The 245,368-nt window shown below is 55.6% G+C and overlaps 7 protein-coding genes across 28 annotated transcripts; 5 read left to right on the top strand and 2 right to left on the bottom strand.

The window, feature by feature from the left end:
* Positions 1 to 11,153: 11,153 nt before the first annotated feature.
* LOC101101321 (casein kinase I) lies at positions 11,154 to 35,325 on the top strand. Of its 11 annotated transcripts, none has more exons than XM_023257700.2 (12): positions 11,159 to 11,283; positions 14,685 to 14,772; positions 22,902 to 23,012; positions 23,132 to 23,280; positions 24,750 to 24,978; positions 25,943 to 26,113; positions 27,582 to 27,730; positions 30,983 to 31,043; positions 31,851 to 32,043; positions 32,143 to 32,282; positions 33,021 to 33,086; positions 34,265 to 35,325. In XM_023257700.2, the coding sequence occupies exons 2-11, from the start codon at positions 14,697 to 14,699 to the stop codon at positions 33,035 to 33,037; spliced, it is 1,296 nt and encodes a 431-aa protein (XP_023113468.1). In that variant the 5' UTR covers positions 11,159 to 11,283; positions 14,685 to 14,696; the 3' UTR covers positions 33,038 to 33,086; positions 34,265 to 35,325. The 11 variants fall into 11 exon arrangements, 10 of the variants coding, with proteins under 10 accessions (XP_023113471.1, XP_023113470.1, XP_044918293.1 ...); XM_023257699.2 differs by having other exon boundaries at positions 34,075 to 35,325; XM_023257701.2 differs by lacking the exon at positions 34,265 to 35,325 and adding an exon at positions 33,782 to 34,124.
* A 12,708-nt stretch (positions 35,326 to 48,033) lies between these two features.
* Positions 48,034 to 96,702, top strand: TMEM184B (transmembrane protein 184B). 2 transcript variants are annotated; one of them, XM_023257710.2, is made up of 10 exons: positions 48,034 to 48,183; positions 72,148 to 72,396; positions 73,841 to 74,006; positions 85,965 to 86,055; positions 86,532 to 86,607; positions 89,648 to 89,739; positions 90,710 to 90,879; positions 91,324 to 91,518; positions 93,296 to 93,316; positions 94,169 to 96,702. In XM_023257710.2, exons 2-10 carry the CDS (start codon positions 72,205 to 72,207, stop codon positions 94,408 to 94,410), a joined length of 1,245 nt encoding a protein of 414 aa, XP_023113478.1. In that variant the 5' UTR covers positions 48,034 to 48,183; positions 72,148 to 72,204; the 3' UTR covers positions 94,411 to 96,702. The 2 variants fall into 2 exon arrangements, with proteins under 2 accessions (XP_023113478.1, XP_023113479.1); XM_023257711.2 differs by lacking the exon at positions 93,296 to 93,316.
* Positions 96,703 to 98,248: 1,546 nt separating this feature from the next.
* MAFF (MAF bZIP transcription factor F) lies at positions 98,249 to 109,517 on the bottom strand. 4 transcript variants are annotated; one of them, XM_045062356.1, is made up of 4 exons: positions 108,523 to 108,787; positions 103,168 to 103,409; positions 100,258 to 100,323; positions 98,249 to 99,996 (listed from the first exon to the last, which is right to left on the bottom strand). In XM_045062356.1, exons 3-4 carry the CDS (start codon positions 100,291 to 100,293, stop codon positions 99,544 to 99,546), a joined length of 489 nt encoding a protein of 162 aa, XP_044918291.1. In that variant the 5' UTR covers positions 100,294 to 100,323; positions 103,168 to 103,409; positions 108,523 to 108,787; the 3' UTR covers positions 98,249 to 99,543. The 4 variants fall into 4 exon arrangements, with proteins under 4 accessions (XP_044918291.1, XP_023113495.1, XP_023113493.1 ...); XM_023257727.2 differs by lacking the exons at positions 103,168 to 103,409; positions 108,523 to 108,787 and adding an exon at positions 109,392 to 109,517; XM_023257725.2 differs by lacking the exon at positions 103,168 to 103,409 and having other exon boundaries at positions 108,523 to 108,778.
* A 9,876-nt stretch (positions 109,518 to 119,393) lies between these two features.
* On the top strand, positions 119,394 to 177,341 carry PLA2G6 (phospholipase A2 group VI). Of its 6 annotated transcripts, none has more exons than XM_019835555.3 (17): positions 119,394 to 119,497; positions 130,767 to 131,020; positions 146,507 to 146,722; positions 147,649 to 147,832; positions 148,695 to 148,882; positions 151,104 to 151,200; positions 152,389 to 152,571; positions 156,816 to 156,924; positions 158,137 to 158,301; positions 160,189 to 160,267; positions 162,709 to 162,872; positions 164,438 to 164,588; positions 173,853 to 173,989; positions 174,380 to 174,534; positions 175,673 to 175,840; positions 176,284 to 176,357; positions 176,562 to 177,341. In XM_019835555.3, the coding sequence occupies exons 2-17, from the start codon at positions 130,812 to 130,814 to the stop codon at positions 176,704 to 176,706; spliced, it is 2,424 nt and encodes an 807-aa protein (XP_019691114.2). In that variant the 5' UTR covers positions 119,394 to 119,497; positions 130,767 to 130,811; the 3' UTR covers positions 176,707 to 177,341. The 6 variants fall into 6 exon arrangements, with proteins under 6 accessions (XP_019691114.2, XP_011282512.2, XP_019691119.3 ...); XM_011284207.4 differs by lacking the exon at positions 119,394 to 119,497 and adding an exon at positions 126,648 to 126,943; XM_019835556.3 differs by lacking the exon at positions 119,394 to 119,497 and adding an exon at positions 130,642 to 130,666.
* Positions 177,342 to 177,495: 154 nt separating this feature from the next.
* On the top strand, positions 177,496 to 205,279 carry BAIAP2L2 (BAR/IMD domain containing adaptor protein 2 like 2). The gene is made up of 14 exons (XM_023257731.2): positions 177,496 to 178,367; positions 179,570 to 179,645; positions 180,395 to 180,481; positions 180,937 to 180,998; positions 190,573 to 190,644; positions 190,801 to 190,917; positions 191,944 to 192,090; positions 200,648 to 200,800; positions 201,102 to 201,249; positions 201,374 to 201,608; positions 203,287 to 203,409; positions 203,754 to 203,961; positions 204,539 to 204,582; positions 204,815 to 205,279. The coding sequence occupies exons 1-14, from the start codon at positions 178,317 to 178,319 to the stop codon at positions 204,888 to 204,890; spliced, it is 1,599 nt and encodes a 532-aa protein (XP_023113499.2). The 5' UTR covers positions 177,496 to 178,316; the 3' UTR covers positions 204,891 to 205,279.
* A 283-nt stretch (positions 205,280 to 205,562) lies between these two features.
* On the top strand, positions 205,563 to 212,368 carry SLC16A8 (solute carrier family 16 member 8). The gene is made up of 6 exons (XM_019835547.3): positions 205,563 to 206,397; positions 207,352 to 207,403; positions 207,621 to 207,848; positions 208,613 to 208,756; positions 209,019 to 209,846; positions 211,799 to 212,368. The coding sequence occupies exons 3-6, from the start codon at positions 207,635 to 207,637 to the stop codon at positions 212,113 to 212,115; spliced, it is 1,503 nt and encodes a 500-aa protein (XP_019691106.3). The 5' UTR covers positions 205,563 to 206,397; positions 207,352 to 207,403; positions 207,621 to 207,634; the 3' UTR covers positions 212,116 to 212,368.
* Positions 212,369 to 213,941: 1,573 nt separating this feature from the next.
* On the bottom strand, positions 213,942 to 235,330 carry PICK1 (protein interacting with PRKCA 1). 3 transcript variants are annotated; one of them, XM_023257708.2, is made up of 13 exons: positions 235,195 to 235,330; positions 234,787 to 234,884; positions 233,979 to 234,090; positions 223,763 to 223,891; positions 222,212 to 222,278; positions 220,991 to 221,080; positions 219,044 to 219,097; positions 218,477 to 218,539; positions 217,563 to 217,696; positions 217,098 to 217,190; positions 216,213 to 216,263; positions 215,237 to 215,381; positions 213,942 to 214,772 (listed from the first exon to the last, which is right to left on the bottom strand). In XM_023257708.2, the coding sequence occupies exons 2-13, from the start codon at positions 234,825 to 234,827 to the stop codon at positions 214,498 to 214,500; spliced, it is 1,254 nt and encodes a 417-aa protein (XP_023113476.1). In that variant the 5' UTR covers positions 234,828 to 234,884; positions 235,195 to 235,330; the 3' UTR covers positions 213,942 to 214,497. The 3 variants fall into 3 exon arrangements, with proteins under 3 accessions (XP_023113476.1, XP_023113474.1, XP_023113475.1); XM_023257706.2 differs by having other exon boundaries at positions 235,142 to 235,281; XM_023257707.2 differs by lacking the exon at positions 235,195 to 235,330 and adding an exon at positions 235,044 to 235,189.
* Between the last annotated feature and the right edge of the window lie 10,038 nt (positions 235,331 to 245,368).

The raw sequence follows: 245,368 nt of genomic DNA, 5'->3' as shown, positions 1-245,368 counted from the left end.
TGGAGGGACAGGTGTGCTCGTCTCGCGTCTCGGGAGGCCGGCCAGCGAGTGTCAGGTGAGCGTTAGCAGGAGCCCCGGCTGGGGGCTGGGAGGAGGGTCCGGGGCGGGGGGTCCTCACCGGACGCAGAGGAGAGCCTGGTCAAAGCAGGCTGGTCAGAGAGAGGGAGCTGTGCGTGGGTCTGGGGAGGCGCCGGTTGCCCCCAAACTCCTGCGATGCCTCTTGGCTAGAGTCACGTTGTACTGAACATGTAGGCTTTGGAGGGATTGGAAGGAGAGGAAGTTGAAGTGGAAAACAGCAGGTTTCCAAGTATTTCAGCCACAAAGCTATCATTTTTTTGGACCTGGTATCTTTTCTTCGTTTGAAAAGTAATGCGCATGGATTGACTGTTGGGCAAATGGAGCAAAGTAGGAAAGAAATCAGCCGTGGTCCTAAGACACGCACGACACGACTGTGGATATTGCGGTGTATTTTCCTCCAGCGTCTTGTTGGTGTGCACGATCGTGTGACTATAATTTTATCATACTGTATTTACAATTTTTGTGTCTTGCTTTTCTCCTCTTTACATTGTGTCATGAGCATTTTCTCGTGTTGTTATTAGTCATCTGTGTGTGTGTAATCATTATTTTTAATGGCTGCATAATGTTACATTTTGAGGGAGGGGCCGTGGCTGGGTGCTCCTCTGAACCCTTGCAGGAAGGATTTGAGGGGGAGACGGGGAAGTGTCAGAGGAAAACACGGGCTCTGGCTCAGGCCAACCTCCACCTCCAACACTGGGATCTCGAGAATGATCTTTGCATCAGTTTCCACATCAGGGAACTGGATCCATAAAGCTACTTCCCCAGAATGTTGTAAGGATTAAGTGAGCTAATTTATGTAGAAAGCCTCCCACATCATCCCCATGGTTCTGGAAGAAAAAGGGTCCACATGTTTGTGAGTTTGGAGGAGGGATTTGGGCCAGCCAGAGCTGCTGAGGGAGTAGACGAAGAGCTGAGGACAGGCTCCCCAGAAGGGAGATGTCTCTGGGTCTGGGGCCGATGGGCTCATATCCGCTGTGTGGGGGCCAGGCACAGACAGGACCCTAAGGCAGGGCTGTGACCTCCAGGCTCCTAGAAGGGTTCAACCCCTTGGGATAAGCTTCCGGAAGGCCTTTGAAGTGAGAGGACTGGAAGAAAAGTAGGAGGGGAGGGTGAAGGTGGAGCTTAGGAATCAACCCCTTGTACAGATAAAGAAACTGAGGTTCAGAGAACAGGGGATCTGTTCAGGATGCACACAGGAAGCAGTAACGGAGTAGGTGTAGACCCAGGGCTCCTAACCCCCACCCTCACCCCCCCCCCCCCCCCCGCCCCAGGGATCTCTGCAACAGAGACTACGGGATGCTGGGGGAAGGAGGAGGTCAGGGTTGAGTCATCACTGCCCTTGGACTAGGCTAAGGTATGCCTAGAGAAAACAGAAGTCTGTTCTTTGGCCTCGGTTTCCTCATCTGTGAAATGGGATAATAACTCCCCCCCCACCCCCACCCCCCCTTCCTAGTACCCACTGCCAAGCTTGTCCATTGACGGGTAGCCAGGGCCTCCTTCCATTTTTAGGGCCTGTTCGATCTCTGGTCATACACCCCCCCCCCATGACCCCCTCATCTTCATGGCCCCCTGGCCAATCTTCAGAGAGGGATCTGGGTACCTGTCAGCTGAATCTGGTGAGTACCTGTGGCCCCATCTTGGTTAGGATGAGACATTCCGTACCTCATCTGTTTCTAGGCCCGAGAGATTTTGCTCTGTGTTTCTAATTTGGCCTTCGTGGAATGTCCCCCTACAGCATGCGACTGCATGGTGGGAGTTTCCCAAGTGCTAAAAAAATCTTGTAGTGAGGGTCCCCGACCCTCTGAAGCCACGTCTTTCTGCCCAGCCTGTCACTCTAGGACAGTAATAAGGCTGTCAGCCTCCCCTAGCAATTTTAGCAGTCTCCGTCTTAACCCTGGTCACACTGATTTCTAATGACTTCTTTTGGGTTCTGGGTCTCCTACAATAGATGCACTTCCCTAGGGCACAGCCCACCCCAAGGCCCAGGCCAGTCCCAGCTCTGCTCCCTGTGACTGCATCAGTAATAACTGTATCTGTCATTCAGGTGCCAGACTCCGGGCTGCAGGCTTTATGTGCATCAACTCTCGTAATCCAATGGACCTTCCATGTCTTTCTTTCCTTTCTTTTTTTTTTTTTTAAGTTTATTTATTTATTTATTTATTATTATTTTTTTTTTTAATTTTATTTTTTCAACGTTTATTTATTTTGGGGACAGAGAGAGACAGAGCATGTACGGGGGAGGGGCAGAGAGAGAGGGAGACACAGAATCGGAAACAGGCTCCAGGCTCCGAGCCATCAGCCCAGAGCCCGACACGGGGCTCGAACTCCCGGACCGCGAGATCGTGACCTGGCTGAAGTCGGACGCTTAACCTACTGCGCCACTGCGCCACCCAGGCGCCCCTTAAGTTTATTTATTTTTGAGACACCGACGGAGCAAGTGGGGGAGGGGCAGAGAGAGAGGGAGACACAGAATCCGAAGCAGAATCCAGGCTCCGAGCCGTCGGCACGGAGCCCAAGGCGGGCCGAGCTCAAGAACCGTGAGATCAGGACCTGAGCCGAAGTCAGCCGCTTAACCGACTGAGCCACTCAGGTGCCCCTCATGTGCTCATTGTAAACCATACATGGAAATAGAATATTTGGAAAGCTAAGATTGGAAACTTAAATAAGAATACAAATTCTGATCTTTCTTCCCACACCCCAGTAGATTGCCTAGGGAACTTCCTGGTCGCTGGCATCTACTTTGGAGACAGCTCCGTTAGTGGTCACCAGAATCCCCTGGATGCTTTTCAGCGTAGGTGAGCAGACTCACCGTGTCCTGAAGAGGAAGGGGACCCGTTCATCGGGGCCTCAGATCCATGCACGTTCCTGTTGGCGTGCCCCGTGGGAAACGAAGGCTGAGTGGGGGGTACAGTCCCTAAGGCAGGGTGAGGCCCCGGGGTGGGTCCGAAGGGTAAATTGGAGTCCTTCCTAACCTTTGTGAATATTAAATCACGTTCTGGGGGGGCCTGGGTGGCTCAGTCGGTTGAGTGTCTGACTTCGGCTCAGGTCGTGATCTCACAGTCTGTGGGTTCGAGCCCCGCATCGGGCTCCGTGCTGACAGCCCAGAGCCTGGAGCCTGTTTTGGATTCTGTGTCTCCCTCTCTCTCTGACCCTCCCTCGTTCATGCTCTGTCTCTCTCTGTCTCAAAATAAATAAACGTTAATTAAAAACATTTTTTTTAATCATGTTCTGGTACACTCAGTCTCAGGTTTCTATCTGTAAAACAGGTGGGGTGATCTCCCGCTCATAGGCTGGCTGTAGAATTAAGCACGAGCCAATGAAAAGTGCCTATTGTGGTGCCTCATGGTCCAGCAAATTCGAGTTCCCTCACTCTCTCCCTCTTCTTCCTTTCTGTGTGCAGAACTCCAAGCTGTTCTGAGCAAAACCAGTGGATAAATCCCATATTTAGCTGCTTGCGATTAAAGACCCTTCGTGCCTCCGTCTCCCTCATCAGCCTTCTCCCCCCAGGGAGGGGGATCCTGGGTGCCATTTGACTGGTCTCCCTACGGTGGGCCCCCCCCAGTTTCAAATGTCTGAGATTCCTACCGTAGCGTTGGGTTGGCTCGGGCTGTTCCTCTCCACCCTCCAAATCTCCCCACCTTCGAGCCCCTCCTCCTTCTCCCTTCCCCAGGGGCAACTCCCCAGTTTCTCCAGGGAAGGGGCTTGGTGGGCAATCTGGTTAGAAGAGGCCTCAGGGACTTCTCTGGATGCTCATCCATGTAGCAGTTCGCATAAAGTTAGAAACTCCCCCGTTGTGCATTTCGCAGGATGCCCTCCCCGGGTGCAGGGTGAGAGGGGCGGCCGGCCACCCCGTGGTGCCACTCCCCCCCACTGACCCCAGGCCACGGGGACGTGACCTGTGGCGCTCACTATTTAGCGGGTCCTCTCCGGGATCCTTCATCCATCTTTCTTCCTGTGTATACCCAGCTGCCCCAGGATTGTTAATCGGAGGCGAGCAGGACTCGGTGTGGATCTCTCAGGCCCCGTGAGGAGTAGGCATCAGGAAATGTTTGTGGACAGACGTGTGACATGGTGAGATGATGAGTCGCCCCAGCTATGCTGAGTCGAGAAGTGTTGCTGTGGGAATTGGGATCATTAGCCGTGGCAATCATCGTAATTCCCGCGGCCCAGTTAATGAGTGGTTGTGCGTCCCAGAGATGAGATTCCTTGGATTCCCAGAGGATGGAGGGAGCACGGTTTGGAGAGAACTGGCCGCAGTGCGAACGGGGAGGTCGTGTTGAGCCGAGGGGCAGCGAGGTGACAGGCCGAGTTGAAGGAAGGATATAGACAGAGGCGGGAGAGTGGGGGTGGGGAGAGGTGAAGCCGGTGGCCCTTTGGTGATGCTGGGGTGACTGTGCCTATAGCGACCGGCGTTCCCAGCTCCTCTGGGAGTTGATTCCCCCAACAAAGACCAGCAGCACAGGGAACACTGAGAGAGGCTTTGCCCCGGCGGAGGGGGGCGGGAACAAGAGCCCACCCCAAGAAGGGGTGGACGGGGTGGGGAGGAACCACAGGATAAGTAAGGCCCGTCCCTAAGGGAAGGCTGTCGGGCGTCGGCTGGCCCAGGGATGGAAAGTGCCAGGCCCTCGCCTCCACTCCTACAACCACACACCCACAGCAGAATTTGCTCATTGTACGGGCATTTATTTATGGGGCACCCATTACCAATTGGACACCCACAGGAGCATGTAAGAGGATTTCTCTCTCCTGGAGCTTATGGGTAAGGGCATTCAAAATAAACAAGTTAATGTTTTCAGCCTGTGGTAAGCACCATAAAGAAAATAAGATGGGGATGCCTGGGTGGCTCAGGCGGTTGAGAGCACGACTTGGGCTCAGGTCATGATCTCGCAGTTAATGAGTTCGAGGCCCGCGTCGGGCTCCGAGCTGACAGCTCGGAGCCCTGGAGCCCGCTTCGGCTTCTGTGTCTCCCTCTCTCCCTGCCCTCCCCCGCTCACACTCTGTGTCTGTCTCTCAAAAGAAATAAATAAATAAACGTAAAAAATTAATAAACAAAAAAAAGAAAAGGAAAGGAAAAGAAAAGAAAAGAAAAGAAAAGAAAAGAAAAGAAAAGAGAAAAGAAAAGAAAAGAAAGCAAGATGATCCAGTAGGAAGAGGCAGAGGGGACGGAGGCCTGCTTAAGATTGTGTGGTCGGGGCACCTGGCTGGCTCACCCGGTAGAGCACGTGAGTCTTGATCTCGGGTTGTGAGTTCAAGCCCCTTGTTGGGTGTGGAACCTACTAAAAGACGGTGTAGTCCAAGAAGGCCTCTCCGAGGAGGTAACTTTTGAGTTGTGACCTGAACACCAGTCATTGTGGTCAAGCCATTGAAGATCTGGGGGGAGATAATTCTAGGCAGGAGGAATGGCAAATGCAAAGGCCTTGAGGCCTTTGAAATGCAAGAAGAAATGAAAAAAGATAGTTTGAGATGAGGTCCGAGAGGCAGGCCGGGGCCAGATCATAGCAGGCCTGGGAAAGAACATTGGGTCGCACGCTAAGGACAGAAAATACTAGTGTATTTTCGGTAGCCGAGGGGTGTGATCTCCCAGGTAACAGACCACTGTAGTATCCGAGTGAAGGATGTAGACAGTGAGAGGTGACTGGGTTCAGAGTACAGTTGGGAGGTGTTGCTGATGGGATGTGTACAATGCTTTAAATATGGGAGTGGTGGGGGGAGAAAACCCTTTCCCTCTGAGCCCACATGTGTGTGACCTCGGGATCTTTCTCAACAGAGTGCCCCAGATGTGGAATGTGTAGACCTTCCCCATCCAGTCCAGCCCTTAGTTTATAGATGGGGAGACTGAAGAAAGGGCCTTAGAGCTCTCCTTGTCCAGCCCCTCAGAGAGGGGCTGCGAATTCTCCAAATTCCTGCTGAAATCCGGTGGCTGAGCTGGGACTCAAATGTGGGCTTCCTGGCCCCGGGTCCAGGCCTCTTGCTACCCTACCCGGCTGCCTCAGCACTGAAGCTGGAGGAGGAGGAGGAGGAGGAGGAGGAGGAGGAGGAGGAGGGAGGAACCACTGCCGGAGAAAGACCAGGCATGGCGATGTGGTGAGATCACCAGGAGAAGCATCTAGAGCCAGTGGAGTCTGGAGAGGCCCGGGCCAAGTCCCTTGCAGCTGCCCTGAGAGCAGTCAGAGGTGGGTGGAACATCATGGAAGGGTCTGGGGGCAAGCTGCCAAGGCCTCCCTGGGCGAGAAGAATGCACCAGGGCAGCATTTTCGGGCTGGCAAGCCGGAGGAGGACCCCTTGGAGCCTGTGGTGGGTCATCGACCCTCGGGGGGGTCTTGGGAGAGGCACAAGTAGCAGCTAAGAAGAGGAAGACTCAGAAAACGCCCTGCAGGGGCATCCGAGAACCAAGGCCATAGGTGAAGACGCAGGGTGGGCAAGGCCAGTGGCTCACCTGGGCCCCCCCCTGCATGTGCATACCTCCGGCCCACCTCCACTCAAGGGGACGGGGAGGGCAAGGGAAGAAGAAGCCGGAGGTGATGCAGCCTGTGTGCTAGAAGTCCGAGTCAGGTGGCCTGGATTTCCCTCCCTGCCCGCTCTTCACAACATTATCAACATCTTCCTCTCCCTCAGGGCCTCTTCTGGGCTAACTTGCCTGTGCATCATCATCTGTATTACCCCCATTTTACAAACGAGACTCAGAGGTTAAGGAACTTTCCTAGGGTCACACGGTTCAAAAGGAGCGAAGTCAGCATTCGAGGCCAGCTTCTTAACCACCGTGGGCTTCCGTCTTGGGCTACCTTTGTGACTTTGAGTGAGGCTCCCTGGGGCTCATTTTCCGCCTGTAGAATGATCGAGCTGGAATCAAGGAGCCCCCTCGGGCCCCTGCGGCTCTTGGTGGGGCCCAGAATTGCTTTTCTAGGAGAGGGGCTCAAGAGTCTGATGGAGGGGCCGGGGACTCGTCTCCGCCCTGTGTTCTCCACCAGCTTGGGAGAAGTGGTTAGGGGCGCAGATTCTACCGGTCTACTTCCTCTGCTGAGGATGGACGTGTAGGTCGGATGACTCAATGCGGGTAATGTGTCCTATAGAGTGCCTGGCACACAGTAGGTGCTCAATATGTGTAGCTCTTGTTTTGTCAGAGAGACCGAAGGCTGTCTCTTCACGGACTATTCATTCGCTCATTCAGCAAATATTCATTCACACCTCCTGTGTGCCAGACGCTATTCTTTTTTTTTTTTTTTTTAATTTTTTTTTAACGTTTTATTTTATTTTTGAAAGAGACAGAGCGTGAGCCGGGGAGGGGCAGAGAGCGAGGGAGACACAGAATCGGAAGCAAGCTCCAGGCTCTGAACTGTCAGCATAGAGCCTGATGCGGGGCTTGAACTCACAAACTATCAGATCATGACCTGAGCTGAAGTCGGCCGCTTAACCGACTGAGCCACCCAGGCGCCCCGCCAGAGACACTATTCTTGATACTGGTGACCAGTGGTGTCCCCAAAATAGCAATAATGCCCTGCCTTCATGTAGCTTTTATTCTAGAAGGAGACTCAGACCAAAAAAAAAAAAAAAATTCAAGTATCATGTAGAATACGTTATAGAGAGATATGTTTTTTTTTTTTAATTTTTTTTTTCAACGTTTATTTATTTTTGGGACAGAGAGAGACAGAGCATGAACAGGGGAGGGGCAGAGAGAGAGGGAGACACAGAATCGGAAACAGGCTCCAGGCTCTGAGCCATCAGCCCAGAGCCTGATGCGGGGCTCGAACTCACGGACCGCGAGATCGTGACCTGGCTGAAGTCGGACGCTTAACCGACTGCGCCACCCAGACGCCCCTAGAGAGATATGTTTTATAGAGAATATGTTAGAGAGAGAAATGATACATAGAGAATATATTATAGAGAGATAAGTACCAGGAAAAAATGAAGCAGAGAAAGGGGGAAGCAGTGCCCTAGTGGGGTCAGGATCTTCAGTTAGGAGGACTGGAAGATCTCTCTGTGAAGGGGGTGAAAGCCAAGACCTCAGGGAGGTGAGGGAATGAGCCGTGTGGGTGTCTGAGGGAAAAGCATCCCAGGCAGCAGGAACAGCCAGGGCTAAGGCCTCGGCACAGATTGCATAGGGCCATTTGAAGGACCTTCCCTGATGTTTAGTAAACCCCAGGGTGCCCACAGTCAAGACTCAGATTACAGATCCCTTTGGGAGGACTGAAAACTTCCCCCCCCCCCATCCCTGGTTTCTTCTGCAATATTGTTTTGTGGTCTGGCAGTTCCAGGGCATTCCTTGAGATCCCCAGCCCGGTGCTCCGGGGTGCCAAGGAAACAGTAGGGTCAGATTGGGAGAGTGCTGGGGCGTCTCTCCTCCTGACCCCAGTGCAGAGCAGCCAGACTCCAGGGTGGGGCCCATGTGAGCTGGGACCTATTGTTCAAGGTTGATTGCATCTTCTGGGTGAGTGAGTGGGTGTGCAGGGAGCGGACTGGGGTGAACTCAAGCGGGCCACACCTTGGGTGTTGCGTCCCAGGAGGAATCATTGAGAACCTAGTATGAAGACAGAAGTCAGGCCCAGAGGCTGCTAGAACTCCGTAAGCTTTCTCCCCCCCTTGGAACTGCCTCCATTCCTCCACTCAGTTTTGTGTCACATCTCAGTTTCTCCTTAGAGCTGAGCTGCAAAGCTCTTTAGAAGGACCCTGGGGGGCTAGTCTTCTAGGAGTTTAGGAAAGAGGAGAACTGGGGCCCACACATAGGTAATCAGAGTCTGGGTGTGGGCGGTGGGTGGAGACAGCAGGAGAAAGCCTTGGAGCAGGCCTTAGGGGACAAGTAGATCTCAAGACTGGGTGGCCCAGGAAACTGACCAGGATCCTTCCGTGGGGGGTGGGGGTGTGACAAGATTGGACAGGGAAACTGGGACTTTGTGGTTAATGCATGCCCTTAGGCAAGCACTGTTAAGAGCCTGAGATGCGGGCTCTGTGCTCTGTGCTGTGTAAACTCAGGGAAAGAATAGAGTAGGATTTAATCTGTTGTTGTCTGAGAGGTTAACCACCTCCCCCAGGGCCAGGTGCTTCACCGATGCTAAAGCCGGAGAGGAAGCCTGGAGAGGAAGGCCATAATTGGGAAGCAGAGCCCAGGTCGGAGGGGGGGGCGGTGACACAGGGGTGCATTCCACCCTTGCTCAGTACTTCCAAGGGCCCTCTGCCTGGGGCCCCAGGCCTGGGCACCTTGTGTCACTTTAGGAGAACCTGCAGCCCCCTGGAGGGCTGGCATCCTTGGACACTGGAAACAGAGCCTCTGGATTCAGGGTTGGCGAGATTGAGATGAGAACAGATGACAAAGGGCATTGGTATGTATCACAGGGTGGTGGCTGGCCTCTAGGACAGGGTCACACTTGGGGACTTCTAGGGGATGAAGGAAGTCATAAAAATGGATACAACAGACTCACGTGAGGAAACGAGATGGGGGGCTGCTGCCTCGGGCCAGCTGAGTGTGGTCACAGCCCGGTGTGAGTTGGGACCCAGAGTTGCCCGTTTTCCCAGGGCTTCAAGAGAAATAGGGAATATGGATCTGTAACATGAAATCGGCCTATTTACAATACTGGTTATCAATGAACAAAACAGTATAAATAACAAAGAAACGCCCACCACCTTCCCTGGTGACCCCTGCTCTGGCAAAGGCTGCGCTGAGGTCAGGTCCCCAGCTGACTGCTGATCTCCCCTGGGAGAAGGTTTGTTGTCACTTTCCTGCTCTTGGAAATGACCGCATGATAGACTCAGTCTTCCAGGGACATCGGGAGAACAGAGCGATCTCTTTGGCTGTGCTGTGTGGTCCTGAGCGAACCCCTCCCCTCTCTGGGTCCCATTTCCTGCTGTGTGATAGAGAAGAACCTGGTCTGCCGGGCTCCCACCAGTTTGGACAGTGTGTGACTAAGTCCCTCAGGCTTGAGGGAAGATGCAGTTATTATAGAAGTGACTCTTCCCGGGAACCATGCTTCCGGGATTGGATACAGTGCACTCTGGCATTTTGTGTGTCCGCAATCACAGTTGTGCCTGTGAATGGATGTGTGTCATAATTTGGAGCTGTGCATGGCGCAGTGTCAATATCGTCTTAATAACTTTGCCCTAGAACCTTTCATTGGCTACCCTGGAAGCTGGTGAGAAGCCTTAATTAATTCTCCCAGTGACCTGGGGAGCAGGGTCTTCTTCCTGATTTGCAGATATGGAACCCCAAGCCCAGAGTTGGGAGGTGCCTTAGCTAACCTTGCACCACTGGCGCCCCTGACTCGGGTGTTAGTTCCGCGGCAGTGTGTGGGGTTCCTCATGAAACCAGTGAGACCAGGATTAGGGTTTGGGGGTCTGTTTTGTACCCATCACAGTTTGAGCTGCTGGAAGAGCAGGGAGACGGAAAAGGTCTTTGCCTTTGATCTTTCCATGGGTGGTGGTGGTGGTGGTGAGGATAGCTGAGCCCTGGCTACCTCCCTGGGTCTTTTGTCAACATCCCTATCTCTTGCTGTCCTGCCAAATCATTGACCCCTGAATTAACCTGGACTGTGTCCTCTGCAGTCCTCAGAGCCCCCGAAACATTCTCCTCTGGTTTGAGAGGAGAGAGAACCGAGCAGGTGGAAGAGGAGGCTCTGGGTCTAGAAAACCCCAGCTTTTCGTGCGCCCGCCTCCTCCCCACCCCCACCCAGCGTTTTCCACCTGTGCCCCAGACTGGATCAGGGTGTCGGTGTCTGTGTGTTCCCCGGCCCCACACGTAAGACCGCCTTCCCGCAACGCGCTACTCGCCAGGCTGGGGGACTGTGTTTCCCTGCCGCGCCCCCCCCCCCCCCCAGCGTCCCAGGGAGCCGAGGGCGCGGGCCCTTTAAATCCTCCGGGGCGGCGGCGGCGGGCCGGGGATGACATCAGCGGTCGGGCCCGGGGCTCAATGGGAGCCGGCGGGCGCGCGCCGGGCGGGAGCGCGCGAGCCGGCGGCGGGGGCGGGCGGGCAGGAGGGCCCGGAGGAGGGAGGTGGCGGCGGCGGCGGCGGCGGCGGCGAGAACCTAGAGCCAGAGCCCGGCCGGGGCCGAGCGGAGCGGAGCGGAGCGCGGCGGCGGCGGCGGCGGCGGCGGCGGCTGGGCCGGGAGAGGCTGGCGCGCCGGGCGGCTCCGCGAATCCTCCGGCATCCGCCCCGGCGGGCCGCCCCCGCCCGCGGCAGCCCCCAGAGCAGCGGCCCGGTACCGGCGCCTTCCCGGCGGGGTAAATATTGGGGGGCCGCGGGCCCGCGGAGGGGCGCAAACCCGGGGGGAAACGGGGCTCCCTCCGCCTCTTTGTTTTTGCGCGAGAGGGAGGGGAGGGGAGGGCGGACACACGCGCGTTCGCACTCGGGTACGGGGAGGGGGGGCAGCCCGGGCGCCGCCCGCTCGGCCCGGCGAGGACAAAGGCGCGGCTGGGGACGAGGAGGAGGAGGAGGGTGACTATTATTTTGCAGGCTTAACCGGGGGAGGCCCCCCCAGTCTGGCCCGCCTCCCCCTCCCCCAGCTGGACCCTTCAAGGCCCCAGCCGGCCGAGAGGCCACTCCGGGCTGGGATTGGGGGGACGCTGCGGGGGGGAGGGGGAGGTCCGGGACTAGGGTGCTGGGGCCACCCTAGACTGTTGATACTGTTGATTCGGGCTTCTCGGCCAAACCCTGGGCTTCTGTGTGTTTCACTGGACAATCAGCAGCGCCTCCCCCCTTCTCTCCCGGCTCGGGGCTCCGGACCTGGGGGTCAGCGAGGCTGCTCCCGTGTGTTGGATGGGGGTGCTCGGGGGGCGCCTGGGGGCCCTGAGGTGATGGGGTGTGTGGTCACTCAGCCACAGATTCTGTTTTCCTTTGTGGAGAGAAAGAAAGGGGTGGGGGTTATTTATCAGATCGCATTCTCCCGTTTCTGCTGGGAGAAATCCATGTTTTGCGAGTCTCCGTGGACACAAACTATGTTTTGTCCGGGTCTCTCTCGAGAGAGGATTCCCAAGCTCCTCTTCACGCCCAAACTCAAAGTGGGGTGAGCCCCCTCCCCAACTTTTCCCTTAGTTCTCTTGCTTGTGTTCTCAGCACAACCTTCCTGGGCACAGCCTTCCTCAGGGAGAAGGATTTGGGGAGAAGGGGATCCAGAGTGTCTGAAGTTACGCCCAGGGAATGCCTGTTTGGGGGCTCCTTTGCCTTACTGTCTAGAGCGTCCCTCCAATTTTTATTTTAATGGTCCAGTGATAAGGGCTCTGGCTGGGGGTGAGGGGGTATCAGAGAGTAAGAAAACTGCCCATGTGCTCTGCTGCTTGGTAGTTTGTGTAATTTTTTTTTTAACCGGCTGAAACTCCGGATTTGCGTCTGCCTTTTTTTTTTTTTTTCCTTTTTCACTTCGTTTTTTCCACCCCCCCCCCCCCCCATGGGAGAATCGGCAAAGACCTGGCAAGCTTCTCCTTTTCCCGACTCTATCCTTTCTCCTTTCCTCTGGGCGGCTTTTTAGGGGACAGTGCTGGGACAGTCTAGGCTCTCTCTGGGGCCCTGCCCCCCCGCCCCGGGTCTGGGTGGCTAGCGCCCAGCCGTGGTTTCCTGCAGGGCTGTTGTTTGCACCCTCTCTTCTTCCCTTCTCTGCCCACAGCCCGGTGAGTGGGGAGGGGCTGGGGGGGTCATGTGCAGTGTATTTATGTAATTTATGTAAGACACCCAGACGGAGGGCGCGGGTATTTATATAACCTGGCGTGGGTATTTATGTAATATAGGATGCGGGTATATTTATGTTTCTCTCCTAACCTGCGGCTTTCCTGGTTGCCATGTGTGGTCTCTGAATTGGCGTTGGCAGAAAACGGACTGGGGGGGGCAGTGTTTGTGTATGTACACACCCGTGACCCCCCCCCCCGTCCCCTCCCCCTCTGTGCGGCTCACGGTGTGCGCCTGCTTTTCTTTCTTCCTTTGGTGGGTACACACAGGTCGGTGTGTATGTGAAATGTGAGTTTTCTGCAAATGTGGAGAGTGTTCCGCTGGCGGCCGCGGCACCTCAGCCGGGACTGGCCAGGCGTGTGGGCAGAGGCCCTTGGTTGAGAGCCCAGAGTTTGGCTGGCATGGGGTGGAGGCTACTTCCTTGTGGCCACCGGGGGAAGGGCCAGTGGCGGCTCCCCGGGCGTTAGGTGCCAGGGCTGGATGTGTGTCCTGGGCAGGAGCTGTTGGCTTCTGGCCTCTGCGGGGCCAGAGAGCTCCAGCCTGGCCATCTGTGAACTAGATCTCGCCCATCTCCCCTCCCAGGTGGGTCTGGCTTTGGGGATAGCGTTTGGCATAGGAAGGAGGCAGGGCTGCTGTGCCTGGTACAGCTGCTTTTCCGCCTTCCTGCTTTGCTTCCCAGGCCTGGCAGGAAATCAGTCCTGATTGTGTCAGGTGGGGCAGCGGGAACCCCGTCTGGGTCCGAGGTGAGGAGACTGCCACCAAGTTGCTGCTGGGGAGTGTGGGGCAGGTGATGTGGCCTCCCTAGTTCCCTGTCTGCAAAGGGAGACCCCCCCCCATATGAACACTCTGAGACGTTAGGGATCCCCCGTCTTTCTCCCCATTTGATAGTTCACCATCCCCTCTCCCCTAACTGTAGAAACCATCTCCTGGCCTTTGAGTTTCTTCTTCTGCAGGCCAGGATCCTGGAGGGCACAGGGATCCCCACCAGGGTGGCCCCTGATGTCTCATGGGCTTGGGCACAGGATGGGGCACGGGAAGGAGGGGAGCTGCTCACATCAGCATCCTTCCCTCAGACGTCTCCTCCCACCCCAGAGGCCAGTGGCTAAAAACCTGGCTTTGGTTGCCTCAGTTGCTCTGTGGGGCCCTCTGGGGAGACCCTCCTTCTAGTCTTGAAGGAAGCCAACCCCAAACTGTCCGTCCCCAAAAATACGTGCAGCGAGACCTGTGTGAGGTGCTTGGTGTTGTGGGAGAGGGAGGTGACTGGGTGTTCTGGCGGCCCCCTTTCCTGGCTGCCCCCTGAGTTGGGGAGGAGGCCCCTCTCCAGCAGGGCACACTGCACACTGGCAAGTTCTGGCCTCTGGAAAGACCAGGCCAGGCCGTGGAGGCCTCGTGTCCGGTTCCTGGCACTAGAAGCAGAGAAGGTTAGGGGTGGGGGCCGGGGTTAGGGTTCACCTTGTCCTTCCGTCCCTGGAGGTTGGAACTTGCCAGTGGTTGCCATGGTAGCACCCCCAGAAGGAGCAGCTCCTGTGTCCCCCCTCCCCCATCACCCCCTTTGTCTTTGATTTTCCTTTCAGGGTCTTGGCCCTTTGTGACTGGCCCGCACCTGAGAGGCTCTTATTGGAGGGTCCCCAGATGCGTGTCCCCCGAGGAGATGCTTGCTTGGCTCTTTCCTCCCGGGCCTTATCTCCAATTCCGCCTTCTGCCTGGCCACCCTGACATGTGTTCTCGGCCCGCCTCCGCTATTGCTCACACGTGGAGGCCATCAGGCCACCTGACACCTGGATGCCCTCGGGCAAAGCCAGGCCAAATCTCTTCCTGTGCAGTGGGAGGGAGAATGTTGGTCTCCCGAGTTCCTTGGGTCTTTCCCTGGCCTTTGGTGGGGGATCTGGTGGGGTCTAGCGGTCTAGGCTCCCTTCCCGGCTCCCTGCTTCCCTGACCCGGGTGTCTCTGCTTCCCTCCGCAGCGAGAGTGAGTCATGGAGCTGCGTGTGGGGAACAAGTACCGCCTGGGACGGAAGATCGGGAGTGGGTCCTTTGGAGACATCTACCTGGGTAAGTGTCTCTGGTTCCGGCCTGGTGGTTTTGGGGCCCTGGGGACAGCGCCGGGGACAAGCAGGAGGGAATGTGGCAGGTCTTCAGGCTCTGAAGCCAGAACTTGGCCTCAGGCCTCCCGTGGCATGTTTGGGCCATTTTGTCCCCAGGGCCATCCCAGGTAAGGAGGGAAGCAGCAGGTTGTGGGGGAGGCAGGCCAGGGGGCTCCTCACGCAGTCAGGGTGGGGTGGGGTGCCCACCTGCTGCAGGCTGGGCAGAAGAGGGTATTTTTAGCTCTGGTTTCCAGCTGCAGGTGACCTGGGTCTCCAGCCGGGCGTGGGAAAGGCCAGGCTGGGGTAGCACCCCTGTTTCTTGCCTCCTGGGAGAAGGATACTAATAGGCAGAGGAGGCCTGGGCCCCCTCCCTCTGCTTGGGGGCCCCCCTGGAATTCAGCCCAGGCGGGCTTCGGAATGACAATGACGCAGGCTCTCCCAGTAACCTCTGGGTGGGGGTGGGGGGTAGGGGTCTGGCCATAGCGTTCTGGATCTTTCTCTCCGGATGTGCTTCCTGTTGAAAGTCTGAGTTTGTTCCCGTGTTGTCATTTGAAACGAATCGCTCACCCCGTTCCCTGACCTGGCAGAAAAGGGTCTGGAGGGGAGATACTGTGTGGGTAACCTTGAATGGGAGTTGTTAGAGCAGGGTGGCCAGCCCCTGGGGTTTATCCTCATTCCTGTCCCTCTTTTCCTCCTTGGAAAAGCAAGGTAAATAATTTCTGTCCTGGGCGGAGAAAAGAAAGCATCAAGGCAGTGTGCTGTGCTCATTGGTTCTGAACTTGGGGAGGAGGGGGTTTCTCTCACCCAGTGGTCTGGGTCTCTGCCCTCTTGGGGTACGGACTCCTTCTTGGTGAGCTGCTGCCTCCCCCATCGGAGGGGACAGGGAGGGGACGTTCTCTGAGCATGTAGTTGGTTCTGGGCAGGGTCCTAGTTGAATGTGGTCGCCCCGCACAGCAGCAGCCTCTAGAGCCGTGCTGTCCCTTCCGCACACATCAAGAAGCAGGTGCAGTACCATTGATGGCAGTACCTGGCCATCAAATTGGCCACCCAGGGTTTCTCTTGAACACTAGAAAAGGCAGTCTTTATACCCCACATGAGCGAGAGGGTGTGACAGAACATGAGGGGAAGACGTCAGACAGACCCGAGTTCCAGACCTGGCTTTGTGCAGCTGCAGGAAAGTCGTGTGGCTGCTCTGTGCCTCAGTGTCCCCATACGGGAAGTTTGTGTGATGTTGAGGCCTGGCTGACCAAGAGCAAAAGGCACGGGGAGTAGTTTTTGGCACACGTGCACATCTGCTTCTAGGAAGCATCCAATCCAGGGCCTTCTCTTTGCAGAAGGGAACAGAATGGGGAGAGGCAGGCCAAGGTCATTTCAGAAAGCTAGTGTCCCTGGTCCATGTGGTGGGACCTCCCTGGGGGCAGGACTTCCTGTTTATCTAGTTTATTTTAAAAACCAGACCCAGCTTTGCTTCTCTTTGGACAGGCCCTGATGTAAATTCTACCAGGGTGCTTCTCGTATGCCCTTGAACAGGTGATGACCTCTGCCAGCCTTGGCTCCCCTGTCAGTAAAACGGGGTCATGAGGCCCGCAGGGTGGTGAGAAGTCACGAGATCAGAGTGTGCACAACGCCCGCACGTGTTGGCCCAGCGGTAGTGTTTTTATGTTGCCCCCCACCCCCCGCCCCCCTGCCAGCCCTCCGTCTTTTTTGGGATTTGCTACTGTCCAAAGGATTTGGGTCCCCTTCGGCCTGAGTGGAGGTGAGGAGTCTGTTCTGCCCTGAGCAGCTGCCCTGTCCAGCCTTTGCTGGGTGCTCAGGCCGAGGGGGTCCTGGCATGACGCCGCGTCCTGCTCATTCCTGGGCTCCTGCTAGCGTGGGGACAGTGGCGATTGTAGGGCCTCCCCGGCTGGCCTCGCTGGCCTCGCTGGCTCCCTTTGTTCAGAGCTCTGGCTGCATTCTTGTCGCTGGTGCCTGTGCCAGGGCCTGACTCCAGATGGCCTCTGCAGGTGGGGTTGGGTGCGGCCTCCAGGCCCTGCTTTCCAGGATCACCCGAAGGCGAGTGCTTTGTGGATATGGCTTCGAGGTCTGCAGCTTCTCTTCCGGTCCCGCCTCCAAGTGTCATAAGGGGACAACCAGGAGAGTGGGACCAGCTTTGTCAGGGCCTCAGGTCAGCTACACGGGGTCCAGAAGTGGCCGAGACTGTGCCCACTCTACCACCACTGGCTGTGCGCCCTTGAGAACTCCCTATGCCTCTCAGTCTCTGCTCCTCGGTTCTCAATGGCGAGGGGACGGTGCTCCCCAACAGGTGCTTGTGGGGGTGCTTTCTTCTGCACTTCCAGTCCAGCCAGGTCCCTGATTATACATGTGAGTCTGTGCTGGGGAGAGTGAGCCCCCACGTGAGGTTGGTCACCCCCTCTCCCCACCCAGGACTTCCCCAGGCCCCAGATCCTAGGGCTGGCCGGCTCTAAGCCCTTCTCCGGGTCCCAAGTTTGTTTTCCAGACTGGCCCATCCCCCGACAGGGCCACTCTATCCAACTGCTGGGTCACCTCCACCACCCCTGCTCTGGCACTCTTCACTTAGAATTCTCCTCCATTGCCTCCACAGAAGGTGAGCGGTGTTCATCCAGGGCAGGGCTGCCTCACTGGTCCAGGGCTCACTGTGTATGTGTCTGTCGATTGAACGACTGAGCTGCTAGACAGTTGGAGTAGAGAAAAAAAAAAGAGTCTTTGGGGACTAACATTTAAATCCTGGCTCTGCCCCCAGCTAGACCTATGACCTCGGGCCAGTTACGTCACCTTACTGAGCCTCAGTAGCCGAACGCAGGGAGCTCAGAGACAAGGCTTGCAGCTTCCTGATAGAACCCAGAGGCAGGGGCGCCTGGGTGGCGCAGTCGGTTAAGCGTCCGACTTCAGCCAGGTCACGATCTCGCGGTCCGTGAGTTCGAGCCCTGCGTCGGGCTCTGGGCTGACGGCTCAGAGCCTGGAGCCTGTTTCTGATCCTGTGTCTCCCTCTCTCTCTGCCCCTCTCCCGTTCATGCTCTGTCTCTCTCTGTCCCAAAAATAAATAAACGTTGAAAAAAAAAAAATTAAAAAAAAAACAAAAAAAACCCAGAGGCAGCAAAAGGGGCCTTGTGGTGGTGGGAGCCTTTGGGGGCAGGCAGCTGTGGTGGCTTTCCAGCACTCTGCAGGGACACGAAGCCTTGGCCTAGGAGCGAGGTCCGTGTCCTGGGGAAGCGAGCGTGGCATTTAGTCTTTGACCTTTGGTGTTTTAGTTTCTGTGGGTGTCAAGGAGAGATACAAACAGTAGTCCTTGCGGGACTGCAGGAGAGTTCAAAGGAATAAAGGGCTCCTTCCCCTCTCCCCCTCTCCCTCCCTCCCTCCCTCCTGCACACATCTGCTGAATCATAAGAGGCCCCACTTCCAAAGTGTCAAGGTCTCTGCCTCCTGTCTGGCTGGGACCACAGTCAGCTCTTGCCTGGACAGTTAGTTGGAGCGGCTCCTTCTGGGGCTCCCTCGCCCCTCACGTGCCCTTCCAGTCCTTTCTAATATGACGGTGGGTCCGAACGAGGCCGGGGGGGGTACAGATTTATTTGTCCCACCGGAGACATTTGGCAAGATCTGGGGACATTCTTGATCGTTTCAACTCGGGGAAGAGGAGGGTACTGCTGGCAGCTGGTGGGTGGAGGTCAGAGATGCTGCTGACGGCGCAGCAATGCACAGGACAGTCCCCACAGCAAAGAACTGCTGGGCCTCAGGTGTCAGTGGGAAAGCCGAGAAAGCCTGTAATAAAGGCATTCATACCTGGCCTGCAGAGTCTCAGGTTCATGGCCAGGATCTTAGCCTGGCATTTGAGACCCTTCTGATCTCTCCCTTGCTCACCTCTTCCCGTGTCTTCCTCAGCTACCTCAAGCTCTGGCTGCACCAAACGACTCAGAGTTTGCTGCACCCCACTCCCGTCTGGCCTTCGCAGGTGCTGTGACCTCCCTGTGGCACAGTCCCGCCCATGCATCGGGAGACTTGCGGCCTTTCCTCCCACCGGCCTGCGCGTGGTTAGGACCTATGTGGGCTCACCTCTGAAGCCCGGGGGCCGGTACTTACCAAACCCAACTTTTGTTGGGCACTTACTGCGTGCCAGGCACTCAAAACACCCTCTCCCGTGCCACATCCTTACTGTCCCCCAGACACGTGTGTGGCTGTCCCCAGCGATGACTGGTTGCTATGCCTGAAGCGCTTTACAGTTTGCAAAGTACTTTTTCTCCCATGGCTCCCTGGATTTGGTCCTCTGTGTTCTTTTTCATTTTAATTTCATTTTACGGGGTTCAAAAATGAAACGACACAAAACCAAAAACCAAAACACAAAAGCATGCGAAGTGAAAGAAGCCAGTCACAAAAGATCGCACGTCGTGTGATTTCAACACACGAAACGTCCAGAATAGGCACATCCATAGACACAAAGGAGTTGAGTGGTTTTGCCCAGAGCTGGGGTTTGGGGGAGATGTGGAGCGAGTACTGAGGGGTACTGGTGTTCGGGGTGAACTTGTGAATATGCTAAAAAACCACCGCATTGTATACTTCAGAAGTGAGTGAATACTTCAGAAGTGTGTGAATTCTGTTCCAACACAGGTGTTGGGAAAAAGTGACCACGAGGAACCTGGTGTCCAGTGCGGTGTCCTTCACCCTTCCGGGGCTAGGGGTCGGCGTAGCCCTGTAGCCCTCCCGGGTCCTTACTGGTTTCTCACGCTTCTTTGCAGTGTCTTCTTACGTAGATACAACCAAACACAGATAGGAACGATTTCCCCACCTTTCTTTGTTTGTTTGTTTTTAAACTGGAAAGAGCAGAGAATACATACTACTCTGTACTTTGCTTTTCCACTTCCTGTATCTTTGAGATCTGTCGGCTTGGGCACAGAGAGAGCTTCCTCATTCTTTTTCCATTGTATTCTGGGTTATTGGTGGGCCCTTCTTTCTTTAACCCGTGGCCAGAATGATGGCCACCTGGGCTGTGTCCACGTTTTGTTGTTGGAAACAGCTCACCACGGACAGCCTCGTCCCGGGCCTCTTCTGCACTCGCCAGGGTGTGGAGTGCACCCCCGGAGCGGGAGCGGGGATGCGCCTGGGGCACAGTGCCCACCGCCCCACAGCTCTGCCGGGACAGCGCACGCGTCTTACTGTTGTGGCATTGCCACCAGTCAGAGGTGGGAGTGCTTTTTCAGGACCATGTGCGTTTCTCTTACAAGGGGGCTGAGCATCTTTTCATAAGAGGACGCCATTTTTATATGAAAGGTTTCCTCCTCTCCAAGTGTGTGTTCAGATTCTTTACACTATTTCCTTTGAGCCTTGAGTCTTTTTCCTACTGATACGCAGGAGCTTGTTAACGTAGTAGGGCCACCAGCTCTTTGCCGCTGCGAAGAGTTACAAGTATGTATTTCTTAGGACTTTGTTGCTGGTATTTTTGCCACAGAGAAGGGATTCCCTTTCTGGATGGGACGGAGCCCCCCCCCCCCTTTTTTTTAATGGCCTTCGGATTTTAAATCAGGGATTAAAAGGCTTGCCTACCCCAAAGTTAGAAGGCAGTTCTCTCTTCTATTCCTCTAACGTCTCATTGTTTTCTTTTTTTTTTTAACTTTTTAAGATTTTTTTTTTGTTTTTAAGTAATCTCTACACCCGAAGTGGGGCTTGAACTTACAACCCCGAGATCAAGAGTCACATGCTCCACTGACTGAGCCAGCCAGGCGCCCCTCGATGTTTTCTTTTTATTAAGCGTCGAGTAGGCACAAAGGAATACGTACAACAGATATGCATGGTATCGGGCACCCTTCCCCTCGGGGGAGGACGCGCCTGTCATCTTGCAGGCCCCTGGCAGCCCACTGTATCCCCTCCTGTGCTTTCCCCTCGCAGAGCGAACCACTGACAATTGAAATCGTTCCCTCTTGCGAAAGAGTTTTATCACGTTTGTATCCCGAGACCTGACAGTGCTCAGCACCGCACGTTTTGAACTGTGCCTGCCTTGTTCTGCCTTCCTCTTTTTTCAGTTGAGGTGAAATGCACATAAGAAAATTAACCGTTTTTAAAGTACGCAGTTAAGTGGCCGGTGGGACGTTCCCAGTGTCGTGCCGCAACCACCATTCCTGCCTAGTCCCGAAACATTTTCATCACCCCAAAAGAAAACCCTGTACCCATTGAGTAGGTACTCCCTCTTTCCCCCTCCCCCGACCCCTGGCAGGCACCAATCCACTTCCTGTCTCTGCAGATTGACCTATTCTGGACATTTCCGATAACGGAATCATGCAATATTTACGCTTTTGCGTCCGGCCTCTTCACGTAGCGTGTTTGTAAGGTTCATTAGCGTTGCAGCATGAGTCGGCCTTCGTCCCCTTTTGGGCGGGATAACATCCCACCGCGTGGAGAGACGCATTCAGTGTGTCCACGGGTTCGGTGCTGGGCACTGGGCTGTGTTCACGTTGGGTTCCTGTGAATGGTGCCGCCCCTTGTTCTCTTGTACTGAGTGTGAAGATGCCGGGAGCCGCCCGCCAGCCTTTCCTCTGCACTGCCCTGCGGCATTCCTCTCTCTGAGACTGCGTCCTGACTTGGCCGTTCTGAGGCTGGACCTTTGGCTGGTTTGGTGGTGTGCACATTCTTGTCCTCCTGGGGGCTCACATGTTTCTGGAGGGCACACACTCAGGGGTGGGCTTGCTTGGGCGAGGGTTTGTGTGTGTTCAGCTTTACTAGATGAAGAAACGTCAACCTGGTTTTCAAAGTGGCGATGCTTGGGTGCCTGGCTGGTTGAGTCGGTAGAGCATACAGCTCTCGATCTCAGGGTCGTGAGTTCAAGCCCCACATTGGGTATAGAGATTACTTTAAAAAAAAATGGGGGGGGGCGCCTAGGTGGCTCAGTTGGTTAAGCGTCCGACTTCAGCTCAGGTCATGATCTCACGGTCTGTGAGTTCGAGCCCCGCGTCGGGCTCTGTGCTGACAGCTCAGAGCCTGGAGCCTGCTTTGGATTCTGTGTTTCCCTCTCTCTCTGCCCCTCCCCTGCTCATGCTCTGTCTCTCTCTCTCAAAAATAAATTAAAATGTTTTTAAAAATTAAAAAAAAAAAAAAGGCTGGGGCGCCCTGGTGGCTCAGTCACTTGAGCATCTGGCTCTTGATTTCAGTTCAGATGGTGATCTCATGATTTGTGAGTTCAAGCCCCACCTCAGGCTCTACGCTGACAGCCAGGAGCCTGCTTGGGATTCTCTCGTTCCTCCCCTCTCAAAATAAACTTGAAAACAAAGTGGGGGGGGGGGCAAAGTGGCTATGCTCACCTACACCCCCCACCTTTTTCTTTTTTCTACACACTTTTGCTTCACTTGGGCTTTCTCCTGGTGTGCGGTGTGAACTATGGTGACTTTTCTCAGACGGCCAGCCAGCTGTTCCAAGGACCCTTATTACAGAGCCTCCTCCTTTCCCCTGACTTGAGACTCAGACCTTCCCTCACCCTAAATTCTTCTCGTGGTAGTGTTCTTTCTGCTCTGTTTGTGTGTTAAGACTACACTGTTTCAGTGGTTGCAGCTACAGTTATAGCTGGCCCATCTCTCAAGTCTAGCCCCCAGACCTCTAGCTCAGTCCACTCAGTATTGGAGCTGGGGAAACTGAGGCAAGGCACAATTTGGATTTGGGTCTTTGCTGAGACAGAGCCTTGCCCTGCCCCCTTCTCTCCTTCCCACACTGACATCCCACTGACCTCACTCCTCTCCGGCTCAGTGGCTCCCATTCACCAGGATAAAATTCCTTTTACGTGACACGTCTCCCTTTACATCTGGCCTTCCCGCTGCGCCGGCCTGTGGCTCTGTGACATGTCTGTAGTTCTTCCCATCCCTCCCCTCCCACATGCTGCCTTTCTTGCTCTCTGCAGTCGCCTAAGCTGGGCTGGTTCCTGCCCCTGTGCCCGCAGCCCCTCCACTTCCCTTGGATGCGGTGCTGGGCCCTTTGCCACCATTCCGGCCTCCCCCGAGGGGTGCTGAACTGCTCCGGGGCGAACACGAGTTAGCCCTGGCCCGGGGCCACCTGCCTGGCCCAGCGTGACCCAGGTCCCTTGTGCTCCTCCCCCGCCCCTGGCAGGTGCCAACATCGCCTCTGGTGAAGAAGTTGCCATCAAGCTAGAGTGTGTGAAAACGAAGCACCCGCAGCTGCACATCGAGAGCAAGTTCTACAAGATGATGCAGGGGGGAGGTGAGAGCTGTCAGGGCCGGGGGGGGGGGGGCAGAGCGTGAGGAACTGTGCATGAATATGCGCGTGCATTCACAGGAGGGCCTACCCTGACCCCCCCCCCCCCCTTCTCTGGCCCTCAGTGGGAATCCCGTCCATCAAGTGGTGCGGAGCCGAAGGTGACTACAACGTGATGGTCATGGAGCTGCTGGGGCCCAGCCTGGAGGACCTCTTCAACTTCTGCTCCCGCAAGTTCAGCCTCAAGACGGTGCTGCTCCTGGCCGACCAGATGGTGAGCCCCCACCTCCCCTCCCAAGCCAGGGACCGTGGGCTCTGCAGCTGCCCTCCCAACCGCTGCGTCCCCACTGTGCCACTGGGCACAGGGTGCCAGCTCTGCCTGCTGCCTCTGGAGGCTGCCACAGCGGGAGGCAGTGACAGGGCCATAGGACAGGCTTGGTTCCTGGACCGGGACCAGGGGTCCTTGGCCATTGGCTATAGAATGGAGGAAGGGGTTAAATGCAGATTCCCGGTCCCACTCCAGAAATCCTGGGTTGGGCTCTTGGGGTAGGACTCTGCTCTCGGGTGATTCTAAAACTAGTGATCATACAGACCTGGGTCCCGCCCCGCTGTGGTGACTGTAGGAGACCGCTAAGCCTCTCGGAGCCTCAGTCGTCTCAGATGAGAGTCTCCCCTTGGCTGGGTTGTTCGTTGTGGGGTCACATGGGACTCCACACAGTGCCTGGACCAGAGCAGATGCCTACTGATGAGCTCTCCTTGGGGCCTGACGCCCTGTTAAACTCAGGGGAGGAAAACTCTTTAAAAATATAAAAGCACAGAATTTTGGACTCTTATTTTATTTTTAAATTAGCTCTGCGCCCAACGTGGGGCTCAAACTCATGACGCTGAGATCAAGAGTCGCACACTCTGCTGAGTAAGCCAGCCAGGTGCCTCAAAAGCGTAGAATGTTGGACCCGGAATGATACACAGACCGCAGGGGTCAGGGTCTGCGGCTGACCTACAGAAAGTCTGCAGGCACCTGCAATTTTGGTCTAAATGTGTGTGTGCAGAGGAGAGTCGTCAGGTTCTCACGGGATGTGACACTCAACAAAGGCTTAGGAAATACTCAGCCATGCCAAGGGAAGCTGTGGATTTTCAGAAGCCTGAGGTCCAGAAAGGGGACTGACTAGCCAGAGGGTGTATCGTACGCATATAAGTCAACTTACTTTTCTGACCTGATGTTTAAAGGAAGAGAAGAGTCTGTGTGTCTGCCTGACTTGGGTGTCCTTTGCAAGCTGGGGGACAAATCCTGTCTTTTAGACTCCATCTCTGTCACCATTGTCGAGGCTTCATTGGCTCTTCTCCCTCTCCCCCCTTCCCCCGTCATTTGGTTGCCAGAACACCCTTCGCAATGCTTCTCTGACTCTGGCTTCAGGCAGCAAAGGCTTCCATGGGGGCCCAGATGCCTTTCCAGGTTTCATTTCCTATCTTGCTGTCTTTCCCCATCTCACAACAACCTCGGTGAACTCCTCTTTCAGAATTTCTGTATCACTTCCTCCAGGAAGCCTTCTCTGACTTGCCCCTGGAAATCGTCTTACATAGTTGCAGACAGATCTTTCTCCCCTACCCGGGGCAGGGACCATGGATGTGTTTTCTGTCCCGGCCACCCCAGTCCTCCGCCCCCAATCCGGGGCCTGGCGCAGAGTGCTTGGTGAAGGCCCTTCCGTGGACCGCTTGCTGAATGATTTGCTGTCCCCTCCCCAGATCAGCCGCATCGAGTACATCCACTCCAAGAACTTCATACACCGCGACGTCAAGCCCGACAACTTCCTCATGGGGTTGGGGAAGAAGGGCAACCTGGTGTACATCATCGACTTCGGCCTGGCCAAGAAATACCGGGACGCCCGCACCCACCAGCATATCCCCTACCGGGAAAACAAGAACTTGACTGGCACTGCCCGCTATGCCTCCATCAACACCCATCTGGGCATCGGTGAGTGTCCGAGGCCCAAGAGCAGTGTGCACCCATGGGCTGCTGGCCGGGACCCTGGCTTTCTGTGGCCTGGATTTACCCCTCCCCACCATCCCCCTCCCCATCCCCCTGGCCTTTTTTTAAGTTTATTTATTTTGAGAGAGAGATTGAATCCCAACTAGGCTCCGTGCCATCAGCGCAGAGCCAGATGCAGGGCTCGAACTCACAGACTGCGGGATCATGACCTGAGCCGAAATAAGAGTTGGACGCTTAACCAACTGAGCCACCCAGGCACCCAGTTCCCCCAATTTTTGCCCCAAAGTCAGATTTTCCCCTTAAGAAGAAGAACTGTGGCGTAGCGAGCGCCTGAACGTGCCTTTTTCATCCCCACGGCAGCCTTGGAGAACGGGTGGGGACGGTCCCCTTTTACAGTGTGGCGAACGCGGGCTCACAGGTGCAGCACAGGTTGCTTTAGGCTGTGCAGCTTGTTACGAAAGCTGGATTTGACCTCAGCCCTGGGTGATGCCACGCTTGTGCCCTGCCCGCAGAGTGGGCTGGCGGGGAGGTACCAGGGTACCCGTTATACATAGTTACTGATTGAATAAGTACCTGGGCTGGAGAAACTGCCCTTTTCTTTCCTTTTTCTTTTTTTAATGTTTATTTGGGTTGGGGGGCAGTGTGTGTGAGTTGGGGAGGGACAGAGAGAGAGAGAGGGAGACAAAGGATCTGAAGGAGGCTGCGTGCCAACAGCAGAGAGCTCAGGCCATGAACCGCGAGATCATGGCCCGAGCCGGAGCCAGATGCGCCCCCAAACTGCCCTTTTCTGCAGAAGCGTTAATAACCTGCACCTGTTTGTGTTGGGGTGGCAGCAAGTGAGCGTGAGGGGGTGCAGGGGCGGTGCCCCCCCGTTGAGGAGGGTGTCCTGGAGGAGGGGATCCCGGCCCAGGCGGACCCTGCCCCTCACCCCGTCCCCGATTCCGTGCAGAGCAAAGCCGTCGAGACGACCTGGAGAGTCTGGGCTACGTGCTCATGTACTTCAACCTGGGCTCCCTGCCCTGGCAGGGCCTCAAAGCGGCCACCAAGCGCCAGAAGTACGAGCGCATCAGCGAGAAGAAGATGTCGACGCCCATCGAGGTCCTCTGCAAAGGCTACCCCTGTGAGTAGCCCAGGTGGGGAGGCGGCCAGCCCGGGGACCCCCGAAGGCCTCTCGGAGGGGAAGACAAGGCCACGCAGCCCACACCGGGCCGCTGCCCCCCCCCCCCCCCCGCGCCAGAACCGTTAATCGCACGCGCTCTGTCGCTGCTCGGGCCTCCTCGCCGGCCTCTTCTCACAAGGGCTGCGTGTTAGGAAAAGCTAGTTCGGCCTTACCCCGGGAGCCTCCTTGGCTACCCGCATAGAACATGTCCCTTCTGACGCTTCTCCCCAAACGTGTGGGGTGTTACCCGCCCCTCGAGCAGTTCTGTGCGACACCAGCTGGGTGTCCTCTAGTGTGGCTCCGTTCGGCCGCTGTCCGCCTGGAGGTTCAGGGCTTGATCCCACGGGCTGTCCTCCTCCTCCCACCTCAGATGCCACTGACAAGTCCAGGTTGCCGCCTGCGCCGTGCGTCTGAGGTTCCCACGCCCTGCTCTTCGGCTGGGATTAATTTGCTAGGGCGGCTCGTAGGAGCCCGGGAAACTTACCTCGTCCACCACTTTATTAAAGGCTGTGCTGAAGGGTGTGGACGAACAGCCAGAGGAAGGGGTTCATAGGACGAGGTGTGGGAGGGGCCCGAGCACAGGGGCTTCTGTCCCCAGGGAGTCAACGTGTGTCACCCTCCTGTATGTGGATGCGTCCAACTGGAAGCTGCCCAGACCCCACACCGTTGGGGTTTTTACGGAGGCTTCCTCACGTAGGCATAAACAGTCACTGACTCCGTTTCCAGCCCCCTCCCTTCTAGAGAAGCGTTTGGGGAGATGGGGCGTGAAAATTCTAAGCTTTCTAATCGTGGCTTGGTCTTCCTGGTGACCAGCTCCCATCCATCCAGGAGCCCGGGAACCCGCCCAGAGTCGCCTCATCCGGAACAAAAGATTCTCCTAGTGCTCTTAGCGTTTAGGGCTTCCCCGGGGTTTTAGGAATTCTGTGCCAGGAACCGGGGGCAGAGCCCAGTGTCCGTTATGTTTTCTGTTCTCTCACGAGGGGCTCTCCCCACCCCTGCTGTGGGCAGGAGGAGATGGAAGTTTTCCCCCTGTGGCTTAGCGCACGTTGGGAGTTCCCATTGATTGGGCTCTTGGCTGTCCGTTGGGCTTGACAGCTCTTGATCTGCTATCTGCAAGGCTCCCAGAATGGTCGGCGGGAGCAGGTAGAGCGGCGACCTAAGGCGCTGTGGGGCCTGCTCACCGCGGGGGGACGCTCGCCCCTAACCCACGCCTCCTCGGTCTTCAGAGGCTCTGCCCGCGGGCAGGGACGGGTCTTAGTGCCACCCGGACGCCCGGAGTTCTGCTCTGGTGCCATCTTGTCCCCCCCCCCCCCCCCCCGCCTTAGGTTGAAAGTATTTGTGGGGACGGTGGGTGGGTGGGACGACGCAGGCTGCTGGGCCGCCCGGGAGCCCGGGCCTCACCGTTTCTGTGCCTTGTGACCCCCGCCAGCCGAGTTCTCAACATACCTCAACTTCTGCCGCTCGCTGCGGTTCGACGACAAGCCCGACTACTCCTACCTGCGCCAGCTCTTCCGCAACCTCTTCCACAGGCAGGGCTTCTCCTACGACTACGTCTTCGACTGGAACATGCTCAAATTCGTGAGTCACGTGGAGGCCAAGGCGGGCTTGGGGGACTGGACGGGGAAGGCCCTGACTCACGAGGCCAAAGTGACCCGGTGGCGGGCGGGGCTCCCGAAAAACGGGAGCTATGAGCTGGACAGCGCAAGCGACCTCGCCGGGGTCCTGGAGTCCCCGCGGCCCCCCCGCTCCGGCCTCATCTGTGCTGACAGCACGTGCTGCTGTGGTCAGCAGGGCCCGGGCAGGGCTCCACCTCCCACCAGACCCAAGAGGACCCGGCTGGGCCTCGAGTCCCTCCTGGGTGCTCTCGGTGGGGCGTGGGTGGCGCTGGCGGGCCCCCCCGCTGTCCTCATTGTCGCCTACACCACCCTGCTCTTGTTCTGCACGTCCCAGGCGGCTGCCTTCACCGTGGCCCCTCTGGCCAGCCTGGACCCATTCATTGTGGTTTCTTTCTTCCTGGTCATGGGACCCTGGGTGTTGCTAGGCGGTTGCTCTGTCTCCCTCTCTTAAGGGTCTTGGGGGGAGGGTGGGGACAAGCGTGCGCCAGCCATGCCCCGGAGCTCCGGAATCTGTGAAATTGTGTGTCTTGTTTCACATCTCTTCTGGAAAAGGGGGCTTCCTCGAGCCAGGCTCAGCCCCGTGACAGCGAAGCTATTGCACTGCCCTGCCCCCGCCCCTGTCCCTGTGCCGGGCCCACGTACCCACCCTCTTACTGGTAAGGACCCTCTGAGGCCTGGCCTTTCCAAGATTTGCCGCTTGGCTGGGCAAGCACAAGAGGCTGAGCCTCTGCTGTGCTCTCTGTCCCTTCCAGGTGCCCGGCGCCCCTGGGCACCCAGGGCCCTCCAGATAGGCCCGTGGAGGAGGTGGAGGAGCTGCCCCCCCAAAACTACTGGCCCGTGGTCTGGACTCCAGGGCCCCAGTTCTGACGTCACCAGGTGTGTCTGAGCCCATCGGGGCCAGGCCTGAGGAGGTGTCCCTTGGCGTGGTGGGGTGCGGTGGAGAGGGGGTGGTGGAGAAGGCCCTGCCGGGAGCTTCTTGGGGATGAATCAGCAGCTGCCTGACGAACAGAGCCTGAAGGAGGGATGATGTTCGTTCACCCGCCCCGGAGGGCCTGGTGGGAACGGGCGCCGGGAGCGGCTTCAGCAAGACCCTGACGGTGGCCTCTGTATCGAACCTGAACTCATTAAACGCCCCCCACCTGTACTGCGCTCCATCCTGGTGTGCCTGTCCTTTCGTGGCGGATCCCCTCGGCTCGCTCTGCCAGACGCTCAGGACGCGAGGCCTTATTCTCTTGGACGCTGGGGTCGGCGCTGGGTCTCACGCCCCCTCTTCTCTCTGGGTCTCAGGCAGTGGCCTGGTACCCCGTTCCCTGAGGAGTTCGACAGAGGTCGGGCAGAGAACAGCGGTCTCACAGGCCAAGGGACCCGAGGGGTAGGGGTGGGAGATGGGCAGTGGGGCACCTTACAACCCAGACCTTGCAGCCGGGAGTGTGGCCGAGGGCCGGCTCTTCTCGCCGGAGGGCGTTGCTCAAGGCATCTGGCCGCTGGGCACTCACTCATCTTTGTGGAAAGTCATTCCTGGGTCTGGTTCGGGGATGGGCTTGGCCCTTCCTCTCCGTGCAGCTCCAAGAACGGGTTTTACATTGTCTAGGCTTGTGCCAGGCAGTATGGTAGCCCCTGGCTCCGTGTGGCTGATTTTTAATGAATTAAAACGAAAGCTGAAAATGTAGTCCCTCAGTTGCATTTGCTACATTTCAAGCTCTCAGGAGCCACAAGCGGCTGGTTAGTGGCTACCATATCCAGCAAGGTAGACGTGAACCTTTCCGTCATCACAGAAAGCTCTACTCTAGATGGCTCCTCACAGAACCTCTCGTGGGACCATCTGGCTGGCCACATCTCACGTCGAGCCAGGCCAAGAGCACCCTCCCCGCTCACTGCTGCCACTCGGAGCCCTTCCTGGGGTCCCTTTAGAGGCAAGCTCTCGAGTCGGAAGCTGAGCAGAGGTGCCAGCAGCCTTATTCTGCACCGATCTCTGACTTGGCCTGGGCTGGATCGGCGGGCGCCTTTGACGCCGTCACCGTGGTGAGCTCGACCGTCTTCACCTGCCCTTTGGCGGAAGCATCTGCAGACCTGTGACGGGGACCTTCCATGCCTTCACCTCAAGGCCAGGCCCCCCGGTGCCGTTACCAGCACCTACCTGCAGACCGGACACCGTGCTGGGCACAGAGGGCCACGGGAAGGATCTTACCCTTGACTGAGAGCTTCTCTCCCTGAAGTGGCCGCCCCGTTCAGCATCAGGGCCCTGGAATCCCTGGATACCTGGAGCCTGGGACATTGCTCTCAGCACACAGAGCCGCTGTGTTCCAAGGTCCAACCAGCAGGCCAGGAGGATACTCCATATAGCCAAGGACAGGGGTCCACACGACAGGGCTGGATGCTTGTGTGACTTTGATGTTGACCTTTTGTGTTTTCTGTGGGCAAATAAAAGCCAAGAAACCTCCCCGGTGTGCATTTCTTGAGGCATCACTGGTTAGGTGGAAACGTGGAGAATAGCTCCTCCTGCTTCGGGCCTGGCCTTGACCCGAGACTGCTGGGGTCACAAAGGGCAGGGTCTCCAGCCCTCGGCTCAGTCGGTCGCCCCAAGGCTGTGCCCCTCTGAAGGCACCACTTGACTTCATCAGCCTCAGTTCCCCCAGGCAGGGGATGAACACATCCCTGGCCTGCCCTCAGGAGGTTTCCTGAGCGGTGCTGCGGCTCTTCTCACAGGCTTGCTCTTGTTCTGGCTGAGTTGCTCTCAGCCAGCTTGTCACTGAGTGGGCAGGAGCCCGGGAGTGGAGAGGGGGTGGAGACTGGGAGTCAGGGGGTTGAACCCTGGTGGTTCCAGGCCTGCCTGCGCAGGCCTGTGGGCGGGCGGGCTGGGCATGCGCATCCCTAAAATGTCCTACAGAGTCCTCTGGGGTGCAGAGCGCAGAGCAGAGCCGGGTGGCGGAGGCCTGGATTCAGATCCCGGCTCTACCCTGAGCTGTGACCCCACGTAGGTCATGAGGACTCCTTGGGCCTCAGTTCCTCACTAGGATTCAGGGATCATTCTGATCCCTAGTCCCTACCTCTTGGAGTTGCTTCAAGGCCACGGCCGTCCCCAGCCGTCATTTCCCAAGGACAGCAGGGCCTTCTCGGCCATTTCCCTGGGAGAGACACAGGGTTGCAGGAGCCTGCACCCCGTGGCCTGTGAGCAGGCCCCCCCCAACTCAGCCTGCAGCTCTCTTCTCCACAGATGCGGCCCCCCTCCTGCCAGCCCCCTGCCCTTCCCTGTGGACGACCCCAGGACCAACTAGGTAACGCGGCCGGGTGCCGCTCCCACGCCGGGCTCCTTTCTCTGGGCCTTTCTCCTTTCCTCCTGCACTGGGCGGGGGCAGCAGCTGGAGGGCAGGCCCTGGGGGCTCATGTTCCCCCTTCTGCCCCAGCCTGCCTGTTGGGCCTCTATTTCTTCTATGGGGCATCTAGCCCGTTCTTTCTCGAGCTCCCCCTGAGCTCTCGTCTTGTCCCAGGGCCGGCAGCATCTGTGTGAGTCCCTGGGCCTCCCCCACAGCACCTGCCAAAAGTCACTGCCAGGTCCAGGGACAGGGGAAGAAGAGCCTTTGACAAGATCCCCTGGCTGGCGCCCTGGTCCAAGTGCTGGCCCTGCCTTTAGCTAGCCTGTTACTCCTTCTCTGGGTCTCTGAACACCTGCTCTGCTCTGTTTGGAAACCTGGAGGGGCCAAGGGCTTCTGAACACAGTAGGGGCCCAGGTTGGGAGGGCCAAGGAGTGCCCTTGGTCTTTGTGGGGCATTAGCCCTCTCGGCTCTGCTTCGGCCCCATGAGACCAGGGCAGAGTGACCTCCCTCTGCTTCTCAGACCCAGCTTCCTCCTCCTTCCGGGCGGTCGTGTGGCTTTGTTTCTCTGTACTGTGTGATCGCGGGTCATTCCCAGGCTTCTCGGGCTTCCTGCCTGGTGGGGAGGAGGTTGGACCAGAGGGTTTCTGAGCTGCGTCTCCCCCAGGTGCCCACCTGGCCTCCTTTCCCGTGCTCTGCCCTGCGTGAGTGCCGGATCTCAGAGCACCCTGAGCTCACAGGGGCTGACCAAGTCTCATCTCCTCCCCACAGGGCGCAGCCCGGAACCCCGAGGACGTGGACCGGGAGCGGCGAGAACACGAGCGCGAGGAGAGGATGGGGCAGCTCCGGGGGTCCGCCACCCGGGCCCTGCCCCCTGGCCCGCCCACGGGGGCCACCGCCAACCGGCTCCGCCCTGCTGCCGAGCCTGTGGCTTCCACCCCAGCCTCCCGCATCCAGCAAGCTGGTGAGCGGGGACCTTGTGTGGTGGGCCAGACCCGGGGGGTGCCGGGGGCACCCAGGGACCCGGACGCTGAGGGTGGCTTCCCCTCGCCTCACCCTCTAGGCAATACTTCTCCCAGAGCGATCTCACGAGTCGACCGAGAGAGGAAGGTGAGCATGAGGCTACACAGGGGTGCGCCCGCCAACGTCTCCTCCTCCGACCTCACTGGGCGGCAAGAGGTCTCCCGGATTTCAGCCTCACAGGTGAGCCGCCCTCTCTGCAGTCCTCCTGCACCTCACCACTGCGCCACAGGGCCTTGGCCTGGAGGGAGTCCGGGCTCGGGCTTCTGTTCTCCCCCCTCCGATAACCTTGGAGCAGCCCCTTTTGTTGAGCAGGGACTTGGCTTCCTTTAATCACTCTGAGGTCAGCTTAGCCCCACTGACCAAAGTAGACTGAGGCTCAGAGAAGTAGGTCGCCCCAGCAGGTGGTGGAGCTGGGATCCTGCCTTCACTACCGGGGCCCGGCCTGGGTGGGCAGCAGGGGGAGCTCACAGAGCAGGGGCTCATGGTCCCTGCCATCAGGAAGCCTCCCTCAGGTCAGGGTCAGCACAGGAGTGAGAGATGGGCAGATCCCGTCTGGTGGCCTCACTCAGGACCATGTTTGGACTGGGAAGGTTAGGAAGGGGCAGCCCGCGGTGGCCCAGGGAAGGTGTCTTGGCAGAGTGGGGCAGGATACCTGCCCTGGTCCTTTTGTCTGCTGTGGGAGGGGCTCGGTGCGCCACGAGCTGGGAGTCTGGTGCCTTGCCTCTCTAGGCAATGTTCTTGGCTACAAAGCAGCTACATCCTAAGGTTGTTGAGATCACACAGCCCTGCCCTTGGCTCCAGGGGCAGGGGCCGGGGCCGGGGCCGGGGGTGTGTGGAACTCCACAATGGGAAGAGATTTGCCAGGTTACCATTACTAGCAGCTGATCTCCTCCCCCCGCTGTGCCTCTCCTCCCAAAGACAAGCGTGCCATTTGACCATCTCGGGAAGTGAGGAGGAACCGCCATCCGACCAGTATTTGCTTAGGTGAGTCCATATCTGCTGTGGATGCAGCCCAGCCAGGTCTAGAAACGCCCCTGGCCCCAGGAGGAGACGAGTCTATGTTGTGGGGTACGGCGGGGAGTGGCAGAGACCCCTAAAACCAAGAGCTCTCAAGAGAATTTAAAACCTCGAAGCCACTTGATTCAGGCTTTCAGTAGGCCCGGCCCACACCAGCTAATTTCTGCCAGAAAACTCTTTGCCGTTAGGCCGGTCATCCATCTGCCCACCCCGCCTCCCCTGCCCGCCTCTTTGCCCTAAAGTTGTCCGGAAAGTTAATTCCTAGCAGAGTGAGTCTCCGGACCCAAACCCTGACCTCCCCTGGGGCTCTAGTCCTGCCTGTCCCAGCCCTCGGGCTGTTTTTAAACACTTCTTTCACACAAAACACTAGAATAGGGACTTAGGAGTACTTGGGAGTCTACGTGCTGGAATAGAAGGCGCTTGGTGGCCTCCACAAGCCCTCTGGCCAGTGTGAACCTCGATGGGAGTTTATGACCATGTGTGGTCTTCAGGTGGTGGACAGCAGGCCTCTGCTCTGGGGCCTGGCTCGGGGAAGGGGAGGTGGAGATTCTTTGGGGGCATGTGAGGGGAAGGTCCCAGCTCCCCAGGGAGTATGTACTTTTCAGGGGGCTCCGCCAGCTTGGCCTCACACCAGGATGCCCTGGGCACGATTTGCTTTGCAGAAATTCGTTCCAGAGACCAAGCTGGGACCTAAAACAGGGCTTACCTTCGTCGGATCTCAGGTCCAGGGACCAGTCCTTCCGTGGCAGGGTGGGGCAGATGTGTGGCCACTCAGCAAGAGAACAGAGGAGGGAGAGAGACTGTGTTCTTCCTGTGAAAATGGAGCACCCGCTGTGTGCCCCAAAGAGGGTCCCGTTCAAAGCCTCAGGTCAAGAGCACAGGAACTGCAGGTGGTCTGGCGGATGGGTGGCCAGAGGCAGACATGCGCCTGATCTGTCTTTTCTCCTCCTTCCAGTGTCTTCACTGTATTTTCTTTTAAAAAACAACAACAACAAAAAGATGGGGGAAAAAACCACTCAAAAGAACAAAAAGGAAAAAAAAAACTCAGCATAAAACCGACGATGGATTTTGTTCCTTTGATTTTCTTTTCTTTTCTTTTCTTTCTTTTTTTTTTTTTTTTTTTTTTTCCTGCCAACGGCAAGAAGATGGGAAACCTTCAGCACAGCGGATTCTTGTCCCTCCGCATTTGCCACTGTCCACAACCTTCAGGCTCCCAAATGCTCCCCCAGACACTGGGCTCCACGTGCCAGACGCCAAGGCCCCACCCCAGCCAACACAGACACCAGCCGGGAGGGGAGATCTCTGTGTTGGAGATGCAGACGGTCCTCCGGTGCCATCAAGAGATGGCCTGAGGAGCTGGGGGAACGGTTTGGCTGGTCGGAGGCAGATCCCACTGGGTGCTCTTGAACCTCAGGACCCCAGGCGACATGCACAGCCCCTCCCGCCCTGCAATGACCGTGGCCGAGTTTCTGCGTTGGGCTTTTACCAGCGTCCCCTGAGCGTTTGGGTCCCTTCTTTGCCTCTCCAAGAAGACTTTGAGGAATGGGTCTCAAGGTGGTGGGGGCCGAGATTCCTTGTGTGCGTGTGTGTCTGTGTCTATAGCTCCCAGGACAGCAGGTGCCCCGCCCCACCTGCCGGGCCAACGTTTTGTTCTCCTCCTAACAAGGACACAGCGACCTCCACGTCCCCCAAGAAGGCCAGCGGGTCCTCGCCACCGCCGACCCCTGAGACTGTCATCAGCCTGGGGCAGCCCCCTCCCACTTTCCTGGTCTTAGGGCAGAATCCGTGGAGACTGCTTCCAGAAAGCATCTGGCTCCTGGGTTATAAATGAATTCTCCGGTCCTGACACCCACTGGGGTCCCACCGTCCCTGGGTCCTGCCTCTCTTGAGGAGGAGCCTGGGGTCAGGGCTGGGCGCTGGATTTATCCACTCCTGGTTAACACCTGTTTTTACTTTCTTTTTGTTTGTTTTCTCCATGTGTGTATTTCCTAATTTATTTACCTCTTTTTCCCCTTTTTTCTTTTTCTTTTTTTTTTTAATTAAAGAGCAAAGCTTTTTATTACTTTGTAATTTAAAAAACTGAAAAAAAAAATACTGAAGAACTTTGGGGGGAATTTTGTACTTTTTTCCTGTGTAAATATTGGACTTTTTTGAGCTTTATTGTGGTTGTTAATTTGAAGTAATAAAGTAGAAAAGGATAAAGTGACATGGGCAGCCCTCGGTCCACCTCTTTGCTGGGGCGGGGCGAAGGGGAGTCCCCCCCCCCCCCCGCCCTTTGGCAGCAGACCTGGGAGCAGTTGTGGCTGGCAGTCATAGGTGCCTCCCTGGGGATCTTTTAAATCAATCTGAAAAAACGCAGACACCCGCCAGCCTGCCAGCCTGCCCGGGGCCTCATTCAAGTGCAGATTCTGACTCCAGAGGGTTGGTGTGTGGGGACTGAGTGTCTGCCCCCTCACAAGGTCCAGATGATGCCTCTGGCCCAGGACCACAACTGCAGAGGAAGGTTGAAAGCTCTCTTCACAACCTGATCTTAACCTACACTAGAATTCTGAGTGAGGTCCTATTAATCTCCCTGCCTTCAGATGGAAAAACAGAGCACAAGTAAAATAACTTGCCCAAGATCACACAGCTAGCTCTCCAGCAGCAGAGGCAGGATTTGAACTCCACCATCCATCCACCAGGGAGCCCTGGCAGTGGGGATCCTGGGGTCGGGTTCCAGGGCCAACGGTCGCCAGTGACCGTGGGAGGCCTGCCTGGGAGAGTCAGTGGCCCCCCAGCTCTCTGTGCGCTCCCCTCAGGACCTCTCAGGCTGCATATCTGACCTCAAACAGTAAGTGTAGGGTTCCCAACTACAGGCCCTGAGGGGAAATCTGAGCAGCTAATATTTTTTGATAAAAAATCTGTATCCTGGGGCGCCTGGGTGGCTCAGTCGGTTGAGCGTCTGACTTCGGCTCAGGTCATGATCTCGCGGTTCGTGGGTTCAAACCCCACATCGGCCTCTGTGCTGACGGCTCGGAGCCTAGAGCCTGCTCTGGATTCTATGTCTCCCTCTCTCTGCCCCTTCCCTGGCTCACAATCTCAAAAAAAAAAAAAAAAAAAAAAAGTTAAAAAAAAAAAATATGTATCTTTTGCCGCAAAAATCCTAATACTTAGTAACACTAATGTGTTGTTGTATCCTACAATATACGTGAGTTTCAAAATTACAATGAAAATTCTTTTAGGTTTACTTATTTAGAGAGAGGGTGAGAGTGTGCACGGCAGGCAGATGGGGGGTGGGCAGAGAGAGAGGGAGAGAGAGAGAATCTAAGCAGTCCGCTCTGCCAGCACAGAGCCCAACATGGGACTTGAACCCATGAACCGCGAGATCATGACCAGAGCCGAAATCAAGAGTCGAACACTTAACCATCTGAGCCACCCAGGCGCCCCTCAAAATTACAATTTTAATATTACTATTAAATATATACCTGTGGAGTAAAGAGGTGTGTTTACAGTTTTCGGGGGGATTTTATTGTCCTTGGAATGTATTTCACTAAGGATGTATTTTAAGAGCACAGTGCCCAGAAGTAACTTGAAATTATCCTTTTCTCTGTGGTTATTGTATTGATTTAGAAAAAAAAAAATTTTATTTTTTTAAATTTGCATCCAAATTAGCATCTAGTGCAACAATGATTTCAGGAGTGGATTCCTTAGTGCCCCTTCCCCATGTAGCCCCTCCCCCCTCCCACAACCCCTCCAGGACCCCTCAGTTTGTTCTCCATATTTATGCGTCTCTTCTGTTTGGTCCCGCTCCCTGTTATTATATATTTTTTGTTTCCCTTCCCTTATGTTCATCTGTTTTGCCTCTTAAAGTCCTCTTATGAGTGAAGTCATATGATATTTGTCTTTCTCTGACTAATTTCACTTAGCATAATATTCTCCATTTCCATCCACGTAGTTGCAAATGGCAAGATTTCATTCCTCTTGATTGCCGAGTAATACTCCATTGTGTGTGTGTATATATATATATATGTATATATATATATATATATATATATATATACATACCACATCTTCTTTATCCATTAATCCATCGATGGACATTTGGGCTCTTTCCATACTTTGGCTATTGTCGATAGTGCTGCTAGAAACATGGGGGTGCATGTGTCCCTTCGAAACAGCACCCCTGTATCCCGTGGATAAATGCCTAGTCGTGCGATTGCTGGGTCATAGGGTAGTTCTATTTTTAGTTTTTTGGGGAACCTCCATACTGTTTTCCAGAGCGGCTGCACCAGCTTGCATTCCCATAGAAAAAAAAATTTGATGTTTACTTTTGAGAGAGAGAGGGAGAGGGAGACACAGAATCCAAAGCAGACTCCAGGCTCTGAGCTGTCAGCACAGAGCCCAACGCGGGGCTTGAACCCACAAACCGCGAGATCATGACCTGAGCCAAAGTCGGATGCTCAGCCAACTGAGCCACCCAGGCACCCCTGTATTGATTTTAACAATGAGTTAGCGCTCTTCCCCCATCCTCGTGTTTTCATTTTATTTTGGAGTTGTTACATAGATGAAAGTCAAGCTATATAAAAAGTGAGAATCGCTCCTGTTCCTGTCCCCTCACCCTGTTCCTACCCATGATCCTCGCTGGTTTCTGGCTCATCCTTCCAGTTTCCTATTCTGTGAGCTAATGTAAAAGGGAGCAGGTGGTGCCTGACAGTCTCTGAGGAACTGACATTTAACTGAGACCAGAGGTGACCAGGATGCGTCAACCATGCACACGGTTTATTTTTATTAAGTTCGCCAGATAATCACCCGGAAATTTTGCCCAGACTGGAGGGGGCAAACATGCCACTTGGTGAATCATTTTCATTCATGCAACAAACAAACATTGACTGGGCTTGTGTGGGAGGGAGCCAGGGAAGCCAGGTGCTGAGCTGAAGCAGAGTAGAGTGCTGGGGTGAGGGGTAGGGAGCACAGGGCTGGAGTCCCGAAGGCCAGCTTGGCCCCTCTGTGACCTTGGGCATTGTCTGGGTCCTGGTTTTTCTGTAAAATGGGGGTGATGATACCTGCTTCAGAGGGTGATAGGATTAGGTGAGATGACAGAACAACGTACGGGTTCTCCATGCCACGCCATGTTCCCAACTCTTTGCTCCTAACTATCCTATGAGGTTGGTGGGTAAGGATGCCCGTTTTGTAGATGAGAACATTGAGGCTCAGAGAAACCTGCCTGGCTCCGTAGCCCATGTCTTTAGCCTTCACTACAGCCAGGCACTTTATATGTGCTCAGTAATGGTGACTATACATCTCAAACGTGAGGTGTGACCTTGGCTTCCAGGGACTCACAGCTTAGGGGAAAGACTCAGACAGACCTAGCAAATGGTTCATCCCAATCCAGAATCCGGTGTGAGATGTTCAGTGTGAACAAGAGACAAAGGAGGGAGGGGAATGTGTCTGGTGTCCTCAAGGAAGGTGTTTCAAAGATACTTGACCTGAGCCTTGAAATGTAACAGTTTGTTGAGGGCAAGTCATTCCTGGCCGAAGAAATAGCATGTGCAAAGGCCCAGAGGTATGAACTAGCTTGATATTCTAATCCCAAGCACAGGGAGGGGCGCCTGGGTGGCTCAGTCGGTTAAGCATCCAACTCTTGTTTTAGCTCAGGTGGTGATCTCACCTTTCATGGGATCGGGTCCCGAGTTGAGCTCTGCACTGACAGTGTAGAGCTTGCTTGGGTTTCTCTCTCTCTCTCTCTCTCTCTCTCTCTCTCTCTCTCTCTCTCTCCCTCGCTCTCTGCCCCTCCCCCACTCATGCTCTGCCTCTCAGTCGCTCAAAAATAAGTAAATGTTAAAAAATTAAAAAAAAAAAAAATTCCAAGCCCAGAGAGGAAGGAGAAGATCCAAAGGTCCACTCCACAGCAGCTGATGCTGGAGGACACAGAGGTGATTCTGTAAAAACTTGGGGTGCAGAAAGCTGTTCTTACTTGCAAGCAACTCATTATTCTTGAGCCTTGGTTTTCTTATCTGTAAAATGGGAACGACCATGCCGTCCAGAAGCTGTAATTCCCCACAGGCCCGACCAATCCAGTGCCTACTCTCCTGCCTGACTTTATCTGCCAGCACCTACAATGTGAGACACGCCTGATTAGGGGAGAGGATCCCCATGGATGTGAACTTGAGGGATGTGACTCTGGCAACAGTAGACAGGGAGGAGGGTTAGGGAGCCATGCCAACAACCCAGGCAGGAGGCATCCAGAAGGCAAGGATGACTGAACCGTTTCAGAACACGGTCTGTTTTTAGCTCGCTGAGAGAGAGAGAGGAGTCAGGAGGCTGTGAGGTTGCCTGCTTGGACGCCTGAGAGCACAGCAGGAACACCGACAGAAAGCTTGAAAGCAGGTGGAGCTGGAGACGTGCGTCTGAGAGTTCCAAACCCGGGGCCAGCGAGGTGGGGGGGGGGGGGGGGGGGAAGCAGAGCTGGGGGCGGGGCATCAGAAAGGAGGGCGTGGCCAGCAGCCAGCCGCGAAAGAGCAGTTGCATGGGTGAGGCTGCCGAAAAAGAGAACTTCTGGCTGACCATTTTGAGTTCCTTAAAAAAGGAATATAATTTAGAAAAAAAATGCACGTATCTTAAGTTTACAGCTCCATTGTTCTTCACCTGTCTCTACACACCTGTGAGATCACCACCTGATGAATTGTAGGCGACTGTCAGTACTGCAGCGGGCTCCCTCCAGTCCCTTCCCATTCAGTGTCCCCCACCCCCGTACAGACCCAGGACGCCACCCTTCCGGATTCCATCAACAGGTGATCTTCTGACTCCAGGAGGTGGGAGGAGGCAGTGCGCGCGCAGGAGCCCCCACGGGAGGAGGAAGGCCTGGGCCCGGCACCTCCTCGGGTGGGTTTTGAGGGTCAGAGACTTGTGCACCTGTTTGGAGGCCGAAGAACCCTTGGGCGGGGGGCGGGGGGAGGCAGTGACGGGCTGCGGAAGGTTTAGAGGAGCGGGGAGAGGAGGGGACAGAGGGAGAACCTGGTCTGGGACAAAAGGACGGGCAGGGCCTCTAGGGGACTCGGTTCGGTCACTTCCCCTGTGTGGCTGGTCACCCGCAAAAAGCACAAGCCCCTGGTGTCACTGCGCTGCTCCCTCCTAGACGGTGGCCTCCCGTCTGCATTCCTACCTACAACCCAGGGCCTCCCACGGGGAGTGGACCTGGCGGACCCCTGTGGCCAGCTCCAGGGGCGAGGCCACTCCGGCAGGGCTTTAGCGACGGGAAGAGCCTTCTACTCCAAGATCCTCTCGCCCTCTGCCGCTCCCCCAGCCATGCCCTAGTTGAGAAACAGATGTGGGCAGGGTTGGAGCTAAGAACGCCGAGCCCTGCGTCACATCCTCCCTCCCAGAGCGCACCACACAAGCGCCCGCAGAAACGCGCCAGTCAGTCCGAGGGATGGACACCTTCCGAGCTCCCGCCTCGCCCGGCCCGATCCCCAGCCTGTACGACTCTCTTACTCACGCCACACTTCTCTGGGGCCGTGACCCTGCCGTGGGGGAGAAGGGGTCTGGTGCGCACGATCGATGTTGCCGTGGTGACACCTGTCCCCTCCCCTCCTCCTCTCCCTCCGGCCCCTCCCCGCCTCCTCTTCTTTCAGCCTCCCTCCAGCAGCTTCTGTGCCCTCCCAACTGCGTGAGGCCGCAGCCCCCACAGCGTCCTGAGGTTCAGGAAGCTGCCCTTCGGGGCCTGGCTTCACCCAGGCTGTGCTGCCCCTACAGGAGAGGCTGTCGGGACAGGGGAGCAGCCCAGCCAGCTTCCCCGGGGTGAGCAGAGTGGAGGGCCCAGCCCTGGGGCACAAGGAGGCTCCCCAGGGACCCCTAGGGGCTGTAACCTGGCCTCCTGCAGGTCCCGGGGGAGAATAGCACCGGAGGTAATTTACACCTCCCAGCTTTTCATCTCAGCATCTTCAAAGCACCCATGATGAAGGGGCGGCCCCTTTGAAGTTGCACCCAGTCACTGTAGCTCCGAGGCTGGCACAGCCCAGCCTCTTGCTTTCTCCTCTCCTCCCTCTCATTAAAGCCTCTCTGAGGAAACCCTGGACCCTGCCTCCCTAGCTCCCCACCTGCAGTGAACCTCTCTTTCCCAACGGCAGCCCTCCAGGGTAGCTGGCCGCAGCCTGGGATTTGGTAGAGAATCTGACCCATGTTCCTAGGAACTCCAAGGAAACTGGCAGTAAATCCTTCTCTCTGGCCTGCTTTCATTTGCTTGTTTGTTCGTTCCAGCTAGGTAAATTAGAAGTGGGACTCGGCCTCACCTACATGGGAGGGACAGGGGTGTGTGTGTGTGTGTGTGTGTGTGTGTGTGCACGTATGTGTCTCCACTCAGGCTCTTTTCGCAGCAACGTGTAAATCATCACCAGCCACATCCCTGATTTATACACACACACCCCACTTGGCATCTGAGAAACGGCCTTGCTGATGGCCACCGATGCCCTGAATGTCACCACCCCTCCAAGAGAGGCTGTGCGAAGTCGGAAGCATTTTCTCTTGCTGCCCGATTTTCCTAGTCCCCTTTGGGCTGGCATGGGTCCCGGGTTCATGTCACAAACGTCCTGTGTGCCAGGCTGCTCTGGTGTGACCTTGGCCTCTCTGTGCCTCAGTTTCCTCATGGCAGTCACTGCTGCTTGCTGAGATGACAAAGAGGTTAGTGCATCGCTGGCTCCCAGTAAATGCTCAATAAATAGTAGTTGTGATAAAGGTGATGGAGAGCACACCCCCGTGTGTCAGGTGCTGGGAATGCAAAGATGGTTACGATCCGGTCCTTTTTTGCCCTCCATTTATGGGAGCACTATTCTCCTGACTTCCAGAAATTTTCTGTGCATTTTAAATCATACACACACGCACGCATACGCCCCCCCAATACATATGCCCATATGTATTTGCATTAAATGTGGCATCCAGTACTCACTGTCCTTTGTGATATTTTCTTTTTTCCACTTGATGACATAGCCAGGGGAACTGATATTTTATCAAGGACCCGAGAGGAGGGGCAGAAGGAAACGGGGCGGAGATAGGAGTCAGGAACATGTTCCCGGTGATGACAACAGCAGCCTCAAGGCCCTGACGCTGCTAGAAATAGAATCACTGATGGCAGATCAGAATCAGCCCCGTAGAGCCTGTTTTTGTTTTCAGTTCCAGACAGGAGTTTCAGGAAGGGCCTTCTTACTGTTTCTATTTGTAGCTACTAAAAACAGCACACACTGAGTGCCCGTGACATGCCAGGTCCTGTGCCAACAGCCTGACTTGTGTTATCTCATTTAATCCTCACATCAGCCCTGCAGGGATGGATGGTACTGTTAGTCGACCCATTTTACAGAGGAAGAAACTGAGGCTCGAAGAAGCTAAGTGATTTGCTCAAAGTCTCGCAACCTATCAGCGGTGGAGCTGGGATTTGAACCCAGTAGTTTGGCCACTGCACAGACCAAAGGCCTCAGAAAGAGCCACCCGCTCCCGATGGCTCTGTCCTAGTTCCCTCCTGATGGCTCTGTCCTAGTGCCTTCGGTGTCTGCTGTTGAAGTCACACGGCAGCCCTTGTCCTTTCTGGGTGACGCTGGGAGAGCCACTTAAACGTTCTGAGCTGCTGAACATCTGAGGGTTTTCCTCCCCAGACATCCCCTTTTCCTTAACAGACCCTCCCTTCCCTCTCAGTACTTTGGGTTCCTTAGCGGCTGACTCCACCCCCTGGCTCTGGGGGAGGGCCATGATCTAGGCCTGGCCAATTGGAGCACTGCATCTCCTGGCTACAATCATTGGCTCAGAGAATGGAACATGACTCAAGATGGACCAATCAGAGGCAGTCCTGGGATAAAACTTTTTGAGACTTCTTGAGAAAGAGGTACTCTGCCATCGTCGCTGTGGGGGGTAAGAATGCCCGAGAACGAGGTCAGCGCGTGCGCGCGAACGTACACACACAGAGACGCACACGCGACAGAGAAATAGTGTCCTAATGACCCTGCGGGAAGCCTCCGGTCCGGCTCTGCCTTCCACTTCCTAATTGAGCCCATAAATTCACTTTCTTTGTGTAACTTGAACTGGGTTTCTTTTTTTTTTTTTAACATTTTTTTTTAATTTTTTTTTTTAACGTTTATTTATTTTTGAGACAGAGAGAGACAGAGCATGAACGCGGGAGGGTCAGAGAGAGGGAGACACAGAATCTGAAACAGGCTCCAGGCTCTGAGCTGTCAGCACAGAGCCCGACGCGGGGCTCGAACTCACGGACTGCGAGATCATGACCTGAGCCGAAGTCGGCCGCTTAGCCGACTGAGCCACCCAGGCGCCCCTTGAACTGGGTTTCAATCTCTTGGCAAACAAAAGGGTCTGATTCAGGTAAAAAGTTAGCTGGGTCTTCAGTGTGGACGGCAGCGCGACCATCAGCGGTGTGCACAGTACTGGGCTGACATTTTCACATAGATTTATCAGGACAGTTCTGCCAGATGGGCTGTTCTTACATTCCACCTACTTACTGATGGGGAAACTGAGGCTCCAAGAGGCAAAGCCACATGCCTAAGGTGCTTTGCCTGCCACAGCATGCTGCCTTTCCAGGGCACCAGGCCAGGTCCCCCACAGCATCCTTGGGGACAAGTTGGAGACACAGAGGCTGCAGGTAGCCTGAGTGCTCTGGGCTGTGGGCCGCTCATCAGCTTGCCCTGCTGAGGCCTTCGCTCTTCCCGAATCTGCACTCCCCTGCCAAATGCTAGGAGTGGGTTTTGGATGTGGAGATAATCCAACCAGGTCCCTACCATTGAGAGGTTCTCAGATGCACAGTGAGAAGAAAACAGAAGGAAACAGTGTATCATTTATGTAAATAACCTTTGTTCTTATTTCGGAAATATTACGTGCTTTTGCCAACAAATTTTGGCAAATACAGGGAAACAAGGTGGCTGGGGAGGGGGAAGGTAACCAAACCGATATTTATAACCCTGCCACTTAGAAGGACCCACTGTTGCCCTGCATCCAGCTCTCTGCTGTCAGCATAGAGCCTGCCTCAGATTTCAGATCATCTGTCTCCCCCCCCCCCACTCTCTCTGCACCTCCCTGCCTCACGTTCTCTCTCTCTCAAAAATAAATATTTAAAAAAAGGACCCACTGTTGACATTTCGTCATATTTCCTTCCAATCTTTCTTCTAATCTTTTTTTTTTTTTTTTTTTTTTACAGAGTTCAGACCAGGTTGTCATGCAAATGTATTACTTCCTTTTTACTCATTATGATTCCTAATCATTCCCCCACGTTACTAGAAATGTGTAAAGAGGCTATTTTAGTACCTACACAATACGCCATTGTATGGATAGGCCGGAATTTACTTCACAATTCTTTGATGACTTTCAGGTTGTTTCCAAACTTTCTGTGGTGGAGAGACGAATTCAGACATGGGGGAAATAGGGGAGGAATCGAGAAGGAACCAAAAGATGACCTCTGGTACGGTCTTTGAGGGAAGAGTAGCTGTTTGCTGGAGGTGGAAAAAGGCATTCTGCCTTCAGTACCCACTGGGCAGGTATAAAGATGACTGGTGGGCGGGGAACTGTTATAATTGTCCAGAGATAAGGGGGCCGGAACCAGGGCAGTGACCCCATGCGTGGAGGGGAGAAGAGACCGACATGAGCAGCATCTTTGAGCCTCCGTGGATGGGCAATTGCATGGACTGGGGAGGAGGCAGAGGGGGTGAACACTGATCTTCATTTTGGAAAGCCTGGGAGAGAGAACGAGGAAAAGTAGAGAGCAAACAACCAGGGTGCCCACTTCCTCCTGCGAACCTGCCGTGTCACCCAGGCCAGGTGACTTTCTGTCTTCAAGCCTAAAAATACCCACGACTTGTCTCTGACCCCACCAGCCGAGGGCCTCCGTAAGTTGAGACCCAAAAGTTAAGTAAGTACCCTTGACGAGCAGGGGCTGAGAACCCGAATTTGGGTGCGGTTTGGCCCAAACACTCTGAAGGGGTTGGCGGAGGTCGGAATGTGTCTGCTTTGTAAGGTTTCTACGCTAAGCATGAGAAATAGTGAAACCGGGACCAGAACTTTGCCCTGGAGAGCTGGAAAGTCATACACAGATGATTATAACGCAACCAATAAGGCTTGTTCTGTGTTGGGATAGCCGCGAGGAACTTCTTACCTGAGGCTGGGGAAGAATTTTTTTATAGGACTCTTTCTAGAAGGTATCATTAGTGCTACAGATACCTTTTGAGCGTGTTCTCTATGCCAACCCCAGTATGAAGTACTGGGATTAGATCAGGAAACAAAAAGAATGTACATCTTTGTCCTCATGGGGCTTTTGTGCTACTGACGGAAGACAGAAAAACAGGCGAACTATCTATTAAGATTGAAATTAAGTGATAAGGGGAAAAATAGAGCATAGTAAGAGGGAAATCAGGAGTGCATGTGAGGGACTTGGCAATTTTATTGGTGTGGTCAGGGAAGGCCTCAATGAGTGAGGAACATTTGAACAAATCCTTGAAGAAGATGAGGGAGGGACCATTTGGATATCTGAGGGAACAGTGATCCTAGCAACTGGAACAGCCAGTGCAAAGGATTTGAGGCAGAGTGTGCTTGGCTTGTCCTAGGAACAGAAAGTGGTCAGTGTGGAGAGAAAGAAGAGGTGGCAACGAGGTCGGACAAACCTTGGTGGATAGAATGTCAAATCAAGCAAGGCTTTGTGAGGATTTGTAAGGACTTTTGCTTTTACTCAGAGTAAAATGGGGGAACAACGGGGGTTTTTTGAGCAAAGAACTCCCATGTTCTGACTTAGGTTTTAAAAGAATCCCTCTAGGGGTGCCTGGCTGGCTCAGTCAGTGAAAAGTGTGACTTTTTGAGTTTATTTATTTATTTTGAGAGAGAGAGTGTGTGTGCAAGACCACGTGTGTGGGGGAAGGGCAGAGAGAGGAAGAGAGAGAATCCCAAGCAGGTTCTGCTCTGTCAGCAAAGAGCCCCATTTGGGGCTTGATCCCATGCCCCATGAGATCATGACCTGAGCCAAAATCAAGAGTCCGACGCTGAAATGACTGAGCCACCCAAGCATCCCTAAAAATAAAATCTTAAAAAATAATAATAAAACAAAAGAATCCATCTTGCTCCTATACTGATAGAGACAGGGATGAGGTTGGAATAAGAAAACAGGTTAGGAGAACATTGTGATAATCTTGGTCAGTTTGGGCTGCTGTAACAAATTACCATAGGGGCGCCTGGGTGGCTCAGTCGGTTAAGCGGCCAACTTCGGCTCAGGTCACGATCTCACGGTCCGTGAGTTCGAGCCCCGCGTCAGGCTCTGTGCTGACCGCTCAGAGCCTGGAGCCTGTTTCAGATTCTGTGTCTCCCTCTCTCTCTGACCCTCCCCCGTTCATGCTCTGTCTCTCTCTGTCTCAAAAATAAATAAACGTTAAAAAAAAAAATTAAAAAAAAAAAACAAATTACCATAGACTGGGTGGCTTATCAACAACAGAAATTTATTCCTCATAGTTCTGGAGGCTGTAAGTCTGAGATCAGGGTGCCTGCCAGCACGATTGGGTTCTGATGAGAATCCTCTTCTGGGTTATAGATTGCCAACCTTTCTATTCTCACATGGCAGAAAGGCTAGAGGACTCCCTGGGATCCTTTTTATAAGGGCACTAATCCGACTCATTAGGGCTCCACCCTCGTGACCTAATGACTTCCCAAAATCCCCACCTCCAATACCATCATACTGGGATTTAGGATTTCAGCATATGAATTTGCGGGAGACACATTCAGTCTATCACAAGAATATTGCTGTGATCCTTGGCAGAAACTGGATGAGGGTGTTAGCAGTGGAGATGGGGTGGAAGAGATTAGAGTCTAGATATATTTTGCAGGTAGAGCCAAGAGGATTTCCGGCTCCAATGGGTAACGGAGTGGAAGGAGGGATTCGGGGATGACTCCAGGAGTTCTGCCCTGAGCACTGGAAAGACAGAGTTGCCAACAGAGGCTGCGAGGGTATGGGTTTGTATGTGTTTGGAAGGCACGCTTTGAGATGTCTACTGGACCTCAAGTATGAGTTTTTTTGTTTACTTATTTATTTATTTATTTTGAGAGAGAGAGAGAGAGAGAGAGAGAGAGAGAGAGGCAGTGTGAGTAGGGGAGGAACAGAATGGGGGGAGGGAGAGGAGGGGGAGGAGAGAGAGAATCCCAAGCAGTCTCCTCACTGCCAGGGGAAAGCCTGCGGGGGTGGGGGTTGGTGAAACTGAGCCACCCAGGCGCCCCATCAAGCATGGAAGTGTTGAGTAGACAGCTCAGGAGAGGAGTCTGGGCAGGGGATATAAATACATTTGGGGATCTGAGCACACCAACGCCAGAACTTGGATTTTTTTCAGTTAAGTGGGTAAGGTGTAGACCCGGCAAACAGCAATGGGATAGGCGGCTTGAATGACCTCTGAAAAATTTTGCTGGTTAGGCTGCCTAGAGACAGGCGGGGCAAGAATGAAGCGCCTCTGTGAATTGGCACGGGAAGAAAAAGTCTCGTTCTCTGCTCTGCAATTTCATCTCGCGTGATTGCATATAGGACTTCAGTACACGTTAATTCCGCATTTCCACAAGCATCCTCCCTCGACAAATAGCCATTATATATTGTTCCATCTTCAAAACAGGCCCAAATGGAGGTAATTAGGGTTAAGAAAAGTGAAGCGCCAGACAGCCTGCGAGGGTCGGGGACCGACCTCGGAGCCCACGACTCTGTCTGTGCACCCTAAGAAGCTCTGTGGTGGGCAGGGTTGGGGGATCGAATTGAGGTGGGGGAGACGACTCTTGAGGGTTTGTTTGGGAGCGCCGGGAGAACCTAGGTCTGCCGCACCACCCCGCGGAGAGCTGGGGATTCCGGGCGCGGCCCCTTTAAGGCCGGGCGGGTGATCTCAGCGGCGAGTTCGCCGCCCCGCCCTCCCCGGAGGCGTGCTCAGCGCGCAGGCGCGCCGCGGCAGCACTCCGCTGGGCCCGGGACCCGCCGGCGGCGGCGAGACACCGGGGCTGCGGCGCCGCCCGCCCGTCCCGCCCCGAGAGTCCGGCTGCCGCGCGCCGTCCGCACACGCCACCGCCACCGCAGCCATGGGCTCCTGAGGTACCCAGCCTGGCCGGCCTCGCGCCGAGGCCCCGAGGGGGGGTGGCTGCGGACTCCCGGGGGCGGGGGCTGCTCGGTCTTGGAGAGGCCCGCGCGGGGAGCGCCCCACGGGTCGCGTTGGTCGCAGGTCCCGGGGGGGCGGGGAAGGCACGAAGGTGGCCGGCCCGGCCGACGAGGGAGGGGGCGTCCGCCGCCCAGCCCGTCCCGCCCTGCGCCCCCTCCCCGCCCTGCAGGGTCGCCGGGCTGCCCGTGGGTGTGCCTTGGCCCCCTCCTCGCCAACGTGGCAGGCCCTCGCCTGGAGTGTAATCGGACCTGCCTGTGGGGGTGGCGGGGGGAGAGGGAAGGCCGACGGACAGGCCCTTTGCAAGTGGGGTTTGTGTGTGCCCGGTGGGTGTGCTGGCGCCTGGCACCACCGAGCGGGGGAGGCATCCGTGCCCTGTGAGGGTGGCTGTGATCTGGGAGTATGGTTGGCCTGGCCAGGCCTTCGGGGATGCTTGCATGGAGGGTGTACACGCCTTGCATAGGAGCCAGCTGCTTGGAGGGGCACCGAGGCTAACCTAGGGCTCAAAGGATATTTGTGTGGAAAGGGACCGTAGAGGCTGCTTTAGGGTGTATGTATCCATCCCATGGGTTGTACATTTCCTCTCTGGGCACACTGCTCAGGTCTAGTGCTAATTGACTCCAGGCCATGGCAAGGCAAGAGGGTTGAGGGAGGGGCATGGGTATCTGTTCCCAATTCACGTTCTCCCTGGGGTTGTGCCAGGCCAGATAGCATATACACGTATGCATGGGTGTGCCCGCACGCCCAGGGCACCATGGCGCAAAGCAGGCGTTTGCACGCCTGATACCTGTGTGTGAGGTGAAGCCCATGTATTATTTATCTGACTGCCGGGTGTTTCGTGTAAGGAAAGAAGCAGCAATCTGTGCCCTGGAGGCCTGTGCGCTGCGGGGCCAGCCAGGCAAACAAGTTCACTTGCACCTGCAGAGGAGATGCAGGTCTCAGAGGTGGGACTTCCTTCACGGGAACCATGGGGTGGGAGGGTCCCAGCAGCCCGAGCCGGGTGCCCATCTGGGCGGCCCTTGGACCCAAACTATTGATGCCCTGGGCTTCCGGGAGCTCTCAGGTTGGTGGAGGGAATCAAACTTCGAAACGAGTAATCACAATGAAGTGAAAAATATAAAACAGTAGAGGGAGTGCAGTGTGGGTTCACTGCTGGAAGGGGGGGAACATGGCCCGCAGCAAAGATCCAGCACATGCGGACGGCTGAGCTGAAGCTTGAAGGATGACGAGCATGTGTCTGATGCTTTGGTGTTTACCACATATGTTTTCCCAGTTAATTTTCTCCGTGGCTGTGTGAGCCCAGAGCCGTCGTCATCCCTGTGTGCACTTGAGGAAACTGAGACCCAGGGACAGCACATGACTCACTTGTCTGTGGTGCGTGGCAGACCTGTGTGGAGTTGTCCTTGAGCCAAGGCCTCTCTTGCAGCCAGAATTGGCTGCCTGGTAGCTGATTGAACATCTACGTGCTGGGCACCGTGCTAGGGGCGCAGGTGTCTGAACATGAATGGGGCCTGGGGCCTGGCCTCAGTCCTCCCGGTCTGCTGGGGAGGTGGGCAGAGACAGTGACCCCCATTCAGACACCAGGGCCCAGTAGCCCATTCGGGTGGAGAAGGCACCGAATTCCCACCCCACCGAGGACCACAGACAACCCGGGGTGCCTTCGTGCACCCTTTGGGGTTCTGGGTGTGTTGTAAGTTGCTCCCACATGGTGGTGGGCTATACAGAGCGCCCCTTCTAAAGCTCTCCAAGTGGGCGGGAAGGAGACCTTGAAGGCCGAATGGGTGCGAGTGAGCTCCTTGTCCCACTTCACTCGTGTCGGCCGACTCCTGTGGCGTTTGCTCCCCGTCTGCCTTTGAGGTTTTGCTCCTGGTTTCTGGCGGGCCAGCCCAGCTCTCGCCCCAAGAGGGGCTCAGTGCTATTTCCAGTCCCTGCCGTGCTCCTTTCTCCCCGTACGATTTCCAGTCCCTGCCGTGCTCCTTTCTCCCCGTACGTTCCCTGGAGTGGAAACAGCCTCAGTCGGGCAGAGTACAGCCCTTCATTGTTTTTGAAACTGAGTTACCAGCGAATGCCCTTCTCGCTCCGTGGGGCATTTAGGCTGGGAAATTGGTGCGCGAGTTGTGGAAGGCCCGCAGCCGGGCCCTGGGAGAGCTCTGTGTGAGGCCTGCCGTGGGCCTTCACCGTGGCGGTGGTGGTCAGCACTTGCTGAAGTCCTACTGTGTGCGGGGCTCCTTGCTAGGCCTCAGGGGACAGAGGCCTGAATGGGGCCTTCTGAGAGGCTGTGGTTGGCTGAGGGAGTCCAATGTGTAACAAATACGCAAGACAGTGCTCTACTTGTGGTTGAAACAGAGGCCCTAAAGGGGTGCAGAGGACAATAGGAACAACAGCTTGTTTATTAAGCACTTACTGTGTGCCAGGCACAGTTCAGAGTGCTTTGATGAATTACTGTGTTTCATCCCCCCACCACCTGGTGAGGTGGGATCAGTTACCTTCCCGCTCTGCAGAGTCGGCCTAGCGGGTTCAAGCGGTGGTAACCCCACGGTGTGGGTGTGCCAGAAGTCTTCTAGAAGCCAGAAGGTTGAGGAGCCCCTGGGCAGAGTGTGGAGGCCTGGGATACCTCGCCTCCCAGACCACAGTGGCCACAGTGGGCCTGGGCATGAAGGTCTTTGAAGGCCCCCCGCTAAGGAGTTTGAACTTGACCCCCCCCCCCCACCCCGGTGTGGTCAGCAGGAAGCCCCCGGAGGTTGCAAAAATGAATTGAGGTCCCCAGCCGTGGGTTGCACACGTGAGGGACAGTGTTACCATCTTTTCTCCTTCCCTTATTCCTGCAGAGAACTCCGAGAACACCTGACCTCCCTGTCTCCTTTTTTGCTTTTCCTCAGGACGCTTTTCCCACAGGGATCCTTTTTATTTCAGGCCCAGCTGCCTTCTCCTTTTCTTCCGGCACCTTCTGGTTTTGACGACCCCGTGTGACCCCAGACAGGCTCTGGAGCCCACTGTCGTCTTGGTGTCTGCCCTCCAGCCGGCTTCTGGGACCGGCTGTGAAGTGGCTCCACTGGACCAGAACCCGAGTTCTCCCTGGCTGTCCCGGGTCTTGTGGGTCCCCACTGACTTCTCAAGCCGTAGATCTGGAATGGGCGTGGGCAGCTCCCTTTCCCTGTGGAGAGCTGTGGTGGGTGTGCCTCCTCCACAGGCCCCCACGCTCAGCAGCGCCATAAATACAAGCGGAGGGGAGTGGGGACGGAGCAGGAGCCGGAAAGCTGGGCTTAACTACGGGTCCCATGCGTGAGTTCACTGGGGAGATGCCTGCTCTCCCTGCCTGCTGTGCAGGATGTCCAGGGGCCAGCATTCACGCAGTTTCTCTAGACCCCGGGCCCCGGGGCCGAAAGATGAGGACCCATGGCGCCAGGCACCCGCATCGCATCGGGAGTGGGAGCTTGGGGTATATAGGACATGAAGGGAGGAGTCAGAAGATTTCTGAAGTGGGTGCCTTGGGAGAGGAGGCTGAGAATTCAGTAAGGGGACGAATGGGCACTGACAGCTCAGGGGAAAGAAATGCCCCTTTGGGCACAGGGGTGGGGGGTGGGGCGCGGCTGAGCAGTCCTCGTGGCCTGGGAGACCTTCAAATCGGGAGACGTTCAAATCCTCACTCTCCTGTTAGCCCTGCGGGGCCTTGGGCAAGTCGTTTACCAGGTTCTAATTTCTGTCCTTTAAAAGTGGGGGGAAATGACGCAGTTTCCTACATCTGTAACGCGGGAGTAAAAATAGTGCAGCCGTCACGCAGCTGTCGTGACCTCATGTCTGCACGGAGCTCAGCACGGCATGTGGCACATAGTACATGCTCAATGAACACTGGCTTTTATTGTTACGCTACAGGCTGCTCAATTTATTTACACAAGAAGTGTTGCTGGGGCGCCTGGCTGGTTCAGCGAGGAGGGTGTACGCCTCTTGATCTCAAGGTCCTGAGTTCAAGCCCCACCTTTGGTGTGGAGCCTATTTAAGAAAAAAAAAAAACGTATCTAAAAAAACCAAAGAACTGTGTGTCAGTGTGTCAGCGCAGGGAGCTGAGTCCTGCTGGGGAGAGAGACGGCAAACAGGAGCCATGACAGTTGTCGTGGGCACTCTGAGGGAACATCAGGGCATACCTGCCTGGGCAGGCACTTTTCTGATGAGGTGCCATTTAAGCTGCTGTCTCAGGTAAGGAGAGGAGGCGGGTTCCAGGCAGAGGGAACAGCATGTGCAAAGCAGAGGTCTGAGTTCCTGTCTGTAAAGTTATTTGGCATCAGGTCTTAGCACCTGGTGGACCTTCAATCAATGATCATCGAATGTGATCTTCTCAGCCTCAAAGAGGACCGGAAGGAGAAGAAGTAAAGCGGGAGGGCGCTGCAGAGAGAATTGGATGGTCTTGAAGTTTTGGGGTTACTCCCGTTCCCTCCCCTCTGCTTCCACCGGTACCTGAATGCAGTGCCACTAAGCTACCAGCACCCTCTACAGGGACCCGTTCTCGGACCCTGCTTTGTCTCAGGACTGGGCAGGGGAGGGTGGCGGGGAAGACCTCAGGCAGAGGGAGTTGAGATGCCAGAATTAGGTTGCACACCCAGGCAGGGTTTGTTCACATTTCTGTTGCTCCTGTGCTCGGGCAGAACTTGGAAGGATGATGTGTGGCTTCGGTTGGTCGTTTCCAGTCTCGGGGGAACGGTGGCTCAGTGTCTGCACAACGCCTTGCACAGAGTAGGTGCTGAATAAGTTTTCGGCCGCCCAAATGAACGACTGCGTGGGTTAATGTCACTGCCACTTAGGATAAAGCTGGAATTATTCTCGAGAGGTGACGGACATTGAGGCCAGGATTAGTCAGAACAGGATTGTTGATTAGAGCCAAGCTTCCATCAGGAGCCGATGGGGCACATGGGAGGTCTCGGATCCGGGAGGTCTGGGGCCTGTGCTGAGAGGCAGGAAGCCCCGCAGTCACCTCCTTTTCCTTCTTCGCTGGGGCGGAAACAAGAGCGGGAAGATCCCACCCAGAAAACCTTTGTGCCTAACCTGCCTCACTTCCGCCTCTCCTGTGTTATACAAAGTCACACGCGAGTCGTTGAGTGTTTAACGGAAAGTTTGCAGGGGTGATCTCTGTCTTTCAGCCTTTGAAAACAATAGGCTTCTCTTGGTTTGGACAACAGTATACTTGTTGATTGTAGTGAACTTGGAACACAGAAGATTAGTGGGTAAGAATAAACATCACTGCCAGTTTCATAACCAAGAAATAGTCACTGTTGACATGGGGGCATATTTTCTTTCTAGGTATAATCCGGAATTATCTCGTTGTTCGCATAATGCCAGCTCATAAGCATTTACCCATGAAATTAATAAGTTAGCCATAGATATAAAAAAAAGTTAGAGAAGTTAAAAAACAGAACCCCTGGGGCGCCTGGGTGACTCAGTCAGGTAAGTGTCCAACTTCGGCTCAGGTCATGATCTCAAGGTTTCGTGGGTTCAAGCCCCGCGTCGGGCTCTGTGCTGACGGCTCGGAGCCTGGAGCCTGCTTTGGAGTCTGTGTCTTCCCCTCTCTCTGCCCCTCCCCCGCTCATGCTCTGTGTCTTTGTCTCTCAAAGGTAAATAAATGTTAAAAGAAAACAAAACAGAACCCCTGCTGCTGTATCTAGTATCTGTGGGAAAGATGATGTCCCCACCCTTTTTGCACTAGGATGGCACTATGACTCTAAGTGGAAGGAGAAAACTGCATGGAAGTCAGAGAACTGTTGACCTTGGGCAAGTCCCTTGCCCTCTGTGGGGGCTATTTGTACCCGCTCTACTCACCTGCCGCCGTGTGCCGCAAGGCTCAGGTGAGGTCTGTGGTTATAAAGCCTTGAGCTCTCCAAGGGGAGGGCCTGATTTAGAGTAAGAGCAGGTCACGTGAAGACGGGTGTGTGTGTGTGTGGCTTCTTTCCCGGCCTGCAGTTTGCTTGGTGATCCTTCTGAAGACTTCGGTCCCCTCGCTGGTGACCTGTGATCTGTGCAGTCTTGTGCCTGCGTCCGTGGGCGGTCCCTGGATAGGAGGGACAGCCACCCCCACCTCAGGGTGGGTGGGGTGAAACCTCTACAAGTTACTGCATCTGTCACCGCGAAGGGATTTTCAGATCAGACAGCCTCCCTGCTCTGGAGGTCATGGCGGAGTTTGGTACTTTGGTACTTGGTATTTTTCTCCTGCTACAGCTTCTGTGGACGGCCTGCCCCCGGGGAGGCCCTGCCCCGCTGGCAGGTGGCCAAGAACCTGCACTCTGCTGGGCCGTGCTGTTCCCCAAAGCCCTCTGGGTCACCATTTACAGGAAGGCTCTGAGGGAAAAACAGCTAACTCCATGGCTGCTGCTGCTATAGCCACTGGCAGAGCCTCCTGGTCTTTGCCTGTAGCGCTTGGGTTTTTCATTCTAGAACAAACAGAATCTGGGATCCCATCAACAGTCATTTTGGGAGCCTGCGAAGCCCAACAGTGGGTATTGGTGAAGGGATGTGTGTGAGGGTATTAAGATTAATCAATATTAACCTCCTTTAGAAAGGTTTCCTTATTTCTGAGAGCGAGAAAGAGAGAGCGTGAGCTGGGGAGGGGCAGAGAGGGAGGGAGACAGAGAATCGGAAGCCGGCTCTGTCTGGGCTGTCAGTGCAGAGCCCGACGTGGGGCTCAGACTCCCGAACCGTGAGATCACGACCCGAGCTGAAGTGGGACGCTTAACCAACTCAGAGCTACCCGGGAGCCCCAGCATCTTAACACCAATGTTACTAATCCTCACCAGAATTTGCGTAGGGCTTTGCAGTTTGCAAATCACATTCCACATAAATTATTTCTTTTAATCCTCCCGGTGGTCCTGGAGCCTTGGAATTATTGTGCCTATTTTGGAACTGGGTAGACTGAGGCCCAGAAGGGTGAATTTGCCTGAGATCCTGTGGAGGGAAGCTCACAGGTTTTCGATCTTAATCCTGCGCCCTTGCCGCTCTGAGTGGCCCCCCAGCACAGCTGTGCTGTGAGACCCTAGATTTACCAAAACAGTACGGGTTGGCTCTACAAAGAAAGGTTGATGCGCTGTGCATTTGTTAGAAGAATTTCAGTGGCAGTAACCTCAGTGCGTTTGATTTATAGGAGTTCCTGGCCCTCCGGTCCACTGGAGCGGAGCACGGGCCAGAAACAGGAAGGTTGGTGAGGGTTCTTCCTCTCGAATGCTGTCTTTGGTTTGCCAAGAGGTATCCCCTCCCGTGTTGGGGGTAAGAGACCATTTCCTTCCCACTTCTCCGTAGCTGAGCTGGATTTGTGCAGGGGGGAGGAAACCCTGCCCTGCCCGCTGTGTTTACCCAGCTGTCCTCACAGGGAGGGCACTAGGCATCCAGAGGCCCGCCTCCATCCTCCGCCGGCTGCCCCCTTGAAAAGGAGGGTTTAGGCGGCCATTTTGGTCAGACACATGTCATGTCACAGGCCCGTGGTAGACACAGCAGTGAATGTCGTCGTAGAGCATGAGCGTGTCTTGTGTGGCTGTGCCGTCCCTGCGGCCTGAACAAGGGAAGCACCAGGCGCTCGTCACTCGTTTGGGATGGCCGGGCTGGAGACGCTTGATCCTCTCGGGCTCTCCACTCCCACCCCTTCCCGCCGGGCCTGCTCTGTGGCCTGCTCCTCCCCTGGGCCCTGGCACCTATGCCCAGGCGGACCACTTAAGTCTGGGTGTTCGTGGTGACTCCGGTCACCGTCCACCCTTCCACCCGCCCTGGGGCCAGGGCATCCGAGCCTGTCTGCGCTGGGAAGGGCCGAGGGGCTGAGCAGCTCTGGCCCTTCACCCACAGGTGAAGAAATACACGGGGAGGAGGGCGCTGGGCGAGCAGAGGCTGATGCGCTCTGTCTGCCAAACGGGGCTTTGCTCTACCGTTTCTTCGTCTGGGCACTCTCAACAACTACACGTCGTCAGTGTTTTTCCTAACAATTAGGCTTATTTCTTGATGAGGATTTAAACGGATTCCATCTCCCTGGCAACATTTTCAAAGTCACTTGTACGCGTTCACCCAGCCGTTTGGACTTCCAGGAATTCACCCTACAGGTGTTCTAACATGGGGGCGAAGTGATCTATTGGAAGATTAGTCATTGCTGCCTATTTGCACTAGCAAAAGACTCGAAGGAGCCTAGCGTCCGTCCACCGAGGGCCGGGAAGAAGTTATGCTGCGTCTAAACCATGGAATACTGCGCGGCTGTGGAAGATAAGGTTGAGACTCCATGCGTGGGTACGGAACCGTGGCCGGCATAGTCTCCTGTGAAAGAAACGGGTGCAGGGCAGCATGTCTGGTGTGCCTCTATCTGTGTAAGTAAAGTGCACTTGCTTATGTGCGTACATGAGGTCTCGGGGGCTCTGCACCGAGTCGGTGGTTATGGTGCCTCTGGGTTCGGGCTGGTGCTGGGAGGCTGTTCGCTAGAGACCCTTTGAAGCATTTGCATGCCGAGTCATGGCGACAGACGATTTTTTTTTTCAAAAAATAAATTAAGGAAACAAGAACCGCAAGAAACGTATCCTTACATCTCGCCCGGTGCGGGAGGGTCAAGGGTCTGGCCACTCCCTCAAGGACCTGCCAGCCTCACTCAGGCTCCTACCACCATCTCATCCAAAATGCACGCTTGGAGCCCCGGGGCTGGCTCGGTCTGTAGAGCATGCGACTCTTGATCTCAGGGTCATGAGTTCGAGCCCCGTGTTCGACACAGAGTTTACTTGAAAAACAGACAGGGGCGCCTGGGTGGCTCAGTCGGTTAAGCATCCGACTTCGGCTCGGGTCATGATCTCGCGGTTGGTGAGTTCAAGCCCCATGTCGGGCTCTGTGCGGACAGCTCAGAGCCTGGAACCTGCTTCGGATTCTGTGTCTCCCTCTCTCTCTGACCCTCCCTCACTCACGCTCCGTCTCTCTCTCTCAAGAATAAATAAACATTAAACAAACAACAACAAAACAGACAAACAAAAATGTATGCTTGGGTCTCACAGAGGGGACCAGCTGTGAAGGTTTGGATGTTTCTTGGTAAATACGACCCCAGCCCCAGCCCTGGAGAAACTAGTCACCCCTTCCTCTGAAACACTGCTATTGGCTGGCTTCTCATTTTATTATTATTATTTTTTTATTTTTAATTTTTTTTAAATGTTTATTTACTTTGGGGGGTGAGGAGCAGAGAGAGAGAGAGAGAGAGAGAGAGAGAGAGAGAGAATCCCAAGCAGGCTTCACGCTATCAGTGCGGAGCCCAACGTGGGGCTCGATCTCACAAACCACGAGATCACGACCTGAGCTGAAATCCAGAGTCAGGTGCTTAACTAAGCCACTGGGGCACCCCTGTCTTGTCAGTTTAAATCCTTGCTCCGATACGCTCGCTTCTTAACCTCTGAAACTGGCAGGGGCTTCCCCACCGACAGCAAAATAAAGTTGAACCCAGCCCTGGGCCTTCTAGGCCCTCTTTCCTGGGCCCCTTCTTGAGCCACACTTGACTAGTTACTTTTTCCCCTGTGCGCCTCCCTGACTTCCCACCTCCACGCCTCTGCCCATGGAGGTCCCTCTCCCTTCCTGCCCTTCCCTCCCTAGCAGTCTCCCGTGTGCCCGAATCCTGTCTGCCTTTCAAGGCCTGGCTGCATTTCCACCCCCGTGGGGCCCTCTGACCCCTGTGGCTTCTTTATCTGTTCCTCTCGGCTGGCAGGTAAGCCTCTTGACATTGTGTCCTAGGTATCTGATTCCCTGCCCGGCTGTGGGCTCCTTTAAGGCGAAATCCAGGTGAGATTGGAAGCTGTTTGGGGCAGGGCCTGGTTCACCCCCGCGAACCTCAGCGCAGCCAGGCTGAGCAAAGCAGGGACGTCGGTCTCGTCTCGGGCCGGAGTGCCTGCATGCGAGCTTTCCTTGCGTCCTCACGAGAACCCCTGGGGTACAGCTGCCATCATGCCCCCCTTACAGATGAGGAAGCAGGGCAGGCGGCAAGAAGCTGGATTTGGGCACCCATCTGGCCGCCTCCAAGTCCTACATTGCGTCAATTTTTTCTGTCTCCTCCCCCAAATCACGAGTAATACTGATACCCTGGGCTGACTCACAACCTGTCGCCCTGGCCACAGACAGCCTCGTATTATTTGACTCTATTTTCTTCCCCACCAGACTATGAACTCTTAAAGGACTAGAGTCTCGTCCGAGATACCCTTTGGACTTAGCACACAGAAGGTGCTCAAAGATAAATATTTTTGTACTTAAAAAAATTTTTTTAATGTTTTTATTTATTTTTGAGAAAGCACACGCAGGAGAGGGGCAGAGAGAGGGGGAGAAGGAGGATCTGAAGCGGGCTCTGCGCTGACAGCAGTGAGCCCCATGTGGGGCTTGAACTCACGAACTGTGAGATCATGACCTGAGTTGAAGTCAGATGCCCAACCGACTGAGCCACCCAGGTGCCCCAATATTTTTCTACTTTTAAAGTTTTTAAGGAGGTTAACTTACTACATATAGTGAAATACATTAGTCTGGGCACCTGGGTGGCTCAGTCCGTTAAGCGACTGACTTTGTGGCTCAGGTCATGATCTCATGGTTTGTGAGTTCGAGCCCCATATCGGGCTCTGTGCTGACAGCATGGAGCCTGCTTTGGATCCTCTGTCCCCCTCTCTCTGCCCTTCCCCATCCCCTCTCTCAAAAATAAATAAACATTTAAAATAAAGAAAATACACTAGTCTTAGACCTGTAGCACAGTGAGTTTTTACATCTGTAAGTACCCATATAAACCATGTGCAGATCAAAGTTGCAGAACATTCCCAGAGCCCAGGAGCCTCCCAGGGCTTCCTCCCAAGGTAACCACTACTCACACCTCATCGCTAGTGACTCGCTTTGCCTGGCTTTGACCTTTCCAGAAATGGAATCTCATAGAAATACTCTGAGATTCGTCCAGATTGTGACCAGCAGTCCTTTGTTCTTTTTGCCTGCTGTGTGGGGGCCCACCGTTTGAAATTATCACCATTTAGTTATCCACTCCCCTGAGGATGGGCACTGGGCTTGTGTCCCACCTCTTGCTGTGTGCACAGGGCTGCAGTGAAGGTTCTTGTTCTTGTCTGCGGGACACGTGCACTGGTCGGGTGAACCCCCGGGAGGAACGCTGGCTCCCCCAACTTGGCACGAATTTGCAGGAGTGAAATTCAGGTTGGGATTTCTCATGGAGACACCTGGGTCAGGAGCCGAGTTCCTTGCTCAAGGCACCTCCTGGGTCGGGGCAGGTTCAGGGGTCTTGCTTGGACAGGCCTGCTCACACGGGGCAGTAGGACAGTTTAGGTTCGTGTGTGTGTATGTGTGTGTGTGTGCGCGCGCGCGCACGGTGCTGAATGGGGTTTAGCTGGCTGGAAAGGTGGTCACACTTAAGGGGACATAGAGTCAGGCTAAAGAGGCAGAGCTCCGGCCCATCTGTTCGCTGTTTGGGAGTGAACCAGAGTGATCCAGATCTGACCTGGTATGTATTAAGCAACAATAACAACAACTTTAATTAGAAGGCTGGATGGAGTCAGCCCTTGCTGACGAATTTTGGATGGCCCTGTTCGCTTATATTTCTGCTCCACATGAAGGATAGCTACAGGATTGGAGGATTTTTCTCTCGTGGTTGGGGGGGTTCGTGGGAGCTTGGCCCCGGGAGAAGGGGGAGAGACGAGGAGCCGTTGGAGTGGCCTGGCTTGTGGGTGTTGATGAAAGGGAGTGGGGCTGAGAGGGGACCCTGCCCCCTCGTGAGGGCACGTGACCCTCTTCCCAAAGGCTGCCCAGACAGAATTGGCCAGCTCCGGCGCTCCGTTCCTCTAATCCCCTCTGGTGAAGGGCCAGGCTGTGGGCTGCTGGCCTGCTCTGATGTGGGTCAGCCTCCCCCCCCCAGAAGGCAGCCTCCCCAACCCCCAGGAAGTTCACAGAGCCAAACAGCCCCAGGAGGCAGGAGGGCTGTTGTCACTGGCAGGTGTTAGAGTGGGGGCAGAGTGGCCAGTTCAGATTAGCAATTCCTAAGTTCTACTAGTGAGCAATGCTAAGATGGAATGTTTCATATATATATATATATCGTATATATATATACGATATATATATATGATTATATATACATATGATTATATATACGTTTGTAAATATATAGGGGCGCCTGGGTGGCTCAGTCGGTTGAGCGTCCGACTTCGGCTCAGGTCATGATCTCACACTCCGTGAGTTCGAGCCCCACGTCGGGCTCTGTGCTGACAGCTCAGAGCCTGGAGCCTGCTTCAGATTCTGTGTCTCCCCCCTCTCTCTGCTCCTCCCCTGCTCATGCTCTGTCTCTGTCTCAAAAATAAATAAAAATATTAAAAAAATTAAAAAATATATATGTATTTTGTTTTTTTGTTTTTAATTTGAGAGAGGGAGAGGGGCAGATGGAGAGAGAGAATCTTAAGCAGGCTCCATGCTGAGCTTCCAACATGGGGCTCAACCCCACAACCCTGGGATCGTGACCTGAGCCTAAATCAAGAGTCAGACTGAGCAATGCAGGTTCCCCTACATACATACATATGTGTGTGTGTGTGTGTGTGTGTGTGTGTATAATATGTAAACATAATATATATAAACTTTATATATATATATATATATATATATGTATATAAAGTTTATTCTGAGCGAGAGCACGTGTGTGCAAGGAGTGGGGAAGGAGGGACAGGGAGAGAGAGAGAGAGAGAGAGAGAGAGAGAGAGAGAGAAAATCCCAAGCAGGCTCCTTGCTGACAGCAGAGAGCCCGATGTGGGGCTCCACCTCATGAACCACGAGATCATGACCTGAGCCGAGCCAGATGCGTTAACTGACTGACCCACCCAGGTGCCCCTCCATATATATTTTTTTATTTTGTTTATTAAAAGAATTTCTTTAATGTTTATTTTTGAGGGAGAGAGAGCGAGACAATGTGAACAGGGGAGGGGCAGAGAGAGAGGGAGACGTGAATCCAAAGCAGGCTCTAGGCTCTGAGTTGTCAGTGCAGAGGCCCACACGTGGGGGCTCGAACCCACGAACCGTGAGATCACGGTGTGAACCGAGGGCGGACGCTTAACCGACTGAGCCAGCCAGGAGCCCCACCCCTGTATATTTTTAAAAATGAAATATATTCGGCAAAAATCCCTCTCCCAGGCTTGTGTTAACATCCTGGGGACGAGCGTGTGGACAGGTTGCCAGCTTGGCTTGGCCTGTGGGTGTGTGTGGCAACTGCCCGGATGAGCGCTTCACGGCTGCAGCTCAGAAGGGCTTGGGTCTGAGCCTAACAAACGAAAATGCGATCTCAGGAGGTTTAAAACAGAGCAAACAATCAGAGACAGGAGGACAAGCCTGGGCGTCAGAGACTGCCCGGCATGTGAACCCCCAGCCTGACCGCAGGAGAAAGCGGCTCTAAAACAGGAGAGTCCTTGTAAGAGACAACACGATACAGGGCCAGACCCAGCGCTGAGGGCTTTCCTGTATTAACCTGTTTGCTCCTCACGGCTCTCTCTGAGGCGGGGGTGACTGCAAGCCCATTTCACAGCTGAGGAAGCTGAAGCAAGGACGCAGAGCTAGTAAGTGGCAGGGCTGGGGCTCAAGTCCAAGTGGCCTGAGTGCAGAGCCCGCAGCTCACTGATGGCACTTGGAAATCTGTGGATCCGATGGTGCGGCAAGGGCAGTGTCTGCGGCCCTTTAGCCGGAAGCTGTGGGCAAACCGCCTTGCCCCACTCCCCCCACCCCACCCCGAGCCTTTGTTTCCTCATCTGTAAACCGGGTGCATTACTTTCCTAAGGCTTCTGCAAGAGAATGCCAGAAACTTAGTGACTTAAGATACGAATTTATCATCCTGCAGTTTTGAGGTCAGAAGTCCAAAATGTATTTCACTGAGCCCACATCAAGGTGCCGGCACAGCCACGTTCCTTCGGGAGACTCTGTTTCCTTGCCTCCTCAAGCTTCTAGAGGTCACTTGCGTTCTTTGGCTCATGGCCCCTTCCTCCATCCTCAAAGCCAGTAGCCTGGCACCTCCCAGTCTGTCTGCTCTGCGTCCACTGTCACAGCCTCAGCCTCCTACCTCCTTCTTGTAAGGGCCCTCGTGATTATATCCCGCCTCCGCAGATAATCTAGGAGAATCTCAGGGTCCTTAATTCAGTCACACCTGCTGAGTCCCTTTTGCTGCGTGAGGCAACATATCCCCAGGCTCAGGGGTTTGAGATGTGACATCTCGGGGCGGGGGGGCATTATTCGGTCTTCGGCACAGGAAGTCTGGGGGTGGGGGAGTAACAGCAAGGTGTCCCCTTCAACATGAAGTGAAATACTCTGAGATGGTGAGGTCTTCTCTGAAATCCCTAACTCCCAGGGCAGGTGACTGATCTCACACACAGCTTTGTAGCTTTTCTGGAAGAGGTGGGTATCTTCAGGAGGGAGTTAGCCAGAAGATGTCTTGCTCAGAGAAGGGTGGGGGTAGGGGCTGTATCAGGGGAAGTGAGCATCTGTAGCACTCTGGGTGGTTTCCTAAGCAGGCTCCACGCTCAGCTCTGGGGTGGGGGTGGGGGGCTCGATCCCATGACACTGGGATCATGACCTGAGTTGAAATCAAGAGTCGGGGGGCTCGGGGCACCTGGGTGGCTCAGTCGGTTAAGCGTCCGACTTCGGCTCGGGTCACGATCTCACGGTTTGTGAGTTCGAGCCCCACGTCGGGCTCTGTGCTGACAGCTCGGAGCCTGGAGCCTGCTTCAGATTCTGTGTCTCCCTCTCTCTCTGCCCTTCCCCTGCTCACGCTCTGTCTCTCTCTGTCTCTCAATAAATAAACGTTAAAAAAAATAAAAAGAAAAGAGGGGGCTCGATCTCATGACCCTGGGGTCACGACCTGAGTCGAAATCAAGAGTCGGACGCTTAACTGACTGGTGCCCCAAAGCCTGGCTTTCTGACCCACAAGGTGAGTTCCGTCCAGCCCTGTGGCTTGGTGACCTCCCCCCCCCCCCCCCGCGGGGCTCTGCTTTCTAGAGCCCCCTGTGGCCTCCCGGGGAACTGTACCCCCACCTGGATGCCCCAACTACACCTCACGCAGCTGTCAGGAAGGCCTTGTCAATCTGGAGAGCCACAAGTGGTCAGTCAGGCACTGCCTGTCCCCGACCTCGCCCCCCCTCCCATCTGTAACAGGGGCTGGATGCAGAGATTCTGCCCCGGGCGTGTTCCTGACCGAGTGCCTGCCCACAAACTGTCCCATGCCTCTGTTCATGTTGTTTCCTCTGCCCCCTAAGCAATCGGTCAGTAAGTACTCTGCCAGCATGGCACGCGGTCCCTGCCCTCATGGAGCCCAACTCACAGGATGTTAAGGGAACAGATTAGAGCAAACTCTAATAGGTTATAGAAGGCGATACCTGTCGAGGCTGGCGGGGACAAAGATCCGTGGGTGGGAGCAAGAGAATGCTCCACGCCCCAGGGCTGGGCATGGTGGTGATGGAGGGCATCACAGAGGTTCGGAGCTGGCACGAGCTGCGAAGGGCAAACACCCATTCAGCTGTTCCCTTATCCATCCCAAGCGTGGGAAGTGTGAACTACGTCCAGGCCCTGAGGCCGGTGCCAGGTCACGATTACACGTAAGACATGACCTCTGAGCTCCTGGAGGTTGCAGGCCAGCTGGGGAGAAGACAGGTAAGAGTGAACCACCCAACGGAGGCTCCTCGGTCAGTATTCCTGCCCCAGGGGACTTCTAGCCTCATTTGATTGGGAGCTTCCTTTTTCTAGAAGCAACCGGAACATCGCTAGATTGTTCCAGTTGTAAAAACATCTCCATCTCAGCAGACCCATCTTTTGCTGCTGCCACCAGGTGGACTGGGGGTGTCTCCTGTTGGACCTCATCGAACACGTCCCTTTGCCCTGGTTGGCGGGGCCTCTCCACTCTGGAAGATGGGTGTGGGACAGCGTGAGGTAGCCTTCATCCTCTGCCCTCACCCGGCCCCGTTCCTCTCTCCAGCCAAAGGTCCAGGTCCTTCAGCCGATGTCTGGAGAGTGTCCAAGGTGGGGAGGGGACCAAGTGATGGAAAGCCTGTGTGGTGTGCAGCAGTCAGCTGATTCATGGATTCTTGTCTTCCACATCCCTACGATGGTGTCTGACACAATGCCAGGCTAGAGACGGATGACCCAGGCGTGGGGAGACAAGAAGTGTCCCCGCTGACCTCTTAGTGCCACGGAGCGAGGGCAGTGTGGCTCGGCAGGCATGGGCTGGCCCTCGGGTGAGGCCGTGATGCTTAGGATGGCTTGTGAGTGAAGAGGCAGCTCTTCTTAAGAGGACCAGGGCAGAGTGGAAGGCAAGTGGGCACAGAGGCTCAGGCCATGTGTGTGTGGGGACCCTAAGGGAGGAGGCGGGGGGGTGGGGGGCGAGGCTGGGACTCGGCTGCCAGGGGCCCCGGGCTTCTCTGCAAAGGAGTCGGAGCTGCAGCCCGCCCACGTCACATCCCGACTCGTTCTCAAAGGACCTCAGGTCAGGAGGAGGGACACGGTCACGTTTGAAAATAAGGGAAGAAGTAGACCACGCTGATTCCTGCTTCGTCGAACGTCAGCCTCCCTGCAGCTCTGGAGGGCAGCCCAGGCCCCCACCTTTCTGGAATCCAGAACACTCAAAATCCCAAAGGTTCTTCCAAGTCTGCAGCAAACTAATTTTGTGGCAAAAATCTGACCTGAATTGATGTGAGACTAATTATGGTCTTTAAAAATATCTCCTGTTTCTCTATGGAAATACTATGTGTTTGATTTTTTGGGTGCTGCCCACACCCCTCTGGGGTGCCATTCTATGCACACCATATCCAGCACTGTAATCCTTTCTAAATCTGAAAAAACTCTGAATTCCTAAACTCTTGGGGCCCAGGGGCCCCGGCCACAGCATGGTGCACCCAGGAGACAGGTTCAGAGACACCCAGGCACTTGCCCAGTCACAGCTGGGTGGTGGCTCCGGGATTCCAGCTGTTTCCCTGACTCAGAGCCTAGGACAAAGTACAGACCGTGGCCTGGCTGCTTCACAGCCTGGGGGTTGCGTGTCGGTGCGAGGACACAGGCGTGGAGCGACCTGGCCGGCAGGTGGCTGCTGGCAGAAAGGCGGGCCCGAGCCTCGACTTTGCTTTGTGTCCGACTCAGCCTGGGCTGGAGGGAACAGGTGCGACCCCAGGAGGGGCCTGAGGACAGAGAAGCAGAGGCATCGGGGAGGAGAGGGAGCCCTGTCCTGTCGGCGACTGGCTGCGCTTTTCAGATTCACGCCTCCCTGTCGGTAGAAAACTTCCTGGTTCTGGATATGCACCCCCAGCGTATGCATATCGCTACGTACGTGTATTGCTTCGCTGTGAGACCATGTACATCCTAAGGCCTCCACCAAAAAACAGGAACCAAAGCAGGAGCTAAAGATGGGATACTTAAAAAAAAAAAAAAAAAAAAATTTTTTTTTTTTTTTTTTGGTGGTACAAAAACCTTCTGGCTTCATGTGCTTGATTATTTCTGGAAAGTGTGCTTTAATGCTACAGTTGGAAGGTCTGGCTCTGTGTTCAGTTTGTTTAGATGTTTGGTTTTAATGGCTGCCCTCTCTGAAAAAGATCCCTGCCTGAGACATGTAGCTGTGCACAGAGGAAACGCATCACTGGCTCTCTTTCTAAATTGGGTTACTCATTTTTCCACCCTGTCCACTGCGTATGCGGAGGATTTGTTGAGATTTGGCTGGTACATTTCCATCCTTCCTGATGCCAATCAGATGTTTTTGTAAACTAAATGGAAGGTATTTTATTTTAAAGTTCTTCACACATGAGTCCAAAACCCACTCCAGTGCTTTGGAAATTTTTAAACAGATTAGAAAATTCTGTTACGTAGGTTTTTAGGAGTTCAGGTCTGAGAGTTTTCTAAGTTACAGACTTGCATTGTTTTCAGTAACAAATCTCTATGGCAGTGGGAACATTCCCAACATTTCCGAATATCCTTTTCCAGAAGGCTCCGCCAGCCTAGGTTGCTTCCGAAAGAGTAGTTCTTCTCCCATTTGTTGTGATAACACGCCTTTCCCACAAAGGGACGTGTTAACCATGCTTAAAGATGGTTCAGAAACTTAACTGGGAAGCATATTCCTGATAGTCCGTGGTCACAGAGAAAGAAGGACAAATATGGAAATTTTTTTGTGAACGAAAGAGGTGTTGAAGTAGGCGGTTAGGTCTTTTTGATTGCTTTTCTGCAAGATAACCAGTAAATCTCTGAAACAGATGATTTCCTGAGTCACTGCCCATCTCATTACAAATTTTGTGGAAAATTCTGTTCTACTGTCTAAAGCGTTTTATTGTGGAAAATTTCAAACACACGGAAGTAGAGCAAATGATAGAATGAATTTCTGCCTGTCAGTCCCTGCACTTCAACAGTAAGGAATGTCCTGCTGTCTTGCTGCCTCTATCCCTCTCCCCCTTAAAAAAAATTGTTTTTAACGTTTACTTATTTTTTAGAGATAGAGACAGAGCATGAGCAGGGGAGGAGCAGAGAGAGAGAGGGAGAGAGAGAGAGAGAGACACACAGAATCTGAAGCAGCCTCCAGGCTCTGAGATGTCAGCACAGAGCCTGACGTGGGGCTCGAACTCACGAACCGCGAGATCATGACTGGAGCCGAAGTCAGAGGCTTAACCGACCGAGCCACCCAGATGCCTCTATCCCTCTCCTCCATTTACAGAGCGAATCCCAGAAGTCCTGTCATTTTTTACCCTTTAATAATTCAGTATGTCTGTCTTCTTGATAAAGACTTTTTAAAAAGCTTGTTTTATTTGGAAATAATTATAGGCTCACAGGAAGTTGCAAAAAATAGTATTCAGAGTACCCTGTGTCCTTCTTCTCTCAGTGGTGACATCTTGAATTGCTGTAGGACGGTGTCAAAACTAGAAGTGGACATCATTACGGTACTATTAACTATACCACAGATCTCAGTCAGTTTTCACTGTTCGTGTGTGTGTGTGTGTGTGTGTGTGTGTGTGTGTGTGTAGCTCTGTACAGTTTTATCACCTGCAGACTCGTGTAGCCACCACCACTGTCAAGGTAGAAGGGATCTCGTCACCCGCAGGGAGGTTCCTGTGCTGCCCTCTATTTGTGCACACACCTTCCCGATCTGTTCTGCATCTTTATAGATTTGCCATTTTGAGAGTGTTCTGTATAACGGATCTAGACAGGATGTGACCTTTTGCGGTTGGCTGTTTTCACGAAACAGAATGCCCTTGAGCTCCATCCAGATCTCTGCCTGTATCAGTAGTTTGTTGCTTTGTATTGCTGAGTAGTATTCCATGGTCTGGACGTACTGGAGTTTAACCTTTTGCCTGTTGAGGGGTATTTTGATTGTTTCCAGGTTTTGGCAATTACAGACCCAGCTGCTGCAAACCTAAGTGTGTAGGGTTTTGTGCGAGCATATGGTTTCAGTTCTGTAGGAGAAACATCTAAGGGTGATCACTGGGTTGTCTGGTAAATTGCGTGTTAGTTTTATAAGAAACTAACTGGTTTCCAGAGTGGCTCTACCATTTTATGTTCCTAACAGGAACGTATGTAAGAACGAGTTTCTTCCTCATCCTTGCCAGTGTTTGGTTGTCTCCCTTTTGTATTAATGTGTGTATAGTGATGTCTTGTGGTTTCAGTTTGCATTTCCCTAATTGCTAACAATGTTGAACAGCTGTTTATGTGTTTATTGTCCATGTATCCTTTTTTAAAAAGTTTATTTATTCTGAGAGAGACAAAGACAGCACAAGTGGGGAATGGGCAGAGAGGGAGATGGGGGGGGGAGAGAGAGAGAGAGAGAGAGAGAGAGAGAGAGAGAGAGAGAGAATCCCAAGCAGTCTCCTTGCTCCCAGCACAAAGCCCACAAAGCTGCAAGATCATGACCTGAGCCAAAACCAAGAGTTGGATGCTCAACCGACTGAACCACCTGGGCGCCCCTCCATGTATCCTTCTTGAGTGAAATGTCCATTCATACCTTTCGCCCACTTCCTGATTTCTGTTTGTTTGTTTGTTTGTTTGTTTGTTTTACTGTTGAGCTTGAACATTCTTGCTGTATTCTAGATGCTTGCCATTTGCTAGATATGTATCTTCTAAAAATTTATAGCCTTGCATTTTAGATTTAAATCTGTGATCTATTTTGAATTAATTTTTGTATATGGTATAAAGGCTTAGGTTAGGGTTCATTCTTTTTTTTTTTTTTTTTTTTTTTTTTTTTTGCCTCTGTTCCAGTTCTGTTTATTGAAAAGATGATTCTTCTCCCAGTGATAAGGACGTTTTTGTACCCCCCCTCCACAATCTCACCTAAGAATTCCTGTGTGTTACCTATTTCAAAGATATCTTTTCTTCATTGGCTTGTTAGCCTCAGGACCTAACGAAGCCCACACGTTGTATTTAATTGTATCTTGAGTCTCTATTCTGTAATAGCCCCTCAAGCACCTTTGATTATAAGCCACCGATTTGTTGGCGAAACCAAATCATCTGACCTATAGACTGTCCTGTAGTCTGGATTTGCCTGCTGCTTCCTCGTGATATCATTTAGTCTGTCCCACTACCCTCTGTATTTCCTAGATACTGGTCGTAGTTCTAGAGGCTTGTGTCAATCCCATTTCACTTTTGGGTAAGGGTCCTTCTTGGGTGGTGCTCTGTGCTCCCTGTGCATCCCATCAGGAAGCTGGAAACTTCTCGCTGCCCCATTTTGGGGATGCTGATCTTGACTGTGGGTTCAGAGTTGGACTTCTCCAGCTGCCTGGTGCATCCCTTATCAAGTTCTCCATCAGCCTGTTAGCCAGGGGCTTTATCATCCATTGATGACCCATGTCTACATCTAGTATTTGTTTTCGGAGTTGCAAAACGGTCCTTTTCGTTCTGTTATTCTGTCTCTCTTTATTAATGGGCCTGCTCTAGAGTAGGACACACCCTTAGCATTCATGTAGTTACCCTGAAGTATTGTGCATAGGGAAACTGAGGTTCTTAGAGATGAAGTCACTTGTCCGCACTAGCCGATGGTGGAGTCCGGCAGGAATCCTGTCGGGTGACCTCAAAGCTGAAGCTTGGCTGTGCTCCTTAAACACTCTGCCCCACAGTCCCTGCCACTTTGAAGCCTTTCCTGACCCTCTCCCCCCAGCCTTGGCCGAGGCAGGTGACGCTGCCCGAGTGTTTACTTCAAAGCTGCTGTGAGAAAAAACACGAGGCGATGCTTGGGAAGATGATTTGTAAACCACGAGCGCTGCCTGGCGTCAAGGAGGTGGCTGGGAAACCCAGAAGCGCGGCGAGCACGGCCGGGCCGGAGAGCCCTGCCAGCAACGGCTGCCCCTTCCTGCCAGGAGGGTCTCGGGTGTCCCGGAAGGAGGCTCTGGAGCCGAGGGGGCTGCTCACGCGGAGCCCCACCTCCGAAGGCGCGGGGGCCACAACGTATACATAGGACCTGGGTTTGAGTCCTGGCCCTGACGTTGGGGCGAGTCCCCCACCCTGCTGAGCGGATCTCCTCCTGTGAACTGGCTGACAGACACGGGGAGCGTGAAAGAACTCAGCATGCCGTTGTCTCTCCGGGGTCGGAGAGGGGGGCGCTCGAGCGGCCCTGAGCAAAGCCCCGGGAAGAAGCTGGGCCTGGGGCCTTCGCCCGGCTGGCTCCCGTAGCTGAGGAGCCGTCCTGGGGCGTGTCCCCACCCCGTGAGCAGGGTCAGCTCAGCGGTGCCCCTATGCAGGGCCTCTCAACGCTGCCTTTGGTGGTGAACAAAACAGCCTTTGACCCACCCGCCCGCCCTTGCTTGGAAGCCGCAGGTTTAAGAGTATTTGTACTCCCTCCAGGCGCCTCCCCCCACCCAATTCCCCGTGTTTATTCATTTCATTTGGGATGACAGACAAAGATGATGATTTACAACCCAAATCTTCTTTTTTAAAGAAGTATTTCTGGCACCGGTTTCCAATTTTGCAGCCATACTTACAGGAGCTATTCTTAGACTTGTCGCTGTTTCCTTTTCAGAGCTCGCCACTGCCACCGGTCTTTATATAGACACCTTCTCCAGTTTGGGGTTTCTTTATATAGACGCCTTCTCCACTTTTGATTTTTAATCTGGATTCATCTCTTGGTCAGTGTGTTAGAGATCACTTATTTGCGCAGGAAAACAGAAATGCAAAGGGCTCTCGTAGGGTAAAAACTCACAGCTAAGAGCAGAGGTGGCGCGTATGGGGGGGGGGGGGGGGGTTCTGGAGACGTGGGAGAGGGGCCGGGGGCAGAGCCCGGAGCGTCCGGACACAGTAGGCAAAGAGCCTCTTCGTGCAGGGTCAGGCTGAGGGTGCACCCAGGGCGCCTCTGCTGCGGGGAGATGGCAGCTCCAGGGTGGCTCTGACCAGCCCGTCAGCAGCCGGCAGAACCGAAAGGGACGCCGGTCAGGGCCGCGGGGCTCCGATGCCCTCGGCCACTGCTGTGGCCAGCCTCTCGAGAGTGGCTTTACTCTTTGACAGCAGCTTTTCCTTGGGGGCACCCGGGTTAACTTTTTAATGGCGAAATCGTTCATTTGTTACCAGGGGTCTTAGAGTTGCCGCTGGGAAGGGCAGCGGACGGAGAGCCTGCGTGGGGTAACCGGATGGGACCCTAGAACACCAGCCTGTGTCCCATCCGCTCCCGTCTTTATTGTCCCACCCAGAAGCTCCCGTTATGTCAATCTCCTCAGCTGTTTGCTTCTCCGTGAAAGCCTCAAAAATGTGTTTTGTTTTTTTTTTTTGTAATAAGGACTGCAAATCAACAGGCAATTAAGTAAATGGCTTTGGTGCTGAGCTTGGTGCTGGGGACTGAATGATGGAAATGTGGCCTTGCCTCGAAGCGTGGGCAGCCCCAGGAGGAGAAGCACACGAGCAAGTGACAGGGCTGCATGTTACACAGAAGGCCCAGAGGCATGGAAAAGGGATCGACGTCCCTGATGGGGGGAGGAGGGCGGGCAGGCATTTAGGAAGAGTGATCCAGAAAACTGGATTAAAAGAGCAGTTCGAAGGCCCACAAGGTGGGCCACAGAGTTTCTCAAGCAGCACACACGGATGATGAACGGGCGTCAGCCATTAGGGAAGTTGGGGAGAAATGGCAGAGAAAAGGCACAGCCCTTTGAAGAGATAAAGAAACAAAGTGATCTTGCTAGACTGGGGAGCGTGCAGGTGTGTTTATCCAGCGCCTGCTGTATGACAGATGCTGGAGCACAAAGAGCAGAACGCAGGCCCTGCCCTCGGGGCGCTTATGTTCTGGGGAAGGAGGCAGAAAGTTAGCAAGTACATGAGCAAATGTACACTTTGTCAGAGGGCGTCAGGGGGGAGGGAGTGCTCTGGAGAGAGATCAAGCAAAGAGGTGAGGAGCGCCGGGGGTCGGGGAGGCGTCACCACGTGTGAGCGGGTGGCCAGGGCAGAGACCTACAGGCAGTGCAGAAGCGAGCAGTGTGGCTGAGCAGAGACAGCCGGTGCAAAGGCCCTGCGGCAGGAGCAGGCTCGGCACAGCGGAGGAGCAGCAGGAGGCCCGTGTGGTTGGAGTGGAGGGTCAGGGTGAGAATTGTAAGGAGGGGAGATGAGAGCCTTGGGGAGCCGTCGGCAGTCTTGTGGGCCATTGGACAGATGGCAGCTTCCGCTTTGAAGGAGATGGGATCTACCGGGGAGTCTTGAGCAGGGGGGGCCCAGTCTGGCTAACGGCTGAGAAGCCTCATGTGGCCGCCGTGTGTGGGGACTGGACAGTAGGGGCAAAGGCAGAAGCAGAGAGACGGCTCAGGAGTCTGTTTCATGAATCCAGGGAGACACGGTAGGGGCTGGGACCATCGTAGTGGCCGGGTCAGGGAGACACGTGGTCAGAGTCCGGTTACATTTTGAAGGTGGACAGAAGAGACCCGGAAGATTGTTTGCGACGCTGCCACTCACCCGGGAAGGAGGCTAACAGTGCGATTTCCTCTCTTTAGGCCAGCTCCTCGCTTCCTGCAAGAGTTTCTCTCAGGGACCCCCTGCTGCCAGGCACCATGACGGTGAGGGGGGCCGCACTGGCCCCGGATCCAGTGTCGCCCACGACCGTGGCAGCCTCGCCCAGTGTCTCTGTGACCCCCGAGGGCAGCCCCACGGCCATGGAGCAGCCTGTGTTCCTGATGACAACTGCCGCGCAGGCCATCTCTGGCTTCTTCGTCTGGACGGCCCTGCTCATCACCTGCCACCAGGTACCCAGGCCGGTCAGGAGCCTTTGAGCCAGAGAGCCTCTGAAGGCTCTACAGAGCCTTTCATCGAGAGCCTTTCTAGCCCAACAGAGTATGAGGCCGAGCTCTGCTGCAGTAATAAATAAGCTGAATCTGGGGGTTCCACCAGGTAGAAGTTGATTCTCGTTCATGTCCCGATCGGTGCGGCTCAGGCCCCACTGTATGGCTCCCCTGTCCTGTAGCTTCACGGTGTCATCTGACAACTGGTTGTGGCTCTTCAACTGTCTCAGTCCAGAAAGGACACGCGTCACTTCTGCTCACCTTGCGTGGGGCAGAACGTGTGCAGGTTCCATGTGCAGCCTGAGCTGTGGGGGGCCCTGCGCGGACACATGGACGTCAGCGGCCCCTTTGCAGATGAAAAACTTGAGACCTCGAGATGGGAGGGGGTGCTGGCCTACTCCCGCACAAGTTGGTGGCAGCACCGGGAGAGAAGCCAGGTCTCCTGTCCCCCCATACGCGCAATCCCCACAGGAGGCTGGTGTGGGCCGAGACCTGGCTCGGCCGTCCGAGGAAGGAGAAGGTTTGAAGAGGGGAGGCTGAGCCCATTCGGTCCCCGTCCGCTCCTTACCTACTGTCCTGGGTCCCTGTCCCTCCTCGAATGCGTTGGCTTCCAAGGCAGTTGGCTCGTAGCAGATGGGGAATGTTTTGTTCTCTTCCTCCCGAGCCCAGGACTCGGCGGGGCCAAGTGTGAAGTCACGAGAGTTGGGACGGGACTCTGGCTGCTGGGACTGAGGAGGGTGGCCAGAGCAGTTGTTGGCATTTGTGTGTGGCTTCTATTTTCCCCCGCTTTCTAAAAACTGCGCTTCATTCTCCCAGCTTCCCAGTGAGGCAGGCAGCGCTGCCTCTGTGTAACAGATGGGAAAGTGAGACGCAGGATGACGTCACTGCAGCCGCTCAGCCAGAAAGCGCTTCCACCTTCCATGGAAGTGAGGGTCCCGTCTGTCCCACACACGGGGTGGACGCTGCTGCCCTGAAACCCCTGGGACCAGGCGTCAGGGAGGCCGGGGTGGAGGCGAGGAGATGTAAATATCTCCTCTGTGCCACTCGCCTGAGGTTCCCAGCCCGGCTGTGCACACGGGTCCCCAGGGAGCTTATTATGACTCTAGACTCCCCGGCCATCCTTGACTCTGATCAGTGCAGCCTTGGGCATGCTCTCACGGTCCCCGTGTCTGTGAGTCTGGCCTGGGCACCGCTGAATGCGCCCCCGCAAGCTTTATGCGCCCCCTGGTTTGATGTTCAGGACAGCCCTATGGGGAGTTTCATCATCGAGGAGGGCGCTGAGGCTCGGGGTTCAGCAATGTTCATAGAGCTGGCGAGCCGGAGGGCAGAGAGGAGGAGGAGGGTGGCGGCGGTGCTGCCGTGACGGTGGGGGGGGGGGCCGACTGAGCCCGCCCCCTTCCGCCCCCAGATCTACATGCACCTGCGCTGCTACAGCTGCCCCAACGAGCAGCGCTACATCGTCCGCATCCTGTTCATCGTGCCCATCTACGCCTTCGACTCCTGGCTCAGCCTTCTCTTCTTCACCAACGACCAGTACTACGTGTACTTCGGCACCGTGCGGGACTGCTACGAGGGTGAGGAGGGCGTGCGGGGCGGGGCGGGGCGGGGCGGGCCGCACACCCCTCCCCCCCCCCGGGCTCCCGGAAGCCCCCCTCCCCGGGTTCCTCCGGGGCCTGCCCCTCGCTTCTCTACCCACTTCAGGGCTTCCAGCCAGGCCCCAGTTGACAGGGGACAGCACACGTCGTAGCACTCTGCCACGTGGCTCCCACAGCCCCTTTACAGGTTACCTGCAAGCAGGGACCCCGCCCCTGGGTCTCCTTTCTCAGTCCCGCGTCTCTGATAGGGGTGAGCGGTCAACAAGTTGTCCGTTCGTAGATAGAAACCCCAGGTACGGATGGGTCAGGGGTTTAGCCAGGGGCCCATGGCATGGCAGGGCAGTGGCAGGGGCGAGCCTCCCTCCCCCACGTGCCTTAATTCTGAGGGCTTTGTCCCGGGAGCAGGCTCTGCTGTGCCACCCAAGAAAGCGACCCGCTGCCTTTCACGGGCCTCGGGTGTCGTGTGTGGTATGGAAGCTCTGGTGCTGAGCTCCAAGCACCGGCCAGGCCCCCCTGCTGGCTGCTAGGCCGAGAGGAGGAAAGCCGGCCCCCTCGGTGCCTGCCTGACCGGCCACCGGACGGGGCAGCTCTCTGCGAGGGCCTGGCCACAGGCACAGGGAGCAGAGACTCAGAGCATCCTGGGCAGACAGGAGAGCTCATGCACAGGGCAAGGAGGGAATCCCTACTCTGCGGGCCGGGAGGTGCGGGGAGCCGGGCTGGGGGCTGGCCACGGCCAGAAGAGATTAGATTAGATTAGATTCTCTTTTTTACTGTGGATGCACAAAACTATGACGCAACTGGAAATTGCAGGTTAGAGAATCTCTCTGTGGAGGATGGGTGAAGGAGGGAGAGGCCAGAGGCCCTGAGACAGGTCACAGGCCCATGATCCCTGGGCCGGCATAGGCCGGCAGGGGTGGCAGGAGGGGGTCCTTGAATTCAGGATCCCCCACTCTGATGCCCCCTGCCCCTCCTGTCAGGGTCGTGCATTTTTCTCTTTCCTCCCGTATCTGCGCTGTCGGTCTCAGGCAGAGTGACCAGATGTCAGGGTTCCTCATGTTGAGGCGGGGCAGCGCCGACCACGACCAGTTGTTCACGTCCCTGACTGCGCGAGGGCTTTGCCTCGGGCCCTGGGCTCCGTGGATATTGGAGTGCAGCGTGCTCACCCCCACGGAAGCGGAGTCTCCCTTCCTGTCCCGCTTTGAACCTGTGTATCCCTGAGGTCTCGTGGGCCTCAGGAAATGCCTTCGGACTTGGCAAAGAAGTGCGGGCGCCTGACAGGAGCGCTCTGGGCCCCTCCTGCCCCTCCAGCCACAGACCTCGCCCTCACCTGCCCCTCCAGCCCCACCCTCGTGGCCTGACCATGCGTGCCTGCTTTGCCCTCTTCTCCCTGAGCAGACTCAGCTCCTGCGAGAGCAGGAACGGGCAGAGAGCCCAGGTGGTAGGGCCAGGCCAGGTGCTCACTCAGTCTGTGTGTTTTGAGTGAATAAGGGACTTTATCAAACACCTGCTGTGTGCCTTGCATTCGCGTGGGGTCTCACCGAATTCCCGGGTTGCCTGGCTCTTGCAGCTGAGAATACTGAGGCCGGGTGGGGACCCGCTCCGGGCATAACTGGGGCTCTAATGTCCTATGTCCCTGGAAGCAGCAGAGTCCAGGGAATCCTCTGGGTCCCCGGGGAGCTGCCAAGGCTGGTGTTGAGAATCCTTCTCTGATCACAAATGTGTGCCCGGGGGCAGCCTCTGCCCGCTGGTCCCCTCAGAAGCAAGAGGGTGTTCCCTGCCGCGGGGTCCTCCCCTGTGTGGTCAGGGGGCCGTGTAGTCTCCCTCCTCTATGGGGCCCAGAAGACTAGGCTCCTGGCAGAAGAGGAGCCTCAGTACCATCCTCAGAGACGGCGGCAGATGGTTGGCTGGGTCCCCCCACTCCAGAAGCCTCTTTGTTCAGGCCGCTCCTGTCCCAGCCTTCCTCCTGGTCCACTTAAAGGTCCTGGTAAGAAGTCTGCCTCCCTGCTAAGCATGTCTCCTAGCAACGCTATTATCCCCTCGCCTCTCCGCCTCTCCCAGGGAGTTTACAAACAGTGAGGCAGCTGCGGGGAAGTCCAGGCTGCCCCAGGGTTCACCAGCTTTAGTGTCTGAGTTGGTGGGCTTGGCCTTTTCTGCACCTCTGCTCAGCGTCTGGGACCCCCTCCTCTTGTCCTTTCATCTGCAAGATCCCCTGCAGAGTTGGCGATAAGAGTAGGTCCCTTAAAATTCAAAAAGAGGCCCCCCCCCATTCATTCCCCTCCCACCCTTCCTTCTCAGTACCCCTCCGAACCCGGGAAGGGACAGAAGGGAACAGGAGTAGGGCTCTGCCGGGCGACCCCTATTTTGGAGCCAGGCAGCCCGCACCTCACTGGGCACTGCACAGATATTGGCTTGTCTTTTCTTTTTACTTTTGTTCTTAAGTTTTTTTTTATGTTTATTTTTTGAGAGAGAGAGAGACAGAGTGCAAGCAGGGGAGGGGCAGAGAGAGAGAGAGAGAGAGAGAGAGAGAGAGAGAGGGAGACACAGCATCCGAAGCAGGCTCCAGGCTCCGAGCTGTCAGCACAGAGCCCGATGCGGGGCTCAAACCCACGAACCGTGAGATCATGGCCTGAGCCGAAGTCGGACGCTTAACCAACTGAGCCACCCAGACACCCCGATTGTCTTTTTAACAAAATTAAAACAACTAAAATTTTAACTCTCATAGTGCACACAGTTGAAAGATAAAATGACCCTGACTCCTCCTCACTCCCAAGTTCGCTGCATTTTCAACTCTGTAGACTGTTGTTTTTTTTTTCCTAGAATAACCTAAAAATATGCTTATACTATTGTTTCTTGATCTTTCGGTTTTAGATAGTGCTACATGGCGACCTCCTATTGTACAAGGCTTTGATTTAGGCACCTTATCCCCCGCGCCATCCACATGCACACACACGCAGTGCTCTTTTCTTCACTGTGACTAGATCACCGTTTTTTTCTAAGTCTCCATTCAGCATTTGCTTTATTACCTGTCTGTCAATATTGATCACAGCTGAGCCTGAGTTCTGAGGCTACATATCCCTGTATAACTTGTTATTTTCCTCTGGTTACTGCTTGCCTTGCTTTCTGGTTTGCTCTGCTGTGTATCTATCATTAATCCGTTCCCAAATGCTTCGGCTGAATAACGGAGAGAAACCTCTCCTCCGTGCAGACTCAGCAGCGAATCTGTTAGCTCTGGGTTTCCCTTGCTGGCACTCCCCCGGGCCTTGCTTTTCTTGCTCTGGTCTGGACTGGCTCCTGTCTGGCCTCTTACCACTCAGCGTCTGTCCTGGGTCTCTCCATCACCATCATTCTCGAATCCTGCTTGTCTCCTCTGCTGAATCGCCTGTTCCCTGGATGCCATTTTTTTCCCTTATTTGTGGTCTACTCCCCCTTTTTTGGTCAGTACCTACCTTCCCAGAGCTTCCTGGCAAAAAAAAAAAAAAAAAAAAAAAGTGCCTGAAAAGCCTAAAATCTGAAAATTATCTGTAACTATTTTTACTGTATTGTCCTATTTGGAGTTTGACAGGAATCCAGTTCTAAGTTGGAAATCATCCTCCCTCTGAATTTTGAAGACGTGTTTCCCCCTGTGTTTTAGCTTTCAGTGTTGTCTGGGGAAAGTCTGCTGGATGCTGACCCTTAATGCCTGTATGTGACTTACTTTTTTAAGGCTTGCTTTTGGGACCGTGCCTTTATCCCCCGTGTTTGAGAATCTCCCAGGTAATGGGACGTTCCTCGTGCGGGGCATCTCGTGGGCCCTCTCCGTGTGGAAAACCCCTGTCCTGAGGTTCTGGGCAATTTTCTTGTATGTTTCTTGGTAACTTTCCCCCACCACTTTATCCTCCCTTTCTGGAATTCCTGTTTGTAGGATGTTGTGCTTCTGGATTGAAGCTCAGAATTTCTTTATAATTTTCGAGCTTTTTTTTTTTGTTCTGTTTTCAAGGAGCTGTTGTTTTGTTTTGTTTTGTTTTAATCTTCACCCTTGAGCTTTTCGATCAAAGGCTTTATTTATTTGTTTATTATTTTCTTTAATGTTTATTCATTTTTGAGAGAAAGAGAGAGAGTGCTGAGTGTGGAACCTGCTTGAGATTCTCTCCCTCTCTCGCCTTCTCTCCCCCTGCCTCTGCCCCTCTTCCCTGCTTATGCGCACTATCTCTCTCTCTGTCTTTTAAAAAAAAGAAAATGGGGCTTAAAACTGCTGGGCCTCCCAGTTGGGTAACGTGATGTGCCCTCTGCCATTTTTATGCAGGGGAGCAGCGCAGGGGGCAGGCACCAAATGAAGACTTTTTGATTCTGGGCCTGTTTCCCCAGAGAACAGTGTTCTTGCTTCCAGCCTGGGAGGCAAAAGCTGGGCAGGCTGAGTTGAGGGCGCAGATGGGGCAAGGGACCTGGCATCTCGCCCGTCGCATTCAGGCGTTGCCCACTTTCTGGCCATCTCGTTGCCCTCCGCTGAGCCTTGCTCTCCGAGGACAGAACCGCCTCCACCTGCTCTGAAAGTACAAACCCAGTAGCTCCGTGTGGAGACTTGTAGCTGAGTTTCCCGTTTGCACCCTCACCCACAGCCATCAGAACTGCCCAGCGTGTCCAGTTTTAGGGCTTCTCCGGGGTTCTCGTTGGCCTCCCCCCATCTCCGGGTCGGTGACCACACTGTATCTTTCAGAGCTGTGGGCAGCATCTCTGGTCGGCTGTCTCCTTGTGCGTGAAGGTTTGTACTCTCCCCTCCCCCACCCCCCGACCTGTTCTCACTTCAGTGGCATTTCACTGGGGGGGGGGGGGACAGCAAGTAGAACTGAACCCCGCAAATTGATGGCAGTATTGCTGTCTTCCAAAGTGGGGGTTGCATCTCAAAGAAGTAAATGGCTCACCCAGGGTCACATTTCTCCCATCTGGCAAGGGCTGTGATTCACGTGGCGCTAGGTTGTGCCATCGGGGCAGGGAGACAGAGGAGGGCAGAACGAGCCCCCTGCATGTATGTAGTGCTCGTGCTCAGGGCGAGGGTAGCCCCTAATGATGACTCTGAGACCGCCCTGGGGAGCTCTGTGATCAGGGGTGCAGAGGGGCCAGAGCTCAGAGGAGGGAGACCTGACTTCTCCCATCGCTTTATGCAAGCACTGTTTTCTTTCTTTTTTTTTTTCCTTTACTTTTTTGTATGTTTATTTATTTTTGAGAGACAGAGAGACACAGCACAAGCAGGGGAGGAGCAGAGAGAAGGGGGACGCAAAATCTGAAGCAGGCTCCAGGCTGTCCGCACAGAGTCCGACGCGGGGCTCGGACTCATGAACCATGAGTTTGTGACCTGAGCCGAAGCCGGCTGCTCAACCTAAGGAGTCACCCAGGCGCCCCAAGCACTGTTTTCTTAAACCTGTTTGTGTAGCATTGCAGTTTTACCACCTGTTTTTCGGTACTGTTAGCTCATTCTCCCCTCCCAGTTACCTGGTGGATATCCGATCATCCCCACTTTACACGTGCGGAGAAAAGAATTTGAGTCAGTGAAGAAACTTACGATCACCTGGAGAGTAATTGCCAGAGGCCAGACTCACCCAGGGGGACTTTGGTCCCCAGAATTGCCCTGCGTGTCAGCCTGGGTGGAGGAGTGCAAGATGGGTTTCTCGGGTGGAAAATCATGAGCTCTGGTTAGGAGAGGAGATTTTACGTGCCTGGAGAGAAACAGTTCAAGAACGACGCTTCATCCACCCTGTTTCATATTGTGGACAAACGTTGCTTCCTGGAATCCGGCCCAAAGGGAAGTGTCTTCCTAGGCAGAGAGAGTACAGCAGGGTCACCCGAAGCCAGCCGAGGGCCACACACGCAGGTGTCACAAGAGACTCACCGGCCAGGGTGCTGCCAGGCACTCGCTGGCCGTGGTGGACCAGGGGTGGCTGTCCAGGGTGCTGCCAGAGCCAGCAATGACAGGAGCTGTCGATCAGAATGAAGAAAGGTATTGAGAGGAAACCAGTCAGAAGAGGCGTCAGAAACAGTGATGTGGATGGCAGGAAGCAGCACTAAGCAGAATTGAAAGGACGGAAAAGCCACAAGGGAGTTGGAGAGAGCTGCTGTTGGAGCAGCTCGGGGCAAACCCCCGGCCCACCATGGCTGCAGCGAGTGGCATCCATTCCTGTCCACGGTGATCATTGAAAAAGAGGGGGAAGCGTGTTCTGAAGCTCCCATTGGAGATTCTGGTCCAAAGTGGTCAGAATTAAGTTTTCCAGGGGCGCCTGGGTGGCTCAGTCGGTTGAGCATCCGACTCTTGATTTTGCCTCCGGTCATGATCCCAGGGTCTTGGGATCAAGCCCCGCATCAGGCTCCATGCTGAGCGTGGACCCTGCTTAAGATTCTCTCTTTCATCTCTACCCCTGTATGCCACTTGCATTCTCTCTCTCTCTCTCTCTCTCTCTCTCTCTCTCTCTCTCTCTCCCTCCCTCTCTCTCTCTCTCAAATTGAAAACACATATTTTTTTTTCCATTTTTTTATTTATTTGAGAGCGAGAGAGCAAGAGCTTGTGAGCAAGTGGGGAAGAGGCAGAGAGAATCCCAGGCAGGTTCCGTACTGTCGGCGCAGAGCCCAACGTGGGGCGGCGAAGAAGGCTGGGCCACAGGGCCAGCTGTAGGTGCTGCAGGTGCCTGGAGGTGGCGAGTGTGGAACAGCAGTAGGTTGCCCCCAGGGTCACCGAGGTTCCGCACACGGAGCGTGGCACATCGGAGGCGTCTAGTGAGTGGTTACTGAACGAACAGACAGATGTGCCCGTTTTGACCTGTAGCGGGGAGCTTGTGAGGACTCCTGTCCAGGCAGCTGTGGGTTAGAGAAGCCTCCAGTGAGGACAGAAGGGCCCGAGTCTCAGGGACAGAAGGGACCTGTAAAGACTAGGTCTCTTAAGAGTCCTTTATAATGTCTGCTAAGAGACTCTCCAGCCTCTGATTGCTAGCTTCCACTGGCACAGAGCTCACTACCTTTCATCTCTGACGATGGCCTGTTGGCAGTTGTTTCTTACATGAGGCCAAAAGCCTAGGATCTGCCCCCTGTCAGACAGGCGGGTCCCGTCTGACTCTCTGGACCACGTCATGTCCTTTATATGAAGAGAGTGACCGTACTGTCTTTTCTCCGGGCCTCAAGGCTCTAGTATGATCTTGATTTCATCTCCATTTCCTTTGCTCCTGCCTGTGTACCTTTGCCCCAGTCCATTTAAGATTTTGTATCTAGAATGGAGCAGAAAGTTCCAGGTGCCTGATGGTCCAGGGCAGGACAGAGAGAAGGACCATCCCTTCCCTCATGCCGGATGCTCCCCCTCTAGACTGGAGGGCCTGGTTTGTGGGTCCCTTGGTCGCTTATGTGTCCACGGGGCCGAGCACAGAGCCCGGCACCAAGCTGTCGTTAGTATTTAGGGAGGCATAGAGTCACTTTGTGTCTCTGGGGCAGAACCGGAGCTGTGGTCAGAAGGGCAGGCGGGCAACAGCCTGTTGCCTAAGAAGTGCACTGCTGACCCCCAACTCAGCAGTTTTGCTCTTCTCGGGCCCAGGGCCGGCATGTTTTCATGTTTGTTCGGGGTGGGGGGAGGGCGGGGGGGGCGGTGGTAAAGTTGTCCACTGCAGACACCCTTGCTGGGGTGGGGGTAGTGTTTTGCCTAGCTCTGTAATTTCCTAGGAGGGGAAATTTCCTAGGAGGGGATTGATTTGTGCAGATGGTCAATGGGTGCTGATGTGGGCTGTTTGAGTCATCTCGAGGAGATTCTATCTCGTCTCCCTTCTCTAAGAGTGCATTATTGACTCACTAATGATTCTTGAAAGGAAACCGTCAGCGAATTGGCATTTTACAGACCAGCTGGCCCTAGAGCACTGGTAAAAGGTCAAGAACCTTGCACTGAGAGAGAGAGATGGATGAAATTTGATGATTCTAGCCAGTCGAACGCAGGGCTGGCTGTGGGTAGACAGCTCAGCCACGTAACTCAGGAGGGTGCTGACGTGTGTTGTGACACGGGAAAGGATGTGAGCTCAGACGCCAAGGTCCTCTCAGGAGTGGGTTACAAGACGGCCTGGCTTTGGAGGGTGGTTCCGGGCAAGGGGGCTGATGAGCCTCTGCCCCCGTGGCTTCTCTCGAGGGTTTTTGTCTTTGGGAACCAGAGTCTGATTGCCTGGTGCGGGCGCAGCTGCGCAGCCCAGGAAGGGTGAGCTCCGTGGGTGCAGAACGGGGTGCAGGCCCTGTGCCGGCCCCGCCTGCCCGCCTCTCCGAGCTTCACCCCAAGTTAAGGCCCACGTCCGTCTGTTTCTTCTTTCTGTGCTGATTGAGTGTGAGTGCCAGGCCCTCTGGTAGTCAGGGGTAGGCCTCAGTTCCTGCCTGCAAGGACTGTACAGTCTCGAAAGAGCAGTAGGTAACACACTGTGGGTTGCTCAGTGTGAGCTCAGCCTTACCAGAGGAGTCACACGCGGCCCTTTCCTCACAGCAGCCCCACAAGGAGGGAGCTGCTGTTTTCCATGGCTTACAGATGAAGAAAGCAAGGCACAGAGCACTTAAGAAACCTGCCTGAGGTCACACAGCTCATAGGTGGTGGGCCCGCCATCTGTACCCTGATAGCCCGGCCCCAGGGTCCACGGCTGTCCTGCTTCATTATGCTGCCCCTGAACAGGAAGGATCGGACGGATCAATAGGGAGACTGTGGTGTGCGGAGCGAGCCGGGCAATGGACAGAGGGCTGCCAAGGGAGAGGTGGCACCTCAGGGCCTGCCCCTGGGAGTTAGCAGAGGCATCAGAACAGGCTGCCACAGAGGTGTGAGAGGCCCATCGCACATCCTGGCAATTCCAGGAGTGGTTTTATATCACACACACACACACACACACACACATGCATGTACACACACACATATATAACTATATGCACACTTACACGTGTATGTACATGCATATACACGTATGTACACACCCACATACATATATGTACACGCATATAATACACATACGCACACATGCACACATTGTGTGCACATGTATGCACATATGTACACATGCACAAACATGTGCATGCACACACACATGTATACGCATATGTGCCCACATACACACGTATGCATATACATATATGCACACACATATACATACATGCATATACACAAATATACACACATTTATGTATATGCATATACACAAAAACACATGTATACACACATACATACATGTAAATACACATACACATGCATATATACGTGTACACATGTATATTATATACCCCCATATACAAATATGTATACACATATATGCACACGCATTATATGCATGTATGCATATTTATACAACACACATATATACATATATATATACACATACATATATACACACACATATGTATATGTATACGTTTACTATGGCTGCATAAATAATCACCCCAGACAGACTAGTGTAAAACAACCATTTCTTTTGTTCATGGACAGTGCAGTTCAGTAATTTGAAAAGGGCACAGTGGGGATGGTCTGTCCCTGTGCCTTGCTATCTGGGCTTCCACTGGGGGACCTTCATCTGGGGTGGGATCCGAAGTCTGGTTCACTCATGTGTCTGGCAGTCGATGCTGGCATCGGCTGGTCCTCAGTTCCTCCTGCGTGAGCCACTCTGGGTAGTCTCACCACGTGGGCTGGCTTGGCCTTCCTTGAAACATGGTGGCTGTGTCCAAGGGCGGGCATCTCCAGAGAAAGAACCAGACGACAGAGGCCTCCTCTAACCCCAGCGTCAGACGTCTTGGAGTATCGCCTCTGCTGTAGTCACCGCAGTCCCCCCAGATGCAGACAGAGGGAGGAAGACCCTGTCTCCCCACAGAGGGGTGTCAGTGTCCCCGGGTGTGGCCATCTTTGGGAAGTACCATTGGCCACAAGGTAGCTGGACCCAGCTTGGAATGGACACATCCAGTCTACTTGGCCTTGTGTGGTTTTGGACATTAGCAGACTGCTGTCAGATTTGGCTTGACGCCCACCCTCTTTTAGCCCCAAAGTTCTTGTCACTGAAGAGTGCTTTGGGGCTCGGTGGAGATTTCTGCAGTCCCCACGTATCCAGAGCTGCTCCCATGCCAGGCAGGGAGCTTACAGCGTCCTCCGCCCCATCCAGGGATGCTAGCCCTCACGCAAGACAAGCAGGTAAACAGTACTGGCCACCTAGTGAGCACTGCTGAGTGCCAACCCCTCTTCTGAGTCCTTGGCGTACTCAGACCACCTGGCAAGGCAGGTACCTTTACTGTCCCCATCTACCAGATGAGGAGACAGAGGCACAGAGAGGCCCACAGCTAACCGGTGGCAAACCCGTGTTGCAAACCCTCTGCTGTGTGTCCATAGAGGGACGGTCACAGCACAGTGTGGTGGGTGCTGTGGGTCGTGTATATTGGGTGCTACCCATCCCAGCTGTGAGCCCTTAGTAGGTTAGAGCAACGGAGTGGTAGGAAGCACCTCAAAAATACTCCTTTTCCCAATTGCTGGAGGCCACTGTTTGCCTATAGCTCTGTCACCAGGCTTGGATGTGCTCCACTTCAAGGTAGTCCTGCATTAGTGCCGAGCGCGGTGTCCTGCTCTGGGGAAGAAGTGGGCCCCTTCCAGGGGCCGCAGTCCAGTGACAGCAGTCAGGGATCACGCTCAGCCACACTGCGGGGCGGGAAGTACCGCACAGCGTCTGCGGATCAGCAGTTCCGTGGGTGAGAACACACCAGCCTCCGTGGCGAGGGGCCAGAGACTTCTCAGGGGGGCTGATAGGTTCCACGGGGACCGGGAGCACGGAGAGAAGGGCGCCCCAGGTAGGGGGATCGGCAAGGGCAAAAGCATGGAGAACATCATAGCCTGCCGGGAAAGAGGGGTATCTAGTTGCTGGGAAGGGTGGGCGGGGGCCAGGTCGCTGTGGAAAAACCTTGAACGCCAAGCCCAGGGCTGCACCAGGAGCCTCAAAGCCTCTGTACTACGGGGGGACAGCAAGGAACAGATGAGAAGGAACCCTCTGGAGGCAGGGCCACTGGTACCCACCCTGCCCTTCCTGTCCCCTGATCCCATTTGGACCCTCAGTCCATCCTTTGCTGGATGTTCTGGAGTTCCCCTGCTCTGCTCAGTCTTCCTCCTGTGCCTTTTCCCTCCGGCGGCCTCTGCTGTGTTCCTCCTGCTCCTCCGCCGTCCCCGTCCTTGCCCCTGGTGCGTCCCCGGGCTTCTAGCACCCGGCAGGCTGCAGCCTTCATCTTGCTGGCCCCGCAGAAATCCTCTGACCAGGAGACCCGCTCACAGCGTTTTGCTAGAATTGTAGCATGGACGACATACTTCTGTGCCGTCGGTCACTGTTGCTGAGTTGTGTCTTTGCGGTGACATCGAGCCGCATCCAGAATGAGCCGGCCCAGCTTCCCACGATGTTTGTGCACCCGCAGAGTTGATGGTGATGTGGGCACACTGTCACATCACTGCAGGTTGCTGAACGGACAAAGGTGCTCCTGTCTCAATCTTGTAAAAACTTCTCCTGAGATCCCTCTAGAGAATGTTCTGTGCTTCTTGTGTTGTAAAACTGTGATCCGGCACCACACAAACAGAAAAGTGTCTGAAACTAACAAGCAGTCATGAAGCCAGTACCTGTTGAACCCCAGAATGTGCCCGTGGCTGGCTCCCACCAGCCCTGTGAGCCCGTCCTGGTCTCCCGCTCCTGCGGCGTCCCCACGCAATCTGGAACTTTGTGTCGATTGCCTCCCTGTGTTTCCGGTACGATCAGCAGCGTCATGTGCGCGGCCCGAAACAACATGACTTAGCGTTGCCTGATCTCGGTCACAAACGGAATCCCTGTGTGGGTCCTCACGTCCCTGCGGCCTTGCTGCCCCTGACTGGGGCGCTTCGTCTCCGTGGCTGTTTAGAATTCCACTATCTGTTTACCCATCCTGTTGATTTGAGTGGTTTTCTCTGGACGCTTTTCACAGCCTTGGTCATCTATAATTTCCTGAGCCTGTGCTATGAGTACCTCGGGGGAGAAAGTTCCATCATGTCAGAGATCAGAGGGAAGCCCATCGAGTGAGTATGAAGTCTCCCTGGAGCTCCCCACAGCACCCCGTTTCCTGGGCCTGTCCTGGCGTCAGCTGGACGCACGGACCGCCTCTGCCCTCGACCTGGCTTTGAGGCGCCCCGCCACACTTCCTGAGCCACACTGTTCACTGGGACTCGGGGGAGGAGGGCCTCTCTCTCTCTCTCTCTTCCCGTCCCTCCCCGTCTGCCTGTTTTTCCCTCTGGCGGTTTTTCCCTTCACTGCTTTTTACCTTGGTTTGTTGCCGCCCCGGCCAGCGTACCCCGCTCCCTCGAGCCCTCCCGCAGGCGCACACACCTCCCTTTGTCTCTCCGTGTGCTCGGCCTGGGCTCTGTGCCCCGTTCCCAGCCCAGTCCCCTCCACCCGGACTCGTGTGTATGTGAGGGAGGGCGGCCTTCCCCAGCCCCACCATTCCTGAATCCTGGCTGCCTGCCCGCCGACCCCCTTCTCCGCTTGTCTCTTCCAGGTCCAGCTGTGTGTATGGCACATGCTGCCTCTGGGGAAAGACTTACTCCATCGGATTCCTGCGGTTCTGCAAGCAGGTGTGTGCCCCCGCGGCCGCCCCGGGCAAGGGTTACCGGCCAGGGACCGGGAGCCCCTGGTTGTCAAGTGGCAGAGGCGGACGTAGGGCCCTGGGGACCCACTTGTGGGGCCGCCACCTCCCAGCCCCGGCACCCACTCCCCACGCTGGCAGGAATGCACGCGCGTTCGCAGGGTGTGCTCCAGGGGGCAGCGGTGGGCGTCCTGAAGATGTCTGGAACGGCCCTGGGGCGCGAAGCGGTCCCATACTTTTGCTCACTTTGACCAAGTCTCGGTGGCTGGGGGGGGGGGGGGGGGATCGGAAAGCGCGTGGGGATTCTAGAATCTCAGTTTGAAACCTCAGCTGCGGCTGGAGGCCAGGAGGGCTTCTGCGTGAAAGATACATGCCAAGACGGGCCTGTGCAGTCTCTGGTCTGTTCCCCATGTCTCCGTTGGCAGACCACCAGCTTCCGGTTTCCTCGGTTGCCTCCCCTGTGGTCTCGAGTAGCCTGGGCGGAGGCAGTGTGGTGTTGTGGTTAAGTGCATGGGCCTGGGTGTCTGCCCACCTGAGTTTGATTTTCAGCTTTTCCTCTTGACTGTGTGACCTTGGCTAAGTTATGTAACCTCTCTGAGCCTTACTTAGCTAGCTTCTCCTTCTGTGAAATAGGCACAATGATACTTCTTGAGGGATGGTTGAAGGAACAGGTGCGGCGGTGGGTACAAAGCAAGCGACACAGACTGGCACGGAGCCCGCTGTCTCTTGTTCGGAGAGGTGCCACACCTCGCCAGTATGACCTCAATTTAGTCTTCCCTTTGGTGCCAAGACCTCTGCCAGCCCCTCCAGCGTCGCCTAGAGAGTAGTCGCAAGGGGAGATGAAAACCACAGCTGATCACTGTGGCCACCAGAGGGCTGGCCTTTCCGCTCCCCTCTGTGCAGGGCGGGTGGGGGCGGGGGCTGCCTGCAGTGTGGACGTGCCCACGAAAGCACCTACCTGGACGTACCAGGTCTACACTGCTGCTTCCAGCTCTGCCTTCCCTTGGGTGTTCTAGATCCCCAGTCTCCCTCCTGGGCCCGGAGGGCAAGAGTTAAAACTGTCCTGGGGTCACGGTGGGTGGGGCCTTTCAGAGCCATTGTTTACCAGCCTTCCAGCCGCCCAGGGCCCAGCTGTGACTCACTGCCTTCTTTGATGAGTATATTGTGTACAAAGTTTTGATCCCATGATCGCTAGCTTGCGTAGCCTTGTTATAAATGATTCCCCAGCCCTGTGGGTTCGGACGTCCTGCTGACTTTCCTGGAGGTGGCAGGGAGAGGTCGGAAGAGGAAAGAGGATAAAAACAGCACCCCTTTCGCTTGGGAGAAAGTTTCCTCCCGAGAAACGCAGGGCCAGCGCCCAGTATCTGAATCTCCTGGAGAGCCGGTTCAGGGTAGAGACTCTCTGGCCAGCCACCCCCACCCCAGCCTGACGGAGAAGGTCTGTTAGGGAGCTCCGGGCCCGGAATGTGTTTATAGCTCCGCGGGTGGTTCTGATGTCCAGCCTGGCTGGGAACCACTGACTGATTTCGGACCCGATCCAGGGGTGTGGTTGAGCGAAGGCTCTGCGGCCTCTCCTGCCCCTTCAGCTTCTCTGTGCCTTGGTTTCCCCAGCTGACCAGGACGGCACCGGCCTGTTGGCGGGCTCTTAATTCTCCCTGGGCACAGACTGCTGCTCTTTCCTCTTCCCCGAACGTGCTGGTCCTGCTCCCTCAAGGTGTGAGGGTTGGCTGGTGGCAGCATCGCACCTCTGTCCCCGTCACACGTGCTTCCCCACAGCTCAACCCTCCCCCTTCCCCCGGGACTCCCCACAAACTGCACTCAGGTCCCCGACGGGGCAGAAACTTTGGGTTCAACAAGTTACTGTCACTGCCCCAGGGTCCTTGCCTGGCTTCGAGCCACACTGGCTTCTCCTTTTTTTTTTTTTTAATGTTTATTTTTGGGAGAGAGAGAGCAAGCTGGGGGGGGGGGGGGGCGGGGCAGAGAGAGGGGGGCAGGGGGTCCGAAGCAGGCTCTGCACTGACAAGCAGCGAGCCCAATGTGGGGCTCAGACTCACAAACGGTGAGATCATGACCTGAGCCAAAGGTGGACGCTTAACCAACTGAGCCACCCTAGGTGCCCCTGGCTTATCCTTTTAAAGCTGCTCCCACCTCTACCGAAGGGGCCTTGTGGTTTGGCCTTAGGTTTATTGATTTCAAAAGATCGGTGATCCTGGTGGTTTTATGGGCCCCCTGGGTTGTCCTGGAGTTTACTGGAACCTCTGTAGGGCCCTGGGAGGACCCGGTTTAGGAATTCTGCCAGTGGCCTAGCAGATCAGTGGAGGCCTTTATTGAACACAGAGAGGGGGGAGAGTGTCCTTCAGCCCTGCGACGTGGCGCTGGTTCCATCCGTTTACCAGTGAAGTGGCCACTCAGAGGCTAAGTGACCGCTCGCTTGAGCTTCCCCAGATGGTAGTGAGGCCAGGATTCAGACTCGGATTCGGGGCTCCAGACCTTGTGCTTTGGGCTCCAGCCCCAGGGAGACCCCCCAGCTCGGCATAAACCGGCATGGGGCCAGGAGCCAGACCCGGGGGTGGATGAGGAGGCCTCGAGCGGGACCCTGGCCCCCTTCCTGCCCGCTGCCCATCACCAGCATCTTCCTGCTTGCCTGTGTCTGCTCTCAGCCTCTCCGTCTATAGGAGCTGCGTGCTCTGCTGTCCCCGTCTCTCTGGCACGTTCCTTCTGGCCCCTTTTCTGAGGAGCCCTCTCTGATGGGCTCTTCTGTGCTTCTACGCCCCTCCAGTGGCTGTCCTCCCTTCCTCCCTCCCTTCCTTCCTTCCTTCCTTCCTTCCTTCCTTCCTTCCGCTCGCACAACTGCCTTGCTGACCCCCATAGAATCCGTCTCCTCTTCCAGAAGGCAGTCCCCTCGGGGCAGGACATGGGGCCCCCCCCACCCCGCCCCCCAGCATCCAGCACAGGCCCAGCTGGCCGGAGGAGTGCTTGTCACACAGTTCCTTCACTCACCCTCAATTCTTGACCTTCTCCCCCAACAGGCCACCCTGCAGTTCTGCGTGGTGAAGCCACTCATGGCTGTCAGCACCGTGGTCCTCCAGGCCTTCGGCAAGTACCGGGATGGTGACTTTGAGTAAGCAGCGGGTCCCCCTGAGGGGCGTCGGGGGGAGGAGTGTGGGTGCAGGAGTGGGTGGGCCTGCCCAGAGGCTGATGCCCTGCCTCAGGGAAGGGAGTGGTTGTAGACTGGCTGCACGCCCATGACCTTCCTTAGAGGGGAGGCCAAGCACAGCGCGGCCCTCCCCACGCCTCCCTGCACCCCCGAGTTGCAAGGCCCAAGCCTGGCAGTGACAGCCATCACACCCGGCCCCGCCTGCAGCCCAGGAGTCAGCCCTCCGCACACATCCCCTTCACGGACGGCCTCCAGAGTGGTGCCCCAGGGGTGGGTCAAGAAGGGACAGCGACCACCCCCAAGGCAGGGAGCAAGAAGGTCCGAGCCCTGAGAGGCCTGTCATGAGTCCCCGGGTAGAAGACTTCTCCCACGCGGATTTCATTCCGTTTTGCGGGTTAGTGACGGTGCCCGCGTACCCAGGCCCTGTGCTTGCAGACGCTTTGTGCAGACCCGCTGTACCCCGCGTGATGGCCCCACCGGGGCAGGTGAGCAGACTGAGGCTCAGAGGGGGACGTGACTTGGCTCAAGAGAAAAGAGCAAAGCCGAACTCCGTGTCACTCTGACGCCTGTTGCCTGACCGTCGGGATGAACCCCCGCCCCCAACCCCGGTGCTGTTGGCTTCCGTGTTGGTGTCCCCACCAGGAGCCTGGGCACCAGAGCCGCAGGCCTGCAGCCTGGACACACCTGTGAGCAAAGCAGAGGCGGCAGGGCCGGCTGCACCCCGGGTGCACACCCTTGCACGCCTCCCCTCCTCCGCCCCCTGATGTTTTGGTCGCTTTGAGCCCTTTCTCAGTGGCTCGTGGGGCACAGCTTGGGGGCCACTGCTGAGAGCCGCCGTGGGGTTTGGCATACTGGAGGGGTAGAGGAGGGAGGGAGACCCCTTGTCCCTCAGAAAGCTCTGTCCAAGCCAGAGAACACTCCGTGTTCCCCACAGTGTCACCAGCGGCTACCTCTACGTGACCATCATCTACAACATCTCCGTCAGCCTAGCTCTCTACGCCCTCTTCCTCTTCTACTTTGCCACCCGGGACCTGCTTAGCCCCTACAGCCCTGTCCTCAAGTTCTTCATGGTCAAGTCCGTCATCTTTCTCTCCTTCTGGCAAGGTGAGCCTCTTCCCAGCCCCTGTGAGGCCAGCCCATGCTGCCCTGTCCCCTAAGATATGTCCCCTCCTCCTGCTCTTTGTCCCAGTGCCCATGGGGCCTGTGCTGTCCCTGGATGATCCCAGCCTGGAGCCCAGAGGGTCTCTGTCCACTGGGCACCTCCTGGCCACGGGGGATCTTCGGTGGGGCCGCTTCATGGACGGGGGATCCAGGGAACCCCATGTAACTGGTGACATCTCAGTGTTGGTGGCCAGCAAGTAGCCAATAGAGTGGGGTTTCCTGAGGCCTCAGCTTGGTGTTGGCATCCCTGACCCAGGGGGGAGCAACCGTGGACCCCGGCTGTCATCCTTCCTGGCGGGAGTGACATTCGGGCAGTGCTCCAGGGAGGAAGGGGGGACCAGAGGAGGGGTCCAGTCTAGGGCCACATGCCCATGCTTCCCCTTCCAGGCATGCTCCTGGCCATCCTAGAGAAGTGTGGGGCCATCCCCAAGATCCACTCGGCCCGCGTGTCTGTGGGCGAGGGCACCGTGGCCGCCGGCTACCAGGATTTCATCATCTGTGTGGAGATGTTCTTTGCGGCTCTCGCCCTGCGGCACGCCTTCACCTACAAGGTCTATGCTGACAAGAGGCTGGATGCGCAAGGTATGAGCCAGGGTCCTGGAGATGACTCCCCGGCGGGAGAAGCCTTCCCCGGCCCCGCCCCAGGGCCCCTCCTGCCCCCCAGTGTCTGACAGGTGGTGATAGGTCAGGCGTCTCCAGCTTACTTGTGGGAGAGGGGACACAGGTCGAGGCTCTCCCCCCCGCCCCCAACACAAGGTTGCAGGGACGTCCTGGAAGCTGGAGACCCACCTGTCTCTTGCAGCAGGCCTGGAGTATGGAGACCCCCGAGATGCTACAGCACAATATCCCCACGGGAAGGCCAGGGTGGAGACCCTAGAATAGACAAGTTCCTCGGGGTTCCGCACGCCAAACGCGGCTTTGCATTCTGTGCTGTAATTGCCTCCTCTCTAAAGTTCTTTTTAGCCCGGTTTACTTCTAAGAAACACGCTCAGATGGTAATCGATTTTAACAGCTTTCTCTTTACACCTGCCCATCTTCCTCTTTGTTAGAAGAGGTTGGCACCCGCCGTTGTACATTAGAATGCCCCGGAGACCCTTTCAGAATCCCATGTGTGAGCCCACCCTCCGAGATCCTGCGATAATAAGTGGTCTGGGCCTAGCGGTAGGGGGTGCTTCCCAAGCCCCCTGGGGCCTGGAGTCAGGGGACCTGCCTCTGGCTGCTGCTGGGCGGAGGGGGGATGGCCACGGGGGGTGGGAAGAGGAGGCCGGGCTCGCCTGAAATGACTTCTGCGGGTCTGGGGAGGGGAAGCTCCTGGTCTAACACGTCCACCCGGAGGTCGGGCTGCTGGGCGGCTCCCTTCCATGTGGCTGGAGGGTAGAACCCCACTTCCCCAGGCCTAGCGCCCAGGCCCACCACAGGCCCCGGGAGTGGGGGTGGGGAGGGCGGCAGCAGAGCCCCTCGGCCCCCTCCCCTTCTTCCTGGCTGGAGAGAGACCCGCTAGATGCCTGTGGACTGAACCGCACACCGGGTCGCTCAACTCTTATGCGCCCGACCGTGTTCTCCCAGCACGCTTGCCGGCCGAGGGCTGTAGGCACCCCTGCTCGGTGCCAGGCGCTGTGCTGGCCATGCCCCACTGCTGCCAGCTGGTGTCCCACCCGCTTCCCACTGGGCCCCCCACTGGAAGGACCTGGCAAACACCCTCCCAGTGTTGAGAGCGATGTCCCTTGGACTTGGTCCCGAAAGAGCCTGTGCCCTTAGGAAAGCCAGCATTGTGCCTGGAGCCTGGGGCCATAGCAGAGAACCCTTTCTGGACCCTTGAGGTTTAAAAAGGCCCACGCGGTGGCTCTGCCGTGGCCCTCTTCCCACCCACTGCTCCCAGACATCCACCCCAGCGAAAAGGAGTGTGGCTAGAAATCCGGCTCTAGCAAAGACCCCAGGCCAGCCCTACCGGGGAAAGGCAAGACCCCACCTCTGTGCTGGGCCCGGGCCTGTTGCCCACTCGCTAACCCCTCAGCCCTCCAATCAGGCTTGGGTCCAAAGCCGCCTCGACTGCGGGTTCTGCACAAGTAAGCACCCCCCCCCCGCCACCCCCCACCGGAAGCGCGAGCCCTGTGGGAGGAGTCATCCCTGGGAGACATGCCCTGCCAGGTGCCAGGCTCCAGGGGGCAGCCGGGGCTGCCCGGGTGCTAGGTGGGGCCTGGCGGGGAGGCGGGAAGGGCGCATGGTTCGGTGTGCCGGCCTCGGTAGTGGGCAGACGGTGTGACTCAGCCGTGTCTCTTGTCTTCTCTATTTCTCTGGCTTCTCTCCCCCTCCCCTCCCCTCTCCGCCCTGCTTTTGCCCCGGGTTTGGCCGCGGGCAGTACCAACATACGGCCCTTACGGTAGGTTCTGCTCTCGGTCTATGCGTCTGTCCTGCACGTCAGTCCTGGTCACTGTCACCAGCATGCCTCTCCCCCTAGCCCCTTCTCTGTGTCCCTGTCTCCCCGACAGGCACCCCCCGGGCAGCAGAGCTCACAGCACCTGCCTGCCAAGGGCTGCGCTCTGTAGAGTTTGCCTGCTTCCACTCTGGTCTCTCGTTGTTCCGGAATGTGCCCTGCCGGGTTCCGGGGGCTTGCGAATGGGAAATCTATGGCCGAGAACATGAAGGTGGAAGGAGCATGCCAAATTTGAATTTGGAGACCCGGGCTTATCCCTTACCTCTAGGTTTTATGGCCTGGGCCAGTTCTCCCCCCTTAACCCACGGGGACCGTTCATTAGAGAGGGAGTCGGGAGGAAGCACGTCAGGGCTGGCGGCTTCCGCCCTCTCAGAGGGGAGCCGGTGAAGACTTACGTCAGCCCCTCTGTGGGCCCGGGCCCCTGGCCGCCTGCCCTGACAGAGCTGGTCAGGCAGACTCCGGTGCCCGTCCCAGAGTGGAGCTGGGCCCCTCCCCCAGCACGCCGGCCTCCCGGGGGCACGCCAGGCTCCTCGTCTGCCGGATGCCATTCTCCACCCTGGGTCCTTTCCCGCCGGCCGGGCTCACGAGCCTCCGGTGGCCGCTTAGCTCAGCGCCCACTCTGTGCCCTGGCCAGAGAGCCGTGCCTTTGCCTGTGCCTCCTTGTGTGCGGGACCCCGTTCTCTGCTGCAGGAAGGGGCGGGTTGGGTGACAGAGCCTTGGGGTGGGGAGCAGTCCCCGGACCAGGGGCCTCCTGCTGCCCCGGCCCCTCACCCCTGCCTCTGGGCTCCCACCCTGCAGGCCGCTGCGCCCCCATGAAGAGCATCTCTAGCAGCCTCAAGGAGACCATGAACCCGCACGACATCGTGCAGGACGCCATCCACAACTTCTCGCCGGCCTACCAGCAGTACACCCAGCAGTCCACCCTGGAGCCCGGGCCCGCCTGGCGCGGTGGCGCCCACGGCCTCTCCCGCTCCCACAGCCTCAGTGGCGCCCGCGACAACGAGAAGACTCTCCTGCTTAGCTCTGACGACGAGTTCTAGGCGCGGCTGCTGGTGGGGAGGACTGGCGCCTCGGCTCAGGGCAGGCTGTGCTCCCCTCCGGCCTCACGCCCGGGCCGGGAGGCAGGCTGGCACAGCTTTGGCGTCGCCCGTTAATTTATTGGACCAGAAACACTCACATGTCGCTTCCAAAAGAACAGCCAGGAGCCGTCTGCCCGGGGGACAGCCCAGGCTCACGACGAGCCTTCAGGAATATTTATACAAGGCCACCCCCGCGCTGCTGGGCGAGGGACAGAGGATGCGAGGAGCGACTCCCGTGCCCCCGTGGCGCGTCCTGCCATGTGGCCATGGTGGACCGGCGGCCGCAGCCCTCTCAGCCCCGACGCGGGTCACGCGCTCCCCCGCGAGACTTCCAGCCCTGCCCCCAACACCGTGCAATACTCTGACCTGGGCTCTTTCCTGCCTGCTCCCTCCCCGGTGCCCTCTGTCCTTGCTAGATCAGCCTCACCTCGGGCAGGAGGGGGAGGAGGGAACCCAGATGCTCCCGGTGGCCTCTCCTGACCCAGGGCCTGCCTGGCATGCTGCAAGGACCAGAGCGACACCAAGAGCCACATGGCCCACGTCAGAAGGGCGCTCAGGTGCATCTGGGCCCCTCCTCCGTTGACGGGACCTCTCCAAGCAGGGGTCTCTGGGCCCCTGGGTGTCCTCTCCGTGGCGGCCCCTCCTGCCTGCCTCGTGCCCCTTCCTCCTGGCCCGCGGAGGGCAGCCAGCAGCCCAACTGCCCTAGCGCTTGGGGTCTGTCTTCTTGAGAGCATTTTGGGCAGGGCCCTTGCTTCCCGGCTGCTCAAAGCGTCGGCGGCTCCCAACCCTCCTTCGCGGGCTGAGCAGTGAGAACCTCCACAGGGTCCTGGCCTCTCCCTAGGGCTTCTCCTTCCCACCTCAGGGGAAGGGTCTGAGTTTCCACGTCTCAGACCAGCTTCTGGAGGAACACGGTCCTGTGGGAGGGAGGACGGAAGGATGGGGCATGCAGCAGGGAGCTGGGAAGTGGGAGTGGTAACCCCAGACTCCTCTTCCTGGCGCCGTATCCACACAGGGCCTGGTGTCCTGCCTCGGCTGGCCCCTCGGCCCATCTCTTCTGTGCCTTAGTCACATACGAAAGCTCCCCCTTCCCAGGCCCTCAGTCTGTCTGGCCGCAGACAGCCCCTGGGGGCGCCCTCTCAAGCTACTGGCGCTCAGGATCCTGCAGTGCTGGGCCACGCACCCTCGGACACGGGCCTTAGGGGTGGCCAGGATCACCGGTCCCCTCCCCTCGCTCACCTCCACGCCCATACACCTGGAGCCTCCTAGGGCTGGACCCCCCCCCCCGCCCCGCCAGGCAGGCAGGGCTTATGCCGGCCACTGTCTTTCTTCGGAAGAGCCTCTGGACAGATAACGATGTAACGATCATACAGGCGGAGCCTTCTGTCCTTTGACACCCAGAGGGCGCTGGGGTTTGGGCTGTAACAGCCTGGAGAAGGTGACAGGGTGAGGAGGGCCCTGCCCTGTGGCACCAGAACTTCACCGTGGAGTCTCTTCCTTTTCGTTCATTACTGGAATGAACTGTGCCAAGGGTCTGCTGGGATGGGGGTGGGGGTGGGGTCCACGACAGCCGTCTTCCCAGGCTTCCTTTGGCCCTCGTGACCCAGCCGGCCCCCAGGTCACAGAGGCCTGCGTGCAAGGGTCCCGGAGGCCAGCTCTCGGGGCCCTGCCTGGTGGGCCTGGCTCGCTGGGACCAAAGTGCCCAGGAAGGCAGCGAGTGGGAGCGGGCTGTCTGAGGAGAGTCTCCTCCCCCGCTCCCACCTCTGCTTTCGCGAATCTGTTTCTCTGACTCTCCCTCCAGGCCAAACTCCCTGCCGACTCCCTGCCCCCTCGGTCTCTGCCCGCCCTGGCACTGGCCGGCTGCCATGGTCCGTGGGGGGACACGGAGGGGGACTCAGCGGCAAGGAGATGGCGGCCCCCCCGGGGAGATGAGGGCCTAGGAATGCGGGCCCGCCCACTCCACCCCTCCTTCCTAGGATGCATAACCTACCTGTCTTTTTTGTTTTTTGTTTTTGTTTTTGTTTTAATTTTTTCCCCCAATAGAGTAGCTCTTTGTACATAAAAGATACTTGAAAAATTAATTGTATGATGTATGAGAGGACAGAGTCCCCTAGTTTTGTATCTCGCGTATGACTGCCATGAGTTCCACCAGAAAGCCGCTCTATTTTGGTCTCTGACATTTTAAATGCGTGACAGAAGTGAGCAAATAAAGTGAGAGATCTATATATGAGATAATATAGATTGTATTGAAATCTCTTCTGCCTGTGGGTGAGGTTTTTTTTTTTTCCCTTCCTCTTCCCGGCCTCCGTGTTCGTGCTTGGGGGTGGGCCGAGTGGTCGTGGGCAGGGGTATCCTAGGAGACGGGACGTGACGTGTAGGTAATGGGGGGAAAAAAAGCCCACATTGCCAGAGGCTGACACTGGGGTCCGGGCTCCCACCGGACCAAGTGTCTCCTCCTCCAGCCGGTGGGACACGGTGGCAGCTTTGGTCCCAAGGGGCCCCCCCCCCCCACCCCACAAGGCTGGTGCGTGCAGAAGCTCCCCCTTCTGTCAGCCGGCGAAGGGGGGGCCCAAACGCTGGCAGCCCCATTCCTGCAGGTTCCCCCCCAGGAGTTGAAGGGATTTCCAGGGCAGCTCTTCTTCCCAGGCTATCTTCCTGCCTCCCTGAGCCCACCCTCCACCGTGGGACCCTAGGTACCTCCCCCTCGGGGTAAGGAGGCCCGGAGCAGGGCCCGCTGGGCATTGGCCTACCAGGCCAGGTGCCTAGCCTCACGGGGCACCACCGGCCTTTGGGGAGGAGGAGCTGGCCTGCTGACAGGAGCGCTCAGGAATGCGGCGTGGGTGGGGGGACTTCCCAGCCAGCCACTAACCTCCACTTGTCCCGGCCCCTGGCTTCCTGCTGCCCTTTCGCAGGCCTGGGCTCGGCATCCCGGGGTCAGGGATCAGGATCGAGGGCCTCAACCTGAGAAGGGGAGAAAGGCCCGAGGTTGGAGCCAACCCATGTGGTTCGGCCCCTCCCCGACCTTCAAAGCGGGCAGCTTCCCCAGACGTGCCCTTCCCCGAGCCCAGCCCTGCCATCTGTGGGGACAGAAACCCTCCTCGCTGCAGCTGTCTGTGCCGCTGGAGACGTTTGCTCTGCATGTTCCAGCCTGCAGCCCCCTCGGGTGCCTTCGTCCTACCCGTGGGCAAACCCAGGCCGCAAGAAGCTAAGTCAGTCACCAAAGGTCACGCGGATTCAAGCCCCGGTCTCCCTGACCCCTCCTTCTCAGGGTGACCCCCGAAAGGCAGGTGGCTTGGGTTGAAATTAATGACAGCGAGTTCGGAGCCCAAGTTGCCTTTTCGGCCTGCAGGCTGGGACTGAAGAGAAGCCCCTTCTCTCTCGGCCCCCCTGTGCCTTCCGGAACATGGGGAAAATATTTTCTACTTGGCTGTAGAAAATGAGACCTCGGTGGGAAAGTGCTGGAAAGATTACTCTTAAATCCGGGAATTTTCCTCTGGGCGGGACTGTTTATTCACTGAAGGGATGCCAGGGAATTTAACCCTACATTTCATTGTCCTCCTGGTATTTTCTTCCCCTGGGAGGCTCCAGGCAACCAGACGGAAGAACCAAGGTTTTGGCATCCGCCTGCCCTCTGAGCTCCCAGTGCCAGCGAGCGAGCGAGGGCTGATGGCGCAGTTTCTTGCGAGTTGGAGCAGAGGGTCCCGGCTGGGGTTGAAAGCTGGACTCCAGCTTAGGCCCCTCGTTCAGAACCTCTCCCACCACCCCCTCCCCCAAAAGACCATAGCCCAGAGACGTATACTTCTCCGTGGAAAAAGAGAACTCGACTTTATTCAGAAAGTCTACAAAATACAGAAGGCGGATAAGTCGCTTACTGTAAGTCAGAAAATAAATAAATTCTAGGGGCCGGGCGAATTTTTTGCGTTTTTTTTTTTTTTTTTTTTTTAACATTTTTTGGTCGTTGCCATCCGGCTTTCCCTAAATATAAGATAAAATGTGATTTATTTGCAGATATAAAATATAAAGTCCAGCGCAGGGCCACACACCGCTTTTCCCAGGGAGTGGGTGCTAGGTTTCTGGCTGGGGAGAATAACTTAGATTCGTGCAATAAATAAACAGCGGGGAGGGACAACCGTATTGTGGGGCGGGGGGGGGGGGGGGAGGCGCAGGGAGGGTTGGCGCTGGGGCTGGGCTTCCCAGGAGAATGGCAATCAATGACAGTGGCCAGCCCCTAAGCCACGGTGGACATTCCCAGGGGGAGGGGTGGGACCCTTCCCTTCTCAGGACCCCCACCCCTGGCTGCAGGACTTGAGCATCTGTCTTCCCACCTGCCACAGTGGGTGGTCACCTCCTTGGTCCCCTTTCTCTTTGGCTGGCCAGCTCCTTCCATCTCTTCCATCTGTATCACCTTCTCTGGCCTTCTACTTCTCTTCCCCTGACTCACAGAGGCGGCTCCCGGGTCAGGGAGGCCCTTCCATCACCCTTTCCAGTCCGTGTCCACAAGCCCCCTGCCAACCCCCGGCGGGATCCCCTGGCTGGAATCTCGGGGCAGCAGTAAGAAAGCCTAGCTTTTCCAGCTCAACCACTAAGCACAGATGGCCTTGGGCACTGGCATGTCTGCTGGAGGACGGTGTCCCCATCTGTTAACTGACCTTCCCTTAGCCCCGGGAGAGGACATATTCCTAAATCCTGGGGTTGGGGGGGGGGGGAGAGGCGGGGCTGTGGCACGATCCGAGCAAACAGTTTACACAATGAGGGGTGGCCCTCTTCTCCCCGACAGCCCTTCTCTAATCTGCTCTGTATTCCATCCTCCCAGTCCAAGAAGGCAGGACTCTCTCCGCCAAAAGAGACCCCAGGCGCCAACCCCACCCTACCATTCTCACCAAAGGTGCCCCACCCCAGGGCCACCTATTGGGTCCCGGTTACAGGGGCTACAACGAGGAAGACAGCAGGCTCGGGAGGGAACATGTGTTCACCACAAGAGCTGGTGGCTGCAGAGAAATGGCACCAAGGGACAGAGACCACGCTTAGGCACTTTGGGAAGGAAGCGGGGGTCGGAGGGGCGTGGCCTGGAATGGGCGTGGCCGGGCGGGGCGGGCACTAGGAGCAGGCGGCGGGGGCGGGGCCGGGGGCGGGGGCGGGGGCGGGGCCCGGGCCGGGGGCCGACTTGACGATGGTGATGACGCTGGCTGGCGCCACGAGCGCGGCCGGGCCGCGGGTGGCGGCCACCGAGCGCGCGAAGCCCTGCAGCGCCTCGCACTTGCCGCGCAGCGCGTCGAGCTCCAGGCGCATGGCCGCGTTCTCGCGCGCCAGCTTGTCCACCTCGCGCTCCAGCTCCGACTTCTGCTTCTGCAGCTCCTCCTTCTGGCACACGCGCTTCACGCGGCAGCTGGCCGCGTAGCCGCGGTTCTTGAGCGTGCGACGTCGCTGCTTGAGCCGCGTCACCTCCTCGGCCGAGAGCCCGCGCAGGTGCCGGTTCAGCTCGCGCACCGACAGCCCCATCAGGGCCTCGTCTGACAGGTGCGGCGTGTTCTCGCTCAGCTCACGCTTGATCTGGGGACAGCACGCGGAGCGCATGGGGAAACCGAGTGACCTGCTCGCCCCCTCCCCCACCCCCCCAGCCACCTCCCTGGGCACACAGCCTGTGATCAGGCCTCTTGCTTTCCAACCCACGGCCCTTCCCGGGGCCTCACGAACACCTGAAGCCTGCTGAGCCACCCTTGAGGATGCCAGTAACTGAAGAGGCAGTTGGGATGGGCCAGCCTAAGCCAGAAGCGAGGGGGAGAACAGGGACAACAGAGGCAGCATCCTCACCTTCAGGGCTTTGCTGGATAAGGGGTCCACAGACATGTTTGCAGAAGGTGCCCTCTGGGCCGAGACCTAGGAGAGAGAGAGGAGACCGAGGTTACTTTCTCCTCTACTTAGAATAAAACTCAGACTCACTGCCTCGGCATTCAAGGCCTCTGCTGTTGAGGAAGTCCTGTCATACCACCTTTCTCTGTCCCAGGGGCCCATTCCGGCCTCAGGACCTTTGCACGTTCTGTTCTCTTGCCTTTCATCTTCCCATACCAGCCATCCTTCCACATGGGGTCCAGATATGTCTATTTGATTGTTGTTAACTTCTCACTGAAGTATAACCTACATACACCAAAGCACCCAAAACATATGTGGGGCACCTGGCCGGCTCAGTCCGTAGAGTATGTGACTCTTGATCTCAGGGCAGTGATTTCGAGCCCCACGTTGGGTATGGAACTTACTTAAAAAATAATAATAAATAGGGGCGCCTGGGTGGCTCAGTCGGTTGAGCATCCGACTTGGGCTCAGGTCATGATCTCTCGGCCCATGAGTTCGAGCCCCGCGTCAGGCTCTGGGTTGACAGCTCGGAGCCTGGAGCCTGCTTCCGATTCTGTGTCTCCCTCTCTCTCTGCCCCTCCCCTGCTTGCACTCTGTTTCTCTCTCAAAAAGAAATAAACATTTAAAAATAATGAATAATATAAATAAAGAAACTTAAAAAAAAAAACCAAAACACCCAAAAAAAACATAGTCCCCTCCTCCCTCTTCCGCAGCCCAAGCCTTCCTCACCAAAGTTTGTCTTGGAGAAGCTTCCTCTGCCCGGCAGCTGCGAGCACGAATTCAGCACCACCCTGGTCAGACAGGGCAGTCATACCTCAACTGAGGAGGGGCCCAGGGGCCTTCAGTGTACCCTCCACAGGCCTGAAACCTCCATGTTCCTTCGGCAACTATTTATTGAGCATCTACGGTATGCCAAACACTGACATGGGGGAGATATGGAGAATGCATTCGGAGGCCAGTGCCCACGAAGGTGACGGTCTCCCCAAGCCCCCTTTCAAAACAGCAGTCCTCTCTGTCCCTGCACATCGGATCTTCTCCCCCATTCGTTGTTAGCCCGCACTTCCTCATCTGTTACCACCCACAGGGAGGCAGTGGGGGGGGGCGGTGAGGAGCACAGAGGACAGGGCGGGGAGACGCCCTGTGACCTCAGATGCAGCACCCTATCAATTCTCATTAGCAGTACCCAGTGTGACCGCAGGGGCAAATGAGGGCAAGCCCTGGTTTCTCGAGCTTTCTGAGGGACACACCTCACAGCCTCAGCTCAGCCTCTGATACCTTCCCACGGGCCCCGAGAAACGCAAGTGGCGGGACCCGGGTGCCAGACCCACCGGGAGCTTTTTGATGGCGGTTCCACTCACTACCTCCGATTCTGGTAGATCGGGTAACTGTTCTGCGCCTCAGTTTCCCCCACAGAGTGTGTTAGGTCACTCATGTTACTTCTCCCTCGGGACCCTCCCGTGGCCCCCATCTCTCTTGGGAGTCAAAGTCAAAGTCATCACGATGGCCCACAAACCACTGCATGATGTGGCCCCAGCACACGCCTCTGACTTCAGCTTCTGCTCGGCTCCCCTTCGCTGGCGCTGCTCCAGCCACACCCTCCTCCTTGCTGTTCCTCAACAAACCACGCCCACTCCTCCCCAGGGCCTTTGCACTGCCTGTTCTCCTGGCCTGGCTTTCTCTTCCCCTAGATGGCCACAAGGCTTGCTTCCTCACCTTCGGGGCTCTTTTCAAATCTCATGTTCTCACTCCACTTAGAATTCCCAGCCCTGGATACACACACACACACACACACTCTCTCTCTCCATTTCCCTTTCCTACCTCGCGTTTCTTCATGGTACTTTCCACTATATGTAATTGTTATGACATCTATTGCACATATAGGTTCAGTGTCTGCCTCCCCATTGGAGCGTGAGCTCCAAGACAGCAGACATTCTGTCTTGCCCTCTGCCTGCGTGCCAGTGCCCAGAGCCTGGCACACAGCAGGTGCTCACGTATTCCTGCCGAACTACCGTTGGAGCTCTCACTGTGACTCAGGCCGACGTGCAGAGAAGCCCCAGGCTTCTCTGGAGCCCCCCAGCAGCTCCTGGGGCCCGTATAGCCAGGGGCTCCGGCACCCCGGAGGGAAGCAAGGAGTGGGACAGGAGGGGGGAAGGTGGCACTTGAAGAGATCCTCTGAGAGGGGCAGCCACCGTGGCCGTTGGGCTGGGAGGGTCCTCAGAGCCATCCAGGCTCCTTGCGGTGGAGCTGAGTTCCAGAAAGTCCCAAGTAGGACCCTGGCCTTTCACCGACACTACCCTGAGACCCTCCCAGGCCACCCCTGCCAATCCTGCCCTTCAACACGGGCCTCTTAAATAGCCTTCCCGCCACACACACACCTGGGAAGGGCCTAGAATGCTTCTCTGCTGGCCTCCGCTCATCCTCTTCACAGCAACTGGAGGTTCTTTCCACCGGTGACTGTGACCAGGTCACCACCCAGATGAAGACCTTCCATGGCCCCTTACTATCCCTGAACAGGGTCCAGGCCCACCTGCGTGGCACCTGAGGCCCGTCTGCCATCACTGCCCGCCCCCATCTGGCAGCTCAGCCACACGGAGTTTCTTTCACTTCCTCCCTCCCACACCGTATGGCCCCTGGGCAACCCCACGCCCCGTGACACGTCTCCCCCTGACTTCATCTGGCAGACTCCCACTCATCCTTCTGCCCTGGGCCCGGACAACTCCTCCTCCAGGAAGCCCTCCCTGATCCGTAAGAACGCAACTCCTCCTCCAGGAAGCCCTCCCTGATCCGTAAGAATGTCATGGGTGCCGCCCACCCTCGCACATCCCCCCCCCCGCCATCTTGTGATCGTCTATTTCCTCGTTGTCTCCCCACCTGACAGGGAGCTCTGCGGCAGAAACGGGGCCAGAGCAGTTCTGGGTGCCGAGGCCACCAGCCCCGGGCCCGGCAGGGAGCAGGCGCTGGTGAGACGTGGGCGGGTGGTCTGACACCACGACCCGGCTCGTCAGTGTCCGAAGCGAATGCCAAGCCCGAGCCTAGCGGAACACTGTCCAGGAGAAAACCTCCCTGTGCCCGTCTCCAACTCTTCCTCCGTTCTACCTGCCGCCTTCTTCTGCCTGGCAAGAATAGAACCAGAGGCTAGGGAGACGGGAAGGGAGCAGAAGGGATTCTGCCCTCACGATGCTGGGCCCCCAGGTGGGCTATGGGAAGGAAGGAGCACTGGATGGAGTCGAGCCTGGGTTTGAGTCCCGTCTCTGTCTTCTCCGGGTGGTGTGGCCTCGGGCAAGGCACTGCACCTCTCTGGGCCTCCATTTTTCCTACCGTGGGATCAGAACGATACCCGCCGAGCAGGGTTTTGGAGGAACCAAGTGGTATAGAACGCAGAGGTCGCTGAGTCCGTCCAGGAGGGGTCGGGCTGGTAGCCCGCGCTGGGACCTTGCTTTGACTCAGGGTCCCCAGGCCGGCTGGGGTCACACGGGAAAGGCCCTGGGAGAGCATCCAGCCCTGCATCCTCACTTCACCCACGAGGAGGTGGAGACCCACGGAGGGGCATCTCTTGCCTGAAGTCACACGGCAGGTGAGTGGCTGCCTCCCCCCCAAGTTGGCGGGGGCTGGGGGGGGGGGTGGATTCTGAACACGTGTAAAGGACCCAGAGCTGGATCCGGACCCCTTTCATACCAGCATCAGCCTGGTCCTCCTGACGGCTCTGTGAGGTTAATGCCCAGAGAGGTCAATAGGGTAGTCCAGGGTCACCCACAGAGAGACCTGATAGGAGAGGTGAAGCAGGTTAACTGAGAGCCCGTTGGGTGCTAGGTGCTGAGCCCTGGGTGCTGTGGCTGATGCAGAACCTCGGAAGCACGGCCTGACCCACAGACAAGAGGGGGATCTCTGGGCCTTGGTTTCTTCACTTGTAGAGTGGGGACAATCATGACAGTCTAAGCACGTAAGATACAAGAGACTTAGACAAGGTCAGGAGCTGCAAATGGCTGGCTTACCTCCCCATCGCCCCCACCCCCTCCACTCTCTCTGCAGGCATCACTAATCAATCACAGCACTGTTCCCCCCCTGAGCTTTGGGGGGGGGGGTGGTGCCTGGGTGGCTCAGTCAGTTGAGCGTCCGACTTTGGCTCAGGTCATGATCTCGTGGTTCGTGAGTTCGAGCCCTGCGTCGGGCTCTGTGCTCACAGCTGAGAACCTGGAGCCTGCTTCAGATTCTGTGTCTCCCTCTCTCTCTGACCCTCCCCTGCTTGCACTCTGTCTCTCTTTCTCTCAAAAAAAAAAAAAATAATAATAATAATAAATAAACATTTTTAAAAATTAAAAAAAAGACAGCTTCAGAATCCTTCTCAACATGGGGCAACTGGGTGGCTCAGTTGGTTAAGCGACTGACTTCGGCTCAGGTCATCATCTTTCACTTTGTGAGTTCGAGCCCCACGTCGGGCTCTGTGCTGACAGCTCAGAGCCTGGAGCCTACGTCAGATTCTATGTCTCCCCCTCCCCTGCTCATGTTCTGTGTCTCTCTGTCTCCCAATAATAAATAAGTGTTTAAAAAAATTAAAAAAAAAAAAAAAAAGAATCCTTCTCAACACAACACACGCCCAAGAGGCGGAAACTGTTGGCCATCTGCTATTCTATAGAACGGCTGAAGTTCCCATCCACTCAGCTCACTGGGATTCTAAATACTTTCAGTTTCTAGGGACACTGTGAACCTGTTCTTCCCTCTTCTCCTCCTCCTTCTCCTGCTCTAGCCTCAGCCCCTTCAAGCAAATCCTGGATGTCAGCAGAGGCACCTTTGTTTGCCCAGGAATGTCCCGGCTCAGCAAAGTCAGGTCATCACAGAGGGAAAGTCACAAGAAGGGGGAACTGTCTGATAACCTCAGGCTTTCACTTTCCAAGCCCAGGCCAGGGGTCGCAGGGCTCTAAGCCAAGGGGCGTGGGCCCTCCGCCAGGCTGCCTCGGCCAGTCTGGGGGACCCTGGGCCGGAGACAGCAGCAGGTCCAACCAGCTCTGTAACTGAGGCAACCAAGCGACTGTTTGATGGCAGTGATGAGCTGGGACCCAGGGGTCCCGATTCCCAGGACCCCCAGCTCGGGGCCCTTTCTTCAGTGCCGGCCACCACATCTCCCCCCACCTCCTCAGTTTCTCCTCTTCTTCCCTCGGAGGCCAGCAGAGTTGACCTCCAGGGTCTGCAGGTTCCCCACATTCTTTGGGAGGCATGAGAATGAGTTTACGCTCGGGGGTTGATTGACAGCTACCTCGCCCAGTCAGCAGCTGCCAACCCTGCTGCACCCGCCCCCCTCCCGGGCCCCCTAGTCCACTCCAGAGACATCCTGCAGACGGCCCACCCACTGGCATGGGCTCCTCTCTGGCTGCTGAGCCGTTCTGCTTCCTCTGTGAGGACAGAGGGAAAAAATGTGTTTTCCTGGGCCTTGGCCGCCAGCGCTGGTTGGAGCCTCCTCCCTGCTGGAAGCCGAGCAAAGCTGGGAGAGCCCAGCACCCCCATGGAAGCAGGGCCCTTGCATTCTAGCTCTGGTTCTGCCACCCCCTCACGCTCACCGATGTGACTTCAAATCCGTCCCTCCCCCCTCTCTCTCTCTGGGCCTCAGTTTCCCAACATGCCGAACTTCCCCCAAGCCCTATGTACCTCCCAGCACTGATGATTTGGGAGTTTTATAGAGTGTCAGATTCTGGTCCAGAATGGAGCTCCAAAACCACCAGCAGAGTGGACGCCCTGGGAAAGGAAATCAGTGAAGGCTCCCTGGAGGCAGGGGCATGAGAACACAAGCTCGGAGACCGTCGGCCTTGACCATCCCTCTGCTCCACCTGCACAGCCAGGGACCACTTCCCCTTTCAGCTGAACCAGGACTGTAGCTGCCTCCTCGCTGGCTTCCAGTCTGGCCTGCCTCCACTGCCGGCCCTGCCATCTGTCCCGCACCGAGTGCTGCCCGAGGGTCTGCTCACTTTTGAGGGGCTGCTTCAAGAACCCTGTAGCCCACTCGGGCTCCCTGCTTCACTGGAAGTCTCCCAGGCCTTGTTTTCCAAGTGCTGTGGAGTTCTTTCGGGACACGGGCCTAGTGTTCATTCCTTCATTCAATCAGCAACCATCCAGGAAGCGCCTACTCTGTGCCAGGCTCGGTGCTGGGTCCCGAAGGCCCAAAGATGAATCACAGTCCCTGCCCTTAAGGGCCTCGTAGATGATCATCATGCCATCTGAGAACCCAGCTCACTGGTCACCTCCTCAGGGAAGCCTCCCTTGATTGCCCTGGCTAAGTCGGAGCCCTGTTTATATGCTTTCAAATCGCAGTGGCTTCTGCCCCGGACTACCCATCTCAGCCATGGTTCTGTATTGAGTTTGGTAGCTCTTCCTTCAACTTTGGCTCCCCCTCCCCGATTGGAAGCTCCAGAGGGATCTGATTTGCTCACCATCTCATCCCCAGCATCTGGCCCATGACAGGCTCCATCGCTGGGGGGGTGCCTGGTTCCTGTGCTCCTGGCTGCCGCCTCCCTCACCCAAACCCTATACTCCTGGACATCCCTGGGTCCAGCCTGGGGCTGTTGGATCTTCTTTTTCTCCCATAGGCTGCATGCGGAGGCTGCCACACCCCACCCCACCCCACCCCCTTCTACACCCATCCTGCCGCCCTGCATGTTGCCTAGTCCCTGCTGCAGATGGAGATACTGAAGTTCTGAGCTGTGGAAGCAGGGCTCACCAGGGCTCAAAGATTCAAGGTTAAAAGTTCGTCCGGTTCCTCACCCCCTCAAGCTCAATCACTGCCCCCCCACCCCCACCCCGCGGCCGATTCTGAAGCCCTGTGGTGGGAGGGGGAGGGCAGAATAGGACCAAGGACTCCCTAGACCCCATCCCGTTCCACGAGGCTGATGCGGTCGGGGGGGGGGGGGGGGGGGGGTTGAGTTCCGGGCCCCACCCCTCATACGTTGTTCAGGACCAAGATCACCTGTTCCACTGCCTGTTGACCATGCCTAGCCCAGGGTGAGGACTCTGGGTCCTAGGCCTGGCCCAGGCCCTCAACTAGCTCCTCAGGTCCAGCCATCCATAGGTCTGACTAATCCCACCTGGGAACTGAAACCACCAGGAGAGCAGAAACCAGCTCCACCCCATTCTCCCGGTCTCACCCTCCCCAACCCAGCAGGTACAACCTCCAGAACCAGGACCGGCCAGAGGAGCCACCAAAGAGAGGAAGCCACGGATTCCTTCCTACTTCCCAGCTTTGTGGTGGGTTTTCAGGCCCTTCCTGTTCCTCCCGAGAGGGAGGGGATGAGCAACCCCGGGGAGATGAAGGAGAGTCCCTAGGGTCTGCCTTCCTGGGGCAGCTGGAAAACCTGGGGACAAGGACAGAGGCATCAGGGTGCTGGGGCGGGGGGGAGGGGTGGCCCACTCATCTCACCCCCCAGCCCAGCCGGATGGGGCCTTTGATACTTTGCCCCACCCTAGGGCTGCAGGCGCCGGCTCTGGGCGGGGGACAAACACCGCAGTCACGTGGCCGTGTCCCTGGGAAACTCCGGGGACAGCCAGGGCCTGGCCGAGAGCTGGACGAAAGGGGACAGCCGGAGGGAGAATTCCCGTACCCCCGTGTGACCTTGGAACTGGCCACTTCCCTCGGTCGGGTCCTTATTCCACATTTATTCATGCGGGCGCACTCTCTCCAAGGCACACACAGGCCCCGGGGTCTTCACCCCCCTGGGAGCGCGCGCGGCGGACACACCACACACACACACACACACACACACACACACACGCACGCACACACGCACGCACCGGGCAGGATACGCGGGACACTGGCCCGGGAACACATACGCACGCCCGCCTTCGGACGTAAACAAACCGCGCACGCACTGCTCGCGGGCACCGGTCCAGGGACTGTTCTCACCGAGTCACGTACGTGCACACACCGCCCCCGGTCCCGCCTGGGCGGACGCTGACGCTCGTCGGCCTGCGCTGCCCCTTCCTGCCCCGCTCGGCCGCCTCCCCGCGCGCTCCCCCAGAAGGGGCCCGTCACCACCGCACCCCGCCAAGCTCGCCTGGGCCCCGTCTCGGAGCTCCCGGACCTCTGGCCCCCGCCCCCACCCGCCAGCCGTCCGGGCGAAGGACACACCAAAGCGCCGACGGAGCGGGGCCCCGGCGCCCCGCCCCGGGCACGTTCCCGGGCACGGAGACCCTGCCGCCTCGGGTTTCGCGCGCCCGTCCCCGCCTCGGACCCGCGTCCCTCACCCGCGGCCGCTTCGCCTGGCGCCCCGTGCACGCGCGGCTGCCGCTGCCGTCCCGGCGTTGCTGTCTCGGCCCGCGCCCTCCTCCTGTCCGTTCCCCCTCCGGTCCCGACCGCCGGTCGCTCCGAGCCGGGCTCCCGAGAGCGCAGCGCCGAGTTTTGTTGTGGGGCGGGCGGCGCGGGGGGCGGCGCGGAGTTGTAAGGCGAGCTTCCCGGAATTACTCACTCACAGGATTCCTTTCATTCATAAAAACCCAGTCATGCGGTGACGTCACCGCCTGGCGGCCCCTACGGCCCCGGAGCGGCCTCCCGGCTCTGGGCCCCGCCCCCAGGCGGCCCCGCCCCGATCGGGCCCCGCCCACACAAGGCCCGATCTCCGGGCCTCCGCGCGGCGGGCGTTCCCAACCCCAGTCAGAGGCGGCGGGGTGCGTTCACGTGATACCTCGCGAGAGCCGCGTGGGCGGAGGTGTCATTTGTCTCGTTTTTGCAGTCGACAGCCCCGTCCCTCTTCTCCTTTCACCCTACACCCTCTGCCTTGATCTCATCCGGTCCCGTGGTTTTAAATGCCATCCGTATGCCCGGGATCCCCAAAGAGCTTCTCCGAGTTCGAGACTGCCCACTCTGCACCTCCACCCGGGTGCCGGAGGAGGACCGCAAAAATCCAATTCCTGACCACCAACACTACCTCAGCTCCCCCACACCCCCAGACTCCCCGATTTCAGTTGTTCAAGCCCGATTCTAGGAGCTTTGCTCCATTCCTCTTTCTCCCTTCCTCCCCACCCGTCAGGCTGGCTCTCCCTCCAACGCCGCCCTGCATCTGACCACCCTACTCCGTCCCCCGTCCCCCCACCTGGTCCAGGCACCCTCAACTTACCTGGACAATGGCAGCAAGCTTCCTGATGGCCTCCCCACTTTGCTCCCAACGGCTTTCTCCACGCACCAAAGTTCTTCTTAAAACAAGGATCAGAGTGTTTCACACACTTCCTGCTCTCTGGCTTAATTCCCTCACCGGCTTCCGTTTGCGTTTGAAATATAAACTGTACTCCTCCTTTTGGTCTATAGGGCCCTAAGCCACCTGACCTCCACCCAATTCTGCAGCCTCCCCTCCTTCCACTCTCCCCTCACCCACTATTCTTCAGTCACACCGCCCTTCTTACTGTTTTTCAAACACGCCTAGCGCGTTCCTACCACAGGTCCTTTGCACAAGCTGTTTCCTCTCCCGTTCGCTGCCAGGCTCTTTCTCATCTCTCAGGTCGGCTTAGATGTCACTGTCTCAGAGAGGCCTTTCCTGACTGCCCTAGCTAAAAGAGCCCCCACTTCTGAAATAGGTTTTTATATTACCTTAATATCTCCTATAGTTGCTCACTATGTAATGTCTGTCTCCCCAACCATGTCCTGAGCCTAGAACAGTGCTCAGCACATAGTGAGCCCTCAACAAACATATACTGAGGACATATATGAGTGGAGGCTCAGAGAGAGAAAGTGACTTTCCAAAGTGACCTAGCTAGGAAGTACCAGAACTGGAATTTGAATCCAGACCTGATTGATTCCTGGTCCAGACGTTTGGCACTATACCCAAATGAGTGGGTCCCAGTATAAACGGGAGGGATGTATTCAGTGCCTGGAGCTCCACTCAAAAGGGGCAGTTTGGGGGGCACCTGGGTGGTTCAGTTGGTTAAGCACCCGACTCTGGATATCGGCTCAGGTCATGATCTCATGGTTCTTGGGATCAAGCCCGGCACTGGGCTCCAGAATGAGATAGCCTTTGTGATGCCTTCCCGCCTCTGGGTCCAGGTCCATCAGGGATGGGGACAACTATCTCTCACTTCCTGAAAGCCTTGGGTTTCCTATGCAAATTGGCCCACTAGCTTCCCAAGTGACCAAATGTGGCGAATTTGACTTGACGCTTAAAGAACCACACCCCCCAGCAGATTGCCCACTTGCCCTACATTTACACGTCTCACAGAGCCCCTCATGTTACCCCTGGGGTACAAAAGTTCTTGATTTTACAAACTACGCCCTTGTGGCTGGTGGTCTTTCTCTCTCCCCACCTCCATTTTCTAAGAGCATCTCAGGCCATAGTAGTGAATGAACTAGTGAATGAATCCCCGGTGGCCTGCACGACACCCCTGGACACCATGCTCCCTGAAGACTTTGCTCCCATCCCCAGCCTGCCCTCGTCAGGGGGTCAGCACTTCAGTGCCCACACAGCAGAGACTGCTTCCCCGAAGACATGGTTCCCTTTCTGGTCAAGGTCGAGTGACAATGTCATTTTTTTATTTTTTATTATTTTTTTGCTAAATTTTTTTAATGCTTACTTGTTTTTGAGAGAAGGAACATGAGCGGGGGAGGGGCAGGAAGAGAGCGGGAGACCCAGCATCGGAAGCAGGCTCCAGGCTCCGAGAGGTCAGCCCAGAGCCCGACGCGGGGTTCGAACCCACGCACCATGAGATCGTAACCTGAGCCAAAGTCCGAGGCTTCACCCACCGAGCCACGCGGGTGCCCCCAGCAACATCGTTTTTAAAAGCAGAAGCTCTGTGGCGTGAAAGGGGGCTCCCACAGGACGAACCTAGGACAATCTGAACATCAAAATAAATGACAGTAATGATGATCAGAACCCATTAAATAAAAGGAGAATCGATGAGTCTATACTAATGTGAATAAATGAATGAATGGATAGATGAATGAGTGAATGAATAAAATAAGACAAAGCTCCTCCTTCCAGTAGAAGGAATGACAGGGTGAGAAAAGGCAAGCATTCTAGTAACAATGGATTCCAAGAAGAATCGTCAATGGATACGAAGATTTGATGAGCAGCGTGACATTGTGTCGCCTCCAAGTATTGCCCTAAATATGATTTTTAATTAGAAAAGGAACGATAGTAATCCTACAGTGGAGAAACCTGGCCGATACCCCTTTCACTAAGTGATCAAAGTTCCCATCCGCAGTGAGGGGACAAATCGACCCGTGCATCCCCTAAATGATGCACTGAGAAGGACGAGGCATCCAAACACTCCTGGTGAAGGTGATGATGGTGAGGAAAACGTGTGACCACCCTAACGCTGAAAGAAACGTTTGAAAGAAATGGCGAGATCACGAAAGACGAAAAGAGAGGGCAGCTGTTCCAGGCTGACAGGAGACGGGGCAACCGGCAACCGAAGGCGGTGTGGGGTCCAGGATTTCCTGCTGGTATGAAGGACGTTGTGAAGAGAGCTGCTAAAACCCCAGTGAGCTCTGGAGACCAGCTAATAGAATCTCACTGGTGTTAATTTCCTGATCTGGGGTCCTTGTCCTGCCGTCAGGCAAGAGAGCATCCTCAATTTTAGGAAACACGTGTGGGCATATTTGGAGGTGAAGGGGCTTGCAATTTACTCTCAGATGGTTCAGAACAAGACAGAAGGGAGTTAGAAAGATAATGTGATAAAATATTAACAGCTGGGGGATCTGGGTGAAGCACATACAGAAATTCTGTCATTCCTGCAATTTCTGTTTTAATACCATTTTTTCCCTTTGTTTTTCTTTTTCTTTTTCTTTCTTTCTTTCTTTCTTTCTTTTTTTTTTTTTTTTTTTTTAAGTAGGGGCTCTCAGGGTAGTCTGCCTGCGGCTTCAAATCCTGGCCTCCACCCCTCCACGGGCTGAGTGACTTAACCTCTCCCTGCCTCACTCTCCTCCTTTGTAAACTGGGTTTACAAATAGTGCCGACCTCATGGGTTGAGAAACAATTTAATGTGTTCACACTTAAAAGCATGTGGCCCGGTGCCAAGTGCGGGATAAGAGACTGACAGATATTGGGTGAGAGAAAGAGGAGTCCTCCGGGGTCCCCTAGAGGAACCTGCTTCCTCCCTGGGCGAGTGGCACAAAGACAGTGAGGACCCCGCCCCCGGGGCCAGAGACCCCACCTCCTGCCGGCCGGCGGGGCGGGGCCCTGTTGCCAGTTTCTAGGGAGGGAGCATTTCAGCCAGCTGAGTCAGGCAGAACACTGACTGCGAAGCTCCACCCCCCTGTCGCCTGGCCAAGACACCAAATAGCACCCAAGCACAACTCCGTGGGACCCCAGCCCACAGGGCGTGCCTTGCTCAATAGCAGGTGCGCGGTGACAGCTTGACCCAGGCCGGGCTCTCAGCTCACTCGCACCCCTGGCTGACCCCGGTGTGGGGCATTCCTCGCTCCCAGCCTCAGCTTCCCCATCTGCAGTGACAGCCTGGGATTAGGTCAGTGATTTTGAAACAATCTCAAACCCACTAAACTTTCTTCGAAGGAAAGTTGACTCTGCCGTGTGGGTCCCACATTGTAAAACAGCCTGGAGGCTCACTGCCAAGGGGGACCGGTGCTGGCTTTGAGACTCCCGGTTGGTTGGTCGAGTGCTCTCTGGAGGTGCTTCCTGTCCTGAGATTTGATTTCCAGGCCCCTAAGAGCTCCTGTCCCTGGACACTGGGGCCTTCCCAGCCCCCTTAGGGGGGGCAACCCTCCCTCAACTGAACCAGGTGCCGCATTTCGGGTGCATTCCTCTGCTGGGTGGGAGTGATGTCACAGGGATCATTTCTGGCCCTTGTTCCCAGTTCTTCACCGGTCGCGTGCCTCTTACCACCTTATTACTGCTTAGTACTCATCACTATGTTTAGGGGACGCTTCCTATGTGCCAGGCACAGCACTAAGTGCCTCCGACCTGTTTGCACGGTGTGTATTTCCCCCGATCTTTTCTCCCACTGCTAAATCCACCAACCATCCCCCCGCCCAATCACCTGTGCTTTTATCGCATTTCAGCGTCTTTATAACTTCACTTTCCTTCTCACAAAAGCCCTCCACGTGGCAGGCGGGCAGTGGGGCACAAATGATCAGCCTCATTTTATTTTATTTTTTTTTTTTTTAAATTTTTTTTTCAACATTTATTTATTTTTGGGACAGAGAGAGACAGAGCATGAACGGGGGAGGGGCAGAGAGAGAGGGAGACACAGAATCGGAAACAGGCTCCAGGCTCTGAGCCATCAGCCCAGAGCCTGACGCGGGGCTCGAACTCCCGGACCGAGAGATCGTGACCTGGCTGAAGTCGGACACTCAACCGACTGCGCCACCCAGGCGCCCCGATCAGCCTCATTTTAGAGGCGAGGACACGGACCAGTTTACGGGCTCGCCAGCTGCCCAGAGGGGACCCCGTTGCTGGATGTGCTGGGCCTGATTGCCACAGGTCCTCTCCACCATTTGAGCAGCTAGGTGTTATCATCGCCAGACGAGAAATCGAGAAATCTGAACGCCAGGAGGGGAGGCAAGACCACCAGCCCAATATCCACGCATCCAGTCGGTGGCAGAGGACCCATCCCCACCCCCCCAGCTCCCGTCCACTCTCTCAGCACCGACATTTTCCCCAAGCGGCTGACATCACCAATCCCCACCCCGCCCCCACTTTTTACCCCCCCCATCACCCCAGCCCCCAGCCCCACCTTTTCTTCCCTTTTACAGCCAGATCTCTCTCACCCCCTCTGTGCTTTCTTGCCCCCTCGCCTCCCCAGGACCTCCTGGTTACTGAATCCAGGTTCCCCTTCCGTCCCAGTCTTGTCCTTGGACAGCATTGGACTGTGTGGCTCCCTCCTCTCCTGAAACACTCTCTTGGCTCTGCCTCTAAGGCTTGGGCTTCCCTTCCAACCTTTTCAGTCTCTATCCCTGCTTCCCCATGAGCTCAGTGATTAGTGATGCTCCGAGCTGGCCTCTGCCTGCTCTTGCCGTCCCTGGGGAATCTCATTCCCCTTCCAGATCTCAGGGGCCATCGGTGCTGAGGACTCCCAGATCGTTGTTCACGACTGCGACATTCCCTAGGCTATCCCTGCCTGGTCCCGCGGAACACGACCCCTTGTCATTTTGTGATTTCGCCAGGAAAATCATGTTTGCCTATAGTCCAGGGCTGTGTCACAATAAACAATGACCTGTGTATCTGGGGCAAGTGTGCATCAAATTGTGAACTCTGAGGACAGGAACAGAAGGACCTTTCGTGTCCCCACCCCGCCAAGAGTGAGGCCGTGCACGTAGTAGGTGCTTTACCCGTACTGGCTGGGGAAACTGCAGTGGGGAGCCCAGGAGAAAAAAGAAAGGGAGGAAGACGTTGCACACTGTGACCCCCGAGACCCCCACGTTAGACCCCCATCCTGAGAGGCTAGACTCCGCATGATCACTGGCACAGGTCCCACATCTCTGTTGCCCGAGATGCCCTCTGCCCAGCCTCTGCAAACCCTCACCAGCCTTCAGGATCCAGGTTCAGGCTAACTGCTTGTCAAAGCGTCCCTGGCCCTCTGGCCCTGAGGCCACGGTCTCTCCTGTGAGCCCCTGAGCTGGGCTGAAGGGCCCCTAGAGCGGCGACGTCCTGGCTTAGCTGGCCAGGACCGGCTTTCCTCCTTGGGATGGGAACACACGCAGCTGCACAGCCCAAGGTCACCTGCACTCACTTCCTTCCAGAAGAGGGCACAAGCCCCGATGCCTCCCACCCCCCCACCCCCCGACCCCCGCATCAAGTCAGAAGCCATGTAATTGGTGTGATCATTACACAGCTGCCTGTGACCTCTGTGCCCTCCAGTCACCTCTCTCATGTAATCAGGGGGATTCTTTTTTTTTCCCCACGTCAGTTGTCTGCTTGTAACCCTTCCGGGGCTCCCACTGCCTGCAGAACAAGATCCGTATCCTCGGCCTGGCACTCGAGACCCTTCACGCGTGGCCTCTGTGGCTCACTGCCCACTCACCTGCTCACACATCAGATTCCAGGAGCGTTCAGCCTCTTGCAGTTGCCCCAAACGATCCGCACAATCTTATGATGTTGACTTTTGCTCATACGGTTCTTTCCATTTGGCATGTTTTTACTTTCTTTCTTTCTTTCTTTTTTTATTTATTTCTGAGACAGAGAGAGACAGAGCACGAGCAGGGGAGGGACAGAGTTAGAGGGAGACACAGAATCAGAAGCAGGCTCCAGGCTCTGAGCTGTCAGCACAGAGCCCCACGCGGGGCTCGAACTCACGGACCGTGAGATCATGACCTGAGCCCAAGTCGGTCGCTTAACCGACTGAGCCACCCAGGCGCCCCATGTTTTTACTTTCTTAACCCAGCTGGCAAACTCCTATTCAACCTTTGAAACCCCACTTAAGAACGGGGGTTAGTGGAGGCACCTGGGTGGCTTAGTTAGGTGTCTGACTTGGCTCAGGTCATGCTCTTGTGGTTCGTGGTTTGAGACCCTGCATCGGGCTCTGTGCTGACAGCTCAGAGCCTGGAGCCTGCTTTGGATTCTGTATCTCCCCCTCTCTCTGCCCCTCTCCTGCTCACTGTCTGTCTTTCTCTCTCAAAAATAAATAAACATTAAAAAAAAAAAAGAACAGGGGTTAGTAAATTTTTTCTGTAAAGGGCCAGGGAGAAATATTTCAGGCATTGTGGGCCCTATGGTTTCTGTCACAATTACTCAAAATTCTGCCATTGTAGAAAGCATAGGCGTGTGAATGAATGATGTGGCTGAGTTCCAACAAAACTTTGTTTGGAGGACCAGGTGGTAGGGGGGTTATTATTATTTTTTTTTATTTCTTTTTTCTTTTTTTTTTAAATTTTTTTTTCAATGTTTATTTATTTTTGGGACAGAGAGAGACAGAGCATGAACGGGGGAGGGGCAGAGAGAGAGGGAGACACAGAATCGGAAACAGGCTCCAGGCTCTGAGCCATCAGCCCAGAGCCCGATGCGGGGCTCGAACTCACGGACCGCGAGATCGTGACCTGGCTGAAGTCGGACGCTTAACTGACTGCGCCACCCAGGCGCCCCGGTAGGGGGGTTATTTTGCCCGCCCCTGTTCAAGAATCATCTCACAAAGCTTCCCACTGGACAGACCTCACCAATGCCTTCTTGCAATGCCCTCTACACCTTACGCGTTCTATCATGACACAAACCCCAACCGTAATGATTCTGTGGTCGTGGTGATTGGATGGGATAATGGGCCATACCGTCGTCTCTCACCCCAATTTCTAGAACAGCCTCCTCACCGGCCTCCCAGTCTCTGCTTTGCCCCTTATGGTCTAATCTTGCCCGAACAGATAATGATCTGTTAAAATGTAAATCCAATCAGGTCACTGTGCTCAAAAAACGCTCCCGTGGCTCCCCATTTCCCGCCAAGTGACAGCCAAAGTTTTGAAGCGGGGCTCGATCCCACGACCCTGGGACCACGACCCGAAATCAAGAGTCAGACCCTCAACCGACTGACCCACCCAGGTGCCCCTTCCCTAGCTTTTTAATTATAAAAATGTTCAAACACACAGAAAAGGGGGGGACTAACACGACGGCACTCACATACACAACCCCAGATTCAACATGCAAGGTATTTGGAAAGATGCTAATAACATCGTGACACTTCACCCGAAGACTCTAGCAAAACGCACTCCGTGTTTGGCTTTATCTTATCATCTGTCTTCCCACCACAAGACTGCAAACAGCACAAGGGCAGAGATTTTTACCTATTTTGTTCACTGTGGTTTCCTCAGCACCAAGAACATTACTTGGCACCCAGTGGGGACGTCTACAGAGTAGGGAAAGAAAAGAGAAGACAAGGTCCTGATTCTGCTTCTGCCTTTTATTGACCCGTGACTTGGGAGATCATTTTGCACTGCAGAACCTAGGTTTCTGCAACAACAGAGTAGGGGGCGCGCCTGGGTGGCTCAGCTGGTGAAGCTTCCTGGGTCTTAAATTCCACTCAGGTCTCCATCTCACAATTCATGGGATCCAGCCCTGTGTCAGGCTCTGCGCTGACAGCTCAGAGAGATTCTCTCTCTCCCCCTCTCTCTCCGCCCCTTCCCTGCTCATGTGTGCGCTCTCTCCCTCTCACAATAAATAAATGAACATTTAAAAAACGCAATAAAGTGGAGGATAATAGTAACTACTTCTCAGCTTTGTTGTGAGGATCAGACAAGGTAAGGGTGGAAAACTGCACCATTCGGTAAATTTCAGTTACATTTCCATCCAACTCTGAGGCAGAGGACTTGGTCTAGCCTGATTCTCTGGCTTCTGGGCTCCTAGAAAGCAGACCTTTTGCTCTGCGATGTTTGCAGCTGCCAGCCCCACTGAGATGTTTCTAGCACAGCCCCTCAAGAGAAGTTCTTGGACTTGAACGGCCCTAATGCAAAATCCAACAGAAACCCAAAGGAGTGCATTCCCTTGCCTACTCATTTGCCCCCGGCCCTCCCATTGCTTGGTCATTCAGTGCTACCTAATCATCCCCTATACTTCATCTCCTGCTTTAGCCACTCCTTTAACAGTTTTCACCGGAAATACCTAGAGGAGGGGCACTCGATTTCATCAGGCCCTGAGATTCTACTTTGTGAATTTCTTTCATGGATCTCTGAGGGTTTCTAGCAATTGATCCGGCCTCCCTTGGCCTTTTCTGCATTTCAGGTTCGGTTGTGCGTGTGTGTTGCCAAACTTGTCTTTCAGACCCACTTTGAATACCCGAGTGGGTGTTTGCTGAAGAATGGGACTCGTCCCGCTGAACCTACATGTTTTCTTGGGTCAGATTACTCCGCAGAGGGAGGAATGCCTGGCCTTTTGCAAGCTTCCTGATAACCATCGCCCTAACTCCACTTGTGTGGGGCGTGGAGAGCAAAATATTTGCAGTGAGAAGTCTGAGTCTTCACCTGGTTCTCTCGACTCAAAGCTGAAACTCGAGCAAAATTCAAATTGTGGTTTAGGGACATTTTCTTCACCTGTAAAATGCAAACCAGAGGAACTGCAGGGGCACTTGGGTGGCTCAGTCGACTGAGCGTCCAACTTGGGCTCAGGTCATGATCTCATGTTTTGTGGGTTCAAGCCCGGCGTAGGACTCACTACTGTCAGTGCAGAGGCTGCTTCAGATCCTCTGTTCCCCCCTCTCTCTGCCCTTCCCCTGCTTGCACTGTCTCTCTCAAAATGAATAAGTAAACTCAAAAACAAACAGACAAACAAACAAACAAAACAAAAAAGAAAAAGAAAAAGAAAAAGAAAGAAAGAAAGAAACTACAATTCAGAGATGATGGATGTGCAGTCAAATTATTTTGTAATGGGTATTAGTTCACGTGATCTGCTTGGTCACAAGCAAATCTGTCACTACAACCCAGGCTCCTCTCTTCTCTTCTGTGTCCCTTTCTCAGCATTACTAATCATAACAACGACCATTTGTTGAAATTCCACTATGTGCAGGCACAGAGATTAATTTATCTCCAGGTCACAACATCCTTATTAAGGATGAGGAGTCCACAGAGACCAAGTCATTTGATCAAGTTTCTACTAAAAGATATTTCCCGAGATTAGCTTGCTATAGGGCTGCCAGATAACAACGAATATATATATATATATATATATATATACACACACACACACACACATATATATACATATACATATATATATTCGTATATATATGTATATTTTTTTAGCACAAATGCACTTAGTGTTTTTTTATTTAAACTGAAAAAGTATTGGTGGTTGAGCCAAAATTCAAATTTAACCGAACGTCTCATATTTTTATTTGCTCAATCTGGGGGTCCCCCGGCAAAACCAAAGCAAGTTCCTCGCCGCGACGCCCTACGTCTCCCTGGCACTAGATTCAGACTCCAGACCTCCGGACCCTTTCCGGAGGCGGAAGGCGGAGAAGGCGGAGACTCCTGCCCCTCATCAACATGTCCACCAACGAGCCGGCGCGAGGACCTTCCGCCCCGCACAGACGTGGCCGCGCCGCGCCGCGGAGGATTGGCTCCAACCCAGAGCCCGGCCTTCCTTGGCGCTGGGAGCCCCTTCCATTGGGCAGTTATAAAACATGGCGGAGCCCCGCCCCCGCCTTCCTCGCACCACCCCCTCGCGGCGCGGGGGCGGGGCCGCAGCGGCGGCCGCGGTAAGGGTTTCGGTGATTGGCGGAGGGCCGTGGCCGGACCGTCACGTGGCCTCGGGCACGTTTGTTTGCGGAAGTAGGAGGAAGTAGATGTGCTGAGTAAGCCGAGGTGAGTGACGGCCCAGGGGAGGCGGGCCTTGAGGGCCCTTCCCAAACCTCCTCCGCGCCCCAATTTCGGTGGTCTCCACCCAGACCCTCCTTCGGACCTCCTTTGTGTTCCCCGGTTTTTAGTCGTGTCCTCCATTGGCCCTCGTGTGACCCCCTGAGTGCCCGCAACTTCCGCCCTTTGATCCCCCAGCGTCCCCAACTTCCATCTGTGACAGCTCTTGTCTCATCTCGAGCTTGTGACACCCCCACCCCCTGGGTCGCCACCTTCGACCCTGGGTCTGTCCTTAGTACCCCGGTCTCCTCGGTGTGTCCCTCCTCTATCCTGACTTCTTTAGTGAGGCCTTCCCCGTCTCCCTCCAGCTCCGGTGCCTCTCAATGCCCTCAGCTTTCACTCTGGGCCGCGTTGATTGACCCGTTTCCTTCCTGTGCCTTTGTCAGTGCTCCCCACTTTTCTGCCTCTGTATTCCCACTTGATCCCTCATTTCACCTCTTTTCTGCCTTTCTCCATTTGTTTTTTGTTTTGTTTTGTTTTTTAATTTTTTTTTTTAACGTTTACTTATTTTTGAGACAGAGAGAGACAGAGCATGAACGGGGAGGGTCAGAGAGAGGGAGACACAGAATCCGAAACAGGCTCCAGGCTCTGAGCTGTCAGCACAGAGCCCGACGCGGGGCTCGAACTCACAGACCGTGAGATCATGACCTGAGCCGAAGTCGGCCGCCTAACCGACTGAGCCACCCAGGCGCCCCTGCCTTTCTCCATTTGTGTCTCCCTTGTTGTTCATTTTACTCTCCCCCATTTCTGACTCGCTTCTCCTTGCTTGTTGTCTCTCATGTGTCTCCAGATTTCATCTATCCCTGCTCCCCACCGGGTTCCCCGTAGCTTCCTCACCCAGGGTCTCCCAACCCACCAATCCGTGTCCAGCTCCGGCTCCCAGAGATGCCCTGACATCTGGTGACAGGGAGTGCATGACCTGTGTGACCATGCAACTGAGATGGGCAGGCCCGTGGGTGTGGGACAAGGAGGGCACAGGGCTCAGGGATCTGTGCCCATTTTTTTTTTTTTTTTAGTGGACTACGCATAAACAAATACCTTCCCTTCCCCTGAGCTTCTGGGTCTTTCCCTCACCTGCCCTTTCACCCACCCAACAGGATGTTAGGCAGGTTTGGGTTGGCAACACAGATGCCCCACCCTTGCGCTGAATGCAGTGTTTCTGTTATTGTCTCTGCTTTAAAATGTTCCTGGAGCGTGGAGGCTGTTTTCTGTCCCGAGTCTCAGTTTCCTTATCTGTGAAAGGGGGATTGTATTTCCTGCCCTCAGAAGGCTGCCGTGAGGTTGAAATTTTGAGAAAATGTAGCAGATGAAGCTTCGTAATCGGCACGGTCCTGTACAAACGCATGGGTTGGCTGTTGTGTCATAGGCGGGAAAGGGAAAGGCATAAAAGGACAAAAAGCAAGGAGGGAAAGGCAAGTAGGAGGAACGTTGTCTTTCATTTAGCATTTGGCCGTATTTATGGCTCATCTGCTGTGAGTTAGGCTCTTTGTGTGTTGCTGCTTTTACCATCTGTTCATTCCTCATTTATTGAACAACTATTTATGGACTGTTTATTACGTTCTGGGCTCCTCTTGACGTAGCCAATGTCATTCCTATTTCACGTAAGGAAGAGAGGCACCAGGTTGTTGAGAGGAGACTGGAGTCCCCCCCCTGAATACCGTACTTTATAACGCCCGTGTGATTGCCCTGCTGGGCAAGGGTCACTAGTGTTGTCTCAGGGCCCAGGGCACTTTTTCTCCCTCCTGTGGATTGCTTTCTTGTTAAGGGATAGCATCCTCAAAGGAGAATTTCCTTTTCACTCAGCAGAATGACGTCACCAAGAGATAGAGGAAGTGCTGTGTGTGGGTCTGCAAACAGGTGCTGGGTGTGTATGAACGGGGTGAGGGGGTGTAGTGAAGGGACTGTGTTACGAGCTTCACTTCATAGAGGGTGGCTCCTGGGAGAACATTTTAATAGACCCGTGCCTTAAATGCCTCTTGTCTTTTTTGATCCGTCTTCATTTTTGCGGGCGATCTCATCCCGTCTCATCGCTTTAAGCACCGTCTCTACTCCGACAACTCCCAAATTTATGTCTCCAGGCCAGTCTAGGTCTTTCCCCTGGATGATAGACTCGCCTGGCTTGCTCAACACCTCAAATGGAGGCCTTTCCAAGTTAAAAGCATTCAGAATTAAGCTCCTGACATTCATCTCCTGCGTCCCCTTCGGCCTTGCCCCACCTTCCCCCCAAATCTTCCCTTCCTCCCTGCCCCTTACTTTCCCATCTTTAGGAAATGGCAGTATTCTTTTTTCTTTTCTTTTCTTTTCTTTTTTTTAAAATTTAACTTTATTTATTTATTTTGAGAGAGACAGAGACAGCGTGAGCAGGGGAGGGGCAGAGAGCGAGGAAGAGAGAGAGAATCCCGAGCAGGCTTCCACACTGTCAGCACAGAGCCCGACACGGGGCTCAAACCCACATACTGTGAGATCATGACCTGAGCCGAAGTCGGACGCTTAACCCACTGAGCCACCCAGGTGCCCCTTCTTTCTTTTTTAACGATATTGTTTTGTTTTATTTTTTGTTTTTTGTTTTTTTCTAAATTTATTTTTGAGACCGAGAGAGACAGAGCACGAGTGGGGGAGGGACAGAGAGAGAGGGAGACACAGAATCGGAAGCAGGCTCCAGGCTCTGAGCTGTCAGCCCAGAGTCCGACGCGGGGCTCGAACTCACAGACCGCGAAATCACGACCTAAGCCGAAGGGGGACACTGAACCAACCGAGCCACCCAGGTGCCCCAGAAAATGGCGGTATTCTTCTTCAGTTGCTTAGACCAGGGCTGTGAGGTTATCCTTGAAGCCTCTCTACACCCTGCCGTCCAGCCAGTGATCTGTTAATGTTGCTCCTTTACTCCAGGCCTTGAAATGGCTTCTCTCACTTGTACATGCCTGGCGCTCCATTACCCCCCTGACGTCATTGGCTCCCTTGCTGTGCCCGGAACTCATCAGGCATGCTGCAGCCCCAGGGCCTTTGCACTCGCTCTTCCTTCTGCTTGGGAAACTCTGCACCTGGGTGTCCGTACCATTTCTGCCCTCATTTCCTTTTAGTCTTTATTCAAGGTCACGTCCTTCGTCAGGACTTCCCCGGTCACCCTGTCCAAAATTTCAGTCTCTATCTCCACACTTCCTATCCCTTTTCTTTGGTTGACTTTTCTTCTCAGCATCTAAGTAGCACCTAAAACCAACGTATCTGTGTTGCCCATTTATCTTTTTTTTTTTTTTTTTTTTTTTTTTATAGCTCTCTCTAAAATAGAAGTTCTAGGACGGCAGGGGTTTTTTGTCTATGTTGCTCACACCAGCGGAATCTCTGCTGTTAGAACAATGCCTGCCACAGAGTAGGGCCTCGATAAATATTTATAGAGTGATTCATAAAATGGGCCACCCTGTACCTAGGCACGAGCCCAAAGATCTCTTCAGGCGATCGGTGTCTCCCGTCCTCGGGAGCCCCAGCCACACATCTGGGGCAGCCCGCTGTCAGCTGTGGTCCAGCCAAGCAGAGCAAATGAAAAAAGAAACCTTCTCCTCCCTTGAAGGGCGTTTGCCTCTGGCGCGTGTGAATGCCGCTGCGTTTTCAGACATGAGCCTTAGCTTTCGGAGGACAAGAGGTTGACCGTCGAGCCACTCGGCCACTTTCCGTTCAGGCTTTCTCCTTGAAGGCAGTTTGAGGATGACGAGATGGCGTGCCAGCGGCCGACCCCTTGGGTGCAGAGCCTGGCAAGTTACATAACGCCCTGTGCCTCAGTTTCCCGTGTGCAACGTGGATAGCAGTACACCTTCTCTTAGGAGAGTCGTGAAGATTAAATGCGATAATTGCCTCAGCCACATGGTGAGGTGCTGGGTGCCCCGTGGGTGCTGAGTGCACGCGGCAGTGTTGTTTCCTGGGTTCAGGGACGGGAGCCAGCTCTCCTCGTTCCTCACTCACATCAGGAGTTTGGGATGCGCTGGGATCAAAGAGAACATCTGAAGGGACCTTTTGGTTTGGAGGCAGCTTTGGCGGTCCAGAGGCTGGAGGGGGGATGGAAAGAAAGGACATTTTTTTTTTTTTAATTTTTTTTTCAACGTTTATTTATTTTTTGGGACAGAGAGAGACAGAGCATGAATGGGGGAGGGGCAGAGAGAGAGGGAGACACAGAATCGGAAACAGGCTCCAGGTTCTGAGCCATCAGCCCAGAGCCTGACGCGGGGCTCGAACTCACGGACCGCGAGATCGTGACCTGGCTGAAGTCAGACGCTTAACCGACTGCGCCACCCAGGCGCCCCAAAAGAAAGGACATTTGACCTACCCCTACTTTCATCCAGTCTTGTCTCATGCACTAATGGAGCACCAACTGTTTGCAGGCCCTGTGCATACCACAGCTCAGGAGTCCAAAGAAGAAGCCACCAAGGGCCACCTGCCTGGGTGGCTCAGGCGGTTAAGCTTCCAACTCTTGATCTCAGCTCGGGTGTGGATCTCAGGGTCGTGAGTTCAAGCCCCGTGTTGGGCTCCGCCTGGGGCGTGAAGCCTACTTTAAAATTAAAAAAATTAAAAGGAGAAGAAGCCGTGAGTCCAGCCACCAGGCAGTACCTCCCACTTCTTTTCTCTGGGCCTCGGTTTCCCTGTGTGCCAGACAGGGACAGCACCCGCACCTTCCTTCCTTCACAGGTGTTTGTGAGCTTTGGGACAGCCAACAGAGGTGGGACGTGTTTGCCAGCCATAAAATGGGGTGGTCTCGTGAGAGGGCCTCATGAGGCGGTGCGCTCACGTGTTGAGAGGTGCGGCCGGCGGGGCCGAAGGAAGGAAGGCGGTGCTCGGCCTGGGCTCGGTGCCCTGACCACCCTGCCCGGGCAGTGGACCGGGGGGACACATCAGCCGCACAGGAGGTATCGCTGGCCCGTGCCAATTGTTCCAATCATGGGACATCCTGTCCTAAGCAGCCGGGGCTCGGGAAGCCTGATTTACAACTCGAGCGGTCCTGTGTGTGCTCCCAGGATCCCCCACGAGGCCAGGCCTGTGAGGTCAGCTTCCTGGCCCGGCTGCCTGTGGGATCCTGTCACGCACCTCTCCCGGGCAGCTGTCCCGGGCCTCTGGCTGGGCTTCGTCCAGAAGGAAGCAGAGGGCTTAAAGAGGTCCCCTGCTTAGACTCGGAATGAGCTCAGCTTCAGGTGTATAGAGCCAGACTTTCCAGACCAAAGCTCAGTGCCACTCGGGAAGCCCAGCAGGTGCCCGTGCTCGTGACCTGAGCCGAAGTCGGACACTCAGCCAACTGAGCCACCCAGGCGCCCCGAAACATGTATTAAAGATCCACTATTCGTTGGGAGCAGCGTGCCATGTGCTTGGGTAAAAAAAATAGAGGATAACAACCCAAGCCAACAGATGCACCGTCATCATCACGGGAGAAAGGCTCCTTTGGGGGAGCCGCTGGGCTGTGTGAGGGTGTCCGCAGGGCTGAGAGTAGGGGAGGCTTAGGGTATGACTTTTAGATGCGGTGTCCTGTGAGCCGGTTCTTGAAGGACGCGGAGGGTTTTTTCGTTTGTCTGACGGTGCGAGCGTACCATGAGGCAGAGGAGGAAAGCAGGGGAACACAGTCTAGGCAGGGGTGTGTGTGCAGGTGCGGGGAGGCCCGGCGGGGGGGGGGGGCATGTTCCAGGAGGTCTCTGGTGCAGCGTCCTGGAGGCGGGGTGCAGAAGGTGGGCTTGGCCAGCTCCTGTGGGCGCTTGCCTCCCTGGCCCGGAGCTTGGGCTGCCTCTGGAAGGTGGTGGGAAGTCTGTGGGCAGGTGGGGGCATCCGATCTGCATCCTGCGGTAGGCACAGAGGGGCTGTAGGGCTGGACAGGCCGCCCTGGCTTTCGTATCGCACGGGCACCGGAAGGATATAGTGCAAGCTGGGAGTGTGGCAGGGGGGACCTGTGTGGCACCCTGAGTCTCCTCAGGGGGCAGCTGGGCCTTGAAGGACAAGCAGAAGCTGTGACAGAGATGAGAGTGGTGGCGGGGCCAGGGAGAGGACGATCCAGGTAGGACAGGCAGACAGTTTGGAAACGCGGGGCCACCCCTGTCGCTGAAAGAGAGAACTGTCCCAAGGAGGAGGATGGGGGACGGGGCCCAGGACCTGGCGGCTTTGCACTTCCTCCCTTGCTTGACCCCTGCCTGGGGTCCCTCGGGGACTTCCCGGCGGAGGTGGGACCAGACATTTGGGGACGGAGTTCTCCACAACCACCGCTGTAACCAGCCCACGTGCTCCCTGTTCCTTACGGCACTTCTTCAGCTGTGTCGTCTGCAAGCTAAATAATTAATTTAGAGAGAAGAGAGCGAGCAGGGTAGGGGCAGAGAGAGGGAGGGAGAATCCCAAGCAGGCTCTGCGCTGACAGCGGGGGAGCCTGACGTGGGGCTCAAACTCCCAAACCGTGAGATGGTGACCCGAGTCGAAACCAAGAGTCGGAGGCTCAACCCACTGAGCCTGGCCCCCCGCCCCCCAGGCGTCCCCCGAGCACGGCTTTAAATTAGACGCTGGCAGAGTGGCTCCGTGGCGACCAGTCTTCATGTTGATCCAGCAGTGCCCGTGGTGCCCATCCACGCCGCCCAGGCCCCGTGAAGGTGCTCGTCCCCGGACACGTCATACGGGCCGTCTCCCTATCTTCCCACAGGTTCTTTTGTGCTCCGTCTGTGGGGTGGCCTTTCACCCGGGACCCCACTGCAAAGTTCAGCTCAAGAATCACGCCGTGCAGTCCTCCTTTCCTGACTCTTCCCTCCCCACCCCCCACCAGGGGACAGAGACTGGGCTTGGGTCCCCCCGGGACTACTCATTTTATGAACCCAACCGGCCGCTTCCGGGGAACTCACCAGAGACGCCACCTGTTGGTTCCAATCTGCCTGTGACCCCAGTACTGTTTCTTTTTTTGTTTTGTTTTCTTTTTTTGGTGGACATCGGTATGTCCCACTTGAACTTGCCCTTCCCACACCCACAGTCTGAGGCCTCCGCGGGCCTCAGTTACTTTATCTCTAAAATGGGGACACTAGGAGGCGTCCTTCCTGCCTGACAGGTCCTCTCCCCTAGGGGCGCCTCGCCCAGCAGAAGAAGACTCTCTGAGTCTTCCCTGAAGAAACCAAGCAGGCGGGCTGGGCCTTTGACAGGGGATGGGTCAGCAAAAATAAGGAGAAGAGGCCAGAGAAATCCGGCCTCACCGAAGGGAAGACGTAGGTGACACCCGGAAATCGCAGGAGTGCAGAGGCGGGACTGTCAGCGTCCCCCTCACCACAGAAGCCCTTGCTCTTCTGCGTGTGGCATCTGAGAGCTGCTCAAAGCCTTAGGTGCCCAGGAGCGGCCAGTCCCTGCCAGATGACCTTGGTGTCCCCTGCGCCGCCACCTACGTGCAGGGAGCAAGCCCAGGTGAGGAGCCATAGAGACGGGGTGTCAGCAGAGGAAAGCGAGTGTTGATGATCTGGGGAGGGAGGTCAAGGGCAAGTAGCTGTGAGAAGCCAGAGCGGGGTGGGGGGGAAGGCAGGGGTGAGGGGGTGGGGGGGGGGCGCTGTTCCCATGGCAGCCTGCTCCCCAGCCCCGCGTGCTCCCCGCTGCAGCCGCGTGCTCCCCCCTGCAGCCTCGCTGGAAACAACGTGGGCTCCAAGGTCAGGGGCAGGATGGGAGGGAGAGCGCAGAAGCGAAGCAAGAGGGAAACACAGGCCTGCGCTCTGTCTGCTTCTCACTTGCTGCTTTCCGGGCTGGTCTGTTATGATTGTTCCAGGATGTGGCCCAGGGGTTTCACTTCCTTTCTTCTGCCTTGTGATAACAATGGCCCCTGTTTGTGTGCCCACGGTCGGCCAGCGTCTGGGACGACGCTTTCCCTCCATTGTGTCATTTCACCCTCACGCCCACCCTGGAAGCCTCCGGGTGGTGGCCAGACCTGTCCTTTCTGTGGCCGGGCTGTCGCCAGCATGTGGGAGGCAGCCCGGCCACCAGCCCCGGGACGCTGAGGAAGGCGTCTTCTCCTCTGGGGCCAGATGTCTGCCTGTCCATCCAGCCGGTCGCCCGTGGTGACTCTCCCCTCAACCTCCAGTGGGCTCATGGGCGCTGGCGCTCTGGACTCTACCCACTGCCTCTGAGCCCCTCGCCTGGTGCCACCCGCCTGCTCTCTGGGAAGCCTCTGTGCTGCTTTCCTTTCTTTAAAAAATGTTTATTTATTTTTGAGAGAGAGGGAGAGACAGAGCATGAGCAGGGGAGGGGCAGAGAGAGAGGGAGACACAGCATCCAAAGCAGGCTCCAGGCTCCGAGGTGTCCGCACAGAGCTCGATGCGGGGCTCGAACTCACGAACCGCGAGATCGTGACCTGAGCCGAAATCAGACGCTTAACTGACTGAACCACCCAGGCGCCCCGTGTTGATTTTCTAAGCTGGTCCTGACCCCCGTGGGTCCCCATGTCCCCAGCTGTGGGCCCCAGGGGCTCAGCCTGCACTCCTACTTTCTTTAAAAAAATAGAATCATCACACACACAAAATCCTTTTCCATTCCATTGGACAAATAGGAAAAAGGGGGGGGGGAAATGGCCCACGAACCCAATATCCTCATCTCCCCTTCGTATTTTGGTATTTTTCTATCCCTTCCGTTGTGGTTGTTGTATAATTTTTACTCAGTTAAATTATGTTTTCACAGGCTTGCTGTGGGCCACGCCTGTGCCAGGGGTGAGTGCACGTTGGTGAAAAGACCAAGCACCTGTCCTTAAGAAGCTCAGACTCTTTCTAGAGCCAGCCTGTCTGGCTCTAACTCTTGTCCTTCGCCCACTCGCTGTGTGACCTTGGGCCCGTTGCTTTACCTCTCTGTTCCTTGATTTTCTCATAGGTGCAACGAGGATGATAACGGTAACAATTTCATAGGGTGGTGGTGCAGATTAAAGATGAATATATGTCAAGTTCTTGGCCCAGGGCCAGAGAGCACAGAGAGGCACATGAGTGTTTGATCTGGCTGGTGTGACGTCAGGCAGGCGGATCAAGGAGAGGAAGGACATAGCAGATAGACAGCTCAACAGTGGACAGGCAAGGCAGTGCGAGACAGCCCTGCTTTCTGGAACCTTGTGAGATTTGGAGCCCAGTGAGCGGGACCGACCGGGAGAGGCCGCGCAGAGAGGCAGGGGCCTTGCGGTCAAGTTTGCAGTTCGCAAAGTTTGCAGTTCGCAAATAGCACAGGGAGCGTCGAGGACTCGACGCCACAGAGCCTGTAACACCACCGCGTGCTTCCTGAGCTGTAACGGTCACCATCACTGTCTCTCGTGACTCCAGGGGCTCTCGGGAGCAAACACGGCGGAATTTACAATCCCTGTAATGTTGGGTGTAGAAGTTACTTCCGTTTCTGGGTGAAAACAAACATTGTTGCTGCGCACACTGATGCGTGTGCCACGCCTTCTGTCTCGGAGGCGTCTTTTCCAGGGACAATTTCCCATGCCATCTTTTGGGGTCTCTCCCGTCTCCTCTGGCTATGGGGAGGGGCGCAGCCCCCCCCCCCCGCCCCCGCAGCACCTCTGTCCTTTCCGCTCCCAAGGGCAGGAGAAAGAAGGACCTTGGCACAGGTCTAAACATTCTTAAGGAAGTTTTCATTTAACCTCAGAGCACACGAGAGGTGAGCACTGTCCTCACTTTAAAGGGGACACTGAGGCTCACAGCCTGCCCCCGCCACATCTTATTACCGATCACAAGAGGAAGGGCGCTGCACAGCTGTAGAGCACTTTCAAAACTCTGCAAGCACGGTCTCCGAGCCTCAGTTTCCTTATCTGTCAGAGGAAGGGCGATCGCAGTAAAGAGGACTAATAATGTTGATTGAACGTTCGCTGTCTGCAGGTTCTGTTACTGGGCACCGTTACGGTTCTCACGGTGCACATAAGGACACTGAGACACAGAGAGGTTAAGTGACTTGCCCGAGGACACACAGCTGGTAAGGATTTGAACACAGTTTTGCTCCGGCACCCTGCCTCGTGTGGTTTTCTCAGAATGGAATGAGACAGTCACGTAAGATGCTTGGCTCAGGGCCTGTTGCCCAGTCAGTAAGGGCTCAGTAAACGTCCCCTGGTGTAATTATCGTCATCGACCCTTGTTCCCTTCCTAGGTGGTTCTTCGTAGGCTTCTTGTTCTTTTTATCCCCAAGCTCGATCCTCTCCTCAAGAGCTGGGCCAGAGTGTGGCCAGTGTCCGTTCACAGGTCCACCCTCCCCCGGGGTGCCCACACTCCCGACCCGGAGCCAGAGGGCAGCCTGTAGCTAAATGTCACCCAGCTTGGTGGCCCTGCCTCAGGAACGCAGTATGCTTTCTGGGAGCCTAGGCAACAGTGAGACGTCTGATTCTGTCGTCCCAACTGGGAACAGTTTCCACGGCAGAAACCGTGACCCTTTGAATCTGACACGTAAATGTGTTTCCATCCAAACACACGTTTGTGGTGTGTAAGTCTTGACGTTCACGTTCATCGCCGAGGCACTTGGGAAGCCGAGGCACTTGGAGACCAACGCTTCCAGTCCCCCCGCCCCCGATGGAGTGTGGGACGATCCTGGTCCCCTTGCGGCTTCTTGTAGAGACGGGACACTGGCTTCGTTTGCAGAATTGAAATGACTCATGGCAAGCTTTCTGAATGCTAAAATCCTGACTCTGAACCTCAGGTAGCAAGAACCCCTCCATCTGGACAGAGCAGTATCGTCTATGTGTATTCACGTCTGCCATCTTCTTTTTTTCTTAAGTTTATTTATTTATTTTGAGAGAGAGAGAGAGAGAGAGAGAGAGAGAGAGAGAGAGAGAGAGAGAATCCCAAGCCGACTCCATGCTGTCAGTGCAGAGCCCGACACGGGGCTCGAACTCGCGAACTGTGACATCATGACCCGAGCCGAGATCAAGAGTCGGACACTTAACCGACTGAGCCACCCAGGCGCCCCTTTGTCTGCCGCCTTGTTGAGTGACACGGCTCCACACTACAGACGAGGAAACTGAGGCTCCGTTGGGGAAACTGGTCAGGAAGCAGGAGGGGTCTGGTCCCCTGGGTGTGGTGGCAGCTTCCCATCAGGCCTTCTGACCCCCTACCCAGTGTCATTTCTCTTTCTCTCCCTCCTTTCCAGGTCCCTCCAGGCCCAGAACCAGTAGCACTGGTGGGGAGCGATCTGGGAGCCTGTGCAGGAAACTGCTACCCTTGGTGAGGTGGGCATGGGAGACCGAGCCCAGCTGACCAGAGACCCCGTTTTCTTCTAGACCGAGGGGGCAGGTGGCAGGGCCTCCCCACCTGCCCCGCGGAAGATGCAGTTCTTTGGGCGCCTGGTCAACACCCTCAATAGCGTCACCAACTTGTTCTCGAACCCGTTCCGGGTGAAGGAGGTGGCTGTGGCGGACTACGTCTCGAGTGGCCGGATTCGGGAGGAAGGGCAGCTGGTTCTGTTCCAGAACTTTCCCAGCCGCACATGGGACTGCGTCCTGATCAACCCCAGGAACTCACAGAACGGATTCCGGTGGGTGACGACGGGCTCCCGCACGCACCTCTTTCCTTTGACTCCTCGCACTGGAGGTCCCTTGGGCAAAAAGCAGCTTCTTTGGGCCTAACATCTGAGGGCTCTGGAGTGGGGGGGGGGGGAGGTGGGCACCTTCTAGTCTCTGCACCTTCTGGCCTGTCAGGAGCCCCGCAGCAGGGGCGTGGGGATAGAAGCCTAGGCTTCGTCCTGCCTCCAGGCTGGACCCATGCTGCGGGAGGGAAGGAGGAGGGACAGGAAAGCCGAGAAGGGTCAAATCGGGTCAGGTCGAGGGATCACCTGTAGCCCTGGATCTTTAAAGGCGTGACTGTCCTTGTAGGGGCCGGCCAAGGTGCGGGAGAATGTGTGAGGAGTGGACAGCGCTCACTTTTCAGGGCATGCTGGGTCTCCCGTGGGCTGGAAGGACAGGGTGGGAAGCCAGGACAGGGCCAAGACAACTGAGCCAGCTTCAGAGCCGAGTGGCGCAGGGGTGGAGAAGTGGCCGAGCACCCGAAACGCAGGGTCCAGAGGAGCCTGGCAGACTGGCACTGGGCTAGTGCTGATGGGCCTTTTTCCATCCGTTCATCCATCTGGCCGGCCCACCATCCAACCCTCACCACACACCGGGCGTCTCCGGTGGCTCGGGAGTCCGGGGACCTGGGCCAGGCCCAGCTGGCGCTGTGAGACACGCTTCGTGTCCTTACGGAATGTGCAGTCTTCGGGGGAGGCCACGTGCACAGCCAGGCACCGTAACAGCCATGTGCGGAGAGCCGTGGCAGGGGCGGACAGTGGGGACGCGGGAGGTGATCGCTTCCCGATGGGCTACTCCGAGCCTAGAATGGGTAGGAACGTGCCCGGCAGAGGAGAGTGGATAAGGTCATTCCAGACGCGCAGAGGCGTGGAGGTGGGGGGGCGCCTGCAGGCTGACAGGCTGGGTCGGATCCCCGGTGCGTTCGAGGCTTTGGTGAGAAGTGAGGCCGGAGGGAGCCTCCGGGGCCGTTCCAATCGAGGAGGCGTGCCAGCAGGATCTCAGCGGCGAGCTGGGGGGTCAGTGTCCAGCCAACAGGAGGAAAGTGGAGGCCGCCTATCAGGGGAGTATCCAAGTCTGGCTCTACAGAGAAACTGAGGCAGAGGCCCCCACAGTGGGCAAAGAACACAGCTCAGCAGCCAGTTTTAAACAGCAGAGCTAGTCCACACGCCGGGCACAGATGGGCCTGAGCGGATGGCCATCCTGCTGGCCTTGGTCAGGACAGGGCAGGCAGGCTTCCTGTGGCTCCAGAACTCCTCCCCAGGCCCGCAGCTGAGGGTGGCCGGTGGGGAACGCACAGCTGAGCAGGCGGCGGGTCCCCTCTTTGGAGCACCACTCAGCTTTGCTTTTGGGGCACCCAGCCCCGGGAGCTCTACCAGCCTCCCCCATCACCCAGGTCCTGTCCGCTACAAATGTCCTTTGACAGGGTTCCAGATCCGACTCAGCGAGCTCGAGCCCCACTTCCATCCAGGGGGTTCAGCCCTTTGCCAACAGCTTATTAGCTACATGTTTATTTTTTTCATGTATTTTATTTTTAATGTTTATTTATTTGTTTAACAAATAATTTATTTACAAGCAGGGGAGGGGCAGAGAGAGGGAGACACAGAATCGGAAGCAGGCTCCAGGCTCCGAGCTGTCAGCACAGAGCCCGACGCGGGGCTCGAACTCATGAACTGTGAGTTCATGACCTGCGCCGAAGTCGGATGCTTAACCGACTGAGCCACCCAGGCGCCCCAACTACGTGTTTATTTACTACCTTTAATTAGGGGGCCACTTTATACTATTTTCACATATGGTACATGAGCACATCCTCCAGTGACCTTTAGAAGGAAGCAAGGAAGGCGGTATCCCATTTTATGGGTAGGAAAACTGAGGCTCGGGAAGATAAGGGAGTCATTCAAGGTTGCACGGGAAGCAGTGAGGAAACGGAACCTGTGTCCTCTGGTTCCTAAGCCTTTTCTCTCCCTGCGCCGTTGTGTTTTTCTGAGCCTTTGGACGGAATAGGGAGTGTCACGTGTGGTTTCGAGCCAAGTGCGCGTCTCCTCTCAGAATTCCTGACCTCCCTCACCTGGCCCTGGACTCTTTCTCCTCTTCTTCTGACCTGCTCCCACCCAAGCGTTTCTGTCTCAGCAGATGGCATCGCTGTCCATCTGCGTGGTTGTGCAATCCAGAAACCCAGGAGTGATCCTTGGTTCCTTGGGCTCCGTCACCCCCAGATCCGGGTCACGACTGAGTTCTGTCGGGTGCCCCTCCCAAGCACACGTTGAGTCTGCCACTGCTTCTCCGTCCGTCATGCTTAGGTTTGGCCTGAGTGATTTCTCCCAAGTGACAGCCACGGCAGACAGCTCTGCTCTGCAGAGACCCCAGGGGCCCAGGCTCTTGCTGTCTTGTTCTACCGTGGGTGGCCTTCATTCTCTAGGTCACCACCTGGTCCCAGGTGGGCCACGCCAGATTCAGCCATCACGGCCGTCTTCCCAGTCGGCAGAAAAGTGAAGCACAGGGTGAAAAAAGGCACGCTCTCCTTCTTAGGGGCTTCCCGGAAGTTGCACAGAAGCCTTTCACCTGAATCCCTTTGGCCCGGACGTGGTGGTCACGTGGCCACGACTAACCGCAAGGGAGGCTGGGAAGCCGAGCCTTGTATTCCAGCCGCGTGCCAATCCAAAACCCGGGGCTCTGTTATTCTCCATTTTGCTGCCGCCTCTCTTTCTAGGCCGTGGTCATTGTACACACACAGACTCCAGCTGCACCCCCCCCCCCGCCCCCCAGCCTCTGGCTCTCCTCCCTTCCTCTTCCAAGCTGCTGTCAGAGCAGAGCTTTCCAGAGCACAGATCTGATCCCTCCCTTCCCTGCTTCACTCTTCAAGAACTCCCTATTTCCTTAACTCATCAGCTGCTTAGCCTGCCTTGAAGGGACCAGCGTGGTCAAGCCTTGCTCCTCCCTCTGGTCTCAGCTCTTGCCACCCTGTGCTCCTGGCGTTCGCCCAGACTCTTCCGTCGGCCCAGAATGCTTTCCTTTTCTTGGCCTGCCTCACTTCTGCTTGCCCTTCCCTGACCTTCAGGCTAGAGCAGGGGCTGCTGCTGTGTGGCCCCATAGCACCCCTTCCCTGCGCTCAGTAGACTGCCTTCCTGGTGGACCACAGAGCCCGTGAGGGGGAGCAGCCGTGTGTGTCTTGTTCAGCCCAGTACAGTCCCCAGCACCCGGCCTTGTGAGATGAGCACCGTGTAGTCACGCAGCCTCGGCGGTATTTACGGAGGGCTCGCTGTGCGCCATGCCCTCTGTCCGGGACTGGGGACTGTCGGATTCAAGGCAGTCGGGGAGGTGAGCTGGGAAGCAGGGTGGAGGTTATGAAGAGGTGCAGAAATGGCCATGCCGAGGCCTGGGGGGGGGGTGTGTGTGAGGGCCAGAGCCCAGGGGTTCTCCTAGAGGTAGTCATCGCGGGGTCTCCCCCGCTGCTCCCAATCCCCTGCAGTTCGTAGAAGGAAGGTGTGGTGTTCTAGACTTCTCCGGGGTGCTGACATCCTGCCTTTGAAAGGCCTCCCCCGCCTTTGCTCGCCCAAAGGGCTCCGAACTGCCCCACGGCACACAACCCCGTTACAGGTAGCCAGGGAGGCTGGTCAGTCGTAGAGCTGGGGTCCAGACCCAGCATTCTGGCTCCGGGACCCAGGTCTTCCTTCCCCTCCCCCCGCCGGGCCACCGTGCAGTGCGGAGAGCTGGGCGGGACTCCGCTCGCCTGGGCCCGTCCTGGGCACCCCGGGCCTGACGTATGGTCGGTCCAGAGCCCTGGCTCTTCTGGTAGTCTCTGGGAGCCTTGCGTGCGCATCCTGATAACATCCAGACTTACGTTCCTGCTGCGAATTCATCACCTACTCCTGCCCCTTGCTTGTGACGTGTGATCTTTGCTTCTTGAAAGGGGACTGATCTTCGAGGCAGCCCCCCCCCCCCCAACACTGGGACCTGAGACAAGCTGAGTGGCCTGTATCCAGGCTTGCTCCCTCCCTATTCATCCAGCCCACAGCCCACCCTCTCTGAACACAGCACACCTTCAGGAGCTCACACAGTAGCAAGGAAAGGTAGATCCGTACCCAGCATGCAGCGGGAAATATGTTACAATAGGAACGAGGAAACGCTCTTATGTTCCCCAAACAGACCTCCCCCTTTGCCCCTTCCTTCTCTGTCCTCACTGCCGCCGCTCTTCCCCACCCCGTTTGCCCGACCCTTGGCTCCCTGCTCTGTGGGCGGGTCGTCCCCCACTCTCTTCTCCCTCGGCACTGTCCATGCTTCTGTCCACCTCTCTTGCCTGGGATCGCTATGTGTCTGTTTGCACCTGTGTCTCCCCAGCAGACCGCAGAGGTCCCGAGGGACAGCGCCTGGGTCAGAGTCCTCTCCCCGAATGCCCGTGGTAGTGCCAGGCAGGCACTCAGGTGCGTGAGGAGTATTTGTCGCGAGTGTGGTTGCCCCCGCGTCCACTGAAGGTAGATGTATCTTTAACAGGAGGGGTTAGGGGTGCCCGGGTGGCTCAGTCGGTTAAGCGTCCGACTTCAGCTCAGGTCACGATCTCATGGTCCGTGAGTTCGAGCCCCGCGTCGGGCTCTGGGCTGATGGCGCAGAGCCTGGAGCCTGCTTCTGACTCTGTGTCTCCCTCTCTCTCTGCCCCTCCCCCGTTCATGCTCTGTCTCTCTCTGTCTCAAAAATAAATAAACGTTGAAAAAAAAATTTTAACAGGAGGGGTTGGAAAAGGCCTCTCGGGGGCAGTTGGGGGAGAGATGGGCCTAAAAGGAGGAGGAGGAAGATTTCACCTGGAGGAGGCGCCGAGAGAGGGCTCTGCAGAGAGAGAGGCACGTCACGTGCAGAGAGTTTCTCCTCGGTGCCGAAGGGCTCGTGCTCAGCTTTGAAACTGGAGAGTTAGATACCACTCTAGCCTAATGGTTCTTGCCCATGTTTTGGTCTAGGACGCCCTTGAAAATCCCAGGGGACCTCTCCACCCCCCCCCCCAACCCCCCCCCCCGAATGCACGGCATGCGATTTCCTGAAGTTCACGGAGCCCCTGAGACACATCTACAGCTCACTCGCAGCCAAGGCTGAGGCTTCCCAGAGCTGATGCCAGGTGGTTTTTGTCTGGGGGCTCAGTTCCAGAAGAGAGGGAAAAGACAGCCCCACGAGCCCTCTCGGTGTTCAGTCTGCTCTCTGAATCTTGCACCCCTGGCCCTAACCCAAGGCTGGCTCTCCCGCGAAAGCCTCAAGAGTTTTCTCTCCCGGTCTTTCCCCTACTGGGCCTGGAGGAGGGACAGGGTGCCCCTTGCCCCCCAGCCTTGAAATCATCATCCTGTACTATCCACACTCTGTCCTGGGGTTCCCCACACCCTGGGGGACATGTGCCCCTGGCCCAGAGTGCCCTGTCACCATCACTACCTGTTTTGATGCTCGGTGACTGTGAAATTTGCCGGGCGCCCCCCCCCCCCCCCCCCCGCCTTACACCCACGGCTCTTGGTGCCAGACCTCCCTCAGCCCACATGGCCATTCCCTGGATCTTGTCATCACCAGGAACCGCGGCTCTTCTGCAAATACAAGCCCCCCACTTGCCGCCCTTGCTCCTGTCTTTCCCGCTCCTTCTCCCTAGTCCTCTCAATGCCAAGTTCTCCCCCTGCAGACACAGACCGAGGTGTCACCCTGCTAGGGTCCCCGTCCCCTTCATGGACTTCACTTCCTGCCCTGCTGAAACTGTCATTATGATCACACCTTGCATACCCTCTCTTCTTTCTTGCTTCTCTTTCTTTGTCATATTTGCTTGGCAAAACCCTAATGCTGGTTAATTCCAGTTCTCCACCATGGCCTGAGGAGCTCCCCTCCCTGCCGATTGTCCTCACCCCAAAGGGCCAGCAGGTATGTCTGACCCTGTCCTCCACCTCCTTCCCTCCCCACCCCCTTCATGCTCACCCGCAGCTGGTTGTGCCTCCACCCTGTCTGCCCACACCTGCTCCAGCATTCTGGGCCTTCCCTGTTGTCACTGCAGAGGCCAGTCCCCGTCAAGGTCAACATCCCCTCATCCACCTCAGGACATCACTTCAGCAATTCTTTCCTCTCTCCTGGGTAATTCCCCCTCTTGACCAGGTATTTTCCATTGCTATACAAATGTGCTGTTTCTTCTTTGTTCCTTTTTTGAAAAAAAATTCATCCTTGACTTCATTTCCCCTCAGGCACTGCCTCTATTCAGCCGTCCCCAATTCCCTCCTCCTGTTCTCTCTCTTGAAACTTGTCAAAAATAGTGAAATACACCACACACGGAAAAGTACGTGCAGCTCAATGATCACAGATACCTCTGTAACCAGCACCCATGTCAAAAGATAGAACATTGCAGCACCCCGGAAGCCCCCCTTTTGCTCCCTTGCCCCCCCTAAGGGTAACCGTTAACCCAACTTACTGGTTGTTGCTTCTGTGCCTGCCTTGTTTGCTCAGCCTTTTGTTAGTGAGATTGCCACATGTTTTTGCATGGAACTGGGTCCGGCTCCTGTGCAGTACAATTCTGCTGTGTTAACTACATCACAGCTCACTTATTCCTTTGTGTGTTGGTGGGAATTTGGGCTGCTTCTAGTTTTCTTGGTGTGTATACGTGTGCATTTGTGGTGGGCGTCTATCGGGGAGTGGAACCAGCTCCCGAGCTGAGGCCATACACATCCTGAGCTTCAGTGGATAATGCCCATCTGGTTTCCTGTCAGCGGTGAAAGAGATTCCTGTTGCTTCTGATGTATAGTGTTGACAACTTAAAAAAAAAATTGTTCTGTTGGATGTGTAGTAGTGTCTCATTGTGGCTTTCGTTTGCCTTTGCCTGATTACATACGAGTTTGAGCACCTTTGGATAAGGTGATGAACCATTTGGCACTCCCTTCAGTGAAGTTACCTGCTCCATGCTCTTGAACACTTAAAAAATAAAGTTCTTTTTCTTACGGTTTTAGCATCTATATTCAAACACACACCTTTGGTTGGTTATGCGTGTTGCAGCCATCCCCTCATGGCTTACCCTTGTACTTTCTTCTTCTTTTTGTTTTTAATGCTTATTTGTTTATTTTAGAGAGAGAGCACAACTAGGGGAGGGGCAGAGAGAGAGAGAGACACAGAATCCGAAGCAGGTTCCAGGCTCTGAGCTGTCAGCACAGAGCCCGACGCGGGGCTTGAACTCATGAACCACGAGATCATGACCTGAGCTGAAGTCGGACGCCTAACCTTTTAAATTTTTAACATTTATTTGTTTTTGAGAGACAGAAAGACACAGCATGAGTGGGGGATGGGCAGAGAGAGAGGAAGAAGGCAGAGAGAGAGGAAGACACAGAAGCAGGCTCCAGGCTCTGAGCTGTCAGCACAGAGCCCGACATGGGGCTCGAACTCATGGACCGAGCCGTGAGTGAGATCGTGACCTGAGCTGAAGTCGGACGCTTAAACCGACTGAGCCGCCCAGGTGCCCCAACCCTTGCACTTTCTTAATGCTCTCTGTTGACAAGAAAGAATTCTTAGTCTCAACGAAGTCAGAATCTCTGATCTCTTATTGTTTGCTTTCATGTACCGTATAGGAAAGTTCTTCTCTACCATGAGGAGTTGAGGATATTTTTCTGTAGTTCTGTAGTATCTTCCCGAAGCTTTATTATTTTGCCCTTTGTAACTAGATTCATTATCTACCTGGAACGGATTCCTAGGTCCTAATGTCTACTCTCAGGGCGTAGAAGCTCTGAGGCCTCAGCTGAAGGCCTTGGTTTCACCAGGCTCCTTCCACCTGGTAGGCCTCGAACTTTAATCTCTGTTTTCTAACTACTGAAAAACTGCCCCAGTTTCTGCTTGGCTCTGTAACCTCTCTGCTGCTGTTTTCTGTTGGGTTTCCTTCTTCTTCCTCTTCTTCTTTTTTTTAAATGTTTATTTTTGAGAGAGAGAGTGAGCATGAGCAGCGAAGGGGCAGAAAGAGAGGGGGACAGAGGATCCAAAGCCGGCTCTGTGCCGACAGCAGCAAGCCGTATGCGAGGGCTCGAATTCATGAGCTGTGAGATTATGACCTGAGCCGAAGTTGGATCTTCAACTGACTGAGCCACCCCGGTGACACTGTGGTTTCTTTTTTTAAATTTTTTTTTTTTCAACGTTTATTTATTTTTGGGACAGAGAGAGACAGAGCATGAACGGGGGAGGGCCAGAGAGAGAGGGAGACCCAGAATCGGAAACAGGCTCCAGGCTCCGAGCCATCAGCCCAGAGCCCGACGCGGGGCTCGAACTCCCGGACCGCGAGATCGTGACCTGGCCGAAGTCGGACGCTTCACCGACTGCGCCACCCAGGCGCCCCAACACTGTGGTTTCTTGACATCTTGCTCCGCCTAGCTTGGGAGGGAAAATTGCTTGCAGAATTTGGGGCTTACTTCCCTGTAATTCCCTCAAGTTCTGGCCTTCTTGGAAAACTCTGGACACTGGCCTCTCTTTGCCCATCCTAGCGGGAATTCTCCCAGCCTTTGCATCCTTTATATCCTGCATCACAGGTCCCAGGGTGCCCTGAGTAAAAATGTGGGGCGTACCTCAGTGTGCTTTCCTCTTCTCTACAACCTTGGCCTGTATCCTCGTCTGCCTTGGGCTCCCTCCAACACCTTCATGTACTCATTTGCATTAAGTCCTGGTTTTCTATTTGTTTTCAGCAGGAAGGCTAGTTTGGTATAAGCTCCTCTGTCCTATCCAGAGGTAGAGGTTCCTCCACAAATTTGATAGAGAATGTTTACATTATCACTGGGTTAGGATGTTTGCCAGATTTCCCCATGGCTTCTTGTTTGAACCATAGATAGTTAAAAAAAAAATTTTTTTAAGTTTATTTATTTATTAAAACAATTTTTTAATGTTTACTTATTTTTGAGAGAGAGAGAGAGAGAGAGACACCAAGTGTGAGTGGGGGAGGGGCAGAGAGAGAGGGAGACAGAGAATCCGAGGCAGGCTCCAGGCTCTGAGCTGTCAGCACAGAGCCCTACACGGGGCCCAGACCCACAGACCATGAGATCATGACCTGAGCCAAAATCAAGAGCTGGATCCTCAACTGACTAAGACACCCAGGCGCCCCATTAAAAAAAAAAAATTTTTTTAGGTTTATTTGAACCATAGATAGTTTGTATGTATCTTGTTTTTTTTTTTTTCAACGTTTATTTATTTTTGGGACAGAGAGAGACAGAGCATGAACGGGGGAGGGGCAGAGAGAGAGGGAGACACAGAATCAGAAACAGGCTCCAGGCTCTGAGCCATCAGCCCAGAGCCTGACGCAGGGCTCGAACTCACGGACTGCGAGATCGTGACCTGGCTGACGTCAGACGCTTAACCGACTGCGCCACCCAGGCGCCCCTGTATGTATCTTGTTTAATTTTCAAACGTATGGGAGACTTTTCGTTCCCTTTTTGTTCTTGGTCTCTTGCTTAGTTTCACTGTGGTCAGAGAACATAGTCTAAATATTTTAAAGCTTTTGAGGGATACCTGGGTGGCTCAATGTGTTGAATGTCCAACTCTTGGTTTCACGATCTCACAGTTTGTGAGTTCAAACCCAATGTGGGGCTCTGTGAAGATTATCATGGAGCCTGCTTGGGATTCTCTGTCTCCCTCTGTCTCTGCCCCTCCCCCACTTGTGTGCGCGTGTTCTCTCTCTCTCTCTCTCTCTCTCTCTCTCAAAAATAAATAAATAAACATTAAAAAAAAATAAATATTTTAAAACCTTTGAAATTTGTTCAGATGTACTTTACGGCCCAGCTTACGCCTAGTATTTCTAACTTTTGTTTGCACGTGCTTGGAAAGAAAGCTTATTCTGTAGCTGATAGCGTTTCATCTATGTCGGCCAGGTCAGGTTTACTAATCATTCTAGATCCAATAAGGATTTTTTTTTTGGTTTGATTGTTTCACGAGTGGTAAAAGTTACTAAAATATTTCAGTGTGATTGTGGATTTGTCTCGTTTTTTCTCTTTTTTGCTGGAATTATGGATGATTTCATTGTTTTTAGAAAGGTCTAGCTTTAAAGATTCTATCAAGTTTGACTTTATTCTGGAGATTTATTATGAAGTGCATATTAGCTTAATTGTCATCTTTTCCTGGTGGGTTGAAACTGTCCTCATTATGAATTGTCCCTCTTTGTTTCCAGTAAGGCTTTTTACCTGAAACTCTATTTTGTCTCTTATCATTATAGCTTCACCAGATCTTTTCGGTTAGTATTATATTGTATAATATATAATATATAACATAATATAACATATAAATGTAAAATAAATATAAAAATGTATAAATATTCTCTTTATATATATACATTATATATACATTTATATATATACATTATATGTGTGTGTGTGTATATATTTTTAATCTTGTTAAGAGTATACGGTTGACTTTTTTCCCATATTATCTTTGTCTGTTATTCCTTACATTTATTTGGAACATTAAGTCTCTTTGTACTTCATACAATTCTGATATATTTGGGTCTAAATCTGTCATCTTGTTAGTTTCTTTGTTGTTGTTCTACCTATTTTCTTTATTCCTTTCTTTCTTGTCTTCTTGCACATTTAGTTTTATTTTTGTTTTGTTTTAGTTAGCTTTACTGAGATGCGATTTACAAAAATGAGAAATTTACCAATGGAAGTGTAGCATTTGGTGAGTTTCGGTGACAGGGCACACCCATGTGCCATCACCACAGTTAAGATACAGAACATTTCTGTGGTCTCCAAAATTCCCTCCGTGCTCCTTTGTGGTAAGTCCCCGGCACCCACCACAGCCCCTGGCAAACACCGATACGCTTTCTGTCCCTAAGGTTTTGCCTTCTAATCGTACAGCATGTAGCCTTAAGACTTTTTTTTCCCACTTAGCGTAATGGTTTTGCAATTCATGATCGTTTTCTTATTATTCCATTTGTCCCCTCTCTGTCAGTCTGAAAGTTATGCATTCTGTCATTCACTCTCTCTCTCTTTTTTTTGTCATTCTCTTTCAGTGATAAAACTGTTGGGGGACAGTTCTCTGTGGGTCTCTCGTGTGTCTCGCAAGCAGAGACACTGACTTCCTCTGTTTCAGGTTATCTTTACAAGGAGGTTAATACAGCGAACAGCCTTAGAAAATAGAGATTGGGTCTTTCCCTAGAGCAGAGGGGACATTTGCTTACTTTCTTATGGAATAAAAATCATATCATCCTCCAGGGCAAAGCTGAGACAGATTTGCTGATTCACAATGGTAAGAGATTCAAGTTCCCTACACTCAGGGTTTCTCTCTTCTAATGCAACGTGAGCAGGTGTCACCTGGCCCTCTTCATGTCACCCTGTGGGAACTGGATCCCAGGGAACTGGCGCACACGCTGATACTCTGGCTACTGCTGTTGCTGGGAGTAACAATTTGGCCTTTGTCTTGGATCCAGGAATCTTGTGTCTTCTGCCAGCATCCATGAAACTATGTCAGGCTAACTTGTTAGTTTGCAAGTAGGGCAAAATCGGAAACCCTTCCCAGTTCTTAATAGAACCCTAGAGATCGGAACACACATCCTTGGACTGACTGAAGTACAATTGGTATGTTAGTGTCTCCCAGAACAACAAACGGGTCCTAGAACTTTTTAACCCCATTTGTTCCTCTCTAGGCTTCTATACCATTTGTTTTTTTAATTCTATTTTTATTTTAAACACAAGACATGATGCCACCAACACTTATTTAGTTTCACCCACAAAAATGCCATTTTCCTGGTACTTCATCCCCTCCCCACCCCCCGTATCTTAGGCCATCGATATGGGATCAAGTTCCTTCTATCTGGAGAAAATCCGTGTCTGTTTTCTTTTGTGTAGGTCTGCAAATGACAAAGCCTCTCTCTCTTTCTCTTGGTTTGTGTGACGAGTGAAATGTTTTAATATCAGCTTCCTACTTAAAGGGAAGCGTGCTGGTATAGAATTCTCATTGACATTTATTTTCTTTTAGCTCTTTAAGATGTCATTCCACTGTCTCTGGCCTCCATTGCTGAGAAGCCAGCCGCCAGTGTTTGAAGACTGCTATTTTTAGTATTTTTTCTCCACGTTTTGTTTACAGCCGTTGTAATATGGTACCTGTCAGTTGCTGCTGTGTTTCAGTAGGTTGACGGATGTGCGTCGTCCTCTGTTACTGCTGTGTAACAAACTACCCCAGGACTTGCCTTAAAACAACAATCAATTGTGTAGCCCACACACGTATGCAATTTGAGCCGAGCTCAGTGGGCAAAGCTCTCTTCTACTTTGCATGGTGTTAGCCAGGGTGGCTTGACTGCAGGGTCCAATTCTAAGATGACTCACTCACAGCTGGCGGGTTGGAGCTGGCTGTTGCCTGGAAGTTCGTCCAGAGCTAAGGGTCCAAGGTCAAGAATCATCCCTGTGGGTTGTGTCAGTTTTCCCATAGCATGATAACTGGGTCCCCAGAAAAAAGAGGTGGAAACTTCCAGTCTCTCAAGACCTTGCTCCAGAAACTAAAGTGGCATCACCTCTGCCATATTCTATTGGCAAAACAGTTACCGAGTCAAATTAAAGGGTAAAGAGCCATAAGGCACCACTACTCAATGGGAGCAGTGTCAAAGAATTTGGGGGCCATGTTTTAAAAACCTGCACGAGGTCCCTCAGTGTGAATTTCTATTTTTGTGTTTGTGTGGGAGGGCGCATAGATATTTTCAGTCAGTCTAAAAAAAGGTTTCATCAATTTTGAAAAGTTCACAGACATGAACTCTTCAAACATGGCTTCCGTGCCGTTCTTTTTCTGTTCTGCTTCTGTAGTGCCACTTATATGTGTGGTCGATCTTTCCGTTATATATTCTGTGTCCTTTTTCTCCTGTCCTGCCTTTTCATCCTTAGGCTCTTCAGGCTTTATTCTGTTTACTCTTTTCTGGCCTATGTTCCTATTCACTGGTTTCTCGTCAGCATTTCCCAGTCTGCTTTTTTTTTTTTTTTAATGTTTATTTTTGAGAGAGAGAGAGAGAGAGTGCGAGCAGAGGAGGGGCAGAGAGAGAGGGAGACGGGGGATCTGAAGTGGGCCCTGTGCTGACAGCCAAGTGCTTGATGCAGGGCTCGAACTCTCGAACCATGAGGTCATGTCCTGAGCCAAAGTCAGACACTTAACCAACTGAGCCACTCAGGCCACATCCAGTCCGCTTTTATATTTGGCCACTGGGTTCTTAAACTGTTGGCAATTGGATGTATGTATTCACTTATTTATTAAGATTTTATTTTTATTGATGTATTTTTAATTTTTTTAACGTTTATTTATTTTTTTGAGAGGCAGAGAGAGAGCATGAGTGGGGGAGGGACAGAGAGAGAGAGGGAGCCACAGATTCCAAAGCAGGCTCCAGGCTCCGAGCTGTCAGCACAGAGCCCGACACGGGGCTCGAACCCATGAGATCGTGACCTGAGCCGAAGTCGGACACCTAACCAACTGAGCCACCGAGGTGCCCCGAAACCTGGCCTTCTGTTTCTTTTATGTTTGCTTCTCCCAGGTACCTGGTAGCATTAGCCCTTCAGGGTGCCCACCCACGGTCAGAGGTGGCCCGCCCCTGGCCTCCGGTCCCTGTCCCCCGAGCCCACGAGGTTGTCAACGCTACGGTGTATCCCTCCGGCCTCTCAAGTGACAGCAGCCTTCAACACCAGGCTCACTTCCTAGATTTCCGTAATCCGTCCAGCCTGGCACTTCATCCCAGTCTACTTAGGTATCCAGCGCCTCAAGCAGATGGCCTCTTATATTTTGTCGCGCATTTCTGGTTGTCCCGAGGAGGCGCTCCCGTTCACATGACCTAGTCTGCCGTGGGAGCGGAAGGCCTCAGAGAGATCCCGTTTTCTTTTGGGTTCTTCTCACCGGAATTCAAATGCCTGCTTCCACCTTCCCCGTTAGCTACCTCTGCTTGCTCCCCTCTACAGCAAAACCCCTCCAACATACTGTCTGTACTCCTCCAGTTTCTTGCATTCCATTCCTTCTTAAACCATTCGAGTCAGGCTCTGCTTTCCACCTAAAGTGTCTTGTCAAAGTCGTCAGTGGATGCTAAGCCCAATGATCAATTTTCAGTGTCATTTCTTTTCTTTCTTTCTTTTTTTTTTTTAACATTTTAATTTATTTTTGAGACAGGGAGAGACAGAGCATGAACGGGGGAGGGTCAGAGAGAGGGCGACACAGAATCTGAAACAGGCTCCAGGCTCTGAGCTGTCCGCACAGAGCCCGACGCGGGGCTCGAACTCACGGACCGCGAGATCATGACCTGAGCCGAAGTCGGACGCTTAACCGACTGAGCCACCCAGGCGCCCCTTAATTTTATTATTATTATTTTAAAAATATGTGCTGTATTTTCTTTCTTTCTTTTTTTTTAAAGTCTATTTCTTTATTTTGAGAGAGTGAATATGTGTAGGAGGGGCAGAGAGAGAGGGAGAGAGAGTGAGAGAGAATCCCAAGCAGGCTCTGCACTGTCAGTGCCAGGTGCCTGGTGCAGAGCTCAAACTCCCGAACTGTGAGATCATGACCTGAGCCATGATCAAGGGTTAGACGCTTAACTGACTGAGCCACCCAGGCGCCCCAATTTTCAGTGTCATTTCTAGTTGCCATTTCGTGTCATTATACCCGACAGAGCAACAGCATTTAACGTGGAGCACGCTGATGTTAAGAGGTTGGCAGGATGAAACAAAGAGGAGCCGAGGAGAATGAGGAATAACTTCCTTCCTTGTCCTCTCTTCTTTGTTTTGTCTATAGCGCTCATTCCGCGGCAGTTTGTTTAATGTACTTTCTTATTTTGATTTTTACCTTACTCATTGTGTTGATCTCGCCCACAAAAACATGGGCTCCGGGAAGGCAGGCCATGTCATCTGTTTCGTTCATTAACTTACCCCTCCATTTAGAACAGTGGCAGGGGTTTGGGGCGCTCGGGTGGCTCAGTCGGGTAAGTGTCTGAATTCAGCTCAGGTCATGATCTCGCGGTTCGTGAGATCGAGCCCCGTGTCGGGCTCTGTGCGGACAGTTCAGAGCCTGGAGCCTGCTTCGGATTCTGTGTCTCCGTCTCTCTCTGCCCCTCCCCTGCTCATGCTCTGTCTCTCTCTGTCTCAAAAATGAATAAAACATGAAAGAAAGAAAGAAAGAGAAAGAAAAAGAAAGAAAGAAATAGAAAGAAAGAAAGGAAAGAAAGAAAGAAAGAGAGAGAGAGAGAGAGAAGGAAAGAAAGAAAGAAAAAGAAAGAAAAGAAAAGAAAAGAAAAGAAAAGAAAAGAAAAGAAAAGAAAAGAAAAGAAAAGAAAAGAAAAAAGAAAGAAAATCCTGACTCCATTTAGAGGTGTGTGCGTGCATGCGTGTGCACGTGTGCGTGGTGGAGAGGGGAGTCCGGCTGGAACAGGTCGGTGCGCAGCCAGAGGCAGGCAGTGAGCCGTCCGTGGGGACCCAGGGCTTCTGACTCCAGCGAGGGTGTGGGCTGAGGCTGGCTCATCTCTGTGTCGTCCTCCTGTGCCCTGGCTCCAGACTCTTCCAGCTGGAGAGGGAGACGGACGCCCTCGTGAACTTCCAGCACTATTCTATCCAGCTGCCGCCCTTCTACGAGAGCTCCAGCCAAGTCCTGCACGTCGAGGCCCTGCAACAGCTGACCGACCTCGTCCGCAGCCATCCCAGCTGGTCGGCGGCCCATTTGGCGGTGGAGTTGGGCATCCGAGAGTGCTTCCATCACAGCCACATCATCAGGTGGGCCAGGAGGGCCGGACCCTCAGGAAGGTCCCCGGGTCTGTGTGTGTGGACGGGCGGGTCCGGGGAGTCTCTCAGCCTTGCCTCAGTTCCCCTCTGCGGGCCGGTGTTGCCTCTGAGTGGGGAGTATACGAACGCCGGACTGAAGCCAGAAGGAGAAACGTAGGGCCCACCTGGTGTGTTATACCCCCCATGAACTTGAATCCTTCCAATACCCACATGAAGGGTCATCAGCCTCCCAAGAGACTATGTGGCCCGTGCAAGGTCACTCCGCTGGAGACGGCCGAAGAGGCCTCAGATCCTTGCATCTGCTTCCAAGGATCCGGGTGCCCTCCTGGTGGCTGGACCGCTTGCTTGCATATGGCCCCTCAGCCAACACTTCCGTCGGTGGAAGTGCCCCCCGAGAGGGACCGCGTGGGCCCCGCCGCAGGACTCCGGCTCGCCTGCTTGCCCTGAGGTGACCGCACCTCGTTTCAGCTCCCAGGCCCTAGGCTCAAAACTCCTCACTGCCCTTTACAGCCTACGGACCTGTTCTTGCACACCATCATGGTGTTTCACTTCCCAGTGCTTCTGTCCATTTCCTAGGGCGCAGCTGCTATTATTGTTATCGTTTCGTAGATAAGGATATTGAAGCCCCGAGAGATTAAGCCAGTTGCCCGAGGTTAATGAGATTTCTGCCTTCCGACCCTCTCTACCCCACCCTGCCTGCCTCCCGCTTCAGGCTGGCGTGGGCCTAGGACGCGTGTCTCGTGCGGATGTGCCACTGAACAACTGATAAGATCACATCAGCCACAAATAAGTGGTTTGAACCAGGCAGCCTGAGCATGGCGTGAATGCCCCTGAGCTCCAAGCCCACTTCCCTCTTCTGCACTTGAGTTTCTTAGCACCCCTCCCTCCTTCCCTCCCCCGCCCCCCCCCCGCCACAGCTGTGCCAATAGCAGGGAGAATGAGGAGGGCTGTACCCCCCTGCACCTGGCCTGCCGCAAGGGCGACGGGGAGATCCTGGCGGAGCTGGTACAGTACTGCCACGCCCAGATGGACGTCACGGACAACAACGGAGAGACTGCCTTTCATTACGCCGTCCAGGGGGACAATTCCCAGGTGCTGCAGGTGAGCGGGGGTGACCGGTGCTGGCCACACCCCACTGTCCCCACTTGGCCCCGAGCTCCTTCCTGGAGGGTGTACCCTCTCCTCCTTTCCCTCCTCCTGCTCGCCAAGGAGAGACACATCCTTGGTCACTGTACTCTGACCACCCTCGGGAGGTCCTCCAACCCAGGAAATGAAATCAGAGGTCCAGTCCAGCCAGTCAGTTTAGTTCAGCTTGTCCCAAGCACCCACCGAGCCTGACCCTGGGCTGGGTGAATTCATTTCAACCTTTCCTGGAGGGGCTCATGGTCCGGTGGGACCAGATCTCCAGTGCCCATCCCTGGGAACAACCCCCTTTTAAGTTTCTTAATTCAGAAAAAATTTTTTATTTAATTTTTTTTAATGTTCATTGACTTTTGAGAGACAGAGAGAGAGAGACAGAGACAGAGTGCAAGCAGGGGAGGGGCAGAGAGAGAGGGAGACACAGAATCCGAAGCAGGCTCCAGGCTCCGAGCCGTCAGCACGGAGCCCGACGTGGGGCTCGAACCCGCGAACCGTGAGATCGTGACCTGAGCCGAAGTCGGACACCCAGCCAATTGAGCCATCCAGGCACCCCCAGGAATTTTTCCCACAAGCCACAGCAATGGCGGCCCAGCCCCCCAGCCGGCTGGCACAGACAGCTTCCTGTTTGCCTCCAAACCTCCTTTCTCCAGGGCTTCCCTTAATGTTCCTACCCGGGTTATAATCCTACCCGTGTTATCTCATCGGCAGACTTCCCTTCCCCTCAAGTCTCGGCGGAGGGGGTTGGCCCGGAGGGTGTTGGGGAGGGTCACGCAGGGGGCTTGCCTCTGTCAGGCCCCAGCCCACCCCAGTGTCCCTCTGTCAGCTCCTAGGGAAGAACGCATCGGCCGGCCTGAACCGGGTGAACAACCAAGGGCAGACCCCACTGCACCTGGCCTGCCAGATGGGGAAGGAAGAGATGGTCCGAGTACTGTTACTCTGTAACGCTCGGTGCAACATCGTGGGGCCCAGTGGCTACCCCATCCACGCAGCCATGAAGTTCTCCCATAAGGGGTAAGACCGCCCCCCCCCGCCCCCCACCCCCCGCCCCGTTGGCTGGCTCTCTAGCTCTGACATCTCTTGTCCTCACGCCCAAGTGAGCAGTGGCTTCCCCAGGCTCGTTAGATGTGTATCAGATGCTGGTGCCCAGGGCCGGCCTGGCACGAACAGAGTGCTCGATGAACGTGTAGCAGGTGTGAATCTCCATCCAGAAAGTCAGCTGCGCAAAGAGCAAGAGCTTTCAGATGTTTTCCGTAACGCACCTTAATTTCTGGCCACGAACCTCCCTCTCCCAAACTGGAGAAGAACGATCCAGATCCTCCCCGGGTTCCTCCCCTTTCCACCTCCCCCAGGTGGTCCTCCTGGGATGGAGTCACACGCAGCCCCGGGGAGGGGCCCACCCGACCTGGGTCCTCTCGCACCCAAGCCCACCAGCCCGATCCGAACCCCTTCCTGGCTACAGTGCTGCCCTGTGGCTTCTGCAGCTTCCTGGCTCGAGGCCCAGGAATGCTTGGCAAGGTGGCCCAGAGCCCCATCTGCCCCATCTTTCCTGGCTGGTGGCACCGTTGGGAGGCAGGTACCAGGCGCATGCCGTGGGGAGCCCCAGACCAATCTGGGGCTTCTTCCCTTGTCTCGAGACCTGGGAAACCCTGTTCTCGGGAAGATTCTCCATGTGGAGTGTGGGTATGTGTGTATGCGTTGGGGGGGGGGGTGAGAAAAGGGAGGAATATCTTAAAATGTGGCCCAGTGGGAACGCTGTCTGGAATGGCTGACTGAATGAATGAACGAGGCAGTCGGTCCCGCAGTCCGGACACTGTGCTAGGCGCTGGCCTTAAACGGAAAAGAAAGCAGCTCTGGGACAGGAGACACAGAGGTCACCCGGTCCTTCTGGGCTGTGCTAAACAGGCAGGGGGAAGAGGAGAGAGGGCTGCACGCACGTGGGGGCGGGGGCAAGCCTGGCCGTCCCTCAGGCTCTTCCTCTTCTGGAGTCTGCCCCCACCGTGCCGGCCCCTCTGGCGACGCCATCCCCTCAAAGGTCTGGTCCAGACTGGGGCCAGCCCCCCTTGCCATGTCCTCCCCAGCACAGCCAAGATGGAGAAGAACTTTCAGAACGACCTGACCAAACGGTTGGAGACAGTACTGACACCTCACCCCCAGGGGTCAGGTTCCCCGGGGGCAGGTTGCATCTGGAACGGGCACGGGTGGTGGGTGATGCCGTGTCATAGCTGAGACGTAGCATGGCGGCCTCCCTCTTGCTCAGCTCAGCCTCCCCAAGCCTTGCTGTCCAGGGGCGCGTCCTCCCAGGGCCCCGGCGGGGCCATCCCTCTGCCACCGCGCGGCAGCTGGTGGCAGCGATCACAGGCGTTAGGGCCACAGAGAGGGGTTCCGTCCCCGCTCCCATCTGGGAGCCCCTCCGCTGTTAGCCTCAACTCGGCTGACCTTCACAGAGCCAGGTTGGGGCCAGGGACTCGACTTTTCACTTTGCCAGCTGTCTTCAAGGGTCGTTAGTGTTGTAGCACGTGTCAGAATTCCCTGCCCTTTTAAGGCAGAGTAAATATACGGACGGACCACATTTTGTTTTCCCCTCCATCTGTTGACGGGCACTTGGGTTGTCTCCCCTTTTGGCCGGTGTTGCTAGGAATGTGGGGGAACGAGTATCTGTCTGAGTCCCTGCTTTCCGTTCCTTTGGCCGTACACCCGGGAGTGGGGAGTCGCTGCAGCCTTAATTGCTGTGCCTGTGCTTCCCGCAGGACGCAGGTCACTGTGTGAAACAGCAGGAGCGGAGGGAGGGCCAGGGGATGGAGGGCGACCACGTGCCAGGCGCAGAAATGAAATGTCTTCTCTCCCTCAACCCCCACAAGTCTGGCTAGGACCGCGCCCGTGTTGCAGACGGCCTCAGCCACTTTCCAGAGATCACCAGGGAGGAGGCTGGGGCTTGACCCTAAAGCCAGCACCAGTGAGAGTGATCATGGCCGATTGCTGCTATCAAGGAAGGCTTCCTGGAGGCGGGGGCTTGAGCTGTGTCTAGGGGCTCAGGATACCCTGGACATACCACAGTACACGTGCTGGTTGGTTTTGTTGCAACTTTATTTGCAGAAACTCTTCTTCCCCAGTGGTTGAAGCCCCCAAGTCGTGGCCTTTTCCAGCCATCCCCAGGCCACCTCCCACCATCCCCAGGCCACCTCCCACCATCCCATGGCCTTCTATACTGCCCCTTGGCTCCTTTTCCCCCTAGGTGTGCTGAAATGATCATCAGCATGGACAGCAGCCAGATCCACAGCAAAGACCCTCGCTATGGAGCCAGCCCCCTCCACTGGGCCAAGAACGCAGAGGTAGGCAGAGTCTGAGGGTGAGTGGTGGGGGGGAGGGGGCAGGGGGCAGGGTCCCAGGGCCCCATGTTCCTCAGCTGCCTGCAGGAAGGAGGTCCCTGAGATGATTCTGGGGGATTGATCTCATAGTGGTCCCACAGGCTTTGCTGCTCGTAGGCTCAGGGTCCTGTCTGTGGGTTCTTTGTGTATGAATTGGGGGTCGTATGGCCTGGCTTTGGAGGCGTGAAATCAGCGAGGTGACGTGTGAGAAAAGGCTTCATAAAGTGCCAAACAGAAGTTGGTGCTGGTCCTGGCTGTGCCCACAGAGAGCCTGGTGGGGCAGCAATTCCACGGGCCGCCCCTAAGCCAAGCTCCATGCCCCTGGGAGGGTGGAGGCCTCTGGTCCCTCACCTCCAGGAAGCACAGCTCAACAGGGCCCTGGATGCCCCAGAGGTTGTGGTCCGTTGTGACGGGCCAGGAGGGAGGAGATTGCCAACTTCTGCAGGGTACCTCCTTCCTGCCCTGAGCTAGACGCCAAGTCTGGCCTTTCGTGTTCGAGTGTACGAGTTGTCATTCGTTGTCACCCCTCTGTGAGGTAGGGACTTGCATTTCTATTGCCACAGAAAACTGAGGTCCAGAGGGTGTGACGGCCTACCCAAGCTCCCAGGACTGGGAGGAAGTAAGGCTGAGCTGTGGGCTCAGGACTGTCCAGCTCCAAAGGCCACGCCCCTCGCCCCCCCTCCCAGGCTCCAAAGGCCACGCCCCTCGCCAGGTCCCAGGCTCCCAAAGCCACGCCCCTCCCCGCGTCCCAGGCTCCCCAGGGCTGTGGGGCGTGCAGGGGCCGGTGTTGCCAAGGCCCAGGGAGTGGCCAGACTGGCAGGATCCCAGGGAAGGTCACAGGGAGCAGGGCAAGTTGTGGGACTTTGCTGAGATGCGTGGGGTCCCGTTAGTTCCAGGAAAGGACCCGGGAGCCCCTTAAATCAGCCAGCACAAATCAGCTCTTTGTCCTCTACCGTCCTGCTGATGATGTGGGAGCCAAGATGTAGGGCCACCCCCAGAACTGGGGCCTGCCACCTGAGTTCTTGTTGCTAGTGCTTTCCGGAGGCCCGATACCTGACGGCCGCTCAGGGCGGCAGTGGCAGCCCCCAGGTGTCGCCGGCCCCTGCTGCCCTTAGTGACCGCCTCCTTGGGCGCGGACCCTTTCTCCCGCAGATGGCCCGCATGCTGCTGAAGCGGGGCTGCGACGTGAACGGCACCAGCAGCTCGGGGAACACAGCCCTGCATGTGGCCGTGATGCGCAACCGCTTGGACTGTGTCATGGCCTTGCTGACCTACGGGGCCAACGCCAACGCCCGCGGAGAGCACGGCAACACGCCGCTGCACTTGGCCATGTCGGTGAGCCTGCAGGGGTGGGTGGGGGGCTACCCCTCGCTCCCTCCCTTGACACCCTCTTCCTTTCCCCGCCTCTCAGAATCTTCTTACCTGCCTACACTCCATTCAGACCTGCCTTCCCCCTTAGGAACCTTCCGTGTCCCCCTTTCAGCCCAGAGTGTCGTCTCCTTCCTCTATGCCCCTGTCCCTCTGGCTCCCGCGTCCCCCATGTGACGAGTGCATGGTGCGATGGCTCTGGCTACCCGCTGTGGCCTTGGGCAAGTCACGTCACGCCTGTCGGCCTCGATTTCCTCATCTGGAAACCGGGGGTGTCGGTACTGGCTGCGGAGTGAGCGGTGGATGCTCGGTAACCCCAGGAGGAATGTCCAGACGACACATGTGGTACCTGGCACCAGTGGGCAACCCTCAGATGTCACTTCTCTCCTGCATCAGGGAAAAATACCCGTCTGCATACTGTTTCTATCTCCTTGGGGGGGCTGTAATCTCCTGGGAGGCAGGGTCTGCTTGTGCATCTCCGTGGCCCATGGTAGGTGTTGGCCGCGGCTTTTGGTTTATTATAGAGCGGAGTTCCCCCCTCCAGTCTGGATAGACAACTGGAGTATGAACATAAGGAATTCAGGGAAGGGACTCTTACTACGTTACGGATGTGTGTGTGTTCCCATTCCGTAGCAATACCATGTATACGTAAGTATGTTCAACAGATTTCCAAGTGATGGAGTTGGAGAGGCATCTGGGACTCTAAAAGTAGAATGAGGGGCGCCTGGGTGGCTCAGTCGGTAAAGCATCCGACTTCGGCTCAGGTCGTGATCTAACGGTTCGTGGGTTCGAGCCCCGCGTCGGGCTCCGTGCTGACAGCTCGGAGCCTGGAGCCTGCTTTGGATTCTGTGTCTCCCTGTCTCTCTGCCCCTCCCCTGCTCATGCTCTGTCTCTCTCAGTCTCTCAAAAATAAGTAAATGTTAAAAAAAAATTTTAAAGATGTAGATTTAGGGCAAACTCAAAGACATCCTGTTTTATAGCAAAGGCCATCACTGTGGTGGAGACACTGTTACCCTGGGAGGTGGAAACTGTAAATGAAACCATGGCCATTTTCAGCACTGAATGAGCCATTAGAATGATCTAGTCCATCAGTTCTCAAAATTTTGGGTCTATGTGGTCCCTTTATAGTGTTAAAAATTAATTATTGAAGATCCCAAAGATTTTTTTGTTTATATGCATTTTATCTATCTGTATTTATTAGATTGGAGTTTAAACATAAGACATTTTCAAAATATTAATTCACTTACTAAAAAAATTTTTTTAATGTTTATTTTTGAGAGAGGGACAGAGCATGAGTGGGAGAAGGACAGAGAAAGAGGGGGAGGCACAGAATCCCAAGCAGGCTCCAGGCTCTGAGCTGTCAGCACAGGGCCCGACACAGGGTTCGAACTCACGAACTGTGAGATCATGACCTGAGCCGAAGTCAGACGCTTACCGGACTGAGCCACCCAGGTCCCCCTCAAAATATCGATTCATTTAAAAGTAACAATTCACCAATCAACAAGCTAGCCAAATTAAGTAACATTTTTATGCCAAACAACTTTATTTTCCAAAACAAAAAACAATCCAGAAGAGTTGGCATCCTTTTACATCTTTGTGAATCTTTTTGACGCCTGGCCTCAGAGAAGACATACTGAGCCTCCTATCTTCTGCTACATTTATTCTCTTGCAATATGTTGTTGAATGTTGGGGGATAAGAAGAAAATCTGGCCTCCCAATGCTATGTTGGAAAAGATGCACAGTTGCACCTTTTCAGAGAATCATGGATATTCTTTGATGTTGCACCAAAAGTGGACAAGGGTAGTTTCTGACAAGTCAGTTGCAGTGGGCAGAGCAGCCATCTCCAGGAGCTTTTCACACTTTGTTCCATGAAACGCTTTATTCCACTGGTATCTCTTGCACTTGGCACGGATCTCTCACCCATGCGTCATTTCCTTGGAAAATACCGGCTCGCCATGTATGCGCAGAAACGGCGACCCATTTCATCAGACGCTATCAAAACCCCACATTTGTAAATATCCCCACTGATCTCATCAGAAAAACCTTTCAGTTTGGGGAAGCCGTCAAAGCTGTCAAGCCCACTTGTGGCGTACACAAGTTTTTCTGGAATTGGCATTTTTGTTTGCAAGCTTGAATTTTGTCGTTGGCACAAAATATCGTCAGATGTTTTTCTTGAAGTGCCAGGCTCACTGCGTTCATTTTTGAGAACACGTCTACTGGATACCCAAGGCTGAACAATCGTAGTTTGTCAGTCATGGTCTCAAATAAAAATGGTGTTCCCGGGGAAAAAAAAAAACGCGTGCTTCTGCTCACAACTCCAGCAAATTGCCGACGTGCTCTTCCTCAAGATAACAGTTGTACTCTGGTATGCCACAGAAATGCCCAGGCTTTCTCTCTATCTGACAACACAAGGACCCGATGTCAAATCGTAATAAAATTCATTCTTACTGCTTCATGAAGGGCATTCCCAAGCGAGACTGGCTTTTTAATTAATTGGCTGATTTTTTTGGTAAATGTCTTTATTTATTTTTGAGAGAGAGAGAGAGAGAGACAGAGTGCAAGCAGGGGAGGGGCACAGAGAAATGGAGATACAGAATCCAAAGCAGTCTCCAGGTTCTGAGCTGTCAGCACAGAGCCCAACGCGGGGCTCGAACTCAGGGATCATGAGATCGTGACCTGAGATGCTTAACCTATTGAGCCACCCAGGCACCTGTTAATTGGTTGATTTTTTACTGCTAGTGAGTGGCAGAGAAGAACACCACAACGGTGTCACCGTCTTGCTATGGCACTAGGAGCTTTATGCATCGTTGTTGTGCCATCAGTGCTAAAGTCAACACAATGCAAGAAGCAAACACCATCTTGATAGTCTTATGAAAGCAGGTTTTTTTTTTAAATTTATTTTTAGTAATCTCTACGCCCAACCTGGGGCTCAAACTCACAACCCCAAGATCAAGAGCCGCACACTCTTCCAACTGCGCCAGCCAGAGGCCCCTGTGAAAACAGTTTGAACCTCACAAACCCTCTAGAGGGTCTCACACGTTCGGTGGGGGGCGGGGGGGGGGGCACACGTGTCACTTTGAGGACTGCTGACATTCACTGGTTCCCATACCTCAGGAACTTGCAGACCGGCCTCACATTTTTTGGCACGTTGATGTGTCACTTGCACAATTAGTGCTCAGTCATTTCTTTAAGTTGGTTTGCTTTTATTAACTTATTTTTATAAAGTTGTTATTTATTTATTTTTAGAGAGAGTGAGAGCACGTGTGTGCACCAGCCGGGAAGGGGCAGAGAGAGAAAGAGGGAGAGAGAATCCCGAGCAGGCTTCACGCTGTCGGGGCAGAGCCCAATGCTGGGCTCGATCTCACAAACCGTGAGACCATGACCTGAGCTGAAATCAAGAGTCGGCCGCTTAACCCGCTGAGCCGCCCAGGCGCCCCTAAGTTGGCCTGCTTTTAAATCTTACTTAAATTTATTTCAAAGGAGATGGTCTGTCGCCACCGTAAGGGGTAAACCAGTGACACGAAAAGGAGGAAACCAAGACAGAAATGCGTAACTAATGACTCAAGCATGCATAATCACCAGTGCCCGTATAAATCCTAATGTACATGAGCCACTATTTGGAAAACTGCATTCTAGACACAAGTCTTCATTCTCCAGGCCAGGAGATCAGGCCCCAGGAAGAGGGAGGTGATAAGACCCGAGCGCGGTCTCCAGGCAGCCAGTTGATTGGCTTGTTCTGGGAAACCACGCCCCGCCCTGCCCCGCCCAGCCTCCGATGTTAAATGCACGATGCGCTTTGGAGGCAAGCTGCCCTTGGAGGTTGCCGTCAGGGAGGACGTGTGCCCGGTTACCCCCTCAGAAGTGGCACCCTAGACCTGATGGACAAGACAGCCTTCCCTTTCCCCGCTCACCCTTTGCTGCTGCTTCTGGAAGTGATCAGCAGCTGACCCTTCGGTGGCCCCGTGGCCCCTGGGGCGGGGGTCATAGATGCACTGCTTCCTTCCAGGAGCTGGTGGGGCTGGCACCTGGGGTGAGTCACTTCCAGCTTCTGCCTGGGTTATTAAACGGGTGGGGGACCTGAAGGGTTCTAGCACCTTCTGCCGTGCCGTGAGAGGCCCGCCGAGTCGGTAGGCAGAGCGGATGAGGCTGGCGTCCTTTTTCTCTTCCTTTCCCTGAGCCGTTGGATTTTCCCCTCACTTCATCCCCAACAGAAAGACAACGTGGAGATGATCAAGGCCCTCATTGTGTTTGGGGCAGAGGTGGATACCCCAAATGACCTCGGAGAGACTCCTGCTTTCATAGCTTCCAAGATCAGCAAACGTAAGTGCCCTGCACTCCGGTCCCAGAGTTGGGCGGGGGTGGTGGTGGTGACGCATGCACTGGCGAGGAGGGGTGGTCCCAGCAGCCCGGCACCAGCATCCTGTCCGTATCCACCCCACTTGCTCCCTGCGTGGGGTTTCCAGGAGCACCTGGGAGGCAGAGAGGGGAAGCTTCCTGTGCCCGAGCACAAGGGCCATCCCCAGTAGGTGGGACCCTCCAAGGGGCTTGCCAAGCCAGTGTCCTCTTCTGTGCCGCCCTCATCCCACCTCCGGGTGCCAGGACTCGGGGGGAGGCAGGTGGGGGAGGCAGTAAGTAATTCCCGGATGGAGCCACTCGCAGGAAGAACGGTGGGTGGATGCATGCCCGCTAACACGAGTGTGTGTGCACGCGGGCTTGAGGCACACACTGCATGCTCGCTTGGTGAGCCCTGGCATCAGGGCTGGAGAAAGATCATCCTCAGCAGAAGCCCGGGCCCCCTCGGGGGGTTTCAGGGAGCCGTGGAGGCTGCCGTGGGCGCGCAGGTGACTGTGTGTGCGCACGTGTGTGTGTGCTACTTCCTAAAAACATCCTTTTTAGTTACCCTGTCTGTTAGATGAGGGTAAATGCCCACGGACTGGCTCGTCCCTTTCGAGCCCTGGGAGGGACTCGGCATTCGGCAGTTTTGAGAATTGCCGTACGTGCAGCCCCGACACGGGGCGCGATCCCACAAACCACAAGATCATGACGTGGGCCCAAATCACGAGTTGGACTCTTAACTGACTGAGCCACCCAGGCGCCCCATTGTCGTGTTTTTGGTTTTTTTTTTTTTTTTTTTTTTTTTTTTTTACTGTTTTTAAATTTTTGATTTCTGACTGTTCACAGTAGTTTGTAGAGATGTGTGTATGGAGGGGGGAGTCCTGTTTTCTTGACCAGAAGTGAAGGGAAAGAGGGGGACCCCAAATACCCAGACCGGGTAACCTCGACCCCTTTCCAGATTCTGTGGTCGACCTCAGCACCTGCCCTGGGCCCCAGGAAGCTATTGGGCTACAGGCGACTGGAGTCAGCATGCCCTGTCAGGGTGGGGTCAGGCCTCCTGGGCGCCCGGTTCCCCCACAAACCCAGGCCGCCTGGTAGATGAGAGAGGGGACCGTGTGTGGAAAGGAGGGGCCTCTCACTTGCTTGTTGACCTCATTTGTGATCCTGTGCGATCTCCCCTCCCCCAAACCTTACTAGTTGTCACCAGGAAGACGCTCTTAACTCTGCTGAAAAACGTAGGGGCCGACCACCGCCTCCCACTCACCCAAGGGGCCCCCTCGGAGCAGTGTTCCACTGCGACACATCACTCCTTGTTCTCCCAGGAAAGATCTCAGCCCCCACCGATCAGCTTAAACAACCTAGGTAGGCCTCTTTCCTGCCACACTCCCTCCTCTCCAGCTGGTCCCCAGGCACTGGGATCGGAGCAGTCCTGATCCGAAGGAAACGGGGCCCAGGGTAGAAGTTGTTGAAAGGAACGAGGGAGGTTGGGGCAGGATTCGTCAGCCTCTGGAGGCAGCCAGCACCCATGGAGCCCAGAAGCCTGGGGGGAGAGGGGCCCCTGGCTAATGGCCCGCAGTCCGTTTCTCCTGAGACGATGCCCTGAACATGGTCTCCGGTCTGGGCATCCCCGTGGCACCTTTGGGGTGAGGACTGTCTCGGCCTCTTGTGCCCTGGGAGCTCAGGGTGGGCGGTGAGGAGTGCTGTTGGGGTCCGGCACCCCTGGCCCTCTGGCTTCAATGAGGAGTGTGTCTGCCATGCTGCTGTATCTCTGTCAGGCCTGGGGCCCCGTGTGTCTGTCGCCTGCTGGCCCTTTGGTGACCTACAGGCTTTTGAACAGGGCCAGGCAACCTGCATCTGCCCCTAGGTGACCTTGGTGCCCGTGGAGATGGCCCCCAAGGAGATGGGGTCCCGTCTCTGGGCTTTCTGTGGGCTGACCCAGCCACGGCCTAGACTGTGTGAGAGCCGGGTCCCCTGGATAGGGCTGTCGGCAACCAGTCCTCGGCAAGCTGGCCTTTCTCCCCGCTGCTGTGGAAGCAGACACCAGCACCTGTAGCCTGGATGGCCCAGCCTAGCCAGGAGTCAGGAGAGCAGAGCCCGCGGCCACAGTTTGTCCTTCTGGCTCCTCCTCTCCGCTCCCCTGCCCGTCCCCGTCTAGGACCTGCCCCCCCTCCCAACCCCATCTTTATCTCTCAATTTTACAGGCAGGCAGTCACCCACGCCAGGCTGGATGGTGGGCCTGGGGCGCAGCGTCCGGTGGGTAATGCCCTGGGCCTGGAGGGGCTGCCGAGCCTGCCCAGCCCCGAGTTAGCTGTAGCTCTAGTGGCCTCTTCTCAGCTGCCTGCCCGAACACATGAGCCATCCTTGCCACCCTCCCCCTGGCACTCTGGCCACTGCCTCTCCTGGCCGGTCTCCGCTTGATTCGCCCACCCTCTGGCCACCCGCTCTGGTGAGGGTAGATACACTGCCTTGCAGCCTGCCTTCCTGCTTTGCTGCTTCTAGACTCTGCACAGCGGTGGGGAGGGCAGTCAGGATCCGATGGCATGGCGGTGCTGGGCCAGGCCCCCGGGGCCGGGCTGCTGGCCAGGAGGGCAGCCAGTCCATCCGGGGGGCGGGCTCGGGCCCAGAGGAGAACATGGGCAGAGGGGTGGGTGCGGCTGGTCTGAGAGGCCGCTGAGGAAAGTTCCAGACCTGGGATCAGGGCGAGCAGCCTCTGAAGAGTGGTCGGTTATCTCCCTTTGCTCATGGGTTTAAACCGAAAGGAGTGTCCTGACTCACTCCTTTTGGCTAAATGACCTTGGACGAGTTTATGTAGCCTCTTTGAGCCTCGTCTGTAAATTGGAAATAAGGATTCTGGTGACGGTGGCTGTCAGCAACTCCACTTGCCCGATGCATGAGAAAGTGCTCTGTGAGCTGGAAACACCGGCCACGGAAGGGGTGCTTGTGCTCTGGGGCTTTGGGAGGAAGGCACCGCGGAGAGTCTGGGAGGTGGCCAGGCGGGGGTGAGGGGTGCTTCCCAGGGCAGGGGGCCACCCTCTGCACTCAAGCCCGTTTCACCCCAAGGGGCCCGTGGCCTCTGGCCCAGCTGTGTCTGGGGACAAAGGGCCCTTCCTGGTGGCAGGGGGCAAGGTGCGCCCCCTAGGGCCAGCAGGGTGAGGGCTCAGCTCCAGATTTGCTCAGGGCCCGTGGGATTGGGGGGAGGGGGGCTTGGCACCTGCGTGGCCCCAGCCCACTCTGCCCTGTGCCTCGCAGAACTGCAGGACATCATGCATATCTCCCGGGCCCGGAAGCCGGCGTTCATCCTGAGCTCCATGAGGGACGAGAAGCGGACGTAAGTGGGGGAGGGAGGGAGGGAGGGAGGGAGGGGGACCGCATGCACCAGGCCTCTGTTTGGTGCCCTCCGGCAGGCTCGGGGCTGTTGAGTGCATACCACAGCCCTGTGAGGTGGCTTGTGTCCTCTGTAGTTCACAGCCAAGAGACTGGGTGCTCGGAGAGCCTGGGTCTGCTCTCTCATCAGGGACCGTGCGGGCTGTGGGTTACACGATAGAGCTGGCTGCAAGCCTGTCCCGTCCCTCCTGACCTTGTGTTGGTTTGTTGGGGAAGGTCACCCAGATCCCCACTGCGATGCTGAGCCTCCTTCCCTCTGGCTCCACCCTGGCCCCTGCCCTGCTTCCCTCCATAGAGCTGGTGGGCCGGGCGGACTTCCCGAGCACCTGCTGTACGTCCAGGCCCGTTCTTGGAGGCAGGCCTGCGTGATGGGCACAAGAGCAGAGGCCTTTGTCCTTGAGGGCGGTCCCTGGGGCCTCAGAAGCGGTGCCTGTGAGCACGGCAAGTTCCCGGCACAAACGTGTGTGCGCTCGACGGCGCTCTGTCTTCCTTTCCGTGATAGAGTTGCTTTCTTGTTCTCCGTTTGCGACTGTCCCACGTCCCTAACAGCTTTCCTAGGGAGGGATTAGGATCCTTGTTTCGCGCAGACAGAACCTGAGTCCCCGGGAGGCGAAGTGCCTTGCTCAAGGTCACACCATGAGTGTCGGAGCAAGACTCTAGTCCCCGTCTCCCGAGTTCCTGCCCTTTCTGCTGCTGCAGGCACTCTCCCGGCTGCCTCAGTAGTGCCGGCCCCCGCAGGGCAAGCTCTCAGTCCGCAGACACAGCCCCTGCTCCTAGGGCCAGGCAGTGGCAAGTGGTTCTGCCTCCCCTTGCCCGAAGGGGTGGCTTCCCCTTGGTAAGTCCTACTTGTTTCCAAGGCCACCCTGTAACGTGCCCCGTGGGGGTGCACCTGCTGCATCAGCATTGTAGTTCTCTGCTCCCACTGAACTTCCTGCATGTGCGCGCACATGTGCACACACACACACACACACACACACACAGCTGCACAGGGGCTGAGGAGGGTAACGTCCCGACCAGTAAGACCAGAGGAGGCAGATTCTCCAGCAGGACTCAGATGGTTTGCAGCAGCCTGAGTACTCTCCCTGGAGGTGGGACTGAGGCGACAATCAGGACACCCCCGTGGGGACCTTCCCACGAAAGGCGGCGAGCCTCGTAGCTCAGCCTTACTCCCTGTGGGCTGACGTCTCCGTTGTAAGCCCCACATCCTCCGAAGGGTCTCTTGCGTTTTTGCTCTGGCCTCCCTGGTCATGGGCCCTGCAGGCCTCCAGTGACGGCCCAGCATCCCCTGCCACGCTCTGGGCTTGCTGCGGGGCTGGGCAGCTTGTCCAGAAGAAGGACCCTAGAGGGGGGCCACCCGGGCCTCCTTCGTTCACCAGCTAGTCCGTCGGACGCCTCCCGAGTGCACTGGAAAGGCAGCGCTGCGCGGAGCAGGGCAGTCCCTGCCCTTGGAAGCTTCTGTCCCACCCACTGGGGGAGAAAGTGAACGAGGGAAAACCGCCTGCTTATGGGAGGGAGCAAGAAAGTGGGTGGAGAAGGAGCCGGCTGAGCCGGAGGGTGCTAATGGCATCAGAGCAGGCTTCTCCGGGCGGTGACATTTACGCTGAGATGGAAGGATGAGGAGACCAGACGGAAGCTTCCTAGTCTGAGCACCGACAGTGGAAGCCTTAGGGCAGGGAGCTGGGCACGGCAGGACCGAGGGAGACGTGTCGGGTCGTGTTGCCCAGCAGGTGACTCAGGAGTCAGCAGACCCTCCCCTTCCCCCATCCCTGTCTGGGTCCGGCCACGTCGCTTCCCCGTCTCGTGACTTTGGGTGGTCACCTAACCTCTGAGCTTCACTCCTTCCCAGACGTGCGCAGGGGTAGCAGGGAGCGTCTGCCTCCACGGGGTGTGGGACATCTAAGTGAAGTCATGCGGGGGAAAGGCCCTCACAGCTCCTGGCACAGAGATGGTGCTTCCTCCCTGCCCCCCTGCTCCCTCTCCCCAACGGTTCCCGGCTGCTGCAGGAGAGCCCTTCCCCCAGCCTCGTTTAATTCAGACAGACTTTTCTCAGGCACCTGCTTCCGGTCAGGCCCCCGACTGAGAACCTAGGCCCGACCAAAACCCAGTGGGAGAGACAGACCCAGGTGTCTGCTGAGGTGACACCTGGCCGCTCCCTTCATTGTTCCTGCGCTTTCCCCCTCCTGAAATACTATATGTTTATTTCCTTACTGACTGCGCTCCCCCTACCTGCCCCCCGCCCCCCCTCCCCCACACCCCTAAAAGCCCAGTAGCTCGAGCTCCACAGGGCCTCGTCTCACACAGTCACAGACGCTCAGGGACACGGGCCCACGTGAGGAGCTGGGCTCTAACGGGCCCCCTTCCCTCCCGCTGCTGTCCCCACCACAGCCACGACCACCTGCTCTGCCTGGACGGAGGGGGCGTGAAGGGCCTCGTCATCATCCAGCTCCTCATTGCCATCGAGAAGGCCTCGGGCGTCGCCACCAAGGATCTCTTTGACTGGGTGGCGGGGACCAGCACTGGAGGCATCCTGGCCTTGGCCATTCTGCACAGTGAGGGCGGCCCCGGGGGCGGTGGGGGCAGGGTGTGGGGGGGGGGCGGTGGGGATCTGCCCTCGAATTGGGCTCAGCTTCTTTTCAGAGCTTTGCAAAGAGAGTCACTGGGGACGGGGAGGCCTGGAAGCCCTTTGTGGGGCGGGCGAGGGTGTTGGGGTCTGAGGCTCGAAAGAGAAGGGCTTGGAGGCAGGCTAGGGGCATGGTGCCCTGCCCCCCACGGGGGACAGAACTGGTTGCCTTTCAGTGTAGGAACCATTTTTAGGTCAATTGCCTCCACCACTCCTGCCCATAGCCTTGTGGGGCAGGCACCTCAGGGCCTCAAAACCTGCTGAAAATAAGGAAAACCATCCTGATGGTGGGTGGTCTCAGGGAGGAGGAGCCACAGGGCCACAGAATGCCGGAGCCCCGGCCTGCACGTCTCGTTTTACCCCCAGAGACGCGAAGGCCCCGGTGGGAGAGGTGACTCAAAGTCACATACCCGCCCATGGGGTTACTGGGGCTAGGACGGTTCCCTAGACTCTCAGCCCAGCACTTCCCAAGGCCACAGGGCCTTGCACTGCAGCGCCCTGCATACCAGACAGGCTTCTGGGTAGTTCTTGTCTCCACTCAAGCTGGGCTGCCTGTGGGGGGCCCTCCCAGAGCCAGCAACCACCCAGGCAATTGCCCTCTGCCTTGGCATCCCTAACCTGACATCCTTGCCCCAGTGCCTGGCGGATTCCAGGCTCTCCAGGCCCCCTGCCCCCCGCCCGTGTCTTGAAGGCACCAGGAGAGGACCTTCTTGCCCCCAGGCAGGGCCTGTGGGTCAGGTGCAGGCTCCAGCTCAGGGAGCCCCAGTCCCCTGGGGGAACCGCAGGTACCTGGGTATTCACTGTGTGAAGAGGCCACGGGCCAGCAGTTCAGAGTGGCAGGGACATGGGGCAGCCTGCTCAGCCGGTGGCTGAGAGCAGCGTCCCATCGAGCTCCTCCGGGTCAGTAAACTGCTAGCGTCAGGGGGCCCACATCCCCTCTCTGGTCTCCAGTTCTGCCTTCCATGAGAGCAAAGCTATCTCGGATCTGCCTCTGCTCGGTGGGGCAGGAGGTCCGCGGTGGAGGTTCTGGCCTCCTCCAGAAAGGGTCACTTCCTTCTTTAGACTCCCAGGGGCTATGGGAGAGATTTGAGAAGTCTCATACGGGCAGACCCCCTCCTCTCCGCAGCCCCCTCTGCACGCACAGCCCAGGTGCGGCCTGTTCCTTCTGGCTGTCCTCAGAGGCCCGCAGGACAGGGCTGGCCCTTCTGTTCTGAGCCACATGAGGTGGTTCTAGATTCAATTTACAAGCTCTTACACTCTCGGGGCCCTCTCTAAGGAAAATAATACAAAGTTGGGAACACAGGATGAGGCCCAGAGCCGCGGGGCTGCTGAAGGAGATTTCTGCCTCTGCGGGAAGTTTCCCAGGAGAGGCCCAGGAGCCCAAGCCTGGGTAGTGCCTGAGTCAGTCCGGTCCCCTCCTGCCATCCCCTGCCGGCCACCGTGGTCCTGCGGCTGTCAGGGCGTGGCCCTCGTGTCTCCCCGATCTTGTTCTAGGCAAGTCCATGGCCTACATGAGGAGCGTGTACTTTCGCATGAAGGATGAGGTGTTCCGAGGCTCGCGGCCCTACGAGTCGGGGCCCCTGGAGGAGTTCCTGAAGCGCGAGTTTGGGGAGCACACCAAGATGACCGACGTCAAGAAACCCAAGTAAGGCTCCTCAGCGGGAGCGCTGTGGCCGTGGCCCCGGCTAGGCAGCCGTTCGGCTGTTCCCCCGCGGGGCTGAGGGCTCCCTGTCCTGGTCCGGTTAAAGCTGAGGGGCCGGGGAGGCGAGACGCTTCTTCCCAAGTGAACCGGGGGCTTCTGGAGGACATTGCGGACACCCTCACCCCAGGTGGGAGGGGGTCGCGTCTGGTCCACCATACACTCAGGACCTTTTTGCTGAGCAGGGCTCTGCCCCAGGCATCGCATGTGCGCGGTGGGGGGTGAAAGGTGCAACCACCGGGTGGAAAGGCTGTTGCGCCGTTTGCAGGCTGGTTGGGAGGTAACTGACCTGAAAAGTGACAGCCACGCAGGGCCGCCCGTGCTTGAGAAGTTCCAGAAGAGCCTGCAGCACAGCTATTTCTTTGTAGTACTCCCCACCCCGGGATTACTTTCTCGTCGGTTTCTTGCCTGTCTCCCCGCCAGGCTAGAGCTCCCTGAGGCAGAAACGTGGCCGTGTGTTTCCTCTGCACCCCCAGCATCTGGCACAGTGCCTGCCCCAGAGCAGGGCATTGAGAAGTGTTCATGAGCTGACTGACTGTCAGAGAGAGAGAGAGAGAGAGAGAGAGAGAGAGAGAGACAACGAACTGAGGGCCTGCCGGCAAGGTGGTCACGGGGGCTTTCTGGAGGAAGTAACATGTCAGCAAGGCCCTAGAAATTTAGGGAGGATTTCTTTTCATAATAAAGCTTTTTTTCTTTTTTCTTTTTCTTTTTTTCCATTTAAGAATAATACCTAGTCTTTTAACAAAATCTGGCAAATACAGAAAGTAAGAAGGAGGAAAATCTCATCCACGTAGTAAAACCCAAAAGATAACTGTTTTTGTTTTTATTTTATTTATTTATTTATTTATTTATTTATTTATTTATTTATTTATTTTAAATCTTACTTAGTTTGAGAGACAGAGCAGAGGAGGGGCAGACAGAGAGAGGGGGAGAGAGAATCCCAGGCAGGCTCTGTGCTGTCAGCGCGGAGCCGGATGCGGGGCTCCATCTCACCAACTGTGAGATCATGACCTGAGCCAAAACCAAGAGTCAGGCAGTTAACCGACTGAGCCACCCAGGCGCCCCTTAAAGATAACTGGTTTTTAAAAAAAATTTTTTTTAATGTTTTTATTTATTTTTGAGACAGAGAGAGACAGAGCATGAACGGGGGAGGGGCAGAGAGAGAGGGAGACACAGAATCCGAAGCAGGCTCCAGGCTCTGAGCCGTCAGTACAGAGCCGGACGCGGGGCTCGAACTCACAAACTGTGAGATTACGACCTGAGCTGAAGTCAGACGCTTAACCGACTAAGCCACTCAGGCTCCCCAAAGATAACTTTTAAAAACATTTTTATATATTTTATCCTAGACATTTTTGCTCTTTTTTCTTATGGTGAAATACAACATTTAGAAAAGTACATAAACCAGTTCAGTGAATAATTACAAAGCAAACACCCACGTAACCACCAGCCAAGTCCAAAAGCCCTTTGAGCACGTCCCCAGCCCCATCACAACCCCTGCCCTGCCGCTTGGGGGCGCTGTCCTCCTGACTGCGGTCATGTGGATTTCCTGTACAATTTCACCGCCTGTGACTGCAGCCCTGAGCAGCGTGGTTTCGGTCTTGCCTGTCTCTGGGCTTGGACGGACGCATTTTATGTCCTCGCTTCCCTCCGTCCAAGCCGCATTTTGTCAGCGTGGCCCCCGCTGCTGGGTGAAGCTGTGTTGCATTCATTTCCATTGCCGTGGGGGACTCCCCTGGACGGCGATGCCCAGTTTGCTTCTCCCAGTACCTTCCATCAACATTTCGGTTGTTTCCACTTTGGACCTCTGGGGAGGAGTCCTGCAGTGAACACCTCCGGACCTGATTTCTGACCCACGACTGTACATGTCTCCACCTGTCAGAAAATGCATGGCTTCAGCTCATAGATTCTGACCAACTCTTTTTTTCAAAGTGCGGTTTCTGTTTTCTCTCTCATTAAGCCATGTTTGGGAGTTTCTGTTGCTCTGCATTCTTGTTTATGTTTGGTTGTTATCAAACGTTTTTATCTTTACAAATCCGGGGGGGGGGCGGTGAAAGGTGGTGTCTCCATGTGGCCTGAATTTTCATTTTCCTGATTTACTGCGGAGATTGAACACGTTTGTATATGTTTAGAGGTTGTTTGCGTTCCTCTTTTGTAAAGTTCCTGTTCAGATGTTTTGCCTATTTTTGGTAAAATGGGGTTGTGGGATTTGGGGGTTAAGAGGCTTCTATGTATGTATGTATCTATCTATCTATTTTTAAGTAATCTCTACTCCCAATGTGGGACTCAAACCCACATCCCTGAGGGGTTAAGAAGCTTCTTAATGATTTATTTTAGAGAGAGAACATGAGCAGGGGAGACGGGCAAAAGGAAAGAGAAAGAATTGCAGGCTCCACGCTCAGTGTGGAGCCTGATGGCGGGGCTCGATCCCGTGACCCTGGGATCATGACCTGAGCCAAAATCAAGAGTGGGACACTCAACCGACTGAGCCACCTAGGTGTCCCAGTGATATTTATATCCTAAAAACTAGTCCTTTGATGGGTATATAGATGTGAAATCTTGTATATAGATTTGAAATCTTTTCTCCCACTCTGTGGCTTGACCTTTCGTTCTCTTTACAGCGTTTTGTTGATGAATGGATTTTTTTTTTAGGTTTATTTGTTTATTTTGAGAGAGAGAGGGAGAGCATGAGCAGGGGAGGGGCTGAGAGAGAGAGAGAGAGAGAGAGAGAGAGAATTTCAAGCAGAATCTGAGCGACCAGGGCGGAGCCCGATGCAGGAGTCAAACTCACAAACCACGAGATCATGACCTGAGCCCAAATCAAGAGTTGGACGCTTAACTGAGCCACCCTGGTGCCCCTGATGAATGGGTGTTCGTAATGTGGTAGAATTTATAAATGTTTTTCTTTTTATGGCTAGTGCTTCTTATGTCTGTTCAAGAACCCTTGATTGGGGCACCTGGGTGGCTCAGTCAGTTGAGCGTCCGACTTCGGCTCAGGTCATGATCTCGCGGTCCGTGGGTTCGAGCCCCGCGTCCGGCTCTGTGCTGACAGCTCAGAGCCTGGAGCCTGTTTCGGATTCTGTGTCTCCCTCTTTCTCTGACCCTCCCCTGTTCATGCTTTCTCTCTGTCTCAAAAATAAATAAATGTTAAAGAAAATTAAAAAAAAAAAAAAAAGAACCCTTCCTTAACCTTGAGGCAGGGAGCGATTTTCTTGTCAGCTCAGAGATCTCTCAAGATCTGCCTTTCACGTTTAGGGCTTCATCAACCTGGAACTGGGTTTTGTATCAGGGGAGACCCAATTTCATGTTTCCCACATGAACAACCAGTTTCCCCAGCCTCACCTGTGAAGAAGCCCGTCTTTCCCTCCATTTCTGCAGGCCATGCTTCCACAGAGGTGGCTCGGGGGTCCTTGCTTGGTTGTTTCTGTGTTCTGTTCCATGGGCTGGGTCCCTGTGCCCATGCCCTGACTTTCCCGTTGTTCAACTTTCCCGGTATCTGGGAGAGCAAGGCCTCCCACCTTGTCCGTCCCCAAGGGTATCATGACTGTTCTTAGAGACACCATAGAGAAGTAGTTAAGAGCGCGTGCTTTGAGCTCCTGGGTGGCTCAGTTGGTTAAGCATCTGACTCTTGATTTCAGCTCAGGTCATGATCTCACGTACGTGAGATCGAGCCCCACGCCGGGTTCTTTGCTGACAGCGCGGAGCCTGCTTGGGATTCTTTCTCTCCCTCTCTCTCTCTCTCTGCCCTTTCCCCACTCTCTCTCCCTCAAAATAAATAAATGAAACTAAAAAAGAAGAAGAAGAAGAAGAAGAAGAAGAAGAGCAAATGCCCTGAAGTTTCTTCTCAAAAATAGAAATAATGTAGACCTGCCTCGTGGGGTTTCTAGGAGGAGGAAAAAAGTTACTATGTAAAAGCATGCGGCACACAATGTGCGGTTCAAGGGTTGCTTTGTGCTTTCGGAAATGGTAGCATCCGATCGTCAAATTCTACAGAATATCAACTCCTACTGGGATTTTGATTACGAGCACATTGAATCTGTACGTTTATCTGGGGTGGGGGGAGAAATGACATCTGAACACGCGGAGCCTTCCAATCAGAGGATATAGGAAAGCATTCTGCTTGTTTGAAGTTTCTCCCCGTGGTTTTATAATTTTCTCTGTCGAGATCTAGCACGTGGGGTGTTTGTATCTGTTTCAGGAACCTCATGTGTTTTGTGCTACTGGAAATTACCCATTTTTAGGGATACTGTGTATTTATTTTACAGTGTTGAATTGTGGTAAAATATACATAATGTAAAATGTGTCATCTGAACCGTCCGAGGTACAGTTGACTAAGTGTCCAGCAGACTCACACTGGTATGCAGCTGGCCTCCCAGACGTTTTAATCCCGCAAAACTGAAACTCTGTTCCCGTTAAACACCTCTCCATTGGCCTCTCCCCCCATCCGTGGCAACCGCCGTTCAACTTTCTGCCTCTATGATTGTGATGACTCTAGGGATCTCCTGTAAGGGGACCGTACAATATTTGTCCTTTTGCAGCTGACCCCTTTCAGGGAGCATAACATCCTGGAGTTTCATCCGTGTTGTAGCACGTGTCAGAGTTTCCTTCCTTTCTAAGACCGAATAACACGCCGCGGTCTGGATACACCACACTGTGTTTATCCATTCATCTGTCGATGGCCTTTTGGGTTGTTTGCATCTTTTGAGTATTGTGGATAACGCTGCTATCCACAGGGGTGTACAGGTACCTTTCCTAGATCCCGCTCTCAATGCCTGGTGCCTTGGACAGAGAGAATTCTGGGGGGCTCCGTTAGCTAATAATATTTTGTTTAGATTTTGCATCCCATGTTCATGAGTGAGCGGGACCTGTGTTTTCCCATTTGGGGGCTGCTGGGTTTTGCTTTTGAGGGAGTGTTTCTCATTTTCTATTTTCTGGAAAAGTTGGTCTAAGAAAGACTTAATTCTTCCTTGAGTATTTGGTAGAATTTGCCAGGGAAGTCACCAAGGCCTGGAGTTTGCTTCGGGGAGGATATTTGATGATGGGATTAATTTCTTTAGTGGTAGAATTTCTAAATGTCTTCTTGAGTTGATTTTGGTTATGTTTTTCTAGGAATATGTCCATTTCATCAGATCTTCAAATTCATTGGCCTAGAGTTGTTTAGAATATTCTCTTATTATCTTTTTAATGTCTGCAGCATCTGCTGTGATGGGCCCTTCAGTCCCAATTATGTACACCTTCTCTCGTCTTTACCAGTTCTGCCACAGGCTTTTCCATTGGACTGGTCCTTCAGAAAACCAATTCTTGGATATTTATTGGTTCTCTCTTGTGTGTGCTTTTTGGTTTCATTTATTTCTGCTTTTATTTTTATTCCTTGCACTCTCTTTGGTTTTATTTCAGTGTTATTTTTTAACTCCTTGATTTTTAACCTTCTGTTCTTAAAACTACATTTCTCAATTTCTAAACTTAGGGAATTCTCCAGTTGTATTTTTGTTATTACTTGCTTTGTGGACTTACTTGTACAGTCAATTCTTATAAATGTCCCACATCTAATTTGAAAGAATATGGATTCTGCATTGGGCACCAAGTACTGCACAAATCGATCAAGTCATATCGGCTAGAAATGTTGCTGAAAATTTCCAGGGGCGTCTGGGTAGCTCAGTCGATTGAGTGTCTGACTCTTGATTTTGGCTCAGGTCATGATCCCAGGGTTGTGGGATCAGTCCCTGTGTCAGACTCCACATTGAGCATGGAGCCTGTTTAAGATTCTCTCTCTTGGGGTGCCTGGGTGGCTCAGTCGGTTGAGCGTCCGACTTCTGCTCAGGTCATGATCTTGTGGTCTGTGAGTTCGAGCCCCGCATCGGGCTCTGTGCTGACAGCTCAGAGCCTGGAGCCTGCTTCGGATTCTGTGTCTCCCTCTTTCTCTGACTCTCACCTGTTCATGCTCTGTCTCTCTCTGTCTCAAAAATAAATAAACATTAAAAAAAAAAGATTCTCTTTCTCTCTCCCTCTGCCCCTCTTTCCCACTCACATGTGCACTCTCTCTCTAAAATAAAAAAAATAATAATAATAAAATAAAATGAAATAAGTGTCCAAATCTGCCATATCCTTAAGAATTCTTTGTCCACTTCTTTTATCGATTATTGAGAGAGACATGTTGAAATCTCCTACTCTGGAAACTTGCCCTTTTGCCCTTTAGTGCTGTCAATTTTTCTTTTAATATTTTGACACAATGCTATTAAGTGCATGTATATTTAAATTTTTGTGTATTTTTCTAGTGACCGGGATCTTTTATTATTATGGAGCAGCTCTCTTTACCTCTAGGAATGCTTTTTGCTTTAAAGCCTGTTTTGTCCTGATACTAATACAGTGACATCAGCTTTCTTTGGTTATATTTGTGTGGTAGATCTGTACTCACCCTCTAATTCAAACTTCTTTGAATCCTTCTGTTTTAGAGATATCTTTTGTACTTTTACTTGTAATCTTTTACTCTTTGTTCTTATCTAGAGCATTTAGTCCATTTATAGGCTTTCTTCCTAATTTTCTCTCTCCTCTCCTTGTGGAACTACAATTAAACATGTGCTAGACCTTTTCTGTCTTCTGTTTCTATTAATTTCTCCTGTATATTCTGTCATTCTGTCTCTCTGTGTTACATCCCAATTTCTTCCTACCTGTTTTCCAATTCACTAATTCTCTCTGTAGCTTTGTCTAATTTTCCATTTAACCTATCCATTGATTTTTTAAAATTCTATTGCTTTTTTATTTTTTAATTCTAGAAGTTCTCTTTGGTTCTTCTTCAGTTCTTCTGGGTCATTACTGATAGTTTCCTATTCCTTGGTGATTTTATCACACTTGCCTTTGATGTTTTTAAACATTGTAGACATAGCTGTTTTATCATCTGTGTTCAAGGACTCAAATATCTGCAGTCTTTATAAGTATATTTTACTGTTTATGTTGGTTTATACTGGTTTTCATTTATGATGTTTTATTTCATTGTGTGTCCTCCCCTCCCTTTTTTACTGTGTGGTGTTCCTTAGTGTTGAAATAGAATATGACTAGATTCTATGAGGCCTAGAATCTCCCTCCAGATTGTTTTGTGTTGTCTCTTCCAGGTACTAGGTACCCTACCATCTAATGCCACTATAACTAAATTCTTGACATAAAGTTTGGGGACTTCCCCGAGGTGATATGAATTTAGACCACAAATCTGCAGGAGGGTTAGCTTGTGGTTATACATTTCTCTCTCTCTCTCTCTCTTTTATCCAATGCCAAAGCAACTTTCTTCACAGGCTCTGGGGTGGGAAAGGGGCAGATTTATTTCTGGCTCACCCCTACTCAAGAGCGTAGTCCTTTGGGGTCCCAGCCTAATGTGGGGGTCTCCCATTAGACCCTGAAATTTTGGTGGGCCCTGGGCTTTGACTTTTGTCTCCCAAGTCCCATGAAGCCATCAAAACTGAAACTCAAATGTACTGAGTTTGGTATCTGCCTCAGGTCAAACCTAGGTCTATGCTTCACTTACCTCTCTGGATTTTTGCTTCTCCTCAGAGCTTACCCTGGTATTCCCTTTCTGTCTTGTCAGGTCTCCTGTGTTTTATTTTTACTCTTTTTTTTAATGTTTATTTTTGAGAGAGAGAGAGCATGGGGAGGGACAGAGAGACAGGGACAGAGGATCTAAAGTGGGCTCCGTGCTGACAACAGACAGCCCAATGCAGGGCTTGAACCCGGGAGCGGCAAGATCATGACCTGAGTCGAAGTCGGGTGCTCAGCCGACTGAGCCACCCAGGAACCCCTAAGGGGATTTTTAAAAGTAATTTTTCCAGCATTTCACTTTTTGTTCAGTGGGGAGGTTGTTCAAATAAGCTTTCCACAGTATTCCCAGAAATGAAAAACTAGTGTATTTTTCCTATGCAGAGGCAGAGTTTTTGTTCCCTTTCCTGTGTGGTGGTGGTGTTGTTTTTACAGCATAACAAACGTATTTCTTTGTTAGTCGGCTGGCACGATTTGGAGTGGGTGCAAAACATTTACTTACCCCTTCTCTTGCTACTGTTTATTTTTTTTTAATTTTTTTTCTTAATGTGTTTATTTATTTTTGAGACAGAGAGAGACAGAGCATGAGCAGGGAAGGGGCAGAGAGAGAGGGAGACACAGAATCGGAAGCAGGCTCTAGGCTCTGAGCCATCAGCACAGAGCCCGATACAGGGCTCGAACTCACTGACTGTGAGAGTATGACCTGAGCCGAAGTCGGACGCTCAACCTACTGAGCCACCCAGGTGCCCAAGTTTATTTATTTTTTTTTTTAGTAATCACTATGCCCAACATGGGGCTCAAACTCATGACCCTGAGATCAAAAGCTGCACGGTCCTCCGGCTGAGCCAGCCAGGTGCCTCAGACCGGGCCATTTTTTACTGTAATAATTACACCGCAACCAGTAGCTTTTTGCAAGAAGCTCTTACTGTAGCTCAGATTATTCCTTTGGGATAGATTTTCCAAAATGGAATTCTCAGATCAAAGAGCCAGGATATTTGTAAGATCTTAGTACACATTAGCTTCCCAGGGGGCTATGCCAGTCTGCACTCCCTGCACTATTTAAGGATGCCTGTCTTGTCTGAGACAAGTAAGAGTCTTTAATAGATTATAGACTCACACAGTGGAACGTTGAAGAGGTTATCAAAGGTGACACGGTGAGAAGTCTCCTCCCACTGCTGTCTGTGAGCTGTAGCCACCGAGCTGTCCCCGGCCCTAGAGGCAGCTCATCGCTCCTAGGTTCCGCTCATGGGTCCTTCTGACCAAGCCAATAGGCACATCAATTTTGGGGGTTTTGTTTTCAAATAAATGGTGGCATAGGACGCGCACTGGTCTAACCCTTACTTTTCGCACTTAACTGTCAACCTTGATGCTCACGGCCTGTCAGCGCATCAAGTGCTTCCTCAGTCGTTCCGCAGTGACACAGACCCCACGGAGTAGGGGAGCCGCGATGCATCGGCCCATCCCGTTGGTGGACCTTTCAGCTGCTTCCAGTGGTTTACTCTGTCCACCGATGCCGCTGTTGACAGCTTTGCGTGTGTCCGTGAGAATGTCTTAGGATGATCTCCCAGAACTAGGACCGATGGGTCCAAGGATAAGGCCTTCAGTGATTCGGACGCAGACGGCCAACGTGGGTTTTCAGGGGTGGGTAAGTCAGGGACTTCAGCCGTCTTGCCCTTCGTGTCTCTCCAGGGTGATGCTGACGGGGACGCTGTCTGACCGGCAGCCTGCTGAGCTTCACCTCTTCCGGAATTACGAGGCTCCGGAGTGTGTACGGGAACCTCGTTTCAGCCAGAATATTAACCTGAAGCCTCCGACTCAGCCCTCAGGTGAAAACCATGTTGGCTGCATCCGTGGGAAACAGTCGGCCCGAGAGGCCGCGGGGTGGTGGGTGGGAGTCGTAGGCTTGCTGCTGGGCACCCCCAGCCCACCACCATCCCTCACACTGCCCTGAGTCTTTATCGGCTGAGGCCGGGCTGCACCGGGGCGCTCTCCAGTCTCAGGCTGGAGGAGGCCCCTGGAGGTCCTCAGCTGCACCCTGCCTTGCACCGGGACGGCGGGGCCAGAGAGCATGGCCTGTGGGTCCTGCTTCAGAAGAGTCCCCAGCCTCTCCACCTCTCCCTACAGACCCGCACACGCACAGGCACGTGCACCCTGGGACTGCATGGGTTTGTACCGGTCCCTCGTGCCACTGGGCCACCCTCTTCCCTCACCCCCAGAGCAGCTGGTGTGGCGAGCTGCCCGGAGCAGTGGGGCGGCCCCCACCTACTTCCGGCCCAACGGGCGCTTCCTGGATGGCGGGCTGCTGGCCAACAATCCCACGCTGGACGCCATGACCGAGATCCATGAGTACAACCAGGACATGATCCGCAAGGTGAGAGCGCCGCGGGTCAGAGGTGCTGGACGTGACCGTCCACCGTAGCCACCCCTGTTTCAGCAAATCTTACTAAGGACGGACTCCTAGGAGACCAGATGGCATTTATTTTCATGCTCATTCGTGGGTGCCCTTTATCTCACACTCGAACTTCTTGATCTCATGCTCTAACTTGCTTGATGGGCCGTGTCTGCCCGGAGCTCTGTGCTAATCAGAGGGATTCTGAGGCCCAATCTGCACCAAGTGGTGAAGGGCGGCTAGTGGGCAGCAGGCAGAGTGGTCCATGCCTGCCGTGGTGCTGGCTACCCTGCCCAGCCTGGGGACACGCGCTTGCCCTGTGTAAGCAGGGCTATCTATAAACAAGGATACGCCCCTCCAGGGGTTTGGGGTGCTGAGATAGCGGACCACGCAGGAACCCAGGAGGAGGATAGCCTGTGCTGGGAGACCTGGGGGCTTGCAAAGGGCCCATGGAGGAGACCTCTAGGGAGGAGACCGTGCAGAGTCCGTGACCCAGAGGAACAGAAGTGGGCCTTAGTCCTTAGCGCAGAGGCGGGGCTAGGCCCGTGTGTTACCAGCAGAGGTGCTGAGACGTGGGCTCAGGCCTTGGAGCCAGATGGCCTCAGGGTCTGGGCGCTGGCTCTGCCTGTGCTTCGCTCCGGACACTGCACGGGGGATGGGTGGTACCGGCATGGGGACTGTCATGAGGCGTCCGTGTGCTTTTGTGTAAAATGTTTAGGACGGTGCCTGGCCCCTAGTGTGCCATATCCTTGCCGGCTGTGGTTCTCACTGTGGTCATCAGGAAGCCCAGGACGTAGCCCCTGGGTGACACAACAGGGGTGGCGGTCCGAGAGGCAGGCGCCCTCTAGCGGCCAGACCGGGCAGGGCAGGCTTCCTTGGAGGAGGAAGGGCTCAAAGATTTGGATGGGGAGGGTCATGGGTCATCCTCTGTCTGAGTCGCCTCCTACTGCAGATGAGGACCTTGGATGGCGGGGAGACTTGTCAAGGTTGCCCAGCATGTTGGAAGCGGAGCTTGTTGGGGAGCAGAAGCGAGGACAGCACAGGCTCTGGGTCTGCCACCTGGGGAAGGGTCCACTGGTGGGCAGATCCCCTCCAACTACCCCTGTCCTGTCCCCAACAGGGCCAGGAAGGCAAGGTGAAGAAGCTCTCCATCGTGGTCTCTCTGGGGACAGGGAGGTCCCCACAGGTGCCCGTGACCTGTGTGGACGTATTCCGTCCCAGCAACCCCTGGGAACTGGCCAAGACTGTTTTCGGGGCCAAGGAACTGGGCAAGATGGTGGTGGACTGTGTGAGTATGGGCCCCTCCCCGTGTCCTCTCCCCTCTGGATCTCAGCCCCCTGGGACCCGGGGCGTCAGGGAGGCTCCGTTGAACCTCTTTAGCCGGCCCAGGGGAGGGGGTTCCTGATTCAGTCTCAGTGCTGGCAGGGACCCTTAGTGGCCACCTACACCTGGGGCTTTCAAACACAGCCCCCCTTCAAACACAGCCCCGTGTGGAAGCCCAGGATATCAGACGGACAAAAGCCTGTCCCCCTGACCCCGGTCAGGGGCTGCTGAACCACCTGAGAAAACCTCAGACCGCGCCCCTGTGTGATGCAGCTGGGACAGTCACTGCGGCCCAGGCAGGGGGACTCTGCCGAGGAGCGGCGAAGCCAGACTAGAACCTGGGGGTCCCTGGGCAGGCGCTGTGGGTACAGCTTGTGTAGGACGCTCACACAGACTGCTTCTTGCCAGTGCACGGATCCGGATGGGCGGGCCGTGGACCGGGCCCGGGCCTGGTGTGAGATGGTCGGCATCCAGTACTTCAGGTGAGGCCTCAGCTTCGGCTCCTAGGCCCCAGCCCCGTGTCCCGGCCTGGCCAGACCCAGTGAACTAACCCACCCAGCCCTTGGCGTGGATGTCCCCTCTCCCCACGCGGCCGCTCCGTGCCCCAAGCCCTCCCCAGTCCTAGCTCTCGTCCCCAACCCAAGCCGAGCCTCGCGGGGTGACCCCCTCCTCCTTGACCCGGACAGATTGAACCCCCAGCTGGGGACTGACATCATGCTGGATGAGGTCAGCGACACAGTGCTGGTCAATGCCCTGTGGGAGACGGAGGTCTATATTTATGAGCACCGAGAACAGTTCCAGAAGCTCATTCAGCTGCTGCTGTCACCGTGAGGCCGCTGGGCGCCCCCCGCCACCCCATCCCACCTACCCAGCCCTTGATGGAGAGGCCAGGTGACATCTAACCAGCGCGCCACTGGGCAGAGCTGGGCCTCGGCGGCTCTGCATCTCCAGACCAGACAGGCCAAGCCTCAGAGGGCACTGGGCTTCCTGCCTGAGGCTGGTCCTGGGTCCTGCCCACACCGTCCCCGCCTTCTGGCACTTTTTGTCATTCCAGGCTTAGAAATCCTAGAGCCTCGCTGGGGCCCTCTCCCTGATGGCCAAGGACAACTGACACTTGGGCCCCCAGCCCTGTTAGCTCAGACACCAGGCGTTCTCCCAGGTCCCCTGGCGGAGGGGGGATGCCAAGACCCCTTCCACTCTCTGTCCTCTTCCCTGGGGTGGGGGGCTTGGAGAAACAGGCCTTTGGCCACCCATCAGCAGGGGAAACCCAAGCCCCGCCGACTCTGCCCTCGACACACATGCGGCCGCCTGCACCCCTCGGAACTGCCCCACCCTGCGAGTTCCCCTCAGCTCTCAAAGGTCACTTCTGTGACTTCGGTTATTCCTCCCGACCCGAGGTGGTTGATGGGTGGGGCGGGGATCCAGAGCCTGCCCTTAACTGAAATAAACGGTTTGATTCAAGCTCACCTGTGTTGTGTGCACTGTGCTCAGAGTCCCCCAGGGCCCCGCACCCACCAGCTCCCTTCAGCCTTGACTGTCCTCTTCCTGTGCCCCCTTGGATGAATGCTGTTTCCCGGGCTCCCCTGGGGATACTACTTCTCTGCTCCAGGCCCCCCCAAATCAGGCCGTGAGGGTGTTCAGAGGCGGCAGCTAAGTCCACTTGCCCACGGTGGGGGTGAGGACGAGCCCCAGTTGCCGGGGCAGGCAGGGGATGAGACCCAGAAAGGGCAGGGGGCTTGGGCACGGTCACACGGCCAGTGTGGAGGGACAAGGTCTGGCCCGGGTCTGTGTGGCTCTGGGGCTTGTGGTACCGCCTCTCCAGTATGAGGGGGGCTGGGCAGGCTTTGGCAGATGTGGGATCCTCAGCCCTTGAAGTGCGGGTGTGAGCGGCTTGGGGTAGAGAAGAGGCCAGAGAACGGCGATGCCCAGTGGTACGTTTGGCCTCAGGGGCTGGGTCTGTGGGGGAGGGTTCTGGGGGAGGGCACCCCCGCAGCTCCGGCCCCTCTAACTTGGACAGGGCCCAATGTGGGCAGGTGGGAGGGCGGGGGTCCCCCCATAGCCAGGGGTCCCTGCGGGGCCTGGGGAAAGCTCGGCCTGGAGGAGGAGGTGACCTAAGAGAACGGCCCATCCACGCGTGCCCACCAGCCCACGGCTCACAGGGGTAAATAATTGAAGGGCAGGTCACACGAACCTGCCCGCGTCACAGGATGCCTTCCCCCCGGGTCTGGTTACGCCCCAGATCACATTCTGACATCCCTGGCTGGTGAATAATTAAGCTGCCACCTCCCCGGCCACCGCCGGCAGGCCCTCACCTCTGTGCTACTCTGCAGGATTCTTCACTCCCTTAGAGCAGTGGGCACTGGAGGGGACTGACCCTCGGCGCTCCCGGCCCTGCCAGCACCCCCAGCCTCCTGCTCAGCACCTGGGTCGAAGCCCACTCCATGGCCCCCGAGATGGACCAGTTCTACAGGTCCACCATGGCCATCTACAAGGTGAGCGTGTGTGTGTGGCTGGGGGCCCGGGGCCCGAACATCCGTTCCCAGGGCTGGAGGGTGGAGGGTGTGCGTGGGCGCAGCATGGTCTGTGAACCAGTCTGGCTTGTGCGCATGACATGGGGATCCCTGGGCGCAGCCAGCCTTCTCACCTCTTCCCCAGACGTGGCCCACCGGCCATCAGGGTCTGGGCACATGCAGACCGAAGGCCCCCACCCCAGCCCCAACCTGAGGCTCGCAGGGCGGGGGTTTGTCCACACGGTTACCCAGGGAGCGACAGGCCTGCTGAGACAGCACTCCTAGATGCCGCTCAAGGCAGGACAGAGGACCTAGGGTGGCCAGAGGTGGGACAGGGGGGCCGGAGAGCCACCTGGCCCACGACTGGAGAGTCCCTCTCTGTCTGTCTCTATCTTCCCGTCTCTGTCTGTCTCTCCTTTCTGAACCCCTCACTCAAATTTTCTGCTTCACTCCAGAGAGGTTACTGTAGTCTGCATAGACTTTTATTGAGCACCTACTGTGTACAAGACCCTTTCACAGATAAGCCTCATGGCACCCTGCCTGTAGGATAGAAAATAATCACCCCAAATGATAGATGAGAAAACCGAGGCCAGCAGGGTTAAACAGCTTGTTCGAGGTCACCAGAGATCCCAAAGAGGCTGCTGGGATTTGAACCAAGACCCAAGTCTTAAGTCCATGCCCAGCGCCCTTTCCACCATGGAGGGTACTCTCCTGCCGGCCATGGCCTGAGGTGGCCTATGACCCAGCCACAGCCTTGCTCCCGAGGGGCTCTTCTTTGGGAAGGGCAAGATCTGCCCTTGCCCCTGAGGTGACTGTCGGCCGCCTGTGTGTTCAGCCCAGCGGGGCCTGGACCCAGGGCAGGGTTGAGCCACACCCAGCTGGGGGCCCACAATGGACCACAGCCTTCAACCCAGTGGGAGGAGGAGAACCTTCCAGGCACACTGTCCTGGGAACAAGTTCCTGCCAGGGCAGGCGTGTGAGCCCAAGGGATAGCCTCCGAGGCCCCTGCAGCAGAGTCAGGATCCTGGGTGACTCCGCATTTCTAGATGGGTTCCCCTAGGGTCGGGCTTCTCTCTGGGTCCGGGGGTGCCCTGCTTCTGAGGCCCAGTGACTTGCCTCCCTGCCCATCAACGTTTCTTCCTCTCCCAATCTATCCCCCATCACCCCTTGCCCTCCGGCTCCAGAGTATCATGGAGCAGTTTAACCCTGCCCTGGAGAACCTGGTGTACCTCGGGAACAACTACCTCCGGGCCTTCCACGGTAAGTGCCCAGCCCAGGGCACCCAGCCCCTCGGCCGTCACTGCCTGCACCCACCCGGTCCCTCCGTGCACTGGTGTCCCCACCCATATTCTCTGCACCCCACAGCACACACTCAGCTCAGGCTCAGCCCTACACACTCCTGTCCACCACCCTCGCCCACACCCTCCTCGGCCCACTTCTTAAGTGCCCTCAGGATGCTCCCAGAGACGCAGAGCCAGGCCCTGGTGGCCGACACGGCCCCAGCCACACACACAGTGATGCTATAGGTCGCCTTGATGCTATCCAAGGAGCCCGCTGCTATGCCCAAGCCCTCCCTGCCCTTTCGGACCTCAGAGTCAAAGCCTGCTTCCCCCCCGCCCCCACCCCCAGCAACCTCAGCCCACCCCTACCCTGCGCATCAGAACTGGTCTTCCACACGAGTACACGCAGGTGCCTACGCCCCTGCCCATGACAAACCCCCGGATGTCCGGCTCAGCACCGATCCCTGTGCTCGGGGCATCCGCCCTGGGCCCTGCCTCCGCAGGGGGGTGGGGGGGAAGCCCACCCCCCGCTCCACACCCGCTTTCTCCCCTGGCCGACGCCGCCTGTCCTCACGCACCACCCAGGACACCCCTCCCTGTCACGGACGCCTGTGGCAGACCCCACAGTGTCCCCTCCACGTGCCCTGTCAGGAGCGGTCTTCAGAGGGTGGAGATCAGGGGGCGGGGGGGAGGGGGCTGGATCCGGACCCATCCCCCATCCCCACGCAGCTCTGTCCGAGGCGGCTGAGGTCTACTTCAACGCCATCCAGAAGATCGGGGAGCAAGCCTTGCAGAGCTCCACCTCGCAGATCCTGGGTGAGGCGCTCCCCCTCCCACTACACCCCCCACTCTCGCTTGGGCCTGGGGGTGCTCTCCTCCTAGCCCTGCCTCCACCCCAGGCCTCCTCCTGCCGTCCGGGCCCCTCTGTCTCCCTCCTGCCATCCCTCAGGCCCGAGGCCTGCCTCGCCCACCGTCCTGAGATCGCGGGGAGCGTGCCCGCTATGTTCTTGCCCTTCCAGGAAATCTCCCCAAGACGCAGGCCTTGCGGCCACGGCCCGGACTCCTTGGAGCCCAAGCCCCTCCCCACCACTCCCTGCAGGGCTGTTCCGGGGCTGGGACAGGCACTGCCACCCTCCCAGAGCCATCTGGGAACTCCCTGGACTTTGGTCCCCAAATCCAGCCTCTGGCAGCCCCCTGTAGCAGCTTCTAGCAGGAGGAGGGGTGGGCGGGGCCGGCCGCCCCACTGAAGCTGCTGCTCCCCCTGCCTCCAGGGGAGATCCTGGTGCAGATGTCAGATACCCAGCGGCACTTGAACTCCGACCTGGAGGTGGTGGTGAGTATCAGGCTGCTCGGCCTGGAGGAGACTGGGCTGTGTTCCAAGGAAGACCAGGGTCCCGACCTCCCACATCCTTTCTCAGGGAGGACTCCCTGGGACCCTTAGCGACACACGAGCACTGCCCTTCTGGGCACCCGCCAGCGCCAGGCTGTGCTGGGCGTGTTTATCTGCCATATGTTGTGCAAGCCTCCAGCAACCCTGGGAGGCGGGAAGTACTTCCATCTCTGTTTTACAAAGGAGGAAACTGAGTCTCGGAGATCCAGTCCCTTGCCCCAAATTCCAGAGTGAGTGGAGGAGCTGGGGAGAGAAAGGACCACTGCCCGGGCGCATCCGGCCAGGCCCTGCCCCCTCCCTGGCTCCGCGGCCCCTCCCTCCACGCCCCCAAGAGAGTAGCCAGGCACTTGACCTTGTCATGCCCACGAGGAAAGCCCTTCCACCCCCGGCCACCCACAGAACCAAACCCAGTCTTCTCGGTGAGGGATTCCAGGCCCTGCTGAGCCAGCAGTCTCCCCGTGACGCCCCCCCATCACAGCCCAGCACCCCAAAGAGCTGCCCTCTGCAGACGCGGCCTGGTGCCCTCACCGCGGGGCTATCTTCGTGCTGTTCTGTCAGGCTAGAACCACCCCTACCCTTGCCGGCCGGCACCTTCCTGAGCCTCCCTTGACCCCTGGGCGCGTTCATCACATCCCCCTCTGGACTCCCAACGCTGCTTCTATCTGTTCTTAGCACGTGGTGGTTAAGAAAGCGAACTCCGTAGCCGGAGCACCTGGGTTCAAAGCCCAGCGCCACCCATCATTGGCTCGTGACCTTGGACAAGACTCTCTGCACTTGGGCTTATCTGTGTGTGAAACGAAAACAGCCGGAAAAACCGCTGGCAGGATTCTTGTGAGGCCTAAGCGACTTCCTATGGCCCGGCACCCACCTGTAGCCCTCCGTGCGTCTCCACTGTGACAATTAGAGGCAGAATCTATCACCCCGTCTCTATCTCTGTGGGGGCTCGGATCCCTGCAAGGGCTGGGCCGGAGCGTGGCACCAAGCAGAGCTTTGCCCAGTCTGGGTAGAAAGAGTGAGCTTTGAAAAGGGGGTGCGGCCTGGCCGCAGGGAGAGGAGGCGAGAGGGCATTCCCAGAGGGGGCCGGCGGGCTAGGAGCGTGTGTGGTGGGCAGAAGTGAGCCAACGATGGGGAGCCGGCGCGGAGCGAGAGAGGACCTGATGGTGAGGGGTCCCGGAAAGCTCGGGAGGAAATGTCAGCTCATTGCCACAGCACGTGGCTCTCAAATGTGGGGTGGGGGCCGGGAACCGCTGGAAGTCAGGGTGCTCTTTGGGGGAACGCCGTAAAGGCACTCAGCAGTTTGGTCACTATGTCAAAATGGGGAACGACGTCACGAGCAGAGAACACGCATCCTGCACAGGAGGAAACCCTGGTCCTGGGCGCCCGTCTGGCGGCCACCCGCAGGCTGGGAGCCCAGCCGGTGCCCCTTCCTGGGGCTCAGGACGGGAGTTACGGAGCACACCTCGTGCGGGGAGCAGGTGACTTCCGATTCTCGGGTTTGATGGCTCTCCGTGTCACTTGTGGCACATCTGGGCTGGCTAGGGACAAGTGTCATCCAGGGCCTCTCTGTAAGGAGAGCTGCCCGCTCTGGGTACCAGTGTCTTGGCTGTGACAGCCAGGCAGGGCCTTCGGCCAGAACCGTACCAGACCCAGGACGCCAGAGGCCGCCTCCCCCTCGGGCTCATTCACTCGACAGCCATTTGCTGCCGGGTGCCAGGCACTGTTCAGGCACCGGGGAGACCCTTGCCTTCCCCAAGAGAGGAGACGGACAAAACCCTAGACTAGCAAGTGACAGCTTAGATGCAAAATGTGCTCTGGAGGAAAGAGCAGGGAAGGTGGATAGCAAGTGTTGGAGGGCTTCAATTAAAAAAAAAAAAATTTTAATGTTTATGACAGAGAGAGAGAGAGAGAGAGAGAGAGAGAGACCATGAGTGGGGGAAGGGCAGAGAGGGAGAGGGAGACACAGAATCACAGAATCAGAAGCAGGCTCCAGACTCTGAGTTGTCAGCAGAGAGCCTGACACGGGGCTCGAACCCACGAACCTTGAGATCATGACCTGAGCCGAAGTCGGACGCTCAACTGACTGAGCCACCCAGGCGCCCCCAGTATCATAGACTTCAACACATTTGATGTATTTTAGTCCTCTGTGATTATTGTCTTTGGCAAAGTTGAAAATGTCCCCTCTTTGGCCAGTAGAAGCTTCTTCAGTCTGGCTCCTGACTCTTTTGGGCACAACCCTACTGGTTTTGATAGCTTGCTGGGTGTCTTGCTTTGCTCAGCCTCTTCTGGTATTACACCAGCATCTCCTTTGTTCCTGGTCTTCATCAAGAATCCTGATTCTCGGGGCGCCTGGCTGGCTCAGTCGGTTGAGCATCCTACTGTGGCTCAGGTCATGATCTCACGGTTTGTGAGTTCGAGCCCCGCGACGGGCTCTCTGCTGTCAGCTCGGAGCCCATTTCTGATCCTCTGTCTATCTGTCGGTCTGCCTCTCTCTCTTTCAAAAATTAACGTTAAAAAAAAAAAAATCCTGATTCTCAAGGATACAGACAAGGAAAGCATTCAAATATCCCAGTTGCCTTCTGGCATGGAATGTTGAGTGTTGGTGTTGAAAGGTCTGATCGTCTATTTTTTCCCATCGTAAATCACTTACTTTTTTAACCTAGATGCCCGAAAGATTTCTTTTCTGTTTCTTAAGTTCAGTAATTTGTCTAGATGTGTCTTGATGTTGATCAGTCTGGGTCAATATGATCAGTTATATGATATACTTTTTCAATATGTAGTTTTAAATATATATTTTTTAAATTTTAGGCATCGTTTTTTTAAATTTTAGGCAGTTGTCTTGAATCCCGGTTTTTAGAATATTTTTGTTCTCTGTCTTTGCCTTTCTTCTTCAGGGACTCCTATTATCTGTATGTTAGATCTCCATAGCTTATCTTCAATATCTGTTTCTTCCTCTTGGCTATTTTTACTTCTTTCTTCATTTCTTTTTTTTCTCCTCCACTTCCAGATATTATGATTTAATACCTAGACCCCGAATGAAGTCCGTAATAGAAGTCCTATCATAGTTGTATATGTATACACAATAATATATATTATCATATATAATATATATTATATGTTATTGTACATATGAATATAAATATATTATATATGATATAATATATGTTAAATATATAATATCAGCTTGAAATTCACCTTTTTTTAAAGTTTATATATTTTGAGAGAGAGAGAACGAGCAGGGGAGGGGCAGAGAGAGAGGAAGAGAGAGAGAAAATCCCAAGCAGGCTCTGCACTGTCAGCACAGAGCCCCATGCTGGGCTTGAACTGATGAACCATGAGATAATGACCTGAGCCGAAGCCAAGAATCAGACGCTTAACCAACTGACCCACCTAGGCACCCCAAAATTCACCCCCCTTAAAGTGCACGATTTAGAAGTTTTTAATGTACTCACGGAGTTTTGAAACCATCCCCACTACCTAATTTTAGGACATTTTTGTCACCCCCTTCCCCAAAACACCATTCCCATTGGCAGTCACTCTCATTTCTTCACTTTTCCTTAAAAAAAAAAAAAAAAAAAAAAGGTTTCTGGATGGCTCCATCGGTTAAGCATCTGACTCTTGATTTCAGCTCAGGTCATGATCTCACGGGTTTGTGAGATCGAGTCCTGAGGCGTCAGCCTCCACGCTTCAATGTGAAGCCTGCTTAGGATTCTCCCTTTCTCCCTCTTTCTCTGCCTCTCTCTCTCTCTCTCAAAATAAAGAAATAAGCTTTTTTAAAGAATTTAAAAAAGTCTTCCTCCTCTTTGGCAACCACTTTCTGATTTCTGTCTCTAGAGATTCATTTTGCCTGTTGTTGGACTTCATACGAGGGGAATCGTACATGAGTATTCCTCTGTGTCCCACCTCGTTCCCTCGGTGAATTTCACGGGCATCGCTGCTTTGTTGTTTGATTGCTTAGTATTCCACTGAACGAATATACCACAATGTGTTTATCTGGTTTTTCCGTTGATGGCTGTTGGGGTTGTTTCCAGTTTGCGATTATTGTGAAGAGGGCTGCTGTGAACACTCTTATACAAGTCTTTTGTGGATATACATTTTCATTCCTCTTGGGAAAATACCTGGGGGCAAAATATGTGGGTTTCAGGGTTAACGTATATTTAGCTCTAATAAGAAATCGTCAAAGAGCTCTCCCAAGCTCTTGTGCTAAGCCGCACCCCTGCCAGCAATGTTTGAAAGCTGCTGCTGTTCTATGCACTTGCTATGTTCTTGCACTTGGATGTTGTCAGCCTTTTTCATTTTAGCCATTCTAGACGGTATGGAATGGTACTTTATTGTGGTTTCATTTTGCATTTGCCAGTGACTGAAGACTTGTAACAGGCTTACCAGATATTTGCATATCTTGTCTCATGAAGTGTTTGATTAGTACTTTGCCCATTTATCAGGTAATACTTACTGTTGACTTATAGGAGTTCTTTATATAGTCAAGATATGAGTCCTTTGTCAGGTATATGCATGGTGCGTAGTTTTTTGCCCAACCTATAGCTTGTCTATTCATTTTCTAAATAGTGTCTTTGATGAACAGAAAGTTAGACTTTTAGGAAACCCAATTTAGCTATTTTATGTTTTTCATTTTATAAAAGGTGGAATCTGTTTAAACTCAGTAAACTACCTTACAGTTCATGAGTCAATGCTATGGCAACAGCAAACACCAAAAAGAACACCTGTCTCTACTAACTTGACAATTTTAAGAAATGGCTTGTGCTCATATCTTATTCAAGAAATCGTTGCCTACCCCTTTGGCAAAGATAGTCTAAGTATTCTTGTAGAAGCTGTATGTTCTGGGCTTTACGTTTATTTCTATGACCCACCCTAAATTTGCTTTTGTGTATGAAGTGACATAGAGTCAGGGTTCTTTTTCCCCCTGTATAGACATTCGATTGTTCCAGCACCATTTCAAAAAGACTTTGCTTTCCCATTGAAGTCACTTGGTGTCTTAGTCAAAAAAATTTTTGTTGTATATGTGTGGGTGTATTTCTGAGCTCTCTACTCTGTTCCGCTGATATATATTTGTCTATCCTTACAACCATACCACACTGTACTAATTGTTATTGCTTTATAGTGCGTCTTAAAAATCAAGTAGTCTAAGAATTTTGTTCTTCTTTCTCAAAATTATTTTGGACATTCAACAATGTTTGTATTTACATATTTAGAATCAGCTTGTCAATTCAAGAAAGTCTGCTGGAATTTTGAGAGGGATTGCATTAATCCATAAATTAATGGTCATCTTAATATTGAGACTTCTGATCCATGAACATGGTATACTTCTCCATTTATTCATTTCTCATAGCAACACCCTGTGATTTTCAGGGTAGCAGTCTTGCACATCTTTTGATAGATTTATTCCTATGTATTTGATTTTTTAGCCATTATAATTGGAATTTTTAATGTTTACTTATTTATTTTGAGGGGGCAAGAGCATGTGCATACACACACATCAGTGGGGGAGGGGCAGAAAGAGGGGAGGGAGAATCCCAAGTAGGCTCCTCACTGTCAGCACAGAGCCTGATGTGGGGCTTGATCTCATGAACCTTGAGATCATGACCTGAGCTGAAAGCAAGAGTCAGACATTTAACTGACTGAGCCACCCAGGCATTCCTACAGTTGGAATTTTTCAATTTGTCTCGAGTTGTTCATTGTTTGACATTATTTTAGTAGGATCGCTCTGGCTCCTGTACTAAGAATAAGATATCAGGGTGCCTGGGTGGCTCAGTCAGTTGAGTGACCGACTTTGGCTCAGGTCACGATCTCGCGGTCCGTGGGTTCGAGCCCCGCGTCGGGCTCTGTGCCGACAGCTCGGAGCCTGGTGCCTGCTTCGGATTCTGTGCCTCCCCCTCTCTCTGCCCCTCCCCCGCTCATGCTCTGTCTCTCTCTATCTCAAAAAATAAAATAAAAACATTAAAAAAAAATTATCAGCAGTGGAGGACAAAAGCAAAAGCAGGAAGACCAGTTTGGAGGCTGTTGCAATAATCTAGGGGAGGATTGAAATAACTTGGGAAAGTGGCAGCACTGGTAGTGTTGAGAAGAAATCAGATTGAATGTAGAGCTAATAAGACTTTCTGATGGAGTAGACGTCAGTTGTAAAAGAAAAGGGAACATCAGAGTAACTTCAAGGTGTTGTCCTGATCAACTGGAAAGTGGAGTCGCCATTAGCCAATGTGGGAAATATTGAGTGTGGAGCAAGCAGTTTGGGTGGAGGGGAGAGATCAGGGACTCGGCTTTAGATATGATAAGTTTGCGATGCTTCTCAGAAAACCAAATGGAGATGTTGTATGTACAACTGATGTTGTATGATGTTGTATGTATGAGTTTGGGGTCAAGGTCTAGGTTCGGTTGTTCGTCTGGGAGTCGTGAGCACATGGACGGATGAGCTCATGGAGGTAGTGGGTGTAGGAAGGGAAGGGAAGAGGCTCTGGGAGATCAGGAGATGAGGGGGAATCAGCGGGACAGACAAGAGGCAGTGAGGGTGGCGAGTGGGAGTGGAGGTTAGGGAGTGTGAGGAAAACCAGGAGAGGGCGGTGGGCCGGAAGCCAAGGAAGGAAGGTGTTTCGGGAGGAGGGAATGGTCAACTGTGTCAGATGATGACCACAGGATGAGTCAGATGAGTCCTGACAGCTGGCTTTGCACTGTGGAGTGTCAGTGACTTCAACAAGGACATTCTTGTTGGCATGGTGGGGCACAGACTGACTGGAGGGGCTTCCCGAGCAAACGAGAGGGCAGGAGTGGGATCAGCTCACAGGGACAATTCTTTCAGGGGGTTTTCCTGTGTAGGCGACAAAAAGATCTCTTGTAAGTTACCGAAAGAAGTCAATACATAGAGCTTACAGTGCGTGTTTTCTACAGTGGGTCTGCTCTCAGCTTCTGTACTGAGGTGCTCACAGGACCCGGTAATGAAGGATATGCCGGGAGAGGAAACCCTGGGAAGGGCAGTCTCTTTTCTGACCTGCTGGGAATCTGACCTGCCCGGGGTTGATGACTTCCTTGTTTCAGAAGCCACCTGCTAATAGTCCTATGGTTTCCCCATAACAAGAGCTCAAAGTTCACATCAGTTATCAACCTCTTAATAGATTCGTTTCTTCTGGAGCCTGACAAAGACTTTCCATTAACCCATTGGTGCTTGGGCCCCATCTTAATGGGACATCCTGGGTCTGTGCCCTCTACCCCTTCGGCGATCACAGCCAAACTGTGCCAATGGGAAGAATTACAATCCAGCCGCCCTGTTCTAACACACATATCCACGGCGTGGCTCCGTTCATACGTGGCAGGAGTGACATCTGATCACATGCAAGGTTAGCTTATTCACAGCGACATCTCCCAGGTGAGAGTAGGAAAAGGCAAACAGAATTAGGAGGCGGGGAGAGGCCCCCAACTTGTCTCCTGCACTGACAGCACTGAGAGCCCTTTGATCTGTATTTTAAGAACATTTTAAAAGAGCTCCTGCACTCAGGCCTCCTTGGGGAGACCGCTCCCAGCCACCCAGGGCCCTCAGCTGGGGGCAGGCTGCACAGCCTCCCTTGCCTACCTTTGTGACAGTCCTACTTCCCCCCATCCCCTACCCCCCTGCACGGCTCAGCCTGCCAGCGCGGAGGTCATTCAGGCGGAGCTGCCGCGTCCATTCTGTCGGGTTTGCGCATCGCAGATATTTTCTGTGGCCTTCGGCGTGGTTCAAGTTCGTCTCCAGGTACCACTCATCCACTTTATTAGTGCTCTGCTTACAAAGTTGCCGGGCTTTTTGAAGGTCTGCTCCAACCCCTCATCTCCCCCAAGCCCCGTTGTTTATTTTGGGCGATTTGTGCAGATTTTCAAGAACATACGCTCGGAGTTCAAGCACAAGTCTTAGACTGCCCGGTCAGGGGGAAGCAGAGCCCGGGGAGGGGCAAGTGAGGCGCCCCGAGGGCTCCACTGGGAGGTCCCGCAGTGCAGGTTGAGGTGGCTCACTTCCTCACTTCCTGGGTCCAGCAGATAAGGGCAGAAACGTGGACTTGGTGCCACTCATAACACTGACCCCCTCCCCCCGTCACACACACTCACCAGCAGCCACAACTCAGGGTTCAAGGCGTGGCCAGTCCCGAGGGGGCCACACTCAAGCTCCCCTACAGACCAGCCGTTACCAGGGTTTCAGAAACAATTATGGGAGGGAAAAAAATGTAAATTCTGCAACTTGAAAAAAAAAGTTGGTTTACCTATTTATTTTGAGAGAGAGCGAGCGAGAGCGGGGGAGGGGCAGAGAGAGAGGGAGAGAGAGAGAGAGAGAATCCCAAGCAGGCTCCGCACTGTCAGCGCAGAGCCCGACGCAAGGCTCGAACTCACGAACCACGAAATCATGAGTCAGACATTTAAACGACTGAGCCACCCAGGGGCCCGTAAAACTTGCAACTTTTATACTTGGCTGGTTTTCCCCGCATACGAGGAGAAGATTACCAGCATTCTCTTTCTGGGCAGTGCCCTGGCCCAGGGGACAGAGCGCCCACAGCACAGCGTGGGGACCCCTGTGGCAGCAGGCGGCATCCACTGAGGGTTCTTGAGCAGGTGCTGCTGAGGGGAGAGGGTGTGCAGACAAGGCTGAGCAGAGACAGGAGTGGCTGCAGGGTGGGGGAATGTGCCGGGTGACCACCAAGGCCCATAGCGTCAAAGCTCTTCAGGTTCATAAAGCTCAACCTTCAAGAGCATCCGGCCGAAACTTCCCTGTTATAGATAGGGAAACAGGCCCAGAGAGGGGCAGCATCTTGTCCAAAGTTACAGAGCAAACTGGAGGCTGAACTACTAGAGTGCAGGTTTTCAGAGCCTGAGCCCAGTAGCTTTCCTGGCCACGCAGGCGGTCGGCCGCCTCCGTCCCACCTGTCACGCGAACCGGCCACCCCTCAGTGAAGACCTCTCAACAGCTGTGAGCGCTTTCCCTGGGTCGGGCCCTGCCCACGGTGCTGGGGACACGGAGATGGGTCAGCCGACGTTCGTGCCCACAGTGGCTCGCTGCATCTCCAAAGGGGCTGCGACCAGGGGCGCAGGAAGAAATCTGGCCTATGGCTCGAAGAATGAAAAGTAAACGAACAAACGTATACACGGTCCAGAAAGGAAACGGGAGAGCGGGGGATTCCGCTGGGGAAGTCGGGAAGGCCTCCTGGCAGAGGGGGCAGGGAAGCTGGTATTTCAAGTTGGATAGCACATTCCAGGCAGAGGGTACCGCATGACCAAAGCACAGACTGAGTCTAAGAACCAGAAGACGTTGCTACACGTATCGGACCGTGTGTTGCGACCCAGTTACCACACTGAGTGTTTCGCATTTTTAACCATTCAATCCTCCCTCCCTCTGGGTGCTTTTATTATGACCGTGTCTCCGACAATTGGGCAGGTGCCTGGGGTGTGAGGAACGCGGTGGGCTGTATTAGACTGGGCGGTGCGAGGGATGCTGGGGTCTGGAAGGATCGGGGCCACCCTGCCCACCCCCACCCTGTACTCCACACAGGTGCAGACGTTCCACGGAGATCTGCTGCAACACATGGAAAAGAACACGAAGCTGGACGTGCAGTTCATCAAAGTAAGTCTGCCCCGCCCCCCCAGCCCATCACAGGCAAGACCGCCCCTCCCCATTTGATGGATGAGCACACCGAGGCCTGCGCTGGGTATCGACTGGCCCCAGGCTGTACGTGTTCCCAGCTGAGCCCCCGCCCCCCCTCTCTCCACGCCACCCAAGGACAGCCGCCAGCACTACGAGATCGAATACCGCCACCGAGCCGCCAACCTGGAGAAGTACATGTCTGAGCTGTGGCGCATGGAGCGCAAGAGGGACAAGAATGCGCGGGAGATGAAGGTGCGTGGGCTGGGGGGCCAAGCCGGGCTCTGGGGGGGACGCCCTGACAATCCCCCTTCCCCCCTGCCACCCAGGTCCCCCGCCCAGCATCAGCCCAACTCTAGGAGGGCCACTTGCCATGCCCTCTGCCGTGAGCAAAGCCAGAGCGCTCAGCCAGCCCCTGGCGGCTGGGCACCACCGGCCCTCCGGGGCCACCCTCAGCGCTGCTCCCTGTGCTGTCACTTCCTGGCCCTCCCCAGGCCTCCCGCCTTCCACTTCACTGAGAAAACCGAAGGCCCTCAACCATGCTGCTCCTTGATCACGGTAGCGCAGGTCCCCGCCATCCCCCGCTCCCTCCTGCCCCCCAGCTAGGCCCGGCCCTCCTCCCCAGCTCGGGGGCCCTGGCCCTGTCCCTCTGTCTCCAAGACCTCTATCTCCTTTCCTGTCTCCTCTTCTATCTCCTTTATTTTTTCTTGTAATGTTTATTTATTTATGTTTCGAGAGAGACGCAGAGCAAGCAGGGGAGGGGCAGAGAGAAAGGGAGAGCGAGAATCTCAAGCAGGCTCCGCAAAGTCAGCACAGAGTCCAGCGCGGGGCTCGATCCCACGACCCCGGGATCATGACCTGAGGGGAAATCAAGAGCTGGACGCTCATCCCACTGAGCCACCCAGGCGCCCCCAGTCTTCTGGCTCCTTCAATAGGCTCTTACCTCTCCTCTTCAGAATCTTCCCTCCCAAGTAAGGGCTTATGAATCAACTCATTCACATTTTCTTAAACCAACCTCCCCGGGCCCCACTCCATGCTTGGCCCGGTGCCCGGAAAGAGGCATGGCCGTGAGGCGTTCCCCGGGCCGGGCGGACACAGAGCACGAGGATGCCCAGGAGAGGTGGGCCTGGGAGCCAGGATGGGCTGGGCGCTCCAGGGAGGGCCTCAGGGAGGAGGTGGTTCAGGAAGGACAGGGGGGCTTCGGACAGCTGGCACTGGGGGGAGGTGGGATGTGGCAGACACCCACCCGCTGCCTCCTGCTGGAACCCGCTTCTCCCCCAGGAGAGCGTGAACCGGCTGCACGCACAGATGCAGGCCTTCATGTCCGAGAGCCAGCGGGCAGCTGAGCTGGAAGAGAAGCGGCGTTATCGTTTCCTGGCCGAGAAGCACCTGCTGCTTTCCAACACCTTCCTGCATTTTTTTGGCCGGGTGAGCGGGGGGCCGGGGCCGGGCTTAATGGGGGGCCTTCCTCGGGTCTGTGCTCTCTGTGAGCTCGCTACCCCCAGAGAGTCCCCTGCCTTTGCCTGCCTTCCTTCCTTCCCCTCTGTAGATATTTATCTTATTCGTTTACTCTCCCCATCTATTTCTTTGTTTGTTTCTATGTTGATTTGTGTCATCAGCTATTCATTCATTGATTCCTTCGTTCATGACTTTGCTTATTCTCACACTCATTCACTAATTCACGCCCCTCTTCATTCACGTAGGAACCGTTTACTTTCTCATTCCTGCTTGCGGGTACCATTTGCAAATTCATTAATTCATGGGCGTATTGAGTTATTGCCTATAATTTTATCGTATTATTTAAATCCTCTGTGCTCTTGCTCTGTTCTGTCTGCTAGACCGAGCAGAGAGTCTTTCGCTTTTCACCGGATTTCTTTTTTTAAAAAAATATTTACTTATTTATTTTAATGTTTATTTCTTCTTTTTAAAAAAAATTTTTTTTTTTTAATGTTTATTTATGTCTGAGACAGAGAGAGACAGAGCATGAGCAGGGGAGGGGCAGAGAGAGAGGGAGACACAGAGTCCGCAGCAGGCTCCAGGCTCCGAGCTGTCAGCACCGAGCCCGCTGCGGGGCTTGAACTCACAAACCGTAAGGTCATGACCTGAGCGGGAGTCAGACGCTTAACCGACCGACCGAGCCACCCAGGCGCCCCTTTTGTTGGATTTCTAATGGATTTTGCTTTCCATATTCAGCTGCCCTGTTGATAAGTGCTGTTGGGTTTATAACTATCTAATCTTCTCTGTAAATATTACCAGCTATGGGGGCGCCTGGGTGGCGCAGTCGGTTAAGCGTCCGACTTCAGCTCAGGTCACGATCTCGCGGTCCGTGAGTTCGAGCCCCGCGTCGGGCTCTGGGCTGATGGCTCGGAGCCTGGAGCCTGTTTCCGATTCTGTGTCTCCCTCTCTCTCTGCCCCACCCCCGTTCATGCTCTGTCTCTCTCTGTCCCAAAAATAAATAAATGTTGAAAAAAAAATTAAAAAAAAATATTACCAGTTATGTATTTAAGGCCTCTCAGAATCCAGTCTGATGCTTTTCATTTTACTTTGCCTGAGATTAAAATTACCCTCCTTTCTCTTCTGTTCTCTTTAAATGTGTTTTCTGTTACTAACATACAGCTCAGTTTGATTTTTTAAAATTTTTTTTTTTCAACGTTTATTTATTTTTGGGACAGAGAGAGACAGAGCATGAACGGGGGAGGGGCAGAGAGAGAGGGAGACACTGAATCGGAAATAGGCTCCAGGCTCCGAGCCATCAGCCCAGAGCCTGACGCGGGGCTCGAACTCACAGACCGCGAGATCGTGACCTGGCTGAAGTCGGACGCTCAACCGACTGCGCCACCCAGGCGCCCCTCCTTCTCCCCTTTATTAGTCCTTTTCATCTCTACTCACGATGACCTCACTTTGTGACCCTCATGGTAATCGATATTCATCTATTATCTTTTCCAAAATATACGGACACCCCCCCCCCAACGCCGACACTACTCTGTCCATCGAGCACCCTCCCCAGCCCTTAAGATAAGGCCTTGGGAAGAATTTTCCTGCCCTCCCCGGCACTCTAAGATGTGGCCTGACGCCTCCCTTCATCCTCCCCAACTCCGGCTCTTGGTTTTGCCAAAAAACTTCGGGACTTTTAGTTCCAGGCTCTCACTCGTCATTTCTCTGCATCATGACCCACGTGACCAGATACACCGCCCGCCACTGTTTTCATTCCTTTCCGTTCCCACTGTCTTGAGGTCTCTGTCCCGATTAACTGAACACGTTCTGCAGACACATCGTCTGAATCCGTGCACAGCTGCAAATGTCCCACTTTTACCCTGACTGCCGGGTGGCACGTTAGCTGCTTACAGGACTCCAGAGTTGTGGCCCTTTTCTCCTGTGGCCCAAGATGATGTTCCTCCGGCTTCTAGCGCTCCGTGCTGCGGATGCTAAGTCGGGCGCTGGTCTGTGTCCTGGCTCTTTCTCTGGATGCTTGGAGATTTTCTTGGTGTCCTTGGGACTCAGAAACTTGTCTGGTTACCCATAGACGAGGGCCTATCCGGGCCCCTCCCTCTGCGGGCTCAGGCCTATATTCAGGTCAGGGGAGCTATTTGCTCTTCTGGTTCCTAAATTATTAGCTCTCCGCCGCCATTCCTTTTCCTCCTTCTGGAACTCCACATCTACGACCCCCCCCACCATGTGTTCGTCTCTTCTTGGTCTGTATTTTGAGATCTCTCTCCCCTTGACTTGTCAGGCAACTGATTGTGTCCTCAACAGGACTACTCTCTCTTAGAGTTCATCTGTTCACTGTGTTATTTTTTTTAGGTTTATTCGTTTATTGAGGGAGAGAGAGTGAGGATGAATGAGCGGGGGAGGGGCAGAGAGAGAAGGAGAGGAAGAGAATTCCAAGCAGGCTCCAGGCTCCGAGCTGAGCCTGACGCGGGGCTTGATCTCACAACCGTGAGATCGTGACCTGAGCCGAAGTCAAGAGTCGGACGCTTCACTGACTGAGCCCCCCAGGCGCCCCAGTTCATCCGTTGAATTTTAAAGCTTACAGTCCTGACCTTTGTCTGGGTAGGAAGGTGTTTGCTATGCAGCAAAGGCTCCGGTCAAGATCTTGTTAAGCTTGTCACCCCTTCTTTCAGCTGCCTGGGTGGTCTGCTGGGTCCTCCTCCCTGACCACTGGGTCCTCTTAGGTACCTGTTTCTTTCCTTTGCCTCCTCATGGTCCTCTTCCCATTCTGAGGTGAGCTGCAAGGGCTCAGGCAGAGGTACTGACAAATGTGGGGGGAGGGGGCAGTGGAGCCATCTCGACCCCAGTGGGACCCCATCTCTAACTCAGGTCTTCCTGCTGCATATCAGCTCTCACTCAGCCTCAGGAATAGGGATTAATGTAGCCTACCCATGTGGAGAACCCCCGCAGACAGGGCTGCCGGGGAAGGTTGCGCAGGTCGTGCACTGCACAAGGGTACCTGGTTGAGAGTAGGAGCTATGCTCTACCCTCAAAACTCAACACACTCGTGCAGACTGTGTTTCCCTGGAGAAAGGAGTCTTTCTTTCTTTCTTTCTTTCTTTCTTTCTTTCTTTCTTTCTTCCTTTCTTTCCTCCTTGACATTTTTATTTTATTTTATTTTTATTTTGTATTTAATTTTATTTTTTTTAACTTACATCCAAATTGGTCAGCAACAATGATTTCAGGAGTAGATTCCTTAATGCCCCTTACTCATTTAGCCCCCCCCCCAACAACCCCTCCAGTAACCCTCTGTTTGTTCTCCATATTTAAGAGCCTCCCGTGTTTTGTCCGGGAGCACTTCAGGCCCCTGCCAGCCCCGCACTGGTCAAAGTTCTGTCCTGCTGTCTTCTCTAGGTCCAACAGGGGCTGATGCCTCACAGTTCCTACCCGCCTGGCCTGGTCTAGCTATTCACCCCTCTGGGGGGTGGGGGGTGGCTGGCGGGATGTACAGAAGGAGGTGCCAAGGACACTGGGACATGATCTTTCCACCGTGCCTTCATAAATTGATGACCTTGTCCCTGCATTTTCCAATATCGTTTGTTCTTTCATTTATGTATTTGTTTTTTTTTTTTAAGTGGGGAAGGAGCAGAGAGAGAGAGAGAGAGAGAGGGAGAGAGAGAGAATCCCAAGAAGGCTCTGAGCCGCCAGTGCGGAGCCTGATGCAGGGCTCGAACTCACAAACCGCGAGATCATGACCTGAGCTGAAGCCGGACGCTTAACCGACTGAGCCACCCGGGTGCCCCTCATTCACGTATTTAATAAATATTTTTAAAGCCCCGCTGTGTCTATGAAATAGAGGCTCTGTCTCTATTTCCATCTGGGTCCCTGACCCACCCACCCACCCAGGCAGCTTCTCTATTCCTGATGCCCCCAACAGGGCTCCTCCCCCCGCACCCCCCCGCCCCGCCCCAGCCTCATCCCTCTGTCCAATGCTTCCAATTTCTGTGCATTCTTATTTCGTTTCTGTTTCTCTTTCTTCGTATTCTTGTTCAGTTTCCCAGCCTCTGCGCCCCGGCTGCAGACCTAGCAACTGATTTCACTTCTCTGAGTCTCATTTCTTCTCTGGCAAAAGAAGGAAATAATCCCCTCTTCACAAGGTTGATGTAACGATGTAAGTTTCATGCGAAGGAGCCCCTGCTCTCTCCCCTCCAAAGATGAAAACAAAAGCTGCCCTTCAGGAGATCTGTCTGCTTGCAGTCGGCTGCCCCCCACAGCCAGCAGCAGACTCCCGCCTCCCCGCCTCAGCCAAGCCCCTTCCCCAGTCTCTGAACCCAGGGACCCCCTGGTGCTGAGCAGAGGTGGGAGACGCTGTCCTCACAGCCAGCCCCAAGCTCAGGGCTCAGCCTTCTCCCCCTGCCCCTCCTCTCTCCCACGGACTGGGGTTCCATTCCAGAGCTGTTTTACCTTCTTTTAAATGGTCTTCTTGAGACCTAACCCACACAGCACGTAATTCACGAATCATGCGATACGTGGTCTCCTGTGACGGGCTCCTCTCACGAAGCTTCGCGCTTTTGAGATTCATCAAGGTTGTGGCAGGAATCAGTACATCATTCCTTTTTTACGATTTTTTTTTTAAAAAGTTCATCTATTTATTTTGAGAGAGAAAGAAAGAGAGAGAGAGAAAAAAAACATGAACAGGGAAGGGCAGAGAGAGAGAAGGAAAGAAAGAATCCCGAGCAGGCTCCACGCTGTCCGCACAGAGCCCCACACGGGGGCTCGAACTCACAAACCGTGAGATCGTGACCTGAGCCGAAATCAAGAGTCGGACGCTCAGCCGGCGGAGCCACCCAGGCGCCCCGGTACATCATTCCTTTTTATTGCCAAATAACATTTCATCGTCTGGATAGACCACATTTTATTTATCCATTCATCCGTGGATGGATATCTGGGTCGTTTCTACTTTGCGGCTATTAGAAATAATGCCAGCAGGGATAGAAGTGAAAGTTTTTGCAGGGACATGTTTTCACTCCTCGTGGCTCTAGGGGATAGATTTGCTAAGGATGTGGGGTAGGTATCGTGTTGCTCTATCCAGCTGGTTTTTAGGACACACAAGATCTAACTCCCGAAGATAGTCAAACATACGTGTTTACCTGTCACTCTGTCTACAAACAGAACGCACCAGATTTGGAACAAGATTGAAAGAATGATGAGGGGGCGCCCGGGTGGCTCAGTCGGTTGAGCATCCGGCTTCGGCTCGGGTCACGATCTCACCGGTCGCGGGTTCGAGCCCCCGCGTCGGGCTCTGTGCTGACGGCTCGGAGCCTGGAGCCTGCCTCGGATTCTGCGTCCCCTCCCTCTCTCTCCGCCCCACCCCTGCTTCTGCTCTGTCTCTCTCTGTCTTTCAAAAATGAATACACATAAAAAAAAAATTTTTTTTTTTTTTTTTTAAAGAAAGAATGATGAGGGCCTGAGCTCAGCAGGCGGTCATTCTCACGGGCCTCCCGTGACCAACCCTGGCTGAGTCTGCGTCTGGTCAATAGCATGCCTCTCGGCCCGCCTCGCCCTTCGGGCTTCTCCGGGCTCGTCACAGGTGTGCGAGCGTATCTCCAGGATACGTTCCTAGGAATGGAATCGGCGAGCCCAGGGATGTAGGCATTCGTGGTGCCAGTTTACCCTTCTGCCAGAAAAATGGGACAGCCTCTTTTCCTCGATGACAGCGTGACGGCAAACTTGTCCCTCTTTGCCAGCCGGCGAGGTGAAGATGGTCTCTCCAGACGTGGTTTCATCTTATCCTCGTCTTACAAGTGAGACTCATACCTTTCCATGTTTCAGAGCCATCGGACGCCCTTCACTGTGCTATCAGCGTCGTTTCCTCCATTTTTTCTTATTAGTTTCTCGGAGCTCTTGATATGTTGCTGAGATTAGAGCTTCCTTGGTGATGAGAGGCACGTATCTGCCCGGTGTGTCATTTATCGCTTGACTTTGCTTATTGTAGGTTTTGCCGTGCTTAAAAAAATTATCTTGACTTAACCAAATGTATCCGCCTTTTCTAGCATAGGGGGGTCCGTATCATACTTAGACTGGCTCTCCCACTCCATCCCTGTTTTGGAAATCCCCCCACGGTCTCTTTATGGTTTTGAAAGCCTGTGCGGTGTTTCTTCCCGACCCCTGGCTACGCCGCCCGGAGGCAGGGCTGACAAAAGCCAGTAAAATGCTGCGCTGTCCAGGCTGGGACTTGGTGCCGGGGCCTTTCCTCCCAGAACGCCCTAGCACCCGTGACAAGACAACGGAGGGGCTGTCCACCCTAGTGACCCGCTGGCCACTTGCTCCTGTGACGGAGTCGCCGCTGTTTGGCTGCCCGAGATCCCCATGAGGTTTTCAGCAGCTGGCCCAGACTGAAGGGAGGAAGCGTCCGAAGGTGCCATCCCAGGAAGCTGTCTCAAGATTGACTAGTGCAGGCCACGCCAAGGCTCACTGGCTGTGAGACCTGGGGCCAGTCATTAACTGCTCTGACCCTCAGTATCTTCTTCCATAAGACGGTGGTAATTAATAGTAACATCTAATTCCCAGGGCTATTGCGAGAATCAAATAAGACGATACGGGCGAGGCTTGAACACTGGGCCTGGCGCAGCGTAAATGCTCGACAAAGGGAAGCTTTGCTTATTCCTAAGGTGACGGTCTTGAGCTTGGCCTTGGGGGAGGAGATGCTTGACTGGAAAAGGGAGAGGCCTTTGTTTATTTATTTTTTAATGTTTGTTTACTTATGTATTTAGTTTTTAAATTCACATCCAAGTTAGTTAGCATCTACTGCAACAATGATTTCAGGAGCGGATTCCTTAGTGCCCCCTTCCCCATGGAGCCCCTCCCCCCTCCCACGACCCCTCCAGGAACCCTCAGTTTGTTCTCCATATTTAGGAGTCTCTTCTGTTTGGTCCCCCTCCCTGTTTTTCTATTATTTTTGCTTCCCTTCCCTTATGTTCATCTGTTTGGTCTCTTGAAGTCCTCATAGGAGTGAAGTCATAGGATGTTTGTCTTTCTCTGACTAATTTCACTTCGCATAATACCCTCCAGTTCCATCCACGTAGTTGCAAATGGCAAGATTTCATCCTTTTTGATTGCTGAGTAATACTCCATTGTGTGTGTGTGTGTGTGTGTGTGTGTGTGTGTGTGTGTGTGTATACACACCACATCTTCTTTATCCATTCACCCATCGATGGGCATTTGGGGTCTTTCCATACTTTGGCTATTGTTGATAGTGCTGCTATAGACATTGGGGTGCATGTGTCCCTTCGAAACAGCACACCTGTATCCCTTGGATAAATGCCTAGTCGTGCAATTGCTGGGTGGTAGGGTAGCTCTATTTTTAGTTTTTTGAGGAACCTCCATACTGTTTTCCAGAGCGGCTGCACCAGCGTGCATTCCCAGGGGGAGACCTTTGTAACGGAAGAGAGCACGGTGTTTCGATCATAGCTGGGATTTAATTTATAGAAGTGACTGAGTGACAGCACAGAGAGGTCAAGGCCATTGAAAGACGGGATGGTGTGAATAATTTCACTGGGCTCTGGGCTCTAGGGGTTGCATCTAACTGTCTGGCACCTGGCTCTGGGGTGATTGAGGACAGGGGAAATACTGGCTTGGTGTGTGTTAGATAAGGGAGGTGGTTAGGGATGTGGGTTTTGGACCGGTTGTTTTGCATACGTGCTTCCTGGCAAGTTGCTTACTATCTCTAGGAATTATCGGGCCCCGGGAGGGACAATCTGGGCAGGATTAACAAAGCCCTGGGATGTCAACACGTAAAATACAGAAAATTAACAAAATGATGTTTTTTTTATGTTTACTTATTTCTGAGACAGAGACAGAGCATGAGTGGGGGAGGGTAGAGAGAGAGGGAGACACCGAATCCTACGCAGGCTCCAGGCTCCGAGCTGTCAGCCCGGAGCCCGACGCGGGGCTCGAACTCACCAACCGTGAGATCATGACCTGAGCTGAAGTCGGTCGCTCAACCAACTGAGCCACCCAAGCGCCCCCTAAAAAAATGATTAATGCACACAGCAGGTCTGACATTTAAAGCCCTCTCACCCCAGGTTGTTATGAATTGCGGGGTCAATTGCTGAGTTTCCTGTCCTTGAAAGTATTCAAACAGTTAGACGCCTATGTACCAGGGGCACTAGGGGTGCTTACCTAGACCAAAAGGAATAGACTGGAAAAACTGTATTTGAAGGGCCTCTTTTAGGAAACCACGCAAACTGGCTTACCCAGGAGAGGTACTTATCCCTTTGGTTAGTTTATCCCTTTAGTTCGAGGGGTTCAGGTATGGCTGGATCTAGGAGCACACGTGTGATTGGAAATTTGCCACGTTTCCTTAGCTGTAGTTTCCTGGGTTGGCTTCACTCCATTTAGCGAAACCGATGAGGTGACCCCGCCGCCATCTCTGGCTCCTTCCGGCTTGACGATCCAGGGCCCGAGTTCCCAGGCCTAGGGTGTCACTTTTGAGTCCCCAGCTCCGATCTGGCTGACCCCGGTGTTCCCCCCCCCCCCCCCCCCCGCACGCGGCCAGGCCCGGAGCACGCTCCAGAACCGCGTGCTGCTGTGGAAGGAACAGTCGGAGGCCAGCCGCAGCCCGTCGCGCGCCCACTCCCCCGGCCTGCTGGGCCCCGTGCTGGGGCCGCCCTACCCCTCGGGCCGCCTGACGCCCACCCGCCTGGACATGGTGAGGCCCTGGGCGCCCCCGCCGCTGTTCGCGCCCCCGCCGATCCCCGCACCCGCCACGGCGCCCTGGGGCCCGAGGCCCCCCCCATGGAGCCTCCTGCCCCCCAGGCTCCCCGTCTACGCAGCGCCCCTGGGCCGGCCTTTCCTCCCCGGCGCGGCCTCGGCGCCCCCGTGGTGGCTGGGCCGCAGGCCCCAGAACCCCTACGCCGACGTCTGGGACTGGGGGTGGGGGCTGGACTAGGGCGCCGCGGCCCACCCCTCCCCTCCCCGCCCCACCCTCCCCTGCCCGTCTCCCCTCGCAGCCCCAGCGGCCGCTCGCGGAGTTCAGCTCCCCGCGCAGCCGGCACGGCTCCGGCTCCTACGGCCCCGGCCCCGAGCCCGCCGCCGAGGCGAGGTCCGCGTCCCAGCTGGAGCCAGACCGCCGGTCGCTGCCCCGGACGCCGTCCGCCTGTGAGTGGCCCCGGCGCCCCGGAGCGCAGAGGGAGGGCCGGGGACGCGGGGGCCGGGAAGGGGCCCAGATCGCGGGGGAGAACCCGCCACCCACGCGCCGCCGCGCTCTCCCCGCCCCCGGCAGCCTCGCTCTACGCCGGCAGCACCCAGCGCTCGCGCTCCAACTCCTTCGGCGAGCGCCCGGGCGGCGGGGGCGGCGGCGGCGGCGGCGGGGGCGCCCGGAGAGTCCGCGCCCTCGTCTCCCACTCGGAGGGCGCCAACCACACGCTGCTGCGCTTCTCGGCCGGAGACGTCGTGGAGGTGTTAGTGCCAGAGGCCCAGAACGGCTGGCTCTACGGCAAGCTGGAGGGCTCGTCCACGTGAGTGGGCGCCCCCGGGGCGCAGGGGAGGGGGGTGGAAGGAGCCCCCCCCCCCACCGCCCCGCAGGCTTCCTCGCCCCCCAACCTCCAGCCCCAGGGCGGTAGACGGCTCTCCCCTTCTCCCGCGCGGCGCTCCGTGTCCTCATCCAGGCCAAGGGGGTAGGAAGAGCCTCCCTGCCGAGTACAGGGCGGTGGCCCTCGAGAGGAACGAACGGGAAGGTGGGGCCTTGCTGGAGCCAGGCAGTGACCCCCCACGGGGCCTTACGGAGACGGTGTGGTGCCCACTCGTGCGCGTGCGAGGGAGAGCAGGGAGGAGGGAGGGCAAGAATAGTGGCCTGAGTGAATGAATGGAGGCTTAGAGGGAGGAGTCAGCAGGTGCACGTCAGGGTGCTTGCAAGAGGATGCACGGATGTGGGGTGCCTACGCAGACTGAGGGGTGAGTGGGGAAGCATGTGAACGGGCTGGCAGAAGGGCAGGCAGGTGGAGACGGATTAGGGACTGGCGGTCCGTGGGTGGCTGCCCACGTGGATCCTGGATGCGGGAGGCAGGGTGGGATGATGGACGGATGGAGGGGTGGAGGCCCGGGGGCTACCGGATCAAGAACGGAAGGCTGTGCTGGCGACGTAGGGAGATGGCGACAACCACCAGGGTTGGAAACCCCTGCTTCGTGGACCCGCACAAGTCCCCACAACAGGCGTGTAGCAGACTGCCCCCCGGGGACCTGAGTGTCAAACCACCGGGGGCCCGGCGCTCTCCACCCACGTTCCCGGGACATTTTGCGGTTCCCTCTGTGCCTCACAGGTCAGGGAAGAAGGTGGCAAGTTTTATCCGTAGGCACTTTACGGTGAAGGCGGAAGCAAAACGCGTGGAAAATGCTTCTGGTCTGTCAGTTTGAGGTGAAATAGCTCCTAGTCACCTTCAGGCGAGAGCGCTGTTGGTTGGGTCTGGAGGTCTAAGGTGGCTTTTTGTGGAGAACGCTTTCCAGAGTGCTTGCAAGAATCCGCTGGGCTCCGCGGGGTCCGAAAAAGCTAAGGAACGTCGCGCGAAGTGCCTCTCCCCGAACCCTGGCTGTTCGGGAGGGGCGGTGATGAGCCTCCAGCCAGGCACGGACTCTAAGGGCAGGGTGCCCGGGGTCCCCGGAACCAGGGTTCTAGGGTGGAGGGAAGGGGCAGGGCTGAGGAGGAAAGGGCACTGGCTGGTATTAGGCACCTTAGGCTCGAGTGCCCTTTCCCCTGGCTGGTACAGTTGCCCGTGATCCCCGGGCCCCCCACCCTGTCCCCTGTCCCCTGGCAATCATCCGTCTGTGGGCCTGTCGGCCAGGCCGGGGGCCTCCGGGGAGCAGGAAGCGTGTCGGGCTCTCTGTGGGCCCTCGCGTGGTGGGTACTCGGCGAGTAGCCAATGAAGCCGGTCACCACATGTCCTCGGACACGTCGCCCTCCTCCTTGGACTTCCGGCTACCCCCCCAAGGTGACCTAGCCCCTGGCGTGACATGAAGCTGGACAGTTGGGCTTGAAGGTGGACAAAGGTCTCCCGGAGGGGATTCAATGAGTTACTCTGGGCACAGCCTTTCGAGCAAGGCCTGGCACACAGCGCTGCCCAGTAACTGCCCTCGGAAGTGTTCTTTTGGGCACGGTTGTCGGGCCTTCTGCCTATGGGACCCTCTGCCTCCACCCCGCAGGAGCGGCTGGTTCCCCGAGGCCTATGTGAAGCCTTTGGAGGAGGTGCCTATGAGCCCCACGAACCCCTTGACCCCAGTGACCTCCATGAACCTGATGAACCCTATGAATGAGCTACCTTCCAGGTACCTGGGTGGTGGGAGGTGGGGCGGGGGTGGGGACTTCAGGGGGAGCGGCCCCACCCCTCAGGGGGACATCTGTGAGTGGCAGTCCTGAGTGCACCCAGCCTCCTTCGGTCCCCGGAGGAAGGGGACCCTCACCTCTCCACATGCCAGAGTCACTGCCTCCGCCCCTCTGCCTCCTCGGAGGACTGCCTCCAAGCCCTGTGGCCTTCCCCCCACCCCCTGCAAGGGAAGAAGCTGTAGGATGCTGAGGGGCCCAGCAAGATCGGGGGGGGGGGGGGGGGGGGGGGAAGCAGCAGGGGCCTGACGCCTGACCCCCTGCCCGTCCCTCCTTGCTCTGGACTCAGATCCTACCCCCTCCGGGGCAGCCACAGCCTTGATGACCTCCTGGGCCGGCCGGGCAACTCTACAGCACCCTCGGAGTACTGGGACGGCCAGTCCCGCTCCCGAACCCCGAGCCGGATACCGAGCCGCGCCCCCAGCCCTGCACCTCCGCCCTTGCCTAGTAGCCGCCGAAGCAGCGTGGGCAGCATGGGGGTGGCGAGTGACGTCAAGGTGAGCCCCCCCCCTCCTCCCCCCCAGCCAGTCCCCAGCCCCGGGCTCATCCAGCAGGCTGGGAGACTGGAGACCGGGTGACCCTCCCTGCTTTGCCACTGGCTGGCTGGAGGGGGGCCCTCCCTCCCCAGCCTCAGTTTGCCTAATCTGCAGGGAGGTGTGGGATGGACTTCTGAGCCTGGGGCAGAGGGTGGGGGGAAAACATTCCTCTCAGGGACTGGAGCCCCCGTGGTCCTGCCGGGAGCACTGGAAAAGGCCCGTCCTTCCCACCTCCCGGGAGAGGCAAGACCAGCGTCCTGGGTCGGACGGAGCCTGGGCTGGGGCTGGCTGGGCAGGACCGGGGGTGGGGGGTGGGGGTGCAGGGAGAGCAGCTGGTGCCCTGGCCCAGAGGCTTCTCAAGTCTGGAACCCACAGAATTCTGAGCTTCGGAATGCCTGGGCCTGATTTCCCCGAAGCCTGGCCTGCAGGGGCCTCTGGTCTAGTCGTCTGCCTTCCTGGAATGGGGAGTTGCAGGGGTGGGGGCTCACTTGCCCCTTTCCCCCCCCTAAACCTGGCCTTTCCTCCACCCTCACTGCAGAAACTTATGTCCTCGGAACAGCACCCTCCAGAGCTCTTCCCTCGGTGAGTCCTAGGACAGGAGTTGGGGGCGGCGTGGGGGTGGGGGCTCGGCAGGGGTTCTGGGGAGGGGGGAGGTGAGGCAGGGGTGAGAGGTGACCGGTGGGGGCAGGAGGTCGGGGCGGACATGGCTCAGGCACCTGGCGACCTTCCTTGGAGCCAGAGCCAGCTGGGCGGCGGGGGTGGGGGGGTGGGGGGCGAACCTGGGCCCCTCTCACCCCGACCTCTCCCCTCACAGGGGCACAAACCCCTTTGCCACCGTAAAGCTGCGGCCCACAGTCACCAACGACCGCTCAGCGCCCCTCATCCGCTGAGGCGCCCTCCTCCATCCGGGGTCTGAGCTCGTCCCCACACCTGCCCAGGGGCTGTCGGGAGCTGGTGGCAGCAGCAGAAGTGGCAGCGGTGGACCCAAGAAGCCGGGGCCCTGGAACTGGGGGTGGCTGCCCCTCCCGGGGGACTGACCTGGGGTCTGGGACCTTCAAAGTAAAGCAGGCAGAATGGGGGACAGGACAGTCTCTTCCCCTCCAAGGGCCCCAGGACTCTCCCTGGGGGCCTGCCTCGTACACCCCACCCCCTTTCCCTTTCTCTGCCCCAGGAGGGAGGAGACCCGCACACCCCCTTCCCCACCGCCCCCCCCCCCCATACGTCCGTCCTCCTGTTTAACTTTTGTAAACGGGGAGAAATAAAGCAAGGAGACACAGCAGCAGGACTGGCGGCGTCGAACTGGGGGGACAGGTGGGGGGTGGGGCATGGAAGCCTCCCACTGGAGGACGGTGTCCAAGAGGTCCTGAAGGTCACTAGGAGTTCCCCGAGAGGACTCGCTCACTCACAGCCCTTTACATCCCTCTTTTTTTGTTTTTTTTTTAAGTTTATTTATTTTGTGAGAGAGCGAGTGAGGGAGGGGCAAAGAGAGAGGGAGACAGAGAATCCCAGCGCAGAGCCCGATGCGGGGCTTGAACCCACGAAACGTGAGATCGTGACCTGAACCGACACGAATCGGCCGCTCAGCAGACTGAGCCCCCGCCCCGGGCACCTGTCCCATCCTTCATTTTAAGCAAATCTTTAGGTCTGCCCTGAAGCCCTCAGGGTCTATCCACCCAGCTCTGGCCCAGTCCCTTTGCTGCTGTGGTGGCCTCTCCAGAGGCGGAGGGGTGGCAGTGGCCAAGGTCCAGGACCACCAGCAGTCACCCTGCCACAGCCTGGGACACAGTGCCCTTTGTTCTGGCCCCTCCGCCCCCCCCACCCCCACCCCTCGGTCCCAGGCTCTCTGACCTGGATTAGCCTGATCCAGGGGAAAGCCTCGGAGGCCCCTCCTGGAATGTGGTCTGGGGGTGGGGGGCAGGCGAGGCGCTGAGGTGAGTAGGGCTGGCGGGGTCTCTCCAGGGCAGGGCTGCGCCCCCAGCACCAGTAGGATCCTCCTCTCCCATCACCACCAGAGCAGGGCTCTGTGTGTCCTCTGCCCCGTGGAGGGGCCTCATTATCTCTCTAGCTCTGCTGGGAGGGCCTGAGACAGGGACCCCCACCGTGGGGTCCAGCCTGGCCCTGTGCTGCGGTCACTGCCCCGTCCCTTCTCCCTTTCCAGGCAAAAGCCTCTTAGCGGGGTGGGGGTGGGGAACACTCTAAGCTCCAGGCCTGAGGGAGTGAGCCGTGGGTGAGTCTGGCCAGTGGCTGATCTGTAGACAAGCCTGGGGGGGGGGGGTCTTCGGCTGTGCGCCCCCCTCAGGCTAGGCTTCAAGGGGGAACCGGGGTGGGGGGGGCAACCCCTCCCGGAAGGCCTCAGGAGATGTGAGGCTGGACGCCCAAACCCACAGGACGGCTCAGGTGAGTGTGGGGCGAGGGCTGCCAGGACCACCCCCTTGTCCTGGCCTCCAAGTGGCTGCGGCCACGGTGAGGGGACAACAGGCAGGAAAAGTCAGGACCCCGTCCTGGTGAGAGAGGGTCACAGTCCCAGATTCCCACGGGTATCTTGGTGTTCCCCAGTGCCGGGAAGGAGACCCCACATGCAGAGGGGCGGTGGGAGGGAAGGAGGCTTCTGCCCAGCTGTGGGCTGGTTCCCCCCTACTGGGGAGGCCTACCAGCCTCGTCTGTTACGGGGGTGCATGAGGCTGCTGTGTGGACCCCTGGGTGGAGAGCCAAGAGTGTGAGAGGCCTTAGAGCTGTTTTCTGCTTGTGTAGGGTTGGGGAGGGGGGGTGCGGGGGGGGGGGCAGGCTGCTAGGGATTTGGAGAGCAGAAGCTTTCTTTCTTGGTGCCCCCTCAGAGGTCCCTATCTGCCCAGTGGAACCAGAGATCTGATCACCACCCCCCCCCCCGCCCCGCCCCGGCACCAAGACTCCTGGTTGGCCTGGGATAATCCATCACCCATCGTACAGGTGGCAAAACTGAGGCTCAGCGAGGGAAGGGGAACTGCCCAAGTCAGAGCAAATCCCTGGCTAAGCCGGGGTGAACCGGAACTCGGCTCCCTTGCTCCTGAAGCAAGGCTGATGTTCTTACATGTTCTTGGGTTTTTCTTTTCTTCTTTTTTTCCCCTAAATGACAATAGTCATTTCTGATCATTGAGAAAAATTAGGAACATACGGCAAGGCCAAGGAAGAAAATAAGCCCCACCCACTTTGCAGCTGGCACCTGCTTCTCTGTCCCACACGTGGGGTTGGTCCCTCTGTGCTGAGACCCTCACACCTGCACACTGGGGACACTGGGGATTCCCAAGCACATGGGGCACACGCTGGCCGCCCAGCTCTCCCATTCACCAGCACCCCCTCTCCTGCCACCACCAGGTCCCTGGGCAAGGAGTCTTCCAGAGGGAGTCTTCCTGAAGTTCAGGCTCAGGTGGGAGCGATTCCATTACCGCCCCCCCCCCTTCATCTTTCATGGGCCCCTTGGAGGAGGGGAGACTTGGGGCGAGGTTTTGCCTGGGTTTCCCTTCTTGGCTCATTCCCTGAGCAGGGGTAGCCCCGTGCCTCGGTTTCCCCCACGCTGGGTCTCCATCCCCCTTTCTGGCCTGGGCTACAGACCTTCGCTGCTCCCTCTCGTCCCCCTCCGCCAGCAGAGGCAGCCGCGATGGGCGCTGGCGGCCCCCGGCGGGGCGCGGGCCCCCCAGACGGCGGCTGGGGCTGGGCGGTGCTGGGCGCCTGCTTCGTGATCACCGGTTTCGCCTACGGCTTCCCCAAGGCGGTGAGCGTCTTCTTCCGCGCCCTTATGCGCGACTTCGGCGCGGGCTACAGCGACACGGCCTGGGTGTCCTCCATCATGCTCGCCATGCTCTACGGCACGGGTCAGCGCCCCCTCGCGGGTCCCTCCCCCAACCCCGGGCCCAGGATTGAGAGCAGGGATCAGGGACTAGGAGACACTGACCCCGTGAGCCTTCCCCAGACCCCTCGGGGGAGGGCGCGGGAACCACTTTCTTCCTGTGAACACTGGCACCAGAGAGAGGGGACGAAAGGGCAGGAAAGGAACAGTGGCTCGAGGAACAGCCCACACACCTGGCAAGCTTGGCCAGCCGGCAGGACCCCTCTAGTTCTGCCAAAACACCTGTGCCCACCTATGTTACAGGTGGGGAAATCGTTCTAAATAAGATTCCGGCTCCCCGCCCCCCTGAGCCCTAACCACCTGTTGCGGTGGGGGAAATGCTGGCGTTATCCTGACCAAGCCTCGAGGAAAAGAGGAGGCTTTCCTCTTTCTTCTGGAAAGAGCCTGGGCAGCCCAAGGGGCGATTCCAGCTGTGCAGATAAAAAAAAAAAAAAAAAAAAGGGAATGGGGTCCACCTCTTCTGCTTGGGGTTTCCTCTTCTCAGGAGGACTGAGGATGGATGGGGGCTCTGGACCAAGACGGGTCCCTCCCGTGAGTCCTCGGCCGGCCGCTGTCTCCTTGGTCTGGCCCAGCCAAGCAGTGTGACCTTGGCCGGACGCTGCCCTCTCTGAACCGCTGGTGACCTTATCCCTTTGAGCCATTTTCTGGGGCCGGGAGGTGCAAAGCCCGGAGTGTCCACGGGGAAAGGAGGTTAGTCCAACCCGAGCGGTGACCGTGCCCGGCCCACAGGTCCGGTCTCCAGCATCCTCGTGACCCGCTTTGGCTGTCGCCCGGTGATGCTGGTGGGTGGGCTATTGGCCTCGGCGGGCATGGTGCTAGCATCCTTCGCCACGCGCCTCCTGGAGCTATACCTGACGGCTGGGGTGCTCACAGGTGAGGGCGGCCACTGCTCACCTCCCCTACGCGGACGGGGCCCGGCCGTGAGGTGGGGAGGGGGGGGGGGTCGGGAGTCCTTGTGGCAATGCCTTCTGTCCTCAGTTTCCCCTCCAAAGGCGGTCCTCGACGTCCCTCGGCTCAGTTTCCCCCGGGGGTCTGCCTGCCCCGTCGGGGCCTCCCCCTCCCCCCCTCCCTCCTGCCCGGGGCTGGGGTGGGGGCGCCCTCGGGGACCCCGGCACAGCGCCGCCTCGTCCCGCAGGCCTGGGCCTGGCCCTCAACTTCCAGCCGTCGCTCATCATGCTGGGGCTGTACTTCGAGCGGCGGCGGCCCCTAGCCAACGGGCTGGCGGCGGCGGGCAGCCCCGTGTTCCTGTCGGCGCTGTCGCCGCTCGGCCAACAGCTGCTCGAGCACTTCGGCTGGCGCGGCGGATTCTTGCTGCTCGGCGGCCTCCTGCTGCACTGCTGCGCTTGCGGCGCCGTCATGCGGCCGCCGCCGGGACCCGGCCCGCGGCCGCGCGGGGACAGCGCGGAGGACGCTCCCGGGGAGGCGGAAGCGGACCGCGCCGGGCTGCGCCTGCGCGAGGCGCCCCCTGGCGGCCGGACCCGCCGCCGCCTGCTGGACGTGGCCGTGTGCGCCGACCGCGCCTTCGGGGTGTACGCCATCACCAAGTTCCTGATGGCCCTCGGCCTCTTCGTGCCCGCCATCCTGTTGGTGAACTACGCCAAGGACGCGGGCGTGCCGGACGCCGACGCCGCCTTCCTGCTGTCCATCGTGGGCTTCGTAGACATCGTGGCGCGGCCAGCGTGCGGCGCCCTGGCGGGCCTGGCGCGCTTACGACCTCACGTCGCCTACCTCTTCAGCCTGGCCCTGATGGCCAATGGCCTCACGGACCTGAGCAGCGCGCGCGCGCGCTCCTACGGCGCCCTTGTCGCCTTCTGCGTCGCCTTCGGCCTCTCGTACGGCATGGTGGGAGCGCTGCAGTTCGAGGTGCTCATGGCAGCCGTGGGGTCGCACCGCTTTCCCAGTGCTCTGGGCCTGGTGCTGCTCGTCGAGGCCGTGGCTGTGCTCATTGGACCCCCCTCTGCCGGTGCGCCCCTCGGGAGGAGGGGGTGACGGGCTAATGTCTCTAGATGGAAGAAAGCGTCCTCTCTGTCCCAGATGGAGCTTCCAGGGATGAAAGGAAGAGACCCATTGGCCGAGACAGCCTGGGGGTGGGGTCGGGGGTGGGGCTGCCCGTGGCCAATTAACCCCTCCTCCAAGCCAGTACTACCAGCCCTGGGTGGGGACGGAGAGGCCAAGAAGGCCCAGGAAGAGCCCTCCGTCGACGGCTGCTGACCCGCTGGGTCATCTCAAGCGTTGGCACAAAGGCCTTGTGAAGTGCAAATGCTTATTCTCCTTTCGCAGATGGGGGGAACTGAGGCACAGAGATCTAGTACAGGTGCAGTCCCCAAACTGAGCAGAGCCCTGCCCAGTGCTAGACGCCCTTAGTTTGGAACACTGCCTCCGAGTGCTTTAGCGTCCCCAGCCTCTAAGGGTGACCAGGATAGGGACATAGGGACGGTGTGTTTGAGGAACCAGCCGTGAGACCAGGAGCAGAGTGGGGGTGCTCAGTGTGCACATGGAGTGGTGACCCAGGGGCCCAGGGAGGAGTTCCCTCCTCATCTGTCCAGCAGGCCACGGCCAGGCCCTGCCCTTGCTTGGTGCAGCTGCTGTGCCCCGACACGATCTGGGCCTTCCGCTGTGCGTGCCCCCTGGGCACAATTGCCTCTTGGAAATTGCCATGATGAGAGGCCAGGAAAGGATTCTTGCAGAGGCTGGCATGAAGGCAGCCTCACAGAGCAGGGTAGACCCCCACAGGAGAGGACACAGGACAGCATAGGGCACGCACGTTTAGGGGACAGTGTTCCTAAACTGTGAGGCAGGAATTGAGCTTGGGAAGGGGCGGGGCGGTGGCTATTAGGGTTCTCCAGGGTTGGCAGGTGGTCCCTGAGACAGCAGGGGGCCTGCCTGTGAGCAGCGCTGAGGTCAGGCTGCGGGACGGAGGGGAGCCACCTTTGCTGGGACCCAGGCTGCCCCTGAGGTGGAGTGAGCTGCCCCTCCTTCCGGGGCTGGGCTGGCCAAGTGGCCTCATCCAGCTCTGTCATCTAACCCAGGTGAGGGTGGCCTCCAAGCCCCCCACCCGCAGCCACCACCCCCACCCCCACCCACCACCTGCAGAGGCTCAGGGAGCCCTCTTCCATTTTCTCATGTGACCTGGGTTGGGGGTTAGAGCTAACAGGGAGTGAGACTGAAGGACACTGCAGGGCCAAGTGTGGGAGGGGCAGGGACAGGACTGGCGGCTGGCTGGGCAGGGCAGGAAGGCAAGTTTGGGAGTGGTGCTCAAAGGGACTCAGGTAGGCAGCCGGCCTGGGTGGGGGACACAAGGAAGCCTCCCCGAGGCCACAGAGCTGTAGACCAAGAGATCACAGCCTGGGGAGGTCAGCCACAAAAGTGCCGAGAGAGGACGGAGCCCACAGAGTCTAGGGAAGCTCAGTCGAGGGAACCGGGGCCTCCTGGCAGAGGCAGGAGGGGGCTCGGGAGGGAGCTGGAGGGCAAGCTGGGCCAGGCCCCTGGAGTTGGGTGGAAAGAGCAAGAGTTGGGGACCCCCAGGAGGGCGAGGCTAAGCGCAGTGTCCCCTCCCTGCTCCTTAGCTGGGCAAGTCACAGGGAACGTGCGGGGCTTGGATCTGGGGGTGGAGGGGGTGCCCTGTAAACTGAAAGGTGCTGCCTCCCCAAAGAGTCCACACGACTTAAGAAATTGAGGGAGGCCCCAGGAGGTGGTGACGTCTTTAAGGTCTCAGATGGCAAAACCCGGGTGGTGTTTTGCGTCTGTAAAACAGGAACAAAGACCGGGGTGGGTGTCTGCGTCCCTCAGATGTAAACCCACCAACTCCAGGGAGGGCACTGCCCTTTATCTGAGGTTGTAGGCAAGGGCAGTGGGTGGAGTCCCCCCCCTTCTCCCCCTCCGGCAGACCCTTACCTCCCCTTCCCTGCCCCCCAGGCCGCCTGGTGGACGCCCTGAAGAACTACGAGATCATCTTCTACCTGGCCGGCTCTGAGGTGGCCCTGGCTGGGATCTTCATGGCTGTGGCCACCAAGTGTTGCCTGCGCCGCTCTAAGGACACCCCGCCCAGCCAAGGCGCCCAGGGCGGGGCCAGCGACACTGAGGACGCTGAGGCCCAAGAGGACGCTGAGGCCCTGCCCGCCGGCGCTGAGGAGCCCGGCAGCCTCCAGGCCCTGGAGGCGCCAAGCCCCGGGGCTGGGCCGGGGGAACCAAAGGCGGAGGCAGAGCCGGGCGTGGACCCCGAGTCTGTATAGCTTGGGGGGGCACTAGGCGAGGTGGCTGGTGACTTTGGGAACGGGGCCGACCCTCTCAGAGCCCTGGCTGTCCCGAGGGGGCCTGGAGCACTTCAGGCTGCTCTGCAGAGGTCGCCCCTGGGGCCCTGGGTGGGCCGCCTCCCTCGTCTGCCCAGCAGGCCGCGGCCAGGCCCTGCCCTCGCTCGGTGGAGCAGCTGTGCACCACCAGGGGCCGGGCCTGCATGAAACTCAAGTGCATAAAGCTCCGCTGCGAGACCGAGTCCTGTTCCTGCGTCTTGGCGGCTCTGGCTGCCCCCCCACCCCACCGGGGGTCGGGGTGGGGGGTGGTGGTCGGAAGGAGCCCGGGAGGCTCTGCTCAGGGCCCTCTGACCTGGAAGCTGTTGGGGGAGGAAGTGGCAGAGAGGGGGAAGTGTGGGGCGTGGAGGGGGAGAGGTTCTCAGACTTCGGGGCACTAGAGGTCTCTCTTGCACTTTGACTTTTGACCTCTTGCACTTGATCCAAGTGCGGGGAGCCCTCCCGCAAACCTGACACCACTTTCTCTGCTTCTCTCCCTCCCAGTCGTGGGTGTGGGGACCAGGCCCAAGCGTGGGAAGGAAGAGCCTTCCCCCCACAGACCTGGACTATCCAGCCAGGGGCTCCAGAGAGCCCATCCTCCCAGTGACCCCCCCCGCCCCCACCCTCCCTGTTGGTCTCATTTTCCATCCAGGCCCGACACAGGATGTGGGGAGCCCTCCAGGTGCCTGGCTGGCTCACACAGGTCTGAGGTTCCCCCTGAGTCACTGGAGCAGGGACTACGTTTGATCTAACACTCACGGCGCCCAGACTGTGCCAGGCACTAAGTCCTTTCCAGGCGTCACCTCCTCGGATGCTCAAAATAGCCCACTAAGGCAGGGACCGTTATTGGCCACAATCACAGACAGGGAAACCGAGGCACAGAGAGGTCAGAGAGGAGCTCAGGGTTAGAGAGGCTGTGAGTGGAAGCCAGGTGGTTGGTTGCAGTCTGTGCCCTTGGCCTCCACACTGGCTGTTCCTTCAGAGAGGTGGTCTGGTCTGGCAGCTCCGGAGGACCTGCGTGGACTCCTAGCGACAGCCCGTCCCTCCCTCCACGCTTGACAGTCCCATTCGGGCTGTTGCCCGTGACCCGTGAACTCACAGCTAATAAGCAGAAAGCCATTCTCCCCCCCACCCCATGTTAGCCTCTGCCCACCCCCCCCCCCCCAGACTCTTCCCTTGTCGGGATGACCGTATAATTCAGTGTCCAAACAGGGACACTATTAGTTACACGGGACCGCAGGTACAGACTGATGCGCGGCTCACAGGACACACGGCCACCCTGCAAAGACACGGAGTACCAGGGTGGCTTTCTCCACTGCCCTTCTCCCATGGCCCTGGTAGAACAGGCACGGCCGGAGGGTGGGGGCACCCTTCGTTCTCTCCCCGACGTGGGGCCTCGGGGCCTCCTGAGTCAGTGTCTGTCCTGCCCTTCCCCAAATAAAGGCTGGGCTGCTGGCCGGAAGCACTGACAGACCAAAGATACGGGAGGACAGGAAAGGCTCCCCAGAGCCTCGGGGACCCGACAGATTGAAGTCCAAAGCCCACCCTGTCCCTGTAACGCTGGGTGGCCCTGAGCAAGACACGTCTCTAGCCTCGGTTTCCCGTCTGTCAACGGGGACGGTAGTGCCAGTCACAGAGCTAGTGCGAGGAGTAAGTGACATATTCGAAGGGAACGTCCACAAATCTTGTCGCCCACCCTCCCCGGAGACCGGGGAGGCAGCAGGCGGGGCGTCGAGGGGAGGGGGGTCTGAGGCCACCGCGAAGAGCCCAGCTCCGTCTGGGTTCGTGTTTATTCGATACAGGCCCGGCGCCCAGCCCCTCCCCGGGGAAGCGGCTGAGCCGGGGGCACGAAATAAATAAAGGCCGCCGAGGTGTGAGTGTGGGCTGCGGTGGGGCCGCCCCGGGCGAGGTGCGGGTGTACGTGAGACGCTGGCCTCAACCTCGGCCGTCCACCCACGGCCCCCCAGCTCCGGCAGGCTCCAGGTGGGGACAGCGGCGCCGCCCAGGGGGGCGGGTCCTGGACTTCCTGCCACCTCCCACCACTCCTCCTTTCTGCCCCCTCTCTCCTTCCTAAGGCAGTTCCAGAGGCCAAGCTCTCCATCTGGCTGGGGAGGGAGGGGAGAGGGGGCCGGTGTCCGGGGCCGGGCCTTTTCCCGGACGGGGGCCCGGGCTCGCTGAGCTAGGACAGAGGAGCAGGGAGGCAGGCACCCCAAGCCGGCAGGGCCTTTAGGCTCCGCCCTGTCGGGCGGCGGCCCCGCCCCCGCTTCCAGGCGCTGTCCTCCCGCTCGCTCACCCTGCCCCCCCAGCTCCGCACCCCACGGGGGCAACTCAGGAGCCACACCAGCTCCCGCCCTGGTCCAGGGGCCCGGCGGCCCCTCGCGCATCCCTGGACGGCTCCCCAGCTGCCGTGTCCTCGTCGTCTTCGTCCTCCTCGTCCTCCCCGTCGGTGAACTCATCCTGGCTGAGGCCGTAGGCCAGCGTGGTGTGGGCCAGGTCCACCTCGATGGGGAAGACGTCGGCGTCGCGCAGCACCGCGTAGCAGTCGTTGTAGTACTGGGACATGGTGGATACGAAGCGCTGCAGCTGGAACACGATGTCCTGGACTGGGGAGGGAGGGCAAGCGGACGGGCGCCGGTGGAGAAGCCCCTCCAAGCCTGCCCGGGCACCCCCCTGCCCCTCCCCCCGGGCTTCCCGTCCGCGCCTCGCAGAGGCCTCGCGCCCTGGGAGCGGGCCAGGCCGGGTCTCCCAGCTCCCGCGTCAGGGAAAGGGGGAGCCGGGCCCGCACCCCACTGCGCCCCCAGGGCGTGGACCGGCCCCGCTCAGGCCAGACCCCAGGAAAGGGCTGCGTTTCTGCCAGGACTGTCCCTCTTGGGTCGGACCCAAAGCTCCGCCATGGCCTGGCCGTGGGACCTCACGTAAGTGCCTACCTGTCCAGGCCGCGGTCTTCCCAGCTCTGAGACGGGGAGAAGCCGGTAGCCCCGCCCCCCCGCCCCCACCCCGGAGGGCGGTACAGGGCTGGGGCGGGGCATGCCCCCCGAGGCCCCCAGCGCCCACCTACGCCCCTCACCGTGCTTCTGGTCCAGCAACTCCACCTTCTCCAGCACGTCTTTGCGCATCTGGGAGAAGCGGGCACGCGCCTCCTGGCGACAGCGCAGGATCAGGCGGTACTCGTAGTTGCCAGTGCTCACGCGGTACAGGGGCTCCCCCAGGGCCTGGGGCAGGGAGGTGACCGTCAGGGACCTGGCAGGGGGCGGGCGGAGCCTGCTCTGGGGCAGATGGGGGGGCAGGAAGGCTGCAGAGCCCAGCCGCCAGCTCACTCCCCTGCACACAGGGCACTCGTCAAAGCTACCACTTCTGAGGACGCCAGGGATGGCCAGAAGCACCTGCTCATACCTTTGGGGGTGGGGGTGGGGGACAAAAAACCAAACCCTCGCCACATTAAATAACGAACATCTAGTCCTAGGGTGGATCCTGCCATCAAAAATATGAAAAATTTAGGGGCGCCTGGGTGGCTCAGTCAGTTAGGCAGCTGACTTCGGCTCAGGTCAGGATCTCGCGGTCCGTGAGTTCGAGCCCCGCGTCGGGCTCTATGCTGACAGCTCAGAGCCCGGAGCCTGTTTTGGATTCTGTGTCTCCCTCTCTCTCTGACCCTCCCCCGTTCATGCTCTGTCTCTCCCTGTCTCAAAAATAAATAAAAATTTAAAAAGTTAAAAAAAAATGAAAAAAAAAAAGAAAAATGTAGATCAAAAACGCCTCTTGGGAGGGAGGAGTCAGTTTTTCCCCGCAAGAGCCTCACAGGGCCCAGAGGGGCTGGTTTCGGGGGCGGGGGGGGTCCTACGGCAAGCTGGCCAGGGTTGGGGCGCAGAGCCCCACAGCTCCAGAGACAAAAGCCCGGCCAGACCCCAAGCCTCTCCCAGGTAGGCCTGACCCCCCCCGCGGTGCCCCTGGCAGACCCAGGACATTCTTGGGCCTGGGAGACAAGCAGGGGTGCGTACAGCCCCCTTTCCCACACCAGGGCCGCCCGACAGCCCCTGAGGACTCACGATGCAGCTGTACTCCTCGTCGTCCATCTCCTTCACCTTCAGGCAGTAGGACTGTGTGGGACGGGCGAGGCCACGATGTCAGGGCGGCGGCACCTTCGGGCTGGCCACCCTGTGCCCCACTTCCTCCCACGCCACAGAACCCCTACGCCCCCCCCAAGGAGCAGCCACGCCAGGCCTCCTGGGCCCTGCGCATCCTCAACGAGGATAGGCTGAGACATGTCGGGGGCAGGCTGGCACCTCACTCAGACCGGCCCTTGCTCGGGGAGGCCCGGGGCGAGGTGCACGCGGGAGCATGCGGGAGCGAGCACGCATCCGGGAGGCTGGCAAGGGCCTGAGAAAACAGCCCAGCGTTTACTAAACTCAAGATGCTCTGGGAAAAAAGGGATTCCGTGGTCAAAAGAGCGTGGGAAGGCCCTTGAAGACTCATGCTACACATAGGCCTGTCAAAGGCTCTGAGAAGTCCTGCAGCAAAGGAACCTTGGCTTGCTTCACGGAGCATTTTCCCTCAACTCCTTTGACCATGAGAATTATTATGTAAACATAAAACTCAATAATGTCCCTTGGCACCTACTTTATAACCACTGACCCACTGGTAAAAGTGACCCCAAAATCCCAAGAGGTCAGAGTGGTCCAGAATAAGCCCTCTGCCTACCCCAGGCTCCCAGCCTCCCAGAGTCTCCTCTCAGCAGCTGGGGCCAGTGTCCAGGCTGCTGCCCAATTCCAGTACCTCCCAGGTCCCTGGTCCCACACCCTCAATCAGACACGACCGAGGCTGGCCCCATCCGGCTTGCCACCCTGTGGCCCACTAAGGGGCAAACCTCCAGGGGGGCTCTCTCCCCGTGGTACCAGACCCTTCCCTCCCCAGAGACTGGAGACTCCACTCACCAGGTACTCAAACTTGACGTCCAGGTACTTCTTGATGGTGAGGCGAGTGTCTGGGATGGCTTTGTTGAGATAGGTGTTCAGGTCTGTCAGCATCTGGAGGAGATGGAGGGGGCAGATGCTCAGTCCCCCAGGGGCAGGGGGCAGGCTGGCCAGCTGACAAAGCATGACACCGATCCTTCAATCCTTCTAGCGGACTCAGGCGTCAGAGCCAAAGGGCGCTCCCAGACGGCTCTGTCCACTGAAGGGCGAGAGGCCAGGCCAGGCCAAGGGCAGACTTAATGAGTGAGACGGTCAATGCCGAGTGAGGCCGGGGAGACAGAGTGCCTTACCCCCAGCCGGCCACGTCGGTGACCAAGCCGGACCCGCACCCCAGGGTTCCAACTCCAGTACGGGACCCTTTCTGCGTGCTGCGCTGCCCCCTCTCTACCCTCACAGGCTGACACACGCGTGCTCGACGTGACCTACCGGCTTGATGGTTTTCAGCAGCCGGATGCCGAACTTCTCGATGCTGCGGTGGGCGTCGGCAAACTTCACAAAAGCCTCGCTCGCAGCTGGCTGGGGCTCCCGCACCCCAATCACAGAGAACACGTCCCCAAAGGCTGCAGGACAAGTCTGCCCTGAAGGCTGCCCCTACTTGACCCCTTCGTGGAGGAGCCCGGGATTTGATGGGGAGAAGAAGCAGGGCAGGGGGACCCGGCAGGCTGAAGGCCAAGGTCCGCATGAAGTCTACAAACCCAGGCAGGTGGTTCTACGCCTGAAGCGAGTTGGGTCTGTACCCCCCTAAGGGAGCCGGAGCTATACCTGATGGAGTGGCCCTCGTTCCCCAGAGTGACCAGCGCATGAGGGAAGAAGGCTCGGTCAAGGTTGGAGAAGCCAGCGTTGCCTGACAGCGGAGAACCGGTCTGGGAGTCTGGATGCCTGGGTCCTAAGGCCAGCTCTGCCCTAAGGAGCTACGTGACTATTTCCTCTGTCTGGCCTTCATTTTCCCAACCGGAAACGGGGCTTCACTGCAACCGCCCTGCCCTGCCCAGCTAACAGCCTTGTAGGAAATGAGACCACAAGTAAAAAAGGCCCCGTACACAGTAAGGCAGTACAGGTAAGACTGGGCAGGGCCCAGACGAGAGCCTGGGCCCCCCCAGAAGACCGGCTGGTCCACACGGTCCCGACTGGCCTCCATTATTGCTATATCCCAGCATCTAGGCAAGGCCCGGCCCGGAAAGGGCCTGAGGTCAGGTGCTGTGGGGTCCGCCCGAGTGGGGGCGTGAGGAAGGTCCCGGGGAGGGGATCAGCCACACCCTCACCGTATGGGGAAGGACTGAGCTGACGAGGGAGTGAGGGGCCTTCCCGGGGCCACTTGGCAGGTTTGGGGGTGCCCTTACCCCGGTGGGTCTGTGACAGCTCATAAAAGGCCCGCAGGAGATTCTTGGCGTGTTCTGTCATTCCTGCGGAAGAAACCCAACCAGAGGGGAACGGGGGCACGTGGTGAGACCACAAGGCCCCCCCGGGACACGGCCTCCAACCCCCACCCCCGGGCCCTCACTGTTCCTGAGTTCGCTGGCTTTTCCCACAGTCACACTAGGGCCTGGGGTCGAAGGCTTAGCCCCCAGCGCCACCCGAGAGGAGCCGCCGTCAGACAGGGGAGCCAGGACTTGGCGGGGGCAGAAGGTGAACGAGGCCTTCTGTGGGCTTCATCTCCGGGAGACAGCGGGGCTTGGAGAGACTCTCGCCTTGTCTACGCGTGCCACCGCTCGACTTTTTGTGGATGCGTGTTACTTCCGTAGTCAGAAAAAGGAAGTGATGAGAGGCTTCTTTTTCTGAAGAGTTCCTAACGGCCGCAGGACCCTAAAGCTCTACCCCAGGGCGGAGCTATGCTGGGCACTTACCGCCCGGCCGGGAACACCTCCCTCCGGGCACACGGCCGGCGGCCAGAGCGTGTGCCCGCTCACCTTTATACAGCTCGGCGGTCCGCTCCAGCTCCTCCAGCCTCTTGACAAGCCCGTCTGCGGGGGTCAGAGGACAAGGTGAGGCCAGTGAGTCTCGGCGAGCGTGGGGCGAGGTGAGAGCCAGGGACGGCCTGAGCCAGGCCGGGGAGGGGAGAGGCAGCGCCCAGAGGAGAAGCAGAACTGGCACGGGCCGGGGTCCCAGGGGCGGGGGGGTCTGGCATCTCAGCCGGTCCCGGAAGTGTTTCGTAGCGACCCGGGCCACCCAAACCACGGGCGAGCAGGGGACAGGCAGGGCCGCCCCCGGGGCGGCTCCCGAGACGAGCTGTCCCCTGACGCCCCACGCAGGACGGGCACATCAGAGGGCCAGAAGGGCGACGGCCACGGAGGCACCAGCGCGAGTCACCAGTGAAAACCGGCTGGGCTCTCCCGGAGGCCCAACCCGTGGGTGGCTCCCCACCGCCAGCCAAAGGCGGGCCCTCTCGAGCAGTCAAGGCTCCCGTACGTCTAACACAAACCCTGCCGACAGCCAAGGAGGAAGGCAGGAGCCAGAGAGGAGCTGTTTTGACAACTCTCATGCAGGCACGGCGCAGCCCCTCCCGCAGAAGCCATCGCCATCACCATCACGACGGCTCAGAAGGTTCGGGCTCAGAAGGGAGAACCGTGTGGGGCAGGAAGGCCAATTTGGGAGGGGCCTGGAGGCAGACCTGGCACCGGACCTGGGTGGACATCTCCACCCACTTAACGGCCGTGTTTCTCAAGCACCTTCCGTGTGCCGGAGTCAGGAGCTCCAAGTCATGCCCTCGAGGCTCACGGTCCAGCAGAGGGGGCAGGAGGGGGGGCAACAAATGACCAGAGTAACCTTGAGGGCTGTTGAGTGACGGGAGGGGAGCAGAAGCGAGTCCGGGCAGAGACAGTGGCTGCGCGTCAGGGGGCGGGGAGGAGGGTGGGCCCTGGGGGAGGAGGGCATCTGGTTGGGGGCATTCAGGAGCTTGGCCACCGGCCGGCCCCCAGGCGCTGGCTCCCCGGAGCCCTGGCACCCGGCCAGCCTGGCAGGAAAGGAGCCACGTAAGGGCCGCGCTGTTGTTTTTAGCTGGGTCATGGGACATCATGACAGCTTCAATTTTAGAAACCCTATTTAAGGCTGGGGAAATTGCAAGGTTTGGGGGGAAAAACACAACAACCAGCTCTAATTTCGTCTCAACGCATGGTAACTACAGTAACCGGGATTTATAGACACCAAGAAGCTGAAAATAGCAGCTGCCACTTTTGTAGCCGTTTGGAACGGGCTCAGACCCCACCCCCACGTCCCAGCCAATGAGGCCCAGCTGAGCCTACCATATATATATAGGCATTTATATCCGCCCCCACATATATATACGGCAGAACTGCTATTTATAAATCCGGGCTGGGGCCGGTCGGAGCAGGACCAAGTGTTTTGCTGGCCACACACATGCGTGGGTGTGAACGTGCGTGTCCGTGGCTCCCCGCCCCCACCCCCAGTCCCGGGCAGAAACCACCAAGACGAGGGCAGCAGCGCCACCTTCTGGAGAAAGGTAGGCGCGACGTGGGCGGCCCAGGAGCAGGGAGCCGGGGCCACGCTGGAGAAGGGGGCACGCGGTGGCTGCCGCCAACGCTGTGACAGCAGCCGGGGGCAGTGGCGAAGGCGCCAGCTCGGGCTGCTGGAAAAGCACCTCCATACTGTGTGTTGCTCTCATCTGTGACCCGGGCCCGGGATCCCCACCGGGGTGTGGGGGCCATGGCCGCCTGGGCTGACAGCTGCGGGCGCTCTTGGGGAGGCAGAGAGGCCCATGGGCGAGTGGATGGTGACCGTCAGCCCCACAGGCAGCAGGACCCACGTCAGCAACGTGGGCAGCCAAGGCGCCCCTCTCTCCGGAAGCCTGGGCCTGAGACCTCGTCCCCGGGGCAGCTGGGTGGGAGGACAGGACTCACCATTGCACAGGATGGCCCGGCTCAGGCCCAGGGCGTCCGCGGTCCCCGAACTCATGTTCTCTACCAGCCGATGCTTTACCTTCTTCAACACTGGGACCAGGCGAGAAAGGGTCTCAGTGGACTCCGTGACAGGTAATCTACAGCAGGGCCCTCAGGCCATCCCTGCCCCAGCTCATCTCCCACTGCAAGCGACGGCAGGGGCTGAGGGGCCGCGCTGATGTTTAGTGCAGGGGTGAACGTGGAGTGGGGGGAGCCCCAGGAGGGCGTGCTGGGCCCCCTGCCCTATTCACTCCACAAGAGGGCAGCGTCGGGAGCTGGAAGGAGGTAAATGCATGTAATGCCAAGAGGCAAACCAGGGAGAGCCTCTTGTCCCTTCCGCATCTGGGAGCGGAGGTGCCCTCAACCACGAGTGGCCTCAGACCCCGGACTCAAGTATCGTATATGTGTTCGTATACTTAGTCCCTGGAAGGGGACCGGGATGGCACCACAGGGCTTTTCTAGGGAGAACCTTCAGGACAGACTTGACCTGCTCTTAGCCTCTTTCCTTTAAAAACAACAGGAGGTGGCTGCGGCCCTAGGGTGGAGGAAAGGCGTGCCGGGCTCCAGAGCCCAGAGATCTGCGTGTGCATTCACCCAGGGGACGCAGAGCCCTCTCTGGGCCTCAGGCCTTGATGCGGGATGAGGCGGCTGGTCCAGAGGACTTCAAAGCTGCTGTCCAGCCTGGAGTTTTGAAGTTACTACAGAGCCAAACCCAGCCCCCCTTGCAGGAGGCAACCTGTTCCGGGGAATGCCGTAGGAGGAAGGGCTGGCCTGCGACCCTCGGCCCGAGGCCTGAGGTCCAGTTCAGACCTCGAGCCCTCCTGGGAGTAGGGAGGCGGAAGAGGAGGCCAGGGCCGAGCAGGGGCGTGCGAGTGGTCATGGGGCACCACGCCTCATTGTGAGCCACCCTCCCTTTTGGAAGGGTGAGGGGCTGGCCTCTAAGGGGCCACCCTACGGCAGCAAGGTCCCAGAGGAGGTGGCCAGGGGAGAGGGCTGAAACACGGGGCAGAGCAAAATCAAGGACTGATTCTTGGGAGCCAGTGGCAGGCAGGAGAGCATCGTGGGTCCTCCCAGGCCCTCTGCACTGGCTTGGTCAAAAGCCACGTAGCTCCTGACACACTGTCATAAAGAGGCAGAGGAGGGGCCAGGCGCCTGTGGGGCCCCTGCTCTGGTCCAGCTTACCAATGTCCAGGGACATGCCCTGCTTGGGGTCCGCCTGCAGCTTGTTGTAGTGAATAGTCACCTCCCCCTGGAAAAGCAGGATAGGCGGAGTTCAGATGGAGTCTCCTGGGTCCCAGGCCCCTTCCCTGGGGAAAGCCTGTCCGCCCCCAAATCTGCAGTCACGAGAGAAATCCTGAGCCCTGGGAAGGACCCAGACCAACTATGGATTCTGCCATGCCAGGCCAAGGGCTGTGACACGGCCCTGCCTTAACCGGTTTATTTCCAGTCCCTCCTTGTCCTGCTATGTGCCAGGCCCCGGGGAACCAGCGGGGACAAGGGCAGACACAGTCCCTGCTGCCACAGAGCTGACGGCATGGCAGTCCCTGATGTCCCGTGCTCCAGCCGGATCAGGTGCCCCGCCTCCCCGACGCACGCCATGCTCCAAGCCTTCGCTACGCCATTTGCCCCACGTGGAGTGTCTTCTGCGCTCGAAGCCACCCCATCCTGAGGGGTCCCTCCATTCACTCAGCTAGTATGTCTGCATACTTTCTCTGTGCCCCGTGTTGGGGCTCTAAGGAGCAGGTGCAGGGCGGCCCCAACCTCCCAGGGACCGAGGCAGCAGGGAGGCTGATGCACATCGCATTCTACATCTGGAAGAGAAGTGCCCGGCTTCTCCTGAGAAGCCTTCCCTAACCACCACGGGCACTCTCATCCACGCAATCCTAAGACCCTTGAACTTGGGGCAGGGTCCATTCAAATGCAAAACAGAATTTCAAAAATGAGTCCTGAAGGGGAACCAAACTGGCCTGACGCCGTCAGAGTCGCGAGGATGCACGAGGCTCTCTCGGGCTGCGGCAGAGCCTGCCGGGGCCCCAGGACCGACAGCGGCTGGAGCAGCGGGAGTCAGACCTGGGCTCTGGTCCCGCCGTGTGACCAAAGCCAATCCCTTCCTCTCTCTGGGCACCAGTGAAATGGGGACGGTAGTCCCTGCCCGCACCCAAACACGGGAGCCGGGAGATCCTTGTGTCGATGTCAAGGCTGCGCACACACAACAGCTCTCGTCCTCGTGGGCACCATGGGGGGCTCAGAAGATGGGGGGGGGGCAGTCTGTGAGCCCAGGAGGACCCAGGGGTCCCTACAGGGATGAGGGGGGGGGCTTCTCTTTCCTCCTTCCCCTCCCAGGCCCAGCATGGCCCAACTGACATTTATCGAGGGTCTACTGACCCCGGCGGGATCACCTTGGACTTCCAGCTCCAGCTCCAGCCCTGAGAGGGGGACACGCTGGCTTGCCCTGAGGCCCTGGTTCCAGTCCGACAGCTCCCCCTGGGAGCTGAAGGGCAGGGGACTGAAAGGTGCCCACTCTCCCGCCAAGGCAGCGCCAGTCCTCGAGTAGGAGCGGTATTTACTGCCCACAGGTGGGGGCCACCGAGGGAGGCTGGAGTGTGGCCCAGACCCCGGCGCACCAAGGAGGTAGCCGAGAGAGGGCCCGTCTCCTCGCAGGCCCTCCGGGACCTGTGGCAGGCTGGGCGTCCCAGAAGGGTGCCTGTGTCCCCACCCCCGCGGCAGGCTTACCTTCACCTCCTGAATCATCTTCGCCACCTCCACCTTCGTTTTGCCTTTGATGGACCTGCCGTTGACGCCGGTGATCTCGTCACCAGCCGCCACGGTGCCGTCCAGGGCTGCCGGGGTGTTGTCAAACACCTGTGGGGGCAGGGTGGGGGAGGTGGGCAGAGCATCACGCTAAGAACACAGGGATTATTTCTTTTTCAATTTTTTTTTTTAGCGTTTATTTATTTTTGAGACAGAGAGAGAGAGACCGAGCGTGAACGGGGGAGGGGCAGAGAGAGAGAGGAAGACACAGAATCGGAAACGGGCTCCGGGCTCCGAGCGGTCAGCACAGAGCCCGACGCGGGGCTCGAACTCACGGACCGCGAGATCGTGACCTGAGCCGAAATCGGACGCTTAACCGACGGAGCCACCCAGGCGCCCCGGGGATTATTTTTTAAAAACTGATAAGGGAGACCGCACCGGCGAGAGGATCCACCTGTCCTTGGAAGCTGGACAGTGGGAAGCCAAGGGCCCGCAGAGGGGCTTTAGTAAGAGAGATCTAATCTTTGCTGGAAATTGCCAGAGGGTCGGGAAGCGGACCTCTGGAAACAGCCACAGGTGGGTAGGAGGCAAGGTGTAGAAAGTAGGGAACGGACTCCACTCTGGGCTCCCTCCCTGTCCACACAGCCGCCCACTCCCCCTTCTCTGGGCAAGATGGAGATGGGCTTCCCCAGAGAAGCTCCCGACTCAGGCCCAGGGACCGAGGGAGGTGGGAGTGAGGCACGAGTCTAGACAGATTCAGGTTTAGCGAGTCCCAAAGCCCTCTAGCCCCACTGGGGCCCCAGAATGCCAGCAGCCAGGCTTACTGCCCTTCCCCGAGGGAGACTGGAGGCCCCTGCCCTGAACGGCCCGTCGATGTAGACACCGGGAGATCCCCACACAGCTTGCCTGACGCCCGACCGCCCCACGGGAAGCCCACCCGACACGGCCTGCACACGGATCTTCATGGTAGTAGGTGCCTGTGATGGTTCACTCCTAATGTAAGGACGGGCACTTGAGAAAGGTGCCCCACATGAAAAATACTTAAACAGAAGAAAAGGAGCCATAGGAAGCAGCGACAAAGCAGAGGTAACAAAAACAAAAGGAAAACCATAATTAACATCTTCAAGGTGATTAGAAAAAGGAAACCAGGATGACGTAAAAGGATCGACTCGGAAATAGGAAAGATCTCTTAGCAGTGCAAAATCGAATTGAAATGTACAATGTCAAAGAAGCTACGGAAACCAAGCCGAGGAAACTGACAAACTGCACAGCCAGAAGAAAAGAGAAAGAAAAATAGAAGAAGGTCCATTTAGGAAGCCCAACACCAACCAAGAGGAGTCCCACAAGAGGAACAGAAACTAGAGGGCGGGATCTCATCAAAGAGCTAATACTCAAGACTCCCAGGGCAGAGAAAGACACGAGGCTCCCTGAGGAACACACCCTCTGAGGCTCCGGCACGACAGACAGAAAAAGGCCTGTGCCGAGAGCCATCGTCATGGCCCTTCAAGTTGCCAAGGACAAGAAGAAGTTCCCAAGAGTCTTGACATTTCAAGGACAGAACGCATTACAGATAAAGAGTCACAGATAAGAAAAGCATCAGACAGGGGCGCCTGGGTGGCTCAGTCGGTTGGGCGTCCGACTTCAGCTCAGGTCACGATCTCGCGGTCCGTGAGTTCGAGCCCCGCGTCGGGCTCTGGGCTGACGGCTCAGAGCCTGGAGCCTGCTTCCGATTCTGTGTGTCTCTCTCTCTCTGCCCCTCCCCTGTTCATGCTCTGTCTCTCTCTGTCTCAAAAATAAACTTTAACAAAAATTAAAAAAAAAGAAAAGCATCAGACATAACAACAGTGCTTGTGTCTAAAGATAATAAAATGCCATCGAATCTCTAAGTGAAAAATTATTTTCAAACTTGTCATTCTTTTTTTTTTTTTTTAACATTTATTTGTTATCGAGAGACAGAGAGAGACAGAGCGTGAGCAGGGGAGGGGCAGAGAGAGGGGGAGACACAGAATATGAAGCAGGCTCCAGGCTCTGAGCTGTCAGCACAGAGCCGGACACAGGGCTCAAACTCATAAACCGCGAGATCATGACCTGAGCCGAAGTCGGTCGCTTAACCGACTGAGCCACTCAGGCGCCCCTCAAACTTGTCCATTCTTGAATTTGATCTGGCCAAGCGTCAGATGAAAAGAAAATGAAAATCACAACAAAGACAGGATAATGGCATTTCCAGAGACACAAGCTCTCAAAATATTCACCTCCCCGGCAGCCTTTCTCAGAAAGCTACAGGAGGATGTGTTCCACCACGATCAGGAAGTAAGCCGAGGAAGGCGGCTCCTGTCCTGGGCAGCAAAGGAAAAAAAATCAACAAAACTCAAAGGCAACCAATGGAACGGGAGAAGATATTTGCAAGTGACCGATCGGATAAAGGGCTAGTATCCAAAATATATAAGGAACTTACAAAACTCGATACCCCAAAATCAAATAACCCAATTACCAAATTGGCAAAAGACATGAACAGACATTTCTCCAAAGAAGACATCCAGAGGACCGCCAGGCACATGAAAAGATGCTCAACATCACTCACCGTCAGAGAAATTCAAATCAAAAGCACAGTGAGATACCACCTCACGCCTGTCAGAGTGGCTAAAATCAACAACACGAGAAACAACAGGGGTTGGCGAGGACGTGGAGCAAAAGGAACCCCCTGGCACCGTTGGTGGGGATGCAAACTGGTGCAGCTGCTCTGCAAAACAGTGTGGAGGTTCCTCAAAGAGTTAAAAATAGAACCAGTTAAAAATAGAATCTGATGATCCAGCAATCGCACTGCTGAGTATTTACACAAAGAAAACAAAAACACTAACTCTTTCTTTTTCATGTTTATTTATTTTTTTGAGAGAGAGAGAGAGTGAACGGGGAAGAGGGGCAGAGAGAGGAGAGAGAATCCCAAGCAGGCTCCACGCACAGCACAGAGCCCGATGTGGGGCTCGATCTCACGAAACGCGAGATCACGAGCTGAGCTGATATCAAGAGTTGAACGCTGAACTGACTGAGTTACCCACTCACCCCACAAAAACACTAATTCACAGGGATACGTGCACCCCTATGTTTAGAGCAACATTATTTACAGTAGCCAAGATATGGAAGCAGCCTAACTTTCCATCGGCCAATAAATGGATAAAGAAGATGTGGTGTATAGAGACACAATATGCAAAGCCATAAAAAAGAAGGAAATCTTGCCATTTGCAAAGACATAGATGGATCTAGAGAGTATGAGGCTGAGCGAAATAAGTCAGAGAAAGACAAATGCCATATGCCTTCACTCATATGTGGAATTTAAGAAAAAAAACAAAAGTACAAATGGGAAAAGAGAGAGAGAGAGACAAAACAAGAAAAAGACTCTTACCCCACTAAAAAGGAGAACTACAGACCAATTTCCCTGATGAACACGGATGCAAAAATCCTCAACAAGATTATTAGCCAACCGGATCCAACACTACATTAAAAAAATTATTCACCACGACCAGGTGGGATTTAAACCTGGGATGCAGGGCTGGTTCAATATCCACAAAACAATTAACGTGATTCATCACATCAATAAAAGAAAGGACAAGAACCATATGATCCTCTCAATAGATGCAGAGAAAGCATTTGACAAAATACAGCGTCCTTTCTTGATAAAAAGCCTCAAGAAAGTAGGGATAGAAGGATCATACCTCGAGATCATAAAAGCCATATATGAACGACCCAACGCTAATATCATCCTCAAAGGGGAAAAACTGAGGGCTTCCTCCTAAGGTCAGGAATAAGACAGGGATGTCCACTCTTGCCACTGTTATTCAACATAGTCCTGGAAATCTTAGCTTCTGTAATCAGAAAACACAAAGAAATAAAAGGCATCCAAATCGGCCAGGAGGAGGTCAAACTTTCACTCTTTGCAGCGACATGATACTCTATATTGAAAACCCAAAAGATTCTGCCAAAAAACTGCTAGAACTGATTCATGAATTCAGCAAAGTTGCAGGATATACAATCAATGCACAGAAATCGGTTGCATTCCTAGACCCCAATAATGAAGCAACAGAAAGAGAAATCAAGGAATCGATCCCATTTACAGTTGCACCAAAACCCATAAAATACCTAGGAATAAATCTAACCAAAGAGGTGAAAAATCTATACACTGAAAACTATAGAAAGCTTATGAAAGAAATTGAAGACACAAAAAAATGGAAAAAGATTCCATGCTCCCGGATAGGAAGAACAAATATTGTTAGAATGTCGATACTACCCAAAGCAATCTACGTGTTCAATGCAATCCCTATCAAAATAACACCAGCATTCTTCACAGAGCCAGAACAAACAATCCTAAAATTTGTATGGCACCAGAAAAGACCCCAAATAGCCAAAGCAATCTCGAAAAAGAAAACCAAAGCAGGAGGCATCACAATCCGGACTTCAAGCTATACTACAAAGCTGTAATCATCAAGACAGTATGGTCCTGACACAAGAACAGACACTCAGATCGATGGAACAGAACAGAGAACCCAGAAATGGACCCACAAACGTGCGGCCAACTAATCTTTGACAAAGCAGGAAAGAATATCCAATGGAATAAAGACAGTCTCTTCAGCAAGTGGTGCTGGGAAAACTGGACAGCGACATGCAGAAGAATGAACCTGGACCACTTTCTTACACCATGCACGAAAATAAACTCAAAATGGATGAAAGACCAAAATGTAAGACAGGAAGCCATCAAACTCCTTGAGGAGAAAGCAGGCAAAAACCTCTTCGATCTTGGCCGCAGCAACTTCTTACTCAACACGTCTCCAGAGGCAAGGGAAACAAAAGCAAAAATGAACTACTGGGACCTCATCAAAATAAAAAGCTTCTGCACAGCGAAGGAAACAATCAGCAAAACTAAAAGGCAACCGACAGAATGGGAGTAGATACTTGCAAATGACCTATCGGATAAAGGGTTAGTATCCAAAATCTATAAAGAACTTATCAAACTCAACACCCAAAACCCAAATAATCCAGTGAAGACATGGGCAAAAGACACGAATAGACACTTCTCCAAAGAAGGCATCCAGATGGCCAACCGGCACATGAAAAAATGCTCCACATCACTCATCATCAGGGAAACACAAATCAAAACAATGGATACCACCTCACACCCGTCAGAACGGCTAACATCAACAACTCAGGCAACAACAGACGTTGGCGAGGATGCGGAGAAAGAGGATCTCTTTTGCATTGTTGGTGGCAATGCAAACTGGTGCAGCCACTCTGGAAAACAGTATGGAGGTTCCTCAAAAAATTAAAAATAGAACTACCCTACGACCCAGCAATTGCACGACTAGGCATTTATCCACGGGATACAGGGGTGCTGTTTCGAAGGGACACATGCACCCTCATGTCTACAGCAGCCCTATCAACAATCGCCAAAGTATGGAAAGAGCCCAAAAGTCCATCGACGGACGAATGGATAAAGATGTGGTATAGATATACAATGGAGCATTACTCAGCAATCAAAAAGAATGAAATCTTGCCATTCGCAACTACGTGGCTGGAAGCGGAGGGTATTATGCGAAGCGAAATTAGTCAGAGAAAGACAAACATCCTATGACTTCACTCCTATGAGGACTTTAAGAGACAAAACAGATGCACATAAGGGAAGGGAAGCAAAAATAATGGAAAAACAGGGAGGGGGACAACACGGAAGAGACTCTTAAATATGGAGAACAGACTGAGGGTTGTGGGAGGGGCTGTGGGAGGGGGGGAGGGGCTACAGGGGGAAGGGGCACTAAGGAATCGACTCCTGAATTCATTGTTGCCATACGCGAACGAATATATAGCCACTAACATATTTGGATGTAAATTCATTTGGATGTAAATTTTTTTTTTAATTATAAAAAAAAAAAAAAAGAGAGATGTTCAACCGACCGAGCCAAAAAAAAAAAAAAAGAAAAGAAAAGAGAAAGAAACAGACTCTTAACTACAGAGAACACACTGATGGTCACTGGTGGGGCAGATGGGTCAGACATGGGGACGAGGGAGGGCACTTGCCGTTTTGGGCACCGGGTGAGGCGTGGAGGTGCCGTGTCACTACATTGTACGCCTGCAACAAGCCTTACACCGCATGTTAACTAACTGCAATTAAAATAAACACTTTAGGGGGCGCCTGGGTGGCTCAGTCGGTTGAGCGGCCGACTTCGGCTCAGGTCATGATCTCGCGGTCCGTGAGTTCGAGCCCCGCGTCGGGCTCTGGGCTGCCAGCCCGGAGCCTGGAGCCTACTTCCGATTCTGTGTCTCCCTCTCCTTCTGACCCTCCCCCGTTCATGCTCTGTCTCTCTCTGTCTCAGAAATAAATCAACATTAAAAAAAATTAAAATAAACACTTTAGGGGCGCCTGGCTGGCTCTGTCGGAGGAGCAAACAACTCGCGATCTCGCGGTTGCGCGTTTGGCCCCATGCCGGGTGTGGAGACTGCTTAAATAAATGAACTTCGAAATAAACACATAAAATAAAATAAAGACTTTAGAAAAGAACGGGGGCTCCTGGAGGCGGGGGAGTCCAACACAGGGGAGGGAAGGGGAGGGTCAGCGAGGACCGGCTGCAGCGCAGGTGGGGGGAACAGAAAGACGATGGGCAAAGTCCGCCTTGAGGAAAGGGCCCTGAATATGCGAGGAGAGTGCGAAGGGAGAAAACCCAGGAAATGACTTCATTTTTTAATTTTTTTTAAGTTTATTTATTTTGAGACGGAGAGAGCATGAGCGGGGGAGGGGCGGAGGGAGAGGGAGAGAGAGAATCCCAAGCTGGCTCTGAGCTGTCAGCACGAGGGCTCGAACTCACAAACCATGAGATCCCAACCTGAGCTGAAATCAAGAGTGGGGCGCTGAACCGACCGAGCCACCCAGGTGCCCCCCAAGAAACGACTTCAAAAAAGAAAACTGAGTTAAGAATGGAGACAGAGGTTCCTCAAAAAGTTAAACACAGAGGCACCGGGGGGCCCAGCAATGCCGCTGCCACTCCCAGGTACGCACCCCCTAAAAAGGAAAGCGCGTGTCCCCACAGAAACTGCGCGTGCATGTTTGCGGTGGTGTCGTTCGTAACAGCCGGAAGGTGCAGACAACCCAAATGTCCACCAAACGGGGAAACAAATTGTGGGGTATCCACAAAACGGAAGATTAGCCGTGAAAAGAATGAATTACTGAAATATGCCTCAGCTTGACTGAAATTCAAAAACATTACGTTACGTGAAAGAAGCAACATACGAAAGGTGACATGTGCAGATTCTTTTTATATAAAATATCCAGAAAAAAACAAGCTCTATAATAACCCGATGACCAACCAATCGAAAATAACCGGCACGCGGGGTGCCTGGGTAGCTCAGCTAGTTAAGCGTCAGCGTCCTGATTTCAGCTCGGGTCACGATCTCGTGGTTCGTGAGATCCAGCCCCGCGTCGGGCTCTGCACTGACAGCCCAGGGCCTGTTCGGGATTCCCTCTCCCCCTCTCTCTGCCCCCCCCCACCCCACCCCACTAACGCTTGCTCTTTCTCAAAATAAATAAATAAACTGTAAAAAATTAAATAAAATAAAATAACCAGCACAGACGCTAATTTGTGCGTCTGCGTCTGGGCAGAGCCCAGTGTAGGGCTTGAACTCGTGAACCGCGAGATCGTGACCCGAGCCGAAATCCAGAGCTGGCCGCTGAACTGACTGAGCCATCCAGACGCCCCTTAAATAATCTTTTTAATTTTTTTTTTCAACGTCTATTTATTTTTGCGACAGAGAGAGACAGAGCATGAACGGCGGAGGGGCAGAGAGAGAGGGAGACACAGAATCGGAAACAGGCTCCAGGCTCCGAGCTGTCAGCCCAGAGCCCGACGCGGGGCTCGAACTCCCGGACCGCGAGATCGCGACCTGGCTGAAGTCGGATGCTTCACCAACTGCGCCACCCAGGCGCCCCAAATAATCTTTTTAAAAAGGACAACCACGGAGGATCCCTAAGCTCAGTATGCCGAACAGCGCGTTCCCGTTCTCCTACAACACGAGCTAGGGAGGACGGGCTCTATATTTTCTTCGCATCCCGATCCCTAGCGCCCACCCTGGAGCCAGGCCCGCCGCGCTGACGGTGGTGACAGTGGGTTCGCAGAAACTGCAAAATCACTATGCTGGGGTGGGGGTGGGGGGGTGGGGGTGGGGTGAGAGAAAGCAGAGTGGTTCTGGAAGACAGCTAACGTGCCCGTCCACCGGACTGGGAAAAGGTGACAGATATTTACAAGTGACAGACCAAGAAGTAACAAGATAAGCATCTAAGTGAGAAAAATGGAAACGCACCGGAAGAAACAGCTACAAGGGAGGATAAAGTGGTGCTGCTGCCGGATGGGGTGGGGGAAGGGCGGATGGGGGTGGGGGAAGGGTGGTAAGAAGGGGTGGAACAGGTGGGCTGTTATTTGACACAGGCCTTCTGGGGCTCTTGACTTGTCCAGAGCAAATCGGGTAAGCTTTGATAAAAATACAAGTCAATTTCTGTTGAGAGTGGGGGGGCGGGGGCACAAGTGAGCAAGGGGCAGAGAGAGACAGACAGACAGACAGACAGAGAAGCAGGTCTCACCCAAAGTGGGGTTTGCGTTTTTGTTGGTTTTTGTTTTTTTTTTTTACCTGCAGTGGGGGCTCACGTTCACCCGATGTAGGACTCGAACTCACAAACCCTGAGATCACGACCTGAACTGAAGTCAGATGCTCAACGACTGAGCCACGCAGGCACCCAACACAATTCGATTTTTTTTTAAATTTTTTTTTCAACGTTTTATTTTATTTTTGGGACAGAGAGAGACAGAGCATGAACGGGGGAGGGGCAGAGAGAGAGGGAGACACAGAATCGGAAACAGGCTCCAGGCTCTGAGCCATCAGCCCAGAGCCCGACGCGGGGCTCGAACTCACGGACCGCGAGATCGTGACCTGGCTGAAGTCGGACGCTTAACTGACTGCGCCACCCAGGAGCCCCCACAATTCGATTTTAAAAAAAACCAAATTCTATGAGTATATAATCCCAGTTTCTTTTAAGCAAATCTGACTCCAAACAGGTGAGGAGGGGGAGGGGGCAGCGGCCCAAAAGGCACATAGCAAGGAGGCCAGGCCTGGGCTAGGCCTCCCTAACACCTCCTGGGTCACAGGAGACCAAACTGCTTGTGAAGGCAGCACCCTGAGCCTGAGCAGGCCGGGCCAGATCCCGGGAATCTCCGTCTCCAAGGCCCAGAAGCCACTCTTTCAAGATCCTGGGAGACTAGTCTCCCATCTGCCATCAATGACTACCTAGCAGAGAAAGTTAGATCAGGGTAGAAGCCAGGTCAAGTTTACGTCTGAGGTGGCAAGTTTCCTTCCGAGGCTACCGAGAAACCAGTCACTCCTGACCAGCCACGGGGTAAAGAAAACTGTCCCCACTCCCGAGTCACGGCTGACAGAGTATCACCAGGGCAGTCTCTTTGACAAGAACCACGAAATTGTTCAGCACCTCCGGGAGATCGTCTGGGAAAACGAACGGCCGCCATAAACATAGTAACAGCTACTACTTCATGAGTGTTTACTGGATGCCAGGCACTGTTTGGGGCATTCTGTTTAACCGCCACCGTGACCTTCACATGTTACACCATCACCTTCCAGGTGAGGAAACTGAGGCCCAGAGAGCTTAAGTAACTGGCTGCTAAGCAGAGAAGGTGACACTTGAACTCAGACCGTTATTTACTTCACGGACTTGCACACTCCCCCCTACACTCGACTTGCACCAGGACGCGGGGCGGACTCGGTTCCGTGGATTCATGAGAGGCATTTTTACCGAAGGTCGACCCCGCACCAGGAACGCCACTGGGTGCTGACTGCGGTAACAAAGCAAACTCGGCTCCCGTCCTCACCGCGCGGAGTCTGGGAAGCGGCTAGATAGAGAACGACTAACGGGCAAACCCGTGATTAGAGACGGTGACAAGGGCTGAGAAGGAAAAGAACACGCTGAAATGACAAGAAAACCAGGGCACGCCGGCTGGAGGGGGAGGGGTCAGGAAGGCCTCTCTGAGGAGGTCAGACCTCAGCGACGGGGAGCCATCAGCTCTGCAGAGTGAAGGATGAACCTGCCCTGGTCATGCCCCAGTAGGGAGGTGGCTCGCCCCTTCCAGGACCTCACCCCCACCTCCAAGGCAGCCAGTACCTGGACGATGTAGAGGCAGGGACAGTACTGGGCCCCTCCTCCTATGCTGATCCCGATCAGGTTCTGAGCATCCTTCTGGAGGGTCACCTTCCCAGGCACAGTAGGGATTCCGCTAGAAAGAAAAGACATGAGACTGCTTTCCCGGAGGAGGGATGACCGAGGGCACAGGGAAGGCTCCTGTTAAACTATCCGTCACCCATCTCTCAATCGCTCTGCTCAATTACCTCTCAGCTTTCACTACAAGGTTGGGCTTATTTATGTGTTGTGGAAAAATATTTGCCTTCGCTCACTTCCTCGTTCAGCAAACGTTGGCTAACAACCTATTGACGTCGAACACCGTACGAAGCACTAAGGACACGGGCAGCGGAGTGATGGGGAATACATTTTGGTAAGGAGGCGAACAATTTTTAAAAATCTGTCCCACTCATCATCTGTGCCGGGGAGCAAGCTACGTTTGCGAGATTCCTGTTCACCTTCAAAACCTGGCTCAGTGGCCACCTCTTTTCGAAGTCTTCCCTGAACATCCCAGCAAAAGCCCTGGCCCATCTGATCTCTCCTTGTCGCCAGGCCATTCTCCGTTAGTGCCCATGTGGCCCTGGAATATCATCTGCTAATGTGTCCACAGCCCCCTACAGAGGGTGAGCTCCTGTTAGGGCAGGGTCCATTTCTGCTACAGGACAAGACCCAATCCCCCCCCACCCCCACCCCGGGTCTGAGAGGCAAGGGTCTCTGGACCTGGGAAGTCTGGGGATCTGGAGGCCCTTGGGGCTCGTGCATCCCTGGGACTTGAAGGGAACAAAATACTCACAGTTTGTCCTCCTCGATGTCATAATCCAAGTCTGCAAACATGGTTCCGAGAGTTGAGGGGGGCTGGCTAAGTGCCCAGCTCGGCAGAGGAATGGGGAACTGGATCAGGGAGAGAAAAGAGCGTAGGGTTTAGGGACCCGCAGTGCCCAGATGTCAACCTCCACCGCGGCGATCCGGGAGAGCCGGACCCTCCCCCTTCCCTCTGGCCGGTGGGGGGAGTCCCCGGGGTTTGGGGGCGGGAAGGTAAAGGGTTCTTACTAGGTACAGGGGGGAAGTCCAGGCCAGGGCGGTGGACTCAGACCCCAGAGGCCGCCCCACGGGTCTCCAGGCCCTTGGGAACTACCGCGGTCGCTCACCGGAAGCGTCAGTCCCTCCGCCGGGTCCAGGCCAGGCTGGCACCTGAACCCACCTGCCGTTCCACCTGTCTGCGGCCGCGACTGTCGCGTCACTTCCGGCGAGACGCGGAAGTCCCGCCTTCTCCGCCACCCGGGTATCTGCCCCGATCCCTGCAGACAAGCCTTCCTCCCTGGCTCCCTGGGCTCCGAGAACCAGAAAAGAGAACAAGTATTGGCGGAAGCTCGCCCTTAGCATGAAACAGCGGAAACAGAGGAAAGGTCTGGACGGGCCGACAGCGCCCGACCCCGCCCCCCGCCCTGTGGCCGCCGCCATCTTGATAAGGGTAGGGTTCTTCCCGGCTTCCTCAGCGGGACGCGGGGGACCACGCCGGCCGGGCGGTTGCCTGGCAACGGAAGCATCCCTGGGCGCGGAGGCTTCCGGCGAAGTTCAGTGGAATACAAACCCTCTCAGATTTTCAGCACCCCGTCTTAGGGCGCTGTTTGTTTCTCCTGTGCTAGAATGACAGTCTCCGAGCTTTTAGGGCCCCTGGAGCCTAATCCCAGTTCTGCGACCAGGAAACTCAATGCCAGAGAAGGCAAGGGATTTTTGGTCCGGAGCCACCCCCCCCCCCCAGGTGGTATTAAGATCTAGATCTTGACCCTGAGATTCCTGCCACCGGGTTCAGCGCCCTTTTAAGGCTTGCACACTTGTATTCAGTGGCTCAGTTATTGACCACAGATTGGACAAGTTACCTTCCTTTGCTTTTGTGTGCCCCCTTTCCCCATATGCAAACTAAGAGCATTGAGGCAGATGCTTCTGCGGTATTTGGCGAAAGGCTCCTCACACCTCACCTCCCTCTTTAGTCCTGAGGAGCAGCCCCGCTGGGGCCCCACGGAGGGTCACAGCTTCCTCCCAGGGGCAGCGGAGGAAGGAGAGACACAGAAGGATGATTATCCGAATATCCCACCATCCGATGGGATCCCCACGCCACCCCCTCCTTAGGAAGATAATCTGAGCCTCAGCAAATGTGCAGAATGCCACACGGGGCGACCTCCCCGTGTTCCCACTGCTCTGCAGTTCAGGGTACTCACGGGATTTCCAAGTCCAGCACGACCCTGTGAGAAGAGGACAAGGATTGTCAGCCACAACGGTGCAAGTAAGGAAACTGAGGCTCAGAGAAGCAGCTTCCCTCGGCCTCACAGATGGTCGGTGGCGGATCTAGGGCTGGAACTGCCAAGCCCTGTTCAGGCCAGGATTTTAGTTTTAAAAAGCAGCAGCAGCCCCATGGGGCGCCTGGGTGGCTCAGTCAGTTAAGTGTCTGACTTCAGTCTCACTGTTTGTGAGTTCGAGCCCTGTATCAGGTCGGTGCCGACAGTTCAGAGCCTGGAGCCTGCTTCGGATTCTGTGACTCCCTCTCTCTCTGCCCCTCCCCCACTGCGTCTCTCTCAAAAATAAATAAAACATTTAAAAATTTTTTTAAATTTTTTTAGCGTTTATTTATTATTGGAAGACAGAGGGAGTCAGAGCGTGAGCAGGGGAGGGGCAGAGGGAGAGGGAGACACAGAATCCGAAGCAGGCTCCAGGCTCTGAGCTGTCAGCACAGAGCCCGACGCGGGGCTCCAACTCACAAACTGTGAGATCATGACCTGAGCCGAAGTCGGACGCTTAACCCACTGAGCCACCCAGGTGCCCCCCAATTTTTTTTTAAAAGCAACAGCCTTCAGGAGCACCTGGGTGGCTCAGTGGGTTAAGCGTCTGACTTTGGGTCAGTTCGTGATCTCTCAGTTTGTGAGTTTGAGCCCCACTCTGGGCTCTCTCCTCTCAGCACCGAGCTGGCTTCAGATCGTGCTGGTGCTTTGTCTGAGGAAGCTTTTCCTCCTTTAACATTGGGGCTTAAGGGCTCATATCTTGATAAACTGCAAACTGCCTCTCCCTGATTTCCTTTTCTGTACCAACTTTATAATCCTTGGCATTCCCACCTTCCAGAGGATGCTAGGAATCCATCGATGGGTGGTATTACCGTGACAAACAAGAAAAAGAAAATCCAATTGCTCTGTAATGCCTAGTAGTGTGAAAATACTATGAACCACTTTATCAGTGAGGGGGGTCTCCTGGGTCAGCCCACGAAGCAGGGAAACCTGTTCCAGTAAGGGAGTAAAGTTGGGACCATGAATTTGAAGGGGAAAAAAAGTTCAAGTAACTTGTTCCATCACCAAAGTAAGCACCTCTTGTCTTCCCAGCCAGACAGAAAGCCCCTGGGGGCAGACCTTGTCCTCTGCACAGGCATAACTCGGAGATATCGCAGGCTCAATTCTGGACCACAACAAAGCAAATACAGCAATAAGGCAGGTCAAATGAACTTTCTGATTTCCTAGTGCCTATAAAAGTTATGTTTATGTGACTTCACTCCTATGAGGACTTTAAGAGGCAAAACAGATGAACGTAAGGGAAGGGAAGCAAAAATAACATAAAAACAGGGAGGGGGACAAAACATAAGACTCTTAAATATGGAAAACAAACAGAGGGTCCCTGGAAGGGTTGTGGGAGGGGGGAATGGGCTAACTGGGCATTAAGGGGCATTAAGGAATCTACTCCTGAAATCATTGTTGCACTAGATGCTAACTAACTTGGATGTACATTTAAAAAATAAATTAAATTAAAAATTTTTTTTCAAGTTATGGGGGGCGCCTGCGTGGCTCAGTCGGTGAAGCGTCCGACTTCGGCTCAGGTCACGATCTCACGGTGGGTGGGTTTGAGCCCCACGGTGGGTGGGTGGGTGGGTTCGAGCGTCAGGCTCTGGGCTGACAGCTCAGAGCCTGGAGTCTGCTTCCGATTCTGTCTCCATCTCTCTGCCTCTCCCCTGCTCGTGTTCCGTCTCTCTGTTTCTCCCTCTCAAATATAAAATAAAAAACAAAACAAAAAATAGATACCTTAAAAAAAAGTTATGTTTACACGGCAGTGTAGTCTAGTAAGTGTGCAATAGCATACATCTGAAAAAGCAAAGTAAATACCGTAATTAAAACATACGTTATTGCTAAAAAAACAAATGCTGACCATTATCCGAGCTTTCACTGAGACATCATCCTTCATCACAGATCGCTGCAAAAAATATAATAAGAATCAAAAATTCTGAAATATTGTGAGAATTGCCAACACGTGACCCAGAGACACGAAGTCAGCCAATGCTGTTGAAAAAATGGCTCCGACAGACTCGCTCAACTGCCGTTGACCTTCGATTTGTAAGAGATGCGGGTATCTACAAAGTGCAGTGATGTGGGGGGTTTGCCCACATCTCCCACAGACCCGGGCGTGGTACCCGGCTGCGGATGAAATGCCCTAGAAATGGCTGTGACTTTTTCTGAGATGGGGCATTTTCTGGGCCCTGGAGGAGAGGATGCGGATAGGCGGAGAGAAGCGATGACGAGGGCCTGAACCTGAACCTGAAACAGTGGCAGTGGCCCCGAGCTTCCTCCACGGGGCTGGGATCATCACAGCAAGTTGTAGGTCCTGGAGTTTGGAATTTTGGTCTTTAGCAAAAGCGAGCACGTTCGGAGCAACCTCCAAACCCAGAGGTTTGATCATTAGACTGCCGACTCCCACCCGAGGACGGTCCCAGCTCCGATCTGAGCTCAGCCCTGCTGTTTGGGGGGGGGGGGGGATCCTGGCCATGTCACCCTTGGCCTCTGAGCCTCGGGTGTCTGTAGAATTGGGGATGATGATCCCTCCCAAGAGGGTAGTTAAAAAGATGAAGATTAAAAGGAGAAGTAGGGCGGGGTGGGGGGGGGGGTGCGTGGGTGGCTCAGTCCATTTCGGCTCTGGTGAGTTGGAGCCCTGCGGTCAGGCTCTCTGCCGTGGGCACAGAACCCACGTTGGATCCTCTGTCCCCTTCTCTCTGCCCCTCCCCCACTCATTCCCTCTCTCTCAAAATCAATAAGCTTAAAAGAATTATTAAAAACCAACTAAATAAGAGGAGAAGCCGGTGTGCAAGTACCTCGCAAGTGACTCAGATGTCAGGGGTTTTTACTGCGCCCCATTGCAATGATTTGCCCCACTGCCTCATCAGGCAGAGCCAAGGGCACACTAAAGGGCCTTAGGATGCTCCGGCCTCATCCGGGAAGTGTCTTAGGTGCAGATGCCGGGCCCCGGTCTCAGACCTATTCAATCAGAGTCTCCGAGGGAGGGCGGATCTTGGAGGCTGCGCTTCGGCAAAGCTCCGCCCATCCCTTCGAAGCCTACTGCAGTTTGAGGACCACCGGGTCACAGGCTCAGGAGGTACAGTGTCTGTGCGGGCTGGCCCTCACTCTCCCAGCTTCCTCCTTCCCTCTGCTTCCTCCAGGCCGGCGGGTGACCCCTCACCTGGCCAGGCCCTGCCCCTGAATGCTGTGTGAGCCTGGGAAAGTCCCAACTCCTCTCTGGGCCTGGGTCCCCTCCAAGATTCCCGCCGTGTGTTCCCAACGCTTAGGAAAAGCGCCTCTCTTGCCCCCATATTCCCGGAGAAGTGCTGCCACCCAGTGGCCATGGGGGAAAAACACCTCCTGGGGCGCCAGGGCCCTAGCGGGAGTCCCCACCTCTCCAATCCAGTCACTGCCACCACCCTGGCTGGGGAGACCAGGAGTCTCTGTACCCTGTGGGCCCTGAGTGAGAAGGGTCACACGCCGGGCTGTGACCAAGGTGCCCGCCCCTCAGCGCCGCTGTGGCCCCAGCACAAGGCCTGACGCCTCACCGACCGCTGGCTTCAAAGACCCCCGTGGAGGCCAAGAAACTGGGGGTGAGGGGGTGAACTTTGGTTCAGTTGAGCAGCAGCACAGAGATTTGGAGCGTGGGTTGGAGAATCGAACATAATAACAGTAGTCCTGGCAGCTGACACTCTTTGGGCCTTTGCGTCGGGCCCTGGGCCAAATAGTCCCCGTACGTTAGCCCAGGTAAGGTCACTACAGTCCTCGGAGGTGGCCGGAGATGCCCGAGAGGGAGCCGAGGGGCAGGATGTTCCTGTGGCGGATGTGAGCGGACATCTTTGAGGAACAGAAAGGCCAGCGTGGCTGGAAGGGGTAGGGCGGAGCGCAGGAATCGGTCAGTGAGGTCAGCGGGGGTCAGAGCCAATGTTATTGGCACACCTGTTTCCCGGACAAGGCTCTGAAGGGTTAGACACCTCTCAGGTCATCGCGGGTAAGGCCGGGGTTTGAAGCCAGATGCGTCTGACCCGGAGCGGCTCTGTGACCGGGCTGTGTGGGTGTGGACGGGTGACCTGGCCTCTCCGAACTCAGCCTCCTCAGCTGCACAAGGAGGGTAACACCTCCGACTTCGGGGCGTCGAGCGAGGCCCCGAATCAAAAGGGGAGCCCGGTGGGAAGGGGCGTGATTGTAGATTTGTAGGGAGCTGGTGAGGGGGGCTGGACAGACCATTGGCTCAGTGGTGGCCATGTGACCCTGGAAACCTCACTTGACCTCTCTGAGCCCTGGTCTCCGTGGGTAAATGGGTACCATGAGAACCTAACCTGAGTGTTGGGTCTAAGTCAGACCATGACAATCCCCTGCTCGAACCCCTCCGCCATCTTTCCAACACACGCGGTCTTCTCCCAGATCTGGGCCTGCCTGCTTCTCTGGCACATGGCCCAGCTTTCCTCTCTGTCCGCATTCTGTTCCAGCGCCTCTTGCTGTTCCTGGAACGTGTTGGAACGTTTCCACCTCAGGGCCTTTGCCCTTACAGCTCCCTCTGTCTGGAGCATTCTTCCCCGGGTACGCTCACCCCGTCACTTCACCCGTGTCTCTACTCACAGGTTACGACCTCAGGCAAGCCCTCCCGGCTCGCCAGCTCAAGCGCAGCCCTCGGCTGGTCTCTCCGAACACCCGCTCATTCCCCAGGACCACAAGTTGCCCGCTGGCAGGAGCCTGGCCTGTCCTGGTCACGCCTTTCGCCAACACTTAGCGCAGTGCCCAGCACGTATAACATTTAATGCACATCTATTGAATGAATGAATGACTGTATCATCGAGACCGCCGCTCGGAGGCTGGGGAGTGGCCAGAGACGGCGGAGGGCTCAAAACCCTCAGAATCAGGGCCCCAGACTCCGTCTGCCTGGGCAGTCGCAGGTGCCTAGCAGAAGAGCAGAACGGTCAGATCTGTAGGTGGCTGGACCCCACTGGCTACTGCAGCAGGTCGGTGGGGGTGGGGGGAATCTCCCCTCCCCTAATCTGAGCAAAGTGGGGGAGCAGGGCCCAGGAACTGCACGGCAGACCCACAGACCGGAAGCTACGAGGCAAGGCAGAAGGGGGCCACTCTCGCCCAGTGGGTCAGCCTGGGGGCGATGGGTCTGTGGAGGCCAGATCGCCAGATCCTCCTGGGGACAGGAACGTCCCTCCCGCTAGGCCGGCAGTGGCCGAGGAGGAGAATTAGCATTGCTCAGAGGCATTTGCATCCTTCCAGAAGCCCCTGAGCGGCTTGGGTGGAGCCGTGGACCTCCCTGCCCTCCTCTCTTCTCAGTGGCGTCCTCCACGAGTGGGCTGTGGGCTCCCGTGGGGCCCTGAGTCCCCCCAGCCGTCCCCAAACCGGCTCTCTTCCTGGCTCGGCTTGGCATGCAGTGGGCTGACCCCTGACCTCCCCCCCCACACACACACACACTGCTAGTGCTCTGCCCCCAGAGTTAGGTCAATGATGAAAGCCTAAGGGGGGGGGGGAAGGAGAGGGACAGTGCCTGATTGTTCCCCACCCCTGGCAGCCAGGCCCCGCGGGCCTCAGTGTGACTGGCTCTGCGCGCTCTTGCGTTCGCCCGCCACCCCCACCCATCGTTGCCTTTCCCTCTCTCTAGTTCACGAGGTTCCGGGCTCAAGTGGGATGTTAGCAGTCGTGTGGATGCAGGGACATCCCCAGAGATTATGAATCAGTAGGTTCAGGGGGGGGGCCCATGGTTCAGACACAGGGCAGGGACCCCTGGGAGGACCCCCACTTTGGAAAGAGCCTAGGACCAGAGCCAGAAGACCTCGGGCACCACTGGCCTCCTCTGAGCCTCCGCCGAGTGTGAAATGGGACCTTGGGATGCTTAGGAGAGATCCAGCCCCACAGGAACGCTGTGAGGGTGACATGTGACACCGATGTGAACGTGTCTGCTCCCCCTTCCCCTCTGATCTGCCACGGCCCCGCCTGCGTGTCAGTCTCTCTGTCTTGCCCCATCCGCCGAGCGGTCCAGCTCTGTTCCAGCTGGCCTGATCGCTCTAGCTTTATAATAAGCCTTGATGTTTGCAGGGTAAGCGCCCTACCTCCTTCTTCCGTGAGAGTGTCTCAGCTACTCTTGGTGCTTTTAGAATCCCCTTGACAAGCTCCACCGAAACCCTGTGGGGGGGTTGATCAGGACTGAATTGAATCTAGACATTGATTTGGGAAGAAATCTGTGACATTCAATCTCCCTGTGCAGGTTAATGGCTATCTCTCTGCATTTGCTTAGAGTTCTTTCTTTTACTGAAAAAAAAAAATTTTTTTAACATTTATTTGTTTTTGAGAGAGAGAGAGAGACAGAGCGCGAGCGGGGGAGGGGCAGAGAGAGAAGGAGACACAGAATCTGAAGCAGGTTCCAGGCTCCGAGCTGTCAGCACAGAGCCCGACGCGGGCCTCGAACTCACAAACCGTGAGATCATGACGTGAGCTGAAGTCGGACGCTTAACTGAGCCACCCAGGGGCCCCTCTGATTCAGTTTTTAAGAATCAGCTTTGGGGGCGCCTGGGTGGCGCAGTCGGTTAAGCGTCCGACTTCAGCCAGGTCACGATCTCGCGGTCCGTGAGTTCGAGCCCCGCGTCGGGCTCTGGGCTGATGGCTCAGAGCCTGGAGCCTGTTTCCGATTCTGTGTCTCCCTCTCTCTCTGCCCCTCCCCCGTTCATGCTCTGTCTCTCTCTGTCCCAAAAATAAATAAACGTTGAAAAAAAAAATTTAAAAGAAAAATGTCAGGTGTACAAAAAGACAGAGAGGAGGGTAACAGAGAACTTTCTACCCCTTACCCTTCGTGACCGCTCTCTGTTCAGCCATAACCCTGTCCCTTCCTGCCCCTTCTCCCTTCCCAGCATTCCTTACTTTCAAGCAAGTCTCTAGGGTCTCCTTTAAAGTCTTCTAATAGTGTTTTTGATTTTTTTTTTTTTTTTTTTTTTTTTGGTCTTACTTTTTGTTTTCAAACAGTTCTAGATTGACAGGAAGTTGCAAAAACAGTATAGAGAGTTCCTGGGTACCCGTCACCCGGCTTCCCCTAGTGGTGACATCTCACTTTATCCCAACTGGGAAACTGACATTGGCCCCACCCACAGACCTCGGTCAGCTTCTATTCGTTTTACGTGCATTCGTGAGCGTGCGCACATGAGTGCGTGCGTGCGTGCGTGCGTGCGGGGTTCCATGCAGTTTCCTCCCTTGTGTGGACTCGTGTAATCACCACCGCGATCCAGACACAGAGCTGTCCCACCAGCTACCGTCTCCCTTCCCTCCCTCCTCCCCAACCCCTCCAACCACTAATCAATTCTCCCATTCTCCCTCTCTCTCCTTTCGTCATGTTGAGAACGTGTCACATTCGTGAACCGCACAGCACGAAATCTTTCAAGATAGGCTTTTTTCATTTCCCATAATTCCCTCGAGTCCATCCAGGTAAGTTGCGTCTGTCCATCGTTAGTTCCTTTTCTATTGGCAAGTGATATTCCACGGTCTGGATGCACTAATTTTTTCAACCATTCACTCACTGAAGGGCATGTAGATACATTTAGATTTTTTTTTTTTTTTAGTGAGTTCTATGCCCAACGTGGGGCTCGAACTTGCCACCCCAAGATCAAGAGTCACCTGCTCTACAGACCGAGCCAGCCAGGAGCCCCTGTTTCTTATTTTTGACTATTACAAATAAAGCCGCCGTGCGTAATTGTGTAGGTATTTTCACGTGGATATTAGTTTTCTTTCTCTATAACAAGGGCCTAGATGTGCGGTCTCTGGGTCAAACGCTAAGGGTGTGTTTCGCTTTTTCAGAAACTGCCAAAGTATTTTCCAGGCGGGCTGTACCTGAGTAACGTTTTGTGCTTTTCTCTGTAGGTATTTTGTCAGATTTAAGTTTTGTTACTATTGCTAATGGAGGATTTTTAAAAATTACACTTTGCTCTCATGCTCATAAACGTGACTGCTCTTTATTGAGATGTAATTTACACAATATAAAAGTAATCATTTTATTTTATTATTTTTTTTTCTTAATGTTTATTCCTTTTTGAGAGACAGAGACAGAGTGCGAGCAGGGGAGGGGGAGAGAGAGAGAGAGGGAGACGCAGAATGCAAAGCAGGCTCCAGGCTCCATGCTGCCAGCACAGTGCCCAACACAGGGCTCGAACCCACGGACCGTGAGATCGTGTGACCTGAGCTGAAGTCGGACGCTTCACCGACTGAGCCACGCAGGCGCCCCATAGAAGTAATCATTTTAAAGTGTACAAGTCAGTGGGTTTTTAGTATATTCCTATTGATTGGATATTGGAATATTCTATATATCTGTTACATTTGATTCGTGGTTCTAATAATTTGCCTGTAGATTATTTGGGGTTTTCTATGTAGACAATCCTAGCATCTGCAAATGATGTTTTCCAATCCTTACACCTTGTTGTTTTGTTTTATTATTATTTTTTTTTTACTCTCTTATTGCCCTATCTAGGACCTCGGTTACAATATTAAATAGACGCATGGATGCAGGCAAAATTGCCTTACCCTGGATTTTAAGGAATTTTGTCTACTGTCCCGTAAAGAACCGTATTTGTGCTGGGTTTTGTCAATAACCTTTATCAACTGAAGGAAGTTCCTTTCGATCCCCAGTTGGCTAAAACATGTTTATCATAAGCAGAGGTTGAAATTTATCGCCAGTGCCGAGAGGATCATATGACTTCTCTCCCTTAATTTATTAACGTGATGGATGCCATTAATAGATCTTTCGAATGTTGAACCACCTTTGCATTTCTGGGGTAAACCCGATCGGTCATGATGTATGTATCCTTTTGATTCATTGCTGGGTTTGTTCTGCTACTGTTTTATTTAGGGTCCTTGCATTGACTTTTTCGCAAGTGGGACTGGTCTGGAAGGTCCCTTTGAATACAGTATGCAAATGGCAAAGAGCCGTCTCCGAGCTCAAGGGTCTCTCTCAGGAGGCCTGGGTCTCTTCTGTCGCTCTCAGGGTCCCTCTCTGTCCCGCCCCGTACACACTGCTCCTGCGGCTGACCAAGGGTGGGAGCCACGACCAGATCCCCGAAGCAGCTG

Source organism: Felis catus, chromosome B4, assembly GCF_018350175.1.
Source record: "Felis catus isolate Fca126 chromosome B4, F.catus_Fca126_mat1.0, whole genome shotgun sequence".
Classification (NCBI taxonomy): Eukaryota; Metazoa; Chordata; class Mammalia; order Carnivora; family Felidae; genus Felis; species Felis catus.
The sequence above is the reverse complement of the archived record's forward strand: the minus strand, read 5'-3'. Positions and strand labels throughout refer to the sequence as shown.

Bases quoted from the DNA above. Each gene is read 5' to 3' on its own strand.
- LOC101101321 (XM_023257697.2), top strand. From the start codon at position 14,697: ATGGAGCTGCGTGTGGGGAACAAGTACCGCCTGGGACGGAAGATCGGG. The intron at 14,773-22,901 runs GTAAGTGTCTCT...CGCCCCTGGCAG, and splicing joins CTTTGGAGACATCTACCTGG to GTGCCAACATCGCCTCTGGT. The intron at 24,979-25,942 runs GTGAGTGTCCGA...GATTCCGTGCAG, and splicing joins CAACACCCATCTGGGCATCG to AGCAAAGCCGTCGAGACGAC.
- TMEM184B (XM_023257710.2), top strand. From the start codon at position 72,205: ATGACGGTGAGGGGGGCCGCACTGGCCCCGGATCCAGTGTCGCCCACG. The intron at 86,608-89,647 runs GTGTGTGCCCCC...CTCCCCCAACAG, and splicing joins TCCTGCGGTTCTGCAAGCAG to GCCACCCTGCAGTTCTGCGT. The intron at 93,317-94,168 runs GTAGGTTCTGCT...CCCACCCTGCAG, and splicing joins ACCAACATACGGCCCTTACG to GCCGCTGCGCCCCCATGAAG.
- MAFF (XM_023257727.2), bottom strand. From the start codon at position 100,293: ATGTCTGTGGACCCCTTATCCAGCAAAGCCCTGAAG. The intron at 99,997-100,257 runs GTGAGGATGCTG...TGCTGTCCCCAG, and splicing joins TATCCAGCAAAGCCCTGAAG to ATCAAGCGTGAGCTGAGCGA.
- PLA2G6 (XM_011284207.4), top strand. From the start codon at position 126,893: ATGACCTTGGTGTCCCCTGCGCCGCCACCTACGTGCAGGGAGCAAGCC. The intron at 151,201-152,388 runs GTAGGCAGAGTC...TTTCTCCCGCAG, and splicing joins ACTGGGCCAAGAACGCAGAG to ATGGCCCGCATGCTGCTGAA. The intron at 160,268-162,708 runs GTAAGTGGGGGA...TCCCCACCACAG, and splicing joins ATGAGGGACGAGAAGCGGAC to CCACGACCACCTGCTCTGCC.
- BAIAP2L2 (XM_023257731.2), top strand. From the start codon at position 178,317: ATGGCCCCCGAGATGGACCAGTTCTACAGGTCCACCATGGCCATCTAC. The intron at 179,646-180,394 runs GTAAGTGCCCAG...ATCCCCACGCAG, and splicing joins CTACCTCCGGGCCTTCCACG to CTCTGTCCGAGGCGGCTGAG. The intron at 204,583-204,814 runs GTGAGTCCTAGG...CTCCCCTCACAG, and splicing joins CCTCCAGAGCTCTTCCCTCG to GGGCACAAACCCCTTTGCCA.
- SLC16A8 (XM_019835547.3), top strand. From the start codon at position 207,635: ATGGGCGCTGGCGGCCCCCGGCGGGGCGCGGGCCCCCCAGACGGCGGC. The intron at 208,757-209,018 runs GTGAGGGCGGCC...CTCGTCCCGCAG, and splicing joins GACGGCTGGGGTGCTCACAG to GCCTGGGCCTGGCCCTCAAC. The intron at 209,847-211,798 runs GTGCGCCCCTCG...CCTGCCCCCCAG, and splicing joins CATTGGACCCCCCTCTGCCG to GCCGCCTGGTGGACGCCCTG.
- PICK1 (XM_023257708.2), bottom strand. From the start codon at position 234,827: ATGTTTGCAGACTTGGATTATGACATCGAGGAGGACAAACT. The intron at 218,540-219,043 runs GTGAGCGGGCAC...TTTCTTCCGCAG, and splicing joins GACCGCCGAGCTGTATAAAG to GAATGACAGAACACGCCAAG. The intron at 214,773-215,236 runs GTGAGGGGCGTA...CTCCCTCCCCAG, and splicing joins GTTGCTGGACCAGAAGCACG to TCCAGGACATCGTGTTCCAG.